Source organism: Hemiscyllium ocellatum, chromosome 4 (genome assembly GCF_020745735.1).
Source record: "Hemiscyllium ocellatum isolate sHemOce1 chromosome 4, sHemOce1.pat.X.cur, whole genome shotgun sequence".
Lineage (NCBI taxonomy): Eukaryota > Metazoa > Chordata > Chondrichthyes > Orectolobiformes > Hemiscylliidae > Hemiscyllium > Hemiscyllium ocellatum.
The window spans coordinates 104249669-104520824 of NC_083404.1; the positions used below are offsets into that span (position 1 = coordinate 104249669).

The 271156-nt window shown below is 41.4% G+C and overlaps 1 protein-coding gene across 2 annotated transcripts; it reads right to left on the reverse strand.

The window, feature by feature from the left end:
- Positions 1–7365: 7365 nt before the first annotated feature.
- On the reverse strand, positions 7366–218662 carry smarcc1a (SWI/SNF related, matrix associated, actin dependent regulator of chromatin, subfamily c, member 1a). 2 transcript variants are annotated; one of them, XM_060823713.1, is made up of 28 exons: positions 218522–218662; positions 193872–193991; positions 190748–190833; positions 188607–188688; positions 187231–187323; positions 183100–183169; positions 182265–182334; positions 176205–176280; positions 174189–174320; positions 157351–157475; positions 152379–152503; positions 150160–150219; positions 148537–148574; positions 140313–140440; positions 133119–133190; positions 125576–125689; positions 120381–120534; positions 118902–119018; positions 111505–111564; positions 106776–107034; positions 96435–96596; positions 81630–81688; positions 78412–78535; positions 61604–61770; positions 55517–55651; positions 50967–51234; positions 14008–14187; positions 7366–10594 (listed from the first exon to the last, which is right to left on the reverse strand). In XM_060823713.1, the coding sequence occupies exons 1-28, from the start codon at positions 218645–218647 to the stop codon at positions 10521–10523; spliced, it is 3276 nt and encodes a 1091-aa protein (XP_060679696.1). In that variant the 5' UTR covers positions 218648–218662; the 3' UTR covers positions 7366–10520. The 2 variants fall into 2 exon arrangements, with proteins under 2 accessions (XP_060679696.1, XP_060679695.1); XM_060823712.1 differs by having other exon boundaries at positions 78412–78538.
- Between the last annotated feature and the right edge of the window lie 52494 nt (positions 218663–271156).

Consider the following 271156-nt stretch of genomic DNA (forward strand, 5'->3'; position numbering starts at 1 on the left):
GGTCCAATTCCTTTGAGAAACTCCTGGGACTTTTTAAAACACTGGGTCAGGTGCCTCCAATCAGAATATGACAGGGGAGGTGTGTAATGATCAGAAGCTCGCCTTAATAGATTTTGGAGCACCCTTAATAGATTTTCACTCCCTTCTTCCAGAGGCAGAGAGGTTGTGACTTCCGTCCTGCCCATGTGACACTTCTTCACATATCTCTGCCCTACATACAGGGGCAGTATAGTTTATAGGAATTAAATAAAAAGTTCATTTGTCACATTGACAATTGTCATCACAATGTTTAAAGTAGGTAATTATGAATTTACAAAGCCCAATGAATGTTAATGTCCTGTGGTAACGTGTGAATGGATTACAAACACTGATTATTGTATTCTTCATGATTAGGTATTGATGGGAAGAGATGAAGGCAGAAAGGTTTTGTCTGCTGTAATTGGGGGATTTGCATGCCTATGCTAATATGGAGGGGAAAACAGACAATGGGAATGGGAGGCAGTTTAACAGGGTTGTGGTCAAGCCTATCAATCTTGTCTCAAAAGGACAAATACCTCTTTCTGGGACTTCAGGGGGAAATCAACATGTGTGGTTCCATTTCTGAGCTACAGTCAGCCTCCCTCCTACTGAGATGCTCTGTCTGTATCGTAAAGGTACAGGCTTTCTGTTGATACTGCAGTAAGTCCTTTAGTAGTGGAATTGACCTTTGAGTCCCCAATGTGGCCTGAAAGAGAAGCAAAGCATGGAACTGACCCCTCTGTGACATTTTAACTTCCTCAAGTGGGCGGCACGGTGGCACAGTGGTTAGCACTGCTGCCTCACAGCGCCTGAGACCTGGGTTCAATGCCCGACTCAGGCAACTGACTGTGTGGAGTTTGCACGTTCTCCCCGTGTCTGCGTGGGTTTCCTCCCACAGTCCAAAGATGTGCGGGTCAGGTGAATTGGCTATGCTAAATTGCCCATAATGTTAGGTAAGAGGTAAATGTAGGGGTATGGGTGGGTTGCGCTTCGGCGGGTCGGTGTGGACTTGTTGGGCCGAAGGGCCTGTTTCCACACTAAGTCTAATCTAAAAAAAAATCTAATCAAATCTGCTAATGGAAGGTGATTCAATGCATCTGCATTCAGTACTCAGCATTCTGGCAGTGTTGTAATTTGTAGTAATAAGCACTTTATTAGAGCCCATCCTGGAATGTGGCCAAAGCTTGGGGCAGCACTGCTTTACCAAGGTAGCATGATGTCTCAGTGGTTAGCACAGTGGCAGGGGCCTGGTTTTGATTACACCCTTGAAAGACTGTCTGGAGTTTTACCCATGCATAGGAAACATGTGCAGTTTCCTCCAGGTGCTCTGGCTTTCTTCCAAAGTCGAAAAATTTACAGGTTACATGGATTGGCTATGCTATGTACCCCATAGTGAAAAGGGATGTGTTGGCAAGGTGGATTTGCCAAGGTAAACATAGGGGTGCAGTGATAGGGTGGTGCGTCTGGATGGGATGCTCTTCTGTGGGTAGGTGTAGTGTGAGGAGTTCCTCTCCAGTCAGCCATATGGGGAGGCATCACATGTCAAAACCTTTTTTGAAAGGTCACAGTATGCTAACACATTAGAGGATGATAGTTATTTCATCAGCAAAAGTTAGGGCCTATCTCTGGTGCTGGGAAAACTAAGGGGATTGAAGACACAAATCCCCAGGGCCTGATAATCTCCATCCCAGAGTACTTACTGAAGTGGCTCTAGAAAGTGAACACATTGGTGTTCATCTTCCAGGATTCTACCAACGCAGAAAGAATCCTTGCAGATTGGAGGGTAGCTGACATTATTCCAATATTCAAAAAGGGAGGTAGAGAGAAACCAGGGAATTATAGACCAGTAAACCTAATATCAGGAGTGGAAAAGTCTCAAATGCATTATCAAGGACTTCATAGCAGAGCACTTAGAAAGTAGTGGCAGAATCAGAGTCGGCATGGATTTATGAAGGGGAAATCATGCTCGACAAATCTGTTGGAATTCTATGATGATGAAACTAGAATTGACAAGGGGAAATCAGTCGATGTGGTATATTTGGACTTTCAGAAAGTGTTTGACAACTTCCCACATAAGAGATATGCAAGATTAAAGCACATGGGATGGGGGAAGTGTATTGAGGTGGATACAAAACTGGTTAGCAGAGAGGAAACAAAGAGTAGGAACTAATGGGTTCTTTTCAAATTGGCAGGCAGTAACTAGTGAGGTGCACAGCGATCAGTGCTAGGAGCCCAACTATTCACAATATATAGTAATGATTTTGATGAGGGAACAAAATGGAACATCTCAAAATTTGCAGATGATACAGATCTGGGAGGGTGAGCTGTGATGAGGATGTAGAGATACTTGAGCATGATCTGGACAGGTCAGATGAATTGGTAAGTCAATGGCAGATGCAGTATAATTTGGATAAATGAGAGGTTATTCACTTTGGAAGCAAAAACAAGGTGGCAGATTACGACCTAAACAGCTGTAAATCGGCAGAGGGGAGTGTATAGCAGATCCTGGGGGTTCTTGGACATGCGTCGCTGAAGATATGTATGCAGATGCAGCAAGCAGTAAAGAAGGGAAATGGTATGATGGCCTTCATTGCAAGAAGTTGCGAGTAGAGGAGCAGGGATATGTTGTTGCAGTTATACAGGGCCTTGGTAAGGCCATGCCTAGAATACTGTGTGCAGTTTTGGTCTCCTTTTCTAAGCGTTTGCTCTCGAGGGAATGCAGCAAAGGTTCACCAAGCTGATTCTGGGGATGGCAGGACTGACGTATGAGGATTGACCAAGTGAGGATTGTTTTCATGGGAGTTCAGACAAGTGAGGGGGACTCTCAGAGACTAACAAAATTCTACAGGACTAGACAGGGTTGATGCGAGGAGGATGTTCCCGATGGTGGGTGTGTCCAGAACCAAAGGTCACAGTCTGAAGATTCAGGTTGGACCATTTAGAATGGAGATGAGAAGACATTTCTTGAGCCAAAAAGAATGGTTAGCCTGTGGAATTCATTACCACTGGAAGCAGTTGATGCCAAAACATTAAATGCATTTAAGAGGCAGCAAGATGTAGCACTTGCGGCAAATGGGAACAAAGGTTATGGGGAGAAAACCCTGGACAATTAGCCATCATTGGTGATGAATGATAGGGAAGGTGCTCAGGTCCAAATGACCTCCGCCTGCTCCTATCTTCTATGTTTAGGTCACTTGGGGGAGAACAGACTACTTTTTCCTTCTTAGGTGTTCACCGGTTTAGAGAAAAATGCCTGAGAACAATATTCAAGTTTCCAAGTTCTTCCATTAGTTTTCCCTGTTAAGAGGGCATCATCTACATAAATGGCGACCTGAGGTAGACCTTGCAAAATATTCTCCATCGTCTGCTGAAAAACTGAAGAGGCTGAATATATGCCAAATGGTAGTCTCATAATGGCACATAACCTTATGGGTATTAACTATAGCATATGCCTAAGAATCCTAGTCCAAATGCAAATGCAAATAAGCATAGCTTGTGTCAGGCTTTGTACACAAATCCTCCATCCAAAGGATGGGGTATTTATCCAACCCAAAACAGTTTTATTGTTTAAATTCCCAACAAAGTTGAACTAATCCACTGTACTTCAAAATTAGTTTGACTAGTGTTGCCCATACCGAGATGAGATCTTTAATCTCCAGTCTTCTGAATCTGGCTTTTATTTTTGCCAATAAGGCAAATGGCACTAGACAATGCCTTGTGGAATTGTTCCCTGATCAACATGGAAGTTGCTTTGGCTCTTCTGATAGTCCCTAGATCTTCCCAGAAAACCATCTGTTATTTAATTAGGCAGCCTTTTTCTAATTGAAAAATGTTGAGTCAATCTAATCTTTCACAACCAGTTTCACCCCATCAAGACTGGGTCTGAGCAGTCTACTATAATAACTAGTAACTGAACCAGCTACCTTTCATCAGGGACCAGAACAGAGGTTGTACTCTTAATCTGCAAAGGTTCCCTGGTAAAGGTTCTCAGCCTGAAGTTTTGCACAAATTTAACCGAGCAAATTTTAATAAAAGCTGATTTTGCAATCAATCATTGTTGCAGCACACTGTATCAACCTTATTTGAACTGGATGGCCATTTAATCAGATTGGTTCATTGTGATTGTTTCTGATTTGGATGAAGCTCAGCAATTTAACTGTTCCAAACCAGATACAAATGGAGTTTCAAGGGTATGAACTCTCCTGACACCCTCTTTGATACCAGTATGAGTTATCTTATTCCATTTAAATCTAGTAGAACGGTGTTGCTGTCCAAATTCCACATAACAATTACAATATGCCATTTCCGTTGCCACTGAAATAACATTTCAAAAGGCCAGCATCCCATCAGTTATTGTTTACAAATGCACAGCCTTTGACAACGGTATTGCCTTTCACTGATTCAGGCATTCCAAGGTCTCAACACCCGTGACATTTACCCTTTGATTTCAGCCAGGTCTGCCTGACTGGGACTATTAATCTGGTCCAGTCAGGGAACTCATCCATTGAGGCCCAGCTGGCTGCCCTTGTTATTCACCACAATTGCTATCTATTTCCTTCTCCCTCAAATGTTATCTAGCTACCCAGCAAATGCATCTGTATTACTTGCTTCAATCACTCCAAGATGCAAAGTCACATGTTTACCAGGCTTTAGGCAAAGTGGCTTTCAAATCTCCTGTTGGATTTCTTCATGGAAGTAAGGCTGTAAGGCAACACAATGCTTTTAATTTTTAACTTCCAGTTTATCAGATACCCTTGCCATATTTGTTAATCCATCAAATTTAAAACATGGCAATATCTCAGCATGTTAACAATGAAGACGACTTCATATTCTTGTCCTCAGATGTATCTGTATGACATTAGTCAGACCGACATTTAGTTTAGTTTAGTGTTCTGCTCTTAGCTCACAAAGGTCCCTCATCTCAAGTCACATATAGTGGTACTGTGCTCACAATCAGTTCAACAGCTTGAAGGCTCAAAACGAACATTTTGTTTTTCAGCAAATTGGGATACTACGTCTGAATGGGTAGTCCAGTTCAATAGATATTGAGTCATAGTACCAATGATGACTGAAGCATGCAGAATTTACTTGAACTTCTTGAATTAACAAAACACATGCCAGTACTGATTTTCTTGGTAAAATGTGCCAAAGTTCTCTGTTGGAAATATTTTTAAAGTACTCCTTTAAAATGTTTAAAGTATTTCTTTAAAACATTTAGTCACACGATGCTAGCATCACTGGCTATGGTCCACCCTTAATGGTCCTGAAGAATGTGGTAAGCTGCCTTCTTGAAGTGGTACAGACCTTACAGACAGCTGTCCAAAAGGAAAAACACCTGACATGAACATGATTGGCAGACTAATTGGCAGAGATCCATCCTAAATAAACATTTAAGCAAAGAATTTAACCAATTTAGAGATTCCATATAAAGACTGGTCTTACTGCATTATTCATCTGTAACTGTTTAGTAGGACTGAACCAAAAAAAAAATAAAAGGAAATACAAAGAAGCAGCTTTTCTCCGTGCATTCATCTGGACTGACACAAGAAACCAATCCAAGAAATGGAGCATTAATTTACAACAGTAGAAGAAGATGCTGATTAGTTAAATCATGATTGGCACGAAATACAGCAGGAACGGTCAATTTTAGTTAACTGAAATTATTCAGGCCAGGCAGTCAGACTCCAATTGGTCACAAGGAATGCAATGGCAATTAGAAATTTCCATCACCCTTTTCTGAATAAAAATGTATGGAGAATTCATTTTGCCAACAAAGAGCAGAACAGGGTTAATCTCTTTAGTTTACAGCACAAGCAAATACATTACACTGAGCCTGCTAATCTTTAATTTCTGGTGTAATTCTTAGTACAGCCAAATTCATTAGTAAACTTCTCCAATAGCCCGAGTGCATCTCAATTGGACACAGTATCTAAGGTTTACAAGCAACGGCTGGTTGACTATGATTGACACACTGCCAGTGATTGAAGGATGTGTTGTTGATATGAGACATATGGCTTATATGCTTAGTATAACACTAGCACTGAAACTCATCACATTACTCATTTCCGTGGTAGGCAAAATGTCTTTCGGCTTGATGGCAGCTTGCTAATAGAGAAAAATAGCAGCATCAGACAGATGGTTTCATCTGTCGCTCAAAATGTTTTTTATTGCACATAACCCTTCTAGCCTGGGAACCATTCAGGACCAGAAATGGCAGCTATAGACCCTATCCTGAGTTTGTGCAAAATACTTGGCGGGGGCAGGGGTGGGGGAAATTTTATAAGTTGACATACAAATGAAGCAAAGGTGACATGAGAAACAAAAACCTTTTTTAATGAATTGTTAGGGTATGGAATGCACTAAATAAAAACACGGTGGAGGCAAATTCAATTCAGGCAACGAAGAAGGCATTGAATGCATTTTTGGGGAACAATAACGTGCAAGGCTTTGGGGAAAAGGAAGGGAGTTTGGCACTAAGTAACACATGATGGGCCAACTATTCTGTTATTCTGGGATCTTGCAAGTCAGGATTGAATGAGAATGGCCTTATTCACAAAGTTGACAACAGACTTATCGTGTAGCACACGGAAATGTATGTACTGGCCACTGATTACAGGAATGCAAGAGATGGTTGAAAAATCGGCCAATTGTTGTTCCATTATTAACGCATTGAGGAAACAGTTGTTCCACTTAAACATGCAGTGCATGAAAATTAATGTTCGTAAACAAATTCTCTGAAACAGCTGCAGATTCAAATCTTGTAAACATGCCCTCCAAGTGGAGATGTCATAGAGAATGCTAATCCCTATGGCAACACCCTAACCAAGTCTTACTACCTTGCCTGAGATTTTATCTTGAGGTGCACCAAGGTTCACATTATTCCCACTGTATCATTAAAATTATGGTGCAACCAATCAGCATCATCTCATACTGCGTGGTGTTCTCTAAGTTTGGTTTCTTGCAATAAACAAAACGGACACAAAAGACAAAAATTTCTGCTTCATGTCTTTGATTTTTCAAACAATATTTGGTATTACTAAGCAATGATTTAACCAATTATACTTCGCTCTATTACAAATACAGATCTATTACATCTAGAGCAGATAACTGTAGCTATTAAAATTTAAACTGGAGCTATTGAAATTTAAACTGGAGCAGACAAACAAATGAAGTTTAGTCAGGAATGTTCCAAACTTGTAAAAAGAAGGAAGGTCAAATTATTAAAACTTCAAAAGTAACACAACAAAATGCTCAATAAAAGATATATTAAGATCAGAACAGAAATGGTCAACTGTTCTGATGGACGAATTTCAGTCAGAATTTTAAAAAAAACTACACCCATGAAAATTATTGAAATCCAAATAACAATGAATTTAATAAATATCAAGAGGACATGAACTACCTTAACCAGCTATTGCTTTTTAATTTTTAAGTTTAGCACTTGATCACAAGTACAAAGGCATCGATGGTTCATTTTCCAAGCGTCTATATCCCCCTTATCAATGCATTTCAAATTTGAAAGGAAATAACCCAGATATACATAAAAATTCTAACTTAAAGTCACAGAGTTTTTTGGTTTAATTTTTACTGATATTACAGTGGACCCCAAGCAGTACCCGACCAAGCCACAAAACATTGGGAGAGGGAATGAAAAGAGTGATTTAAAGGAAAGATCAGTAGAAATGTTCTAAAGAATCATTAAAATGGTATTATGGATCGGTAGAAAGCAGATTCAGACACACATCCAGACATATGTCAAACAAAAAATGTTGGACTCCCAACTGTATTTGTCCAACAGCCGCAGCCCGGACAGACTGTCATCCTGTCGGTGAAAGGAGCCTTGGGCAGGGCTGAGAAAGAGAATCAAAAGAATAAAATTGTTTCAAAAGCCACCATTATCCAGTACCATTGCAAAAACAAATCTTAGATTTTACGTTGCATCTTTATACACACAAACCACATACTCTTGTAACTAAAAATAACCAACTTATGTAAAATATAACGTTATTAATATAATAATTAATGCAAAGTTATGTAATTACAAAAGTGCTTTTTAAAGTAAGAAGAAGAAGAAGAAGGAGGAATAGAACATAAAAAAGCTTGAAGACATGTAGTGGCCACATGTATCCACACAGATGTCACTTTCAGACATATCTTTACACTTCAGTCATCATTGGATGAATTAGAATGACTGCATCAGAGACATGGCTGCTCTTTCAATTTAAATAACATTGCAAGTCTTAACAGCAAATGTTAAAAAGGTAATTTTCAATTAAAAATGAAATGGCCCTTCCCTCAAAAGGTATCATCGCATTGCTGATTTGGAAAAGCGTGGTTGAAGTCCAAATCAGTACGAGAATTGAATCCACATCTCCTTCCACATGAACTCTTGAAGCAAAAATAAATGATCCACTCTAGCTAACTGTCCTCTATATACCAAAAAAAAGTACACTTCCCATAAGGTAAAGAGAAAATACTAAACGCCTAAGAAAGAGAAATGATTTCTTTACTGGTAACTCTGATATTTGCTGAAGCAACAACTGCGACCAAAGCCATTCAGGAATAAGGAGGAAAAATAGGAGCAAGAATTTCTGAGGCTTAAGTTAGCTTTTCCAATGTAGTGCTTGAACATTTGCATACGAACTAATAGCATGCTATAAATATCCTGAGTTACATAAAGATCTCTCAGTGGTTTCATTAGACGTCTGCAAAGCATAATTTTACTTGCTGACTAACTGAGAATATACTGTAGGAAAACAAAACATTGCAGACAAGGGAAATCTGAACCCAAACAGAGAAATGCTAGAACCACTTCTTTGTTCTGATGCTGGTTACAGAGCTAAATCATTAACTCTTTTTCCATTCACAGTTGCTGAGTTGGACATCTATCATGTTCTATTGAAATTCATAGCATATTGACCAATTAAATACTATTCAATGTTATTCTCAATTAAAAACAGAGATCTTCCATAACGTAATGGTTGTGTTCTTGTGCAACCTCACATTATAGAAAAATTGCATTTTAGAAATAGCACTTAAAGTGTTGGTGATGTAATTATGTTGTAGCCAACACGTTTTAAAAGTTCACACTTCAGAAAGTGTCCCCAATCTGTCAATTGCGTTAGTAAATTTGCATTAACAAAACACACATTACAGCAGAACGACTTATATTTATATTTTTGAACTCCCTGTAGCAATTAAACATGCATCTCCAATCACCTTTCTTTCCTCGATACCTGTCTCAGCTCATTCACTGGCTAATTAGTTCATATTTATCAGAAGGATACAAGATATTTGTCTCATTGAGGCTATTTAGAAAAGCTGGTCCCAATCACCACGTCCAAGCAACTATCAATTTGGTAACTGCAGTTCAGATAGGTTGGAGTTGCCTGGCCCTCGAGCATAGTTTAAAGACCTCTGCAATGTGACATACTGCAACAATAAACTAACAAAATCAAATCACTGAAATACAAGTGACACCCGTCTGGACTATTCCACTTTTCTCGCTGTGGGCCCTTCCAAATCTGGTACTCCATGTCAATGAATCAGAATTCTCTGGGATTTGCATGAAACAGGTACTTTTCTTTTTAAAGTGAGTCAATCACAATTAGCTCTTATATGGCAATTCTGTAGGAGTGACCTTCAAACACCTTACTGCTAAAGGACAACTGCAGCCCAGAGCTGAAAGCAAGGACTCCAAACATAACAGTTCTGTGCAATCTGAAATCAATGTATTGTGTGCTTTGTCTGTAAACCACAGCTCTGCTACAAACCAAAATTCAGCAAAGGAAAGGAATGCATTTTGGTTTAGCCAATTATTTATGAATTAGTTTTGCAAGTTAGACTGAAGAAATAGATTTATCTTTGATCTTAAGAATTATATAAAGCATGATCCATTGTGTACAGTACCTGAGGACCAGTTAATACTTTCAAGTTTGAGAGAGGGAGGAATGAAGAGAATCTTCCTACAAGAAACTAAATTATTTGATTAAACCTGACTAACATTGACAGGCAGAAAGATTTTCTTCCAACAATGCTGCCTTTGGTCAATAATCTATACATATATGTGCTTACCAGCTGAAAGTTCTGCTACTAAAGCAGATTTACAAGACTGCCTAATAAAAGGTACACCATTTCTAATCATGAATGAACTGCAGTGACAAACAAGTCTAATACAAAAGCCACAAGGAGGTAGGGTAGAATAAACCAGTTGTATGAAATCCACACAGACAGGGAGGTAGACAAGTAACCTGAATTTGTTTCTGGAAAAAGTAACTACAATGTATTTTATTTTTTTTTTGCCAAAGATTTTCTTTTCCAAAAAGAAATTTTTACTGCAATAAAAAGTAGGGAGCAAAAGTAAAATGGGAAGGCAAGCATTTGAATTCAGTGTCTTCAAAAAGGGAGGTAGCTGGACAGAGACTAGTAGGAGATGGTTTCTTGGTTTCACTGTTTAAGTCTCCTACGGACAGTATCATGTGCTAATAATCCATTCACACTGGTTATGGTACTGCAGATGCTTGTGCTGTTGTTGTGGGCACCACGACACCATCTGGCTGTACAGCTGGGCCTGAATCTGAAAAAAAAAAGGCAAGATAGATTAAATTTAACAGACAAAAATGTCAATGACTACTCTCTAAACAAAAGGTCATTTGCCTCCTTCCATGGTGAAAGGGCTTATCCCTGCAAAGTCGATTCTTCTGCTCCTCGGACGCTGCCTGACCTGCTGTGCTTTTCCAGCACCACACATTCAACACCTTCCATGGTACCAACCCCACTCTAACTGCATTGACAATGGAAACCTCAGTTTAACATCTCATGAGAAGGTTTATAACTTATAACACTCCGTTAACACCACTTAAATGTTCAACTCTCGATCAACAGAACACAAAAATAAAAGAACAGGGTACGACTAAAGAAGTCAAACCGATGCTCGAAAACCAGAAACATGGGTTGCCTAGTTAAATTTCCATCTGCCTTTTTTTGATTTATTCACAGGATGTGGGTGTCTTGATTAGGCTAGCATTTAATGTCCATCCCTGACCGTCTTTACAATTTGCTGCTGTATTGCCTTCTTGAACTATGGTAGTTCATGTGCTGTAGGTTCACTGATAATGCTGTTAGGGAGGGATTTCCAATACTTTAACAAAGCAACAGTGAAGGAGCTGAGATATGTTCAATTTATCTACTGCCACTACCTTTTCAGGTCATGGTTTTAGAAGGTGTTATCAAAACAGCCATGGTGACTGGTTGCATTATATTTTCCAGATTGCGCACACTGCCACCAATGAGTTGGTGACGGAGAGAGTGAATGTGTAAAGTGGGGTGTTAATCAAGTAGCAGCTTTGTCTTGAATGGTACAAAGCTTCCAAAGTGCTGATGGAGCTATGCTCATTCAGCCATGTGTAGAGTCCTCCTCTCATTGTACCTCTGACTTAAGGCATGTAACTGGTGGGTAGATTTTGAGAGTCAAGTGAGGAGTTACTTGCTACAGAATTTCTAATCTTTGGGCTGATTTTGTTGCCACGGTATTGATGCGGCTGGTCCACTTCAGTGCTAACCCCAGGATATTTATTATAGGGCTCATTCCAGTGTTCCAACTGCACTGGAATATTTACTTTTCAAGCACTCGCCTTCAGTACTACTGTAAAACATTGTCAAGGTCCACAGCCTTTGCTGTATTAATCCTTCAGCCTTTCATTGATATCACATGGTGGAAACTGAATTGGATGAAGGCTGGCATCTGTGACATTAGGGTCTTCAGGAAGAGACAGAGATGATTAGTCCACTCAGAACTTCGGCTAAAGATATTAACAGGTTCTTTGGTTGTACTGATCTGCTGGGCTTCCCAGCATTGGAGAATTTGTGGGGCTTCCTCTCCCATTATTGTATGACAGTTTACCACCACTCACAACTGGATAGAGTAGATCTGTGGAGCTTCCTTTTCATTTGTTGGTTGCGGGATCATGTAGCAATATTGCATGCTACTAATCATGGAAGGAATCCTGTATTGTAGTTGCACCAGAATTTTAGATGAATCTGGTGCTGCTCCTGATATGCCAACATCCACTCTTCAATAAATCAGGTTTTCGGTGGGCGGCACGGTGGCACAGTGGTTAGCACTGCTGCCTCACAGCACCAGAGACCTGGGTTCAATTCCCGCCTCAGGTGACTGTCTGTGTGGAGTTTGCACATTCTACCCGTGTCTGCGTGGGTTTCCTCCGGGTGCTCCGGTTTCCTCCCACAGTCCAAAGATGTGCGGGTCAGGTGAATTGGCCATGCTAAATTGCCCATAGTGTTAGGTAAGGGGTGAATGTAGGGGTATGGGTGGGTTGCGGGTCGGTATGGACTTGTTGGGCCAAAAGGCCTGTTTCCACATGGTAAGTAATCTAATAAAAAATTGAATTCAACATTTCCTGGGTGGTAAAAGTAGACTGGTGATAGGCTGAGCTAGTGGGTACAACCTGGATGGTTCATGGGAGGGATGAGTCCGGTTGGTGACTGGAAGGAAGGGTCAGCAGGTGGAATAGAAGGGAGGAAGCAGGGCGGTAAAGTTAGTTGAAATTAGAGAACTCAATGTTGGATTCTCCGGGGTGTTGGCTGATTGCTCCTCCGATTTGCGTCCTGATTCACTGTGGCAAAGGAGGAGGTGGAGGAGGAGGAGGAGGAATGGGAAGGGAAATTAAAATAGGCAGTGACTCAGAGGTCAGGCTTGTCTTTACAGACCCGGCTGAGATGCTCAGTGAATCATTCCCTAAATTCATGTTTGGTCTCACCCATGCAGAGATCAGGAGCACCGGATGCAGTAAACTAGGTTGGAGAAGGTGGTCCATCCAGGGCCCCAAAGAGTCCTTTCAGGTGAAGCAGAGGTTCACTTGCCTCTCCTCCAAACTAGTTTAATGCATCCGGTGCTCTCGATGTGGTCTTCTCCACATTGGTGAGACCAAACGTAAACTAAGGGAACGTTTTGCTAAGCACATCAGGCGGGCTGTAAGGGCCAGTGTGACCCCTCAGTTGCCACCCATTTCAATTTTCCTTCCTACTCACTCTCTAAACTGTCCATTCCCGGGCCTCCTCCATTGCCACAGTGAATCAGATTGGAGGACCTCCACCGTATCTTCCCCATGGGCAGCCTATAACCTGGAGAACTCAATGCTGAGTTCTCAAATTTCAAATAAACTTTCCACCCATCCCCCGACTCCCTTTCCAGCCCCACCTCCTGCCTTCCATTTCTTCCACCTACATTTCCTTCCAGCTACCAACCAAATTCATCCCTCCCATGGACCATCCAGGTCATATCACCACCTGTATTCGTGACCTCACCACTTTGCGCCTCTCATCACCCATAACTACCACCCCCCCCTTATCTACAGCTCCCCAATCCCAGCATCCCCAAAGAGTTAAATCTAACACATCAACTTCTCCATCACCTGATGCTGCCTGGCTTACAGTGTTTTCCCAGCCTCCTGCTTGTCTACTTTAGATTTCAGCATCTGCAGTTTCCTAGTCTCTCAGGCAGTTGAGATCAACTAGGTTGCCGAGCATATCCAGTCACACACAGATGAGGCCAGAGGAGAATGGCAGATTTTCCTTACCTCAAGAACATTAACAAACCCAATGGGTTTTAACAACAATGGACAATGCTTTGTGTTCAGATTAGATAATTTTAATTCCAGATTTACTTGTTTAATTCTAATTTCACCATCTGCCATGGTAGGACACAGACTCACGTTCCTAAAACAGCAGCTTTGGTCTCTGGATTACAGTACAATAACAACACAACACTGCCATATCCGCCCTACTTGGAAAGGGTTTTCTTAATCCACTGGCCAACATCCCTCCCTCAAATGCCAAACGCAGACAAACTGGTTATTCATCGCTTAGATGTTTATTTTGTTTAAATTTCTTGAAATGATCATTTATAAATGAAACACACAGTTCATTGCACAGAAAAGTGAAGGCTATAGTGTTGAGAAAGAAAAAACTTACACATGCCATTGGTGGCAGCTGCTGGTCGTGGGCCCAACATGTTACCATGTGCTGCTGCTGATACAATGGTTGGTGTCGGATGGGGAGGTGCTCCTGATGGAATATTTGGAGGAAGATTCGGTATCATACGGCTTGCCATGGGCTGCCCAGTCATCATTGTCCCAGCTCCTGACATCTGACCTATTAGAACAAAATCAAAACAAAACAATTAACTAGTGAGACTGAAGATTTATCAAATCACTAATTATCAAAAGTATACAACCAACTTAGCATTCTAAGTTCAACGTAAGTATAGTAGCACATAAAATTTATAATTATGAATCTAGTTGGGCATCATCTAAATTAATGCTTCACTTGAATGATCCAATGTCTATAAATATTTTTTGTTACTGGCTAATCGTACATGTAATTCAGCCTTCATGTTGTTTTCAACCAGAGAAGAAAAAGCACAAACTGATCTCAGAACAAAGCTCCTTCCACATTGCCTTCACAATTTGGTGGAGAATAAACTGTTAATCTGCCCTTCCACAATATTACTGTGGATCCAATGGCTTTTATGATAACAAATTGGATATAGAATCATAGAATCCCCACAGTATGGAAGGAGGCCGTTTTGACTAATTGAGTCCACACCAACTCTCCGAATAGCATCCCACCCAAGCCAATCACCCCACCCCGTATGGCTGCTACGGCTATTCCACCTAAGTGCACATCCTTGGTCACCATGGGTAATTTTGCTTGGCTAATCCACCTAACCTTCAGATCTTTGGACTGTAGGAGGAAACTCATGCTGGCATGGAGAGAATGTGCAAACTCCACACAGTCACCCAGGGCTGGAACTGATCTTGGGCCTTGACAGTGAAAGTAACCACTGAGCTCCTGAGAGTTGCGGACTCTAAAGTAAATTACTTTAGTTTTTCATGCGATGTGAACATTACTGACAAACTTACGATAGCCATCCCGAATTTCCCTTGAACTGAATGGCCTGCATGGCATTTCCAGGTAGCAGGTTGAAACAAGACAGATTTCCTTTGCTTCAAAGGCCATTAGGAGAAAGTGAGGACTGCAGATGTTGGATACCACAGTCAAAAAGTGTTGTGGTGGAAAAGCACAGCCGGTCAGGCAGCATCCAGGGAACAGGACAGTCGATGTTTCAAACATGAACTCTTTATCAGGAATGAGGGGTGGGCCAAGGGGGCAAACCACATGGATTTTTAGAAATAAAAAAGGATGATAACTTAATGCCACCATTACAGAGACCCAACTTTATATTCTAAATTTATCAAGTGAATTTAAATTTCACCAGTTGTTGCAGCGGATAAGAACTCATGTCCTGATGAATATTAGTCTGGGCCAGTGAATTACCAGTTCAGTGACATGACATCACAGTGACATCATGTCACCATCTCCTTAAATCACTGCAAGTGAGCAAGCTTCTCACTTCATTCATTAAGACAGGCACATCGAGGTTAACTCATCAGCAGACTTCACTACCAAATCCACTTAATCCCACAATTATTGAAGAATGTCAGGTAGAAAAGCAATAGCGCACTTCCAGTACTGCTTGAATTTTTCAGTGGTTTTATCTACATAACCAAGGAAAGCTTCATTCATGATTTTGAGCAGAATGCATTTGCTAAATAGTACCATTAAAAGACCACCACTGGTCTCAAATGGAGAAGGGAGGAAGCTCTAAACAATAATTATTTCTAATTGTTTTACAATGACTGCACCTATTACAAAAGTAAAATGCTACTAAATATGCTGGAAAACACAAAATTATAAAATAGAAACACAGAATTCTGTAAACAGTCAACAGGATCTGGCTGCATGAATGGAGAGAAAAACAGTTAGCAATTCAGGTTATGACCTTTTACTTATTATGGTTAGATCTAAAAAGAGGGGAGTGCTTCTGCTACATTTTGTAATTACAAATACATCCATACTTACAGAACTAACAATACTTTGGTTTGATATATTATGTAACAGAATGCATCATCACTGGAACAGAATCCAGAAACTCCTTCCCTAACAGTACTGTGGGTGTATCAGTTGTTGAAGATGGCAGCCGCCATCACTTTTTCAAGGACATGTGGTGATAGAAAGTGAGCAATACCCATACCCCACGAATAAATAAAATTCTCTGCTTCCTGTTAGCTAACCAATCCTTTATCTACATCAATATGTTAGTCCCTACACCACAAAATGTGAGCACATGTAGCCATCTTTAATGGCAAACCTTATCAAATGCCTTTTAAGAATAAAATAGACCACTATCAGTTACTCTCAAATCGACCATGAACATTATTTCTTCAATAAAAAAAAACCAAACACAATTTTCCTTTTAACAAAGCGATGTAAGCTTTGCCTGATCACATTGTCATGATCTTTTTAAATAAACTAGCACCTTTTGTATAACAGAATTCAGCTAATGGAACAAAATGTAATAGCGAAGTGGATGCACCTCCATAATTCATTAATTCATTTTATTATCTGAGTCTTGGCCATAGTTGCCTGAAACATCAGAGGACAGCACAGGTCTGCATCAAAAAAGCCCAAGATCTCAGACACAGCTGTAGAATTTTGCTATCTGCAGCACTTGAAGTTTCCTAACTCCACTTAGTTTATGCAGCAGAGAAGCATTTGCATTCACTACTGATCATTAAAAATGTACTACAATTACACTATCCCCTTCACAAGATTTCCATTTTTTTTTCCCAACCACTCTTGCCACAGAGACACACACAGATAAACAGAAATAAGGAAAAGAACGAACAAACCTCTGAATGGGTCAAAATACAGAGGCTTAACCACTTCCACGATAGAACAGAATGTGGAGAAGCTAACTAGAAGGCCACATCTGGGAGGAGAACTGCTGGCAAGTATAGGCTCAGAGTCCAGTTCATCACAATGATGAGTCCCAAAACTCTCACATAAACCAAGCCAATGGAGTTAAACCATTGACAAACCATGATTTCATCTGAAGTCGTAACATTCTCAAGGAGTTAAAAACTTCCATCGTCTAGGAACGTGAGAGGGCAGTGTTATCGAGTTCACTCAATCGTAACCAGAGTCTACAGAAATCAGGAATGTACCTCAACCCAATCCCTAATCACCGGCAAATAAAATTAAAGGATGTGACCTGGTTTGAATGAAAGGGAAAGATAACAATTCCAGGGTGACAACATCATGATATTGAAGGAACTCAAGTTGCGGTGTTCACTCAGTCACCAATTACTTTTCTGCACTCTACTCACTTCTGCGTGCCCATTATTTCATTCATATAAAAGTATGCAAATCAATAGAGTCATAGAGCTGCACAGCATGGAAATGGACCCTTCGGTCCAAACTCCTCCATGCCGAACAAATATCCTAAATTAATCTCGTCCCATTTGCCAGCATTTCACCCATATTCTCCTAAACTCTTCTAATCCAGATGGCTGTTAAAATGCTGTAACTCTACAAACCCCCCACCATTTCCTCCAGCAGGTCATTCCACTCATGCACCATCCTCTGTGTGAAAAAGTTGCCCTTAAGGTCCTTTCAAGTTTTGGATTCCCCTACCTTGGGGAAAAGACTTTGGCTATTTACCCTATCCACGCCTCTTATGATTTTATCAACTTCCATAAGGTGACCTCTCAATTTCAGGCGCTCCAGGAAAAATAGCCCCAAACTATTCAACTTCACCCTATATATTAGATTTCACATGGCAACTCATTGCTGTTACATTGTTTAATCATAGGAAAATTTATGTCTGTTTCTGCATCATCTCTCGGAGCAATTTGTTCTTTTTTAAATATAGGAAGTGAAACAAAGATTAAAGTTAGAACCTGCACTGATGTTTCTTTTTTTATTCTTTTATCCATTATGGTTTGGAGTTGTTAATGGTGAGCTGAAGACTATCTTTGGATTGTGGGTAGCAGCTTGCGTTAACTTCCAGGCCTGGATGTTAATTGCAAGTTGACTCTTAATGAAAAGATTCCAGACTCTGAGACTGGGATAAAGCAGTATGTTTAACCACATAACAGATTTCTGGCCATTGAGGAGGTCACAACCTGGGAAAAGGTGCCAACAAGTCTGAGAAAGAACATGATGGTCAAACATAGGAAGAGGCCAGAGTTTGAACTGGTTTTTGGATTATACTTCTCAGAATGAGTTTAGCTGTTGATGCACAGCATACGGATTTGAACGCTTCCTGCCGAACCTTGCAATGGAAGTTCAGAGAATAGAAACTAAGGTACAAGTATTGTTGGAACTTCCTTAGACTGAACTGAAAAGATAACCCTGAGCGATGTCTTTAAAAAAAAAATCAACCAAGAAACCATCATCCCTGCCTGTGAAACAATGCATTGAGAATTGCTGAAGTACTCTGGCCAGTTTTGATTTTTAAAAATTTATCCCTAAACAATGTTTGCTGGTTTTCATTGTTTTCAGCTCCATTCAAAAACAAAGTTTAAATAATTGACATTAATTAGATATCTTTGTTGTTTAATTTTGCTCTGCTAATGTCACTGGCCTTTTAATAAATGGTATTACGAATAAGTGGTGAAGTCATTTACTTAAGTTACAAACCCTGTTGTACAGAATTAATAATTCAGAATGTTTGTGATTGGTTATTCAAAAAAGTCTGTTTATGGAATATAACAGTCAATTTTGAAGGTTTTCGAAAGCTTTAATTTTACTGTGTTACGAATACAGAGGTAGGAAGGATTCAGTAAGAGTCATAGAGATGTACAGCACAGAAACAGACGCTTCTGTTCAACTCGTCCATGCTGACCAAATCTCCTAAGCTAACATAGTCCCAATTTGCCAGAACTTGGCCCATGTTCCTCTAAATCCTTCCTATTCATATATCCATCCAAATGCCTTTCAAATGCTGCAATTGTACCAGCCTCCACCACTTCCCTCTGGCAGCTCATTCCATGCACGCACCACCCTCTGCATGAAAAAGTTGCCCCTCAGGTCCCTTTTATATCTTTCCCCTCTCACCCAAAACCTATGCCCTCTAGTGTGGACTCGCCCACCCTGGTGAAACGACCTTATCTATTCACTCCAACAATGTCCCTCAAGATTTTATAAACCTCTATAAGGATCACCCCTCAACCTCAGACACAGCAGGGAAAACAGGCCCAGCCTATAGTTCAAAACCTCCAAACCTGGCAACATCCTTGTAAATCTTTTCTGAACCCTTTCAAGTTTCACAACATCTTTCCAATAGGAAGGAGACCAAAATTGCACGCAATATTTCAAACAATGTCTAACCAATGTCCTGTACAGCCACATGGAAAAGCTGCAGAGCTGGGCTGAAAGGTGGCAAATGGAGTTTAATGTGGACAAGTGAGAGGTGATTCACTTTGGTTGGAGTAACCGGAATGCAAAGTACTGGGCTAATGGTAAGATTCTTGGTAGTGTAGACGAGCAGGGAGATTTCGGTGTCCAGGCACACAGATCCTTGAAAGTTGCCACCCAGGTTGACATTATAAGAAGGATGTGGAAGCTTTGGAAAGGGTGCAGAGGAGATTTATTAGGATGTTGCCTGGTATGGAGGGAAGGTCTTACGAGGAAAGACAGAGGCTGTTTTCATTAGAGAGAAGAAGGTTGAGAGGTGACTTAACAGAGACATATAAGATAATCAGAGGGTTAGATAGGGTGGACAGGGAGAGCCTTTTTCCAAGTATGGTGACGGCTAGCATGAGGGGGCGTAGCTTTAAATTGAGGGGTGATAGACATAGGACAGATGTTAGAGGTAGTTTCTTTACTCAGTCAGGAAAGGGTATGGAATACTTTGCTTGCAACGCTAGTAGATTTGCCAACTTTAAGTGCATTTAAGTGGTCATTAGACAAGCATATGGACGTACATGGAATAGTGTAGGTTAGATGAGCTTCAGATTGGTATGACAGGTCAGCGCAAAATTGAGGGCCGAAGGGCCTGTACTGCGCTGTAATGTTCTATGTTCTAACATGACCTCCCAGTTTCTGTACTCAATACTCTGACCAATAAAAGAAAGCATTCCGAACGCCTTCTTCACTATCCTATGTACCTGCGACTCCATTTTCAAGGAGCAAATGAACCTGCACTCCAAGGTGTCTTTGTTCAGCAACACTCCCTAGGACCTTACCATTAAGTGTATAAGTCCTGCTAAGATTTGCTTTCCCAAAATGCAGCACCTCGCATTTATCTAAATTAAACTCCATCTACCACTCCTCAGCCTATTGGCCCATCAAATCAAGATCCTGTTATAATCTGAGGTAACCTTATTCGCTGTCCACTACACCTCCAATTTTGGTGTCATCTGCAAACTAACCAACGATACCTCCGAGGTTCACATCTAAATCATTTGTAGAAGTGACAAAAAGTAATGGACCCAGCACTGATTCTTGTGGCACTCCACTGGTCACAGGCCTCTAGTCTGAAAAGCAACCCTCCACCACCAATCTTTGAGCCAGTTCTCCCTGTATTCCATAAGTCTCCAAGAGGGAAGCTTGTCAAATGCCTTACTGAATTCTATATAGATCACATCCACCGCTCTGTTCTCATCAATTCCCTTTGTTACTTCTTCAAAAAACTCAATCAAGTTTGTGAGACATGATTTTCCACACACACACACACACACACACACACACACACACACACACACACACACACACACACACACACACACACACACACACAGTCAGTCATGTTGACTATTCCTATTCAGCCCTTGCCTTTCCAAATACATGTAAATCCTGTCCTTCAGGATTCCCTCCAACAACTTGCTCACCAGTCTATAGTTCCCTGGCTTGTCCTTACCACCTTTCTCAAGTAGTGGTGCCACATTACCAAACCTCCAGTCTTCCGGCACCCGACCTGCGACCATCGATGATACAAATATCACAACAAGGGATCCAGCAATCACTTCATTAGCTTCCCACAGAGTTCTAGGGTACACCTGATCAGGTCTGGGGATTTATCCACTTTTGTGTGTTTCAAGGCATTCAGCACTATCTCCTCTGTAATATGGATATTTTTCAAAATCTCACCATCTACCTCCCCACAGTCCATATCTTCCATGTCCTTGTCCACAGTAAACACTGATGCAAAATACTTGTTTAGTATTTTCCCCAACTCTTGCGGCTCCACACATAGGCTGCCTTGCTGATCTTTGAGGGGCCTATTTGCTCCCCAGTCACCCTTTTGTCCTTCATGTATTTGTAAAGACCCTTTGGATTCTCCTTAACCCTATGTGCCAAAGCTCTCTCATGTCCCCTTTTTGCCCTTCTGATTTCCCTCTTAAGTATACTTCTGCTGCCTTTGTCCTCTGCTAATGATTCTCTCAATCTCTCCTGTCGATACATGGCATATGCTTCCTTCATTTTCTTGAACAAAACCTCAATTTCTCTTGAAATCCAGCATTCTCTACATGTACCAGCTTTGCCTTTCACCTGAACAGGAACATACTTTCTCCAGACTCTCGTTATCTCATTTCTGAAGGCTCCCCATTTTCCAGCCGTCCCTTTACCTGCAAACATCTGTCCCTGATCAACTTTTGCAAATTTTTCCCTAATACTATCAAAATTAACCTTCCTCCAATTTAGAATTTCAACTTTTAGATCTGGTCTATCCATTTCCATCACTATTTTAAAACTAATAGAATTATGGTTGCTGGCCCCAAAGTACTCCCCCACTGACACCTCAGTCACCTGCCCTGCCTTATTTCCAAGAGGAGGTCAAGTTTAGCACATTCTCTGGTAGGTACATCCACAAGCTGAATCGGAAAATTTTCTTCTATGCACTTAACAAATTCCTCTCCATCTAAACCCTGACCATTAAGGCAGTCCCAGTCTTTGTTTGGTAAGTTAAAAACCCCTACCATAACCACACTATTATTCTTAGAGAGAAAACAAAGATCTCCTTACAAATTTGTTTCTTAATTTCCCACTGGCCATTAGGAGACCTATAATATAATCCTAATAAGGTTATCAGCCCTTTCTTATTTCTCAGTTCTACCCAAATACCTTCCCTGGATGTAATTGCAGGAATATCCTAAGTAATGCTATCCCTTATCAAAAGCACCACTCCCTCTCCTCTCTTGCCCCCCTTTCTATCCTTGCTATAGCATTTGTATCCTGGAACATTAAGCTGCCAGTCCTGTCCATCCCTGAGCCAAGCTTCTGTAATTGTTATGATACCCCAGCCCCATGTTCCTAACCATGCTTAGGTAATCTGCCTTCCCTGTTAGGCCTCTTGCATTGAAATAAATGCAGTTTCATTTGTCAGACTTACCTTTTCTCTGCTTTGTTCCTGCCTGCCATGACTGTTTGACTTGCTTCCTTTCCCAACTGCACCAGTCTCAGATTGATCTCTTTCTTCACTATCTCCTTGGGTGCCACCCCACCATCTGACTACTTTAAAGCCTCCTGAGCAGCTCTAGCAAATCTCCATGCCAGTATGTTAGCCCCCTTCCAATTCAGGTGTAATCTATCCTTCTTGTGCAGATCACTCCTACCTCAGAAGACATTCCAATGATGTAAAAATTTGAACCTTCTTCCCTGCACCAACTCCTTAGCCACACATTCATCTGCTCTATCCTCCTATTCCTAACTTCACTAGCTCGTAGCACCAGAGTTATCCATATATTATTACCCTCAAGGACCTCCTTTTTTAAATTCTTGCCTAACTTTCTATGTTCTCCCTTCAGAAAATCATCCTTGGACCTTCCTATGTCGTTGGTTCCAATGCGTACAATGACCTCTTGCTGGCACCTCTCCGCCTCGAGAACATTCTGCACCATCTGAGACATCCTTGATCCTGGCACCAGGGAGGCAACACACCATTCTGATTTTTCATTGCTGGCCACAGAAAGATCTATCTGTGCCTCTGATGGGAGAGTTCCCTATCACAATTGATCACTTGGAACCTGATGCACCCCTAATTATATTAGAGCCTGTCTAGATACCAGAAACTTGGCTGTTTGTGCTACATTCCCCTGACAGCCCAGCACCCTCTGCATTTTCCAAAACAACATACTTGTTTGAAATGGGGATAGCCACAGAAGACTCCTGCACTACCTGCCTACCTCTCCTTCCTTTCCTGGTGTTAACCCATCTATCTGACTGTATCTGCAGCTTTTCTCCCTTCCTATAATTGCAATCTTATCACACCCCCAGCACTTGTAAGTTCCTCATTGCCTCTAAATGCTTCAACTGATCCATTCAATCTGATAGGATTCGCAACCAAAGACATTTCCTACAGATATAATCCTCAGTAACCTGTAAAATCTCCCTAAACTCCCACATCCAAAAAAGCACATCACTCTGCTAAAGGTCATCTTTGCTCCTTTACAATCTACTGACCCAGAAAACAGCACCGTCTTTTTGCACTAAAAAAAAATGGTCCAGGCTAACTTAATATTTATGGCTTATATTTTAAAAATTTAATCAAAAGAACCCACTCTCCTTACTACTACAGACTTACAGCAAAGCTATCCATGTTGCAACATGCATCAATGTAAAATAAACTGAAGAACATGCTTCGTGGGCTTGAGGCTAATGGGTACAGCATACAGAAAGCTCATCTCCAGCTTCAGGACATGAGCTACATGCCAATTAGTGTGTGAGCAAGAGTATGGCAGCAAGAAAAAAGGAGAATGCAGTTATATAAAAAAAAAGAGCACAAGTCAATTTAGAAATAATCTCATTTCCAAGCAAAAGGACATCACAAAATAAATACTCTAATGACAACTTTACAAGTAACAAGGCTGGAAGCTACTTTATAGCATTTCAAGATGAAAAAAATCATAAAATTAAAAGAGTTGCAGAGGACTTCCAATGACATGGTAAACTCACCTGACACAATATATTCTGTAGGCAATAGAATTCCTGTCTCTTCTGTCCTTACATTTCCATGAGGACAAGCAAATTGATAAACTCTCAGTGGAGCCAGACTAAAAATACATGAATTTTTGTTTTCTCTCCAGAAGTTGAGTTGTATATTAGAGACTCTAATCTCAGTCACTGACTACAATAAACTTTACCTAGCTGGAGGTAATCAAGCATCAATGAATAATGCTCCATTCTGTTAATCAGATGCTCACTATCTTTAAGCCAGATAGAGCTTGACCTATCAGTTTGGACCTTTATATCCTCAGTTCTCAAGCTGGCATTGTCAATAGAAATTACTATATATAGGCTCTTAAGCTCCATTTATCCATGTTAGTATCAGCCATGGCTTAGTGTAACAGAATGCAATCTGTGGTTGCGACCACCAAGAGAGTCACTGGATTTGAAACATTAATTCAGTTTTTCTCTCTACAAATGCTGCCATTCCTGCAGAAATTCTCCAGGACTGTTTTTGTTTCAGATTGCCTGCATCTGCAGTTTTGTTGGTCTTATTTACAGCAAGTACAAATGGGTCTATTTCAGGTTGGCAAACTGTAGCTTATGGAGTGCCACTTGGATCAGTGCTGGTCTTTACTTACTTGCAATTTGTATTAACAATTTACATGAGGGGTCCAAAGGTGTGGTAGTTAAGTTTGCTTATAACACAAAAGTAGTTAAGAAATTAATCAATCAGGAAAAGGATAAAGAGGTTAATTGAGTGTGCAAAACTTTGGGACATGGAATGCAATGTGAACAAATACAAACTTGTTCTTTTTCACAGGAGTAGAAACATAGTACAGTATACTATGTAAAAGGAGACTGCGTGCAGAACTTGGTGATACAAAGGGCTGTTTTGGCACTAACAGTATGCAACCAACAAAAGTGATTGGAATGGCAGGTGGAAGTTGGTGCTTATTTCAAGGGGAATGGAATATACAAGCAGGAAAACTTTACTGAAGCTGGACATAACATTGAGATCACTCTTTGACAACAATATACAGTTCTGGTCTCCTTATTTGAAAGGAAGGCATATCTGCGTTAGAAGATTAGAAAAGGTTCACCTGACTCATACCTGAGACAAAGGATTTATCTTATGATGGAAGATTAAGCAGGTTAGGCCAATATCCATTGGAGTTTTGAAGAATTTGATGTAAATGTACATGTCCTTTTAGGATTGATACTGTGGATACCAAGAGGATCTTTCCTTTTGTTGAGAATGTTAACACAACGTAATACCGTTTAATAAAAGCTCTCCCTTTAAATGTGGAGACGAAGGTCATTTTTTGTCTCCGAGGCTTATTAATATGTGAAATTCTCTTCCTTAGACAGCAATGGAGGCTCGGTCATGGAATCTATTCAAGATTGGGTGAGCTGTTTTTGCGAAATTGACAAGATGTAAGGAGGCGGATTAGAAAGTGGAGCTGAGACCACAATCAGATCAGTCATGGTCTCATTCAACAGCAGACACAAAGTGCTAAATGGCCTATTCAAGTTTCATGGTTCCTCCTCTGAGCAACCATGGCAATTAAGCAGTGGAGATGACCCATTCCAGAGACTGTGAAGGACAGCCTTGAACAAACTGGAGCAATTATACCAAATCACAAAATTATGGCACAAGAAAGAGGCCTTTTGGCCCATCTTGTCTCCACCATTTTTATTATTTACACCAATCCCTTGCCATTTCCCCATATCCATGCACACCATTTCTATCCAAATAATCATTCCCTTTGAATGCCTTAATTGATGCTATCTCCACCACATTTCCAGGCAATACATTACTTGCTATCTGAAAAAGTTCTCACATTACCCTTGCTTCTTTTGCATATCACTTCAAATCTGTGCCCTATTGTTGTTCTTTTTCTTCAGTCCGTAAGAAATAGGAATAGGCCCCCTCAGCCTATTCCACCATTCAATTGAATCATGGCTGATTGGAAACTTATGCCCACTTCACTGTCTCTTCCCGATAATCCTCCATTCTCCTACTGATCAAGAATCTACCACAGTCCTAAATCAATACATGGACTCTGCCACCATAACTCTCTGTGGCAAGGAGTTCCAAAGACTCTCAACCCTCGAAAAAACCCTCGTCTTAAATTGGCGCTCGTTCATTCTGAGACTGTACCCTCCAGTCCTGGACTCATGAGGGGGGCACATCCTCTCACTGTATTTACCCAGTCAAGCCTCTTAAGAATCCTATATGCTTCAATGAGACAATCTCACATTCCAGTAAGTAGGGCACCAACTGGTTTAAACCTTGCTCATAAGACAATCCCTCCATACCATCCTTGTGTATCTTCTTTGAACTAACTCCAATGAAATGATATTCCTTCAGAAGAAAACCACACTGCTCACAGTACATCAGAAATGGTCTCACTTTAAGACTTCCTGACTCTTCTTTTCCAACTCCCTTAAAGTAATGGTCGACATTACATTAGCTTTCAAAAGTGCCTGCTGTAATTGTGTGCTAGCTTCTACATTGAATGCAATATTCAAATCCTTTTGTGTTGCAGCTTTCTGTAGATTTTCTCCATTTAAATAAACTGTTCTCTCTTCTAAAATGAATTTCACATTGAACAACTTATTCCATTTGCCATATTTTTGCTCACCTACTTAATCATAATCATAAAATCCCTGCAGTGTAGAAGAACAGCATTGAAATCATTGAGGCCACACAGACACTGAAGAGCATCCCACCTCAATTCACCACCTTACCCAATCCCTGTAACCTTGCATTCTCCAAAGGCTAATCCACTTAACACACACATATTTTAACTGTGGGAGGAAACCCACGCAGACTGGGGGAGGATGTGCAAATTCAGCAAATACAATCGCCAGAGGATGGAATCAAACACAGGGCCCTGGCACTGTATGCCTACAGTACTAACCAATGAGCCACCCTGCCACCCACATCGATCAATACCTCACTGTCAACAGTTTGCATTCTCCTCACAACTTGCCTTTCTACTATTTTTTAATCGTGATCAGTCAGTTCCAGGCCTCATTACTGCCTTGGTCCAAAAATTTGCCCAAATATGGCATTAAGCAGCACATGCAAAACTGTCAATATGAATCATGGCAAGAACTCTCCCTTGGTTGGAAATCATGTCTAACTCAAAGCAAGATGGTTTCAATTGTTAGAGATAATAATCTCAGCCTAAGAAATCAGAATTCATCGGGCCGTTGTTCCAAGCTCAATGAGCTGCATCAAATACTACCCTTCCATCACAAGGTCAGAAGAGAGATGTTCAGTGATATTGTACTTAGTATATTTGCAACTTTTTACACAGGGGCAATCCACCTGAGTGAAGCAAGACCTGTACAACCTTTGGCAAATAGCTCACAAAAGATTCACTCAAGAGGGCAATCAAAATGAAGTAGCCTCCATAATAGGCTGTCCCTACAATCACAGTCTGATTCTTCTCCTGTCCCTGCTGTAAAGGCCCTAAGCTGCTGAGAGCTACCACTAACTGAGCCAGGATACAGGGACTTTGCCCAGGATGAAGTGGTTGGGGATGGGGGTGAGAGTTGGAATCAGTCAGAGAAGGGCAAGTATGAGAAGAGAGTGTTTCAGGAAGATTTGAGGAGGGAGAAGGCTACAAAAACTGAGGATGTGTAGGGAAAGGAAGCTGCAAGAGTTGTGAAGTAGTTGAAGAGATGGTGGAGGAAAGAGGCAGCTACAGAAAGGGAATAGGGGGGCGGGGGGTCATTGCAACAGTTTGGTTGAAGAGGGAAGTAGTAGCCTGCAAAGAAAAACACCTTAACAAAGGAATAGTCAACTAACCTAGAATCCATGAAAACACCAAATTGTTGAGTAATGGAATGCCTTGTTTAAGACTGCATATATTCAGGAACTAATATGCTTGGATTAAAAAAAAAATCAACAGGTTCCTACGGTAATGAATGCTATCAGCTGTTAAATTTAAATGCTGAAGTTCAGGTCTGACACGCAGTATATAGAATTGTAATTGCCCGGTTAAATTGATAGAAACTTGGCTAACATCTAGAAAGTGGGATGAATGTAGATTTCAAGAGTAGTTTCTGTCAGTGCAAATTTTATGGTCTAAAAGGTTTCTTCTCTCCTGCATGATTCTACAAAATGCATTCATTGTGACCTCACCAGTCAGCAAAATAGGATCAGCAGTAGACCATTCAACATGACTGTGGCAAATCAACCAATTCTTCCTTCTTCCCATACTCTCCAATCTTTTGGCAATGGTCCCTTTAACGTGTCTGAACCAGACAAGTCACTGCGCACCCAGAGAAAAAGAAAGGGAACACTTTCCTTCAGCTTAGTGAACTACATCAAGTTGCAAGTAGGTGCACCTTAAATAAATTGCCTTACAAATGTTGAAATATGCCTTATTTTGAAAAAGAGAATGCTTTCTTTTCATGTTGTGGCTTTAACTGCAATGGAGAATGATAATTGTTGAAGATATTGACCAATTATTCTAATTCTTATTGTTTGCAACACCAAATACCTCATATGTCAAAGAAATGCAGAAGGTATTGGTATTAGCTGAGAGCATCACCACAAAAATCAGTTCAAGAGAATTAATTATAGTTAACCTGCTCAGCCTAAGTAAACATCATTACAAGCATTCTGGCACTGATTCACTTGAATTACACAACTCAATAATTACTCTGCAGACACTAGTGGAGCTTTCTTAATTTATCTTGCATCAGACTGAGTTGAAACATTTCACACGGTTAGACAGTACAGTTGCTTCAGGGTGAAGCTAAAAACCTTGACTGAAGCCAAGTTCTCATCAGGAACACAGAATACCAACGGACCAAATACAATTCATTCAGTAGATTCCTGGACCGAGCTCAGTGTTCTCCTATTTGTCTATCGCCCCACTTTGGATATAAAAAAAGCTACAATTAGGCTGCCAGAATTCATTTTAACCACAAAGACCCCTAGTCCAATGGATGTAGAAAAAAGAAGTTTGTGTGTGTTCAGGCAAAGAAGTCAAATTTTTTTTAAAAAGCGGATGCAAGACATGAACGTCAACTGGAAATAAATCCTGAAATTGTTCTTTGTAGCATTGTGGGTATACTTGCACCAGATGGAGTGTGGTAGTTCTAGGGGACATAAATTTAAGGTGAAGGGTGGAAGGTATGGGGGGATGTCAGGGGTAGGTTCTTTACCCAGAGAGTGGTGGGGGCATGGAATGCGCTGCCTGTCGGAGTGGCAGAGTCCGAATCATTGGTGACCTTTAAGCGGCAATTGGATAGGTACATGGATAGGTGCTTAAGCTAGGACAAATGTTCGGCACAACATCGTGGGCCGAAGGGCCTGTTCTGTGCTGTATTGTTCTATCTATGTTCTATGAAAGCACTTTACCAACACTTTCTCAAAACTAATAAGGGATAAGTAACAAAAACCAGTCCTACTGGTAGTGGCCATGTCCAATGAAAAAAAGAAAATGGGATCAGCAATAAGCTTTTCAGACCCTTCAACTTAGTTCTGCCTTGCAGTTGAATCAAGGCTGATCTCTGATCTCAAATCCAGTTATCAGCATGCTTCTATATGTCTTGAAATGCTTATCCAATCAAAAAGAAATGTCCAAAATAGTGACATCCAAGACTCTGGGACATTTTTACCAACCATTTTCACCTCCATCCTTAATCTGCACCTTGAGATCCCAATTTTTCATGTTCAAGCAAATTATTGTTCCTTGGTAGCCCAATGGTAATATAAAGTTATCCTGCCAGCTCAAGTCAAACATAACTCGGCACAGATTAAGGATCAATCCTGGATGCTCTGAGTTTTTCTATGCACAGCAACCATCAAGTCAATATCAGAATATTTGAATGCAGAATGACACAATTTTGAGAACTTGCTTGTTAAAAATTCATATTCTTAAATATACCACTGGAATGTCAAGGAACGCTTCCTTATTTTTCTCCAAAGTTACCTTTCAGCAGTTGTGTATTAACCCAGTTAAGCACAAAGTAATGGAGTCAGGTGACAAGACAGTTCTGGAGAAGTCATACATTGGACTCAAAGCATTAAATTGGTTCCTCTCCATTGATGCTGCCAGATTGGTTAAGTGTTTCTACTATTTTCTGGTTCTTATTTGCCACATTGCTGGTAAAACGTCTTCACTGCTACCAGGCTTTGTTTATCTCCCCTCCTGGTGGCATCACCCCTTGCTAAGGAATCTAAGAGTAAAGAGCACAATGAATGCCATAAATAAAACCAGCTAACCTGGACAATCTGGGAAAGCAAACCGCATATCAGCTCTCACCATTTCCCATCCTCCAGCCGTCTCTGAATGTATGCTTTATATAGAGATTTTGAAACACATTCACAGCCACCTCCTCCCATGAACTTCGATGATTAAGATAACACCACTTCCCTGCACACCTCCTTAAAATCTTATTTCCATCAACATCTTTCTCAGGGAAAAAAAATCTGTTCTTGGCACAGTGTTAAACTGTGAAATAGTCGGCCTTCTGCCAGTCACCTGCCTTAATAATACATTCCACAATTCTTATCCAATAGCCACATCCAACAATAATTTTCACATTGCCTCTGCTCCTCTTCTTCTGATGTGGGAAATTCAATTTTATTTCTCTAAGAAAGGCAGCAACTGCTCACTTAATTTAGGTTTGGAAGGTGCGGTCAGAGGAGCCCTGACTGAATGCAATAGGTCTTGTAAACGGTATGCCTAATGCCACTGTAGTGGTAGGGGTAAATGGTCAAGGTGTGAGATGGGGTGCTAATCAAGTGGGCTGATTTGTCCTGGTGCTGTTCCGTTGAGTTTTATTTGTCCTATTTTGACCTTGTTGGTCAGCCTGCTAATCTCTCCACTTCCTTACACTTAGTTTTTTTTTTAAATAAAGAAATGCCATTAACCTATCAAGTACAGTAAACAGTGCATTTCTTTCTTTTCTCTTTCAGGTCAAATATGCTCCTTACTCACTTCTACAACTCACCAGATATCAGTTCCGTAGAGCCAAATCTATTCCAGATTTCAAAATTGTTGCCATACAGAGCAAGGCGCTTGCAATATAGAGCCAAAGTGGCCAATGTAAAGTTTGTAAATCTGACTGCAGTTTTCAATCTTCATGTCCCTTGCTCCATCAGAAACGATGAAGCAGGTAGTGCTGCTCCAATGATATCTTCTTTGTCCCACCCTCTACTTACATATTCTAAACTGAATGAAGACTCAAAATACTGCAGTGAAAAAAATGCAACAATTCTCATTGGAGTCAGAGAGTAATTCAGCTTGGGAATAGGCCCTTCAGCCCAAACCAGTCCATGCTGACCATGGCGCCCAGTCAGCTAGTTCCAACTGCCTGCATTTGGCCCACATCCCTCTAAACCCTTCCCCCATCCATGTACTTAGCCAAATGGCTTTTTTATAAATGTTGCTATTGTACCTGCCTCAACCAGATTCTCTGACAGCCCATTCCATATATACACCACTCTCTGCATGAAGTAGTTGGTTGACAGTTACACTTTATTTAGCTTCAACAGGTCAGGAACAGTACTGATGAACATTCCACATGTTCTTTGTTCACTCCTAATTGCCGTTAATGGCGAATCATTACTTGTACTTGGCAGCAATAATTTTTAAAAGCTTCCCAGCCTATTCACACAGCATTAAGATTCACTGTGGAGTCACTTGTTAGCTTTACATAATAGGGACTGGCAGGATCCACTCAGTAACAATAAGGCAGCTTTCAGTGTTATTTTGTACGATGCCAGCAGACAGCTAACTAAATTTGTTCTGAAAGTAAAAGTACTCAGATGCTGGCAATCTGAAATAAAAACTAAAAGGGCCGGAGAAACTCAACAGATCTGCAAGCACATGGAGAGAAAACATGAGTTATTGCTCAAAGTTTGTGAGAAGATTTGTAGCTCGGGTGATCGTTGTTGTGGTTCTGTTCGCCGAGCTGGGAGTTTTTCTTGCAAACGTTTCGTCCCCTTTCTAGGTGACATCTTCAGTGCTTGGGAGCCTCCTGTGAAGCACTTCTGTACTGATTCCTCCGGCATTTATACTGGTTTGAATCTGCCGCTTCCGGTTGTCAGTTGCTGTCCGCTGCAGTGGTCGGTATATAGGGTCTAGTTCGATGTGTCTGTTGATAGAATTTGTGGATGAGTGCCATGCCTCTAGGAATTCCCTGGCTGTTCTGTTTGGCCTGTCCTATAATAGTGGTGTTGTCCCAATCGAATTCGTGTTGTTTGTCATCTGAGTTATGGCTACTAGGGATAGCTGGTCGTGTCGTTTCGTGGCTAGTTGGTGTTCATGGATGCGGGTTGTTAGCTGTCTTCCTGTTTGTCCTATGTAGTGTTTTGTGCAGTCCTTGCATGGGATTTTGTACACTACGTTGGTTTTGCTTCAGCTGGGTATCGGGTCCTTTGTCCTGGTGAGTTGTTGTCTGAGAGTGGCTGTTGGTTTGTGTGCTGTTATGAGTCCTAGTGGTCGCAGCAGTCTGGCTGTCAGTTCAGAAATGCTCCTGATGTATGGGAGTGTGGCCAGTCCTTTGGGTTGTGGCATGTCCTCATTTCGTTGTCTTTCCCCAAGGCATCTGTTGATGAAATTGCGCGGGTATCCGTTTTTGGTGAATACTTTGTATAGGTGTTCTCCTTCCTCTTTTTGTAGTTCAGGTGTGTTGCAGTGTGTTGTGGCCCTTTTGAATAATGTCCTGATGCAACTTCGTTTGTGTGTGTTGGGGTGGTTGCTTTCATAGTTCAGGACTTGGTCTGTGTGTGTGGCTTTTCTGTATACCTTCGTGGTGAATTCTCCGTTCGGTGTTCTTTGTACCATCACGTCCAGGAATGGGAGCTGGTTGTCCTTTTCTTCCTCTCTCGTGAATCGGATTCCTGTGAGTGTGGCGTTGATGATCCGGTGTGTGTTCTCTATTTCTGTGTTTTTAATGATTACAAAGGTGTCGTCCACGTATCTGACCCAGAGTTTGGGTTGTAATTGTGTTAAAACTGTTTTTTCTAACCTTTGCATTACTGCTTCTGCTATGAGTCCGGAGATCGGTGAGCCCATGGGTGTTCCGTTGATTTGTTCATATTATCTGGTTGTTGAATGTGAAGTGTGTTGTGAGGCCCAGGTCCAGTAGTTTAAGTATGCCGTGTTTGTTAATAGGTTCAGTGTCCTGTTGTCTGTTATGTATGTCCAGCAGGTTGGATATTGTTTCTCTGGCTAAGGTTGTGTCAATAGAAGTGAACAGTGCCATTACGTCGAATGAGACCATGGTTTCTTCCTTGTCTATGTGTATATTTCTGATGATGTCCAAGAATTCTTGTGTTGACTGTATAGAGTGTCTGGATCCGCTGATCAGGTGTTTCAGTTTCTGTTGTAGCTCTTTAGCCAGTTTGTGTGATGGTGTTCCTGGTAGTGATACTATGGGTCTGAGTGGGATGTCTGGTTTGTGTACTTTAGGTAGTCCATAGAATCTGGGGGTGTTGTTGCTTTCTGGTTTCATTCTCTGTAGGTCAGACCTGGTTATCTGTCCGTTTTTTCTGTAGGTTCCTCAGTGTGTTGTTTATCCTATTGGTGAGCTGTGGAGTGGGGTCAAACTCCCTCTTTTGGTATGTGTTGGTGTCTGCAAGTAGTTGTTCTGCTTTATGAATGTAATCTGACTTATCCAGTATCACAGTCACTCTGCCTTTGTCTGCTGGTAGTATCGTTTCTCAGAAAAGATAAGACCATAATCATACTACTGAAGATGTCACCTAGAAAGGGGACGAAACGTTTGCAACAAAAACTCCCAGCTCAGCGAACAGAACCACAACAATGAGTTATTGCTTTGAGACCAATAACTCTTCTTCAGAACTGAACTGTTGTTCTGAAGAAGTGACATTGAACTGGAAATGTTAATTGTGTTACGCTCTTCACAGATGCTGCCAGACCTAAACTTGCTCGTCTAACACTATAACCACTACAAAAAGGTTGGGTCTTCTATTTGCAAAAAAGAAAATGGAGTTGAAAAATGGTATAGGATGGGAAGTGTGGGCTGATCTCAAGTTATTCAAACTGGAATTCTTCATATTTAAGTCTTCTCTCTCACCAACCTAATAGACAATCTAAAACCCGCAGATGGCAGAGTAATTTGAAGTCAAGAGGGATTTGTACAAGAACCCTTTAAAGGCAATATAGCATTACTTAATCCTCCTTGATCTGTTCTGAAAGCTTGAAGGAGTAATTAACTGAATTGATGAGAAAAAAAAAACTATTTATAAAGCATGAATATCTTCAAAACACTACACTGAGGTAGCATTATGAGGCATTATATAAATCAGCTTTTAGACCCCCTCAATTCCACAAAGATGCTGACTGAGGGGAATATTGACAAACACTAAGATAAGGAAAAGAAAAGAATAGGTAATCTGGAAGGTGATTAATAATATTCTCCCAAAGGCATGTAATCTTCAAGGAAAGAAAAGACAGCAGAATAATTAGTTTTAAATAATCATGAGGCAGCTTCAGAAACCAGAGTACTTTCACTCAGATGTCAAAGGGTGAAATGCTGTTCTCAAAGTCAGCACTACTCACCACTTACCTGCCCACTTAAGACAGCAAGGCCACAAGCAAGAATGACTAACATGGGAAATTAAATTGTGACGTGGCTTTAGAAAAGTATCTTCTCATGTGACAGTCGTTCAGGGCATGGTTGGGCCATCTTATTGGATCACCCCCACCAGAACCTCACCGCAGATGAAAAGAGCATACTGGTAGAAAGAGAATAAGAAAGAGTAAAAGCACAGGGCAGGTAATGTAGGAGGCCAGAGTCCATCTTCCTCTTTAGGTGAGGGGAGGTGATGGAAGATCAACTGAAATCACAGATTCCATCATAAAAGTAGAAGGTAGGTGTTTATGGTGGGTGAAAACATGACACCAGGTTCACATGATGCGCCCCTCACAAAGTAATGTTATTGTGCAGCTCAAAGACATTTTGAAGGGAATGGGTGAATAAGTGATGCTCCATGTTGTCACCTGAGCAGGGAACCTGACTGATGTGTATGAATGCCATTGACAGGGTGGATAGAAAGCAACTACTCCCCCTAGTTGAAGGGTCAATAACAAGAGGGCACAATTTTAAGGTGAAAGGCAGGAGGTGGAAAGGGGATTGGAGGAAAAATTATTTCATCAAGAGGGTGGTGGAATTCTGCAACATATTACCTGAGGGAGTAGTTCAGGCAGGAAACCTCAAGCTTTAGAAAGGTTATCCGGAGGCTGTTGGTCAAGTGCAGATTTCAGCGTAGCTTGTGCTAGTGTAGGCCCGAAGGGCCAAAAGGCCTCTCCTGGACTTCACAATTCCAGGATTCTAACATAGTTAGTGAAAGAAACAAGGTCCAGCAAGCTCTTCATGGTGCGAGCTCAGAAACAATTTAAAAAGTAGGACCTCAAGGGCAGCAATCTCAGGGTTGTCCCCAGTGTCACTTACTAGAATTGAGCAGATGAATGCGTGGCTGAAAATATGAGCTTGGGTCAGGTTTGACAGATTGCCCTAATCTTTTCCAAATTATTTTAAAATACATATTTTTTGATAATTATATATTTTTTAATATTGCAAAAGCTAAATACAATTCAAAACAAGACAAAGAAAGAACCCAAAAAATGTTAAAAATCCAAATTGCCCTCATATACAAATGTATAAATATAAATATTAAAAAGCTCAACTAACTACTTAAATAAACAATAACTAACAACAAACAAATAAAGTAATAATATGGCTCAGCAAAACAAAACACTAACTCTTGAATACCAAAACCATTAATTTTCACATATTCATACCTTCTCAGGTCCTGCTATCTGGATACTGGACTCATAAAGCACACAATTGTTACAACTACATAAAAGCCCTTATTAGCGTGGCGGTCAAATCTGTGTCCAGGTAATTCAAAAAGGGCTGTCATGTCTCATAGAAATTCTCAGTTTTGTGGTGTACCACACTTGTAAGAAAATCCAAGGGGATATGCTCCATAACAATCTTACACCAACCCGACAAGACCGGGGGATTTCAGACACCCAATCTGACATGACATTCTTTCTTGCGCAGAAAATGAGGATGCTGTAATTTTTTGTAAAATGTGCATCTACAGAGATATTCTGGGCAGGCCAAGAGGAGGAGAGATCAGGTCCTTCTCCACTCTGACACCCAAAATTCCCTCTATTGTCCATGTCACAGCACTCCATTATGTTTGAAGCATGCCACAAGACCAAAGACAATGGATAAGAGTGCCCGTACTAACTTTACGCATGGGGCATGTTGAAGATAATCCTTGTTTAAATTTTGACAAACTATCCAGAGCCTTGTGGAGAATCTTAAACTGTCAAGGATGGGTCCTACTGCAAATTGATACCTTTCTTGCATTTTCCCAATTATCTTCCCATGCCTCTGAGGAGACCTCAATGCTTAGTTCTCTCTTCCAAATCCTACAAAGCTGATGGAATTTATCTGAGGGCCGCCCCATCCCCAGGAGATGATATAGAGTGCTGAGAGAAAGTGTACTCTTAGCTCTGAGCACTCTCTTCTCTATGTTGGATTTGTAGCATCAGTCAAAAGTCTTTTTTTTGAGTAAAATCCCTAACGTTAAAAAAAAAGAGATTTGTGTTGGATTGCTCATATTTGCACTCTAATTGATCAAAATACATCATTAGGCTGCTAGGGGTGTGTCTTACATGGGTGACTTATTTGTGGGAGACACAATGTTTGAATCCTGAATCTGTCATTACCATTTGGAAACCCGGCATACCCATGACACGTGTAAGAGAAGATGTTTTGCCAACATTGCCTTCCCTCTGCCAAATTGCCAATCATGCTCTAGCAGCATTGATAACTATTGGGTTATGGTAATATTCCCTAATTGTCCTTATTTTGTCCAAAAACAGCAAGCTCGTTGGGGGGGGGGCTGCCTGACAGGTTTTGATAATTATATTGAAAGAGGGTCCCCCACAAGCCTATCACTCACGTAAGTTACAAACGAGCTTAGTTGACAGTTTTAAACATTCGGGAGGTCCACTCCCTGCCAATCTATGAGGCGATTGCAGTTTAGCTAATTTAATAAGGGGTCCCTTAACATGCCAAATAAAAGAGCTGAACCAGCCGTTCAGTCTGCTGAACATTTGCTTAGCAAAAAATCGGGGGCAATATCTGCATAGGGTACAACAAAAAGGGAGAATAGTGCATCAGAAGATGAATATCTGACCTAACCATGAGACCAGAAGGGCCTCCCATCTTTGAAGGTCTTGTTTCATTTAAATAATTGAATAGGATTAGTTTTGAACAACTGAATAAGAACTGGAGTGATGAATATGCCCAAATACATAAAATCCCCCTGTGACCATTTTAATGGGAATCAAGATTCGCCCTCAAGACCTTGCACCTTCATAAGACCACCAACAGGCATAGCCTCTGACTTTGCAAAATTAATCTTGTACCTCGAAAGGGTGCCAAACAAACTCATGCACTGTATCAGGCAAGGCACCAAAACTGCTGGATTTGACAAGGAAAACATGAGGACATTGTCCACTTACAATGAAATCGTACGTAATTTTGACTCAACTTCTGGAGCTGATATATTGGGATCCCTAAGAATGGTGATCGAACCGCTGGCAGAGGCCAAAGTAAAAAGAAATGGCAAAAGGGGTTAGCCCTGTCCGCTGCGCCTAAAAAAAATTAAAATTGCTTGATTGTACCCAATTGGTGATGACTACACTGAGAGGGTCGCTGTAGAGAACCTTTACCCATCTTATAAAGGCTTTGACCAAGCCAAACCGCTCAAGAGTATTAAAAAAAAAAGGTACAGCCACTCAACTCAAACAGACAAGCTACTAGCCAAACCTGAATTTATGTTTAGAAACGTCCGGTATTCATTACAGAAATACTCCACAAACTTGTTATCCTTCAGGATAAAGGGATCCGTTCGCAGTGCATGGGCCTACTACAGCATCCCTAACCTTAACAGATGCAGTGGAACATGGTCAGAGATGGTAATATTACCAATCGTGCAAGGTGCCACCAAGTCCAGGGTTGCCACAGGGGTCAGAAAAAGAATTAATCCTGGTGTGACATCAGTGTGGATTGGGGAAAAAACGTAAAATCACTGCCTGTCGGGTGAAGAAGCCTCCAAGGGTCCACCACCTGAACTCCACTCATACATCCACTAATTGTTTAATTTGTGCAGGGGGGGGGCATTGGGCTACCTCTTTACCATGGAATCCATAAGATAATTAAAACCTCCCTCTATGATGGTATGCTGAGACTCAAGACTGATCAATTTAGAGAATGCATCTACCAGAAACTTTAGGGGGTGGGCCGGAGGGAAGTAAACATTTGAAACACCGTATTCTTCCCCATTTATCAGAGCTTTGAGGATTACAAACTTCCTGTGTGTCTTTAACACACTCTACTAACTTAAATGGGAGATTACTCTTAAAAATACAGCCACTCTCCTTCTGGTTTAAAAGATGAAAAGTAAACCCAATCAAAGCCATTCTGCTGTAGTTTCAAATGCTCCCTGTCATCCAAGTGTGTCCCCTGTAACAAAGCAACATCCATCTTATCCTTTCTAAGACTCGAAAGCACCTTTTTCCTATTAATTGGGTGAGTGACTCTCCTTGATGTTCCAGGTACACCATTTAATAAAGTCATTAGCCATAACCTTCTGCTGTAACGTTTAGATTCCAGAGAGGAGGAGCTCGAACTACAAATTGACAAGCTTTAGCGTTGCAAGATCCATCAAAGATAAAAACTGGGAGGGTGGATCTAAGATGGCGGCGATCTGAGAAGATCACACTGCAGAGCTTCGCATCGCAACAGGAGCAGGACGGTCCTTTAACCCGCCCAACGCAGGTTATCAGGATTTCTTGGGGCGTTGGAAAGATTGTGGCACCCCCAAAAAAATTTAAAAATGGACTTACCTGTATTTTCAGCTGAAAATGTGTTGCTGGAAAAGCGCAGGTCAGGCAGCATCCAAATAGCAGGAGAATTGACGTTTCGGGCATAAGCCCTTCTTCAGGAATGAGGAAAGTGTGTCCAGCAGGCTAAGATAAAAGGTAGGGAGGAGGGACACTTGGGGGAGGGGCGTTGGAAATGCGATAGGTGGAAGGAGGTCAAGGTGAGGGCGGAGAGGTCAGGAAGAAGATTGCAGGTGAGGAAAGCGGTGCTGAGTTCAAGGGATTTGACTGAGACAAGGTGGGGGGAGGGGAAATGAGGAAACTGGAGAAATCTGAGTTCATCCCTTGTGGTTGGAGGGTACCAAGGCGGAAGATGAGGTGCTCTTCCTCCAGCCGTCATGTTGCTATGGTCTGGTTGTCCAGACCATATTTTCAGCTGTTCAGAAAAGCCTAAAAAGGGAGGAGCATCAGAGGCCGGGTCTGCATCAGCCTCGGAGCCTATTACTCTCTAGGACCTGATGAACCACCTCACGAAATCTCGCGAGATGCTGGGGAAACAGATTGAAGAGAAGCTGGCTCCAGTCTCTCTCATGCTGCAGAAGCATGAGCAGCAGCTGGGAGACCTGGAGAAGAGGATGGATGAGGTGGAGCACAGGGTCACAGTGGTGAAAGCTGATGCCAGTTCAGTCAAGGATGAGATCCAAGCCCTGAAAACTCAGAACTTATCAGCAACAGTGATCCAGAAACGAAAATTGTTTGATGGTGTCAAGAGAAGACTGAAGGAGCTTGGAATTCAGTACTCCCTGAAATATCCGGCAGTGCTTCGGATCACCTTAGGTGGATCCATGCATCTCTTTGACACATCGGAGAAGGCAAGAGATTTTGTGGACAAACTAACCGAATTTAAACAATTGTAGTATGTATAAATATTGTTGCTTGGGTATGTGTTTATCATTCTGTAAAAGAAATGGAGGAAATCTGGTTGGAGCTTTGTTTTTCTCCCACTTTTGTTCCCCTCTATTGATAATAGTTCGGTTCAAACTATGTCTGGCGGTGGTTAAGATGTACATTTTAAATTTCTAAGTCAGGACATACCAAAGGATGGGTGGGATATTTATTCCCCTAAGAGAATTTTTTAATTCAAATTGCTATTCTATGGGGTGTTTATTCTTTTTAGCTTGTGCTTGCGATGTGGCTCTAGCTGGGAGAAGTGAAGGCGGTTGAGATGGTAAGATGCCTATTTATGGGCAGTTCGGGACGGGTAGTTGCCCCCTCTGAGCAGGGGGTAAGTTCCCCTACTCAGCGCTACCGGCGCTTTACATGTTGGTTTGTTTTCTGGTTTTAGTTGTTTTTTTATTTTTAATAATTTTGTATGTTTGTTAAATGTAGTGGTTTTAGTTTATGTAGTTTTTATATTTGGTGGACCATGCGACACTAAGGCTCAGCAACTTGTGGTTTGGGTTCTTCCTCTCTGCAATTATATTTAAATTCCAGAAGATTATGGCTAATGATTTGATGAAATGGTATACCTGGAATATCAAGGGAAGTCACTCACCAATTAAGAGGAAGAAGGTATTCTTGAGTCTTAGAAAGGAGGTGGATATTGCTTTGTTACAGGAGACACACCTGGATGACAAAGAGCATCTGAAATTACAGCAGAATGGCTTTGACGGAGTTTATTTTTCATCATTTAATACCAGAAGTAGGGGAGTGGCTATATTAGTTAGGAAAAGTTGTTGGAATGTGTTAAAGACACATGCAGGAGGTTTCTAATTCTTAAAGCCTTGATAAATGGGGAAGAATATGGTATTTTAAATGTTTATTGTCCCCAGCCCATCCTCTTTAATTCTTTGTAGATGCTTTTCCTAAACTAATAAGTCCCAAGTCTTGGCATATCATTATAGGGGAAGATTTTAACTGACTCATGGACTCCATAGTAGACAGATTGCCTAAAGGTCCCTCGATACCCTCTGCACAAACGAAACATTTATTGGGTTTATTTGGAGAAATAGAGTTGGTGGACGTCTGAAGGTGTCTCCACCCTACAGGTAGGGAATTCACATTTTTCTCCAATTGGCATAGATGTCACACAAGGATTGATTTTTTTCTGATCCCTGCAGTAACCCTGGATCTGGTGGCATCCTGGACGATTGACTGGTAATATTGCCATCTCTGATCACGCTGCAGTGTACCTCATGGTTAAAATGAAGGATGTTACAGTGGATTCAAGGTACTGGCGAATGGACCCCTTTATTCTAATGGAGTATTTCTCTAGGGAATTTCGGGCATTCCGAGACATCAACATAGGCTCGATTGATAGCTCATCTGTTCTCTGGGAAACTGCCAAAGCTTATGCCAGGAGGTTAGTTATTTCATATTCCACCAGTAAGAAGCAGCAGAAGGGTGAGCAGCAATGTTTCCTTGAAGCATGGTTGAAGGCAGCCAAGGCGGCCTATTTTGACAGACCCTTGTTGGTCAAACTACAGAGGATGATGGCACTGTGGTCTGCACTAAATTTCGTGCTTGTGCAACTTAATATACCTTGCCAGAAAGAAAAGTGCCCCACAAACCATTACAGCGATTAGGGAAGGGTCTGGGAACCTAACATGTGATTCTAAAAAGATTAATGCAGTGTTCCAGAGATTCTACTCTAAGTTATATCAGTCTGAGAATTGAGAGGAGGAGTAGGTCAAAATGGAATCCTTGTTCAGAGATCTGAAGCTTCCGGGTGTGATTCCCGAACAACAGTCCTTTCTCAAAGCAACATTATCAGAGCAAAAAGTGCAGGAAGCTGTGAGGCAGCTTCAGAGTGGAAGGGCACCCGTTCCTGATGGACTTCCCAGTGAATTCTATAAGGAATTTATAAGTATATTGTCTGCTGAATATGTTTAATGATTCATACAGTCATGATTGTCTCCCACCATCTGAGAGAGGCCAATATTTCACTTATCCTTAAAAAAGGGAAGGATCCAGAAGACTGTGTTTCATACAGGCCCATCTCACTCTTAACTGTGGACTTTAAAGAACCTCTCTAAGGCTTTCGTGTTAAGGCAAGAGACTGTGCTACCCTCTATTATTAAAGAGGATCAGACAGGCTTCATAAAGGGTCGTAGATCCTTCAATATTATAAAGGAGGCTGCTTAATGTAATTCAAGCATGCCAACAGCAGTCAACACAGGGATTGGTGATTTCTTTAGATGCAGAGAAGGCATGTGACTGAGTTGAGTGGCCGTACCTTTTCTATACTCTAGACCGGTTTGGTCTGGGCGAAGTTTTCATAAGATGGGTAAAGTCCAGAGTGTACCTCTCGCGGCTGTCATTACCAATGGGGTACGATCAAGCAATTATAATATTTCTAGGGGCAGCCGGCAGGGCTGTCCCCTTTCACCATTACTTTTTACACAGGTGGTTGAACCGTTGCCAGGGGCCACTCGTGGGGATCTCAATATATCAGCTTCAGAAGTGGGGTCAAAATTACGTAAGATCTCGCTTATGCAGACGATGTTCTAATTTTCTTGACAAATCCAGCAGCTTCAGTGCCTTGATTGACACAATGCATTCATGCGGTTGGCGTTTTTTCAGGGTATAAGATTAATTTTGCTAAATCAGAGGCTATGCCTATGGGTGGTCTTACGAAAGAGTTGGCTCTTGAGTGACTATAGATTCCCATTTAGGTCATCACACGGGGGTTTTGTGTATTTGGGCATATTCATTATTCCAGTTCTGGATTGGCTGTTCAAAGCCAATTTTATTCAATTATTTGAAAAAATTAAACAAGATCTCCAAAGACGGGAGGCACTTCCAGTCTCATGGTTGGGTCGGATAGCACTGAAGATGAATATTCTCCCTCGTTTGCTATACCCTATACGGATGCTCCCCCGATTTTCAATAAACAAACACTTAAGAGACTGAACGGTTGGTTCAGCTCCTTTATCTGGCACCGTAAACAGCCCCTCACTAAATTAGCCAAACTGCAATTGTTTCACAGATCAGGGGCAGTAGACCTTCCGGACATTAAAAATTACCAATTAAGCTCGCTTTTGACCTACGTGAGTGATTGGGTTTGTGGGGACCCTCTTTCAGTATGGCTAGATATCCAAGCCTCCCAGGCAAGGTGCCTCCTTACCAGTTTGCTGTTTTTGGACAAGGTGAGGACAGTTAGGGAATATTGCCATAACCCAAAAGTCATCAATACTATTAAAGCATGGAGGGCAATTCGGCGGAGGGAAGGTAATATTGGCAAAACAGTTGTTTACACCATCAGTAGGTATACCGGGTTTTCAACCGGGTATGATAGATTCAGGATTTAAACGTTGGGCAGTTATGGGTATATCTTGCATGGGTGATTTATTTGAGGGAGATGTAATGATGTCCTTCGATCAGTTAGTACGGAAGTGCGAGTTACCTAATAGAGACCTCTTTCGTTTTTTTTCCAAGTTTGGGATTTTATTCAAAAAGGAAATCACTTTTGACCGATGCCTGACCTGCTGAGCTTTTCCAGCAACACATTTTCAGCTCTGATCTCCAGCATCTACAGACCTCACTTTCTCCTTGAACTTCCCATAATGTCTTACACTCAAACTTAATTAGTCTTATTTGCTAATGTTTTAAATTTTTTATTTTAAAAATACGATCCCTGCCTTAAGTCTCCTTCGGCTTACTTACCCTACTATTACTATTATGCTGGCTCTGAGTTGCACTCATCCTTCATGTTTTTAGTTAATCCCTCAATAACACAATTTTCTAACTTATGGTTATTTAGGGACACTCCCGAATGATAATTCCTTACCAGCCAATGATCTCACTGTTTCAGAGGGAACATAAGATAGCATGCTGAAAATCAAAAGTCCCACTATTGCTGGAGCAGTCACAATAAACGATTTTATAAATCAATGTAATATTCCCCATTTAAGCAGAGACGACATTTCTACACTTATTAAGAACAGCTATTTATTAGTTTTTGGCTGAACAATTATGAACTGTTGATAAATAATTTGTTCAAACTTACCCATGATAAAATTTCCCATGGTAGGCTCATTCAGAAGGTCAGGAAATATAGGATACAGGGAGATTTGGCTATCTGGATTCAGAATTGGTTGGCTGAGAGAAGACGGAGTGTGGTTGTAGATAGAAAGGATTCTGCCTGGAGGCCAGTGTTGAGTGGGGTCCCGCAGGGGTCTGTTCTTGGGTCTCTGCTCTTCATAGTTTTTATCAATGATTTGGATGAGGTGGTCAAGGGGTGGGTGCGTAAATTTGCAGATGACACAAAGATTGGAGGTGCCGTTTATAATATCGAGGGCTATTGCAGGCTGCAGCACAATATAGACAGGATGCAGATCTGAGCTGAGAAGTGCAGATGGAGTTCAACCTGGATAAATGCAAAGTGATGCATTTTGGAAGGTTGATCTCTAATGCTGAACATAGAATTAAAAACAGGATTCTTGGCAGTGTGGAGGAACAGAGTGATCTTGGTGTTCAAGTACATAGATCCCTCAAAGTTGTCACCCAAGTGGATGGAGTGGTTAAGAAAGCATCGTGCGTTTTGGCTTTCATTTACAGACGGATTGAGTTTTAGAGCTGCAAGGTTTTGCTCCAGCTCCAAAGCCCTGGTAAGACCACACTTGGAATACTGTGTCCAGTACTATAGCAAAGATACAGAGGCTTTGGAGAGGGTACAAAGAAGGTTTACCAGGATGCTGCCTGGACTGGAGGGCTTGCCTTATGAAGAGAGGTTGACTAAGCTTGGACTTTTCTCTCTTGAGAGAAGGAGGAAGAGAGGTAACCTGAAGATCAAGAGGGGCATGGATAGAATCAATAGCTAGAGAATTTTGCCCCGGGCAGGATTGATTGGCACAAGGGATCATAGTTTTAAGATATTAGGAGGAAGGTGTAGAGAGGACGTCCGAGGAAGGTTCTTTACGTAGAGTGTTGAGAATGCTTGGAATGCGTTGCCAGCAGCGGTGGTGGAAGCAGAGCCATTCGGGACATTTAAGTGACTGCTGGACATGCACAGGGATAGCAGTGAATTAAGGGTTAAGTCATTTTATTTTACATTCTGATTAATCCTTGGCACAACATCAAGATCAATTTTGCAAAGTCAGAGGCTATGCCTATGGGTGATCTAACGAAAGTGCAAGGTCTTGAGGACAAATCTTGATTCCCATTTAAATGATCACAGTGGGATTTTATGTATTTGAGCATATTCATCACTCCAGTTCTTGATGAGTTGTTCAAAGTTAATTTTGTTCAATTATTTGGAAAAAAAAATCGAACAAGACCTTCAAATACGGGAGGTGCATCCAATCTCATGGTTCGGTCGGATAGCGCATAAGATGATGAATACTCCCCCGTTTGTTGTACCCGATGTGGATGCTCCCCCGATTTTTGCGAAGCAAACATTCATGAGATGAATGGCTGGTTCGGCTCTCCTATTTGGCATGTTAAGGGGCCCCTTATTAAATTAGCTAAACTACAATTGCCTCACAGATTGTAGGGAGTGGATCTCCCAGATGTTAAAAACTAAGCTTGCTTATAACTTACTTGAGTGATGGGGCTTGTGGGGGACCCTCTTTCAATATAGTTGGATATCAAATCCTCTCAGGTAGGGTGACCCCTTACAAGCTTGCTGTTTTTGGACAAAATGAATACAATTAAGAAATATTGCCATAACCCAACAGTTATCAATCCTGTTAAAGCATGGTCGGCAATTTGGCAGAAGGAAGGCAATATTGGCAAAACATCCTTTTACACCTATAGTGGGTATGCTGGGTTTTCAAATGGGAATGACAGATTCAGGATTCAAAAGTTGGGCAGCTAGGGGTGCATCTTGCATGGGCGATTTATTCAACAGGGACCCTTTTTTTCCCCCTTCTGAGGGATTTTACTCAAAAAAAACCTACATTTTTGACTGATGCCTACAAATCCAACATAGAGAAGAGGGTGCTCAGCGTTAAGAGTATACTTTCTGTCAGCACTCTATATAATCACCGGGGGTGGTGATGGTGGGAGTGGGGCTCAGTTGAGTTTGATCGCTTTTGTAGGGTGTGGGAGAGAGCGCTAGGTATCAAGGTCTCCTCAGAGGCATGGGAAGATATTTGGGAAAATGCAAGATTTATATCAATTTGCAATAGGACCCATGCTGGACAGTTGAAGATTCTCCACAAGGTCCACATGGATCCTGACTGTTATTCAAACTTTAAACTGGGGGATCGTCAACATGTCATAAGTGCAAGGTTGGTACGGGCACTCTTACCCATTGTCTCTGGTCCTGTGGCAGGCTTCTAACATACTTGAGTGCTGTGGCAGGTGCAATGGAAAGGATTTTGGGTATAAGGGTGGAGAAGGACCCGATCTCTCTTCTTCTCGGCCTGCTCAGTGTGTGCCCTGGAGATGCGCAATAGAAAAAAAAACTTTTCAACATCCTCACTTTTTGCGCAAGAAGGAATATCATTAAGTTGGGCATCCAGAAATCGCCCGGGCCTGTTCAGTTGTGGAAGATTGTTATGGAGCATATCCCCTAGGATTTTCTCACATGTATGATTAACCACAAGATAACAACTTCTGTAAGACATGGCAGCCTGGACACAGAATACCTGGACACAGATTTGTCTGCCAAGCTAATATGGGCTTTTATACAGCAGGAACAATTGTGCTTTACAAGTCCAATATCCAGAGAAGGGGAACTGCTCTTTGTATTGTTTTGAATTGTACTGCTTTGTATTTGTTGTAATATTAAAAAACCTATTTTTGATTAAAAATACTAGTAAAAATTTAGTTTCTTCATCCCTAATGCACAGTGGTAGTGTATGCCATTGGCTTCATGTACTGCAGAAATTCACCAATGCTTGCTAGATACTATCTTTTAAGTGCATGAACACTTTCATTTAGAAGGATAAGGATAGCAGACATGCAAATTCCTCTCCAAGTCACTCACCATGCTGACTCGAAATTACACTATCTTTTCAGTACTGCTCGGCCAATCTTGTGGAACTCTCTCCCAAACAAGTGTGCAGTCCCAAACCAGTGAGACTGCTGATTCTCACTACCACTATCTCATAGCAATGAAGGATGCACAATAAACGGCCCAGCCAGCTAATCCCTGAATTAACGAACAAAGATATGAATGAAAGCACAAACCTCAGACAGGGAAAAATATTGGAGCTCAGAAAACATCTAAATAGATTGCTGGTCATACCTGGGGGAAAGAAGTTGTTAGAGAGGTTAAAGTAATGACATTGAATGTCAAGGGTTGAATAATTAGTTTTTTTTTGTAGATAGTCATTGACTGGCACTTGAGAAGCAATTATCGTTCATGCCATTCATCAGCTCACACCCAAATACTGTCTGGGCCTTGCCGCGTATGGACTGGATTGCTTCAGTGTCGCACATGTGAATGTTACTGAATATTCTTCGTTGATAACTGCAGAGTTTTGAGCTTACAATGCATGGTAGATCACTGTTGAAGCAGCTGAAGATGGCTGAGCCAGGGAAAAAAAAAAGCACTCTCTTGAGTAGCAATGTTCTGGAGCCAAAATGACCAACCTCCAAATAAGTTAATCATCTTCCCGTATGCAAGGGACAAATCCAACTTGCGAAGAGTTACCCCTCCACCATTCCCCAAGGTTCCCATGGAGTTCAGCTTTGGCAACTGATTCCACAATCAATAGATTCCACAACCAATAGATCAGATCTAACCTTTGCAGTCCTGCCACGTCCAGACACAAATCATGGTGGATTTCAAACAACTAACTCAAGGAGGCAGCTGCATAAGTCCCCCATCCTCAACAACTGGCAGCCCAACAAAAATGAAGAACAAGTCAATTCAGCCAATTGTTGTCCTCACATTGAGGACTGTTACTCCCTCATCTCTGCAGTTCAACGACGGTCTATTTTTGGAGCAAGGCTGTCAAGAGGTCAGGAGACAGTGGCCCAGGAAGATGCCAAACTGAGCATCACTCAGTAGATTTATATGAAGCAATTGTCACTGATAACACTATTGATAGCTGCTTTCATCAGCTAGTGGACTGATTAGGTGTTGAGTGGGTTGCATTTGTGCTGCTTTTTTGTGGATAGATCATACCTGGGCAACCCATAATCAGACGTCACCACGAAAGATACATATCCCTCCCCAATCCATCTACATTCCGCTGAGACTATTCTCTCCTGAACTCCTTCGTTAGGTCCACACCCCTACCAAACTACCCTCTACACTTGGCTGCTTCATTTGCTGCCACATCAGGTATAAAACCTGCACCCACACCTCTCCCCTCATCCCTGTCCAAGGCCCCAAAGGATCTTTTCACATCCTCCAGAGATTTTCCTGCATATCACCCATCTCAAACTTTTTGACTCTCCAGCATCTGCAGTCCTCACTTTCGCCAACTTGCTATGTTGTCACATAGATGCCAGTTCTGTCGCTGCACAAGAGTAGCTTGGTCAGGGGTGCAGCTGGGTCTAAAGCATGTCTTCTGTACTTTTAGCAGAAGGTTATCAAAGATCTGGGCCTTTGCAGTATCCAGGTTTCAGCTACTCCCTTCCGTCAAAAGGAGTGAATTGAGTTGGTTGAAAATAGATAACTGTAAGCCTGGGGACCTCAGGAGGAAGCAGAGATGGATCATCTACACACTTCTCACTGAAGCTGGATCAACCTAACTTATACATTGGTTAGCTGTTCAAGTATCCCCATTGTCCATGATTGACAACCCCAACAAAAACAAAGGAGACAGCTGCACAAGTGCAACCATTATTCATGTCCGGATGTGGCAAAGCTGCAAAGGCTGGATCTGATCTATTGGTTGTGGGATCACTTAGCTCCATTTCCAAAGTTTGGCATGGTGTTATAGCTTCATTACCTCATTTGATGCCTCATTTGAACATATGACTGGTATTGCTTCTGGCACGCTCTCTTCCATTCTTCACCGAAGGAGGATGTATGTCCTTGTTGAGGGCAATAATGGAGTTACTGGTTGTGGGTCAACACGCAGCACCTCACGGATGCCCAGTCATAAGTTGTCAGAGGTGTTCAAAGTCTGCCCCATTTAACATAATCTTAATGTCACATAATGGAGATCTTCCATGTTAAGACTGGACTGGGTCTCCATCAGGAATGTGTAGTATTCAATTTAACCAATAATGTTATGGAAAGATACATTTGTGACAGTAGACTGATGAGGACAAGGTCAAAAATTCTGATCCACCAACCAGTTAGTTTCCCCATTGCCTGCTCCAGATTGAATAAAGTAGCAACATCCTTTAGGACCAGGCAAGCATAATCAGTAGTGGCACTACCAAGCCAGACATGGGGAGGTTCCACAACTGAAACAGAATTCTGCACCTGTGCCATGCTAAGCTTCTGTGACATGGTGTTTGAAATGAATGGGTCTTAACTGATCAGCTAAATTGACGCTGGGAGATGGTAGGTAGCAGGAGATATCCTTGTCCATGTTTGACTAAGTTCCATGACACTTCATGGTGTCTGGAGTCAATATTGAGGACTTTCGGTGGAACTCCTTCCTGTAAGTATAATACTACTGCTGTTGGGACCAGGCATACCCTGGAATTGTAATGTTGGTATCTAGAACATCTGCAAAATGATTCCATGGGTACGGTTACGTCAGCTATCAGCCTTTTCCTTGACCTGCCTGTGGGATTGTGTTCTCAATTTTGGTACATGCTCCCAGATATTAAGGGCACCTTGATTGATGACATTGGATTTGTCACAGTTTATTTTATGCCAATGCTGGTACTGAGTAATCTGTCTGATTTCATTGCTTTAAGTTTTGCATAAGTTTGATACAACTGAATGGCTTCTTGGGCCATTTCGAAGGGCAGCTAAGAGTCAAACACATTGCTGTGAGTCTGGAGTCACGTGTAAACCAGATGCACGTATTTCTTGCCTTGCAAAGCATTGGTCAACGAGGGCTTTTACAACAACTGACAACACAGTCGGTGTGAGATAGGTTTCTTTTTTAAATCTTTACCGAAATCAAATTTTGCCTTCAGCCATGATGGGATTCAAACCAATGTCCCCCGATAAATAACCTGGTGGTCTCGGTTACTAGTCCAGTGACGGTGTAGTATTTGTGGTGAAACGCCACTTAGCAGTAAAGTACATAAGGAAGGATGGAGACAGCTTAAGCAGTGAAACAGTCAACATGCATGGGTTGGATTGAATTGTCCATTTCTACCCTGTATTTTGTGTCACTCTATTTCTTTCCACTTATTCATCTCATCTTTTAATACCGTTCAAACAACCACACTAAGTTTCTGGCCACACTTTTTATTCAACATTCATGTCCTTTTTTTACTTTTACCCTGGGAAATGTTTTGCAATGTTAATTTCAAATGCCAATGGCAAATTGCTGTATTTGTTGCTCAAATACCTCAACACTACATTAAATTCCCTTAGCAAAGGATGCTGGTTTCTGAACAGACAATCTAGACATCTTATCACCTCAGACAATGAGACATGAGAAAACACAAGAATAGTAACAATTACTGAGCTGTGCGAGATGCTAAATTCTTGAATGAGAACTTGTTTTCAGTTTTATATATTCAGTCCAACGACAAGTGTTAATGCATCACAATGATTGGTCTTTTCCATGATATGGGAAAATGAAATTACCATGTAAAATGTCAAAATTTTATTGACAAGCAATACAACTCGTGCACTTCAAAAATGTTTTCCCCTTCTGACCATTACTATCAGAATAATTACAAGATGCCAGTTCTGATGAGCGCAGATTTATGCATGCATCGACGATATGAGATGTCAGTTATATCATTCTCCATAGATGGTACTTGACCTAAGATGGCCAGTATTTATGTTTTCAGAATAATTATATTCTTGGTGGAAGCCTCTGGTACTTCACATAGGTGACCACAGCCAGTGTAAATCTAGGCAAAGGCAGCCTGACAGCTGCCTCATCTAAGGCCCACACAGAAATACAGAGAACTAGAAAGCAGTATGAAACTGAAGATGCTGGTCATACTTCTGGGCTCTCAGTAGGCAACTACATACGTCAAAAGGTATTGGATCCAACCAGATACCTTGCAAATTACCTTTTCTTAGTAGCACATTCCATGCTGTCTTCACCAAATAAGTCAAGATTAGTGGCAATGAAACTTGAAATGGTGATTAACTGAATCATAAACTTTCTTACAACACAAAATCCATTTGCTCCATTACTTAAACACACGGAAAAGTTAAGACTTGGATTTAATCATACTGACCGAGCTGCTGCTGCATCTGATGGTGCATCATTGGATAAGGTGGTGGCGGCGTTGGACCTTGTTGCATCATGCCCATAGAGCTCAGCTGCTGAATACTAGTAGTGGTGGTAGTGGTGGCGGCGGCGGCAGCAGCAGCATTTTGTGAATGCTGCTGTTGCTGGTGATGCTGCTGCTCCAGCTGCTGCCTGGCTCTCATTTCAGCATATTTCAACTGTTCCATGTGGAAGGCCTGTCGTTCTGTGAGCAGTTGTTGTCGCTGCTGTTCCAGCTGAAATAAAGTGCAATGGTAACACGCATCAACACTGTCCAAAAAGAGCATGGAGACTGATGTCGTCCTTCCAAAAATTAAGACCTTTACAGCAGCAAGCTTCAAAAGTGTTCAAAACCATCAAATAATTTCCAGAAATAGTCCCTCTTGTTGCAAATGTGGACAGTCTGTGCTGTAGCTAAGCCCAAATTCAGCGCACAAGTAATCTAGACTAAGAGTTACGTTGGAAACCAATTCGGAATCATCAGCTGGGCCTGCAGTGTGACAAATTTATGCTTAGCAGAATCTACATACATATTATATCATATGGAGGCAAAAGGAATTTGTACATAATAGCATCTTTTCCCAACTTGAAAAGGGAATGGAGATAACCAAGTACTTCTGCACACCTACAGCAATGTTGTGACCAATCAGAATCTACTGATTGAGAATGATGATTTATGGTCAACTGTTCTTGAAGCATCTTCATGCCAATTGTGCCTCAACCAATCATCACGCTCTCTCTCATTCTGTACAAAATGATGTCTCTCTTATTTTCAACTCTGTCTTTACATCAGAGTTCTGAAGAGCTCAAGATGAAATGCTTCAATTTCTAGTCTCCTTTGAATAAGTGCAATACTCTGAAAATTTAAATCACTCTTGAAGAAATGGATAATTGCACTTGTTTCAAAGGTTATCCTGTAAGTCACTACACAAATTAATCTGACTGACACACAGTCTGTACTCTCAGTTTGAAGCACAACAACTATCAGTGTTAGGGCCACAGATGTGAAGGAAAAAAAATTCAATCTGTTTTGCAAATCCTCTCAGTTCCACAATCGCAGCAGTGGTTTTAAGCATCTCTACAGATTGTGCCTGTTGCTTGAAAGGAGTGAAGTTATTGCCACAAAAAGGACAGCATTGACACCTTGACCTCAGAACTGATTCAGCCCTCAAAGCAGCTGCTCATTTTTGTTGAGTTTTTGCATTGTATTTGCACTAATCTAATTAATGCCAGTGCTAATTAGCATATTTCCTGAAGGAATAAAGGAAATGTATTGCACATGGCAATACAATTACATGCACCACATCAGTTAACAGGATCAAAGCTTGAAATTAAAAATGTTTCAGTTGAAGTGCTCATACTGAACTAACTGTGAGAATATAAGCAATCACCATTTGTTATCGGCTTTTTCCGTTCATAAAATAGAAAAGTTAATTATACAGTCGTCTCTTGATAGGTTGCACACTATTCAATTAAGAACAGAGTTTTGTGAACGTGCTACACAAAATGTAATCAGCATTTTGAAAAATATGGCTGTTCAAACGATGCATGTTTCTAAAACTAAGGACTGCCAAGCAAGCTGAGCATTTGTGATCTAAGACGACATGCTAAGCAAAAGAAAGGTTGCACTGCCCATGAAAAATCTTAAGGGCTACAGCTAAGGACTTGTCTTTTGTTAAAATGATCTAACATATAAAGCTTCAACTTTCTTTCCCTCTCACTATACTCAGCCAATTGCAATTCCTTTCCTCCTCTGATTGGAAAGGAAAACATTACCCTGGTTGCATCTTTGAAGTGACGAGATCAATACTTTTGCCCTTGATCTCAGTTTGTGCAATGATAGAGCTCCAAGTACCTGCACAAATGGCATTACATATCTGAAATTTGGAATAACAAACAGTAATTATACTTGAGAGGCTTTCTTTGTTAAATAAATACAAAACACCATTGACTGAAATGGAATAATAATGCAATGGCATACTGTTATCTGAACTGTTGAGATGTTCATCTGTCTAACTATCAGCCAGGCTGTGCACTGACATGATGAGAGAACTTCACTCTCCAGCGGCAGCAACATCTTGTGCATGACCCCTCAAAATTTAAGCTTAAGTAGACACTACTGAATGCTCGTAAGAACGCTCGCTCGCCTCATTTACATACATTCGAACACTCTGGATTCATATGACACTGTGGTTAATGCTCCACTGAAGTCCCTCACTAGCTTTGGTGCATTTTATTGTCATTGTTAGCTGATTGCTTTGTAGTGATTCATTTATGTGGTGCTGTGAACATTGAAAATAAATCCCGAGAGAGCTTCAAAGAGGCAATCAAAAAAGCATGGAAACAAAGTACAAGGTGGCAATGTTCACAGGGTTTGGTCACAAGTTTAATTAGGCACAAGCAAAGATGCTTGTGAGAAAAGTGAAGGTGGTGTTGGAAAGATTTCAGGAGAACATTCAGCACATTAGGTTCAGGCAGCTGGACACAGCCTTGAGAATTGGAGTGAAGAAAACAGAGAAAGGATGTACAAGATCAGGTGAATGGGTCTTGGAGCTTGTGTTGATGATATAGAAAGGGAAGAATTCAGCCCAAAGGTTCAGTACCAATATAGGTCAGTAAGCAAAAGAATAATGTAAATAGTAGATAGTAGAAGTTAGGATAAAGCTAAGGTTTGGATTAGCAGTCTATAAAAGATATCTACAAATTAGAAACTGGACAAGACAACGAGGGAATCGTCAAATTTAGAGGTGACAAAGACATGGATGAGATAGATAGGCTGATGCATTTTGACAGTTTGCATTTTTAAAATAGAGACATATATGAGTGTTGCTGGCTTTTGTGAGGTGTTGTGGTTTTTCTGAGGAAAGAGGGAAAAAAAAGTGATGCAGAAAGCCTTTCTGGAACAGTGACCTAATCCAATAGGGAATCCCTAGAACATTAATTAAGAATGATTTATGCTGGATTGATTTAAGACAGGTGGGGTAAACATTGAGGGAATGAGATGGTTTCCTAAACCAAAAATCAAACAAAGACACTAGAAATTTTTAGGTCCGTTCAGGACAGACCTGACAGGAGTTTCAAACAAGTATAGAAGCTGCCCGAGAAACATTTTCTTTAAGCAGTTAAAGGAATAAGTTAACTCAGTAAAGTTTGGTATGCGCAACGTCCAGTCCAGTAATATTTAATTAGAAAGCTACAGGTTATTTGAAGGAGAGAATTATCTCAGTATTAAGCATATTAACCTCAGACTCCACAGTTCAGAGGGTAAAAACTGTTAAATCACCTTAAAGATCTGGTAGATGAAGGTGCAATTTCTCTGCATTTGAATTCTGGTACTGAATCACTAAGATTCCTGTGCGATGGTGATGGGGTATTCGTTAAGTAGGGTGCTCTATCTTGCTTGGTGTCAAACTGCTTTCATATTGTGAAGCAGTGCTCACCTGGACAGATGGCAAATATTCCATGATACTCCTGATGTATACGTTCTAAATGATGGCGTGAGTGTGGCAAGCAAGCCACCTCTACATTTTTCAAAACATGCAAGATAAAGCAATCCACTTGACCAGCATTCCCATTCATTGTCTTACACATTGGCAGTGCACACTGTGTACAAGGTGTGTTGGCACAAAAAAGACAACACTCCTTCACCTGTGCCTTGCAAATGCACCATTGCTACCAGAGAAAGGACAAAGGTAGCAGACATATGGGAGCTCCACCACCTGCAGGTTCCCCTTCAAACAACTCAATATCTTCATTTGGAACTCCATCATTATTGCTTCATTGTTGCTGGGTCAAAATCCTATAATTTCCTTCCAAACAGCAATGTGGGCACTGATAGCCCATGAACTGTGAACAAGTTAATAAGACAGCTTGCTGCCACCACTTCAAGGTTGATGAAGGACAGGCAATAAAATGGTGACCAAGCCAGTAATGCCCTCATCTCGCAAGTAAGTGAGAAAAGGACCAAGTTAAGGTTAGATTACTTCGGGCTTGTTTCCACACTTCGGACCCAGCAAGTCCACAACAACCCTCAGAAGAGCAACCCACCCAGACCCATTCCCCTACATTAACCCCTTCACCTAACACCACAGGCAATTTAGCATGGCCAATTCACCTGACCTGCACATTTTTGGACTGTGGGAGGATAATGGAGCACCCGGAGGAAACCCATGCAGACACGGAGAGAATGTGCAAACTCCACACAGGCAGTTGCCTGAGGCAGGAAATGAACCCAGGTCTCTGGCACTGTGAGGTAGCAGTGCTAACCACTGTGCCACCGTGCTGAGAGAAGAGGTTTAGAAAATACTTGGCTCACACAACAAAATAGTAAAGTTAAACAGCAATGGTTACTGCAACAGTCATGACATGAAAAAGCAATCAATAAAGTTTCTGAAAGAAAAAGTGGACAGGATTACTATTCAACAGACTGCCTAAATGGTTTTTCTTCAGTCTGATATATTTTTTGATGAACTAACTGTGACCATTTGCAATGTTGGAGTGTAATAGAAAAGACCTTACTGCTTCTCTCTCTCGATCCATAATGGTTTCCAATTCTTCAAAGTGACGCAGTTTTATTTCCAGCTTCTTCATTTGGGTTTCAACCAGAAGAGCAACAAGTGACTTGATCTTCCTCTCCTCCACTGCTGCAAGGTGCTGAAATAAATAAAGAGGAGATTCAAGAACAAATTCCATCGTGGAACAGTCCAGCAAAAATTAATTGCAGATAGTTCTCCTATAATGTGCGTTTATTAAATGCAATTTGTCTGTGACGTAATTTGTGAATTGCTGACTTTTCTTTTGTAAAGCAAACTCCCATTCGCTGTTGTGTGATTCTCACCCCGACATTAGGTGTCACGATGCACGGAAGACTGGACTCCGCATCAGCGTCAGCCAGCTCGAGCATCGCATGAAGAGCTTCATGAAAGGTACTGTGAAATGTTTGTGCCAGTGGACTCGGAAAAGCATCATGAAAATGTCACCACAGCCTGAGAACAAGCAGCTGGGAGCAATCTGTTAAATTTAAAAGCTTAGAGTTGAGACAAGAGTGAAATTTCACTGAAATTGACAACAGTAAAAGGACAGTGTTGAGGAGCAGTCTGAAACTTGGCTTTAAGAGATTTTTTTTCTTTTCTTTTGTTTAAAAAAAATGTTAAGTTGTTAAAGAATATCTGCAAACTCATGTAAAGCTGTTTCAGTAGTTAATCACTATGGTTATTGACTGCAAAAAAAAAAATACCAGTGGAGAGGCTTGGACATTGTCAGTTAGCTGCTCAGTGTGGTCAGTCAGCAAATACTGAACATAGTGGGTAAGGGACAGAAAGGTGGGTAGCACATTATTACTTTTGGTGCATACGCTGTACAGGAGACATTGAGTTAATCAGGGTCAGATGTTAGCGAGGATAAGAGTGACTGGGGAAGATGTTGTAGGAAATGGTGAATACAGTAGCAGAGATAGAGTGAGGTATCAATGAGAAGATGGTGGCACTTCAACTAGCAGAACGGAGAAGGTCATTCATCTTCTTCCAACATTCTGTGCATTCCTTCATATGGTTGAGACTGCATTGGCTGGGAAAGGAACCCTGGTCTGGGTTGGCATGGTTCCAGAAGAGTGGCATCCTCTGTTGGCCTGGGAGAAAAGGACATCCTGCCTCTGCATCACCCCATCCCCATCAGTAGCATATCCATGTTCTTGCCCAAAAGGAAAGGCATTATTTTGCCATTGTCTGCCACATCCAGGGCTTTTTAAAGATGGTGCTACAACATGGACGTTGGTCAATTCTGGCATATCCAGGAAGTGGTGAATTGTTTTGGAAACAGCACATGGTGCTAGAATGCGAGAGAGGCGCACCAAAGGATGGGGCAGAAAATAAACCAGACGGGTTTTATAAAATAAGGTCTAGATGTCTCCAAGCATCATGAACCTCAAAAACTTGACAAAACACTGACACTTCAGCGAAAGGAATTAAGACTCAGTCTTTATTTCAATCTGGGATCTAACTTGAGCAGTTACCACGAGATGGGATCAGAAGACTGGTGAGAATGTAGTGCAGTGAGCAGGTATAGATGCTAACCAGGAATAATCAATTGAAGATCTTGCTGAATTGCACTACACAGCATAAAAGGTCAGTTACAACAGGTCAAAATTTACTTGGACTGTGCTAGCATTTGTTTTATGCTAACTACTACTTGTGTTTCGATTTTGACTGGTATTATTGGTGGTGAGCCCCACCTTGTTTTTCCCATGGGCCCCATTATCTCGACTGAATGATTTTCTATAAATGCCGTCGCATGGGAACACAACTATAACACTGCAGGAGAACTACCTGTAATAGCTTGGTCTTCTGGTATAGATTATGCTTAAAATGGAATGGAAAATAACAGAAAACCTGGAAGCAAAAGTACTGCCAACCATATAAAAGGTCTGCAGTCAATTTCAGTGTCAGGCAAGATCCCTTCATAGTTTTTTTCACAGTTTATTGCTCATTAACAGGAAAATTCAATGAAAAGTCTCTTCTTCCTCAGGCAGCTGAGGAAATCTGGCATGACAGCGAATGCCCTTGCCAACATTTATAGGTGCATCATTGAGGGCATTCTGTCTGGATGTCTCACAATCTGGCATGGCAACTGTACCATTCAAGATCGGAGACGGTTACTGGCCCAGGCAATCACAAAGGCCAGTCTCCAATCTTTCAAATCCACCTACCAGGCAGACTGTTAAGGAAAGGCTGCCAGTATTCTCAAAGATACATCCCACCCTGGCAATGTTTTTCTACAACCTCTATCGGGGAGAAGGTACATAAAGCTTGAACACACGCAGTCAGTTTCAAAACAGTTTCTACCTGACTGTTGTTAGAATACTGAATGGACTCACAAACTCTTAACATTCGTCTGTACTTGTGTTTTTGTTGTTGTACACTGATGAGTTGCTTATCTGTGCTACTTAACTCTATGATCTGCCTATACTGCTCGCAGGACAAAGGTCTTCACTGTGCCTTGGTAGATGTGACAATAAATTCAATTCAATTCAAATTCAATGTCTTCTACCATTTGACAGAACAGAAGATTCAGCAATTCACTATCCAGTTTCACTTCAACTAGCCAACTAAAATACCCTGCCTCCGTTTGTAGCCATTCTAACCAGGAAATCTGCTGTCTGGTACACTATGTTCTTTCTACTATCTTCCAAAGGCTAGGATAATGGATTCCCTCCCAAGCCACATATCAACAAAGAAGTACAGGTAGAGAAAACCACTATTATCCATCTGTTACTGAGGAGTCCAACTGTCTGGTGTGCACACCCAGGGATCTCAACTCAGACATGTAAAACTAAGCAAAGAGCTGATTAGCTTTGGTAATGTGATTGTACATGAATGACGCCCATTCATTAAGAGATGAACAAATTAATAGGACAATGGTTCAGAGGACAGACATCAATGGCGAGGAAGACACTTATAAATCATTGAGGTAACTAAGTTGCCAGTGAGGATTCTCAGGTCTGATGCAGTACAGGTCCCAACTACAATGCTGAATGTTCATAATTACTCTTCGATCTCCACAAGGTTGACTTGAGCAAGCATAACACATAAATGTGCAAATTGTGCATGGACACTTTGGCCAGGGAAACAAAACCTGTATCAACAGGTTCAGATCAACACACAAATTGATATGGTATGACGAAAGGCATTGTTCTTTGGTTGAAGTTGAAACAAAGATCCCATCTGCCTTTTCAGCGAAGCTGGAGACCTCACAATGGGCACATGAAAATCAATGCCACCAATTCTGGTCAATCACCCAACAACTGTTATGCGAGAAGAAAGGACTTTAATTCCTGAGTTGCACATTTGTTCATGCTGCATTGTTTCCTTTCTAACACAGACCGATAATTAGATTTTCTTCCTGAACTTTAATTTCTTTTTTGCAGAGATTACTAAGGCTTGCAAATGTTAACCCCAACTGCAGAAATTAGAACTCTAGTAATGGAGAAAGAGAAATTCATTGATTCAAATGTTATTGTAGAAGCTACCACTTAAGCAGAATAAATCCATTTTTTCTCAACAATTAGACACTGCATTGTCAGCTTTGCATGGGTGCTGGAACTCATTTCAAGACTCAAAGCATAATGGCACCATGCCCATTGGGTCATAATCAAAGCTCACATATCAACATGGTATGGTAGGAATGCTACATCATTAGACGTGTATCTTGATAAAACGATCAATTTGAGTTTGGTTATCTCCTTGGGTGGATGCAGGAGATCCCATTACAGTACTCAAAGTAGTGCAGAGAACTTTCTTAAAATACTAACAGGGAGGTCACAGAGTCATAGAGATGTACAGCATGGAAACAGACCCTTCGATCCAACTTGTCCATGCCGACCAGATATCCCAACCCAATCTAGTCCCAACTGCCAGCACCCGGCCCATATCCCTCCCAACCCTTCCTATTCATATCCACATCCAAATGCCTTTTAAATGTTGCAATTGTACCCACTGGCCCAGCTGATCAAGATCCCATTGGAATCTGAGGAAGCCTTCTTTGCTGTCCACTACGCCTCCAATTTTGGTGTCATCTGCAAGCTTAATAACTGCTCCTCTTATGTTCACATCCAAACCACTTATATAAATGATCAATAGTCGTGGAACTAGCACCAATCCTTGTGACACTACACTGGTCACAGGCCTCCAGTCTGAAAAACAACCCTCCACCACCACCCTCTGTTTTCTACCTTTGAGCCAGTTCTGTATCCAGAAGGCTAGTTCTCCCTGTATTCTGTGAGAGCTAACCTTATTAACCAATCTCCCATGGGAACCTTGTCAAACACCTTAAATCCACATCTACCGCTTTGCCCTCAATCCTCTTTATTACTTCTTCACAAAACTCAATCAAGTTTGTGAGTGATGTTTTTGCCATGCATAAAGCCATGTTGACTATCCCTAATCAGTCCCTACCTTTCCAAAGATGTAAACGTCCTGTCCCTCACGATTCCCTCCGACAAATTGCCCACCACTGATGTCAGGCTCACTGGTCTATAGTTCCCTGGCTTGTTCTTATCACATTTCTTAAACAGTGGCGCCACGTTAGCCAATCTCCAGTCTTCCAGCACCTCACCTGTGACTGTTGATGATGCAAATATCTCAGCAAGAGGCCCAGCAGTCACTTCCCTAGCCTCCCACAGAGTTGTAGGGTACATCCGATCAGGTCCTGGGGATTTATCCACTTTTATGCATTTCAAGACATCCAGCTCTTACTCCTCCAATGTCGACATTTTTCAAGATGACACCATCTATTTCCCTACATACTACATCTTCCATGTCCTTTTCTACAGTAAATACTGATGCAAAATACTTGATCAGTATCTCCCCATTTCTCCTGCAGCTCCGCACAAAGGCTGCCTTGCTGATCTTTGAGGGGCCCTATTCTCTCCCTCGTTACCCTTTTGTCCTTAAAGGTATGTCTAAAAACCCTTTGGATTCTCAACTAGTCGCCCAAGCTATCTCATGTCCCCTTTTTGTCCTCCTGATTTCTCTCTGAACTATGCTCCTACTGCCTTTATACTCTAAGGATTAATTCAATCTATCCTGCCTATACCTGACATATGATTCCTTTTTTTTGTTAGCCAAACCCTCAACTTCTTTCGTCATCCAGTATTCCCAATACCTACCCAGCCTTCCCTTTCACCCTGACAGGAATATACTTTCTCTGGATTCTTGTTATCTCATTTCTGAAGGCTTCCTGTTTTCCAACCGTCCCTTTACCTGCGAACATCTGCGCCCAGTTAGCTTTTGAAAGTTCTTGCCTAATATCGTCAAAATTGGCCTTTCTCCAATTTAGAACTTCAACTTTTAGATCTGGTCTATCTTTTTCCATCACTATTTTAAAATTAATAGAATTATGGTTGTTCATCCCAAAGTGCTCCCCCACTGACACCTCAGTCACCTGCCCTGCCTGATTTCCCAAGAGTAAGTCAAGTTTTGTACCTTCTCTAGTAGGTACATGCACATACTGAATCAGAAAATTTTCTTGTACGCACTTAACAAATTCCTCTCCATCTAAACCCTCAATGTCAGTCAATGACAAGGAAAGAAATATTCATGCCCTTTAAGTGAGGGAGTTCCGGAGACCTAATGTATTGAAAGGAAATAAAGTACGCATCAAGCTAATGGCTGGAATAAAGTTACAGTCGTGAAAACAATGTTTAAGTTGTAGACTGTCTGACTGTAATCTGACTACACATCCTTTGGTCAAAATTCTTTTATCCTTCATGGAAATAATATGAAGAATGAAAACAGCACTATCCATGATCCCAGCTGAGCACACAGAGAGGTATGACTCCAATTGGGAAGTTTTCCATAATTGGACTTTTACTTGGGCTTTTTTAATGTTGTACTCAAACAAAATGTGACCCCATTATCAACCTTCATTACTAGTCATTTAACTCGCTGCTACTTAAGTGACCTTGCAGCTAACTGCACTGCTGCATCTCCTTACACTATGCAGACTATATTTCTAAAGTACACCGATTGGGACATTTTCCAAATGCTTCAAAGGCATGAAAAACACTAACTTTAAGTCTCAACAAAAAAAAGGTAAGTCGATGAAAGTTACCTTTGCCTTCGTAGCAGCTGAAGCCAGAGCTGCTGCAGCAGCAGTGACTATGTTCCCTTCACCAATGTGCTGCTCTAATTTCTTCTTCCCAACATCCAATTCTTTGTCTTTGGCAGTGACATCAATATTTTCCTTGTTCTCCTCTTTGTCTTTTTCATCTGCTACAACTATCAGATTAAAGACAAAGTTACTTTAAGTAGGCACAGAAATTTAAACACAACTCCATAAAGCACAAATGTAGTTTCATGCATGCACTTCTATCTTTTTCAGAATTGAATCAATCCATTTGCCTTTCAAAAGCACTGCTTAGTCTTCCATATAAAATATATCATGGAAATGCATGCTTTGTTCTTTGATAGGTGTTTAAAATGAGAAGATTTGTAGCTCAGGTCAAGGTTCTGGATGTAGGTTTGCTCGCAGAGCTTGAAGGTTCATTTTCAGACAACTGAAGGCTCATTGAAGAGGTTGAAAATGTGTTGCTGGAAAAGTGCAGCAGGTCAGGCAGCATCCAAGGAACAAGAAATTTGACGTTTCGGGCATAAGCCCTTCTTCGGGAATAAGAAGGGATTATGCCCAAAACGTCGAATTTCCTGTTCCTTGGATGCTGCCTGACCTGCTGCGCTTTTCCAGCAACACATCTTCAGCTCTGATCTTCAGCATCTGCAGACCTCACTTTCTCCTCATTGAAGAGGTTACCTAGTATGGTGACAAAACGTCTGAAAATGAACCTTCAGCAAGCAAACCCACATCCAGATACTTTAAAACTAATCGAAGTCCTGCCAGTATTTCCAGAAGCACAGCTAGTGCAAAGGTATCTCATTAGTAATTAGACATTCGAGAGCATGGGAGAGATTCTCACCGACATAGAGGCAAGAGTGACAACAGACTTGGATACTTGACTTTCTATACACTAAAACATCCAAGCTCAGTTCATAATAATCTGCACTGATGACCCCCTCATCTTCCAAACAGTGAAGTTAGAGAATGAGATTGTCGCAGGTTCACTGTGGAACTTAAAATCACGTTATTTTGATTTAGTATAGTTTTATCCTAATCTCCAATAATTCCCTATAAATTATTGAATGAATTTTGATGTAAACTTCAAATGTGACAAGTTACAGGCACACAGATACAAAACCGCTGAAGACAAACTCAGATCTAATGTCACTAACTTCTTTAGAGAAGGTAAAACGTGGAAACAGAATACTGTTCACAACCATTACTCATGTTCAGCCTCCACGAACAGTAGGCCTCATCCTATTTAGCCATGGTGAGGTAAATGAGGGGTTACAGGGATAGAGGGGTGAGTGCTGGGTTTGGTGGGATGCTGTTCGGAGGCTTACTGCAGATTCAATTGGTATAATGGCATCTTTCCACACTAGGGATCCTATGAAATAGTACTTACTCCACCCATTCCTTTCTGTTTTCAACTCTTCAAACATATCACCTCAATATCTCTTCGTAACAACTCTTCTAATATTTAAAGGATTCCAATGTTTTCTGATTTCCTTCTATCAGGCAATATCTCAATGAGATTATGGACCAGGCACTCAAAATAGTTTAAGGTTGTACAGACTCTTATTTTCAAACGGCAAATGTAAAGTGCCTGTAAACATTGCACTTAAAATACAACCAAAAAGAGGAATTTAGAATAACTAATAACTTGAAATAATAGATACAGTGACTCTTACGAATTATTGGAATGTCATCTGGGGTAGAAATGACCTGAATAAGAATGACTGATTGCACCTGAATTGGAAAAGGATTAATACAAGCTGCTCAGGGGATTTAATCTACTAAGGGGCTGAGGTCAAGGGTGTTGGACAGTGAAGAGAGAGATCAATCCGAGACTTGAGTGGTTGGGAAAAGGAACAAATGCAAGAGTCAGGGCAGGCAGTAACACAGCAGAGAATGAGGTAGGACTGACGAATCAAATTGCATTATTTCAATGCAAGATTGATTGAGTGATTTATTTTCACATGTATTGAGGTACAGTGAAAAGCTTTGTTTACAAGCAGAACAAAGGAGTGTCCACATCAAAGAGACTTAAGACACAGGCATACAAATGAGATGAACTCAGGGCATGGATGAGAATATGTGACTGGGATATCATAGCAATTACAGAGATGTGGCTCAGGGATGGACAAGACTGGCAGCTGAAATGGTGCAGGTCAGAAATGACATAGCAAGGACAGAAAAGGGAGGCAAGAGAGGAATGGGACTGGCATTTTTGATAAGGGATAACATTAGCTGTAATTAGAGAGGATATTCCAGGAAATACAGCTCAGTAAGTTATTTGGGTGGAACTGACAATAAGAAAGGGATGATCACCTTATTGGGATTGTAGTGTAGATCCTGAGTGTCAGCGGGAAATTGAGAAACAAATTTGGAAGGCGGTCTCAGTTATCTGAAAGAATAATAGGGTGGTTATGGTAGGGGATTTTAAATTTCCAAACATAGACTGGGACTGGCATAGTGTTAAGGGTTTAGATGGAGAGGAATTAGTTAAGTGTATACAAGAAAATTTTCTGATTCATTAAATGGATGTATCTACTAGAGGAACTGTAAAACTTTACCTACTCTTGGTAAATAATTCTAATAATTCTATTAGTTTTAAAGTAGTGATGGGAAAGGACAGATCAGATCCAAAAGTTGAAGTTCTAAATTAAAGGAAGGCTAATTTTGACAGTATTAGGGAAGAACTTTCAAAAGTTTAAATGGGTGGGGGGTCAGGGGAATGTTCTCAGATAAAGGAATGGCTGGAAAATGGGAAGCCATCAAAAATGAGATAATGAGTCAACAGACAATATGTTCCTGTTAGGATAAAAGGGCAAAGGTGGTAGGTGTAGGGAATGCGGGATGACTGGACAAATTGCAGTTTTGGTCAAGAATAAGGAAGCATTTGTCAGGTATAGAAGCAGGGATTGAGAGAATCCTTAGAAGAGTATAAAGGCAGTAGGTGTACGCTTAAGAGGGAAATCAGGATGATCAAAAGTGGACATGAGATAGCTTTGGCAAACAGGGTTAACGAGAACTGAAAGAGATTCTATCAAGACATTAAAAGGAGAAAAAAGTAACTAGAGAGCGAATAGGGCACCTCAAAGATCAGCAGGTCAGCTTGTATGTGGAACCGCAGGAGGTGCGGAGATACTAAATGAGTGTTTTGCATCAGTGTTCACTGTGGAGAAGCACATGGAAGATATGGAATGCAGGAAAATAGATGGTGAGATCTTGAAAAATGTCTGCATTACAGAGAAGAAAGTGATGGATGTCCTGAAACACATAAAAGTGGATAAATTCCCAGAACCTGATCATGTATACTCTAGAACTCAGAAGCTAAGGATTACTTAGATTACTTACAGTGTGGAAACAGGCCCTTCAGCCCAACAAGTCCACACCGACCCGCCGAAGCACAACCCACCCATACCCTTACATTTACCCCTACGGGCAATTTATCATAGCCAATTCACCTGACCTGCACATCTTTGGACTGTGGGAGGAAACCGGAGCACCTGGAGGAAACCCACGCAGACACGGGGAGAACGTGCAAACTCCACACAGTCGCCTAAGTCGGGAATTGAACCCGGGTCTCAGGCGCTGTGAGACAGCAGTGTTAACCACTGTGCCGCCCCATGAAAAGTGGGCGGAAAAGCCAGGGAACTATCGACCAGTGAGTCTGATGTCAGTGGTGGGCAAGTTGTTGGAGGGAATCTTGAGGGACACTATTTACATCTATCTGGAAAGGTAAGGAGCAATTAGAGATAGTCAGTATGGCTTTCTGTGAGGGAAAATCCTGTCTCACCAACTTGATTGAGTTTTTTTGCAGTTGCAAAAGGAGAGGATTAATGAGGGCAGAGAAGTGGATATGATCAATAATGGACTTCAGCAAGACATTCGACAAGGTTCCTCACGGTAAACTGGTTAGTAATGTTAGACTGCATGGAACAGAGGGAGAACCAGCCATTTCAATGCAGAACTGGCTCCAAGAGAGAAGACAGGGTTGCTTTTCAGACTGGAGGTGCGTGACCAGTGGAGTGCCACAAGGATTGGTACTGGGTGCACTGCTTTTTGTCATTTAAATAAATGATTTGGATATGAACATGGAAGGTACGGTTAGAAGCTTGTAGATGACACCAAAATTGGAGGTATCGTGGACAGTGAAGGAAGTTATCTCAGAATACAAAGGGATCTTGATCAGATGGGCTAATGGGTGACAGATGGAAATTTAATTTCCATAAATGCAGCTCCATTTTGGAAAGGCAAATCTGGACAGGACTTATTCACTTCATGGTAAGGCCCTGGGGAATGTTGCTGAATAAAGAGACCTTGAAGTGCTATTTCATAATTCCTTGCATTTGGGGTCAGAGGTAGATCGGACGGTGAAGGTGGTGTTTGGTATGCTTACTTTTATTGATCAGAGTACTGAAAATAGGAGTTGGGAGCTCATATTGTGGCTGAACAGAACATGTTTCACACCACTTTTGGAATAGTGTGTAATTCCAGTCTCCTTGCTATAGGATGTTGCAAAACTTGTAAGGGTTCAGAAATGATTTACAAGGATGTTGCCACGTTTGGAGGGTTTGAGCTATTGGGAGAGGCAGGGGCTATTTTCCTTGGAGCATTGGAGGGAGAGGGGTGACCATATTGAGGTTTATAAAAATCATGAGGGGCATGGATAGGGTAAATGGACATGGCCATTGCCCCAGGGTGGGGGGAATCCAAACCAAAAGGCAAAAGTTTAGGGTGAGGGGGGGAAAAGATTTAAGAAGGGCCGAAGGGCTAACATTTTGATGCAGAGGTTGGTGCTTGTGAGGAATGAACTGCTAGAGGAAGTGGAGAAGGCTGGTATAATTACAACATTTAACAGACATCAGGGTGTGTATAGGAATAGAAAGGGTTTAGAGGGATATGGGCCAAATACTGGCAAATGGGACTACATTTATTTGGGATATCTGGTTGGGCATGGACGAGTTTGGACTAAACGGTCAGTTTCCAAGCCATTTGACTCCATAATTGTTCAAACATCCCATAAATACACTCCTTGGCAAAAAGGAAAATTCAAACACAGATTCGGATATACAGTGCTTCAAACCAGGTGGAAAAATATGGAGAAAATTCAGAGAGCGCACAACCAGGAGTAATCCAATGAAGATTCCAAATCAGTTGAGACCCCAATAGTCTCTGCTTAAAGCTAAACTCAAAAACCTAGAAATTCTGATCTGAGAAAGCTGGCAATACCCATTCAGGCTGTTTGAATAAAAACTCCAAGCGGTTGATTCTCATGGTTCTTGGTGGATTACTGAGTGCCTCTGCCTTGCAACCTCTGCTCAAACAAAAAAAAGCAACAAAATAAATTGAAGTCACAGCATCATCACAATGAATCTGCATTGCATCCTTCACGTTGGCATCTGAATTGCCAAATGGATCCCAAACTTCTTTATTTATTCACTTGCAGAACAGGGGCATTGCTGGCTGGGCCAGTATTTATTGCCCATATCAAGTTTCTTGAAGTGGTGGCGGTGAGCTACCTTGTCAAACTGTTGTAGGGCATGTACAATAGGTGGATCCACAATCCTATTGAAAAGGGATTTTGGCCCAGTAGCAGTGATGGAATAGTGCTAATTTCCCAAATCAGCATGGCGAGTGGCTTGGAGATGAACTTGCATATTCCCATGTATCAGCTGCATTCAGTACTCTTGGCAAGACAAACCACTTGCCCCTCCCATTGTTTCTTACTAATTTATAATTACATTGCCACCCATACTCCATGTTAACACATCTCAATTTTCTCGATTAGAATCTTGCACAGTATCTCGATGGTTTTCCTAAGTCACAGAATCATAGAATTCTTACAGTGTGGAAACTCTCCATTTGGCGTAACAAGTCCAAACTAACCCTCCGAAAAATATCCTTCCCAGACCTGTTGCCCATAGCTATTACTCTACGTTTCCCTTGACTAATGCACCTAATCTACACATCCCGAGACACGAAGGGTAATTTAGCTCGGCCAATTCACCTTAATTGCACATCACTGGACTGTGGGAGAAAATCAGGGCACCCGGAGGAAACCTATGGAGACATGGGGAAAAGTATGCAAACTCCGCACAGGTAGATGCCAGAGGCTGGAATCAAACCTGGGTCCCTGGCACTGTCTGAAGCAGCAGTGCTAATCAACGCTCTTCTTGGGGGATGGAGAAGAAAGTCAATCATCTCAACTTTAGAATATCATGCAATGACACAGCATTTGGATTGCTCATTCATCATATTACACTTGAGCAGACGATTGAGTACAACAATGCCTTCAATTCATCCTGCTTCAGCCTTTTCACCATATGCTCTGCATAACAGTCATAATTTTCCCTTGAAGTATTTACCCATTCTTAATCATATTACAATTCAATCTTCTTCTATTGTCTTTTAAGATTGAATTTTCAACAGTACAGCAATTTGCCTGCAAACGAACAAGTTCGCTCATGCTTTTTTCTGGCAGCTCACATTTTTCTTCTCCACTGGACAGTTTCTCCTTTCTCAAGACCAAAACTGATCATTAATTGAACACATCAACAAATCAAAAAACAAATTGTCAGAACTCAATGAACAACAGAGTTGGCTTGTTTTGGCATGCTATAAAACTTGAAGCCCTCGTCCTGAGATATGTCAAAAAAAAAACCACTGCATTTCCCCATAATTTGTTCCCTTCAAAAGAAATCATCTTTCTCCAAACTTCTTGCATGACTTCCTCACCATAAACAAAAGGTTAAGCTTAAAGTAACTGAGAAAGCACAGCTCTGCAAGCCTTTTCAAAAGTTTTTACAATCCATAGACAGGCCAAGGAAACAAGATTCAGGCAGTTAAATCATTACTGTCATGTTATTCTTCTGCCAAAACAGTAATGACACGAAAGGAATCCACAGCAAGCCAGGTAACAGAACCATAAGCTATACATTAGAAGATCAGTCTGGAAGACTATCCTTCTAACCGAAATGGCTCTGCAATGGAGGCGGGGACTGGGGGACATAACACACGTGAAACTGAATTTGTCCATCTGTTTGGTTCCGAATACGACACAGAGTCAAGAACCATTAAATTTTGCCTTTATCCCATTTTACTCTTTTTACCCAATTTAAATACTTTTTCACAGAATGCTTGTGTTCTGTCCGTTCTTGTCCCGCTTCTCCCAAAATGCTCTCCAATTCTTTTAATGCCTTTTCTCCAGCCTTATTCAATCTGCCAGCACACTGTTGGAAGTAAAGTTCAAGTGAAGCCCATCCCACGACAACAGCTTGCTTCCACCCAGTACATGCCAGTGTTTCATGAAAAAAAAGCCATTCCACTCTCACCAAACTTTATGTATGTCAGTTTGCCCTTGACTCGGGTATTAATTCCAAGATTACCACTCTGGAAGTTCTGCTTTTTAAATTTAGCTATTAACCACTCAAAGCCTTTCGATGAAACCTCATTTCTCATACTATCAATGTCATTGGTACCAACATGGATGATAACCACCGATTCCTCTCCAAGTCCTCCTTCCGCCCTGAGATTTTATCAACCCTGACAGTTGGCAGACAACACAGCCTATGGGACTTCTGTTCACAGATGTAGAGATCAGCATCTATTCTCGATCAAAATTGCATTCTTTCTTCCTTCCCCCATTTGAACAGGTTCCTGCACCATGGTGCCATGGTCAGTTTAGTCAACCTTTCTGCAGTTCCCACTGTCATCCACACAGCTTGCTAGAATCTTGTAACCACTAGACAACTACAGAGGCCGAGGCTCCTCAATTTAAAACCTGAGCTCATGTTTTCTTCACCTGTGGCTGTACCTTATTGTGCCTGATTACAAATTCTAAATGGCCTAATTTGAAAGGCATAACCACCTTCAGAAGAAAAAAAAAGTGTCCTGGTAACCGTCAAACTCAATTCATCATCTCCTTGTGTGAAAATTCTCTACACCCCGAAGAATTACCCAGTAAACCATCACTGCTCCTCCAATGCAAATATATTTTTCCTTGGGGATCTAAACTGTTCGTTGCATCACACAGAGAATACAGTGTTTTCTGCAGTTTTATCAGGAGTTCCCTATTTTTATGCAGCACTATTGGAAAACAAGACGAACATTTTATTTGCCTGAACTTGAAAGCTAGCTTTTGACGACTTCAGCACAATAACTCTCAAATCCCTGGGTTGCAATCTTTCTCAATTTAAGTAACATTCAGCGCCATTATTTTCCAAGTGCAAACCATCACATTTCCCACGTTATATTCCATCTGCAAGGTTTTTCCAAGTTACTTCAACTATCTCTATCCACTTGTAGACACTGTCATTCTCACTACTTGTCCTCCCACATACTTTTGTGTCACCTGCAAAGATAGTTGTTGTATATTCGGTTTTCTTATCCAAGTCATTGATATTTAATTGCAAATAACCACAGTCCCAGCAGTGAACCCTGCAGCACTCCACTCGTCAGAGGTTGCCACTCTGAAAATGCCTCTGAACTGCTGTCTTGTATTAGTTAGCTAATTCTCTATCCATGCTGATATACTCCCCCTAAACGGTGTACTCTTATCTCATTGAAAAGGCACCATATATAAGGCTACTTTTTGAAATACATATATTTATTCTATTCATTTCTCACCGACTCCCTTTAGCATTGTTGGAGATGGCCATTGTGTGGCACTAGCAGCACAAAGGTTACTTGCCACGAGTCAGCCCAAGCCTGGATACTGTCCAGGTCTTGCCATATTTCTGCCAGGACTACTTCAGCATCTATGGAGTAGTGAATGATGCTGAATATTGCATAATCATAAGCCAGCATATCCACTTCTGACTTATGACTGAGGATTACCCTTAGATTATTATGTTTGAGGTCTGACATTTTCATTTATTTCACAGCTGTTTGTATTTTACTTGTCAAACTTGATCTCTATTTTCACCCATGTCATTGGCACTGACACATGCACACAAAATGATCTCTGGCTGCTCATTCACGCCTTTCAGAATATCCGGCAGCCACATGAAGCACTTTTGACCCCAGCACCTGTGTTCACATATCACGACTTCACTATTCCATCCCTCTCCTCACCCAAAACCCTTCCACTCTCCCTCGATCTGAAGCTCCCCCTACCCCTACCTCCATTCTTGAATTAGGGTTGTACCTGAAACAATGTCGTCTTCTCTCCTTCTTGATGCTGCGTGGTTTGCGATGTCTTTCCAGCTTCCTGCTTGTCTATTTCGGATACCAGCATCTGCTGCTCCTTTTTTGTGCCCAGTACCAAAGAGACAATGCACCATACTTTTTTTCTCACAGAAACACTATCTTTTTATGAGCGAATCCCTGATCACAATTGCTCTCTCGTTCATTCGCTTCACCCATTATCACCCCAGCCAAATAAAAAGCCCGGTCACACCATGCAGCTGAACCACTTGGTGCCATGGACCTGACTCTTGTTGCATTTCATTGGAGGAATCATCTGTCCCAGCAGGATCCAAGATCGAAAACCTCACTACCTACCTCCTGCTTTTATTACCTGATAGTGAGCCATTTGCTTTCTGTTTGTGTACTCTTTGCCTGTGATATCTACACCACACTGTACATACTAATAATGAAAATCTCAGCCTTGCAGTGACTTCAACTGCCATTCCATATCAAAAACGTAGATTTCAAGTAGCTGAAGCTGGAGAAATGCCCTGCACATGTGGTCACTCTGGTTACTGGAAACATCTGACTTGCAAATACTGTAAATTTCAAGCCTCTAGTTGTTTCCTCCATCAAGAAGTTTCACACAAAACTCTCCTTTTCTAACATGCAACTGCCAGTTGAAAGTCCTAACAACGATATGAAACTATTGAAGTAAATTTGAAGCATCAGCTAAACCACATGCACAAAAATAAAAGGACGGATAGGCAAGTTTCCTTCACCATTGCCTGCAGTTTGACATGTGGCCATAGCAAGAGCAGAGTAAATCGCAAGACAGCATGCCCACTTGTCTTTTTAATTTCAATTGACCAAATGAAATAGCAATCAATCTTGAGAGAATTTCTTCAATGAACACATGCATTATTCAGTACCACTACTGGAATAAAATGAAATGAAATGAAATGAAGTTATTCAGAAAATGCCTCTAAAACAGAGCCTCACTTCACAACCTCATTTCCCCCTCACCCCACACAAAGCTTCATTAAACACTTAACAGGACTTTGAATGGAGCAAGGAAAAGCACAGCAGGTCAGGCAGCATCCAAAGAGCAGGAGAATCGACATTTCGGGCATGAGCCCTTCTTCAGGAACATGCGCGTTTCATGCCCGAAATGTCGATTCTCCTGCTCCTTGGATGCTGCCTGACCTGCTGTGCTTTTCCAGCAACACATTTTCCACTCTGATCTCCAGCATCTGCTGTCCTCACTTTCTCCTTTGAATGGAGCAAGACCACTGCTTTTAAGATTACAGTCTGCAAAGTGAAGGAGAAACAAACTGAAATCTAGGTATTTTAGAAAAAACAATCACCATTCCATATGTTAACTCAGCTGGTTAAGAGTACAGCAAAGCTGCCCACTAAGATCGGAAAGTCCAAACTAGCCCATTAATGTTACAGGATATACCAGACATTAGAATTGATGATTAAAGCAATTTAACACACCATACCCTTCAATAAACATGATCTAAATTTGCATCCTCACTAGTTGACTGACTTCCTGCCCTCCTGATCAGACAGGCTCTTCAGGACGTGATAGTACAATGAATGTGCTGCTGAACAGACACCACAGATATTTTGCATTCGAATTCCATAACAGCACATCAGGGAAGTAAATTCAACAAATAAGGCTAATTTTATGCTTCCTTTTTAAAATAGGTTAATAGCTGGAATCAGAAAAGCAAGCATGAAATGCTGTTGGATTTTAAAACTCAACCTGTTCACTTCCTTCTGGTGAAGAACATTTGGCATCCTCTTGCAGAGTGCAACTTCAGACGCAAATTAAATGATTAGATTAGATTCCCTACAGTATGGAAACAGGTCCATCGGCCCAACAAGTCCACACTGACCTCCAAAGAGTAATCCACCCAGACCATTCTCCTACCCTATACTTGTCCCTGACTCATGCACCTGACACCATGATCAATTTAGCATGGCCATTCAACTGATGCACATCTTTGGATTGTGGAAGGAAACCCACGCAGATACAAGGAGAATGTGCAAAACTCCACACAGTCACCCAAGGCGGGAATCGAATCCGGATCCATGGCGCTGAGAGGCAGCAGTACTAACCACTGAGCTGCTGTGCCACCCACTAATGAACCAGATGGGTTTTTATAACCATTGACAATGGACTCAATCCTAATTCCAGATATTTATTAAATTCAAACTCTGCCATGGCGGGATTTGAACTCCATTCCGCACTGTTGTCCAGTGATATAATCACTTGGCCACTACCTCTTCACAATTATGACAGCATCACCTTTACAGGGCAGTCAGTAATGGTCAAAAATGCAGCATTGATGGAATAATCCACAAAGATGAACAAATTATGGTTGAGTGTTTTGAAACTGTCTAAATTACAAATATGGCACAAGCATCTATGATGCCATACGTGAGAACTAACAATCAAACTGAATCTCCACAAATAATTGCGCACACACACCTGTCATTCAACCTTCCTTGACCTGAATGGCCTATTGTTGCTTAGGAATAGCTCAGGAACTATACTTCCTGCAACTGTGACACATTTGTTTCATTCCCATTCATAATGGAGAGAATAAAAGTTGCATACTATCACTGCTGGAATATCTTGCAATGTTGAACAGTTTGACTGAACCGTTATCACTTCGTGCAAAGGCAGCTTCACATGGAGCATGTGCTCAGATAACATTGACCAACAGTTATGAAAACACAAGCTGCTGGCGCCCCAATAGTGCGTCATAATTTTTTTCTATATATTCTTCTAGCGGAAGTCGATGGTGCTGGTAATGTCAGCATTTGTTGTCCAGACCTAGTTGCTCTTAAACTAATTGTTGTCCAGGTCAGTAAGGCATTTGGTAAGGTTCCACATGGTAGGCACTTGCATAAAATTTGGTGTTTCAGGATTGAAGGTGATTTTGCAGTTTGGATGAGAAATTGGCTTGCTGAAAGACGACAAACGGTGGTGGTTGATGGGAAATGTTTAACCTGGAGATCAGTTATCAGTGGTTTGTGCAAGGAACTGTTTTGGGGCCACTGCTGTTTTCATTTTTATAAACAATCTGGATATGGGCGTACAAGGATGGGTTAGTAAATTTGTGGATAGTACCGAAGGAAGCTGTGGGTTACACAGGGACGTAGATAAGATGCAGAACTGGGATGAAAAGTGGCAATTGGAGTTTAAGGCGGAAAGGTTCGAGGTAGTTCACTTCAGAAGTAGTAACAGGAATGGAGAGTACAAGGCTAATGGTAAAATTCTTGGCAGTGGAGATTAACAGAGAGATCTTGGTATCCTGGTGCATAAATCACTGAAAGTTGCCACCCAGGTTGATCTGGTTGATAAGGCAGCATATGGTGTGTTGGCATTTACTGGAGGGTGTGGTTTGAGTTTCGGCACCACGAGGTCATGCTTCAACTAGACAAAGTGTGGCCTTACCAGTGTAAGGCCATACCTGGAGTACTGTCTAGAGTTCTGGTCACAGCATTATAGGAAGGATGTGGAAGCTTTGGTATAGGTTCAAAGGAGATTTACTGGGATGTTGCCTGGTATGGAAGGAAGTTCTTACGATGAAAGTCTGAGGGAACTGAAGCAGTTTTCATTGGAGAGAAGGTGGTTGAGAGGTGTCTTAATTGAGATGTACAAAATAATCAGAGGGTTAGATAAGGTGGACAGTGAGAACCATTGTTCTTGGATGGTGAAGGCTAACACAAGCAGACACAGCTTGAAATCGAGGGGTGATAGATTTCGGAAGATATTAGGGGTAGTTTCATTACTCCGTGTAGTCGGGACGTAGAATGGCCTGCCTGCAACAGCACTAGACTTGCTGACATTAACGGCATTTAATTGGGAATTGGACATACATATGGATAATAATGGAATGGGTGGAGGCAAGACAGACGTCAGATTATTTTCACAGGTCGGCGCAACATTGAGGGCTGAAGGGCCTGTACTGCGCTATAACGTTCTATGTTTTATGTCATTACAGAGGATAGTGAAGGGTTAACTCAAATTGCTGTGGTTTGGCATTACTGGTAGGCCACAGCAGGCAAGGACAGCAGATTTCCTTCCTAACTGGCATTAGTATTTGGTGCACAAGTACACATGCCTGGTGCATCTCCTGGCTTGCCCTCCTGGACTCTCCACTGAACCAGGGCTGATTAGACTTAGACTTACTTAGACTTAGACTTACAGTGTGGAAACAGGCCCTTCGGCCCAACAAGTCCACACCGACCCGCCGAAGCGCAACCCACCCATACCCCTACATTTACCCCTTACCTAACACTACGGGCAATTTAGCTTGGCCAATTCACCTGACCCGCACATCTTTGGACTGTGGGAGGAAACCGGAGCACCCGGAGGAAACCCACACAGACACGGGGAGAACGTGCAAACTCCACACAGTCAGTCGCCTGAGTCGGGAATTGAACCCAGGTCTACAGGCGCTGTGAGGCAGCAGTGCTAACCACTGTGCCACCGTGCTGATATCCTGGCTTGATGGCAATGGTGGAATTGGGCATGGATGCCAGGCTAATAGGTTGCAGATTGTGCTTGCATACCATTCTGTTGCTGCTGATGGTCTCCAGTTTTGAGTTGCTAGGTCTGTTCTAAGTCTAAGTCTATCCCATTTAGCACATTGACAGTACCACATGATAGAATGGTGGGTATTCTCAATCGAAAGGTGAGATTTGGTTTTCAGTGGGTGTGCGCAGTGGTCACTTGTACTGCTATGGTCACGGACAGAAGAAGCCCAGCTGGCAGATTGGCAAGGATTAAGCACATTTTTCCGCACTTACTGGTTCTGTCACAGTCCCAGTTGACATCTTTTAGCACCGGAGCAGTTTGACTAGTAGAGCTGCTGCGAGGCACTCAGAATGGTGGACACTGAAACCCTCCGTCCAGAGTACATTTTGCACCTTAGCCAACCTCTGTGCTTCCTCCAAATGCTGTTCAACATGGAGGAGCACTGATTCATCAGCTGAGGGAGGATGGGGCGTGTTAAATCAGGAGCCTTCCTGACCCATAGAACATAACATCACAGTATAGGCCCTTCTGCACTCAGTGTTGCGCTGACCTGTGAAACCAATCTGAAGCCCATCTAACCGACACCATTCCATTTTCATCCAAATGTTTATCCAATGGCCATTTAAATGTCCTTAAGGTTGGCAAGCCTATTACTGTTGCAGGGAGTGCGTTTCACACTACTTCTGACACTTGTCCTATATCTATCACCCCTCAATTTAAAGCTATGTCACTAGTGCTCACCCCATCACCAGAGGAAAAAGGATCTCAGTGTCCACCCAATCAAAACCTCCGATTACCTAGTATGTCTCATATGTCTCAATTAAGTTCACCTCTCAACCTATTCTCCCTAACTGAAATAGCCTCAAGTCCCTCAGCCTTTCCTCATAAGATCTTCCCTCCACACCAGGCAACATCCTAGTAAATCTCCTCTGCACCCTTCCCAAAGCGTCCACATCCTTCCAAAAATGCAGTGACCAGAACTGTACACAATACTCCAAGTGCGGCCACACCAGTTTTGTACAGCTGCAAAAATGACCTCATGGCTCAGAAAGTCAATCCCATCACTGATAAAAGTTAGCACACCACATGCCTTCTAAACAACCCTATCAACTTAGGTGGCAAATTTCAAGGATCGACATACCGGACACCGAGATCTCTCTACTCATCTACACTACCAAGAATCTTAGCATTAGCCCAGTATTCTGCATTCCTGTTGCTCCTTCCAAAGTGAATCACCTCACCCTTTCCCACATTAAACTTCATGTGCCACCTCTCAGCTCAGCTCTGCTGATTATCTATGTTCCTCTGTAACCTGCAACATTCTTCGGCACTACCCACAACTCCACCGACCTTAGCATCATCTGCAAATTTACTAATACATCTTTTTACACCCTCATCCAGGTCATTTATAAAAATGAAAAACAGCAGTGGCCCCAAAACAGATCCTTGGGGTACCCCACTAGTAACTAAACTCCAGGATGAACATTTCCCATCAACCACCACCTTCTGTCTTCTTCCAACTAACCAATTTCTGATCCAAACTGCTAAATCACCCTCAAATCACATGCTTCCATATTTTATTTAATAGCCTACCGTGGGGAACCTTATCAAATGCTCTCCTGAAATCTCTAAGTATCACAACAACTGTTTTACCCTCATCCATCTGTTTGGTCACTTTCTCAAAGAACTCAATAACGTTTGTGAGATACTATCTACCCTTCACAAAACCATGCTGACGATGTAAATATGCATGAAGCAGCAAATGTGTATCAGTAAATAAATATTTCGCTGTGATCTCTTCAGATAGATTGGAAACACATGCAAACTACTTAGTGCTCAGACTATGTCAGACATGTTCAACAAGTCTCATTGTCTTCTGTCCATCATGAAGCCTGCTTAACGACGACTGATCTGCAGAACTCCTGGCTCCATTCACAATCCCAGTCCAAGGTGAAGTTCTTTGAAGCTGACTAAGTTCTAGATATTAATACTATTCTGAAACTAAGATTACAAGACGCATCATCATTTCAGTACTCTACCAGAAATCTGTTGTGCTGAGCCAGCATATCCAATTGGGCAAGCGTCACAGCTCTTTGAGATAGTTCCCACTGATCGGTGAGTACATGATTATTTTTCAATTAAAACAGGATGTTTTTGCCTTGGGCCTGTTTTCCAGTACTTTTCCTGTGTATTTCAATTGTTCATGGTCATGTTGGATTAACTCTTAATAGTCTGGTTAGAAAACAGCAAATTTTTTTAAGCCTACCATTGCAATGGGGTAGACAAAGAGTGGGATTATGACACTGTTTTGCAAGGAATTATTGAACCTCAGGACATAAGACTTCACGGGGTCCCCAGTCATTGTTGGGGACTCCCAGGCCAACTCCTTCCCAACCATATACTCCTGTTCTTTTCACAAACTTTCCACATTTGTCACTCTCAGAGTCAAAGAGAAGTATAGCACAGAAGCCTTCAGTCCAAATCATCCGGAATTAAGCTTGCACCATTGCCAGCATTTGGCCCATATCCCTCGAAACCTTCCCTATTCATATACCCACCCAGATGCCTTTTAAATGTTGTAATGACACCAGCCTCCACCACTTCCTCTGGCAGCTCATTCCATACATGAACCACCCTCTGTGTGAAAAAGTTGCCCCCCTACGTCCCTTTTCTATTTTTCCCCTCTCACCCTAAACCTATGCCTTCTAGTTCTGGTCTCACTCACCACGCAGCCCCCCCACCCCCGGCAAACCTCCAATGCTCCAAGGGAAATAGCCCTTGCCTATTCAGCCTCTCCTTCAAGCCTGGCAACATTCTTGTAAATCTTGTTTGAACCCGATCAAGTTTCATAACATCCTTCCGAAAACAAGGAGACCAGAATGAGCTGGACCAAATGTCCTGTGCAGCTGCAACATGACTTCCCAAATCCTATACTTAACACACTGACCAATAAAGACAAGTATACCAAATGCCTTCTTTACTATCCTATCTACTTCTCTCATTTCACTTCACAAAACACTTGCAATCAAAAATCAAATAGAACATTCAATTAATATTTCTGTTCAGTATCCATTTCAAAATGACCAAATCCACAAAAGGCACTTCATCCACCTACTTGGCTTAATGTCAGTACTGGCAGCTTCACTTTCTATAGTTTTCTCCGATGCCAGCTCCTTAGGAGATGGGATTTGCATCTTCTCTGTACTTTCAGAAGTTGCTTCAGCCTCCTCTTTTTCAACCTGCTAAAAAAAGACCCAAGTGAATACACTACTCTGTTGTAAAGTTTCCTTGTCTTTGATGTAAATTGTTGTGATCAACTTTGTAACAATGTGCACAGATCAAAAATAAGGAAGGATAGTGCACTAAGCTTTAAATCACAAAGGGCATAGAACATAAACATATTTCTAGACTGCATAAATGCTGAGCATGTTACTGGAATAACGAGTGCAGAAAATGCTTTCTCAATTCCAAATTGATTATTTAATAATTGAAGAGGTTACAGAAATATGGGAAAAGGGTTCCGAGCTTAAGTGACAATGATGATTGATGAGGGTACTGCAGTGTAGCACATTGAATGTTGTCTACATGGACTTTACTGAAGTATGTGATAATGTTGCTCATGGTAGGCTGGTCCAGAACATTAAGTAACATGGGATCCACACTGAGGTTAGTAAGTTGGATATAAAGTTTGCTTGGTTACCAAGACAGAGGGTAGTTGTAAAGGGGGTTTTCTAACTGGAGGTCTGTGACCAATGGTGTTCTGTAAGGATCAGTGCTGGGGCCTCTGCTGTTTGTTACATCAGTAAATGGCAGGACCCTAAGAAGCACTGAAATACAGAGGAATCTTGGGGTGCAAGTCTACAGCTTAAAGTGGCAACACATGGTGATAACTTCAAAAGGCGGCTTTATGGCTTGCTTGCTTTCGAGCCATGTTGCAGTTGTATAAGACTTGAATTCAGCTACACTTGGAATATTGTGTGCAGTTATATATAGGAGGGATGTGGGGATTTGGAAGATGGTGCAAAAGAGGTTTACCAGAATATTGCCTTGATTTGAGTGTTTTAGTTGCAGAGGTTGGACAAACTTGATAGTTTTTGTGAGAGGATTGCATGCAATACACCAATAAAAGCACATAAAATTGAGTGGCATGGATAAAGGTGGATAGTCGAAGTTTTTTTTGGCGCCAGGGTGGAAGTATCAAATACTAGGGGGCATAGATTTAAAGATAAGAAGGGAAAGGTTCAAAGGAGATATGCAAGCAAAGTTTTTTTTGAAACTTGGAGGGTGGTAAGTGCCTCAAACACACAGCAAGGGGAGTGGTAGAAGCAGACATCATATCAATATTTCAGAGGCAGTTAAGTCAACATATGAACAGGTAGAAAATAGAAAAATACAGATCATGTGAAGGCAGATGGGATTAGTTTAGAATGGCATCATGGTCAGCACAGAAATGGTTGGCTGAAGGACCTGTTCTTGGGCTGTACTGTTTTCTGTTGGATTTACTGGCCTGTTCACATGTTAGAATTACATGCAAGTTACTTTTGGAGACTCATCACAAAGATTTTTTTTTCATCTCAACCAAGCAAATCATTAGTATGTCTTTGCTGCAGTAATACTGGACTAAAATTGACAAAGCTTATTGGAAGGGTTAAAGTGATGATTCAATTTTCGAAGAGAGAAAATAAAACTTGGTTCTCAAGTGCTCTTTGCGAAATTGGGGAGCGCCGTCAATATTTGGAATTATAGCAAATGCTGTGTAGAATTTTGAAAAGGTATTATTTTAAAATAGAATTTCAAGACAAAATATACTTTGACAGAGCATTTTAAGAAACAAAAATTGCAACATTTATTGATGCAACAACAAACCTTGACAGCTGAAGAAACTGTCATTCATGGGATGATGAAAGCAAGTGAGGGAAACACAAAAAATCACAAGTCCAGAAAGCACAAGTTTTGGGAGGTTGCAAGACAAATGAGTTCAGTTCTGTTCTGAGGAAGAGTCACTCAAATCAAAACACTTCCTCTGATTTCTCTCCACAGATGCTACCTGACCTGAACTTTTCCAGCAATTTCTATTTCAGTTTCTGATTTATAGTATCTGCAGCTCTTTTGGTTTTTGAAAGGAATTCAGTGATAAGCAGGACAAAACAATGAAGAGGCTGAAACATAGGAACAATGATTTTGTGTTCGAGCTCATCTTCTTTATGAGACTGAACTACGGTTCCCTTGAACCTATTTCCAGAAAACACCTCAAACCTAACTCTTTCCCAAGGTACCATGTTAGCTGATATAGTGTGTGAGTGTCTCTTCAAGTCTTGTCCCCATCTCTCCAAATTTGTAGGTACTCACCACCACTTTCTGCTGGACAACAAATGCTGACACAGCCAGACATGCCCACAGCCCTTGCAAACTTCCATTCAATTTGCAACTTACCCTTCCTCACAAAATACTCAAAGTTCTCAACTCGCAAATCCAATTCAATTTTATCTGGTACTTGATCTCTTAAATTCTCAAATCATACTTCCTCTCCTGCCAGAATATCAAAGACATTCTGATGTAAATCTCACATTACATCTCATTGTTATCAGATGAAGATAAACTATTCCTCCTTTTCTTTCTCAACCTGGTTTTAGAGCCTGTGGCATTTGACCTCATTCTCCGTCTCCAACAACATGTCATTATCATCCAGTTGAATGGAGCTGCTCTCACCTGGTAACATGCTTGCCAATCTAATTAGCCAGACAATCACTTGCTAATGCTTTGCATCTTGTTTCCATACAACTTTGCCTCATTTTACCATATATTACTTCAAAGATTCCCTCCAACCCTTATCTGTATGCTTCCCTTCATAACAGCATCAGACAGCAGTGTTTATTAGATTAGACTTACAGTGTGGAAACAGGCCATTCGGCCCAACAAGTCCACACCGACCCGCCGAAGCGCAACCCACCCACACCCCTACATTTACCCCTTACCTAACACTACGGGCAATTTAGCTTGGCCAATTCACCTGTTAATTTCCAAACGGCTGGACTTGCTGCACATTTTTGTGGGGCAATGAAGCCTGTACAACTTACATCAGCACAGTACTATACTGTGGCCATAAGAGTAGGTCAAAGACCAAGAATCCATCAGCAAGGAACTGTTGGAGGTATTGTCAAATGAAGACTTCAAACAAAAATTGAAGTCATGGCTCTCTGTGTTATCCCTTGACCAAGAATGAATTCCTCAGTTACTGTATTGCAATAATACATCTCCCCCTCAAGTACTTCAGAAAAATGACCTAAACTATTAGCATGCCCCCATTTGTGAGATATGCACAACTTCACTCACTTTTTCTGGCTCTTGCCCTTCAGGTTCCTGAGTTTCCATCTTTTCCTCTTCAACATCCCCTGCAGAAATGAAAATGAAAACTTCATAAGACTCTGCACATGAAATGCTGCAATTCAAAATATCTCAACATATAGCACTGAATGAAAACCTAGCAAGAGTCACACTTCATTTTTATGTTCTGGAAAACCATGTTAGATGAGCGGTCATCTCAACACTGCTCCAATTATCTTGTGTTAATGGCAGATTGGTACCTGCAAGGAAGAAGACGGTAAGCAATATCATGCTATTGTACCAAGCTCAGCATCATGATCAATACAGTAGAAATCTACAAAGAAAAACGGACATCAGGAATGCAAAGCCGAGCAAAATCTCCATGCAATACCACTGAAAGTGAAGTCAATCAGCTGCTCTGATAATTAAACCAACCAATTTGACTTTATGAGTGATGGAATTGATTTTTGTTTTACTTTTTATTTTGTTAATATTGTTTATTTTTCAACTTACACTGAGGTTTGCCAACAGCTGCTCCTGTCAGCTCCCTGATAAGCTAATCCAAATTGAGAACACAAATCAGAGTACAAGTTCACAATCCTTTAGCCAAAATTCCTTAAAGCTTCAAAATCTGAAATTTCTATTTTGGAGTGTGAACAAGTGACCCAACTTCACACTCACTCGAACCACGTCACTCAGATGTGATGTGGTAGCATGGCCCAGCACTGGCAGACGTCAATTGCGTCTCAGTGCTCATACTATTCACACTGGCGCCGGCTGTTAGGAATTTTCCTGTAAATCTCAATTGGGAGTTTTATCGGACGAGTATTGTCGAAGGGAGGGCAAAAGATAGGTTAGAGGAAGGTATTGTAAATCGTTGTTAGTTAAGAAGTAAAGTTGTTAATTTTTACTTAATATATTTCTTGGGTATTTGAATTTTTACAGATTACTGCGTGGATAAATCTTTTCTGTGTTGCTGATTTTAAATTAAGCAGGAGGGTTTATTCAGTGTCATAATACCCCAAAGATTTAAACAAGTTTCCTCTTAACAACAAAACCGCAGCTCTCTGGAGGTTGAGGCAAAACGATTCTAAGGCACCGCTCAAGCAACAGTAGGTTGTCTCTTTCAGGCAAAACCCACAAGATGCAACAACTCTGGGATACCCATGGACTTCTGGAACTTCCTTCCCCTTTCCCAACCCTACCACCTGTCAGGTGTTTGTCATCCACCCCAAACTTCCGCTTTCCGCATACTCAGCAAAGGTCTCGGCTTCATCCATGTGTCCCCACCTGAATGCCATCATGTTGCACCCGAAATTCAATCTCTTCTTCTGTTGTCTTCACCTCTGCCTTGCACAGCTCCAACACTCCCTCCAGCTGGACCCCTCCTTCTGGCTTTTTACCTGCACGCAATCCATTCATTAATAACTGTCGACATGACAATGGTCAACTCAATTTCTCTGCCACCACCTCACCCAATCCAACCTCTCTCCTTCTGCACTGACTGCACTCCACCTTCTTCCTCAACAGAGGATTCCCCAACATCATTGCCAACAGGGGACTCAAATGGGTCTGACCCATCTCCCACACTTCTGCCCTCACCCACCCTCTCTTGCCTCCAGCAACAGCGGCAGGGCTCCCCCTCGTCCTGACCTTCCACGCCACTCGCGTCCACATCCAGACGATCATAAACCACAATTTCTATTTCGGCCACCTCCAGCGAGATACCACCAAACACAACACAATCCAATCCCATCCCCGCCCTTGTCCGAAGGAACCCTCTGGGACACCCTCGTCCCCTCTTCCTTCACTCCCAACATCCTACCCACAATCCCATCCCCTGCAACTACTGAATATGTTACACTTGCCCATTTACATCCTTACTGCCCAGTATCGAAGAGCCCAAACACACTTGCCAGGTGAAGCAGCACTTCACCTGCACTTCTCAATCTAGTCTACAGCAGTCACTGTTCATAATGTGGTTACCTCTCCATTGGGGAAGCGAAGCCTAGACTGGGTCAGCACTTCACAGAACCTCTACGTTCTGCTCGCAAAAAAGACAGCTTCCAGCTGCCTGCCACTTTTACACACCACCCTGTTCCCTGGCCAACATCTCTCTCAGGTTTGCTGTAGTGCTCCAGTGAAGCTCAGCGCAAGCTGGAAGTACAAAACCTCATGTCTGCTTGAGAACCCTGCAGCCCTCTGGATTCTATACTGAGTTCAATAATTTCAGGTGCTGTACTCCCACCGCCACCGCCCCCCCAACCCCAACTAGCCCTTAGCACACAAACCAGGACACAGACTGCCACTACACTCTATCTACTATTAGCCACAAACAGTCTCCATTAACAGCTATTCACAATCCCAGTCAGATGGTTATTGACTCCTTTGTCTGTCCAACTGGAGTTCTCACACTTTTTGCTTTGTCCCCACCTATAGTTTACTCCTTATCCTCTCTCTTCACCATATCTCCTGCACATAAACAGATATATTCCGAGCTCCCATTAGTTGAGTTAGGCTTTAACTTGAATTTCTTTTCTCAGATGCTGCCAGAACTATTGAACCTTTCCAGCAACTTCTGTTGATGTTGGTGAGCAGGCTATCTTTCCCCAATGTCCTCAGCAGTACTTATCTTTCAACCAACAAATACCATCACTATTCTTTGCGGGGCCCCTCGTGTATAAACTGCCAATGATACTTCCTAGGTTACACTGGGGTTGACTTCAAAAATAGTTCATTCAAACAAAGTCGCCTGTACTGTCCTTTCTTGATCATGCTTAGTTATCTCTGAATCCAATTAGATCATCTCCTCTTGATTTCATGACTTTAATGAACCATGAGAAAAAGAGATCTGTGACAAGACTGACTACTTGCTCTCCTGCCCAGGTTACTGATTTGCAGACTATTTTGACACACAGTTGAAAACAAATACTGTCAAAACTCCAGATCATCCACTCTCATGCAAACTCCACTCTCACTGGAGATCAGTTATACATGTTGCCAATGGTTTGATTCAGATCAAGCTTACCATTACGTTATTGAAAGAATTATTTTATTGAAGTTAATCATCTTCGATGCAATAAAATGCATGGATAGGTAAAATAACTTTTTCTGCATGAGAAGGGTGCACTCATTGGCTGGCAAGTGGGCTAATGAAAAGTATTTGGAGAAAGCAAAGTTACGTGAGAACTGACAGTTCACGACAACTTACTTAAATATCACCCAGGCAAATGGATTCTGAGTGGTCAAGGCAGTGCCCTGGGAAAGGGTGGCAACTGTTTCAAGTTGAAATAGGTTCAATATGTCTATACGTAATTTAAATAATGCATTGTAATGGTAGCTGGGATATGCCTGAAGTTCCAACACGAGTATCAAGTGAGTTGGCAAGTGTTAAGAGATAATTATGAGAGACAATATTTACCTTGGTTGACATTAGAGCGATGCAGCATGTAAAATTTAAGAGAGCTCTAACTCAACTGTTTTTCACATTGAATATTTCAGGGCTGAGCATAACCATAGCCTAGTTTAACAAGCTAGTTATTCCACTCAAATTCAATGTGTCATTTTGGTGTTCAAAACTGGAATGATTGCTGCTCAACTTGGAACATCATATCGAAATGAATTACCTCTTCAGGACTGGAATAATGGCGATAAGATAGGCTCACTTGGAATCTAGTTGACTTTTATTCCCCAAAAGGGGCTAAATAATTGGCTCCTCAGTATTTACAATTTCCCATACTGTCCAAAACATGAAAACGGATGACTGGGTTCTTGCATTCCTGGCCTGCAGGCCAGAGATTCAAAGATGCAATGTAGTTTGCAATTTAAGCTCAATCCTGGTTAACAATCCATGATGTAAACTGCATAAACACCAGATTTCCAGATCTGACTGACTTCAAATAAGATATTACACAGGGAACACGACTTCAAGCATGAACACGAATAGAATAATTATATATTGGATACACTGTCAATTGGGAAGGTCACCAAATGGCTGCCATATTTTATTCCAGAGCAGATACTCCATCTGGAGGGCTCTGATGAACTCCTGAAACATGGCGAAAGAAACTGTATGAAATTAAGTCTTGTCATTCCAAGAATATGAAAATTAATTCAACAAAATAAAGGAGAATTCACTCCCAATTCCCTGGAAAATATTTTTAGGTGTTTTATTTGTAGAAAACAATGGCATGGCTATCAGCAATTATGAACTAGGTTGATCAGAGTCCACATCAACATTTATAATTCTTCTTAGCTCATCCCCAAAGACTACACATGCAAAACCTTTAAACAAATTTCATGCTTCCAGAAGCAACAACTGGGAAAACATCCTACAACAGCTCCTTTAGCTGCATGCAGATGCCAGCACGTCATAGCTAGTTACTCAGCTGCGGTTTGATGAGGAAAGATGGTTGAGCCTTTTGGACAAGTCAGGTCATGCATGATAGAAGAGAAATGCAAGTATAACAGCAACTGCCAGTTAGCAGGAAGCTACTGCATTTTCATTAAAAGCATTACCCAAGCTTTGACCTCACTGAAAATATACTAAATCAGTGATTTTGAATGGTGCACATTGTTACAATGAAAAAAAACTAAAAGAATAAAATAATAAAATCACAACACCCAGCCTATCCTCTTCAGCCTGCTCCTTTATAGTAGCAAAATATGTAAAACATACTGGGACAGTCAAATAGCCATGAACCAAATTTAAGTAATGCCAAGATTGTCCATTCCCTCTACCTTAATTCTCCATCCCCTTTGAAATAAAAAGTCAACATTCCAAAGTAAACTGCTAGACATTATACTTCAGCTTAGTAAGTCAGAGCTCAATTTTTTTCCTTTGATTAGGGAAAATACTGCAGATGCTGTAAATCTGCAATACAAAAAAAATAAATGCTCAAGCAGCTCAGGTCTTGCAGCATGTGTGGAGAGAGAGAGAGATAGAGTTGAATGTTTCAAGTCCAAAATGATTCTCCAAGAGTTGCTCAGCTGAATTTCTGAAGACTCAATTTCTTGAGTCCTCACTGTTATTGTTCTATGCTAAAAAAAAATCAACTTGAAGGCTGTTCAAGAATTTTGTGCTCTTTGTGCTATTCTGACTAATTGGATCCCAGTTGACAACAGAACAGTTTGAGTCACAAATTCTTACTGCCCTATTCATGTGGGCACATTTGAGTGCAACATACCTGCTCTTCTGGACCTTATCCATTAATTGGGGTTCTGTCAAACACTGCTAGCATCACTTATAATTGATTCCGGAACAAGTAATACAACACTCGAGCGTTTTCTTATTCCTGATATCTTGCCTGAAAACGCCAAAAGATGCGGAGCTGCTATTTTTAACCTCTGTTTAAGCCAATATTCTATCACAGACACATCATGGCAGCATGACATAGTTGTCTGCTGTCTCACCTCATAATTTTTATTTGTTATACTCGTTTGCCTTTACATATAAACCTTTTAACTCGAACAAATACTTGTCCTGCACATTTGGTCAGCTTTGCTGCTTCCGTATTTGAGTCATACTCTAATTTTTCATTTGCCCATTCGCTCTGAAATTATCTTATTTGAATCAGCCCTCAGGCTCCCATTCTCCTCCCAACCTAATTTAAACCCCTCCCCAGAAGTGCTTGAGAAATTCCCAGCATGGATGTTCATCCTTGTCCTGTTTAGATGCACTGTGTACTTGAACTGATCCCGCCTACCCCAGAACATGCACCACTGTTTCAGAAAGAGTATGCCCTCGCTCCTGTTTAATCATCTAATTCTTCTGGCTCAATACGCACTGTCATATGGAACTGGAAATTATCCTTGTTAAGGGTAGCATAAAAGCCCTTCATAGCCATTGGCTATCTCAAATTTTAATTAAACAAATGTCTGAGCAAGCTCCCTGTGATCATACTCATCATCATGATTTCCCAGTTCATCAAAAATATTTCATTTTCAAACAAGGTTCACTTGTTAGTTGAGTTGATGAAAGTAGACTGTAATTGACTACTCTGTCACAGTATTTGAAGTTCGATTCCAGGTCTATTACGCTTTCAGCCAGATTTGCTCGTTAATGCATGGCACTTAACTTCTACACATTTGGGTAGAGATCCAAAAAAAAAAGGAAAAAGTGATCAATTATTCTAGTCAAGTTGAAAACATGGTAACTTCTCCATCACCAGAGCTTTACATGTGGTTAGGGAATTCCATTTTTGGATAATGCCTGTCTATATTTAATATCTAAATTCACATGGCAAAGTGTCACTTGTCTCTGCCAACAAATGCGTCTTGGAAACAATGGCACGATACCACAACACAAATCCACCTTCAAAAAGGTACGGAAGTGTCATGCAAATGAGACATTCAAGCACCTGTGCAGAGACAGTGACAAATTAAAGTACACAGAAGCTTATGCCACCAGATGAATGGCAGAATGGGACAAGATAACCACTTGTACTGAAGTAAAATAGTTATTTCAGGGTAATTGATGCTTACATTGCAAAGGATAGGAAGTGAAACTGCAAAAGATGATCTCAAAGGGAACAGTTTGATTAATGAATCAGAGCTACAGCATAGAAGAAAGACCCTTCAGCCCAGAGTCTATGCCGATCAAAAACAGCCAACTAACTTTTCCAATCCCATTTTCCAGCACATGGCCCAAAACCTTGTCAGCTTGACATTGCAAGTGTACAGCTAAATATTTTTTAAAACTTTGAGAATTTTTGCATCTACCACAATTATAGGCAGCAAGTTCCAAATTCCCACCAGCCTCTTGGTGAAAAAGAAGTTTTTTTTTGCACTCACACGAAACCCTTGCCTCACGTTTGCAAGATTTGTAGCTCTGGTGCTGGCTGTACTTGTGGGTATGCTTGCCAAGCTGGAAAGCTGATTTGCAGATAGTTCGTCCCCTGTTGAGGTGACAACTTCAGTGCTTTGAAGGCTCCTGTGAAACACTGCTGCACAGTGTCTTCTGGAATTTATTTGGTTCTGTTCCTGCTACTTCCAGTTGCTTGTTGTAGTGGCCAGTATTCGCCAAGAATGGATATCCCCACAACTTTATCTGCAGATGCCTAACAGACAAATAACACACAACAAAGACATACCATGACCTAACTCACTAGGCACGCTACCTTATGCAAAAAAAATTCTGAACTGACAGCCAGACTTCTCCAACCACTAGGATTCGAGACAGCTTTGCTCACACAATGACTCACCAGTACAAAAGACCCTGTCATGTGCAAGACAAAGGCAATTTACAAAATTCCATGCAAAGATTGGATGAAACATTAAATAGGACAAACGGGCAGACAATTAGCAATGTGCATTCACGAACACCAAATTGCCACGAAATACCACAACCAGCTATCCCTTGTAGCCACATACAGATTGCAAGGACCACACATTTGACTGGGAGAACACAACAATCATAGGAGAAGCCAAACAGAAGAGAACCAGAGTTTTTCCTGAAGCACGGCACACTCCATTAACAAGCACATCCACCTCAACCCAATATACATGCTACGAAAACAAACAACGGGAACCTGCAACCAGAAGTAGCAGGAAAGAAACCAAATAAATTCCAGAACAGACAGTACAGCAGCGCTTCACAGGAGGCTCAAAAGCATTGAAAATATCACTTAGACAGGAGATGAAGTGTCTGCCAAGCAACTTGCCAGCTTGGTGAACATACCCACAACTATGACTCCCTGCCTCTTAAATTAAATCCATGCTCCTTTGTCATTGATCCGTGCATCAACGAGAAAGATTCCTTCCTGTCCACCCTGTTAAAGTCTTTTAATTTTATACATGGCAATTATGTCCCTCCTCAGTCTCCTCTGCTCAAGGAAAATAACCCCAATTTCTCTTCCTAACGAAGTCTGTCCAGCACAGGCAACATCTGGTAAATCTCCTCTCTGGTGCAATCATATCCCTCCTATAGTGAGGATTCCAGAACTGCACACAAGACTCCAGCTTTGGCCTAACCAACATTTCATGCAGTTACGATATAATCTCCTTATTCTTAAGTTCTATTTCCTTAATAAAGGCAAGTATCCATGTGCCTCATTAACCACTTCACATGTCTTCCATTAATTTAAGAGACCAGCAGACATCCATACCAAGGTCCCTTAGATTCTCAATGCTTCCCAGGTTCCTCTAATTAATTGCACACTCCCTTGTGTTGTTTCACCTTCACAGATGCATCACCTCATACTCATCTGGATTGAATTACATTTACCACTGATAAGCCTGTCTATCTCTTCTTTGATTTTCCCCTATTATAATAAATTACTTCAGATTTATAACTGTCAAGAATTCTCCAAATTCTGTTTTAAAGCAATCTTGATTTTCTTTGCTCCATTATTGGCAACTATTTCTCTTCGTGCTGAATGTGGTTCAACCTAAACTTAGTTATCTCTTTTCTTTCAAGCCAATTATTAAAAACCACCTGCTCAACGAAGACCACATTCCTGAATACCACATTTTGTTGGATAATGCTCGTGCAAAGCACCTTGGGATAGTTAACATCACCAAGAGAGTCCTATCCTTAAAAAACAGGATTCATGGGATGTGGGCTTTCCTGGCTGGGCCAGCATTTATTGCTCATCCCCAGTTGCTTCAAGGACATCATGATGAGCTGCCTTCTTGAACAGCTTCAGCCCATTTGGTGTAGGTATATTCACAAGACCAGGAACAAAGGCGTTGCAGGGTTTTGACCCAATGACATCCAAGCAATGATGACATTTCCAAATCAGGATTCTGAATGGCTTGGAGAGGTTCATACAGGTCACGTTCCCATGTATCTAATGCCGAGGTCCTTCGAGATGGCATTAGTTGTTGAGTTACAAGATGATGTCGAAGATGCCTTGGTGAATTACTGCAATGAATCTTGCAGATGTTACATGCCGCAGCTGAGAGTGCCTGTGGGAGTGGATGTATATTGATGAAGTCCAATCAAGTGAGCGGCTTTGTACTGGAAGGGGTCAAGTTTCTTGACTGCTGTTAGACTTGGACTTAGTTCCTCCATTCAGGGGGGACAACGGACAGTAAGGTTCCACTACTGGTCCATCATAATCTATTGCATTCCAGCACAAGTTATTCCCTCCCAAAGGCCCTCCCCAAAACATGCATGGTGTGCTGTACTTTGACCAGCCGCATATTTCCCATATGGGTGGTGCCAACCGTACTACTCTGCAAGGGCAGACTTGGTCTGGGAGAAAAAGCACATGCCCTGTACTGATCGTCTCTGATGTCTGACAAACATCTGACCAGTCTTCTGCAACACATTTTCATTAGTGATGCTGTCACTCCATGTGATACCCAGAATCCTATATCAGCAGTGCAACAGACAATGTGTTCAACCTAAATGACACTTCTATTCTCATCCATACCTTGGTGGCTTAGGCTACGATTTCTAATATTAAGGACATGGTAAGTTGAAGCTCCATGGCAGCATGGAGACAATGTAAAGCTGCTCTAAGACTACGTCATTTCACTACTTCTGGTATGGATGCCAATCTTGATATCGACTTGGAGATATTGTTTATTAATAGCTGAAATGATAGATGTCATGGCTGTCCTGTTGTCTGATCATGAGAAAGTTTTTGTCCTTTAAAGTCATAAACATTGTCATCTTGAAGCTTATGAGTACACCAATCTTGGTATCACTGCTCAAGACTGGTGGTCATGTTTTACAGCCGGTGCTATTCTTTGAACAGCGAGACAATATCAAAAGAGCAAAATCCAGATCTGTCAGGTTGCCATGGATGCCAGGATCTACATTCACCGTTTGCTTCTTCATGGTGAAATTGTGAAACTGAGAGGAATAAAAACCTTAAAGGCTGGAAAACTCCAAAAATGAAGGCATAGGAGTAGAATTTCAAATACAAAAAAAAAGGAGCAATCACATTGTCGAGAATGCACTGTAGCCCCATAATATCCAAGAGAAATAGAGCACATATGTCAGTAAATTTCAGGCAAGTATAAAAGTAACAGGGTAATAACAGCAGGGGAATTCAACTTCTCCAACATTAATGAGGGTAGTCATAATGTGAAGTGTTGAGAGCCATAGAATCATAGAGATGTACAGCACAGAAACAGGCCCTTCAGTCCAATTCATCCATGCCGACCAGATATCCTAACTCAATCTAGTCTCACCTGCCAGCACCTGGCCCATATCCCTCCAAACCCTTCCTATTCATACACCCAACCTGATGCCTTTCAAACGTTGCAATCGTACTAGCCTCCACCACTTCCTCTGGCAGCTCATTCCATACACCTACCACCCTGTGTGAAAACGATGCACCTTAGGTCTCTTCTATATTTTTCCCCTCTCACCCTGAACCTATACTCTCTAGTTCTGGACTCTCCCACCCGAGGGAAGAGATCTTGTCTATTTATTCTAACCATTTCCCTCATAATATTATAAACCTCGATAAGGTCACCCCTCAGCCTCCAATGCTCCAGGGAAAACAGCCACAGCCTATTCATCCTCTCCAGACAGCTCAAATCCTCCAACCCTGGCAACATCCTTGTAAATCTTTTCTGAACCTTTTCAAATTTCACAACATTCTTCAGACAGGAAGGAGACCAGAAATGCACGCAATATTCCATAGTGGCCCAACCAATGTCATGTACAGCTGCAACATGACCTCCTAACTCCTGTATTCAATACTCTTGACTAATAACGGAAAGCATAACAAATATCTTCTTCACTATCCTATCTACCTGCGACTCCACTTTCAAGGAGCTATGAACCGGCATTCCAAGGTCTTTGTTCAGCCACACTCCCAAGCACCTTACCATTAAGTGCACAAGTCCTACTAAGACTTACTTTCCCAAAATGCAGCACATTGCATTTATCTGAATTAAACTTCATCTGCCACTTCTCAGATCAGTGGCCCATCTGATCAAGATCCCGTTGTTATCTGAGGCAACCTTTGCTGTCCACGACACCTCCAATTTTGTTGTCATCTGCAAACTTACTAACTTATGTTCACAACCAAAATCATTAATATAAGTGATGAAAAGTAGTGGAACCAACATCAATCCTTGGGGCACTCCATTGGTCACAGGCCTCCAACCTGAAAAACAACCCTACACCACCACCCTCTGTCTTCTACCTTCGAGTCAGTTCTGTATCCACATGGCTAGTTCTCCCTCCATGAAACCTAATCTGACTAACCAGTCTCCCATGGGGAACCTTGTCGAACGCCTTACTGAAGTCCATACAGATCAGGTCTGCCACTCTGTCCTCATCAATCCTCTTTGTTACTACGTCAAAAAACTAAGTTTGTGAGACATGATTTCCCACTCACAGCCATGTTGATTATCCCTAATCAGTTCTTATCATTCCAAATACATGTACATCCTGTCCCTCAGGATTCCTTCCAACAATCTGCCCACCAATGACATCAGGCTCACCAGTCTACAGTTTCCTGGCTTGTCCTCTCCACGTTTCCTCAATAGTGGCACTGCGTTAGTGAACTTCCAGTCTTCCGGCACCTCCCCTGTGACTATCGATGATACAAATATCTCAGCAAGGAGCCCAGCAATCACTTTCCTAGCTTCCTAGAGTTCTAGGGTACACCTGATCAGGTCCTGGGGATTTATCCACTTTTGTGTGTTTCAAGACATATAGCACTTCCTCCTCTGTAATGTGGATGTTTTTCAAGAGGTCACCACCTATTTGCCCACATTCTATATTTTCCAAGTCCTTTTCCACAGTAAACCCTGATGCAAAATACTCATTCAGTATCTCCCCCACCTCCTGTGGCTCCACACAAAGGCCACTGTGCTGATCATTGAGGGGCCCTATTCTCTCCCTTGTCACACTTTTATCCTTAATGTATTTGTAAAAACCCTTTGGATTCTTCTGAACTTTATTTGCCAAAGCTATCTCATGTTCCCTTTCTGCCCTCTGCATCAAATACACAGAAGTCTCTAAAAGAGAGGGGACAGTCCTGGACTTAATTTTAGTCAATGACGCTGGGCTAAGTGGTTGAAGTATCAACAAGGAAGCATTGGGCAGACAATCACCATAACTCAAGATTGTTACGGAAAGAGCAAAGATGGGCTTGAAATCAAAACTCTCAACTTGGTGGAAAGGGTGATTTCAAGATAATCAGATAAGATTTGGTTAAGAGTAGACTGCGATTAGTGTGAGGATGCTTCTTTAACAAACTTATTTTGCCCTTGGAATTTTTCAAAAGGGGTCACAAAGACAGAGGTTCAGACATGTCTGGAAATATCTACTGAAGGCAGCCTTTCAATCTTTCTTTTCAAATGCTTGTAAAATGACAGTAGCCAGTTCAGGGTTTGGTTTGATTTGAGCAAGCAGTCTGTTTGAATCTGCTGGTCACGTTTTAGTTGGGACAAAGGTCCGGATTCAGAAGAGGTTTTCTGGCTAACTCTCTCCCTGACTGTGTGTGTGTGTGTGTGTGTGTGCGTGTGTCTGTGTGTGCATGTGTCTGTGTGTGCGTGTGTCTGTGTGTGTTTCTGTGTGTAGAGAGGGGTAATGGGGATGTTGCAAATTGTTGGAACAGCATCATGAAGTTGCAATTATGTCGAATCAATGTTCAGAGATGTCAAGTTATCTTGAATGCTGTTCTCGTGTTAGCATTTCATTCAGTAGCCCATAAAGAAAATCTGTTTTGTTTAAAACAGTGGTTCAGCCAGCTACATCATGCCTGGAATAACCACTTTGCACCTGCTTAAAAATAAAACTAGAAAAAAGTTAGAGTCTGGGCTGCTTTCTTGAAATGTTTGCAATTGTCTTACCAGTATAAAAGGAACAGTATCACAATCAACCCCTGGTTTGATTTAAAGCAACAAACAAAAAGGGGCTCAGAATTGTGAATAGTTGTTGCTTAATGTTCACTTTTAGAGTTAAAAATAAAATGACCTTATTTTCTTTAAATAGTGGAATTTAGGAGCTCTCTGTCACTCATATTTCAACAGATTACGAAGTGAGGTGAGGTTTTCTGGTGTTTCGTTTAATTAACAGAGGGGTTCACTGCTGTGTGGCAACACTGCCAAAAGCATATAATAAACGAACATTGGGAAATATTAGCACAACTGTGAACTTTAGATGAGACCTTAAAGCAAGATTAAAAACACTCTCTATTGACAAGTGTCAAATGTTGCAGGGGCTGAAACAAAACAATGTTAGAGTTCCAATCAGGACATAGTGCCAAAAAAAAGACTCTCCGTGAAATAGTTTTATTGGCCACAGATACTACAAACTCCAAGTATTGTTCAGCTATGACCTCTTCTTTGGCATGCATAACTCTTGCCTGAAAGAGTTTTATTCTTGAATCAGTTCCAACGATTAATTCTTCTGATAAAGGTCCACAAACTACCAGATTTATTGATATTAAATAGGTCACATCCTGTAGCTGGTGACAAGGCCATGACCACAAATTGTTACATCGAATTGATCATGCAAACACAATCTGGAGTATACCAAGGTTCAAGAGAAAGCAGATTGAGCCTTTTTGACAAAGTGGGTGGCAAAAGGTGAACTAAGGATACAAAGATATGTGAAGAATTGCTGGATTGCAGTTGTCAATGCAAAATAAAGGATCCCTATAAGACTTCCTCTCGGTAGTGTCCTAGGCCCAACAACCTTTGGTTCCTCCATCAATGACTTCCCTCCATTATAAAGGCCAGATGTGGGGATATAAGCCAATAATTGCACAAAGGCCAGCACCATTCATGAATCCTCACATAAAGATGTAGCCTGTGTCCAAATGCAACAAGTCCTGGAAAACATTCAAGCTTGGCCTGACAAGTGGCAAGTAATATCCTTGCCATATAAATGCCAGGCAATGACAATCTCACCATTGCCCCTTGACATTCAATGGTATCATCATGAAAGCCTTCATTGTCAACATTGACGGTTACCATGAACCAAAAACTCAACTGGACACGGCACATAAATACAACAGCTGCAAGCGCAGGTCAGAAATTAGGAATACTATGGATTGTAACTGAACACCCTACTCCTCAAAGCCTCTCCCTCATAAACAAGATAAAAGTTAGGGGTGCGATGGAATACCCACCACTTTGCTGGGGTACAGACCCAATGATACTCACTGACCTTGACAGGATCTAAGAGCAAGCAGCAGGTTGACTGGTGCCACATAGACTCCACCAGCGACTCTCAGGAACAGCAGTGTGTACCATCTACAAGGTGCACTGCAGAAATTCAAAAGATCCTTACACTGCACCTTCCAAACACATAACCATATGTAGCTAGAGGGACAAGGGCAGCATATAAATGGATACACCACCACCTGCAAGATCAACTTCAAGCCACTCACCATCCAGACTTCAAAATAAATCACAGTTGCTTCACTGTCGCTTATTAAAAGCCAGGAATTCCGTGCGAAAAGGCATTGAGAGTCTACCTGGAGCACATGGATGACAGCGGTTCAAGACGGCATGTCACCACCATCTTCTCAATCATAACTAGGAAAAGGCAATAAATGCTGACCAGCCAGCAAAGCCTATGTCTCATGAGTGAATAAAAGACAATTTCGTTTCTTTATGGCAGCCATCTCCAGGCTCTGGTTCAGCCAGAGCATGGCTTGGGAACATATTTTGTTTTGAAACACAGTTATGCACGTATATATAATCTATCTATATATTACACACACACACAAAATCAAATCATTCACAAAGTGACAAGTGTCAACAGTGAAAAAAAGTATTGACAGATGGGTTGTGCTAGCACATCAGGATCACACATTAGTGAGGGAACTTAAACACTTATAGAGTAATGCAAGCTCCATTTGTAGGAAAACTACTAAAGTCAATTTAACTCACCACTCTTCTCTGGTTCCTCAGGGGCAGTGCCTGCAATGCCACTGTTTTCCAGGCCATAGGAAGGATCCACTTTCCCAGAAGAGCGAGCCATCTCTTGCACTTTCTTCACATGAGCCTCCACCAGTTCAACTGGCACCTCTTCTCTTACATGAGAAAATTCCTCTGTCAAGATAAATGCAATTATTTGCAGACTTTGCTGGCAATTAACAATTTACCCTGCAGAATTCAAAGAAATGATGATTCTCAGCTTCTCACAACTAAAAATTTCAATTTAATATCTTTGTGGCCTCTTTTCAAGCACCATAACAAATGCACTCAACAGTGCCTCTTAAACACAGTAACCTACAAACTGATTAAAATCTAACACCTCGTAATTTTAGAAAACTACCATACTTTGTTGCAGAACAAGCTTAAGATTAGGGGTCAGTTTTAAGGGACAAAATCAATAAGGGCTTTTGAAGGATGAAACAAAGTTTGAACTTGCTACCTTGGAAATGATTGGATAATTGAAGTTTTCCAGTTACAATCATAGGTAATTATGACAAAAGGATATTCTATCAAGAGATATGAACAAGGGTGAATAAAAGTAGCCTCAGGTACAATTACCCATGATTACTTTGAGAAACAGACTAAAAAGGGTCTGAAATAGCTGCTCCTGCTCCTCTGGAAGTTGACTTACACTTTCAAATTTTTTCCAAAGGGAACGTTTGGAGGTGTACAAGTTCAAACACAGTAACCACATGCATTACTGTCAGAATTAAGATGATTTGCTTTCACACAGCAACCCTCTCACAACATCTCTGCGCACTTCATGAGGTAACATATATAAAGCTGAATGGAGAGCATTCATAAGTACAGTTGAAAAAGCAGGGTCTTCAGGGAACTCTGAAGCAGAGAGACAATAAGGTCAAGTTGCTTAAAAGACAGAATGCCAAGGATTCCAAATATAGAAACAGGCAACCACATTTAAAGGACTGGAAACTGCAGGTGAAGATCAATACCAAGAAATCTTCATCTCTCCCTCAAATACTTGCATCACTTTGAAAGTCCAGTGATCATTGGGATCTATCCCCTGCAACTGGCTCAGACAGTAAATCTCGGCCACCACAGTCGGACACTCAGCATCTCAAAAATTTCAAACAAATGCACTCACTTCCAAATGAAAGGTACAGAACAGTCTGAAACAAATTATCCCATTTATTCAATTACTCTTGTAGCCAAGACTAGCATCTCATTAATCTGTCATAATCATGAGTGGCAGAGCAAAGGTGGACAGCCCATTAAACAGGAAAGCTCTAACAAGATCAAATAAGGACAATGCTTATTTATCTCATTAATATTGAAAAGGCACTTACATCAAAATTGGATCATGGTAGCATTGCAAATGCACATCTTTACCATCAAAAAGTAGTATTTTCCTGAACCCTAATCTCCCACAAAGACATAGGGAAAAAAAAGCATATGGATTATTTTTATCCAATCTGTCCCTCCCGCTGGGGAGCAAGGAAGTCTGATATGATGTTCGAGGACTCTGCTTTGTTCCATACAGTATCGAGGGTGATGTCTTAATTTTAGAATAATTTAAAAGGAAACAGTAAAATAACTGTAGAACATAGTTTATGCAACCAAGAAATGACTGCATTGTGGAAAAAGGAAAAGTATTAATAAAAGAAAACTTCTTTTAAAAAAAAATACTTGTTCATGTTGCAATGGGATCACCAGAAGGGTTAACATTTCCGGATCACCTCCAGTTAGACTGGAGGACTCCACTGATTCATTTCTGGAAGCACAGCATTCTGGCTGTTGCAGCACAGAATCTGGTTCCAGAAGTTTGACTAAAGTACTTCATGCTTTGGAGAAAACTTTAAAGGTAGTTTATTTTAATATATCTGCTACTCATGCTCTTATAGACGGTAGAGCAAGGAGGTTTGGAAGATGCTGCCCTTCCAAGAGTTTTAGATGTGCACCTTCTATGAAGTCATCGAGGAGAAAGTGAGGTCTGCAGATGCTGGAGATCAGAGCTGAAAATGTGTTGCTGGAAAAGCACAACAGGTCAGGCAGCATCCAAGAAACAGGAGATTCGACATTTCGGGCATAAGCCCTCCTTCAGGACTGACTTGTATGAAGTCAGTCAATTTTAAGAAACTAGTTGAGGAGCCAAATAAGCTACTTTAGCCTGGATTCTGTTATGTTCTTAATTGGTATTGGAGCTACGTCTAATTAAATGGACAATTTTCCATCGCATTCCATATATGTGACAACTGGGGCTGAGACGGTACACAGCCATATCCTTTGTGTTGGGCAGTAACCCCACCCTGCAAGGTTCTCTCTTGATTAATATTGTCTCCAAGTTTGTAGCATCAAGGAATCTGAACAGTCATTCAAAACTTACCTTTATGACAAACAGTCACTCCCATTTCACCTATGGAATTCATCTTCACTGACCATGTTTCGGCCATGGTTGCAGTGAGGACTAAAGCCATTTGGGTCTTGTGGAACACAGCAATGAGCTGGTTACTGCCATGAAAGTGACATTTGACAGTTGTAATGAAATAAGTGGGTATCCAAATGTGAACTTTAAGTTATTAAGCGGACACAAACAAATGCATCTTTAAGTAAAGGACACAAGCTAAGCAAAGGGAACCGGACACACTTTTTGCAGATACAATAATCAGGAAGCTCATTCACAGCCATGCAGTCTTGAGAACTTGGAGGTCACACATCTGAGCTAGAGAATATGCTAAGAGTTTGGTACTACTGAACTGAGTCAGAATGTTTAACTTGCCTGAGAGCAGCTGCTCCCTTTGCTCACATATCATTTCAACAAGGTGCATCAGATCAGAACCCATTATAAGTCATCCCTACAGTTTTTGGGAGAGTTTTGCAAGAGAAATTCACTGTAACCCACTGAATGAATTATTTACTGTCAACTGAGGAAAATCAAGCTAATTCTGAATACTGAACCTCACAATTAGAATGACATAATTGGTCATATCAACAACCTGGCTAAATTAAAACTAGTCTGATTTGATTTATTGTAATCACGTACATAAATACAGTGTAAAGCTTTGTTTGCAAACAGTATAGACAGATCATAGTAATCAGGTCATGCATATCGTGGGTGCTCAGAATAAGGCATATGAGTTACACTGCTCAGGAGGTGCATGAAGTGAGACCAACATTAGCTCAAATTAGAGAGTCCTATAATCAGTCTAACAATGGCAGGAAAAAAGCTGTTCTTGAACCCGTTGGTGTTAGGGTTCAAGCTTCTGTATCTTCTGCCTGACAGAAAAAGGTTGTTGGACAGCATTACAGATGGGTGGAGTCTTTGATGTTGACAGCCTTTCCACAGCAACAAGATGTATAAATGAAGCCCATGATTTGCTTACATGATGGTCTCAGCTGTGCTCACAAACTTCTGCAGTTTTATTTTATATATTCCCAGGCAGCACAGCTGGCGTACCAATCTGTTATATACCCAGATAGCATGTTTTCTATGATGCATCTGAAAAAGTAGGTGAGGGTCCTTTGGGACATGCCGAATTTGCTAAGCCGCCTGAGGAAGAGGTGTTGTTGCGCCTTTTTGTCACATCTATGTGGAAAGTTCAGGATAGGTTACAAATTATCGTCACTCCCAGGAACTTGACTTTGTTTTGACCAGAAGAATGGACAAGAAATATCCTGGTGTCCTGAATTTCATTCACCTCCATTAATCATTTTTAAATGGACAGTGATTCCGCCACCCTATCCTTGCTTCCTGTCCTTCTAAATTGTCACACATGCTTCGATAGTCAGACCCTAACTCAGGTCATCCTGCAACCAAATCTCAGTAATAACCACTACATTGCACTTGTTTAAGCCCATTTGTAATATTAGTTCTCCTGTTTTGTTTTGAAAAATAATAGAAAGACAAAGCTTAACATTATTTTTGTATCGTTTATATTTTTTATTCTTTGCTCCTTCCTGCTATTGTCAGTTTACATTTTCACAAATTCTCCCAACCCTGGCTACTTTTCCACATGGTCAGGTGGAATTGCATGATCCATATGAATACTGTGGCTACAAGATCTTTCCATTAAAGGTCCTCAATCAGCACCTTTCAAGCCCACGACCACTTTTATGGAGCATTACTTTCAAGTTTCCCTTCAAGCGACTCACCATTCAGATTTGGAAATACAGAGGAACCTCAATTATCTGACATTCGATTACCCGAATTTCAGATTATCTGAACACGATCACAAGATGCCAAAGCATGGCTAAACTGTTATCCAGCATTCAATTAACCAAACGAAATACTCCACGCTCATGGCCTTCAAATAATAATGGTCCCTCTGTATACAGCCATTCCTTCACTGTAAGTGGGTCAAAATCCTGGAATTCCCTCCTGAAGGGCATTGTGGTTCGACTTACAGCAGATGAAGGCGGCAGCTTACCAACACACTGTCAAGAGGAATCAGGGAGGGGCAATAATTGCAGGTCTAGCCAGCAATACACACATCTCAAGTCAGAGACTGGGAATTTGGTAGCAAGTAACTCACCACCTGATTTCAAATCCTATCCATCATCAATAAAGACACACAGTCCGGAATGTGATGGAATATTTCCCACTTAGCTGGATAAGTGCTGCTCCAACAAAAGTGAAGAAGCCTGGCAGTCAAGAATATAACATACTGCTTGATTTGCACCAGTCAAAAAAATTCTCTCTCCACCACCAAACATATGCAGCAGCAGTTTTACATAACAATTACAAGAAGCTGGACAGAAATTCACCAAGGCTCCGTAGACAGATACTCAAACCCACAAGAATGACCAAGTACAAGAGCAGCAGATTCATGGGAACACCACAATTTGCAAGTACCACTCCAAGCCATTCAACAGCCTCACCAGAACGAGAGAACGAACCAGGAGAGTCACCAACGAGAAGAAAATGATGAGGATTCTACAAATCTGCAAGAGGATGACTGAGAATGGGGACTGCAATTTCATAAAGTGTGTCAAAGAAAGCAGTGTCAGAGAACAGTACTTTCAGAATCTCTGACAGAAAACACCAGCAGAGGGAGATAAATAAGAAAGCAGTAGCCAAGAACTTCCTCAACCTGCTTCTACCTGTCAGAGCTGAACTGCAACATCAAAAGAACACAGATAGGTGATTGGTGGATATTTCTTCCATCTCTCCCATGATTGGCCAAGTGGTTTAAATTAGTAGATATCATTTCAGGTCAAGAAAATAGTTACTAAGTTCACTTTTAAAACATTTTAAATTAATTACGTAGAAGAAATGGCTAGGCAGGCAATGTGTTCCAACTACAGCACGTTGGAACTGCTTGAATCCACAGTACCAGAGCAGCAATTGTTTGTTGCTGGAGGAACCTGGGGCCTGTGCTTATTCTGACATATATTTATGATCAGGATCATGGCATTCAGGAGAGAATTTCAAAGCTGACATATAACTTGGAAGGATTGTAACTGTGAGGAGGGTAGTATAGAACTCCAAAAAGAACGGATAGAGTAATCGACTGAGCAAATAGATGGCAGCAGAGAAATAAGAAAAGATGCACTTTGGTCAGGAAAACACTTAAAGTCAAGTTAAAGTAAGAGGTACAATTCAAGAAGAGGTACAGGAGCAAAGGGACCCAAGATATATCTGCACAGCTCATTACGGCAGAAGGATAAGTGGAGAAGGATTTAATAAAGGACAGTTATAGTAAGCTTTATTAATAGGGACACAGAGTCTAAGAACAAGGAGGTGAGGTTGAATTTGACACTTGTTGGAATATCTCAATGGAGTATTGCGTATAGTTATGGGCTCTATCTCATTGGAATGGTAAAATGCTTTGGAGAAAGTGCAGAAACAATTATAATCACAGCTCCAGCTTAGAGAAACTTCAACCATGAGGACAGACGGAAGGAGTTGGGACTGTTCTCCCCAGAGAGAGGGTGGGTGGGCGTACAAAAGAGTTCCAAAATTATGAGGCGTGTGAATAGAGTAGATCAGCAGAAGCTTTTCCTGTTTTTCGAAGGAACAAGAATGACGGCATTGACTTGAAGTAGTGAGAGCAGTGTGAGAAAAAAAAACAACTTTTTCACAAAATGTATTTTGGATATGAAATGTACTGTCTGAAAAGGTTGTACAGATAGGTTCAATTGAGGCATTCAACAGGGCATTGATAATTATTTGGAGAGAAATGCTGTGCACAGAATTGGGAAGTAGTAAGAGAGATTTGCACTAGGTTATGATACTTGGTTGAAGAGCCAGTGCAAGCATAATAGGCCAAATATCCTCTTTCTGCAGTATATCAGTTCTGAGATTCTGTCATAGTTAAAAAGTCAAAGATTAATGTTCTTGATCTGAATGTACAAAGTACTTGTAACAAGATAGGTCAGTTGACAACAATTAATATCACTTGATAGCTATTATACATACGGGACTGTAAAGTGACCATGAATGGGAACTTAAAATTCAAGGCCATGTGACTCTTGGACTCTTGACAAACAGGCCAACAAGACAGGGGAACATTTTCTTGGAAAAGGATGGTATAAACTGCAGGGTGAACAGTGAAGGAACTGCAATAGATTGTTCAGTGGAATCAGTGGAGGAAATGAGGAATAGCAAGACAAATAAGTTATGGGAGGGAACAGTCAATTGGCCCTCGAAGAGTTGCTTCACTGTGGGATAAAGAAGAAACTGGGAATTGATGGAGGTATACACAATGGGCAACATAATTTTTATGGGTGCTTTTAATTTGCATATTGATTGGACAAATCAGGTGGACAAGGTCAAGACGCAAGATGAAGACCATAAAACATAGGAGCAGATCTTAGGCTGTTCGGACCAATGGATCTGCTCCACCATTCAATCACGGCTGATCGGTTTTCCAACCCCATTTTCCAATTTTCTCCCTGCAACCTTTGATTCCCTTTGCAAAAAAAAACTTCTCAGTTTTAAATGTACTCAATGAGTTGCACAAATTCACCATTCTATGGCGAAAGATGTTTCTCCTTATCTCAGTTCTCCAAGGTCTTTCCTTTACTCTCAGACTATGCCCTCGGGTCCTAGTCGCTCTTGCCAATGGAAACAAATTCCCAACATCTGCTCTGTCCAGGCCACATAAATTTCAATCGATGACTGCGGCGGAGACGAAGGAATTGGGAATATGGGATGGAGTTTTTACAGGGGGCAGGATGGGAGGAGGTGTAGTCCAGTTAGCTGTGGGAGTCAGTCGGTTTATAGTAGATGTCTGTGTTGAGTCGGTCGCCTGAGATAGAAATGGAAAGGTCTAGGAAGGGGAGGGAGGAGTCTGAGACAGTCCAGGTGAATTTCAGGTCGGGATGGAAGGTGTTAGTAAAGTTGATGAATTGTTCAACCTCCTCGTGGGAGCACGAGGCAGCGCCGATACAGTCATCGATGTAGCGGAGGAAAAGGTGTGGGGTGGTGCCAGTGTAGTTGCGGAAGATGGACTGTTCCACATATCCTACGAAGAGACAGGCATAGCTGGGGCCCATGCGGGTGCCCATGGCAACTCCTTTAGTTTGGGAGGATTGAAAAGAGAAGTTATTCAGGGTGAGGACCAGTTCAGTCAGTCGAAGGAGGGTGTCAGTGGAAGGGTACTGGTTGGTGCGGCGGGAAAGGAAGCAGCGGAGGGCTTTGAGTCCTTCGTGATGGGGGATGGAGGTGTACAGGGACTGGATGTCCATCGTGAAAATAAGGCGTTGGGGACCGGGGAAGCGAAAATCCTGGAGGAGGTGGAGGGCGTGGGTGGTGTCCCGAACCCATACCTCCTCCCTCACATCCCTCCAAGGCCCCAAGGGATCCTTCCATATCCGCCACAAGTTCACCTGTACCTCCACACACATCATCTATTGCATCCGCTGCACCCGATGTGGCCTCCTCTACATTGGGGAGACGGGCCGCTTACTTGCGAAACGCTTCAGAGAACACCTCAGGGACGCCCGGACCAACCAACCCAACCACCCCGTGGCTCAACACTTTAACTCTCCCTCCCACTCCACCGAGGACATGCAGATCCTTGGACTCCTCCACCGGCAAAACATAACAACACGACGGTTGGAGGAAGAACGCCTCATCTTCCGCCTGGGAACCCTCCAACCACAAGGGATGAACTCGGATTTCTCCAGTTTCCTCATTTCCCCTCTCCCCACCTTGTCTCAGTCGGTTCCCTCAACTCAGCACCGCCCTCCTAACCTGCAATCTTCTTCCTGACCTCTCCGCCCCCACCCCACTCCGGCCTATCACCCTCACCTTGACCTCCTTCCACCCATCACATCTCCATCGCCCCTCCCCCAAGTCCCTCCTCCCTACCTTTTATCTGAACCTGCCTGCCACCCTCTCCTCATTCCTGATGAAGGGCTTATGCCCGAAACGTCGAATTTCCTATTCCTTAGATGCTGCCTGACCTGCTGTGCTTTAACCAGCAACGCATTTTCAACTGTGATCTCCAGCATCTGCAGACCTCATTTTTTACCCGAAGATGAAGCTTAAACATAAGAAAATGAGATCATGCATCTTGGTGCAAAAATTCAAAGAGCAGACTATTATTTCAATGGAGAGAGCCTCCAAAAACAAGCACGGCAGAGGAATCTGGGTGTTCTTGCGCATGAAAATCAAAAGGGTTACATGCAAGTGCAGCAAGTAACTGAGACAAATGCAATTTTGACTTTTATTGTTCAGGGGTTGGAGCTTAACAATAAGGAAATCTTGTTATAAATCAACAGGGTGCCAGTGGGTCTTTGGCCATAGTACTTCATAAAGTTGTAGCCCACAATGTGGCATTGGGAACAATTCAAAGAGAGATACACTAGGCTGATTCATGGGATGAAGTAATTGCCATATCAAGAACAGCAAAACAGATGAAGACTTTATTCATCATTTAGAAAAATGAAGGGTGAATTATTTTTGAAGCTCACAAAGGTTTTGGAGAGGCTTCACAGAGTAGATGTTGAGATGATATTTCCACTCATTGTCCAGGCTATCATTATTGCTCATACCTAATTTCCCCAAGGGCAGTTAAGAGTTAAATCACATTGCCATTCATCTGGGGTCACATCGAGGTTAGTAGAAATCCTTCCCTGAAGGACACTAGTGAGCCAGGTGGAGAATGAACATTGTCACTAGTAATCTAGTTTCACTTTAAAATTTGAATTTAATAAAAATCTATCATCTGAAATGGTGGAATGCAAACCTATCTCACCAGAAATTCAGTCTCGTGTTCATTATCATAACACCATAACCTCCCCTGATGCCCCATATCTTGGCACCAGGCAGACAAAACTGCCTTCTGGATTCCTGATGTTTGCTGGAGAGGACAGAGTCAGAGTCAGATCTCCCATGCTGCCACCATATGCCTCTTGCTCCACCTAATTAAAATGGTTTCTTGCACCATGATGCCAAAATCGGTTTCGTTTTTTTACCTTCTAGCCCTCAAACTTAGCCAAACATGTTGGAAATACGCCCAATTTGTTGCACAATTGCCAAGACTGAGGCTCCTCCATTTCCTACCTCAATTCCAGTCATCCTTTTATGTCCTTGATCCTTTATCAAATCAGAATCACAACCTAAGGGATGTGACTACCTCCTGGAACAAGTGTTCATAAACCTTAATCTTTCATTGATGCATCACAGTTTGCAGCTCAACTCCCACCTCAAAGGTAGTTTCAGATGCCAAAGAAAACGCACGAGTGCATTTGCTCTGGACTGCACTAGCTTCTAAGAGCTCCGCGTCCTGCAGCTGCAGCGTATTTCCCATCGAGCCATCTTTATTATGCCTTAATCAATATTATAAAATCGATAACGAATCATTTACAAATCTAATGATCCGAATAAAAATTACGGTTCACAAACCTAATGTCAATGAAACGTTTCAATTACCAATAAAATTACAAGGTTTGAACAGTTAAAGCCAGCCAGCAAAATACTCACCACTCAGCTGCTTACCTGCTTCCCTGACAAGTCCCCTCCTCATACAGCTCCTTTACTCAACAAACTCTCAAGTTGATACCTGCATCAGCTGCAGATTATTAATGAGAGTTGGTGGAAAAAGGACACAAGATCTCAACAACAAAACACAAGGTATTTGACCCCATTGATGACTATGCCTCCATTCCAGCTGGAATATTGTTAGCAAGCATAAACCATGCAAGCTACTTTTGTAAAGCAAGACAAAAGCTCAAAGAAAATTACAGATGTAGGGTGAATAACAGACAAAAGGTAAAGGAAATCAGCATGAAGCAGGAGGACATACTAGCACCAAAGAATATGGCAGGCAAGTCTAAGATTTATATGAATCTAACAGATTGCAGAGGCAAGTTCTAGATATTACTTACCTAAAGCAGCCTTGGCAGCTGCTGCAGCTACTCGAGGATCCACAACGGAGGCCAGGAATGCCACTGTGCTCATGACAGGATTCCCAGACTGGCTGAAAGGAACAGGTTGGAAGGCCAGAGGACCAAGGGAGGAGTCGGTGTCTTCCAAGTAAGGATCTTCAATGGGCAGTCGCAAGAAATTCAAAATACACTCGTCTTGTGTACGGCTGCCAACATGCTCAGATACTTTATTCCAGTCATCTTTGTACATTTCCAGAGCCTACAAAGCAAGAATAAGTGAGTTTTGGTTTTATAAAAGTCAATAGCATTTACAAAATATATTTGCAGTTAATGGAGAACTTAGGAAAGTTCAATGCATGATTCGATGGAGTTCATGCAGCCAAAACCAGAAACTGGAATCACTCAGTTACATATTCCTCCAGTTATTCAATCAAATTGGATTTTTAAATAGTAATGGACAATTTCTTCCTCAGTCTTGTTGATGTTTAAAGTAGATAAACATTAATAGTTGGTATTTTTTTCTCTTCAAATTTCAGCGAGCAGGTGCACGCTCAAACATCAATAAAGCTCACTTTTCTTCTACCAAAGATAACTGGAGTACTCTTAAGCTGATGCTTGCCCACTGGAGTATCTTCACATCATCAAGTAACTTCTTCACACCAACATCCAGCTTGTTAAGTATCACTACTAATTCAAGAAACAACAACTGTACAATCAATAAGCATGCTGAACTCATGCAATTTTCCTCTGTTGCAAAGCCATTGAATAATTCCACACAGAAAACAATTAATTTCGTGCATCATGTCTGTGGCAGCTTTGATAGGACAAAGGAGTGACCCACATAACCTCACTCTGATGAACTCCATTGGTTTCCAAACATAGTGTAACTAAAGAGATAGTGGGTTCATTGACACGGAATTTCTGTAATTCATTAACATATCAGAATCTTGTCCAAGGATTAGAAGTTAGTAAAAGTAACAAAAGCAAAGAAAATGTATAACTAGATATCACTTGGCATACCATCAATAAATTCAAAATTTTATAGTTTGAAAATTTTAAATTTTAAAAAGCATAATTTTAAAGTGAAACACAACGTTTAGAGGGTATTTGAGGAAAAGTGTTTTCACCCAGGAGAGTGGTAGCTATCTACAATGCACTGCCTGCGATAGTAGTTGAAGCAGGAAACTTTAACCATTAAAAGCACTTGTATGAACACTTATTCCTGCTGAAGGCTGTTGCCCGAAATGTCAATTTTCCTGCTCCACAGATGCTGCCTGACCTGCTGTGCTTATGCAGCACCACTCTAATCGAGACATTGAGCACTTCAAATGTCATAACATTCATGGCTGTAGGCCGAGTGCAAGACAGAGAGAGTAGTAAAGGTAGTAGTATATTTTTGATGGTACAGAAGTATAGTAATACATCTTTGATGAGTAGAAGGGCCTATTTCGTACTGCATGATAGTATGATGGTTAGCATTGTGCTTATACAGCAAATTAAAAAAAATATAATTAAGCAATTTCACTAAGACTATAAAAGATAAATGGTGTTTGCCAAATCTGTTAAAGATGAAACTAGCAAGACTGAAAGGAGTCAATGTTACATACTTGGATTTTGAAGAAGCATTTGATAAATTGTCACAAGACATGATCACACAAAAATAACTCATGGGATGGAGTAACATAGTAACACAGATTTAGGATTGTTTACCAGATACAAAACAGTGGGAATAAAAGGGACATTGGTTCGGACCTTCAGATTGCCAATGAGAGACCCCAAGGATAATTTCTTAGCCTCAGCAGTTTGCAATCAAGACTAATAACTTGGTAAGGAGAATGAATGTTATATATTCAAGTTCCCAAAATGAATGGGCAGGACAATGCGAAGAGGCTGCAGAGGGAAAAATACAGGCTAGAAGGGAGAAAGTGTGCAAGATCATGACAAATGAAATAAATTGTGACAAAGCGTGAAATTATGTTGGTAAGAAAAATAAAAAACAATTTTTAAATGTTGAGGCTAGGAAATGTTTGCAGTCAAAAAGGGCCTTGGGCTTCATATATACAAACATAAAAGTTGGAGGAACAGGAGGCTATTCAGCAAACCTTAACCTTAGGATGCTCTTGTAGATGAAAAATCTGAATATATTCATGCCCAAATTCAATAATCCAAACCCAAATACAAATAATACATCTTGGCAGGAAATTTTTCAACAGAAATTCAATGAGGAATTCAATTGTTCACTGAAGTGGCGGGCCCCATTTCTAGATAGCTGCAGGAACCATTCTCCCTGCATCTACCATGTTAAAAACCCTCAAGAACCTTGGGTCAATGAGCTCAGTTCACTGTTCTAAAATTAGACCCAACTTCCTCAACTTTTTCTCTCCAAGACAAGCCCTGCATCAAAGGAGTTAACATGATCAAGCTTCTTCTCTGAAGATCAAAATTGCACACAATATGAAGATGTGGTTTCAACCAACATTGAACACTTGTAGCAAAACTACTATACTTTACTACTCCAGGTGGTTTGTCATAAAAGGTCAACAACATTCAAGTGCCTTCTTAATAAGTTGTATGAATCATAAAGCAACAAGATGGGCGTGTGATATGTTAGATTCTGCCAAAGATACTCTGAAGTATCCAGTGAAGAGGACTAATTATAATTGCATATGGCATTGATGAGGCCACATCAGGAGTACAACATGCAGCTTTGGTCTCCTTATCAAAGGGAGAATGTACCTACACTGCAGGGTAGGCAAGAAAAGGTTTTGGAGACTGGTTCCTCAGATTAGGGGAGTGGCCTGAGGACCATATAATAGGCACATGTCTCACAGAATGAAGAAAAAAGTGATATAATTGAAACATTTAAAATTATTAAGACAACTTCCAGGGTCAGTGTCTTGGTAAAATAATTGCTGCTTATTGATGACTTGATTTTTTTTTTTACACAGTGAGGGAGCACTGTGCTTCCTGGCCAATATGGTCTTGGATCTGCTGCAGTGCTCAAACGAGGCTCAAATGAAAGTTGAAAAAAAATAGCATCTCACTATCTATTTGGAGACAATGTTACCTTCAGGACTCAAATGTTGAGTCCAATAATTTTATAGCCTGAACACCTCCTTCCACGTCATTCATCTACCCCTTCACCATAGGCTGTGCCATGACATGGGCTGCTTTCAGCACATTTACTAAATGATCCCCAATATCAACTCATTTTTTAATCTCCCGGGAGACTATCATTGTTTGCCCACTGAACTGTCGAGCTCTCTCTTTCCTGGCTCTATCTCCAGCTATTCAACATACCAACTTTATCTCGCTACTAAAAGTTCTGGAGAAGCATCAATAGATTCAAAAGGTTAACTATGCTTTCTCTCAACAGAGATGCTACCAAACCTGATGAATTTGTACAGCAATTTCAGTTTTTGTTTCAGATTTTCTGCATCCGCATTTGGTTTTATTCATCTCAAAGTTAATTTTCGTCATATTTTCCAAGAACTGGAAATCTCACGGAGATTCTGCTCAGTTCTTTCTCAGAAATGGAGAGCCACACTTGGAATCTTTTTTGGTAGAAAACTGGCAAAGGAAGATGCCTTATAGCATTTCTATCGATCAGTTGCTGTATTCTGAACTTGAAAGAACCTGATAGCCACTTTGACAACTACTGTCAAACTGTAAGGACATAAGACCAGCGTTTGAGTGTTGAGATGCTCGGATGCCAGGAATAGGATGCCACATTAGTGGGGTGCGAGATAAGTAGGATATCAGGACAAGAGAATGTCAGATGAGCAAGGGAAGAGTGCCAACAAGCAAGATGCCAAAAGGAGTTGGGTGACAGGGGGATGCTGATGGCCAGCTAAGTAATCTTGGGGACAGGTGAGTAAAATCAGGCCGGACAGCAAGTGGAGAAGAGTGGGTGGCAGAGATGTTCAGGTCTGGTGGTAGTACGGGTGTCGAGACAGGTTCAGACCAGTCCAGTGGGGGTTAGGGAAGTGTCGTGCCAGGTCTACTGAGAACTAGAACTGAACTTACAAAACCTGACTCTCAGTGCAGCGTAGTTGACGAGTTCTTCTGTTTTGGTGAGGATTTCAAAGCAACACCAGTTACAAAACACATGATTGAGAAAGGATTATAGTTGTTTTTGAAGGTATTCAGAGAAGATTCACAAGATTCCAGAGGTGAAAAGTTTATTTTATGAAAAGAAACTAATCAGTTTAGAAGCACAAGAAAAGATTTAACTCAAGTATATGAGAAACTTAAGAGTATTGACAAAATAGAAATAGAGGATGTTTCCTCATGTCAGGCAATCCAGGATGAGAGATCATGGATTTAGGATAAGGGGTGGCAGATTTAAAAACAGATGAGGAGAGATTATTTGTCCTGAATGATCATAAATCTGTGGGATTCATTATCCAAAAGTAAGGTGGATTTTTAACTAGGAATGGGTTGAAGGGTTATAGAAAGCAGGCAAGCAAGTGTAGTCAAAAATGAGATCCGCTAGGAGCTTACTGAGTGGCAGAGCAGGCTCATGGGGCTGAACAGCCTACACCTGCTCAGAATTCTTATGTTCTTTTTATAACTGAATAGTTAACAATTGACATACTTACTCTGATTACCTCTTCAAAAAGCTCTCAAAATAAAACACAATCTACATTAATGCTGTACTTGTTAACTGCTATTCCCTAACTCTTTTAGCAAAGCCACAGGAGTAAAGTTATGAATGATAAATACCCACCTCCAACAGCAGTAGAGTTTCCTGGTCTGTCCAATCCCTGGCTGCACTGGCCTTACTTTGCTGCAAGACAGAAACATGTACAAATATAAACATCAAAAATGAAAAGAGTTGTTGTTTTTGAAAGTTTTCACATTGTCCATCTGCTAGGCTTCATCCTGTTTTCTAACCAGCTAACAGAGAAATCTCAGTATTCTCCAGGCATATAGGCAGCAAGAGAATGCTTAAAAGTAGTAGTTAGACTGATCAGAGACAAAATGAGGTATTTATAGATGGAGGCAGAGAGTATGGCTGAGGTGCTAAATGACGATTTTGCATCAGTCTTCACAAAAACGGAGGATGGTGACGGAGGAAAAAGTATCACTGGAAGGGTTCAAAATTGATAGGGAAGGGATCTTGGACCAACTGTTGGCACTTAAAATTAACAAGATATTTGAACCAGACAAGATGTATTTAGAGATTTAAACGAGGTTAAAAATTGTGGAGTCACTGGCCATAATATTTCAGTATTCCATGGAACAGAGGAGGTGCCAAATGTAAACTGAAAGAAGAATAGTGTGGAAATCCAAACAGGCATTGCCAAGTGGGAGGGGTGGGCAGACAAGCGATGGATCAGTTTCAATACAAACAAAAGTCAGGTGATGCACTTTGGTCAGAAGAACATTGACAGGCAACATATAAAATGGATAACAATTATCAAAGGGGTGCAGCAGCACAAGGACCTGTGCACAGATCAGTAAATGTGGCAGGACAGGTGCAGAGAACAGGAAACAAAGCATAGTGTTCTCCGCTTTATTAATAGGGGCACAGAGTGCAAGAGCAAAGAGGTGATGCTGAACTTGTTAGAAGAGTACAGGTGATATGTAATGGGGCAGATTTGATTAATGAGCTTAAGGTGAAGGTACCACGATGGGGCAGTGAACATAATATGTTAAGAGTTCATCCTGCAGTTTGAAAGGGAGAAACTGGAATCAGACCTTATGGTATTACAAATAATTGCCTTTAATTAATATGACATGAGGGGAGAGCTGCCCAGAATTAATCGGAAGGGAACCAAGCAGAAAAGATGACAGAGCAGCAATGGCAAGTGTTTCTGGGGAGAATTCATAAGCCATAGCAGAAGTTCATCCCAAGCCAGAAGTCAGTGGAGGACAAGGCAACTGTGGATGAAAAGGCAAGTCAAAGACATCATAAAAGCAAAAGAGAAAGTACACAACATGGTGAAAAATAGTGGGAAGCAAGAGGATTCGGGAGCCTTTAAATCCAGCAGAGGATAACTAAAAAAAAACAGCATTAAGGGTGAACTCCATGCTCACACAGGCAGCCAAGAGAGTGTTTACATTTGCAAGTAAAAGGTTGTTTGAGGATGGGGATAAACCAGGCAAGTACCTTGCCAGGAAAAAGAGTGCCCCACCAAGCCATTACTTCGATCAGGGAGGACACTGGAAATTTAACCGACAATTTTAGAATGATTAATGCAGCATTTTGGAAATTTTACTCTGAACCATACCAATCTGAAAGCTTTCAGGGTGGGAGAGTTAGAATGGAATCTTTTTTGAAGAATTTGGACCTTCTGGGAGTGACTCCTGAACAAGAGTCTCTCCTTAATACCACGCTGTCAGAGCAAGAGGTGCAGGATGCTGTGACAGAGCTCCAGAATGGACAGGCGCCCGGATCCTGACGGTCTCCCCAGTGAGTATGACAAGGAATTTATAAATGTTGTCAGGGCCAATACTTAGTATGTTTAATGGCTCACATAGTTGTGGCCTCCTCCCACCATCTTTAAGAGCGACAAACATTTCTCTTTCTTGAAAAAAAAGGAGACCCCAGAGGACTGTGCTTGCTCTTGGCCCATTTCACTCCAGAATGTCAACTTCAAAATCCTATTTAAGACTCTGGCATTAAAGCTATAAACTGTAGTGCCCTCCGTCATTAAGGAGGGCCAGATGAGATTCATAAACGTTTGCAGATCGACAGATATTTTCAGTAGGTTACCTAACATGATCCAAGTATGTCAACAGCCATCGGTACAGGGATTAGTAACCTCCTTCGATGTGGCTAAGGCATTTGACAGGATTGAGTGGCCATATCGTTGTTATACTTTAAAGCAGCTTGACTTGGGCGAGACTTTTGTCAGGTGGTGAAGGTTTTGTAGAGTGACCCTCTTGCTGCAGTTCGCACCAATGGCATGTGGTGAAGCAACTTCAATTTTTGCAGGGGCACTCACAACAGATGTCCCTTATCACCACTGCTTTTCACATTGGTGGTCAAACTGCTGGCAGAGACAATATGCAGGGATCCCAATATAACTGCTCCAGAAATGGAGACAATGTCACATGTGATCACACAGTATGGGATGACATTCTTGTCTTATCAAACCAAACAGTCTCAGTGCCATACTTGATACAATGCATCAGTTTATTTGGTGGCTTCTCTGATTATAACATCAACTTTATGAAATCAGAGGCCGGGCCCACGGGTTGACTCCCAAGATCCTGAGGTCGGATCTTCGCTCCCTTTCGATGGTCACAGGAGGCCTTTCTTTATTTAGGTATATTTATTACTCTGCTTTTGATCAGCTACTTAAAACCAATTTTGTCCATTTATTTGACAAAAACAAATCAGACGGTGGTAGATGGGAGGTGCTTCCAATCTCTTGATTAGGTCAGATAGCCCTCATTAAAATAAACATTCTGCCCCGCCTGTTGTATCCAATGTGAATGCTTCCTCTGCTTTTTAACTAAGCAAATATTTAGAAGACAGAATGGCTGATTCAGTTCTTTTTTCTGGTGTCGCTGTTAGCTGTTACCAAATTGCTGTTACCTGACAGACTGTGAGGAGTGGGCCTTCCAGATATCAAAAACTATCAATTAAGCTCGTTGCTATCTTACGTGAATGATTGGGCCCAGGGGACCCTCACTCACTTGGGTTGGACATCGAAGCAGCTCAGGCAAAATGCCCCCTTATTAGCCTGCTGTTCTTAGACAAAATGAGAACACTTAAGGAATATTGCCATAGCCCAATAGTCATCTATACAGTAAAGGAAGGGAGGGCAATGCTGCCAAAACATCATTTTTGACACCCATAGGTGGTATGTTGCGCTCTCAGTCAGGGATGATGGACTCAGGTTTTAAACTATAGGTAGCAAGGGGCATGTCTTGCCTGGGTGTTGATTCGAAGGGGACATACTGATATCCTTTGACCAGTTGGTTCAGAAATATGAATTGCCCAGTAGGGACCTCTTTCGTTTCTTTCTGATTAGAAGTTTCATCCAACAAAAGACCACACTAGTAACTGATTCTTCTAAGTCTGACATGGAGAAGTGTGCGTTGAGTGTTGAGGATACATTATCTGTTAGCAACGCTCATCATCTATTGTGAGGGGGTCCCTCGGACAAGACCGAACAGCTCTATAAGGTATGGGAGAGGGAGCTGGATATTGAGATCTCTTCTGAAATGTGGGAGGATATCTGTGAAAATGCAAAAAGGATCTTGATTCACAGAGGACCCATGCCTGAAGATTCTCCACAGGGTCCATTTGGCCCCAGGCTGCCTTGCAAAATTTGAAGCAAGAGCATCTCCAATGTGTCCTAAATATAAGATGAGCATGAGCACACTTACTCATAGTCTTTGGTCCTGCCACTGGAATGCTGTGGTAGGCAAAAATACAGAATGCCTTGGGATGGAGTTAGAGATGGACCTGGTATCTCCTCTTCTTAGCTTTGTTAATTCACTTTATTAGATGTACACAAAAAAAAGTTTTTCAGTATCCTCATCTTTGTGCAAGACAAAACATTTTATTAGGGTAGGCACAGAAAAATCCCTGAGGACTGGTGTAAGCTAGTCATGGGGCATATCCCCTTGGACTTTCTGATGAGTATGGTGCACCATAAAACTGAGAAATTTTTAGAGGATGTGGCAGCTCCTTTTGGAGTACCTGGGTACAGATTTGTCCCACACACTTATAAGAGCCTTTATACAGCCGTGGCCAACCTATGCATAGAATCTGGTATCCAGAGAGGAGGAACTACGAACATATGAATATGCATAAACTTATGTGCTCGATGATCGAGGGCTATTGCTTTGATTTGTTGAGCTGTTATTGTTGTCAAGATGTTCCTTTAGGTAGCTTAGTTATTACATATGATATTAGTGGATTTGTTTTTTTTTTATTATTGGTTTGAATTGTTTAGTTTCATATCTGCTGTAAATATTCCAAACAAAAACTTTCCCCTTTTTTTTGATAAAAATATATTCAAAAACAAAAGGGTTGATAAGATGAAATGCGAGAGTAAGCTAGCTATTAACACACAAAAAGGATGTAAGTTTGCTCACTAAGGTGGAAGGTATTGCTCAGCGAGCAAACTTACATCCAGAGCCTCAACCTCGGCTACAAATCTTCACAAAAAACTCACGACTGCAAGAGTTTATTTAAGATATTTTAAAAGCTATGAGACAGGCTGGAACAGACACTGGACCACTGGAAAATGAGGTTGTAGAACTCTTAAATCAGGAATCAAGAAATGGCAGAACTGAACAATTATTTTGCATCAATCTTCAGACTAGAAGACACGAGCAGTATATCAGACCTTCAAGAGATTGAAAGAGCAGAGGTCAATGTTATGGCCATCACGAACAAGAAGATGCCAGGGAAGTGAAAAGTCTGAAGCCAGATAAATCGCTCAGACTAGATGGACTACACCCCAGAGTTCTGAAGACAGGTGAGGAGAGGAAATTGTAGAGACATAGGTGGTGATCTTGCAGGAACCACTGGAATCAGGGAGGCTCCCAGAAGACTATAAAATGGCTAATATAACCTGCTTAAGGAGAGAAAGAGACAGAAAACTACAGGCCAGTTAACCTGACCTCAGTTCTTCCTAAGAGTCTAAGAGTCCATTATTAAGGATAAAAGTGTGGAGTACTTAGAAGTGCAAGATAAAATAGGGCTGTTTTGGCATGGTTTTATCAAGGGAGATCATATCGAACAAGTCTGTTAGAATTCTTTGAGGTGGTAACAAATACATTAGACAAAGAGGAGCAAATGGACATAATTTGGATTTCCAAAAAGACTTGGACAAGTTGCCACACAAGACACTGCTAAATAAGGTAAGAGTTCATGGTGTTCATGGCAAGGATAGAGGACTGGCTGACTGGCAGAAGGCAGAGAGTAGGGATAAAGGGTCTTTTTTCAGCATGGCAGCCAGTGACAAATGACATTCCACAGGAGTCTGCATTGGTTCCACAACTTTTGATGTTTGACATTAGTGATCTGTATCAAGAAACTGATGGCACTCATCACCTGCAAACTTAGCAACAATGATAGATGGAGGAGCAACGAGTGTTGAGGAAACAGGGAGACTGGAGTATAAGAGGCTGGGCAAAGACGTGGCAGATGGAATAAAATGTGAGCAAGTTTGAGCTTCTGCACTTCAGTAGAAAGAATAAAGGGAGAGAATATTTTTGAAACAGGGAGAGGCACCAGAAATTTGAAGCACATTAATAAGGTTAACGAGGGCTGGTCAGTCGGCAGTCCGGAAAACAAATGCCACGTCAACATTCATTTCGGGAGGCCAGAAAACAACAGCAGAAATGTACTATTGAGGCTGTTTAAGTCTATCGTCAGACTGTATTTGGAATACTGTGAGGAATTAAGGATGTGCTGACATTGGAGGGTCTGGAGAAGGCTTGCAAAAAGAAAAGAGGAGCCTGACAGGAGTTTAATAAAAGGCTAATCTTCACCAGGTTCTCAGAAGCAATTTCATTTGGATAATAAATGCTGGCCTTGAGTGACATTCCGATCCCATGAGCAATAAAACCATAATTTGCAGACAGCACACCTGCTTGATGACAGAGACAACTCCACTGAGCCATTTCACCTTGGAATCATCCAGAAACTAAAACTTTTACATTTTGCTCAACCAAAAACTCCTGAAAAGTCAAGCTTTTGTTTAGCAAATGGGTACTCCAAATGTGGCCTTATCAATGTCTATACAGCCATAACAGGATTTTCCAACTCTATACTCAATGTCAAACATCATCTTCAGCACCTTGCTTACCTGTGATGTCACTTTCAAGATACTAGGCACCCTCACCCGAGTTGTTTGTTCGACAACACTCCAAGACCTAACTATACAATTCCAGCCCTGGAATGTCTCAACAAAATGCAGCACCCCGCTTTATCAGCATTATCTACCTGCCATTCCTCAGTCCAATGACCCAAATGATCAAGATCCCATTGTACTCAGAGATAAACTTCTTCACTGTCCACGAGAAAACCAGTTTTGGTGACATTCATAAACTTAGTAACCATGCCTCCTATATTCTCATCCACGTAATTTACGTAAATGATGAACAACAGTGAACCCAGGCACTAATTCTCGTGGCACATCGCTGGTCACAGGCTTCCAGTGACCAGCAGTGAAAACCTCTGTCTCCTCCTGTCAAGTCAATTTTGTATCCAATCATTTGGGTTCTTACTGGACCCAATGTGATTTAACTTTACTAACTAGTCTACCATATGAAACCTTAAAGAAGGCCAAAAGCCAGGTTGATGCCATCTATGGCTCTGCCTTCAGCGACCTCTTAGTCACTTGTTCAAAAAACTCATTCAACTTTGTGAGACAAAATTTCCCACGCACAAAGCCATGTTGGCTATCCCAAATCAGTGTTTGCCTTGCCAAATGCATGTAGATTCTGTTGCTCAGAATCCCCTCCAACAACTTCCTGACATCAGGCTCATTAGTCTGGAGATCCCTGGCTTTTCCACACAGTCTTTCTTCAAAATCAGTCAAAAATCAACACCAGGACATAGTCCAACAGGCTTATTTGGAAGCACTCAGTTTTGGAGCGCTGTTCTTTCATAAGGTGATTGTGGAGTGTAAGATTATAAGAAACAAAATTTCTAGCAAAAGATTACAGTGTCATGAAACTGAAATGATACATTGAACAAACCTAGATTGTTCAGTCTTTCATCTTTTTCGAATGGGTTGCAGGTTTTGGTTCATTAATATGTAAAGCCCAGAATTTCTTTTAATTCACCTTCTCAACATAACCCCAAGTTATCTCGAATAGCTGACTTACAAGTAGTGCTGGGATTTACTTATTTACAGGTGGAATTTGTGACCTTCCAGTAAGTGATACCACTTCAACAGCTTCAAAGGTAAACAGAATTTTATAGCACAGAAGAAACCTATTCCTTCCCATTCTCCTCTTTCTTGATCTTAAAAAGAAATTAATTTGGTAACTCTTGCCGTTACCAATTACCTTGTAAATTCTCAAAATTTGTCAACTTTTCAAGAAGCTATCAGGGATTTCAGTTCCATCACAGAATATCAGCGGCTACTCATGGTTAATGACGTTTTGTTTAATATTAATCCTTTCTAACCAAAGCAAAACACTTACTTTTGCGAAGGTGCCCTTCTTGGTATACATGTCAGTGCGCAGGCCAAAATTCTGCAGGTCAGCGGGTTTGTCCTTTGGTTTTTCTGGAAAGTTCAACATCTGCTGAGAGGCAGGAATCTACACAAGAGTCAGAGATTTAAGTGAACATAGTTTTCAAAATTGTTACTTTGTACAGTCAAAGTCAATTAAAACTTTATTGGTTCATTTCTCTGATCAAACCAAAATCTGTTAAATTAACAGAGTAAAACTGGACAAGCTTCAGCAATGGTGTGACAGGAAAAAACATCAGGGAGGTAGGACTCAATGGAATGCAGTAGATGGGTTGATTAGCACAAGAGTAAAGAAGCAGGCTCATCAGCACACTGAGCTCGCTCCACCATTTCATTAGATTGTGGTTGATTTAAGTTGCAGCCTCAGTTTATGTCTCCCTTTAACCCTTTGCGAGTTCAGAATTTAACTCAGCATTAAAAATGCTCAAATGCCCCACCTTTGGAATTTTTTGCTGGCAAGTAACAAAGACTAACAATCCTCAAAGAAACAAACCTTCTTCATTGCTGTCTTCAGTGGAAGAACTGTTACAAGTCAGCTGTGCCCCCGTATTCTAGATTTTCCCATGAAAGGGAATGTTCTCAGTATCTACCGATCTAGCTCCCCCAATCTTCCTTACTTCATAACATCACCTTTCGTTCTTTTAAACTGCAACGAGAATAAGCCCAACCTTCACAACCTCACTGCATGTTGCAATATGATTCCATCGCAGGAATTCAAACATAGAAAGGTAAATGGGGTCTGGTAGAAATGCAAAATAAAGTGAAATTCTGTGCAGATACTGATCTAAACTGCAACTCATTTTCTCATTTGATGAGAAGGCAATAGAAATCGCTACACAGTTCCAAATTGTGTGTGTTTAAACCTAATTGGAGCATGACCTAAATGAATGACCATTATGAGAACCTTTTAAGAATAGAAAACAAATAAGTTGCAAAAATGTAATTCTGCCACTCAATAGAGTCAGAGAACCCCAACAATGTGGAAACAGACCATTGGCCCCAACAAGTCCACACCAATCCTCCGAAATATGCCCCACCCAGACCAATTTCCCCAACCCTATTATTTGACATTACCCTAACAAATGGACGTCACCTAACATCCCTGAACACTATGGGCAATTGACCTAACCTGTACATCTTTGGACTCCGGGAGGAAACCGGAGCACCCAGAGGAAACCCACGCAAACATGCAAAAAAAACATGCAAACTCCATGCTGACAGGCACCAGAGGCTGGAAATGAACATAGATTCCTGGCACTGTGAGGCAGCAGTGCTAACCACTGAGCTAACATACACCCAAATCACTTTGTAAGTAACCCCATAAACTATCCTTGGCCCAACAGGTTATGTTAACAAGTGTCAAGGGTGTGGATAGGGTGCAAAGAGAAGATAAAGTTCAAAAACAAACAGATGATGTCTCATGTCTTACTTGCGGAGTCCTGAGATGAACGGGGACCAAGCCAGAGGGGGTATCAGCAAGAACATTGAAGTGAGGGGTAGGGGGAGGACCCATGGGTAGAGGTCGACTGTCGGCATCCACCTGATAATTCACAAGGCCCCATTGTTCAAGGAATGCATGAACTCTAAAACATGAATACACACAGTAAAACGTCACAACACAGAACGTGTTAACAATTGTCTGGTTTTTGCAGGTACAGGAAACCCCATTTAATTATGACAGGTTAAAAAGCACAGCAACTCTGTAGAAATATTGCTGGCAATAACTCCCTCAACAATAAAATGTTTAAAGTTATCAGGAACTGGTATGGGTGCCTTTCCAGATCAAACCCAATAAAATGTTCAAAATTCAGCCCAAGTCTAATAATAAAATCACCCAAGGCGTTGAAAAATCAAATGAAAAATACTACCAACGATCAGCTCACATGTTATTAAGACCAAAACCTACAGTTTTAGTGCTACACATATCATGAAAACATTTTCATTGAAATAACAAAATATTGTCAAGATACAGCAGTGAAGTTATCAACTTGGTTTAACTTCAATACATACAGAGTTCAGAAACAGGAGCTTAAAACATGATCAAGTTAATACTACAACTCATTTGAAGAAAATTAAATTGTTACAGATGCTATCTTTCAGACAAAACAATAAACCAACTCTGTTTTCTGGCCAAGATAACAGATCCCATGGTATCAGTCTAAAGAACAGGGAAACCAGCATTAACAAGTAGGCAAAGAGGGATAAGATGCATAAAAGATAAAACATTGCATAGTACTCAAAAAACTGAAAATGTGTTGCTGGTTAAAGCACAGCAGGTCAGGCAGCATCCAAGGAACAGGAAATTCGACGTTTCGGGCCAGAGCCCTTCATCAGGAATGGCCCAAAACGTGGAATTTCCTGTTCCTTGGATGCTGCCTGACCTGCTGTGCTTTAACCAGCAACACGTTTTCAGCTCTGATCTCCAGCACCTGCAGACTTCACTTTTTACTAGTACTCAAAAAGGAAATAACACTGTACGCGATAGAATACAAAGACAGATTTACAATGCCTGTAAGTGGATTTATCTGGTAAATAATACTGGTAAGTTACAAGCTCAAATTGCGAGGAGGGCATACCATTTGGTGACAACTGCTGAGGACTTAGTGCTAAACATTAACCTAACAGAAAAGACAGTCTCGGTATAAAGTAAAAGGGGAACACAGTTTTCTCAGATAAACCAAATCTACAGACAGACATTTCCCATGAGCAGAAAAAAGACGGAATCCATTTGGTTATACCGGAGGAAAGCTAGAGAGCACATGAGGGTACTCGATTGGCTTCCAAACAGCAAAGCAAAAATCTGCAACACACAATGCATTAATGGAGATATTCACGAGTTATGTAAGATGGTCAAGTACCCCCAAGTGTCAGTTGGAACAATCATTAATTCATGGATAAACAGTTGGAGGACCTTGTCAAGAGAACAGCCTTCGCCAATGAGCTCGCTGTCAGTCCAACTGGGGCTATGAATGAGATCCACCAATTCTAAGGTAAATGGAAACATTTGATCAAGAATGACCATATTCACTATTAACCCACCCCATGTGATAAGTGCTAAAAAAAATCTGAAATACCTGTTTAAATTTGACGAATGGTCAGAGGACGCTTGGCAAGAGTCAAACAGAAGGAAAGACAGGAATGGGACAACAGATAATCTTCAAGGAAGAGATGCACATAAAGATTACATCTTTTTACTTTTGTGATTTAAAAAAAAATTCTGGACTAAAATGGCAAAGTATTATTTGCCATATACATGACTTCCCTGACGAAAATCACTGCTCTTTTGCCTTTCTTTTCTGAAAATATTAAATATTAAAGTATATGAAGTTAAGTCCTGAACAATTTTCAACCACAATTACGGTCACTAAATTATATGTCCACATGGACTGGGATTTGTAAAAATGGCTGCATGTTTTGAAAGAGAGGAGTTTGATAACTTTTGTGAATGCAATTTGTGTGGCTTACATGACATGGGCTCTGAACAAGGCAGAAAGAACGTAGTCAGACCAGAAGAGAGACCTGCAGATTTTAGGAGCTAAAAACTGACTCCCTCAGATGTCTGCAGTAAGCCTTTTTAAATCTGAAGAAAACCAGCTTATCTAGCCTTCAACACATGCTGCAGGTTTGTATCTTATAATTGGATAAGTTGAAGACCTTTCATAAGTGAACCAACCACCCTGTGCCTCCTGCAAACCAGTGGAAGCAGTGGAAAGAGGAAGGTTGAAGAGTCAACCTCATATGTACAAAAGGCAACTGAACAAAGCTTGTGAACAAAGACAACCCAACGGTTTTTCCAATTTTCCCTCGGCCCAAGTGTTTCTGTTTTCCTTGTTTCCACCTATGTATGCATAGTTTCTTATGAGTTGGGCGCTTGAGGTTCATTTAATTTGATTATTCACCTTTGGCTACAATCTAATAACCTGTGCAAAGTATTAATTATTATTAAATATAGAAACCTGAGTCTACTGTCAACTTGTATCTGAACAAATAAGGCAGTTCAGTAATATTGCACATTAGTTAATAATTAATTTTTATGAAACTGCGGGAACAGTGATTTGATCACCAGTGCACTAATTGAGTACAGCAACAATCATGCCACAACTCATGTCAGGAGACAGAAAATAAAATGAAAATATTGTCCAAAATCCAAGTCAAATGAATTCTTCAAGGCCAAATTGAAGAAAAATATGACAAGCACATGAAAAGTAAATACAAAAAAGCAAAAGAGGATTAACTAATTTCTTTTTGACCAAGCAAATGAAGATTCGGGAATGGAATACAATGGATATTGCCAACAAGTATATCTGACAAAATTTCAAATAAAATGCTGGGTAAAAAACTAAGACTCATGAAATGGAACAGTGTGAGCTCAGATTAAAAATAAATGGGGTGAAAACAGCTAGTCACACTAAGTGGCTATTTTAGAGTGGGAGATGGTGAATGGTGGTGGTCATCAAGGTTCAGTGCTGTAACTATTGTTTTCTCAGATATAAAAACACTTGAACAATTGGAAAATTTAGCAGGAAATAGAAAGCAGAGTGGCACATGGAATTTAATGCAGAAGTAGCAAGGTGATACAGATTAGGGAGAAAGAACAGAAACTTCATGATACAGCAATGTCCAGGACAGAGGATCCTGGTGTTTCATGTGCATTTATCATTGAAGGCAATTTGCATAGTATATGGGAACTTGACCTTCGCAGTGAAAAGTATTGAGTGCTAAAGCAGACAAAGTATGCTGAACTTTTATCAAACTCTGTTTTAGCTACAAATAAAGTACAGCATCCAATTCTGGTTGCTTCAAAAAAGTGCACATGTCCTCAAGAGAGGACAAAACCAGTTAGATCAAAAGGAGAGAGTGTTTTCAGCTCCAAGGTTTAAGTTGGAAAAGCTGGGGTTGTTCTTTTTAGCACAAGTTGAAGATGGCATAGAAATGCAAGAAGGACAATGACAGACTGTAAAGGCGGCAGACACCACAAAGATGCTCCCACTTTCAGATCATACTTCCGAATGTTTGAGCAAGAAATGGGGCATGATAGGTGGTAGCAGAAAGAAAACATTTTTAAAAATAAAACGCAAGGGACAACATCCTTGTACTCATTGCCCACAGAGGAGTAGAAGCAGAAACATGACTGTAAAAGCCAATTGGATGCACGCTCAAAAAGAAATAAACTCCCAGGGCCACAAAGATTGAACAATAAAATGGAAAAGACTGAACTGCTGTGCAGAGAGCTAGAATGGAATGATATCCTTCTGCACTAAGATGATTTTATCACAATGACAATGCACAAATACAGACAAGTTAACGTATTCTGTACGGTAGATGTTACATACTCAAGGGCAATCACTCGCTAACGCGTTTGACTGTCCACTTAGAAGATTCCATGTCAAATGGCTATAGGTTCCAAAGGTCCTTCATAGCTAATGAGCCTGATCCTAGGGCTGCTTCTCTGACCACACATTTCCAGGAATTGGAATTGGTCCTGTCCTTGAAATAACTGGCATTCCTTTCTCTGGTTCTTTTTCCATACTTCCTCCCACTGACAGGTGTTCTCAAAGAATTGTATCCTTTCATACTGGAGCTTCCTCCAATGTCATACAAGTGAAAAATGTTGCTCTGCCAAAATGTGAGTAGTTACTAAAGGTGTCAGCAGGATATGAACGAAGCAGATAACTATAGATCGTACATGACTTTAATCCTCGCACTATTTTAAGTACCAACCGACAAGTGGGCTATCAACAACCATCTTCACTTCATCAACCAACAACTTCAGTCTCAAAACTTGAATACTGCCCTCAAAACCAGGGGAGGGAGAAAAATTGGAATTAAAGTAAACATTGTGAATGCTGAAAATCTGAAATTCATGCCAAATGCTGGGAAAACTCAGCAGGTCTGGCAGCATCTGTGGAGAGAGGTACAGAGTTTAATGTCCCAAGTCAAGTTCAATTCTGCTTCATATTGGACTACAAATGGCAACCGTTTCTCTCTTCACAGATGCCGCCAGACCTGCTCAGTTTCTCAATTTTATATGAGGCAGAAAGATTAAATCAGGAGGGCAGGAGGCAAAATAATATTTCCTCCAATAAGGATCAGACTACTTCACCACTGTTCCCTCACATTTTAAAAGGGAAAGCAAGTTTCTCTTTGGTCTCCCCATAGTGAAATAATGACATACTTTAATTGTGAAAAACAAAATTAGCTATTTCTGTTAAAACTCGGTCAAAATGCACCTGTTCTCAAGCATCAAGGGATATGGAACAAAGGATTAAAGCATTTTAAGAAACAAAATTTGCCAAGCAACATCTCCTCCACCCTCAATTGACCCTCTAAGGACAATATAGCTTATATTGGTTTAGATTGAAAAACAAACAAGAAAGTTAAGTTACTGGAGCTGTTTACAGGAAAACAATAATACATAGAAGCAACAATTAAGTAGGCAGTGTAAACCAACAAAATTAAAAAGCCATTTTAAAAGACAAGCTAACACCATGGTTGAACACAATCTTCTCCAGGTTCAGCAGAAGCTGTACTCAAATCGTCAAATGAACACCTTCTGCAGTTGGTGATTACTGGAGATTTTGAAGGGGTTACCACTACTCTCCTGCACAAAAAAAGCAGCCTTACCTCATGACAGCACAAACATCACCAGTTAAATTTCTGCGACATGATGTACTGGTCAGGTACTCCTGAGGATTTAACCGATAGGTATCGATCATAAAGTTTCGGTATGCCAGATAACTGTGCAAAATAGAAATAAAAAATTTGACTTTCTTCAGAAGTGACAGATTTTGATCATGATGAGACAGCAACATAAAATGTCAAAATGCATGGACTGAGTTTGTTCCCTCATCAGGTTATTGCCCGTTATACTTGAAATGCTCAGTTGACTGGAGGAGAACACATTTCATGTGTAAATTCGAATAGGGGAGCTAGAACACACAACTCATTTAACATTTAGATTTTTTGATCATTCTTTATTAGATTACTTACAATGTGGAAACAGGCCCTTCGGCCCAACAAGTCCACACCGACCCGCTGAAGCGCAACCCACCCATACCCCTACATTTACCCCTTATCTAACACTACGGGCAATTTAGCATGGCCAATTCCCTGACCCGCACATCTTTGGACTATGGGAGGAAACCCACGCAGACAGGGGGAGAATGTGCAAACTCCACACAGTCTGTCGCCTGAGTCGGGAATTGAACCCGGGTTTCTGGCGCTGTGAGGCAGCAGTGCGAACCACTGTGCCACCGTGCCGCCCACACGGTGCATTCAAAATAATGATTTTCCACTTTGAACTGACTGCAGTCACCTTCAGGAGGGTGGACAGTTGAAACTCTCAAGAAATACTAGTTCAAATGAATCTTCAAACTTTCTAGTGCATGTGTAGAATGAGTATTCAAATCATCGCAAGTTTATTTTGAACTCAGAACAACCAGCAGGTCGCAGTAAACATTGGAACTAACGACAAAGTAAAGGATGAGATTCTGAAGGGACAAGAAGAAAGTGAGGCAGGAATTTAAAAAGGTGGTCCTCGAGGGTAGTAATATCTGGAGCCCTCACAGTGCTATGAGCGAATCAAGGTAGGAATAGAAGGATAAAGGAAGAGAGGGGATTAATGCATGGGTGAGGGAGGAGGGGAGAAAGACTCAAGGTTTGAAATAATTGACATCTGTATAAGAAGAACTGATTACTCCCCGTCTGGTTCAGGTGCAATCTACTGGCAGGGAGATTTCACTGAGCTGCTCGGGAGGGTGCCTGTGTCTACAGGGAGATAGTGAGCAAAAAGATCACTCAGACTCTCACAAACTTGATTGAGTTTTTTTAAGAAGTAACAAAGAGGATTGATGAGGACAGAGCGGTAGATGTGATCTATATGGACTTCAGTAAGGCGTTCGACAAGGTTCCCCACGGGAGACTGGTTAGCAAGGTTAGATCTCACGGAATACAGGGAGAACGAGCCATTTGAATACAGAACTGGTTCAAAAGGGAAATGGCAGAGGGTGGTGGTGGACGATTGTTGTTCAAACTGGAGGTCTGTGACCAGTGGAGTGCCACAAGGATCGGTACTGGGTCCTCTACTTTTTGTCATTTATGTAAATGATTTGGATGCAAGCATAAGAGGTACAGTTAATAAGTTTGCAGATGACAACAAAATTGGAGGTGTAATGGACAGCGAAGAAGGTTACCTCAGAGTACAATGGGATCTTGATCAGATGGGCAGATGGGCTGAGAAGTGGCAGATCGAGTTTAATTCAGATAAATGCGAGGTGCTGCATTTTGGGAAAGCAAATCTTAGCAGGACTTATTCACTTAATGGTAAGGTCCTAGGGAAGTGTTGCTGAACAAAGAGACCTTGGAGTGCAGTTCATAGCTCCTTGAAAGTGGATAGATAGATAGGATAGTGAAGGTTGTTTGGTATGCTTTCTTTTATTGGTCAAGAGTATTCAGTATAGGAGTTGGGAGGTCATGTTGGTGCTATACAGGACATTGGTTAGGCCACTGTTGGAATATTGCATGCAATTCTGGACTCCTTCCTATCGGAAAGATGATGAGAAACTTGAAAGGGTTCAGAAAAGATTTACAAGGATGTTGTCAGGGTTGGAGGATTTGAGCTATAGGAGAGGCTGAGATATTTGTATCATCAATAATCACAGATAAGGTGCTGGATGATTGCAGGTTGGCTCACATGGGACCACTATTTAAGAACGGAGTTTGACAAGGTTCCTCATGGTAAACTGATTAGCAAGGTTAGATCACATGGAATACAGGGAGAACTAGCGATTTGGATACAGAACTAGCTCGAAGATAGAAGACAGAGATTGGTGGTGGAGGGTAGCTTTTCAGACTGGAGGCCTATGACCACAAGTGGAATGCCATAAGGATTGGTGTTAGGTCCATTGGTTTTCATCACTTATACAAATAATTTAGATACAAACACAGATAGGCTTAGTAAGTTTGCAGATGACATCAGGATTGGAAGTGTGGTGGGTAGCAAAGAAGGTTACCACAGACAACAACTGGATCTTGATCAGATATGCCAATGGGGTCAGGAGTGGAAGATGGGCGTTTAATTTAGATACATGTGAGATCCTGCAATTTGGGAAAGCTAATCAGAGCAGGACTTATACCTTTAATGGTAAAGTCTCTGGCTTGTTGCCAAACAAAGAGACCTTGGAGCACAGGTTCATAAGTTCCTTGAAAGTGGAGTCATGGGTAGAGTCATTTGGTATGCCAACTTTTACTGGTCGGAGCCTTGACGATATAAGTTAGGAGGTCATGTTTCAGCTGTACAGGATATCAGTTGGGCCAGTTTTGGATTGCTGTGTGCAATTCTGGTCTCCCTCCTATAGGATGTTTTAAATTTTCTTTGAACTCTTTCAAATTGCACAAGGATGTTGCCAGAGCTGGAGGATTTGAGCTATAGGGAGAGGCTGACTAGACAGGGGCTATTTTCCCAGAGCAGCAGAGGTTGAGGGCTGACCTTATCGAGGTTAATAAAATCATCAGGGACACGGATAGGGTAAATAGACAAGGTCTTTTCCCTGGAGTGGGAGAATCCAGAACTTGAGTGCAGAGGTTTCGGGTGAGAGGGGAAAGATTTAAAAGGGACTGAAGGGCAGATGGTGAGGGTGGTCCATGTATGGAATGAGCTGCTTGAGGAAGTGGTGGAAACTGGTACAATTAAAACATTTAAAAAGGCATCTGGATGGGTGTATGAACAGGAAGGGTTGAGAGAGATATCGGCCAAGTGTTGACAAATGGGACTAGATTAATTCAGAATATCTGGTCAACAAGGATGAGTTAAACTGAAGGGTGTCTGACTCTATGATTAAAAATCCAAGAAAACAGGCTACATAATGAAACATGGCCACGATCTTGTCCCAAATATGCAAGTGATCCTGCCAAGTGGGTTCAAAGTCACTTCAGCATTTTAGTATTTTGGCAAAACATGGTAACAGCAGTGATTGCAGCAAGATAACTATTTTCCTGTTTCCACCCAAAAAGGAGCAGATCCATTAAACATGACAGAAAAAAAGGTAATGGCATTTAACCCATCTGTGATTTTTATTAGATTGGTCTCACCAGATTGAAAGCTGGCAAACAGTGCTTTTGAAGAAAAGAAGAAAAATAAAAACAGGACAGTTAGCTTAACATCAATTACTGGAATGTGTTATTAATGAAGTCCTAAAAATAAAAATCACTTGGAAAAGCATAGTTATGGCATAGTCTTCATTTTCATGCACATGATGCGGGTATCCTTGGCAGGGCAGTATTTATTATCTACCACAACTGCTGTTGCCTTGAACGACTACTGCAAGACAACAAAGTGGTTTGCTAGGCCGTTTCGATGAGGAGATAAGAGTCAGTCACGATACTGTTCTTCTGGGAGGTACAGGTAACCCAGATCAGATTTTTCAAATTTCAATTTGTGTCTTGGTCTGATTCAAACTCCGAGAGCATTAACTTCAGTCCACAAAATTACTATTCCAGTGACATCACTCGGCCAACCTATCCCAGTAAACTTATGATTTGTTCCAATCTATATGGTTTACTTTTAAAAGGAGAGAAATCGTGTTGACAAATTTATTAGGGTTTTTTTTTGAGGACGTGACTCGTAAGATAGATTAAGAACCAGTCAATACAGGAAACCTGGGTTTTCCAAAAGAATTTGAGAAGCTACCAAGTAAAAAAGGTTAGCTCGCAAGAGAAGGTGACTGAATTTGAGGATAACCCATTAGCATGGATCGAGGATTGGTTAATGGTCAGGAAGCAAAGAATGGACAGAAATGGGACAACTGAAATGTATGCACTTCACAGGATGTTGGCTTCAGTGGCTTTGCCACAAGAAGCAATTCTGGAACCCTAGCAATTTATATTTGATACTAATGTCTTATTAAGTAGTAATAAAGAGTACGTACCCAAGGTTTTTGATGGTACAAAGCTAGGTAGAAAAGGAAGTGGTATTAGAGAAAAAAAAAATCTGTTCAGAGAAGTTGATAGGTGAAATAAATTCGCAACAAGATGTCAAATGGAGTTCATGGGGAGAGAAAAAAAAAAATCAACTTGTACACTCTGGTCACAAGAACAGAAAAATTCATTAATTTGCAGTTGTGTGAAACTGTAAATGTACTTGGAATAAAAGTTCACATTCAGATGTAGTAAAAGTTGGGAAGGCAAATGGCCTATGGCCCTTGATTGCAAGGGGATTGTATTTCCACTATCGATCACGTCTGGGGGAAATTGCGGTCTTTGAAGAAGGAGGCCATTTGAGTTGTAAGGTATTGGAACTTGTCCTCCTGGGAGCAGATGCGGCGGAGACGAAGGAATTGAGAGTATGGGATGGCATTTTTACAGGGGGCTGGGTGGGAGGAGGTGTAGTCTAGGTAGCTTGGGAGTCGGTCGGTTTATAGTAAATGTCCGTGTTGATTCGGTTGCCAGAGATGGAAATGGAAATGTCTAGGAAGGGGAGGGAGGAGTCTAAGACGGTCCAGATAAATTTGAGGTTGGGGTGGAAGGTGTCGGTAAAGTGGATGAACTGTTCAACCACCTCGTGGGAGCACGAGGCAGTGCGGATTAAGTCATCAATGTAGCGGATGAAAAGGTTGGGCGGGGGGAGGGGGTGCGCCAGTGCAGCTGCGGAAGATGGACTGTTCCATATATCCTACGTACAACCCAGATGGCTTCCTTCTTCAAAGACTGCAATATTCCCCCGAGACGTTATCTACAATGCACTCCACCGCATCTCCTCCACTTCCTGTTCCTCTGCCCTTGAGCCCTGCCCCTCCAATCGCCACCAGGACAGAACCCCACTGGTCCTCACCTACCAGCACCCCACCAACCTCCACATACATCATATCATCTGTCGTCATTTCTGCCACCTCCAAACGGACCCCACCACCCGAGATATATTTCCCTCCCCTCTCCTATCAGCGTTCTGAAAAGACTACTCCCTCCGTGACTCCCTCGTCAGGTCCACACCCCCCACCAACCCAACCTCCACTCCCGGCACCTTCCCCTGCAACCGCAAGAAATGCAAAACTTGCGCCCACACTTCCCCCCTCACTTTCCTCCAAGGCCCCAAGGGATCCTTCCATATCCGCCACAAATTCACTTGCACCTCCACACACATCATTTACTGCATCCGCTGCACCTGATGTGGCCTCCTCTGTATTGGGGAGACAGGCCACCAACTTGCGGAACGTTTCAGAGAACACCTCTGGGACACCCGGACCAACCAACCCAACCACCCCGTGACTCAAAACTTCAACTCCCCCTCCCACTCCACCAAGGACATGCAGGTCCTTGGACTCCTCCATCGCCAGACCACAGCAACACGACGGCTGGAGGAAGAGCGCCTCATCTTCCGCCTAGGAACCCTCCAACCACAAGGGATGAACTCCGATTTCTCCAGTTTCCTCATTTCCCCTTCCCCCACCTTGTCGCGGTCAAATCCCTCGAACTCAGCAGCGCCTTCCTGACCTGAAATCTTCTTCCTGACCTCTCCACCCCCACCCCTGCCTATCACCCTCACCTTGACCTCCTTCCACCTATCGCATTTCCAACACCCCTCCCCCAAGTCCCCTCTCCCCACCTTTTATCTTAGCCTGCTGGACACACTTTCCTCATTCCTGAAGGGCTCATGCCCGAAACATCGATTCTCCTGCTCCTAGGATGCTGCCTGACCTGCTGCACTTTTCCAGCAACACATTTTCTGTTCAGAATGGTGTTATCAACTTTGTGGGCTTAGACTTAAGGATGGAATGTTACTATTTAAATATCTTGTGTTAGGGAAACATAACTGAAAAGATGGCACAGTCACTTGGCTAACTGATAAAATCTTAAAACATGAGAAAATAAGCCTTATACTTGTCTAAGAGCTGTGGAAGAAATGTGATAATTTTAAGAGCTAAGCTACTGAATAATCTTGTGATCAGAACCCATTTATTGTGGAATTGCTGCAACTGTTCCTACACAAAGGAAGAATGGTAAGAATCAGCAAAGATCCTCTGAGCACAGTGGCAGTGCCCTTACCTCTGAACCAGGAGGCAGGGCTTCTTCAAGTCCCACCTGCTCCTGAGGTGTGTAACAACATTTCCAAGCATGTTGATGGGAAAAACAAGTTCAATTTTTAAAAAAATTAATACAACCACAAGACATGTACAGACTGGTCAACCCTGGAGGGCAACAGTATCAGCAACCTAAGGCAACATCTCATCTGAGAGGAGACTGATAACCTGCAAGGACTGAAGACCGTGAGACCTTAACTTATACAAAGAACAACCGTGAGTTCGGGACTCAGGACAGTAGATAATTTGAACGAACCATCATGCAAGACAAACTCTGACTCAGTACTCACTGAAGACCTTTTGTAGCAAGAGCCGGATCAACTCTATCTCGTTAGGTAGTATTCTCACGTCCAGGTTACTGAATCTTATTTTGTCTTTTATTAATAAATATGCAGTTTCAAATGGATCCAGGAAGAGAGAGCTTATCTGCAATTCCAGTTCAGTTGAGCGGGACTCTGATGCTCACCAGTACCAAATCATTAATATGTTGCTGTTCCTGGTATCACAACCTCTCGCAAAATTCATGTTACTTAATGAAACCTGAAGTCTACAAAATACTAAAGTATGCACATGTACACACAACCAATGCCGGTCAGTCATGGAAAAGTCAGTCTGTTGCAAACTACATCAATACGAAGCAGCTGCTGCATACCATGAACAATTCTTCAGGAAGAGCACAGGTAAAAGCACAGGTAAATTCCATCCAACAATATTTCCAGAAGGGATAATGAGATTTAAAATTAAAACCTTAAAAAAAAGCGACAAAATCACAAGTTCAAAACTGTAATGAATCTGATTTGAAATAAATGGAAATGAAAACAGCCATTGGACAAAATCATCAGATAACAATATTAGCAGGGGTCAATACACAAGTTCATCAACTGAATACACAAATTAGCTTTATCTGAATGAACACACTCGATAAAGCTTTTGTTTGCAAACGATATCCTATTCAGTCAAGAGTAAAGTGGGAAACCCAAAACAATGCCAAGTAGCAATAATCAATTTAAAAATTAAAATCAAAACTTGGAAATTGCTTTTCAGGCTAATTTCTCTGTATGAATAATAATTTAAAATTTATTGGGCAAACTTACATTTCTGGACTTTTCGACTTATTTTTCCCATTGAAGAATTCTGGCAAGGCACGACGTTCAATCTCATGGATACTAAAACACAGGGAAATGCAAATCATTAACTCATTAAGCAAATTTCTAAATTCAAGAATGAAAGAACTTCACACCCTGCTCATAAAATAAAAAATCCGAGAAACAAGATAAAATAGCAAGAACACAAAATACTATGTTATCTCTCAGAAGCTCTTCAAGAAAAATAAAAACTTTTCATTTTTCTTAACGTTTGAAAGCATCCTTTTCACTTGAATCTTTAAGTGAGATAATCAAGAACATTTACAAATCTTCAAAAGTCCCTCAATCCACATTTTTACAATATCCTGTAAATTTAAGTAACAAAATACAAAATCATGAGCATGTTGGCTTGCAAGATTTCATCAACATATTGCTCGAGACTCCACCAAGATTCCACACAGCAAATTCCCATTCACAGCTTGTGAAAAACTGTGTCAAGGAAGAATACAGTTGGACAGCTAAACTCTTAATTTCAACTACCCAACAATCAGATCATAATCTGGCTCAAAAGTGATGGAGAGGACCTTAAATAAAAACAAGCATTTTTCTTTGGTATGAGACAGAGAGGAGGAGAATTAGATAAACACTGAAGGACAGTCTAAACAACAGAGGCAAACTCTTACAACAGCATAAAAATTCAAACAAATTGAACCATGCTCAGATAATGTCAGGATAAACCATCAAGACTGGAAACAATCTAGTGACTTGCAGCAACATGCAATGATCCAAAATACATACATTTGAACTTCTAAACCATTCAAAAAACTTCAAATCAGCACAACAGATTTATTTATAAACTGTTTTTAACAACCTTGAATTTCTCAAAAATTTGCCATACCACTGAGTATGAATGACATCATTCAAATAACATAGCTGGTGCACAGGAGTTATTCTGTCGAGGGACTTGTGTTCACAAAGCAACAATCATTGAAACTTGCAACTTTAAAATAACCTATTCTTTCGCAGTCCTTAAGGATCAAGGACAACATGTTTCTTTTCAGAGGGTTCTGTGACAACGTCAATGTGCAATCCGCAGAATCTGCCATGTGGTTAGGAGATGAAGATGGTTCTTTGAGGATATCAGACAAGTGAACTCAAGTGGTTTCTGCACCCTCTCAGATGCCTAAACTTTGCCTCCATGTGCATCTGAAGTTAGTGTTCAGTTCTTTCCCAAGTAAGTCTTATGTCAGGAACTGGCAGGAGTGTTGGAGGATCTCTGTGCAGCTTTTCCACTGTCCTCCCGAGAATTTCCAGTCATTGCAGAACATTAGAACAGTAGGGACACAGCATAAATATAGTGAAGGAACTCGGTCACTGTTCAATCACATTATGATACAAGGGAATAAGCAGAGGCTGAATGGCCTCAAACATGAGTATTCTAGAAAAGTTAGCTAAGTTAAGGTTGTGGATTGACATATTGAATTACGATATGGCTACCATCACAAAGACACAGTTGAGAGAGGAACAGGACTGGCAACTCAACCTCTTGGATACAAGGTCTTTCGGAGAATTAGGGGTGGGCGTAAAAGAGATAATGTTGCATTATTAATCAAGGATGTAGTTAAGGCAGTAAGGAGGGACGGTATCTCAGAAGTATGTTCAAATAAGGCTTTGTGATTAGAGCTTAGGAATAAAGAAGGGGCAGTCACATAGCTGGAAGTATATTATCGGTCACCAACCAGTATAGATAATACACTGAGGTGTGTAAAAATAACTGCAGGGTAATTAAGAACAGGGGACTGCAACTTCCCCAACATCAATTAGGGAAGGTAATAGTCCAATGGTTTTATTGCTGAACTATCAATCCAAAAGATCCTCTTGCATTCTACACCTTTTCTAATAAATCCCAAAGATGGCTTGCATTATTAATTACTCCCTAAACGTGATCTGCCATCTTCAAAGGTTTGTGTACAGACACACCCAGATCCCACTGTTCCTGGACTGCACCTTAGGACTTCTATCACCCATGTTCTTTCAAAATAAATTTGTCACCTCATACTTCTCCACATTTAATCTAATCTGTCACTTGCCCACTTGTTCCACCAATTTGCCTTTATCCTTTTCAAGTTGTGCACTATCCTCCTTAGTTTGCAATACTTGCACATTTCATATCACATGCAAGTTGAGCCATGTACACTGAAGTCTCAGCTATTAATCCGGGTAAAGAAGAGCAAGGATAACAACACTGACACCCTGCATTCCAGCTCCAAAATGATCACTTCTTTTCTACCACTCAGCCAATTTCAAAGTCATGTTGTTTGCACATCTTTTAAACCCAGAAATCTAACTTCACTACCTGTACATCACCGCTTCAAATCCTTCTGAGGAGTGCATATCCACCACATCAGCAACATCCAACAATCAACCCTCTCGGTTTCCTCCTCCTCCTCCAACAAAAAAATGTCAGCACATTACTTGGACATAAATTTTTCCTAAGGTCGTCCATGCTAGGTTTCCTCAATTTGCCTGCATTTGTCCAAGTGACTATCAGTTTTGTTCCAGTTCAATGTTTCTACAAATTTTCACACCACCAAAGTCTAACTTATATGCCTGCAAATAATGGGTTTCTGTTTACACCCATTCTTGAGAAGAACATAATGTTAGCAATTCTCTTGTCTTGCAGCACCAAGGAGACAAAGAAAAAAGTATGGCTAGTGCCTCCATAATTGCCATGGTTGTTTGTCTCGTTATCTTGGTGTGCACTTATCGCATTTGAGTTCCCTCAAATGCAGATAACCTCCACCTAGTCAATTTTTAGCCTCTCTGACATTTGAAATGCCTTTTTTTCCTTGGCTGGGGCTGCAATTTCTTCCTTATTAAAAGCAAATGCAAAGCATTCTTTAGTACTTCACCTGTGGCATCTACCTCCATGCATAAATCCTCTTTTTTGGTGCCTAATTGACCCATTCAGCACCTTTTTTGTTCCATCTGTCCACAGACCATCTGGGATTTTCAGTTTACCTCGACTGCCAGTCTCTCACAAGACGTCCTCTTTGGTTCTCTTCTTTGAGGCTTCCATATTCAACCTAGCTCTATTGTATTTGCTGCCTGACAGCTGCTAGAAAATAATTCTCTTCTGCGCTTCAATTTTATCTCATTGTCATTCATGAAGCTGTTTTCTTTGCTCGACATTGCCCATTTGAAGGAATATATTTTGACTATGCCCAGATGCTTTGAAGATAACCCATTGTTCAGCAATTGAGTTGCCTGCAAATGCAACATCAATTAATTCGACACAAGTCGGTTCTTAGCCCAAAGAAGGTAGTTTCCACCTACAGCAACAATCACAGTTTCCCCCCACCCCCTCCCCTGCCAAACTTAATAACTTTGAATTTCAATTGTTCTGTGCCCTTCAGCTGACGAAGGACTCCACCCCCAAACATGGATTTTCCTGCTCCTCGGATGCGGTCTGATCTACTGTGCTTTATCAACAACACACACTCAACAAATAAACCTTGGCCAGTCACGCCAAAGTTCAAAAGAAAAGATAAAGTACAATCTTACACTGTACCACAACTTTCAGTCACCTAAAGGATTGCTGCCATTCTCAAAGTATGGTCAAGTCATGTTTATTATGGCGGATTTTATGACAAATAAACACTCCAGACAGAATAGAGTTCCTGGCTATTCTTCTTGAATTGGTGCCTACAGAATTAGTGTTTGCTTCCATCCCATACAATTAAAGATTTCATTTTATTTTGATTTCATTTCTAGTTTTAGACCATCAACTGGAAGTAACAATGGTAAAAGCTGTTAACCCTGATGCAAATTTGATTGTCCAATTCAGTGTTGTAACAGATATAAAATTGCATTCAGAAGGATCATCCCCAGTCAATAACAATTTTCTGAGTTGACTTTTCCTGCGGTCATGAAAATCGAATTATTTAGAGAAATTAAAGTTTGATTGCCTCAAGGTAGAACTCAGCCAGGTGTGTTGCAGGATTATACTTTTATGCCTTTTGACTTCTTGTCATCACGAAAAACCAAATTAACCAAGATAACCCAGAAAGAAGAAACAGATCAATAACTTGAACAGTAAACGGGTTAACACTTAATGTGTTTTCAAACATGCCATGGCAGGGGTGCAGTGGGGACCTTGTTCACAGAAACTCCCATCTTGCAATTATCAATCACCAAAAACAGTGCAGATTCAGAAAAGTCTTGAGCTTTCTCAATGTTTAGAAACAGGATTGAGTGGATCAGCTATCCAGGAGAACAAGGTCCTGTTTTGCTTTTACTTTTACTTGATATGTTTTTATGCAGAAGAAACAAGTATCAAAGCCTTGGTCAACCAAAATGCAAGAATTACAAAACAACCATTTCTGGTGCATCAAATTTCAAGTTACTTCTTTTGCTGAAGAATTACTGGCTCATGAACAAATTACATTCTCACCTGCGATGATCAGTGACCGAAGGATGCAATCACAAGACTAATATTGGCACATTGGTACCCTGAAACAGCTCAGAGTAGTGAGTCGATCATGTGAGGATGTAAATTCAGCTCCCTCAACCATCCCTGTACTCCGTGGCTAAAAATAGCTCCCAATCAAGCAATGTCTCACTTTAAAATTCCCATCCACATTGACATGGTTTCAGCTCTCAAGTCCTTAAACATGAGAATTTTCTCCCACAATGAGACTCTTCCTCAATTTATTCCAAGAGGATCTTTTCAAATCTACCTCTTTGACCAAGCATTTTGTATCTGCCCCAACAATGTCTTATACGAATCAGAGTACAATTATTCTTCATTTCATGATTGTGAAGCACTTTGCACTATTTTGTTCCTTTCAAGTCTCTGCTCAGTTAAGTGCACAACCGCAAAATGGTTTCTTGCAGAGGTACAACGGACCATTGTGAAACAAGCAGAAGTCACAATTTATTAGTCAATTTGGCTAAGCAATTCAGAATATGCCCAAAATTCAAATTCTCACAGTTACCAAAATAAACTTGAAACTGCAAATTTCAAGTAAAATACATTTTTAATATTAGGACAAATCTTCCCATGCTGGCCAAAGCCCTGCAATCACATCTATGCTACATCCTCATTCACAGCGTTAACTAAACTCCAGGTCCCTGCGCAACTTATTCTCAGTCTTAACACTTCGTTAGAACTCTCACTGGTTCGTTTATTTTTTAAAAATAATTTTGTTTGGAGCTGTGAACTTTGACCTGAGAACTGAATGTGATCTTTGAACTGTAAGCAGCATTAATGTTTTTCCTCCCGAGAGAACAAACTGACATTTATTCACAAAAGCCAGGCCTGGAAACTATGAAGAGGTTGATTTTTGCTGATAGTGCTTGACAGAAACTTCAGCTCTGGAGAGGCATTTTATTCAAACAGAGAGTAGATGTTCTAATGTAAGAGGATTTCATTCTCATACAACCAAAATATAGTTCAAAAACTGGCTCAAACTTCGATTTGTCAGTTCAAAATCAGAAGGATTTTGGCTACCACAGTTCCAGGATCGAGGTTAGATTGCTGCCTGGTTGCCTTTTCTTTAATTTATTGAAAGTTCAAAGAATGGAATCTCCATTGTAAGAATTAAATGAATATTCCTTGCAGCCGATTGGAAACTCTCTGCACACACCTACACGTTCAGAAAACAAGATACACTCCCACGTACTGATGTAGTAGATCATGGAGTTTGCTTTAGTGACCTGATCGCTTCTAAAATTTTTTCATTTGATTTGTCCCTTGCTTGTCTGTCTTTGAGTGGGGGCCAGGAACAAAAAAGATTGGGTTTAAATCATAGACATTACATCACAGCACCTTCTGGTTTAATCTTTGATCAGAGAAGCTATTGTGGTATTAATAAATCGCTAAATCTTGTTTAAACTATAAACCTGTTGTCTGGTATCAATTACTCCAAGTCTAGAATGGATTAATCAAAAAGTCTGGTTATTAAATTTTGAGGAAAGGTTTGAGGGTGATTTGAATATTTTAAATTTCACTGTTGAAAATATACAGATAAGGAAGGGGATTTGGTTGTCCAACTCACACGTTATAACAAAAAGGATCATCACCAGTCAATGCAAATTTTCTGAGTTGACTTTTCCTGCAGTCATGGAGAGCCAATTATTAAAAGAAATTATTTTTGAGACAATTAATGGGCCACGTTTGGTTCTGTTAATTACCTGCAGGAGAAAGCAGTCAAAAGACCAGTGGGATGCTGGTCACAGATTGTTCAGTGAAAAACAGAGCTGAAAAATAATTGTGAGCAGTATCTCCAATGAGCTCGCTTGTACTTTCAGGGTGAATATCTACTCCCAAACTAGATCCACATTAAAACAACTCATTCCTGATTGTAGCCCCACAAGGCAGGACTTGAACTTAAAATCTGAAGTTTCATCAGTTAACTTGAAGTTTCCTTACCTTAAAATCCTTCCTGTTCATTATGTTCCCCTTGAAGTGACATAACCTGATTCAAAGCCCCTGATAAATACTGCTTGGCTCTATACACATCGGCAGAAAGACATCACGCTTTAAAGTAAAGTTTCTAGCATTACAAGAACAAACCATGGAAGCTCACTGTGCAGGAGATCACATCAAACTGTAGCCTGAATTGATACCTGGTAGTACTCAAGCCTGAATAGACTATACCACTAATGCACAAAACAAATCTTCATTGCCAGGTTGTCAAACGTTGAACACCATACATGCCCAGAGTTTAAATCAGTTGAGTTATTTCATCTTCAAACAACAACTGGGTTTCTTAATTGATGCCAGAATCTTTCCAGTCGGAACAGAGCCAATGCTGATGGATACCGAGGGAAAATTAGATCTAACAGAACAATGTTACTGCATCACTCCCTATGCACAATCACTGAAAAAGAACAGCTACAGGAGAAGTCCCTGACATGACAGAAAAATTCAGCCTTCGACTGAGAAGATTAAAGACAGAAGAGAACCAAGTTAGAGGCGTACCTCCAAAATAGCTCGAAAAGCCAAACAATCACCCAGGAAAGAAAGGCGAAAAGCTCTCCTTATTGTGGGAGCTCTGTCCACTCCTGTAGGCATCTCCGTACCACAACAGGAAAAAGCCAGTTCAGTGCTGAGATACATTTAAGAGAAACTTTTCATTGATATTTTTCTAAATTTCACTGACTGACTTAATTGGTATTAAACAAAAAACTTTGTCTGACCTGTTATAGTCAAACCATGCTGAATAGCTCGGGATAATGATGTGATGTGTCTGTTCAGTGACATTATCTTCGGCTTGGTCCACAGGACGTATATGATCACCTTTGGCATTGGAACTATCCTCTTCTTCCTAGAATAGTTCACAAATCATTTGGCTCTCAGTTAAATCACTGGAAATCAAAAGGCATGCATAATACTTGAATGAATGCCAGGACAAAAACCAGAAGAACTGCAGATGCTGTAAATCAGCAACAAAAACACAAAAACTCAGGTCTGACAGCATCTGTGGAGAGAAGTCAGAGTTAACGTTGTGGATTGAGTGACTTTCATCAAGTTCAATTTCAGTAAACAAATTACAATTGAAAATACAATGTTAAACAGGCAGAACAGCTTTGGGTCTCGGTGCCATGGTATTTTAATTAACTCAACTATAGCTTTAAATTGATCGAGAGATTTCCATTTCACACTTTACAAAAAAAAATTAAACATTTCTAAATCACAAAAATAATGAGAATTCTGACACTGACTTGGTTTACTTTGAAAGCTCTTCAGAGTTGTAAGTATCTGTAACTTGTTATGACATCTACAAAACTCAGAATGGAGAGACGGTTGCTAATCATCACATTATCACTGAAGATCAAGAGTCAAAGATGCTACCATTAGTTGATGGCAAGGAGGCAACCCAAAGATGGCTCTCAAGCTCTTGGCATAGTGATCAATAGGAGCACTCATGTCTTGTGTCCAACAAGCGATTTGAGGTACCATATGAGAGTGTTTTTGAGACCAATGGGATTATAGTTCCAGTGTGGTTCAAAATCATGAAGTTTGTTTTCTAAAACAAAATTGTCTCGATTCACTAATTTTATTTATTTTCCTAGTAAAATTCAGTTAAATAAGCAAAATTGCACGTTTACATTTTCGTGACAGACTTTCTCGTTAAAAACAGAAACAAAACATTTTCAATGAAGACTGGTTACAGTCTGGCATCTGATGGGTCCAATTGGGTTCATAACATCAAATATCACCACTTCTGAGCTTGTGATGTATAGCAGGTTACTGATGAAGCAAAGGAAGATGGCTGGGCCTACATCACTACAGCACAGATGTGGAGATGAGATGACCGAACTTCAATAACAACCATCTTCCTTTGTGATGGATATGACTGGAATCAGAGTTTTCCCCAATTCCTCAGAAATGTAGCTTTGCTCAGCTTCTTGATGCCACACTACGACAGAGTCATCCAGCACAAACACAGGCCCTACGCCAACAAATAAAGACCAAACTACACTAATCTCTTCACAGCACTTGGTCCATTAGTCTATTATGTCATAGCACTTTACATACTCATGCAGAGGTTTCTTAAATGCTGTCAGAGCATTCGCCTCCACGAGCCACTCTTGCAGCATGCTTCCACGTATCTACCTCCTTCTGGGTGAAAAATCTCCTCCTCGTACTTCTCGAAGTCACTCATTCCTTAACTTGAACTTATGCCATCTACCTTGGGGAACAGATTCTCACGATCGTCTGACTATACCTCTTAATTTTGCATACCTCAATGAGACTCTCTCCCCCGCCCCGCCCCCCCCCCCCCCCCCCCCCCCCCCCCAACTGAGCTTCAAGAAAAAACAAAACCAGCCTTGCAAGTCTCTCTTCATAACTGAAGCATTTCATCTCCGGCAACATGCAGATGAATCTCCTTTGGGGAGATGACGACCAAGTGCTATTATCGTCAGACTATTAATCCAGAGACACTGGCAATGTTCTGAAGACCTGAGTTTGAATCCTGAGATGGCAGATGTAGAATTTGATTTCAAGAAGTATCTGGAATTAGCAAACCAATGATGACCACGAAAACATTTCCATCTGTCAGCAAAAAACTCTGGTTCACCAATGCCCCCCGGGAAGGAAACCACTGTATCCACTCTGCTTTGGTCTGGAGTCACTTGTCGACCAGACAATGTATAGTTGATAGTTAACTGCCCTCTGTACAATTAGGGATAGGTAACAAATGCTGGCCTAGGCAGAGATTCTCACAGCCTATAAATCAAATTTTTAAAAACCCTCTAATGACATTAATAATGTCCTTCAATTAGAAAGGAAACTAAAACTGCACACAGTATTCCATCTGTGGCACAACCAATGAAAGCTTAGACCAGGTAAGGATGCCAGCCTCACTCTCCCAAGGACTTCAGTCAACCAGACAGGCCCCTCAGACAATCAATTAGCTCATAACCACCAGTGGACTTCTAATTCCAGGTTTTTTTTTATTTCATGACTTGGCCAGGTATGTTGTTTAATCTTGTAAATCCTTACAATATAACAATGGCAAGTGACACGAGTGGAAAAGTTTCTTGGTCAGCTATGTTTGATGTCAAGTTCATTCCACAAACCTCCAGCAACAGGTTAGGGATTGCTTCAAGACAAGCCTACAAGCTTCAACAATCAGAGGTAGTGCATACTCAAACAAAATACTTTAAGTCTACAAACAATAGCTCATACAAAGAAAGGAGTGAGTAAAGTTGAAACAAGGAAAGCTGGCACAGTTATCCTTGCCTTCAACACCAAATCCATTCCCTTAGTACAATTTGCAAATGCAGCCTTGATATTCATTTGCAGCCTTGGCTCAAGTATGAGAGAAGCTGTATTACTTGAGAATTCAAACAGAACATTCGGGAGTGGGTTATTGTTAAACTGGTGTTGCTGGATAGCACTGTTGATGACTGCTCCCATCACTTCACTAATGTTGGAGCACTGGCCAGTAATTGTTGCTAGATAGCAATATTTCAGATGTATTGAAACAGGTAGACTACGGGCGCATCAAGTTTTGGAGTACGGGTCTTGAGCGTTATTGTTAGAATGTTGTCAGAGTTCAGAGCTTTAGCAGTATTCATAACAGTGCGAAGCAGTTATAGAGTCATAGAGATGTACAGCATGCCAAAAAGATATCCCAAATTTATCTAGTCCCATTTGCCAGCATTAGCCCACATCCTTCTAAACTCTTCCTATTCATGTACCCATCCAGATGCCTATTAAAAGGTTTAAACTGTGCAAGCCTCCACCACATCCTCTGGCAGCTCATTCCATACACGTACCACCCTCTGCGTGAAAACGTTACCCCTGAGGTCTCTTTTACATCCTTCCCCTCTCACCCTAAACCGATGCCCTCTAGTGCTAGATTCCCCCACTCCAGGGAAAAGACCTTGTCTCACTTATCCTATCCATATGCCTCATGATTTTATAAACCTCTAAGATCACCACTCAGCCTCTGACACTCCAGGGAGAACAGCCCCAACCTATTCAGCCTCTCCTGATACCTCAAACCCTCCAACCCTGGCAACACACTTGTAAATCTTTTCTGAACCCTTTTTGATTTCACAACATCCTTCTTATAGGAGGGAGACCAGAATTGCATGCAATATTCCAAATGTAGATTAAAGTCACTAAAGATTATTTCCAATCCTTTGTTCGAAGCAGCCAGGAGTAGGGGTCTGTAGGTCACTGTGACCAGTGAGTGATTTCCCATAACATGCCCTCTCCTTCTGGACCCCCCCCACCTGAGGAAAAAGACGTTGTCTCTTTACCCTATCCATGTCCTTCATGATTTTGTAAACCTCTATAAAGGTCACGTCACAGCATCCAAAGCATCAGAGAAAACAGCCCCAGCCTGTTCAGCCTCTCCCTGTAGCTCAGATCCTCCAACCCTGGCAACATCCTTGTAAATCTTTTCTGAACCCTTCCAAGTTTCACAACATCTTTCCAATAGGAAGGAGACCAGAATTGCATGCAATATTACAGAAGCGGCCTAACCAATGTCCTGTACAGCCGCAACATGACATCCCAACTCCTGCACTCAATAGTCTGACCAATAAAGGAAACGCCTTCTTCACTATCGACCTGTGACTCTACTTTCAAGGAGCTACAAACCTGCATTTCAAGGTCTGTGTTCACCAAAACTCCCTAGGACCTTACCATTAAGTATATAAGTCACACTAAGATTTTCACCTCTCATTTATCTGAATTAAACTCCATCTGCCTCTCCTCTGCCCATTGATCAAGATCCCATTGTAATCTGAGATAACCTTTTTCGCTTTCAATACACATCCAATTTTGATATAATCTGCAAACTCACTAACGAAACCTCTTATGCTCACATCCAAACCATTTATATAAATGACGAAAAGCAGTGGACCCAGCATCGATCTTTGTCTCACCCCACTGATCACAGGTCTCCAGACTGAAAAACAACTCTTCACCACCACCACCACCACCACCAGTCTTCGACCTTTGAGCCAATTTTGTATCCAAATGGCTAGTTCTCCCTATATTACATGAGATCTATTGTCTCCTTAGTTACCCTTGGGTCCTTAATGTATTTGTAAAAACCCTTGGGATTCAACTTAACCCTATTTGCCAAAGCTATCTCATGTCCCTATTTTGCCCTCTTGATTACCCCCTTCAGTATACTCCTACTTGGTTTATACTCTAAGGATTCACTCGATCAATCCTGTCTATACCTGACACATGCTTCCTTTTTTTTAAAACTAAACCCTTAATTTCTTTCGTCATCCAGCATTCCCTATACCTCCCAGTCTTCCCTTCCACCCCGACAGGAAGATACTGTCTCTGGACTCTCATTTCCCCATTTCTGAAGGCTTCTCATTTTCCAGCCATCCCTTTATCTGCAAACATCTGCTCCCAATTAGCTTTTGAAAGTTCTTGGCTAATACCGTCAAAATTGTCCTTTCTCCAATTGAGAACTTCAAATTTTAGATCTGGTCTATCTTTTCCATCACTATTTTAAAATTAATAGAATTATGGCCGCTGACCCCAAAATACTCCCCACTAACACCTCAGTCACCTGCCCTGTCTTATTTCCCAAGAGTAGGTCAGGTTTTGCACCTTCTCCAGTAGGTATATCCACATAATGAATCAGAAAATTTTCTTGGACAAAATTAACAAATTCCTCTCCATCAAACCCTTAACGTTGTGGCAGTACCAGTCAATGTTTGGAAAGTGAAAATCCCCTACCATAACAACCCTATTATTTTGAGAGGTAACCGAAATCTCCTTACAAATTTGTTTCTCAATTTCTCGCCTACTATGAGGGAATCAACAATCAATCTCAGTAAGGTGATCATCCCTTACCTATTTCTCAGTTCACCCAAATAACTTCCATGGACGTATTCCCAGGAAAATCCTCCCTTAGTATAGCTGTAATGCTATCCCCAATTTAAAAACGCCACTCCCGTTCCCTTCTGTCCTTCGTGCAGCATTTGTACCCTGGAACATTAAGCGGTCAGTCCTATCCATCCCGGAGCAACATACCTGTAATTGCTATGGTACCCCAGTCCCATGTTCCTAACATGCCCTGAGTTTGTCTGCCTTCTCTGTTCGGCCTCTTGCATTGAAGTAAATGCAGTTCAATTTATCAGTCCTACCTTGTTCTCTGCTTTGTCCTTTACTGCCCTCACTGTTTGACTCACTTCTTTTTTTCCAACTAGTTCTCATCCATTCCCAAATTATACAGCTCTACCAAAAACAAAGTAAAAGAGACTTCAGTTTGTTTTCTCCCAACTCATAGAAACATGGGTATAGCCCATTCTCCCCTCCATTCAATACAATCATGTCTAACTGAACATTGCAATGCCCTTTATTCATCCTATCCCAATAACATGGTATGCCATTTGTAATTAGATATCTGTCCACATCTACCTTAAAATGCTAAGGACAGATTCTGGACAGAATTCCAAATGTTGACATTATTCTGCAATAGACAAAAAAAACCTATTAATTTCAGACCTCAGTGGCATCTCCCTCCTTTTTAAATTGTGTCCCCGGTTCGAGATTCCATAACAGGTGCACATCTCACTTGTCGCTACAACAATTCTGCTATCATGGAAACAACTTTGTGAACCCTTCCTGCACTTCGTGTATGGCAATACATCTTTCCCAGAGATAAAGAGACCTAAACTGCACACAATACTCCAGGTACTGTCTCACCAAGCTCCGAAACAACAAAAGGAAGACTTGATTACTCTTGTATTCAAACAAAAAGAGGTTATTGCTCCTTAGCCTTAGTTTTATTTGCTGCACCTGAACTGATAAGCTTTGCTCCTTTGTACACCAACACTTTCCCATCGCTCAATGTTGAAGAAATATTCTGCACATCAGTTCTTCCACACAAAATAGATTACATCATTTTTCCCATGACAGATTCTAAAAACCAGATTCTTGCCAAAGCTGACCGAAACCCTCTAGAAGATGCATCACATGCTCCTTACCAAACAAGGAGGTGATGGCCTCATAATATCACTCAACTATTAATCCAGAGAGCTCAAGTGACGTTCTGGGGATCGGAGTTCAAATCCAGCCAGGACAATGGGTGAAATATGAATGCGATAATAAGCGGTGATTAATAGTGACCAGGAAAGCATAGATTTTTCTGACGATCACCAATCTGGTTCACTCACGCCACTGAGGGAAGGATTTACCAGGTCTTGCCTCAGTACGACTCCAGACCCTTGACCCTTAACTGCCTCCTGGGCATTTAGGTTTGGGCAATAAATGCTGGTCTGAGTAGTGATACCTCATCCCACAAATTAAAGAAACATTCCCCTTAACGCTGGATTATTTGCTAATTTGGAAATATTACATTTGATCCCAATCATTCAGCTATAGTGAACAGCTGCAGTCCCAAGTACTGATTGATCCAGTACCTAGTGACAGCCTGCCAATCCTCGAAAAAGCCATTTATTCTTACTCTCTTTTAATGACATGGACGACAATTGTCTAATTATACTATTCAAGGCAGAAAACAATAGTATTTCACTTGTGATCACTGCATTCTTGGCGAACAAATTTCCTAAATATTAATCTCATTAACAGACTCTCACTTCTAGGTTTGAAGGCTGGGTTCAATAAAGGAACAATTTGCAAACCAAGCTGTCAACAATTAGCAAAGACTCTGTTCAGACTCTATTTAAGATATCATAAAATAATTTAAAATGTGATTTTATGCATGGAATTTTTCCCCCTCAACAGGCATCACAAAATAAAAGTGTTGAGTATAAGCCTCATCATTGTTTCGGAGGTACAGATCCAAGTATACAAACAGAAGTTTTTAAAAGGCATATCTTGGCTATTCAATCTTTCCATGTTTCTTACATCTTTTTTCTCTTCAATTTGTTTGACCTTTTACAAGGTTAAGAATTTTTGGTGCAAGAATCAAGTAACTAACTCACAGGTGGTGAGAGAGCAGGTAAAGCCAAAAAAGAAATCATCAGCACATGCACACCTTTTGTCTACTGCACATTCTTCAGACCATGCCTGACTGGAAGAGACCACTGCAGTTTATCGACATTGGTATATCTGGTTAACCAGACCAAAAGTAAAGCAACCCAGGATGTCTACTCAGTGGGTCTGGCAGCATCGGTGGACAGAAAGCAGAATGGTCCAAAAAGGTCACCTCTACTTTCACTCCACAGATGCTGCCATATTTGCTGAATTTCTCTGGCAGTTTCTGTTTCATATTTCCAGTATCTGGAGTTCTTTGTTTTATTCCAGGGTGGATATTACTTATTTTGCTTTTTTGGTAAGGAATGACAATGAACTGACATGAAGAGGAGGTAAAAAAAAAGTTAACCAGTGATATTGAGACACATTTTACACGTGTAGATGGGATAATTGTTTCATAGCACAGTGTGGGTGATGACTTGCCAAACGAGTTGAAAAAAAAATTATCAACCTGAAATTTATTACTCCAAGGAGAAATAAAACTAAACAAGGGATAATGTCACAAAAGATTACCATCATCAAATTACAAGACATCAGCTTCTAACATGGTGTGATCAAAATGCACAAAATGATGATGCAAAGGCTATGCTCTCATTTGCAACTCAATAGCCAAGTGCTTATGCAATAAATTCTTAACTACGCTTTACACAAACAACATGTGACATAATTTTTTGCCCACAACGTGCAAGGCTGTGCAGAAAGAAAAGGAATTGAATATCTCCAAATGTAACTGAACAAGTCATTTTCCCTCAATATTCAAATTTTGATTACTGTTTTCCCTCCAACAGCATGTAACCACAAACACGTTTGTCAAAGTGTTGCCAATACGAAGTGGTACAGAAACAGTTCTGGAGCCTAACAATAGATTAGTTGCCATAGTTACCATTTCTCAACAGCGACTGGGTGAGCAGAACTAGCTTTTATGTTAATTACCTTCCCTCCTGCAGACAACGGTTCATCCTCTTGCTCGTCTGTAACAAGATCAATTCAGGATATATTATTAGTTTGCTCATATGCGATCAAGCCTTCATAAAAGGTGAAGATGATGTCAACAGCCACAGTGTAATCATCTGGTTTGTCATGGATTTGCTAATATAATACTATTCCAGCTGAGCTACAAAAATGAATTATTGTACGAAGTAGATTCAATGTTACATTTACATTAGACAATAAAATTACTTGCATGTATATCCCATTGGATACCATCAGGTCACTAGCTACAGTTTTTAGTGCACCTTTCCAGCTCTTGCTGGCCTCATTCTATCCTCTGTAAACTGGAGGCCATCCAAAACAGCCCATCTGTTTTTTATTCAAATTTCTTCAATCTTTGGATCTGCTTAGTCCTAGATGGATCTTTCAGGAAAGTAGAGGTAAGCAGATGCCTCACAATATACTTAACACTTCTTCAGGTATGAGTCAACGATTAATTTTAATTATTTTTAATAAAACTGTTCAGACGTTTTCTGACACCTGTGCTTGAACAGGGACCATATGGAGTACTTAATGAAGTCTGAGGCCATTTTACTTTTTTCTAAATTAGTACCATCACGCATCAACCACTTCTCATTGACCAAGACAATGTCCTGGTCAAGCAGCATCAAAATTCGAATGATCATTGCTTTTAAATCCCTTCAGTGCCTTGCCCCTCCCCACCTTGGCAGTCTCCACAAATCCTGTAACATGCAAAGCTATCTACACAACTCAGACTCTGACCTGAAGCACACTCAACTTCAATTACTCCACCAATGACCACACCTTAGTTGCCTTGGCCCTATGGTCTTGAGAAGCTATATTGTTCCAACTCTTGGCCACACTTGGTTCCTCAAAATACTCCTTATAAAATCTCCCTCTTTGAGCAAGCTTTTGACCATCTTGCGTGACTTCACGTAATTTTGTTCAATCAATCAATACCCCTTTGAATTACCATGGATGAAACAATGTTAAATACACTTCAACACCAACTTCAAATTCAACATTTCTTGGAAATCAGAGGTAAATTTGGTCAATAATTAAACTTTATGTTCTTGCCACTTCTCAGCCCAATCCCCGATATTGTCAGAGTCTTGATGCAAATGGACACTGGCCTCTTAATGTCTCAAGAGAGGCTAATGTTGCTGCCATTATGCCATCATCACAAATTTCCACCTCAAACCTTCTGATGGATGAAAACTCATTGATGGAAGCAGCTGAAGATGTTTTGAGCTGAAAACACTACCTTGAGAAACTCCTGCATTGAGGCACAGACATGGAGATGATTGACTTCCTACAATGCCAAGCATTTTCTTTTGACCTAAATATGACTCCACCAAGTGGGAATTTTACCCAATTCCCAATTACTCCAGTCACCAAGAACAATCAGAGGGTCATGCTAGGTAAGAGAAGGGGCCCAACAGAGGCACAAATCCAATGGTCTCTGTAAAGCAATTCCAACAGCTCAAAGCAAGCTTTAAAAGCAGAAACTGTCTGCATTTCCCAGGGGTGATTTATTTACCTCTTCAGATAATGGAAAAAAAATCAAGGTTCATCAGAATAGTGACAATTACAAAGTATAATTACCTAGATCTGCAATTGTGCCTCCCTTCACAGGTGTGTGCTCACTGTCCTTCTTGGGATTCACTAGTGTAAAAAAAAGTTATAGACAAGCCATCAAAAATGTACCCAATTCAATGCATTTCATCAGTGAGATTTTTAGATGACAGCAGATTGGGTAAAACTTGAAGTTGCATCCAGCTTTTTGCAACTGAAATCCATTGAATCCACTTGCAAACTCAATCCAAATTTTCTCTTCAGGAACAAAGGTATTTTGCATCTGCAACTCCATGGCATAGAATTATTTGCACTTATAATCTGCTTTCCACCGATGACAAAAACTTCACTCTTCCATTAAGTCATAACCTTAAATTCACATTTTCATCACCGACATCTCAACAATAATTCTTAACATCTTCAATTGTGTAAAGTCCTTCATCAATTTTAAACCCAAACCTATTCTACTCCAAATGTTTATGTTGGTATGTTCATATGTTTAAGCACAATTCAAGTTTGATTTGTACAAAGTTAAAAATCACACACCACCAGGTTATAGTCCAACAGGTTGAATTGAAAGCACACTAGCTTTCGGAGCGTAGGTTCTTCATCAGGTGGTCGTGGAGGGCTCAATCCTAACACACAGAATTTATAGCAATAAGCTATGAAGGAAAGACGCTCCGAAAACTAGTGTGCTTCCAATTAAACCTGTTGGACTATAACCTGATGTTGTGTGATTTTTAAAATTTGTACATCCCAGTCCAACACCGGCATCTCTGAAATTTGATTGGGATTTCTTTCATATTCTTGTATATTCAGAGAACCACTCAGTTCTCTCTCATCTGAAGCTAAAACTTCTGAACTAACTCTAAGTAGCTCTCGCATCTGATAGCAATCTCAGTTTAGAAGGTCTGCTGAGCAATATAGTTCTCAAAAATACCTGAAGATGAAACAGATGTTTGCATTTTTATTGCTGACACAATAACCTCAAAGCTCAAATCTAAGCATTCAGTCTTCCTGCCAAAAAAACCTAAAGCATGCAGAACTGGTGAACGGGAACAAGTAGAACCCAGATCTCTCTCAACTAGTTGTCTATAAATATTTGAAATGCACTGTAAAGAAAACATGTTTTATTTTTCCTTTTTTTGGGATTGTGGACAACAATAAGAGACTGAGGCAGGAATTGTTGCATTTCTCAAAAAAAAATTACCAGTGCTCACTATGAGCTGTGTTTACCCTGTTGCTTTATCCAACCAGTAAGGATAAAATGTCTAAAATGCAACAGCACCCTGGATGCGTGCAGAGCAAGTTTTGCCAAGACGCACAAACTGCTGACTCATTTATGTCAACAGGATAAGCTGTGCAAACTAAAAGTCATTCACATTCCAACAATACTCTCATTGGCATCAGGGCAGATGGGTTGCGTCTGGGTGGATACTAAAGAAACAGCAATCTTTACACCACAAACGTAAAAGGCTTTCTCTCTGTGCAGTGAAGAAACAAAAGTCTGCAAGATAGCTCGCTATTCTCTCCCACAAGTTGCTAAAAGCTGCTGCCGCCAACCAGTGACTGAAAAAAACATGTGTCAACTGCCCTGTGCAGTAAAGAACTGAAAAAAATGTGGAAAGAATAAGCAGCTCAAAGATTCTAACAAAGCACAAGAAACTTCATCAAATTGTGTGGACTAAACAGCGTTGCCCCAATATCTTTATTTTCCACTAAGAACATGGATGTTTGTGTGAGGGTTCGAGTTTCAGCTTGGAGAGTTATATTTCGATAGTTCACATTTGTTTGCCGGTGGTTTGAAATTTTTGTGGTAAGTGATGATGGGGTTGGAGTATCACAGTGTACTTTCTCAGTGGGTTGTGACAAATAACCAAGAGACTAACAAAGAAAAAACACTGACTTCTTTCTCCCCCTCAAATCTCATTTGGGTTTGGAAGGATCAGGATTTGGAATTTTATCCTGAACTGTTATCCTTCAACCACAAGCGTATCCCTCCACCTCCACCTCCCAAAAAAGTGGAAGAGATGTTGCTCTTTATAAATGAAATGCTGAAAATAAGTGTGGCAGAAGGCAACTAGCCCAACTGTGAACAGTATGCGGTTGAAAATAGAAAAGAACCCAGAGGTATTGGGATTAACACTGATGAAAAAATTTCAGCATGTGAAACTTCAATATTATACCAAAACACTGTTTTTCAAGAGCCATTACAATAATCTGAATGACAGAAGAGACCTGATCCTTACCATTTTTAGGTAAAATAACTTCTTCTACATTTGGTACAGGAGTGGGATCCTCCATGTCTTTGGTCAGGTCTTCCTGCTCCTCTTCATCTTTCTGCCCCCTCCTCTTCAAGTATGGTGTCGGCTGACTACAGGCAAAACAGAAACGTTATGAACTTTAGCATCAACACAACCTAGTTTTGCATTTATAAAATTTACTTTAATATATTAAGCACAATTGTAGAGACGGCAGGGGTACCTCAGTTCTTTACTTTCTCCTGCTAATTGCAATTTATATATTCCACTGTAAAAAAGGACAGACATGAAATTTGCTTCAATCGCAATCAATAATATTCCAGGTGAGAAAGTAAAAGTAAAACTTGCCCGTGTAGAAACATCAAAAATTGGATGAATAGGCCATTTGACCCTTCGAGAAGACTCTGCCATTCAACATGAGCATGACTGATGGTCCAACTCAGTACCCTGTTTCTGCTTTTGCACCATACCTTGTATTCTTTTAGCCCTAAGAGCTACACCTCACACCATCTTGAAAACATTCCATGTTTGGCTTCAATTGCTTTCTGTGGCAGAAAATGCCTCATGGTCACAATTCTCTCTACTCTCAAGCCGAAACCCCTTCTCTGGACTCCTCCAGTTATTGGGAAAATCCTTTCAATTGTTACCTTGTCTAGTCATGTCAGAATTTTACACATTTCTATGATTCTTCCAAGCTCCAGTGAACCATGTCCAAACCAATCCAATCTCTCTTCACTTATCAGTCCTGCCATGTGAGGAAATCAGTCTAGTATTTGGAGAATACCTTTAAAAGAATCAATTGCTGTGTCATGGTTTTCAACGTAGTTGAAAAATCATTTCACAACCAAAGAAGTTCAGAACAAAAAGATTGAATTCAGCCCATCTCGTTTTCATCAACTCAAAAACCAGCCAGATTCTCAGCTCCACGAATCCTCCTCTACTCGAAATATTCATCCACTATTCCCCCAAAATATGTACCAATTTCTCCTTGAATTACTTATTGTGGCTGAGAACTGCATGTGCCAAAAGATCTCAAACCAACTTGTCCTTATTTAACTATGGTCTCTTGAATTTCAACTGATGAAAGCACTGAATAAAGGCAAGTTTTCTTGCTTATCACAGGAATATTATATCCTCACTCACAATTTAAAAGATAATGACAACTATTTTTGAGCTCCTATTGAATTGCATCTGAACCTTTAACCAAATACACTGGGTTAACTAATTCCTGTGGACTACAGCTTTTCATTCTCAGTGACAGGCTGGTGAATTTATCCCCATTATTCCTAATTTTGGAGGCAGGGTGAACTATATAAACACCTGCTTCCATTTAATTTTTAAAACCTTTGCTGATACATTAGCTACCCTTCAATCTGTAAAAATTGTTCCAGAATCTAGAGAATCTTCAAAGATAGCCAAAGTTTCCATGATTCCTATTTTCACTACCTCAAATATCAAGGGATATAGATTAATGGATTCTAGGGATTTGCTGACCTTAAATCCATTTCCCCAACACCATTTGCTTCACTCATGAGAACCTATGTCCCTGAACATGTTTGCAATGTTGTTTGCCTCCTCCTTTTGAAAGCAGACCAATGTAGTTAGTTGGTCTGTTACCTTCTTTCCACATTGTAACTACCCCGATTTCTTGCCATGCATTATAAAGGAATCTTCATTTGTCTTCACATACTTAAAGAAGCTTTGAGAATCACTATGTTATGTTTCTTGCAAGCTTCCTTTCACACTCTTCTTCCCCTTCTTAAATCAATCTCTTGGTCCTCCTTCCTTGGATCTAAATATAGCAGTAATTTCTATTGTTCACCATGGTGAGGTGACCTTCCCCATTTTATTTGTGTCCCAGACAGGAACGAACAATTATTGCAATTCACTGCATTTTTTAAACTGCTGGCCAGTGCTTATCCACTGTCATCCCTTGAATTAACATTTCTCAATTTATTCAAACCAACTCATGCCTCATACCATCATATAGTTTTCTTCATTACAACGGAGAACAACATACTTGATTCCGAGACCCAGTCCTGATTCTAAATAAAAGGATATTATCATATCTGCAAAGCCAACTATTCCTTTTTGCTCACATAACACCCAGTCTAGGATGCCCTATGGGATCTAGAAAAGCATTTCCAAGAATCGCTCGTCTACAACAGTGGCACAGATTTTGATTTGCCCAATCTGTTCACAGAGGAGAAGTAACCATACTTGCAGCTGTACCTGTGTTGCTTGAGTCACTAATTTCCTGTTTAATGACTTCCCAAATATTACCTCTACAGTTTGGAAGTTTACACACAACTCCACTCGTATCTTCTGTCCCTTGATGTTTCGTAACTCTACCCATAGAGAATCTACTTTACTGCAGCTAATTTTCTTGGGCTGAGCGCTAAGAAGTTGAGACTGTTTTCTTGGACAGAAGGCAGCTCAGAAGATTAGGCAGAGATTTTTTAAAATAATGTGTGGGCTAGATAGAGTACTTATGGAGAAGCTGTTCCTGCTTGTTCAGGAGAAAACGAGGGCAGAGATTTAAAATGATGTGCAAAAACGCAAGAGTGATGTGAGAATGTGAGTCGAGCATGTGATGCTCTGCCTAGAAACATGGAAGGGGGAGATTCAATTAAAGGTATTTAATAGGGCATTAAATGATTGTTTGGATAGAAATGGTGTGCAGGAATATTGGAAAAGGAAAGAGATTGGCACTAAATAATGGAATCAGCATGTGCATTGTGATTCAAATGTTCTCTTGCTGGACCACAACAGTGTTGTAATTATTGTCCATTCCTTTCAAATAAAGGCCCCTTTTATTTATGTTCCCTCTTAACTCAAGAACCTCAACGTTAGATTTTTGAGATTCATGGACAAAAACTCCCCAAGTCCTCTACCCTGCAAATTTTTGCAGTTTTTCTCCATTTAAGTAATACTTTAGGTTATATATGCTCACTGCATAACCTCATGTTCTCAAATTACATTTCATCTGTAAGGCTTTTCTCTACTCCCTTGTTTACCTTCCTCTCCAGACTCTGTCATCCTCACCACTTGCTTTCCCACCTATTTTTGGGCCTTTATAAATTTGGTTATAGCACATTAATGTTGCTCATCCAAGTCATTAACATATATTGCACAGAATTCTGGCCCCAACGTTGATTGCTGTGGCACATCACATATTAGAGTTTGGGATCATGAAAACATCTACCATATCCAAATTATCATCTGTGAGTTAGCCAGTTCCTATCCATGCTAAAAATGATCTTGAACATGATGGGTTTTGAGTTCTATTAAGTAGCTAACTTGCGGTACCTTACCAGACACCTTTTGAACATCCAAATATATCACAATATATTTTGCCATTATCAAGGAATATCTCCTCTCTGGCATTAATAGAAAGGTGGTCATTAAATGAAATAGTTGAAAACAACTGGTAGAGGACACTATCCTGAGAAACTCCTGCAGTGATGCCCAGTGGCTGTGATGTTGGACCTTGAACAACCAAAAGCATCTTTTTGTGCAAGGTATAAATCGGGCTCCTAAATGCCACACTCCACCAAATGCAGACTTGACGTCAAAAGCAGTCGCTCTCACCTCACCAACTAACCTCAGCACTTCTGACCATATTTGAATGAAGACTGTAATAAGGTCAGGAGAAGAATGGCCCTGGTTAAACGCAAACTGAGCATCAGTGAACAAGTGAACTCCTAGCATGTTCCATTGAACCCTTCCATCATTTGGCTGATATTGAAGAGTAGACTGACAAGAGTAATTTGTCAGGTTGAATGTGTCCTCCTTTGTGATACACCTCGGCAATTTTCCAAACTAAAGCCAGGGCTGTTCCAAGCAATGACAACACTGATATACAAACGGCAAGGTGGAAAATATGTCTTAGCATTACTGATAAAATGTCAGCAGTGCTAATAGCTTTTTCAGTATTAGCACCACCAGCAATTTATTCATTTTGTTGGTGGAACAAATAAAATTTGTTCAATTGTGGAATCTGAGGGGTTGGGGACCTTAGGGAGATTATAGAAAGTCTGATTATCTAATTGGCATTTTTGGTTGAAGGTAAATGGAAACCCTTTCAGAATGAAGTTTTGCAGTGATGGCTGGGTTTCCCCCAAAACAGAAGATAGCATTAGAATTTACATACATCTTTTTGTAAAGCATAACAGTAACTAAGAATTCAAGTTAACTTTAATTTTATTTAGTAATGGGACCTGGGTCTAACTAGCCAACCAGCATCTGCAGCTTTCCAGAGTACAGTTTAAGTCAACCACATTGCTGTGGGTCTGGACTCATGTATAGGCCAGACCAGGTAAGACTGATAGATTTCACTCCCGAATGTACAGTAACAAATCAGATGGGTTTTTGTAACAATCACGAACAGTTAGATGGTTATTATTGTTGTTTCCTAAACGGAATTCAAATTCTACCATCTGTCATATTAGGTTTGGACCCATGACTCAAGAATATTAGCACGGTATTCTGATGACTCGTCTGGTAACTTTCTCATTATGTCACTGCTTTTAACTAATATTGTCATCACTGCACAACCTGTCATCGCAGTTGAACCCAGTGTCTTGATTTAAGGTTTCTGTGAATGTGTGCGCATCTACGAACTCACGATCATCATAGAAAGCCAAGCTCGAAAGAAATGCAATTCAGAAACTTGCCTCTCCAGCAGCCCCAATTCTCTAGATTTGACTCACGCACTCCATTACCTCTATCCATATGTTCTCATAACAAATTAATCAGAACACATCAAAAGTAAATGCAGAGCAGTAATAAAACTACAGCATTCCTACTTCACACCTAACAGTTTTTATTTCCCTGTTGCTGTAAAACCAATGTCAAAAGGAACAGCTCAATGGATTGAAAAACACTAATTTCAATGCCATTTTAACCATCCACCAAAACCACATGCTCCCTGAAATCAGTGTGAGGCAACTTGACTCACCCTTTCTTTCCACTTTTCTTTCTTGACTCAGCAGGTGTCGATATTGGTGAAGGGGAACGGGAATGCTTTCTCTTCTTGGCACCAGTTGTTGACTTTCTGTCCTTCCTATCTGGTGTACGGGAGTCCTGGTTGAAATAGATCAGCAACTTAGACGTGTTCAACATTCTGACAACAAAGCAATATTCACAAGGTTATCATCAGCTTGGTGAATTGTTACTTTAGAATTCAAATGTCAAGTTATTTTTCTTGATCCATGGGGAAGAAGGTTCTAATGCGTTTCAGTGAGAATGGCAGAAAACAACAAGAAAATGCTCAAACTACGAGCTGGAAGTTTTTGTTGCAAACGTTTCGTCCCCTGGCTAGGAGACATCATCAGTGCTCTGGAGCCTCCTGCGAAGCGCTTCTTTGATGTTTCTTCCGGCATTTATAGTGGTCTGTCCTTGCCGCTTCCGGGTGTCAGTTTCAGCTGTCCGCTGTAGTGATTAGTATATTGGGTCCAGGTCGATGTGTCTGTTGATGGAGTTTGTGGATGAATGCCATGCCTCTAGAAATTCCCTGGCTGTTCTCTGTCTGGCTTGCCCTATGATAGTAGTGTTTTCCCAGTCGAATTCATGTTGCTTGTTGTCTGAGTGTGTGGCTACTAGGGATAGCTGGTCGCGTCGTTTCGTGGCTAGTTGGTGTTCATGTATGCGGATTGTTAGCTGTCTTCCTGTTTGTCCTATATAGTGTTTTGTGCAGTCCTTGCATGGTATTTTATAAACTACATTAGTTTTGCTCATGTTGGGTATTGGCTCCTTTGTTCTAGTAAGTTGCTGTTTGAGCGTGGCTGTTGGTTTGTGTGCCGTTATGAGTCCTAGGGGTCGCAGTAGTCTGGCTGTCAGTTCTGAAACGCTCCTGATGTATGGTAGTGTGGCTAGTCCTTTTGGTTGTGGCATGTCCTCGTTCCGTGGTCTATCTCTTAGGCATCTGTTGATAAAGTTGCACGGGTATCCGTTTTTGGCGAATACCTTGTATAGGTGTCCCTCTTTTTGCAATTCTGGTGTACTGCAGTGTGTTGTAGCTCTTTTGAATATGTCCTGATGCAGCTTCGTTTGTGTGTGTTGGGGTGGTTACTTTCATAGTTTAGGACTTGGTCTGTGTGTGTTGTTTTCCTGTGTACCCTTGTGGTGAATTCTCCGTTCGGTGTTCTCTGTACTATCACGTCTAGGAATGGGAGTTGGCTATCCTTTTCTACTTCTCTCGTGAATCGGATGCCTGTGAGTGTGGCGTTGATGATCCGGTGTGTTTTTTCTATTTCCATGTTTTTGATGATTACGAAAGTGTCATCGACATATCTGACCCTGAGTTTGGGTTGAATTTGTGGTAGGGCTGTTTGTTCTAACCTTTGCATAACTGCCTCTGCTATGAGTCCCGAGATTGGTGATCCCATGGGTGTTCCGTTGATTTGTTCGTATATCTGATTGTTGAATGTAAAGTGTGTAGTGAGGCATAAGTCCAGTAGTTTAAGTATGCCGTCTTTGTTGATAGGTTCCGCCTCCTGTGTTCTGTTATGTACGTCCAGTAGGTTGGCTATTGTTCCTCTGGCTAGGGTTTTGTCAATCGAAGTGAACAGTGCCGTCACGTCGAATGAGATCATGGTTTCTTCTTTGTCTATGTGTGTATTCCTGATGGCGTCCAAGAATTCCTGTGTTGATTGTATGGAGTGTTTGGATCCGCAAGCCAGACAGAGAACAGCCAGGGAATTCCTAGAGGCATGGCATTCATCCACAAACTCCATCAACAGACACATCGACCTGGACCCAATATACCAATCACTACAGTGGACAGCTGAAACTGACACCCAGTAGTGGCAAGGACAGACCACTATAAATGCCGGAAGAAACATCAAAGAAGCGCTTCGCAGGAGGCTCCAGAGCACTGATGATGTCTCCTAGCCAGGGGACGAAACGTTTGCAACAAAAACTTCCAGCTCGGCGAACAGAACCACTACAACAAGCACCCGAGCTACAAATCTTCGCACAAACTTTGAGCTCAAACTATACTTAGTCATTCAGTAACTCTGAAAACCAAATATAATTTGTGAATCTTTCTAATTAGACCTTCTCATTAGTGCTCCCTCTCTTACCAGGTATTGGCATGTCTTCACTTCAGTTTGGCTTAACATTTTCTGCAACGCTGTCATAGTTATATCATTGGTGCTAATTCAGGCAATTGGAGTTTAAGTGATAGCTGTTTGATGATTTTAACTATTTCTCAAGAAATAGGTAATCTGGAAATTAGAACTTGGTGTCAATAAAAAAAGTGATCATGTATTGTTCCAATATTGAACGATCCTTAAAAACCCAAATCAGTTCGCAAACATCTTTTTTGAAACCAATTCTCTCCCCACGTCCTAATGCACTCGAAGTTCATAAGAAATAGGGGCAGAATTAGACCATTTGGCCCATCAAGTCTGTTCTGTCATTTCAATCATAGCTGTTTTGTATCTCAACCTCATTTTCAGCCTTCTCCCCATAACCATTCAACCCATAATCAATTCTTAAAAATTTAACATCTCCTTAAATTTACTGTCCCAGCATTCAGTGCACTTTGGGGTAGCAAATCCCATAGAATCACAACCCTTTGGGAGAATTAGTTTTTCCTCGACTCGGTTTTAAACTTGCTACCCCTTAAACTAAGACGGTGACCTCTCATCCTAGAATGCCTCACAAGAAGAAGCATCTACTCCACATCTATATTATCCACACCTTTTATCATCTTGAATACCTCAATTTCATCTCCCCTCATTCTGCTAAATTCCAGAGAATACAAACCTAATCTGTTCAATCTCTCTTCACATGACAAACCTGTCATCTATGGAATCAAGCTAATTAACTTCTCAGAACTGCTTCCAATGCCAGTACATTTTCCTCAAAGAACGAAGGAGATAAAAACTGCACACAGAAGTCCAGGTGCAATCTCACAAATACCTTTTACAGTTGCAACAATACTTCTTTACCTTTATAATTTATTACTTGAGCTATAAAGTCAACATTTCATTCTCTTTATTATCTGCTGTACCTACATGCTAGTGTTTTGTGACTTGTGAACGAGGACATCCAGATCCCTCTGACCACAGCACCTCAAAGTCTCTCCCCAATTAGGTAATTGGTCGCCTTGCCATTTTCCAACCAAAATGCATGACTTCACACTTATCCAAATGACCTAAGCTCAACGTCAATCTAGTTGAATTACAATTCCCTTGAAACTACAGAAGCAAACCACTCAGTTGCACCAAATCATTCCAACTCTTTAAAGTCATTATGATATGGAACACAGGAGGAGGCAGCTATTCAGACAGTTGAGCCTGCCCTTCTAATCAACAGAATCATATTTAATTTGAGGATATCTTCCCCCCACCCCAAGTGGAATAAAAATGTTTAATAACCTTGCATGCAATTCCCACGTTCAAAAGAATAAATTTCAAAACATTAATTTTACAAAAAATTACTTGTCAAAATTTTGTACAATTACCGTGACATTAAAGCAAAGATGGCCCCCAAGTTACTCGGAAGATGAGGAATTGCTTAGGGGGAAAACTATAAATCAATCTACAATTCAAAATCTGTGATACAACTTAGTTTGTTGATGATAATTCATTTCCTTGCAGATTCTGCATGTGCAAACTGTATACACCACAGTGAGATAAATGCCAGACTGGCACAATCCCAGCTCAGTTCACTGAGTAAATACTTGACCAATAGAAATTGGAGGTTTCAAAATGAATAATGGTTGTGAAGCAAAAGGCAGCATGCAGCTTTAATACCTTGCTATAATTACTAGGAGTTCTCCTATAACATGACAGTCACATTCCAACAAAACCTTGCTTAATAGAACATTCTTAATAGAAATCATGGGGTCTTTGGGAAAAGTGGGGTTGGGACAGACCAGCAAAAAAAAAAATCACTCATAATCATTCAATCATCTGCACTATAAAAAGGGAACATAACCGAGTACTCTTGGGAGAGATTCACTGAGAAAATAAATGTTTTGATCAAGAATGTTCGTTCCAAAATTTAAAAAAATAAAAATTAATGTGTACGCCCCAGTGGGTAAGAGTGAACGGTTGGCCGTCCTGCAGCAGCTTCCACTGTTGCTGGCTCCGTCCAGGCCAATCATTCTGGCCGGAGACTTCAACTGTATCATTGATGCAGATAGACGATGCGGCGGGGGGGGGGGGGGGGGGGGGGGGGGGGGGGGAGAATGAGACAGTAAACTGGACGCCACATCCAGAGCCCTGATGGACACGGTAAAAGATGCCAAGCTGCACGACGTCTTCTGCACCCCTGCAGATGGAGCGCAGCATAGATACACCTGGTCACGGGCAGATGGGTCTATCTGCTCAAGGATAGATTACCTGTTTGTGTCCCGAACGCTCTCGGTCAGATCCACCGACGTCAAGCTGGAGTTCTTCTCTGACCACTGCCTCCTGCTGGCCAACTGTCACCTACAGGACAAGCAGCGGGCGGGTAAGGGAACGTGGAAGCTGAACACTAAGCTGTTGATACCAGGAAACATTGAGGAGCTCAAGAGGGACTACGCAGGTTGGAGAACCGTGAAGCCCCTCTTTGAGTCCCCAGCAGACTGGTGGGATACAGTAAAAGGGAACATCAAGAGGTTCTTCATCCTCAAAGATGTTCAGGAGGCGAGAGAGAGGCGGGGAAAACTGTCCCAGCTCCAGGAAAGTACGCAGAACCTGCTCCTGCTATAGACAATGGGGGTCGATGTCATGGAGGACCTCAAGGAGGTGAAGGGCCAGCAAGCCTCGCTCTTTGCCTCAGAGGCCAAGATAATCTTCTGGTCCAGGGTCCACACGGTGGAGCAGGATAAGACGTGCTCACGTTTCTTCTTCCAGAAGGTGCACAAAGAGCTCTGTGCTCAGCATCCTGAAGGAAGAAGACGGCTCGATAACGTCATCTCAGGCTGACGTCATGAGGATCAGTAAAACCTTCTATGCCAGTCTGTATGACGCGAAGCCGACTGACAGCGCGACCACCCAGTCGTTCCTGTCCTCTACCACGGAGGTCTTAGACGATAGAACACGCGAGAGGCTGGACCAGCCGCTATCTCTGGACGAGCTGACCAAGGCCCTCGAGTCCTTCGAAAAGAATAAAACTCCCGGTAGCAACGGCTTACGGGTCGAGCTCTCTTCCGCTCTGTGGGACTTGATTGGCCAGGACCTGCTGGAGGTGTATGTCAGTATGCTTCGGGCAGGTATCACGAGTGAATCCATGAGGAAAGGCATCATCACCCTCATCGACAAGCAGAAGGGGGAGAGGGAGGAACTCAAAAATTGGAGACCGATCACACTGTTGAATGCGGATTACAAAATCCTGTCAAAGGTAATTGCCAACCGGGTCAGGTTTGCTCTGGGATCAGTGATTCACCCTGACCAAACCTGTGCTGTGCCGGGCAGGAAGATCGCCGAGAGTCTCGCACTCCTCAGGGATATGATTGCCTACGTGCAGGACAGCCGTCTGCCTGATCAGCCTGGACCAGGAGAAAGCCTTTGACAGGATATCACACAGGTATATGAGAGATGTTCTCTCCAAAATGGGCTTTGGGGAGGGAATCTGTAATTGGATCAGACTGCTCTACACCAACATTGTCAGTGCAGTCTCAATCAATGGGTGGGAATCAGAAAGCTTCCCAGTCAGATCTGCCGTCAGGCAGGGCTGCCCTCTCTCTCTCCTGCCTTGTTTGTGTTCTGCATACAGCCATTTGCCGAGTCCATCAGGAAGGATGCGAGCCTGAGAGGGGTGACTATTTCTGGCAGCGGGGGCCTGCAGGTTAAGGCCTCCCTGTACATGAATGAGGTCGCCGATTTCTGCTCGGATCCGCTGTCCGTGCGCAGACTCGTGTGCATTCCTGACCAGTTCGAACAGGCCTCGGGGGCCAAGGTAAACCGAGGCAAGAGCGAGGCCATGCTCTTCGGGAACTGGGCCGACCAATCCTCGATCCCCTTCACTGTCGGGACCGACCATCTGAAGGTGCAGGGGATTTGGTTTGGGGGAGCTGGGGCGTGCGCCAAGTCTTGGGAGGAGCGTATCAGCAAAGTGAGGCAGAAACTGGGCAGATGGAAGCTACGGTCGCTCTGCGTCGCAGGAAAAAACCTGGTCATCAGGTGTGAGGTACTGTCATTGCTATTATACGTGGCACAGGTCTGGCCTATTCCCAGAACCTGCGCCGCTGCAGTCACCCGGGCCATCTTCCAGTTTATATGAAGATCAAAGATGGACCGGGTCCGAAGGGATTCGCTGTACAAAGATCTGAGCAACGGGGGAAAAAAATACACCCAATGCCACCCTCACCCTGATGGCCACCTTTGTGTGTGGCTGCATCAAGCTGTGCGTGGATCCCCGGTATGCAAACACCAAGTGTCACTAGGTACTGAGGTTCTACCTGACCCCGGTGTTGCGAAGGATGGGCCTGGCCTCGCTGCCGCGGAACGCTCAGAGTAGTTGGACCGTTCCGTATCACCTGTCCTTCATGGAGAAGTTTATGAAGAAAAACACCTTTGACCGCAAGTCCATCAGGAAGTGGTCAACACGTGGTGTCCTCGAGACCGTTCAGGAAAAGGAGAGGGCGGAATCTATCGAGCGGTTCCGAGCATACTGTCAAAGCCATTTGGCAGAATGCCTCATTGCCAGAACTTTCCAATAAGCACCAAGACATGACTTGGTTGGTGGTGAGAAGGGCTCTGCCTGTAAGATCCTTTATGCACGCCCAGACTCTCAGCCGCACCACACGCTGCCCTCGAAGCGGCCGGGGGGGGGGGGGGGAGAGAAGAGACTGTCACACACCTCCTTCTGGAATGTGCCTATGCAGAGGAAGTCTGGAGAGGAATGCAGTGGTGTTTGTCAAGGTTTGTCCCAAGCAGCGCCGTGACACGGGACTCCGTGCTCTACGGCCTGTTCCCCGGACGCACACTGAGACGAACATAAACTGTGCCTGGAGGATCATCAACTCGGTGAAGGACTCTCTCTGGGCGGTCGGAAACCTGTTGATCTTCCAGCTGAAGGAGCTGACCCCAACTGAGTGTGGCAGACTGGCACATTCCAAGGTCCAGGACGTGTTGAGGTACGCGCTGAAGCTTGAGGCAGCTGCCGCCAAGGCGCAGTGGGGAAAGACCATCGTATGACATCTGCCTGCCTAACGAAGAACAGGCAGCCCATGCAGTCATTTGGGCTCTGCTGACGTCTCAGCTAATTATATGGGCATATGATTGAAAAATGTACAGACCTGTATAAAAATGATAAATTTTGATCTCTGTATGTAAATGTTTACATATGTATGGCATGACCAACTGTACAGACCATCAAATTATTTTATGAATAAAGTATATTTTTGAAATAAAAAAAATAAAAATGCAGATCACCATTCATGTTCCATTGTTCTCAGGAAACACAGCATCAATAAGTCTTCCTGAAACTCTGCAAAAGAATGATTGGGTCTTACAATTGCCATAAATTTGCTATAAATTGTGTCTTACAATTGTACACTCCACAAGGAGCAGCACTCCAAAAGTTAATGCTTCCAATTAAACCTGTTGGACTATAACCTGGTGTTGCCCGATGTTTGAACTTTGTCCAGTCCAACGCTGGCTTGTCTAAAGTTTGCAACAGCAATCTTTGTTCTGCCTTACAAATGGTCACAGAGTAAGCACACAGATTTCTCACAGCCTTGGGTACCAGTTACAGCCTCCAGACAGAAGTTACCAAGTTTAAAAGAGCCACCTTAGCTGCTACTCAAACTGGTCTTGGCTTCCTGTGTCAGAAAATAAAATAAAAGCTAAACGCTTTGATACCTTTTGTTAGGAATACTGGATAAGTCTACTCTCAAAGTAAAAGAGGGCTTGACAGATCATTAGCTTGTCCAGCTATTTACAGTATCTATTGGTGACTGATAGCCTCATATGAGCATGTTCAATGTTTTTGAATAATAAAACCTAAAAGTATTGGCCTGACAGATAAGTCTGGGAGGCCAGTCTGAGAGGCAAGCGTGTGGAGACAGCGAGGCCTCATGTTCTCAAGCCTGGTAGGCATGAAGTTAATGAAAAGCACTTGAATTGGAGTCCTTTTAAAGACACTTTTTATTCTTACTGCAGACTTTGATTAAGTGGAGTACTTTTTAAAACTCGGTATACCTACGCTGGACTTGTTTTTTTACTCTTTCAATTAAACACAAAAAGTATTTAAAGTAGTCACCTAACCTATGATTACACCAAAGATGCATTATTACAAAAAATTCACCACACTCATTCAGATGCGCAAGACAATAAAGGGGTCTCTATTTTAAAATTTAAAAGTCCATAAAGATGTAAAACAGCAGCATCTTTTCCCCTAAAAATGTTTTTTCATTTTTTTCAGTCAATTCATCCCAGTGATGTGTCACTCCTATTTAACCCAATTTCTTGCTTAATGGACGCTTAACAAGTTTGATGGCCAAGAGATCTCTTCGCAGTTCTGCTGACATAATCCTATTGTCAGTTATCATAGCTTGAAAACTTTCACACATTCCCTCACAGCTTGGAGACTTCACAAATTTGAAAACCTGCGCAATGGCAAAACTGTTCTTTTGAATTGGAAATAAGCAATTCTTCTGCTTGGAAAAAACAGATTGGGGCCACTGTGATTGGAGTGCAGTTGAGCAGAACCAAGTTTGTTTTTTTGCCTGTCCATCAGAAGCTCAGCATTGCAAAACACTGCAAACAGCTTCACAGATATCTAGCTCAGCACTTAATGCAATCATATGTTTCAACAGAAATTACATTTTCAGTCACTTATCCAAATGACCTTCCAACCTCTTGAAAAAGTGTACTTACCTTCATATAACTCAAACTAAAACACATCTCCCTCAATTTTAAAAATCCAAATTGCTAAAGCAACTGTCAGCAAACTTAAAAAGGGATTTAAAAATCCATTTATAGGCATATAAATAAAGGTGGTAAAATCAGCAGTGAAGCCAATTCAGAACTAAAAAAGATGATTTACACATAGCTATGGTACAGCTAAGGTATTAAATGGTTCTTCAGCTCTGAATTCAGCAAGGAAGTTGCTGCTACCTAGCTCCATGTCAAATAAGCAGCTGTTCAGGCACCTGATGGATGAAAAATTAATACGGTGGCAGTATATTAACCATGGGTGACTTAATCTTCATGTACACTGGAACAGCTGGATCGGCAGAGGAAAATGTCAGAGTTTTGAGGACCATTTTCTAGAACAATACATTTGGAATCGACCAGAACTCTAGCAATGTGTAATAAAGCAGATTTAATGAAGGAGTGAGTATAAAAGATGCCCTTGGAAACAATGATGAGAACGTTGGGGGGGGGGAGGGGGAGAGAGAGAGAGAGAGAGAGAGAGAGAGAGAGAGAGAGAGAGAGAGAGACAAAAACTTGGGTCAAAACCAAAATCAGTTAACTTCAATAAGGGGAATGACAAATGAACAATGACACAGCTAAAGAGTTTAGCAGAAAAGAGGAACAAGAGCAGAGTTTTAACAAAACAGTTCATGGGTCAGAGTAAAGATGTATACCGGTGGAGGAGGAGGATTCTTGGAAGACAATCAACCAACTATCGTTTCCCAAGAAAGTTAAGGACAGCATTGAAAAATAAAACACATGACAACATAAAAGATTTGTTGTAGGCCAGAGGATCAATTTTAAAACTAAAAAGATGACTAAATAAAAATTTACAGGAAGGAAATAAACTTTGACAGTAATCTTAAGTAACATCAACACAAACAAAATGAACGCAACTCCCTGAGAGAACGAGGCTGGAAAATAATAATGGGGAAATCAGGAAACAACAGTGTAATTAAACAAATACTTGGCATCAGTCTGCACAGTAGAAGACAAAGAACATAAAGAACATACAAAAGTGTTCAAGGATCAAGAGGAGGAGGAGAGAAAATAACTTCAAGAACAAAGTGAGAGAGGAAATTAATAGGGTTAAAGACTGATTGAAATCCCCTCGTAACCATGGATACCTAAGATCGTAACTATAATGATAGTGGATGCACTGCCAGTAGCCTTACTGGATTCCAGAGATTGTGGAATAGTCCCAAATAATTAGAAAACTGGCAAGAAAGCATCTTTGTTTAAAAAGTGAAATCAGCAAAAAATAACAGGTAGCAACAGACAAGTCCTGCCACTCGTCAGGAACATATTAGTCTGTTTGAAAGGATGTAATAGCAGAGCAGTGACAAATTAATATCAAGTACAGTCAGCATGGTTCACAAAGGGGAAATAATAACTGACAAATTACTGGAATTCTATTAATTTAACAAGTTGGGTAGATACAGGAGAAACATGTAATTTATTTGGATTTTCAAAAAGATATTTGATATAGTACCAGACGATATTCCCGAAGAAGCTAAGATCTCAGTGTTGAAGGTAGCTTATTAGCATGCACAGAGGAGATTGGTTAACTCATAGAAGTTGGGATCAGGAGGCATTTTCAGATTGGCAACCTGAACTAATGGTGGGTCACAGTGATGAGTGCTGCAGGTACAATTACCTCATACATTGATGACCTGGATGAGGAAAGTGAGGCCAAGTTGGCGCTAGACAACAATTGGTGGGAAGTCAATCATGAGAATAACGCATAGAGTCTGCAGCAGGATGTAGATAGATTAACTGAATGGACAAAAACTTAGCAGATGTAATATAATGGAGAAAAATGTGAAGTTCGGCACTTTGGCAGGAAGAATAGAGGAGCTATCAGTGAAAGACGACTGCAAAAAATGAGAGATTCAGAAGTTCTTGTCCATAAATCACAAAAGCTAACATCCAAGTTCAACAGCTATTTCTGAAGGCAAATGGAATATTAGCATCTATTTCAAAAGGGAATCGGGTGTTAAAGTTGGAGGTTTCAATAAAACTACACAAGGCATTCATCTGAACACAGCTGGAACACTGGACAGTTCTGCACCTCTAATCTCATGAATGATACACTGGCATTGCGGGCAGTCCAGTAAAGGTTCACTCAGCTGATACCAAGTGTACAGTGACTATTTCATAAGAGGCTAAGTACTTGTTGGAATGTACATGAATGAGAGGCAACATTATTTAAACAGAAAATTTTCAGGGAACTTGGAAGGGAGAATGCAGATAAATTATCTCCCTCTGTGACTGTCAAGGGCCAGACATCACAAACTCAGAATAAATGGGAACGAGAAGGAATCTCTTCTCTCAGGAGGGCATTAGAGAATTCTTTAGCCCAAAGGGTTGTTGAGGCTCGGTCATTAAGTATATTGATGACTGAGACAGACTTGCTTTTTAAATCACTGAGGGGATCAAGGATTCTGGGGACAAGACAGAAAGGTGGAATTAAGGACTACCATACCAGCCATTATCTCATTGAAAGGCAGCAAAGACTTGATGGGCTGAATGGCCGACTTCTATTCACACATCATATGACCTTATTGACATACTGAGCCAAGTGTGTGTAAAAACTGCAGAAGCACTATCCATAACTGTCCACCTTTCATATTGGAGTACCAGAGGACTGCAGACTTTCAAACATGTTATTCATGAAAGAATTTTTAAAAACCTAAGCAGGCCATTCAGTTCTCCTTCAAAAAGAGAAGGTTGACAGGATTTGACAGAAGTATTCAAAAACATGAGAATTGGAGGGAGTAGATAAAACGACACTATTCCCACTGAACTAAATAGCACTAATTTAAAAAGGTAATTGGCAAAATGGCAACATAAGGGCAGGAAAGCGGTTCAGTGATTAGTACTGCTGCCTCACAGTGCCAGGGATCCAGGTTCGACCCCACGCTCAGGCAGCTGGCTGTGTGGAGTTTGCACATTCCCTTGGGTCCGTGAAAGTTTTCCCCCACAATCAAATGATGAGCAGGTTAGGTGGATTGGCAATGATAAATTGCCCATAGTATCCAGGAATGTCTTAGTTTGTTTAGTCATGGAAATGGGGTGAGTTTGGGTGGGATGCTCTTCAAAGGATCGTTGTGGACTTGATGGTCCAAATGGCCTGCTTCCACACTGCCAAGACTCTGTCATTCTTCTGAACATGATCTTCATTTTAAAAGAAGGCAGCAGTCATTAGGCTCTTCTATATACTATCCGAGTGTATGGTGGAGACAGATACCATCATGGTATTCAAAAATAGGAGAATTGGATCATTACTGAAAAGGAGAAATGTGTTGGACTGTGGGCAAAAGGCAATGAATTCCTCAGACTTAAAGAGTCCAAATTCAGAATCGACACTTCTAAACAAAATTAGGTTGTGAAGACAGACATTTCCTTCCCAATGGACAAGCAGTTACAAGACCATAAAGATAGTCATCATATCTAGAGAAAAGTCATTGAAATGCAAGCAAAACGGCATAGATAGTTCTTGAAGAAGTCATGAAATGCAAAAGGCCTTTACTCTGGCTAATGGCTGTGCTTTAAAAATTAGTAGAACAACTCTTCCCAATTGCAGCGACTGGAACAAGGTCAACCAGGTGAATCTCAAAGTATGAATTTCCAGAGTGGACCAGGTTAACAGCTAACACCAGGTTGACAGACATAAACAGCAACAGAGGTTCTGTTCATTCTCAGAGCTGGCTCACGAGCTAGATGGGCTAGCGTCATATCACATACTTGTAAATAAAGGATGAACTGATGACAGGTCTTCGTGGAGTTATTTCAGTGACAACAAGCATAAAAACATGGTCCTGAAGAGATTGGCTTGCAACAATTACCTTTGATTTGTGGTGAGCATTTCTGACACCATGCCGTGACTTGGGAAGCTTACAGGTTCAATCCTGCCAAAGACTGGGCCCAGCATGTGGGAAGAATGTATTTTTTTTCCTGGGCATATAATCTTGGGGAACACGAAAAGTAACAAGTAATTAAGATGACATCATGTGGACCCACAGCTTTTGCGATAATTATAAGCCTTATGTTCCATGAGGCACCAGATAATAAAACCTTTCAAGTGGTGATAGATTTAGCGAAGAAATATCATGACCCCAAACTTCCTCTCACTCGGAGATGCTATCGGTTTTACTCAGCAGCTTGAGAACCACGGGAATCATTATCGGGATTTTTGACTAGATTAAGACAACAAGCAGAGGCATGAGATTTTGGTTTAGCCCTCAGTGAGATACTGTGTGGTATGTGGGATTAATGACATTGCCATGCAAAATCACGTACAGGTTGAAGGTCAACTCTACTTCAAACAAGTATTACAACTGGTTTTGTCATGAGAAAACACAGCAAGTGGAGCATTTCAGTTGCAGAGTATTCCAATGTAAGTGGATAGCCTCGCCAGTCCAACTGAACTAGGGAACAGCATCCGAGTGAAGGCAATTGCACAGCCTTACTCAGGACATATCCTGAGCAGAGGGACTCCAAGTCAGCACACAACAAAACCCTGAAAACAAAATCAAGCCTCGGTTAAAAATTTCTTCAGAATCCAGGTTGACCAGCCATTATAGTTCCTGCCGGTACTTGGATTCGGAACAGCACAACAGTCCCACCGGGCCTGGACTGAGTAAGAGAACTGCGGTCAATATCGAGGAACATGCACACTTTGGAAAGTCCGCCTACCGCTGGTATCGAACAGTTAAATTGCTAAGCAATGTCAAAATCTGAAACAAATAAAATAAAATATCTGCTTCAATGGTCAACCAGTTCTGACGGAGGTCAATACTGGTGCAGCTGCATCATTGATTGTGGAACCACTCCTCACAAAAACACAATCTGGATTCCAACCTTTAAGTTTGCATAAGATCTTGGACAAACTTGCAATTTATACTGGGAGAACCCCCGCAGACTAAGGGTACAACTTAGTTTCCAGATTCTTATGAGAAGCAGCTGGTTCAGTTTCCACTGATTGACATAAAAGGCTTGGGCCCAAGCTTGATGGGACAGAATTGGTCGAGAAAGATTTGACTTGATTGGCTCAACATTTTGATCAGAAAATGGCTGCCTGAGTGAAGTCCTAATTAAATGCCTGTAAGCTTTTCAAAGTCCTATCAAATGGTGAACACAAGTCAATTTCACAATTCTGCCAGGCCCGCCTCGTGCCATTTGCCTCAAGTGCAAAAGCAGAGGCAGAAATCACAAGGCTGGAAAGCAAACGAATCAAACTTGTAGAGATGACAGCCTTCAACTAATCCGATTCACCCCACGTGTTATCAAATGAATGGAGGATCTGAATACTGCAGAGGCTAGAGACTCTGAAAACAATAGAACAGAAAACTTGTGTTCCAGAACCTGCTGTACCCACAACCAAGCTGTTCCAGTACAGCTACAACAGTGACATCTAACCAACGCAACAAACTGAAAAAGTTTGAAGTTTCATCCTGTACACAAAGCCGGACAATCCAACCTGGACAATTACTGTCCTAGCAAACTTTCAATCGTTACATTATGAAGGTGGAAGGGGTACTCTACCTTAAAAAAGAGGATTGAAAGACTTTGCAAGCACAGAGCGCTAAAGATTTTACAATGTAACATGTGGTCCAGCAGCGAGCAGTACCTGAGTTACTCGGAGACAAAAGCAAATTCAAATTCAGCCAGTTTAAATTATTCAAAACCCCAAACAAGTTTGAATTTGCCATTTTGACAATATTAAAACCATTAAAACGATTTGACATTTTGGGGTATAAGACCAGGAAAAACTGAACAGTTAAGGGAAAACCGCCAAGCCACCAATTATATACTGACTGTCCACAGAATAGCTCTCCTAAAAAGGTACCTTTATCTATCAACGACCTGTGAAACATAAACCCTAAGTAGTAAAGACAGACAGAGGAAGATACAAAGACAAGACTCGACAGCTGGCTGGTTTTGAAATGTGAATTTTTTTGCTAAATCTTAGTTGTGGGTTTTATTGGACCAGTATTATAGAAGGGAAAATAAAAGATAGGGTAGAGAAAGGAACTGTAGATAGTCCTTAGTTAATTATTCTGTTACACTTTAAGAAATAAAGTTGTTTATTTTTAACTTTAAATGGTGACCTTTGGGATAGTTCTCGGCCTATCTAGTTTTTAGGGATTACAGCACGGGGTGAATCTTTTCTGTATTGTCAGGTTTGAATTAACAACAGGGTTTTCAATTTGTCCCAAACATTGTCCTCACAATTTGTACAAAAATGGAAGATGTCATGAACAGTGCTGTCAAGCAGCACCTGCTCAGCAACAACCTGTTCAGGGACACCCAGTTTGCATTTCACCAGGTCATTCAGCTCCTGACTTTATTACAGCCTTGGTTCAAACATGGACAAAACAGAATTCCAGAGGTGAGTGTGACAGCCCTTCATATGAAGGCTTAATTTGATTGAATGTAGCATTGGAGGACCCTGAGCAAAACTGAAGTAACTGGCAACTGGAGGAAATACTAAGTGCCATTTGGAAGTTGGTGGTGATTGCTCATGGTCAGTCATCTCAGTTCCAGGAATTCTTTGCAGGAGTTCCTCAGGATGGTGCGCACAGCCCATGCACCTCCATTGACTTCATTAATGACTTTCCCTCCATCATAAAAGTCAGACGTGGAAATGTTCACCAATGACTGCACAAATGTTCAGCACCGTTCACATTCAAATGCAACAAGATCTGGACAACGTCCAAACTTGGGTTGATCAGTGATAAGTCATATTCACACCACACACATTTCAGGCAATGACCATCTCCACTAAGAAACAATCTAAACATGACCACTTGAAATTCAACAATATCAACATCAGTGAATCCCCCCACTATCCACATCATGGGGGTTAACTGACCAGAAACTCAACTGGACTCACCACATAAATAAAAGAGCAGGCCAGATGTTCAGAATACTGTAGCAGCTAACTCATTTCCTAATTTCCACCATCTTCAAGACACAAATCAGCAGTGTGATGGAATTCTCCCCAGTTACCTGGATGAGTACAGCCCCAACACCCAAGAAGCTTGGGAGCATCCAGGACAAAGTATCCCACTTGAATTGGCATCACATTCACAAGCCTCCAGCACCAATATTCAGTACACACAGCTGCTCTGATCTACAAGTTGCACTGCAGTAATTTGCCAAAGATTCTTAGACAGCACTTTCTAATTTGATGACCACTTCAATCTGTAAGAACACGGGCAGCACATACAAGAGAACACCACCACCAAGTTCTCCCTGAAGCTACTCACTATCCTGACTTGCTCATATACTGTCATTCCTTCACAGTCAAATATCCCAGAATTCCTTCGCAAACAGCATTGTGGGTTCACCTGCTGCAGTTCAGGAAAGCAGCTCACCACAATCTTCTCAAGGGCAACATGGAATGGGCAATAAATGCTGGCTGCAATGCCTACATCCCGCATGTGAATAAAAAAAAAAGTAGTCAAGACAAGCTTCCTTTCTCCGAGGGCATTTGCGAACCGTTCATGGTGTGTGTCCATATCTGTACTGTGTGTTTTTTCCATATCTGTACTGTCAGTTCAGTGTGCTGTTTCACTTTGCCTACTTCCTGTTTAGTGCGCTCTTTCACGTAATTTGAACTTATTTTGTGTTAATAATACTTGTACTCAGTTCATACTTTCAAATTACCAAGATAAAGGTTGAACTCAATACCTCTCAAATGATCTGTCATAACTACACACCAAATACACCAGTTCAATTCATCCAAGTCAAAAATAATGAAAAATCACGAGTCTACAAGTCTCAGCTCTTGCACAAATTTATGGATTCAGGGAGACCTTTTATTACTGAGATATAGTAAAAATTTATGCTTGATCCATCAATCTGTCACTGCGTATATGCACAGTTTAAGAGTTACAGAAACGCAAGAGATTCAGTGAGCATACTTTACCTCTTCAGCTACTGTCCTGATAGGAATGCGCTGTCGGTAGCTTACAGGCTTTCTGTTGTCATCAACTTCATAGTCCTCTTCATTCATCCACTCATTGAATACATCAGTGTCCAAGATCCATTTAGCATGCACCTGGACAGGTCAACAAAAGGTTACAATGTGAAATGGTGGACAAAATGACAAAATAAACAAAGTCCTGGAAAAACGCAGATGTACCATAATCTGTGAGGAGATAGGTGGAGTTAACATTGAGGTAACACTTGTTCCCCAAAGGAAATTCACACAGGATTCAAAACATTCACTCTCTGTATCGCCACAGATGCTGCCAGACTTGGAATCACTGCAAAACTTTGTTTTTATTTCAGGTCTCCAGCATCTGCAGCATTTTACTTGTGTTTGGTAAGCTGCTGATCTGAGTTAAAGGATGGATTATATTTTCAGTTGGGGTCAAGAAAACAAAGATTTTATGTGTGATCCAGCAAAAGAACACAGCTGCTCCTGTATTATAACAGAACCACTTAACAGTGTAACAAAGTAATCTACTGAGTACGTGAATCTGATTGAACATGTTCACAGGATATGACTACTCTTCCTATATGCCTCATGCCTTAAAGTTGCAACCGATCTTCATGAAATTCACCACAGATGATCATCTGCTTCTCTTGTATGCAGAACAGATTCATGTCCCAGCAATTCTGGTCAGTATTCCTGTGTTGTATGGGGATCTGGTAAACATGAAAAGATTTTCTCCTTCGCTTAATCTGGCTACAATCCACTTGACAGTTTCATGGTCTTCAAGAGTGATGTTTCCACATCAGTTTTTGATTGACCAGAACCTATCCTGAACCTTGCAACCATGTGTACCAAATCCACTGGGGCCACCCAGCCCCACAACCACATTTACCACCTCAATATTTAGAATATCCAAAGCACTAACAACAATAATGCCTGTCACAAGACCCCCTATGCGACTTAGCAATTAGCTGTCATGCATAGCCATTCAGGATTCAATACAATCAATCCTGGCAATTTGTTCTATTTCCAAAGGGGCACAGTGCCTCACAGCACCACAAGTTTGATTCCAGCTTCAGGTCAACGCATGTGTGAAGTTTGCATGTTCTCTGTGTCTGTGTGCTCCAGTTTCCTCTCTCAGTCCATACATCTACAGGTTGGCCATTGTGAAATTGTTCGCAGTATTCAAGGATGTTAAGGCTAGGTGGATGAACCACGGTAAATGTGGGTATACGGAATACAGTCAAAGGCAGGATCTGGGTAGCATGCTCTTCAGAGGGTTGGTGCAGACCACTTACATGAAATGGTGCGTTTTTGCACTGTCGGGTACAATGGTTCTCTGTATTATAATTAGATAATTCTACTCCGAATTCAGTTGATTTGCATTTCTGGTTTCCATAAACGTTATGGACCCCACGATGATCAGATAATGAAGAGAAACATGCTATATTGTTCAAAATTTGCCAATTACAGAAAATGTGAAACACCACCTTGTCTGGTTCCAGAAGGCAGATGAAGAAGATTCCAAGGCATGCTCAGAGCTCCATGCCCCAAAACCAAACAGTCCTCCAGAACTTCTACAAACTTCGCAGTCCTTTTGATTGTGGCAGAACACAAAAGATTCTACACTGCAGTTTGCAGAATCCATTGCACTTCCCGAATTAAAAGCAATTAATTTTAGGTGAATCATATCAGAGCTTCTGAACAACTGTGAGAAGTGTTACCTCGGGGGAAAAAAAAGTGGCATCATACAGGATTTTAATTATATATTCACAACATGGCATCCAACTAACTACTTTCCTTGCGTGTGTGTCTGTGTGTGTGTGTGTGTGTGTGTGTGTGTCTGCTCATTTGAAATGATGCATTAGTGACTGGTGCTAGCAGAAGTCATTTCCTTGTACAGTGCCATACTTAATCGCTTCTGGGTTTTTGCCCCTTTTGTTAACATATTAGTAATTCTTCATTAATCAGATCATTTATCTTGCAAAAATATAGTTGACTTACTTTCCATGGCCTTTCTGGGATTGGTGGTTCTTCAATTTCAGCTTCAATTTCATTGGCCGGCATCCAGGTATCATAGCTAGCAAATCAAACAATTAAAAAAATTCGAAGACTAAGAATACTTTTATGAATTGAGACATAGTTATGTATATAAGTGGGAGACAGGAGACAAAGAGGAAAAAACGAGGGGTGGGAGAGGAGGCAAAGAGAAAGAGACTGAGCATATGTGAGAGCGCGCCAGAAATTAGTGGTTCTGAATGGCACACATCTAACAGTTCAGATAGCAGATCAGGTACAAAGAATGTTTGTTTTTTTAAAAATCCCCTTTGCCCCATCAAACATCCTCATATGAACAACAATTAACACCAATATTTTGTTTTAAGCAGCATGGTAATCTGGAGATTTCCACACAAGGCAAACTGAACTTGACCAACTTAAAGTAACTGTTCGGTCATTCATTAAAATGAACAAACAGAAATAAAACCAAGATAATGTTGGCCATCATCCACATAATTTTAGCTCCAATAAACTCTAGCAAACAGTTAATTTAGAGCAGCTTAGTACCTGTTGTTTTCCAGATCTGAATAAGGTGATCCTGAATGTGTTTCACAAACTGTGAAATCCATTTTTTATCTTGACTATGCAGTTCAAGCCTGTGTTTACTCACTCTACCATTCCAAAGAAAATAGTTTATTTCTGCCATCTTGTACCGGTATTGCACACTCAAACTAGTATGGGTTCTCAGAATTTAACTAAAGGTTTGATCTTCTTGAACATTTCTCAACAGGCACCACCTAAACACACAACTAAAATAACTTCCATATCCAAAGCACCTATTAAACAGTGACAGAAGACTGAACATTGTGAAGACTGGCCATTATTTTCTGGGCTCACAACAAACACCTGATGCTTTCACAAAAAAAAAACTCCTCTCCATCAGTGTTTTTCCAAATGATTTGGCTTCCACTTACTAATTTGCTCAGCAAAGGGGAATCATTGCCCTAAAAAACCATTGAAGTCACCAATTAACCTTCACTATTTTAACAGTGCTAATATCACCAACAAATGTTCATTGAATCTGGCATCCCTGCAAAGAAAATTGAAGCCCTACAGTGTGTAAACAGACCCTTCAGCCCCAAAAGTCCATACCGACCCATTCCTCTACAATTCTTCAGTTATCCCAGACTAATGCACAGAAACTACACATTCTTGAACACGATAGGCAGTTTAGCCCATAGGGAGGAAACCCACTCAGACACTGGGAGAATGTGCAAACTTCACACAGACAGACAGTCACTTGAGACGAGAATCCAACCTGGGTCCCTTTTGCTGTGAGGCAGGGGTGCGAACCACTGGGCCACCATGCTGCCCATGAAAGAAGCAAGGGTGATATCATAGAATACCAACAGTGTGGAAAAAGATCATTTGGCCCAACAAGTCCACACCAACTCTCCGAAGAGTAACCTGGCCAGACCCATTCCCCCACCCTATTACCCGACATTTCCCCCTGACTAATGCACCTAACCTAACCAACCCTGAACACTGTGGGCAATTTAGCATGGCCAATTCACCGAACTGGCACATGTTTGGATTGTGGGAGGAAACCACAACACCTGGGAAGAAACCCACACATACATGGGGAAAACGTGCAAACACCACACGGTCACCAGAGGCTGGAATCAAACCCTGGTCCCCTGGTGCTGTGTGGCAGCAGTGCTACCCACTGAGCCACTGTGCCAGTAATATTTGAAGAAACGCTTTCTGCAAGAGAAGGACATGATTAGGAGCTTGATGTATGGCATTCAATTATTCATCGTACACCAGCTATGCCAAACAATTGATGTAAAAATTTTAGTATGCGCGCTTACCATGAAATACTCCAATTTGGGAGTATAACAGCTTTCCAAAATGTACATTAACGTCTAAAGTTACAGATCCCAGCAATTCTCTTCAACAGCAAAAATGTGATGCAGGTGGCTAGTTTTTTTGGATTTATAAACCTTCAATGTTTAAAGCAAGAAGAGTAACTGCAAAAGTAAAATCTGAAATACCTGCCTGTTACTTCACAAGATGGAAATAAGGGGACAGTAGCAACATACATAGCCAACCCCATAAAAGGGGCAACTGTGCAGGAGTGAAACCGGAGTCAGAATCAGCTTTTACAAATAACTGTTGCCGATGCTGGCTTGGGGTTTAATTGAACTTAACTACTGCACATCTCTTGCACTCCCCATTCCACTGTCAGGACAATTCTGCTAAATGCAATTACTATCTCAGGACAACAGTTCCTTGGAACTGTCAAGCAATTACACTTTAAAAGGATTTAAAAGGAGCACTGTCACATGAATCAAAACAGTCCTAGAAACTATTGCCATATTTCAAATATATTCCTGTTACAGTATAACACATGGAGCTGTATAAAGGGGATGGTGGTAAAAAAGCCATGATGATTCCTCCGACAAAGAAATGTACCTTAGGATAGCAGTACAATTTTTAAAGCTTTTTTCATCTTTCCATTAATACAAGACCACTACATTGATCTTCCCAGCAAACAGTGATGCTAACTACCTCCACGATATTTTTAAAACTTCCATGGTCATGACCTGTGGATTTACCTTGTGATGTCCTTGGTAGCCTGTCTTTCCTGTGTACTATCTTAACGTCTGTAGAAGACAACTTGCTTTTTGGCAAACCCATTATTTTCTTTGAAAAAAAGGTAAAGGAAGAAACAGATCTAAATTTAAAATCTAAATCATGAATAGATACCAAAAACACCAAGTGACCCAAAGGTGAGTCTTATGGAACACAAATGGAAACTGCTTTCCAGACGCCAAAAATATTGGTTGACCATTCCCATTTGTTTCTTTTACTGGGTTGATTTTGGATCAAACTTGTTACATTCACTTACGTAGCGTGGGCCTGAAAGTTTCATAATGGCCTGCAATGTGTAGTTGACAATATATTCACTGAGACAATATCCACTGTGCAGCTCTCATCAAACCTCAGGGTTACTTCCTCAAAAAAAAATCTTGATTTATTATATTGCCTTAAAAAGAAAACAACACTGACTCTTAATTCATCCTTGCTTTCCAAAAAAACAGTTAAGCCTCAAAGCAGTCTCCCTCCACCCCCATCCCAGGATTTAAACGGAACTGCCATTGCACTCCTCTATGCCAAATGTATATTTCCTTGAGCCAGGGATCTAAAACTGCATTCATTTCTCCAGTTGCTGTCTTACTCATGTTTGAAACAATTGAAGAAAGATTTGCTTGTTCCTGTTCTCAAATTCTCTTTAATTAGCATACTCTGGGGTACAGTCAAAATTATTTACTGCACTCTATGTTAGCTTGCAGTGATTCATGACCACAGATTGTATGAGATTAAGACTGGACCCTCATTCCAAAGAGTTCTGAGGAATGACTAATGAATTCACAGAAAATTACAAAATTCTGGTCAAAAGCCAAGGGATACAAGACAGAAGGGACATACTGGATGAACATGGGGAAAGGCGTTTAAAAAAAAAATTACAGAAAGAGGCCATTCAGCCCTCTGCGCCTACTCCACCATTCTATACAATACCAATCATCCAACTCAGTACCCTGTACCTGCTTTCTTTCCTTGTACTTGTCATTCCTTTAGCCCCAACAACCACATTGAACTTCAAAAACAATCAAATGTCTTGGCCTCAACTGCTTTCTGTGATAAGAGAATTCTATGAGCTTATCATTCTCTGGGTGACAAAGTTTCTCCTCCTGAAATGAGCGATCCAATATCCTTTGTCTGTGTTCCCTAGTTCTGGGCACATGGCTCCTGTGTGTGTATCCTGCCTCCTGTACTGCAGGAACTTTCTTGGTTTTGACGATGCCCCCCATCATTCTTCTGAACTCCAATAAAAATGGTCATAACTCTTGTCAGTTCTGCATCAAAGAATGAGTCCATTGAACTCCTTCCACAGCCAGAACATCCTTGTCAGAAACTGAAACCAAAACAGCACTCATGTGGTCTCACCGAGGCCCAACTGCGCCCATACTTGAATTCTCTCATCATGAAGGGTGACGTGCCATTTGTCTTCTTTTCTGCTTGCCCTACCTGCATGCTTACTTTCAGCAACTGGTGTCCAAGGAAATCCATGTCTCACTGCACATCCACTTTTTCCCCCCAATCTACCACCATTAAAAAAAATCTGCCATTGTTTGTACTGCCAAAATTGATATCATCACACTTATCGACATTATACTTCGCTTGTCATGTATCTATCCACTGATTTAACCTGTCCAAATCACCATGGTGCATCTTTGTATGTTGGTCACAGTTCAACCTTCCACCCAGTTCTCAGTCATCTGCAAACTTGAAGATATCATAGTTAGTTTCCTCATCTAAATCATTATGGTGTTTGGCTGTGATCCAAGCACTGATCCCCATACTATCCCATTAGTCACTCGGAAAAAGACCTCTTTGTTCCTACTCTATTTCTTATGTGCCAACCATTTCTCTGTTCCTGTCAATACCAGCACCCATAACTCATCTCTTTTGTGAGACCTGATTTAAACAATCTTCTGAAAAGGCCAAGTAAACCAGACCAACTAACTACCCTTTCACAACGCTACTTCAGCGAGGCATTCAAACAGGTTCCGCACAGTAGACTGATTAACAAAAAGTTAGATCATATCGAATACAGGGAGACCTAGCCATTTGGATACTAAGTTGGTTTGAAGGTTGCAGGCATACTGTGGTGTTGGGGGTTGTTTCTTGGACTGAAGGCCTGTGGCCAGCAATGTGCCACAAGGATCGGTAATAGGTCCACTGCTTTTATCAGGTAAATAAATGATTTGGATGTGAAAGTCGGAGGAATGGTTAGTAGATTTGCAGATGACAACAAATTTGGTGTTGCAATGGACAGCAAAGGTTATCTAAGAGTATAATGGGACCTCGATCAAATGAACCAATGGGCCAAGGGATGACAGATGGAGTTTCATTTAGATAAATGTGACATGTTGCATTTTAGAAAAGCAAATCAGGGCAGGACTTGAACACCTCATGGTAAGGTCTTGGGAGTATTGTGAAACAAGGAGACCTTGGGGTGCACTGTCATAGTTCCTTGACGGTGGAATTGCATGTAGATACGATAGCCCAAGCAGCATTTGGTATGATTGCCTTGATGGTCAGTGTGTTCAGTATAGGAGTTGCAAGGTCATGTTGTGGTTGCACAGGACATTGGTGAGGCCACTTTTGGAATTCTGTGTTCAATTCTGTTTTCTGGCCAATGGAAGGATGTTGTGAAACTTCAAAGGGTTCTGGAAAGATTTACAAGGATTGTTGCCAGGTTTGGAGGGTTTGAGCTCGAAGAAGCGGCCGAATAGGCTGGAACTATTTTCCCCGATAATCGGATGCTGAGGGGTTATCTTGTTAGAGGTTTATGAAATCATGAGGGGTATGTATGGGGTGAATAGTGAAAGTTATTTTCTCAGAGTAGGGGGGAGTCCAAAACTGGATGGCATACATTTAAGGTGAGAGGAGAAAGATTTAAGATCATAAGACATAGGAGCCAAAATTAGGCCATTCAGCCCCTTGAGTCTGTTCCGCCATTAATCATGGTGGAAAAGTTTCTCAATCCCATTCTCCCACTTTCTCCCCATAACTATTAATACACAAGGACCTGGCTATCTCAGTCTTAAATCTACTCAATGAAAGGGATCCAAAGGGCAATGTTTTCAAGCAGAGGGCGATGGGTGCATGGAATGAGCTACCAGAGGTGGTGGAGGCTGATGCAATCACAGCACTCAAAAGGCATCTGGATGGGCATATGAATAGGAAGAATTTAGACGGATATGGACAAATACAGGCAAATGGGACTAGATTGATTTAGGATATATGGTCAGCATGGACAAGTTGGACTGAAGATGTTTCTAGGCTGGAAATTTGATCAAGCATAATTTCTATTCCATAAATCGGTGCTGACAGAGCAACGACACACTTGGGATGAGCTGAGTGACATTCTTTTGACATACAAATCATACAGAATTCTATAAATTCTAAAGCAGTTCTCATGTCATTAATACATACCTATCTGGAAACATTCCCCAATGGACCAGGACTTGCTTTTCTCGCTTCATAACAGGTCTCAACCACTCCTCTGCAACATATAATCATTCAACTATTACACAAAGAGAAATATACACAGAGGAAAAGAGCACCGCAACGGTATTTTTAAATATTTTCCAAACCAAGAAATAACTGAAAACTCTCACAAACGACAGGACATGCAAATATGTAAATTGTTTTTAGCAGGTGTATACAGAGGAACCTCGATTATCCGAATGCCAATTATCTGAAAATCGGATTAGCCAAGGAGATCTCGAGGTCCTGATGGAGACATTACATCAAAGGCGTGTTTCCAACAGTGATCGCACCTTTTGTTCAGAGTGATTAAACAGACACCGTCTCCAAATAACGGACCTCCCACCCTCTCACTCTCTCCCCACACTTTCCATGCAGTTCTGCACAGGGGTGTACCCTAAATCCCCCCCTTCCCCACATAATCTCTCAACATTGTCCTGCACAGGGAGAGGGAACGGGTGTGTATGGTTTTGGGGGCGCGGGCAGGGGCGTGGTGTTAGGGGAGGTTTTGCACAGGGTTGGGGGGCAGTGCTGCATGGAATTGGGGGTGGTGTTGCGTGCTTCTGCAGTGTCCTGAACGAGGAGCAGACTTTAAAAACTCCCAGCCCCAGAGGATAGGCAATTAAATCAATTAACCGAATAATCGATTAGCCGCATGAAATAGTGCCCGCCCATCACATTTGGGTAATCGAGATTCCCCTGTACTTCGGAAGAAATTTTCAGATCTGTAAAGTTTGATAGACATTGCAATGAACTTAGGTGTCATCATCATTTTGCTCACCTTCATCGAGAGAGTTCGGAATAGGATAAATTATATGGGAGGCTTTTGACTTATCTTCTGTAATTGTTCCCTGGGTGAGAAATGTAAACATAATAGTTAGCAGTACAAAAATTTTGCTTGACATGAAGTGCATCTAAGGTATTGGGCATTTAAGTCTTCAAAATCATACAAAGGAATGACTTCCATTAGTTCTGCTGAAGGATAGCAAGCAGTGCAGTCAGCTGTGACTCAGAGAGGATGCATATGAAGGCAGTGGGACTGTCCTGAATCAGAGGACAGTTAGAATTGCTTGGTAGTCCTCAGGCTTAAAAAAGGTAGTAAAGTAAATGGGTTGCGTAAATATAAAAGCAGAAAGGACAAGAGAAAGGTCAATCCTGGGACTTATTTCAAGTTAAACAATAAGATGAGGTAACATTGGCACGAACAAGTAAAAGCAAGACCAATCAAAACTCAGAATGGTTCAAATGTAAATAGCTAAAAATCACACAATGAGGTTATATTCCAATAAGTAACTTTTGTGATAAATTCTGTGTCTTATGATCTTATACTCCACAATCACCTGATGGAAGGAGCAGCGCTCTGTAAGTTAGTGCCCCACGAGGTTGCACTCAGCCCCACTAATATATTCCTCATACACTCAAGACTCTGACTAAATTCCACTTTAACTCCATTTACAGGTTTGCTGATGACACCACCATGTAGGTTGGATCTCAAAACAACAAGACAGTATACAGGAAAGAGACTGAGTGTTTCAGAGCATAGTGTAAAGACAACAATCTCTCTATCAACAGCAGCAAAAAAGGAAAGGAGCTGGTCACGGTCTTCAGAAATTACGAGTGGAGCCTGCCTCTCTTTCTTGTGCTGAACTGGATGGAGATTGTCAAGAGCTTCAAATACCTTGGAATGATGACCAACCATCTGTCCTAGTCTACCCAACAGTAAAGAAAACACAACATCCCCTCCACTTCAAGAGAGGGGAACAAAATTCAGTATATCCACAAAGACAGTAACATTTTTTTTTCTAGGTGCATCAAGAAAGCAACTTATGCAGATACATCACAGCTTGGTATGGCAACAACTCTAATTTCCTGTGGTCTTTGGCAGAGAGTCACAAACACAGCCCAATCCATCACGCAAACCAGCTTTCCAGCTATTAACTACATTGATTATGTTGGTTTCTCTCCTTCAGCAGCAAAGACATCTCCCACCCATTCATCCTCCGCTCTTCAGTTGAGCAAAAGATACAAAAAACTTTTATTACATTATACAAACAGATTCAGGAACAGCTCCTTCTCTGCTTTTATCAGACGTTTGAATGGACTGCTCAAACATGAATGGTGATCGCTCTCTCGCAGCGCATTCAAAGCTGCTGTAACACTATTCTGCACTCTTATGTTACCTGAAGCACTTAGTACAGCATGATCTGCCGACAGAGCATGCAAATCAACACTTTTCACTGTATCTCAGTACATGTGAAAATAAGAAAATTAAATCTGATTTCTTTAAATTTGTGCATTACCATTAAAAAAAAGCCTAAACACGAGAAACTGGGTCTCAGTCAAACAACCAAATCTTCTAGCAACTTATGACAAGACTGAAACATTTAAAAGAAAAGTCGCCACTGCAAGGCAGACTGTCAGACATACTAACAGCAAAGGCCATTATTCACTCTTCCCAGTCTTTCCTGCTGAATTGATTACAACCACTGGCAGTGCCACCTGCAAGACAATCAAAAGCCAATGTAGCTCACTTGCAAACTTAGTGAGTTTCACAAGAGCATATGAATAAATATACATCAGATCATAAACAATCTGATGCTCAACATAAATTTTGACATTTTTCCTGAAAAAACCAAACAATTTCAGTTGTGAGAATTCTAAAACTGTACCAGCAATCTTGTAGGTCAGAAAGTTGAATTTCAGTGTTCATCTGCTGGAGATTATCCTATTATAAAGTGGAAGCAGATGCAAAATGGATAATTTGCAGTATTTCATCTTGACATGGTATATTAACAAAATCTCATTCCAGACTGCTACCAAACAGAAAAATACAATAATAAAACTAAATAAATCCACTACATAAGAAAATCACAGTTTCAGAAGTTAAGTAATGAGAGGCTAACTTGGTGAAACAAGTACCTTGGTTTCCATGAGCACCAATGCAAAATGCGAACAATGTAAACTGTATACTGACAGACTCAAACGTACAGCACGGAAACAAACCCTTCGATCCAACTCACCCATGCCCTAGTCCCATTTATCAGCACATAGCTCATATCTCTCAAAATGCTTCCTATTAAAATATCCATCCAGATGCCTATTACATATTGTAATTGTACCAGCCTCCACCACTTCCTCTGGCAGCTCATTCATACACGCATCTTTGTCTCAAAAAAGTCAGGAATACACATGGAGAGGAAACAAGGTTTGACTTGTCTGAACAAGAGCTTTTGATCAGAACTCATCTGGAATATTGACAGCAGTTGTGGGCATCAGGCCTTCGGAAATAGTCCAAAGAGGAGCTTGAAGAACCAAAATGTTAAGTCTGCTTTGTTCTTGATATTGCAGGGCCTAATGAGATTTTCCACCACTTAGTTTTGATTCAGATCTTCACTCTCTGTAGGATTGTGCTTTTGCCTTACCGAACAAGCTTGACTATGGAAAGGCACAAGTTTTCCAGAATAATACTGGAGCTTAAAAGGTTTAACCAGGACCTTCTGTATTCTTCCATGTACATGGGGACATTGGTAATGTCAATCCACTGGCAGGAGGATAAATTGTTGCCTGCTTGTCATTTTATTACTTTAGAATTTTGTTTATCCAAGAATTCTACCTGATGATGCAAGTAACCAAGCATTTTCTGTTTCTGCAGTTCTCAGTCACTGTTTGTGCCTGCAAGATATCTGGATCAGCCCCATCCCATGACCATAATGTTCAATCATCTGGATGCTTTCATGACAAGTAATTTTGTGTACTAACACCACATGTTCACCGTGGGAACTGCCACCACAGCACCATCTGCAGGCAGATTAGAAACTGCAGAAGATGCTGAACATTAACAACTAAACCAAAATGTACAAAATCGATGTGTTATTGGAAGACATGTGACATGACAATTCTCCCAAATTGAATTGAAACCATTGCTTTTGTGCAGCTCTCTGCACAATTGTGAAACACATCGAAGCAATTTATAGCCAAGGGACTTTATGAGAGCAAATACCTTGGTTATAAAGTTTGCACTTCAAATGCAGGAAAATTGAAACTTTCAATTGAAACTGAAATTGATACGTGGCAAGCTCCACAAAAAGTAACATGAAAATAATCAGATCATTTGTCCCTCAGTTCAAATCTCAAAAGTAAATAGTGACCAAGATATCAGAGACTCTCATTCAAAGTTATGATATGGGGTTTTGTTTTAAATTCCACCCAAGGAACAGGTAGAGGCCTCAGTTGCTCACCTCATCCAAAATTTAGCATCTCAAACAGCAAAACATTTCCTCAGTTTCCACTGGAATATCAGCCTACATTTGTGCACTCAGGTCTGGAAGTGGAATTTCAAGACAGCCGCACAGCAATAATTGCAAAGAAAAAGACAGCAGAGGTGACGAACTCAAGAGGTGTTTGTACAGCCAAATGGTTTCCCATTATTATGTTCCATACAAAGTAGTCATTCAAAGTGGTGTCATGCCAAGTAATTAGCAGAACTAGAGGGGAAAATTGAGAACTTGACTACATTTAGCAATCAAATCAATGCAGAAGGGAAACAATTAGAGTGCAAGGTTCTTCTGACTTAAAAACTGAACTAATAAGTCGTGAAATTTCAGTGTTGTTTTTAAAATGAGAAACTCAAGGAATAAACAACACCAAACGTCTCAGAACATTTAAGGCAACAATGAAGGTGGAACAGAAGAAACATATCATGAAAGATTTTAACATTTCACTTTTTCTGAAACAAAGAAAAGCACAAGGGGTACAGTTTAAAGAAGAAACAAAACAAAATACATATTGCAATTGTACAGTAAGGTTAACTTTTAGGTGAGACTTCAGGAAATGCAAAAATATTCAGTTACACAAAATGGACACAGAATGGACACAGGAAGTCAAACATATTGTTGAATCAAAAATAGCATACCTGATGCCTTTTAACAATATCTTTACATTTATTTGCCAGCTTTGGGTCAAGTTCAGATGGGAGGTAGATTGTAGGTCTTGTTAAACAGTTATTCTGAAAAAGAAGCATTTCGTACAGAGGTATTACTTGACCTGTCAAACATTAGATATTTTTGTTTTCTCCAAAGGTTTCCAACACGAGAACACAATAAAAGCATACCACCGAAATTAGCACTTCATGGAATTTGAAGCTTTTAAAACCTAATGCACTGTCAATTCATACTCCCTTATATCCATATTAGATGAGGTACAATTTTAAAGCTTCAAGACTGAGAAGTGCAGCAATTCTCTTCACAATTTTCAGACTCTAAGTGGCCAGTGATATCACATGCTGCTTTCTTTCTGTTTTTCGACAACTATATTCTGAATGCAGACAGATGCTTTATCTCACTTTGTTTCTGTCTTATTGATTACAGCCTCTAAATTTGTAAGTGGTTCTTTATAACATAGAATGAGGTCATGAGGGCACAAGTTTTAATGCAAAAGTCAACTGGCAAACTGTCAGTAACAAGCTCATGAAATCAACATGCAGCGTTTAACAAAAACTCACTTTCTGCATCACTTCAATTGCTAATGAAGTAAAGAGAAAATACTTTTCAATTCTTGCTATTCAAGAAACTGCATTAATACAAATGCATGTCAAGTGATGGCTGATGCAAACTTGGAAATGGCATCCCAGAGTTCAAGGTCGAGAGATTCTCAATAAAGATCTCAAGGCCTGTTTTGCCTTCACAAAGAAAACAATTTACGAGGACAATGCATATGATAACACCAAGAAAATCCTCAGCAAAGACAGACAGAGTGAGGAAACAAAACCGAAAGGCAAAATGTTTACTGCCATGTGAAGCACAACAGGTCTGTGGATGGGTGTCCTACTGAAGTTTAAAAAAAAGTTTCGTACATCTCGCACAAGCCAACTCAGTTTTGTCAAAAGCAAAGTCTAATGAAATGTAAAATTTCATGTCGTTATGCTTGAGAAGAGTATGTTAACCAAGGCTGCAAAATTCCTGCTCATGACAGTACATGAATCCTAGGCATGAACTCAAATGAGAACCAGACAGACAATGCATCAAAGTCTGCCATTCTACTTAAAATAGCAGCTCAAGAAACATCATGCGCACATCACAGGAAGAACAGAGTCAGTGTTCATATCCTGACGCAGAATTTAGGACTGCAACCGTCTAAATCCAAAGCTACAATTCAAACAAAGGCATTCCTGATCAAAGACTCTCCTGCAACTTGGGTGCTGCCTCACCTGCATAAGGCTGACCTAATTCATAAGGCTGACAATTTTAAAACTAAATACAGATTTTAACTAGCATCAAATAAGATACTCACCTGCACCAGTGTCTTTTCTATCGTCATAAACATTTCTACATTACGATCCATTCTGGAAGGATTTTGCAAGTCAAATCTTCTCCTTAAAAAAAGTCCCAAAATACTCATTAGATAGCAACCATGCACAGAAATTATTTTCAGAGATCATAACGACCACACCCAGGTAAGCCCTATCCAATTCTTGCACTTATTTGTCTTTTGCTCTGAATGAAAACAAGTTAATTCCCATGAAATAAATAAACCGTATGAAGTAATCAATGATGAAACTAAGAGAAAATCATCCATGAACAGTAGTCACTTGGCCAATTTAAAATTAGTGCAACGACCGCATCTTTTTATTGTACATAATTTTTCACTGTGGACTGAATTTGGAAAAGTGGAGGTCGGGAATGTGGTGCTGGACAAGCACAGCAGGTCAGGCAGCATCCAGGGAGCAGGGAACCGATGTTTCGAACATAAGCCCTTCAGCAGGAATAAGGCTTGTTTGCGGCGGTGGGGGGCTGAGAGATAAATGGGAGGTGATATGGGCTTGGGGGGGGGGGGGGGGGGGGGGGGGGGGGGGGGGGGGGGGGGGGGGGGGGGGGGGGGGGGGGGGGGGGGAGCTGCAAATGGGACAAGGATAAGATGAGGGAGAAGGTGATACCTTGGAGAGGAGGGTGGACCAAGGAGATGGTAAACATGGATGGACAGGCCAGGAGGGCGGTGCCAAGGTGGAAGTGTCTGTCTGTGTCGGGGAGAAATCGAGAGCATGATGAGGAAACTTCTGAAATCGCTGATCCCTTGTGGTTGCAGGGTCCCAAGGTGGAGTATAAGGAGTCCTTCCTCCAGGCATCAATCAGGATTTGGCGATGGAGGCAGCCCAGAACCTGCATGTCCTTGGAAGGGGAGTTGAAGTGTTCAGCTCAGGGCGTTGGGGTTGGTTGGTGCGGATCCCAGAGATGTTCTCTGAAATGATCCGCAAGTCGGCATCCCGTATCCCCAATGTAGAGGAGACCATATCAGGTGCAACGGATACAGTAGATGACAATGGGGGGAGGTGCAGGCAAATTTCAGGGCCTTGGATGGAGGTGAGGCCTCAAGAAACCAGACACCACGCAGGTGAGCATTATACAATGGAAAGCCCTTAAACCTCTAGACGGACAGGTGGTGGGCTTTTCCTTTGTCTCTAATAGAATACCTGAAACTCAGAATATCAGTTGCTTTCTCCCACCAGTTGCTGTAAGCAGAAGGAAAGAAAAAAGCATTACAGCAGAAAGGCTGCAAAGTGGAATGGGGGGTTAACAAATTAGCCATTATCTCTGAATGGCAGAGAAGACCTGATGGGCTGAAAGACTTACCGGTGTTCCTACGTCATTTGGTCAATCAACATTCATAGTGTTATACAGATGAGCAAATACCAACAAGAAAACTGTGGTACAAGACCAGGTCAGAGGCTCAAAATTCTCAGTTACTCACATCTCAACTCTCCATGTTTCTAAATCATCTGCCATCTACAAAGCCCAAATGTGATGGATATTATCCGCTTGCCTAGATGAGCCAAGTTCCAACAACGCATGAGACACTTGGACACCATCCAGGTCAAACCTGCCCGTTTGATCAGCTGCTCAACACTGTCAAAATTCACCCCCTCCACCAACGTCACACACCAGCTGCAACACATAGAACACCATCGCAACTCACCAAGGCTTCTTTGGCAGCACCCTTCCAACTTCTATGATGTCAATGACAGAAAAAGAAGGGCAGCAGGTGCATGGATCGTCTCCACATGCAAATTGCCATTCAGGCCACTCACTATCTTACTTGGAATTATATTGCCCTTACTTCATTCATGCAGAATCCAACTTCAGAAACTCCCTCAGTAAAATTGGTAGTCCACCCACATCAGCAAGAGTGCGGACAGCTCCCACTTGGAACTGCCATCGTCTTCAAGGACATTGAGAAATGGATAACAAATGCTGGCCTTACTGCAAGTCGGAAAGTTTACTTCTCCTAATTTTTATTTAGCAACTTATACATAGTTAAAGCATTCCTACTAAGAACCAAATGAAAACGGGGTCACTTACCCAGGTTATTGTGCAACCCAAACTCAGTTTTGAATCTAATCCTGACTTCAATTTGAATAAGATTCTGGACGAACTTACCATCCCTGTTCAGTCTTGAATTTGTAAGCAGCACCAAGGATATGACCCAAGGGTCCTGCAGCTTTGAAATCAAGGAAGCATTTTGCCTGTATTTGACAAAACAAAGGTCAACACTGCTTCAACGGTACAGTACTTCACAGAGCATTTATAATTTATTTCAACAGTATACCTGACAGCAAAAACAGCTATCCATTGTAGAGATCACCAATTTCAGGAAAGTTCTTGAAGGTGAACAACAGGGTTAGTTTGTTAACAATTGGAATTAGAAGTCTGTATAAGATGTCCAGTTTCTATCCTGTCTCAAAACATGTAGTTAACATCATGTCAAGAGACATGTCTCCAAATCAAAGAAATTTACTGCTTGACAAATGTGAGAATATTTTTGAAATCATTTCCCCCCCAAAAAGATTGTGCTCTCCCTAATGAGACCAAGAACTAAAATAAGTTACCAGCAGCCAATTCACTTCATTTTAAGTTTCTTGATAATGCTCATGGAACTCTGAATATGAAAATGCTCATTCAAATGTATCCCGTTGCTTTGTGGCTTTCTGTCATGTCACTCCTCTCTCTTTAGTTCAGGGAAAGTTCTATGCTGCAAACGTCAACTTTCAAGTTCTCCAGTTCTCCAAAGTGAATTATTAATGCACTGAAAATCTTCAAAATTTCCATCAGCACAAAATCCCTTTTATACCGGGTTCCAAAACTGGACAGAGTTCCAGCCATGGCTTCTGAAACATCACCCCACAACAGCACAAGCATTCCCTTCAATGAGATGCCAGGTTTCAGACTGGCCGGAGTCATGCCATCATATGGGGCTGGACACAATTGGCAGAATGTCAACCACAATGGTGTGTGTTAGGGCCTCCATTCCGCACAGTAATTACTAACAACTTGGATAATAGTATCGCAAATCAAATATCCAAATATACTAATGACACAAAATTTGGCAGCATTGTAGACAATAATATGAAATTACAAAGGGATACTGATAGATTCTATGAAAGGGCAAAACTGTGACAAACCTGAGTTTAAATTCAGCAAAGTGAGGAGTTATCCATTCTCAACTGAAGAGAAAGAGAAAGGGTAATTTCTAAATAAGTTTATTATAATGGATCAACTAGGAGAAAGCGAGGACTGCAGATGCTGGAGACCAGAGTTGAAAATTGTGGTGCTGGAAAAGCACAGCAGGCCAGGCAGCATCCAAGGAGGAGAATCAATATTTCAGGCACAAGCCCTTCTTCAGGAATCAGGCTGGTGTGCCCAAGCAGGCTGAGATAAAAGGTGAGTTTGGGGGGGGGGGGGGGGGCGGGCGGTGAGGTCGGGAAGAAGATTGCAGGTCAAGAGGGCGATGCTGTATCCGAAGGTTGGGACTGAGATAAGGTAGGGGGAGGGGAAATGAGGAAGCTCATTATAATGTATGTCCAAGGAGTCTTAGGGGTTCAGGTGCAAAGACCTTTAAAATGCCAGGAATATTCGTCAAAAATAAGCAAACAAGCTAAAACAATGTTGGCCTTAAAAGCTAGAGGACAGCAGCACAAGGATGCAGAAGGTATGCGGCAGCATTACAAAACCATAGTTTAAGCTTCGTTTTGAGTACCGTGAACAGTGCACAGATGTTAAGACCGAGGACACTAAAAGTTAAGGCACCAAATCTTAAGACAGATATACTGGCCTCGAAGGGTATACACCGTTGGTTTACCTAGGTTAAGTTATTAGAAGAGATTATACAAAATTAGGCTTGTGTTCCCTATAATTTACAAAGTTACAGGTGAGCTGATTAAAGTTTTCCAAAGATTAATAGTAAAAGACAGGGCGGGTTGGGGATTTGAGAACGAGGGAACACAGTCTGAGAATTATGGCCAGACCATTCATAAAAGACATCAGGAAGCACTTCTACACACAAAAAGGTGCAGACTGCTATTTCCAGCTTAAAAATATTGCCCAACTCTAGCACTTCCTCTGTTCAACTATTTAAGGTTCATTCAATCCTCTTAACTTAAGCAGTCAAACTTTTCTCTGGTAAGCTTTCCATCTAACCCGTATAAACCACAGCTCATCTAAAACACTGCAGTCCACAAAATAATTCGAAAAAAAAAATTGTAAACCCATTAACTCTGTGCTACTTACCTACATGAGAAGTAGTCCAATATCACCCTACTGCTGAAGCATTCATTCTCGCTCCAAAATACTTGCCACCTGCATCCTCAAATCTTGTTCTCACATAACCCTAGTTTTTACCAGCTCGGCCTCTTTTCCAACCATCCCTACTCTTTTTCTGCACATCAGGCTTCCTTAAAACCACATGAATCAAAATGTTGTTATGCCCAAGTATCTTTTATAAAGTTCATTGGCAAAATTTGATACATCGTGCTCCTGCTTTGGGACATGTCACCATAGGCCAGCCCTTTCAGAGAAAGCAAGAACAAGACACCATAAGATAAAGTAGCAGCAATTAGGTCATTCAGCCCATTGAGTCTGCTCCACCATTCAAATCATAGCTGACAGGTTTCTCAACTGCATTCTCCTGCTTTCTCCCCGTAGGTTCTCGAGTATCAAGAGTTAACTACCTCAGTCTTAAATGTACTCAACGATCTGGCCTGCACAGCCTTCTGAGCCATTGAATTCCATAGACTCACCACTTTGGGCTGAAGAACTTTCTCCATGTCCTCCTTGCTGTCAAAAGCTATGCCCTCAAATCCTGCTCTCTCCTACCAATGGAAACATTTGCCCAACATGTACTCTGTCCAGACCATTCACTATTCCCTATGTTTCAAATAGATCACCCCTCATTCTTCTAAACTCCCTCAATTATAAACTGGGAGTCCTCAAGAGTGACAAGTGATGATGATTAACCTTAGGATCAGCACTCCTCAGGCAAGGACAGAGACGGAGAAGGAAACTCTTTCACACAGTATTAAATTTCACCTTACATTTTAAACGCAAAGTTTCAAACTGGGCTCATGGTATCAAAGGTGCCATTTTCCTTCCTTATTTGATAAATCCATCTAAGTCAAAATAGAAAGATTTAGCTGCCCACACAGCTATTCTTATTTTGATCTCAATTAATTCATACATGACCATTTGTAACAGCTGACAAAACAGATTGTGCTTACAAGTTACTTACTGGAAGTTTAGTTAATGCAGGATTATTAACATGCTTGCCAAATGCATCTTCCTGAAACTGAAGCAACTGCACCACAAGACCAGCCAGTGTTTTGTTTGAAGGTGAATCTGCCTGTACAAACTGAAAAATAAAAATCCATTAAAAGGCTTTATAGGGCAAAAAGGGTAAAAAAAATCTAAATTCTGTACTTAAAGGACATAAGGAAATACTGAGAGACACAGTGAGAGAGAGAAGACGAGAACTTGATTGATTTTTGATAGCATCGTCAACAAGATTTCAGTTATCTTTTGTCCTGATTTTGTGACAATTTCACATGTGAAATCACGAATATACCACACAGCACAATTTCGGACTGCATCCTTCTGAAATGGAAATCTCTTCACTTGTCTGTGCAAGTTCAACTTGTATAAAAATCAGAATATCAGAGTAATGCAAAGTGGTTCAAATGGTGGCGATTGTAAAATACAAAGATTAATTCAAGAGGTTTCTCATGCAGAGTCACATGATCATCACTGCTGAACTATGACCATCTCCAATAAGACACAAGATTTAACCATGTCCCCATAACATTCACAAAGTCTTACCATCAGTGAATTCCCATCCCTCCCCACAATCAATATTCTGGTGATTATCACAGAAATACTTAACCGGACCAGCTACATTAATTGTGTGATTACAGGATCAAGTCAGAAATGAGAGACTCCGCAGCAACTAACTCACCATTCATCACCCCAGCGCTTGTGATGAAATGCGATTAAAAACTTTCCATTGGCTGATGGGTGCAGATTCAACAAAATTAAAGAAGCTGAACATCATCCAGGACAAAGCAATCCACTGAACCAGCACCCTACAAATCACTTTCAACATTGACTCCCTTCAATTCTGACACACACTGGCAGTGTTTGCAGCACCTTCCATGCTATTTCCGTTTCTCACACTGCCTTCCTGTGTCATCCAGTTTCCCCCCTTCAGTTGAAGCAAAATGCTCAGAGACATTGTAAAATTCTACCTCCTTCATCTTTATCCCTGGCTCTGGAGGGAGAGAGAACGATCACCCACGTGTACAGTGACATGAGTTCTTGGTCTTCTCTCTAGAACAGCAGATTCTTAGTGAATTATGTATTTATTTTACAGGGAGAAGCATCTAGATAAGGCAACATATATTAATTGGGTGACCATTACAGAGTTGAAAATGTGTTGCTGGTCAAAGCACAGCAGGCCAGGCAGCATCTCAGGAATAGAGAATTCGACGTTTCGAGCATAAGCCCTCCTGATGAAGGGCTTATGCTCGAAACGTCGAATTCTCTATTCCTGAGATGCTGCCTGGCCTGCTGTGCTTTGACCAGCAACACATTTTCAGCTGTCATCTCCAGCATCTGCAGACCTCATTTTTTACTCGACCATTACAGAGTGTCAATAGTAAAGATTAAGTCATTTGGTGTGACACAATGAAGGTTCCTAACCTTCACAGAATGAATACTTCTCACCTTGTTAAACTGACCTTACATACTGAATTCTTCTAATCTTGTTAAATAGCTCAGCATAATGAATGCTTTTCCACTTGTTAACCCATGACCCTTGCCTCCAGCACCCCACTGATAACTTCAAGTTCTTATCTGACCTGGGTCATGCTCAGCTGAACATCTTGTTTCACAAAACTCAAAACTTAACTCTTGCCCCACATGCTCATACCCTATACAGATTCTCACTTGAACCACAACTTCCAAACCTGTGACCTCTACCATTCTGAAGGGCAGATGCACAGACTGTTGGGAATATCATCAGCAACAAATTCCCTCCAAAACACACATTATTGTGACTTGCAACTATAATCACTATTCTTTCACTGTTGCAGGTCAAAACCTTGCAACTCCATTATAACAGTACTGATTTGATTTATTATTGTAACACATACCTTAGTGGTGAAGAGTTTTGTTTTGCATGCAGATTATAACATACAAAATGCATACGGTAATAGATGTCACAGTGATAGAGAAGGTGCATAGACAGTGAGATTAACATTAAATTTCAAATTTGCAAGGTACATTCAGAAGTCAACTAACAGTGGGAAAGAAGTTGGGGTGTCCCTATACCCGATAGGACTATTGCATTTCAAGAAGTTAGCTGACTACCCTAAAAAAAATTGGTACACAGAGATTATGGATACATTGATTGTAATTTTCCAGAAGGCCATGAATTCTGGAGACACACTGGCAGACAGGAAAACTACAAATGTGACATCCATCTTCAAAAAGGAAGGAGGGCAAAAAGCAGATAACCACAGGCCAATTAGCCAATGGAAAAATGCTGGAATCAATTATTGAGTAATAATAGCAGAACAGGAAGGTTCGTTTTCAGACGTTTCTCACCGTACTAGGTAACATCATCAGAGAGCCTCTGATGAAGCACTGGTGGTACAGCCCACTTTTTATTTATGTGTTTCTGTTTCCTTGGGTTGGTGATGAAATTTCCTGTTCTTTTTCTCAAGGGGGTAGTAAATGGGATAGAAGTCATCGTGTTTGTTGATAAGAGTTCTGGTTGGAGTGAAATGCTTTGAGGAATTCTTGCACGTCTCTGCTTGGCTTGTCCTCAGATGGATGTGCTGTCCCAGTCGAAGTGGTGTCCTTCCTCAGCTGTATGTAAAGATACCAGTGAGAGTGGGTCATGTCTTTTTGTTGCTCGTTGATGTTCATGCGTCCCGGTGGCTGGTTTTCTGCCTGTTTATTCAATGTAGTGTTTGTTACAGTTCTTGCAAAGTTTTTTGTATTGGAGCTGCATTGGAACATTATTTCAACAAGCCACCACCCACTGCAGCACAGAGGAACTAGAAAGAGCAGAGGAAAAACAGCAACCAAATCACAGGTATCCCTTTCACAGCCAATTGTTAACATATTTTTATATTTCCAGTACACTCTGGAACTGCCAACTAGTCATATCCACAGGGTGCTTGTAAGTTCTGAGTTCAGAATAGCATTCACTCTCTAAGCTAAGGTACAGGACACACTTTTAATTTCATAACAGTATAGCGTCATAGAGATGTACAGCATGGAAAGAGACCCTTCAGTTCAACCTGTCCATGCCGACCAGATATCCCAACCAAATCTAGTCCCACCTGCCAGCACCCGGCCCATATCTCTCCAAATCCTTCCTATTCATACACCCACCCAGATGCCTCTTAAATGTTGCAATTGTACCAGCCTCCACCACATTCTCTGGCAGCTCATTTCATCCACCGATCACCTTCTGCTTGAAAAGGTTGCCACTTAGGTCTCTTTTATGTCTTTCCCCTCTCACCCTCAACCTATGCCCTCGAGTTCTGGACTCCCCCACCCCAAAGAATAGACTTTGTCTATTTATCCTATCCATGCCCCTCATAATTTTGTAAACCTCTATAAGCTCACCCCTCAGCCTCCGATGGTCCAGGGAAAACAGACCCAGCCTGTTCAGCCTCTCCCTGTAGCTCAGATCCTCCAATCCTGGCAACTTCCTTGTAAATCTTTTCTGAACCCTTTCAAGTTTCACAACATCTTTCCGATAGAAAGGAGACCAGAATTGCACACAGTATTCAAACAGTGGCCTAACCAATGTCCTGTAAAGCTGCAACATGACCTCCCAACTCCTGTACTCAATACTCTGACCAATTAAGGAAAACATACCAAACGCGTCTTGACTATCCTATCTACCTGCGACTCCACTTTCAAGGAGCTATGAACCTGCACTCCAAGGTCTCTTTGTTCAGCAACACTCACTAGGACCTTACCATTAAGTGTATAAGTCCTGCTAAGATTTGCTTTCCAAAATGCAGCACCTCGCATTTACCTGAATTAAACACCATCTGCCACTTCTTCACCCAATGGCCCATCTGGTCCAGATCCTGTTGTAGTCTGAGGTAACCTTCTTTGCTGGCCACTACACCTCCAACTTCAGTGTCATCTGCAAACTTACAAACTGTACTTCTTATGCTCGCATCCAAATCATATATGTCAATGACAAAAAGTAGAGGACCCAGCACTGATCCTTTTGGCAAAGCCCTAAAGGAGCTTTCAATATCAATCAAAGTTTTACCTGCACATTCACCAATATCATTTATTGTATCTATTGCTCCAGATGCGGTCTCCTCTACATTGGGGAGACTGGCTGCCTCCTCGCAGAGTGCTTTAAGGAACATCTCTGGGACACCCGCACCAATCAACCACACTGCCCTGTGGCCTAACATTTCAACTCCCCCTCTGCCGAGGACATGGAGGTCCTGGGCCTCCTTCACCGCCACACCCTCACCACCAGACACCTGGAGGAAGAACGCCTCATCTTCCACCTCAGAACACTTCAACCCCAGGGCATCAATGTGGACTTCAACAGTTTCCTCATTTCCCTTTCCTCCACCTCACCCCCAGTTCCAAACTTCCAGCTCAGCACTGTCCCCATGACTTGTCCTAACTGCCTATCTTTTCCACCTATCCACTCCACCCTCCTCCCTGACCCATCACCTTCATCCCCTCCCCCACTCATCTATTGTGCTCTATGCTACTTTCTCCCCACCCCCACACCCTCCTCTCATTTATATCTCCACCCTTCAGGCACTCTGCCTGTATTCCTGAGGATGGGCTTTTGCCCGAAACGTTGATTTTACTGTTCTTCGGATGCTACCTAAACTGCTATGCTTTTCCAGCACCTCTAATCCAGAATCTCGCACTCCACTGGTCACAGGCCTCCAATCTGAGGCCTGTCTTCTTCCTTTGAGCCAGTTCTGTATCCAAATGGCTCGTTCTCCCTTTGTTCCCGGAGATCTAATCTTGCTAATCAGTCTCCCATGGGGAACCTTGTTGAACGCCTTACTGAAGTCCATATAGATCATATCAGTCCTCTGAGTTTTTTGAAGAAGTAACAATCAAGTTTGAGATACATGACTTCCCATGCACAAAGCCATGTTGACTATCCTAATCAGTCCTTGCCTTTCCAAATACATGTACATCTGTCCCTCAGGATTCCCTCCAACAACTTGCCCACCAGTCTATCGTTCCCTGGCTTGTCTTTACCGCCCTTCTTAAACAGTGGCACCACGTTTATCAATCTCCAGTCTTCTGGTACCTCACCTGTGACTATCGATGATACAAATATCTCAGCAAGACGCCCAGCAATCACTTCTCCAGCTTCCCACGGAGTTCTCGGGTACACCTGATCAGGTCCTGGGGATTTATCCACCTTTAACCGTTTCAAGACATCCAGCACTTCCTCCTCTGTAATCTGGACATTTTGCACGATGTCACCATCTATTTCCCTACTGTTGATAACTTCCATATCCTTTTCCACAGTAAATACTGATGCAAAATATTTGTTTAGTATCTCCCCAATGTTCTGTGGCTCCACACAAAGGGGCCCTATTCTCTCCCTCGTTACCCTTTGGTCCTTAATTTCTTAGAAAAAACATTTTGGATTTTCCTTAATTCTATCTGCCAATGCTATCTCATGTCCCTTTTTTAACCCTCCTGATTTCCCTCTTAAGTATACTCCTACTTCCTTTGTACTCCAAGGATTCACTCGATCTATCTTGTCTATACCTGACATATACTTTCTTCTTTTTCTTAACCAAACCCTCAATTTCTTTAGTCATCCAGCACTCCCTATACCTCACAAATTTCCCTTTCACCCTGACAGGAAAATACTTTCTCCGGATTCTTGTTGTTATCTCATTTCTGAGGGCTTCTCATTTTCCAGCCATCCCTCCACCTGCAAACATCTGCCCCCAATCAGCTTTTCAAAGTTCTTGCCTCATACCGTCAAAATTGGCCTTTCTCCAATTTAGAACTTCAACTTTTAGATCTGGTCTATCCTTTTCCATCATCATTATTTTAAATCTAATAGAATTATGGTCGCTGGCCCCAAAATGCTTCCCCCACTGACACCTCAGTCACCTGCCCTGCCTTATTTCCCAAGAGTAGATCAAGTTTTGCACCTTCTCTAATAGGTACATCCACATACTGAATCAGAAAATTGTCTTATACACACTTAAATTTCTCTCCATGTAAACCTTTAACACTGTGGCAGTCCCACTCGATGTTTGGAAAGTTAAAATCCCCTACCAGAACTACCCTATTATTTTTACAAATAGCTGAGATCTCCTTACAAGTTTCTTTCTCAATTTTCATCTGACTATTAGGGGGTCTATAATACAATCTCAATAAGGTGATCATCCCTTTCTTATTTCTCACTTCCACCCAAATAACTTCCCTGGATAGATTTCCAGGAATATCCTCCTTTAGCACAGCTGTAATACTATCCCTCATCAAAAATGCCACTCCCCTTTCTCTCTTGCCTCCCTTTCTAACCTTCCTGTAGCATTTGTATCCTGGAACATTCAGCTGCCAGTCCTGCCCATTCCTGAGCCATGTTTCTGTAATTGCCATGATATCCCAATCCCATGTTCCTAACCATGCCCCGAGTTCATCTGCCTTCCCTGTTAGGCCCCTTGCATTGAAATAAATGCAGTTTAAATTTATTAGTCCTACCTTGTCCCTGCCTGCCCTGACTGTTTGACTCACTCCTGTTCTCAGCTGTACCCATCTCAGATCGATCTCTTTCCTCACTATATCCCTGGGTCCCACTACCCCACCTTACTAGTTTAAATCCTCCCAAGCAGTTCTAGCAAATTTCCCTGCCAGTCTATTCGTCTCCTTCCGAATTAGGTGCAATCCGTCCTTCTTGTACAGGTCACTTCTACCCCAAAAGAGATTCCAATGATCCAAAAATGTGAATCCTTCTCCCATACGCCAGCTCCTCAGCCATGCATTCATCTGCTCTATCCTCCTATTCCTACCCTCACTAGCTCATAGCATTGGGAGTAATCCAGATATTACAACCTTTGAGGACCTCCTTTTTTAAATTTCTGCCTAACTCTCTAATCTCCCTTCGGAACCTCAACCTTTTCCTTTCCGATATTGTTGGTTCCAATGTAGATAATGACCTCTTGCTGGCCCCTCTCCCCCATGAGAACATTCTGCACCCTCTGAGATATACTGGCTTCGGGGAAACAACGTACCATTCTGCTTTTTCTCTGCTGGCCAAAGAAACGTTTGTCTGTACTTTGGACTAGAGAATCCCCTAACACAGTTGATCTCTTGGAAGCAGACATATCCCTCATTGCATTAGAGAGGGTCTCAATACCAGAAACTTGACTGTGCGTGCTACGTTCCCAAGAATCCATCACCCCCTACATTTTCCAAAACAACATACCTGTTTGAAATGGGGAGATACACAAAAGACTCATGCCCTAGCTGCCTACCTCTCTTAGCCTTCCTGGAGTTAACCCATCTACGTGACTGTATCTGAGACTCCCCCCCCCCCCCCCCCCCCCCCCCCAGCAGCTAAAATACCTCAAAAAAAAGAGCAGCTCTTACAGCCAGAAATTTTTCCCATCCTCCATCTTTGATTACCCAGAATCCTCAGTATAATGTCAGAAAATTTAACGCTTTAATTTTGGAAGGAGAACAAAAGAACAGACTCGTTTATACGTGGAGAAAAACTGCAAAAAGCTCAAACACAAAAAATAACCTGGCGAGTATTTATGCATGAAACACAAAACAAGCACACAAGTGTAGCAGATAATCTGGAAGGCTCATGGAACATTTGCCCTATTTCAAGGGGATTGGAGTCCAAGATTAAGGAATTTTTAATGCAACTTTACAAGATGCTGGTTAGACAATATCTGGAGTATTCTACATTTTCGGCCCCTTATCAAAGTAAAATTATTATTTCATTGGGGTCAGTTCTCAAAGTTCATCACAATGATCTCAAATATGGAAAGATTGTCCTGTGAATAGAATATCTTTTATTGTCATGTGCATTCTCTTGTACAAGTACAGCAAAAACTTTTGACAAACATCTGTCACTTGCAGCACCATCTTAGGTACGAGTATCTAGGTACAATCATGGATACAAAAAAAAAGGAGAATAAAAAGTAGTTGCATTACTTTACAAAGTAAGAAATAAGACATTTTTAAAGGTTTGACATTACAGTCAGATAAAAGCAAAAGCTAAACAGGTTTCGACTATTCATTGCAATTTAGAAGATGTGGCGAGCTCGCTGAAACAAACAGGATTGTTAAGGTGCTTGACAGAGTAAATACGATGGGGATGTTTCTCCTCATGGGAGAGTCAAGGATCAGGGCGCAGAGTCAGACAGACAATCTCGGGGCACCAATGTAAGAGTAAGAAGAGGAGGACTTGCTTCTCTCAAAGGAAGAAGTGTCTCTGGAACTCCTTGCTGGGGTGCGACTAAGTCCTTACATATATTTAAGGCAGAAATAGATTGTTGATCAGAGAGGACAGGAAAGTGGACATGAGCCACATTGGATCAGCCATGATCCTATTGAATGAAAGAGCAGGTGCAAGGGGATGAAAGACCTATTTTTTTTGATGGTTTTTATCCCTTTCTCAAAAACAAGTGTTGTTAGAAAAGTAAATGCTCCCCAAGCAAACAATGCCCATGTGCTCTGAACAAGTAAAAATATCATTGAGAACATGAAGTCCAAAGATGTGCAGGCCAGGTGTATTGGCCATGCTAAATTGCCCGTAGTGTTAGGGAAGGGGTAAATGTCAGGGTATGGGTGGGTTGCGCTTCAGCAGGTCCATGTGGACTTGTTGGGTCGAAGGGCCTGTTTCCACACTAAGTCATCTGATGAAACTTTTCTCAAGAGGATATGTGAAAGCGGATCGTATGTTTACAGATGACAGCACTCACTGGCAACCTTCTCTTGAGGAAAAGAGCCAAGAATGGGATTGTGGAGAACATAAGATCAAAAGTGCAGGGAGGGGGATCCAAGATGGCGATGACCCAGCAAGTCTGAGTCTACAGTGCTCCTCCCAAGACTTGGGCAAAGTGGGTCACCCACCCCCACCACACTCACTAAATCATTTAAAATAGCTTTTACTTAATGTAATTAGTTGTTTAGTATTGAATTTAAACATTTTAACCTCCAGTAAAAATGACTAAAGGGAATGGAGCCCGCAGCTCTCAGCAAGCACAAACCCCTCCCCCACCCTCTCCAGCTGTAGCAGAGGCGAGTGCAGCCGCCCCGAGGAACTTACATATGGTGGCGAACCTCGTGGAAATAATCTCCAAACTGGATGTGAAGATCGACGTTTTTATTGAAGAATCCCAAAGCCAATGGGACTCACTCTCGGCCGCGCTGCAAAAGCACGACCGAGACATTAAGGAAATCGAGCACATAGTCGGAGGGGCGGAGCTAAAGGCCACGACCTCCGAAACTACAGCACAATCGGCCGTGGATCAGGTCCGGACTCTCGAACAATGAGTCCGGACTTAGAGAACCACATTGACGACCTCGATTCTGGAGGTCGTCTAAAAAATGTTCGTTTGCTGGGCCTTCCCGAACGGGAAGAGTAAGGCCAGCTTATAACGCTCCTTGAACAGTGGCTTCTGCAGCTTTTAAATCTGGAGGTTGGATCAGGCCAGGTAAGGGTAGAATGGGCCTACCAGTTGCAATAGGCGGGCCCGGCACGAACCAGCGCCCCCGCCTGGTCCTGTTCCTGTTGCAGAGCTATAAGGAGAGGCAGATGCTCATAGAAGCCTCCAGAAATCTTGGAAAAGATACCAAAGCCATGATCTATAAAGGATCCAAGATCATGTTATTCCAGGACTTTTCCCCAGCCCTGGTCCGAAAGAGGAAGGCGTTCAATGAGGTGAAGGGACTCAATGTGTTTAAGGGACTTCAATATTCAGTGCTCCTTGCGCTACCCAGCAACGCTACGCTTTAACCATGAAGGATCCGTGTATAACTTTGGATCACCGGAAAAGGCCAAGGAATTTTTGGACTCTCTTAGATAAGTTGTAAGAGATAATTGAAGTTGGTTTGCTTTCGCCCTCCTCCCCCTCCCCCTTCCCCCCCCCCCCCCCCCACCCCCCAAAACTCCAGTTTACATCCCCCCCTCCCTTTTTTTAAATATATTCATCCTTTTTTTTAAAACCTTACTGTTTATCATCTTGGGGGATGGGGAGAAGGAATTATTTATTCCTTCTCTACTTAACGATTTTCTCCTTTTTATTATACACACACACACACATATATAGGGGTCTAGTTAATGTTGGTGGGGGGGGGGGGGGGGGGGGGGAGGTGGTTACCTTATTCTATTTTACCTCTCTCTAGGAGTGGGGTTGTTTTCCCTTGTTATTTTGTATTATTATATTTAATTTTTTACTTGTTGAGGTTGTAATTTTATAGTTATATATGTTTATACATGGTATTAACATTACCAAATATATCCAAGTGTTCGTGTGGGTGGGGGGGCGGGGGGTGAGGTACGGTGTTCACTGTTAACTCTAGCTCTGTCGTATATTTGAAATTTTCCTCATTTGATTGAGGAGCACCTGGGTCAAGGGTGGGGCACTGGTTGGGAGAGGATACGATGGACCTTTGGAATGGAAGTGATACTTCTCCGCCCCCCCCCAGGAACAAGGGTGAAAATCTCCATTTAAATACATTTGATTTTTTTTATTTAGAAATAGTTTTTTTATTATACTGTTGTGAGTGTATTAGAGAGCCTTTATTTTTGTGAATTTTATATGTTCCATGCTTGGGATGTTCTGGTTAGGGTTTCCCCTCCTGCGGTGGCTCAGATTTGCCCAGACAATTCTGGTTGATCAGTCGGTTAAGTGGTGCATTTGGAATGTCAAGGAGAATAATTCACCAACCAAAAGGAAGAAAATATTATCAAACCTCAAGAAAGAAAGGGTTGGCATAGCTCTCCTACAGGCGTCACACTTATTGGATAAAGAACACTTGAAATTACAACAGGGTGGATTTGATCAGGCCTTTTTTTCTTCTTTTAGCTCAAAAAGCAGGGGAGTTGTTATTCTTATTCTGAAGAATTTCCCTTTCAAAATCCTAAATCAGATAAAAGACGAAGCTGGATGATATCGTCTGATTAAAGCCCTTATAAATGGAGAGGAATATGGGATTTTAAATTTGTATTGCCCCCCCGGCACCCATCCTTTTAAATTTATAACGGAAGCCTTCTCTAAATTGATGGCTCTCGGTGCCCGTCATACAATTATAGAGGGAGACTTGAATTGTATTATGGATCCGGAAATAGATAGGATACCCAAGAGTACTGCAGGAGTATCTCCGAGATCTAGACAATTGGTGGATTTGAACAAAGAATTAGGATTAGTAGATGTATGGAGATGCCTTCATTCACAGGGCAGAGATTTTTCTTTTTACTCCTATCCACATAAATGCCATCCCTGAATTAATATGATTTTTGCCCCCTCGATTTTTTTTAAATTCCATATCATCCTGTAAAATAGGCAGTATAGCAATTTCCAATCACGCTGCTGTATATATGGAAATCAAGGCGAAGAAGAATGAGACATCCCCCCCCCAGCATTGGCGTATGAACCCCTTCCTGATGAAAGTAAATTTGTAAGGTATTTCTCACAAGAATTTAAAATTTTTAGAAATTAATTTAGGTACGGCTAGCAATCCATCAATGATGTGCGAGACCATCAAAGCTTACGCACGAGGTTTAATCATCTCGTACTCAGTGACCCTGAAAAAATTAAAGGGAGAACAACAGCGTCTGCTTGAAGCTTGCTTAAAAGCGGCTGAAACAGCATACACGAACAGACCTTCTATTATCAAATTGCAAAGGATTACGGCCCTTAGGACAACGCTAAACACCACGCTTACCCAAACGGCTAAGAGGAAAATACTATTTGCAAAACGAAGGTGATAGGAATTTGGCGATAAACCTGGTAGATACTTAGCATTTCTTGCAAAGAAAAAGGAGGCCCCTCAGACTAACACGTCGATCAAGGAAAGTACAGGTATTTTGACTCATGATCATAAAAGGATTAATGCAATCTTTAGAAAATTTTACTCTGATTTATATAAATCACAGGATTGTGAAGACAGGACTAGGAGGATGCAATTATTTTTAAAAATTTGACCTTTCCGGACCTAACTCCGGCACAGGTATCGGTCTTGAATGTTCCTCTAGCATTCCAAGAAACACTTGACGCAACCAGGCAACTTCAGAGCGGTAAGGCATCTGGCCCAGATGGCTTTCAAGCTGAATTCTGTAAAGAATTCACAGGAATATTGGCTGGTCCACTTATGGACATGTATAAGTGCTCATACAGTCAGGGCTATCTTCCGCCTTCGCTGAAAGAGGCGAATATCTCTCTTATCCTTAAAAAAAAGGAAAGGACCCAGAAGATTGCGCGTCAAACAGACCAATATCCTTGCTAAATGTAGATTTTAAAATCCTCTCTAAAATGTTAGCATTGAGGCTAGAAAGAGTATTGCCACATATCATAAAGGAGGATCAGACAGGGTTTATTAAGGGCCGTAGATCATCCAATAATGTTAGAAGGGTTTTGAATATGATTCAGGCCTGCCATCAGGGAAAGATACCAGTGGTAGTTTCATTTAGACGCGGAAAAGGCATTCGATAGGGTTGAATGGTCATATTTATTTTACACATTGGAACGGTTTGGCGTTGGAAAGTGTTTACCAAATGGGTCTCAACACTGTATAGTGATCCCAAAGTAGTTGTGATTACCCATAGATTAGGCTTGGATAGCTTCAGTGTGGTTAAGAGCTGCCATCAGGGATGTCCTCTCTTGCCATTGCTATTTATGTGAATAATTGAGCCACTAGCAGAAGCTATACGGGCTGATCCTAATATAACAGCCCCGAGGATTGGTACAGGTAAACATAAAATTACCCTTTATGTTGATGGCATTCTCCTATTCTTCAGTAATCCTCCGATGTCCGTGCCTTGCTTAATCCAAGTTATTAATACATTTAGTGCATTCTCAGGCTATAAAATTGAGATTAAATTTCTCAAAATCGGAGGCTATGCCAATGGGTGGCCTTGCTAGGATACCCCACTTAGTGGACGGATCCCACTTTCCCTTTCGGTGGTCCCTGGAGGGTTTCTTATATTTAGGCATTTTTATTACCCCAGTATTTGGTCAGTTATACAAGGCTAACTTTGTGCAATTACTGGAAAGGATAAGGCAGGACCTCCAGCGATGGGGAGACCTTTCAATTTCCTGGCTGGGTAGAATAGCACTAATCAAAATGAATGTCCTGCCCCGTCTCCTATACCCTATGAGAATGCTTCCGGTGATGGTGCCGAGGCTGGCACTACGTAAATTATATGGATGGTTGGGTTCTTTTATCTGGAATCATAGACGGCCCCTTATTAAGCTGAAGAGGCTACAGTTTCCGCAGGCAAGGGGAGGATTGGAATTCCCAGATTTCAGGAAATATCAGTTAAGTTCCCTATTAAGTTACATAGCTGATTGATTGCGGGTCAGACAAGACCCAATCTGGCTGGACATCGAGGCTTCTCAAATAAAATGCCCACATATTAACCTTTTATTTTCAGATAAGAGGAAAATCATCACAGATCACTGTAAAAACCCTATAATACTAAAACACAATTAAAACTTGGAATATAATGCGGCAAAATGAGGGCAACTCACATAAAACATACCCCTATGCTCCGATAGTGGGAGCATGGGGATTTCAACCGGGGTTTACAGATGCCACTTTCAAATTCTGGAGATCCAGGAGTATCTCGTTTAGGGGACCTATTTAAAGACGGGGTCCTGATGTCTTTTGAACAGCTGTGTCAGAAATTCAGATTACTTAATGGAGACCCCTTTCGATACTTCCAAATTCGAGATTACATACAGAAGAAGACTACGTTACTAGATAGCCTTTATAAATCAGATAGAGAATGTAGTGTGCTACGGCCAAGGGGGATATCTTCCGTCAGTACTATTTATCATTTACTACATGATGAAGTATCGGGATACATGAACAATCTGCTCAAAACGTGGGATCAGGATTTGGGACTAGAAATCTCTATAGAAACGTGGAATGATATTTGGGAAAATGCCAGAAGAATCACCATCTGCAACAGAACTCAGGCCATTCAGTTGAAGATACTTCATAGGGCCCATATAGCACTGGATCGATTGGCAAAATTTAAGGCAGGAGCATGTACAATGTGTCCTAAATGTAAAATAGAGGTGGGCACTCTTGTACATTGCTTATGGACCTGCCACAAGATCCGTAGAAATTGGACTAAATTAGCAAGTACTCTGACAGAAATCTTAGGAACGGAAATTAGAGTGGATCCTGTATTTCTCCTTTTCGGTTTTTCAAACTTGCCCTCTCTGGATATGCATGGGACGAGATTATTTTCTATTCTCTCTTTCTGTGCAAGGAAATATATTTTGGTAGACTGGGTGGCTGAGAGCCCCCCGAACTTTCAAATTGGCACAGATTAATTACGGAAAGTATTCCCTTAACTTCCTTACAAATATGGTGCACCGAAAGACCAAATTCTTCCATAAAATATGGCAGCCCTTCTTGAATTATACAAATACAGATATTTCGGCCATCCTAACAAGGGCTTTTATTTAATTGAGATGGCGAACCTGGCTGGTCCGGGGCCCCTTGGGAGAGGAATCCCGCACGAATACGGGTTTTGTTACATTTGATGTTCATACATTCTGAGCAGATATCTCACTACCCAATTTCTGTGTTATCCATTGTTTTTTTTCCTCTTTCTCTTATTTGAATAATGTAAGAGACTTAATTATACACTCTGGTTAGTTGTAGGTTAGATTAGTAGTTAGTTCAGTTTTTTTCTCTCGGTATTTTTCTTTTCTTAAATTTTGGTTATTATTTATTTAAGATTTAATTGTATATCAATGTTTATACTTGGGATTTTTAAAAATTTTGTAAACTTGTAAAAAGGTTAAATTTTCAATAAAAATATCTACTTTAAAAAGTGCAGGGTAGAAAGAGTAACAGCGAAGTTACGAAAGTTACATGCCCGTGGTTTTGTGAAATATTTTTATTTGTTCACCTGTGCAACATGGGCTTTAGTAACATTTACCAAGTATCCATAACTGCCCCAAAGAAAGTCGTGATTTTTTTTAACAAGTGCAATGTGTTTACCCCATATACCATAAGGGAAAAATCTATACAATTCTGAGCCAACAATAGTCAAACACCAATACAGTTCAAAGGATGGTGTGGAGCTTCGTTGGAGACATATTGAATGGAATTCGTTTTTTTATCACAAACTTTTTTCATTTGAGTTCATAAGTTGCCACTTACAGCAGCATCTTTGGTACAAAGGCACCGAGGTACAGCTTCTTCAGTTGAGGCAGTGATCCTGCTGCTTCATATCTTTGAAGTAGTATACAAACATGTAGAACTGACTTCTTGTAATATTTTCATGTTTTAAGTTTAGGTGGGTTAAGTGGTAAGCTACATTTGAACCATACAAGTGCCAACAAGAGAGGACCTTAGCAGCATCCCTTTGACATTCATACACATTACAACTGTGCATTTGATAGTCGAAAAATTGAATATTGCAGAAAAAGGATATTTTGTCTCAACCTTTCATGCGACAATCACTAGCACTATTCATAAGAATATCAGTTCACAGCGCAAAAGTGAACAGTTACACTGCACAAGAGTGCCAGTCGGTCTACAAGTTGATGCCTTGGTCAAGCCATTGCCCTGGAAAATGCACTGAATTGCTGATGATTGACTGTTAATTGCCACACTTAATTTAAAATTTTGAAGTGGGCAAATTGACTCTGAAGAGAGTGCACTGCCCCGAGAAAATGAACAAAAACAAGCTATATAATTTGATGAGTTGAAACAAGCTCAATATATGTACGTGTTATTATTGCCTGCAAAGAACAAGGCCCTGTGCATCCAGATTACAGGAACACTGGAATAAGAGTATATCATTCAATAAAATTACAGTTGATCTCACTTTTCAACATTTTTTACTTAAAAAACCTGCATGCCATTGATAGATTTTGGATTGCCAATCTCTTGAAACTGAAATATTGAAAACCTGCGCTTCAGTTGCCTCTCTGGTAACAAATTGCAAAGATTTACGAGCCTCTGGGTAATAAAAAAACTTCTCAAACCTAAGTGGCAATCATTCCTTTTAAATCGTGGGCTTTTTCTAACTTCCCAATAGGGAGGAACATTGTCTTTCATCTATGCTGTCTATGCCTTTAAAGTATTTTACTGGGTTCAATGAGACCATTTCTGATTCTTCAAAGCTCAAGAGAATACACAGACCAAGTTTTCCCAATCACTCCTCATAAGACAGACTCCATCCTAGGAATAAGTCCTAACTTCATTGTACTTGGTCTATGACATTATCATCTTTCCTGAGTTAAGGTGATCAAAGCTGCAGTCCAGAAGCAGTCTAAATCAGCTCCAATACAACTAAAGCAAATAACTACTTGAGAAAATTCTGAAGGACAGAATTAATCTCCGGTTGGTGAGGCAAGATTTGATCAGGGATAGTCAGGATCGCTTTGTCAGAGGGAAATCATGATGCCATCTTTTGAGGCTAAAACCAGGTGTGCAGATGTGAATAATACAGTTGATGGAGTTCATAATGGATTTCAACAAAACCTGTGTCAAGGTCCTACATAGGAGACTGAAAGAAGGTCAAGGGCACATGGTATCCAGGGTAACTTGGATCCAAACAAATTGAAAGAACTGCAGATGCTGTGAATCAGAAACGAAAATAGAAATTGCTGGAAAAGCTCAACTGGTCTGGCAGCACTTCTAGCAAGAAAGCAGATTTAACATTTCAGTTCGACTGGATCAGAGGAAGGGGCACTGAACCTGGAGTATGAACTCTAATTTCTCTCAGTAGATGCTGTCAGAACTCGTGAGCTTTTCCAGCAATTTCTGTTTTGTCTCGTGGATCCAAAATTGGTTTTCCTGTAGAAAATAGAAGGAGGAGGTAGAAACGTGGGAGGGAGGGGAGAAAACAGTCTAAGATAGAGATTAAAAAGCTTGCGGATGACATGAAGGTTAAACAGGAAATTGAGGAAGAAGGTCTTGTGTCCCAGGAGGATATGAACATTTTTGGTAAAAATGGCCAGACCAGTGGCAGATGGAATTTCACCCTGGTAAGTGTAAGGTGATGCATTTTGAAAAGAGTAACAAGATAAAGGAGTACTTCATGAATGGCTGAACACCAGAGAAACTCAGAGACACAGAGGGAACTTGGGCGATTGTCCACAAATCCCTGAATATGGAAGAACAAGTTAATAGGATAGTTAATAAAGCTAAGGAGGACACTTGCCTTTATCAGTTATGGCATAAGATTGAGGAAGTGTGTCAGGTATGGGCAGGTATGGAAAGAGTTAAGTTTTGAGTTTTGTGAAACAAGAGGTTCAGCTGAGCATGACTCAGATCAGATAAACAATTTGCAGTTAACAATCGGGTGCTTGAGGCAAGAGTAATGGCTTATCAAGGTAGAAAAGCATTCATTGTGTAGAATTATTTAACAAGATTCGGTAGTATTCAGTATGTAACGTCAGTTTTGATTAGTTTAGATTTCCTACAGTGTGGAAACAGATCCCTTGGCCCAACCAATCCACATTGACCCTCTGAAGATTAACTCACCCAGACCCATTTCCCTCTTACCAATGCATCTAACACTATTGGCAATTTAGCATCATGAATCCACCTGACTTACACATCTTTCGACTGTGGGAAGAAACCTGAGCACCCGGAGGAAACTCACGCACACATGGGGAGAATGTGCAAACTCCACACAGACAGTCACTCGAGGCTAGAATCGAACCTGGGTCCATAGCGCTGTGAAGCAGCAGTGCCAACACTGAGCCACCGTGCCGCCCCAAACAGTTAACAAGATGAAAAGTTCAAAGTTTGTGAGAAGATTTGTAGCTCGGGTGCTCGTTCTTGTGGTTCTGTTCGCCGAGCTGGGAGTTTAATGTTGCAAACGTTTCGTCCCCTTTCTAGGTGACATCTTCAGTGCTTGGGAGCCTCCTGTGAAGCGCTTCTGTGCTGATTCCTCCGGCATTTATACTGGTTTGAATCTGCCGCTTCCGGTTGTCAGTTGCTGTCAGCTGCAGTGGTCGGTATATAGGTTCTAGGTTGATGTGTCTGTTGATAGATTTCGTGGATGAGTGCCATGCTTCTAGGAATTCCCTGACTGTTCTCTGTTTGGCCTGCCCTATAATAGTGGTGTTGTCCCAATCAAATTCATGTTGTTTGTCATCTGAGTGTATGGCTACTAGGGATAGCTGGTCGTGTCGTTTCATGGCTAGTTGGTGTTCATGGATGCGGGTTGTTAGCTGTCATCCTGTTTGTCCTATGTAGTGTTTTATGTAGTCCTTGCATGGGATTTTGTACACTACGTTGGTTTTGCTCCTGCTGGGTATCGGCAGAGGCAGAATGACTGTTATACTGGATAAGTCAGATTATATTCACAAAGCAGAACAACTACTTGCAGACACCAACACCCACCAAAAGAGGGAGTTTGACCCCACTCCACAGCTCACCAATAGGTGAAACAACACACTGAGGAACCTACAAAAAAAAGACAGATAACCAGGTCTGACCTACAAAGAATGAAACCAGAAAGAAGCAACAACCCCAGATTCTATGGACTACCTAAAGTACACAAACCAGACATCCCACTCAGACCCATAGTATCACTACCAGGAACACCTTCACACAAACTGGCTGAAGAGCTACAACAGAAACTGAAACACCTGATCAGCAGATCCAGACACTCTATACAGTCAACACAAGAATTCTTGGACATCATCAGAAATATACACATAGACAAGGAAGAAACCATGGTCTCATTCGACGTAACGGCACTGTTCACTTCTATTGACAAAACCCTAGCCAGAGAAACAATATCCAACCTGCTGGACATACATAACAGACAACAGGACACTGAACCTATTAACAAAGACGACATACTTAAACTACTGGACCTGGGCCTCACAACACACTTCACATTCGACAACCAGATATATGACCAAATCAACGGAACACCCATGGGCTCACCGATCTCCGGACTCATAGCAGAAGCAATAATGCAAAGGTTAGAAAAAACAGTTTTAACGCAATTACAACCCAAACTATGGGTCAGATACGTGGACGACACCTTTGTAATCATTAAAAACACAGAAATAGAGAACACACACCGGATCATCAACGCCACACTCACAGGAATCCGATTCACGAGAGAGGAAGAAAAGGACAACCAGCTCCCATTCCTGGACGTGATGGTACAAAGAACACCGAACGGAGAATTCACCACGAAGGTATACAGAAAAGCCACACACACAGACCAAGTCCTGAACTATGAAAGCAACCACCCTAACACACACAAACGAAGTTGCATCAGGACATTATTCAAAAGGGCCACAACACACTGCAGTACACCAGAACTGCAAAAAGAGGAAGACGAACACCTATACAAGGTATTCAGCAAAAATGGATACCCGTGCAATTTCATCAATGGATGCCTTAGGGAAAGGCAACGAAATGAGGACATGCCACAACTCAAAGGACTGGCCACACTCCCATACATCAGGAGCATTTCTGAACTGACAGCCAGACTGCTGCGACCACTAGGACTCATAACAGCACACAAACCAACAGCCACTCTCAGACAACAACTCACCAGGACAAAGGACCTGATATCCAGCAGGAGCAAAACCAATGTAGTGTACAAAATCCCATGCAAGGACTGCACAAAACACTACATAGGACAAACAGGAAGACAGCTAACAACCTGCATCCATGAACACCAACTAGCCACGAAACAACACGACCAGCTATCCCTAGTAGCCATACACTCAGATGACAAACACCACTATTATAGGACAGGCCAAACAGAGAACAGCCAGGGAATTCCTAGAGGCATGGCACTCATCCACAAATTCTATTAACAGACACATCGAACTAGACCCTATATACCGACCATTGCAGCTGACAGCAACTGACAACCGGAAGCGGCAGATTCAAACCAGTATAAATGCCGGAAGAATCAGCACAGAAGCGCTTCACAGGAGGCTCCCAAGCACTGAAGATGTCACCTAGAAAGGGGACGAAACGTTTGCAACATAAACTCCCAGCTCGGCGAACAGAACCACAACAAGGTGAAAAGTATTCATTACGTGAAGCCAGTTAACAAGGTTAAGAACATTCATTGTGTAACACCAGATGGCTTAGTCTTTATTGTTGATGCTCACTGATTGTAACGGTCACCCAATTAATATGTATGTTGCCTTATTTGGATGCTCCTCCATGTAAAATGGCTACGTAGTTCATTGAGAAACTGCTCTTCCAGAGAAGACAGTGAACATATGTCTCTTGGACATGGGCAATTGTTCTCTTTCCCTCCAGGGCCCGGAATACAAATGAAGGAGGTAAAACTATACTGTGTCTCTCAGCATTTTGCTTTGACTGAGAGGGGGGGAAAATGGGAAGAGAAGATTAGAAGAGAGGTTACACTGGAGATGGACAGGAGACAGATGTACTGCATGGAAACGTGCCCTTCGGCCCAACTTGCCCAGGTTTTGCAATTTAAACAGTGCCATTTGCTTGTGTTTGGTCCATACCCATCCCATCCACTTACCTGTATGAATATTTCTTAAATGGCAAAATCATCTTCGCTTCCACCACTACCTCTGGCAGACACTCACTACCTTCTGTGGGTTTTTTATGACAATCAAAAACGGTTACATTGTTACCAATAGACTAGGTCTGTATTTCAGAATTTTTGCCAAATTCAAATTCTACCATCTGCTATGGTGGGTTTTGAAACAGTCCCCAGAACATTGGTCTGAAGTGCTGCATTACCAGTCCAGTGACATTGTCACTACAGGACTGATTTTTATTGCCGATTCTTAGTTGCCAGAAGGGAAGAGTATGGAATTAGAGTCATATATCTGCCAAATCTAGTACAAACAAGCTGGTAAATACCTTCTTTATTATATGCCATTGAACGAGTGGATGATGACAACTACCTAGCAGTTACATGACAACTTTCACTGAAAGCTGTTTTTGTATTTGGAATTCCGAAATCCAAGTTCTCAAACGGTCAAGATGGGGGTGAATTCCTGCTCTCTGGATTCAGTCATGTGACCTGCACCACTTAAACAACCCAAAGAATTGCATATGCTATAAATCTGAAACAAAAACCAGAAACTGCTGGAGAAACGTAACAGGTCTGGCCTCCCCAACAAACCCACCAACTCCCAGTTACCTGGACTAAACGTCCTCTCACCCAGCTTCCTGCAAAGATTCCATTCCAGTCTCCTAGTTTTTCTGTTTCATCTGTTCTAATAATGGTACCTTTCACAATAGGGCCTCAGAAATAGCCACCTGTTTACTCAACTGAGGATTAACTGACTGGGCCTTTAGCTACGTCCAATCTATTTCCTGCAGAACTGCCCACAGGCTTCTCGTCCCTCTCACAATATCAATTGGGTTCCCTGGTGCTCCTTTTCCCCAGGATCTGCATCCAAAAGGATTAAAAAACTACCATTTCCACCACCTCTGGTAGAGTGCCATCACCAGTGACCCACCGCCTTTCCCTTTCTCATTAGTATTTCACAGGAATTGCTCCCTCTGGGAAGCATGAACCCGCTCCACTTGCAATACCTCACATGCAATTACAGAAGGTGCAACACCTGCCAGTTTCCCACCCTTTCTCCTCACTGTCCAAGGATTCAGATACAGGTGTATCAGTAATTCACTCACTCAGTCTGGACTACTACATTCACTGTTCACAATATGATCTCCTTGACAGCAGGGAGACAAAACAAAGACTGAGCAACCACTGTATTAAATACCTACATTATTTTCAGAAAAATGATCTAGAACTTGCAGTTGCCTGCAACTTCAACAGACTACCATATTGCCTGCCAATATTTTTGTGTCAGGCCTGGTGCAGTACTCCAGCGAGGCACAACACAAGATGAAAGAGCAGCATCTTACTTTCTGCCTGGGGTCCTTACAACTTTCATGACTCAATATCAAGTTCAAAAATTTTAAGGCTTCAACATTGCTTATATGATTTTCATCCACCCCTCCACCTCAAACTCTGTCATGACATGGGCTGTGCTCAAAGCAGCCTCACTTTCACTGACTTAAGATTCCTCTGAAGAGCTCTTCTTTCTCCCAACTTATCATCATGAGCTATCCTTTTATCTGCCCAACAGTACCAGAATGTTTGGGCTCTCTCTCCACCTCCATCTATCACTGACTTCTTGAAAACAGCATCTCCTCTCCTTTCTACCTCCATCTCCAGCATGCATACTACCTTTCTTAGCTACCATCAGTTCTGAAGGAAGATCACTGAACACAAAATACGAATTCTACTTTCTCTCCTCAGACGCTACAAGACTTGCTGAATTTCTCCAGTTATTTCTGTTTTTGAACCCGAATTATTTGTTCAATTAACTTGCACATTGCCACACAGCCCTCATTTTCAGATGAGATTCCTTACAGTATGGAAATAGGCCCTCTGGCCCAACAATTCCACACTGACCCTCCAAACAGCAACCCATCCAGAGCCATTCCTCTCCATTTACTCCTGACTAACACTATGGGCAATTTAGCTGACCTGCACATCTTTGGATTGTGGGAGGAAATTGGAGCACCCAGAGGAAACCCATTCAGCAAATTTAAAAGTATTTGTCACAGATCAGCTGCAGGATGTTCAAACTGCTTTTTTTTTTGAAAAATGCACATAGATCCCAATTTGTGGTTTGCCAAGTGCAATTTTCATCAAGGTAAGCATAATACTTAAGTAAGTTTTTCTGAAAAAGCCCAGATTCGCCAATTAAACCGGCATTTCTTTTTCTGTGAAAGTCAGCTTGCAATGCCTTTGTCTAAACGACAGAAGTAGCCACTGCAGTGTTAAGACAGCATACCGGATGTGGCAAAGTGCTGGAGAAACTCAGGAGCTCAAGTAGCATTTCGGGTAGAGAAAAACAGATTGAAGAGTCCAAGTCAATTCTCTGTTTAACTGTGTTCCTTAAAATTAACTAAACTTGAAAGGTTAACTCTTTCTCACGCCACAGATACTCGTGAGCAGTTGAGATTCTCCAATACTATTTTTATTTTGAACTTTTTTATCACAGTATTTGGCTATTATGTTGAACACGACCAAAAATTACAGTCAAAGCCAACACTCAAATTAATTTTTTATTGTCAAGGGGCACAGCAGAGCACCTTATTGTTTGCTATGAACTTATGACATGGCAAAAACTGTGACCTCCATTAACTACTCCATAATTTACCCAAAAATAGGGAGTACAGCAGCATGTGCCATAATCACTATGACTACAATGTGATCAAACATGCGTGGTAATAAGATTGCAAAACCAGTAGTCTCTCAGTCAAGTCAAGCAACACTTATGCTGTATATCAGTTGCTAAAGTTGTGGTAGACAAGTGGGTAAACCTTTATCCAAGTGTAAAGTGCCAAATTTTCAGAGTTTTTTATATTAAAAATTGAACTAATTTATTTTGTCCAGCCAGGTAAACTTCCGCCGTCATGTCAATGGGGGATTAAAAGCATGGTGATAATCGCCATGCATTTCAAAATATTGTGGAAACACTGCAAAAGTGAAACTTTATAATTTTGGATAATTACCTTACATTGAATATTGTAATTATTCCAAACAAAAAAAACAACTGGATTTGATTTGGTCAGTAATCCCTTTCAGCGAAGATTTCACCACAAGGAGAAAAAACTTGACCACTCACTACTTTCACATCTAAATTTGCAAACACCATAACAATAATCAAAAGTAAAACAAAAGTCCCCAAAATACTGCATTCAAAGCATTGCCATTTAACCCCAAATACCTGTCGATAATACTTCATATTTCCTATATACGCTTCATTAAACTAAACCAGAACAGGAAACACAAGTATCACACAAAGGTACTGATCTACTGCTCCACCTACAGTCAGAAGAAAGCGAGGACTGCAGATGCTGAATAGACGTTTCAGGCATAATCCCTTCAGGCATCCTGCTGAAGGGCTAATGTCCGAAACGTTGGTTCTCCTGTTCCTCGGTTGCTGCTTGACCTGCTGTATTTTTCCAGTACCACACTCTCGAACTCCACCTACAGTTATCCAATCAAGGAGCATGTCACCATCTGTTTCCGCTTTACAAACGGCACTCTTCACTGATGCTGGCTGAACAGATCGATCCGTTCTTTCTTTCTGTTGCGAACTTCTCTCAGACTGAATACAACAAATAACTTTCAACATCAAGTTAGCAAAAAGGGACTGGAGAAGCCAGCTTCCCACCAGAGTTCACTCCAACTTTGAGAATCTATGTGAACTTTTACAAGTGATTAGAAAATATAACACGTAGCTAAGTCAATAAAATTGAACTCCCTGATGATCTGCAACTTACGAAAAAAAGGATTTTCCCTCCATGAATAAAATCTCGCCCTCTCAGAAATTACAAGTATGTTTGTAGGAGGCTCATTCCCCCGCCTTGAATGGAGCATCACCGGCCCCAACCTCCTCCTCAACACAAAGCAACCAAAAACTCTTTGGACCACAGCTTTACGAGATGATGGCCTCCTGCAGGGAAATTTTATAAACGATCTTTGAGACATTTAAATCAACCAAAAATGGGAGAAATCCTCCTCCGTGTCCCTCTAACGCCTCACGCTGCACAAAAGCAGAAGGCCTCAGCCGCCATTTGCAGCTGAGCCACCAGGTGAAGGCGGTTCAGTCTCTCCGGCTCGCGTCCTCAAACACTCACTTTCTTGTAGTTTTTGCCCAGCCACAACCTCAGGCCGTCGAACTGCGCGACGGTTTCCGAAGCCTCCAGAAATCTGATGTTCGGGCCTCCGTCTTTCTTACGGGACGCTCCAACTGCCGCCGCCATCGCTCAGCTCTCGCGCTCTCACACAAACAGAACAACACGGCAACAAAACCAAACTTTATTGTTCCGGGCACGCGCATGCGTAATTTTGTCCTCGGGCCAGAGTGCAGTTGGTGCAGTGTTAAAAGCCAGGTTCACAGAATAACAATGAAAAAGGGATTTGTTAGGTCATTTGTCCCCTTGTCGGCCTTTTGAGCCAGTCTTGCCATTTCAGATCATGGGTAAAAAATGAGGTCTGCAGATGCTGGAGATCACAGCTGAAAATGTGTTGCTGGTTAAAGCACAGCAGGTTAGGCAGCATCCAAGAAATAGGAAATTCCATTTCAGATCATGCCAAGTAAGATCATGGCTGTTCTTGTTTCTCAGTTTCACTTTCCTGAAACAAAAACAGAAATTGCTGGAGAAACTTTTCCTTGATAAATAAATGAAGAGCAAAAGAGTTACTGGGGAGAGAATAAGGTCTCTGAAAGATCAACCAGGTCATTTATGTGTGGAGCCACAAGAGATGGGTGAGACTCCAAACGAATATTTTTCATCACTGTTTATCGTTGAGAAAGATATGGATGCTAGGAAACTTGGGGGAATAAATAGTGAGGTCTTGAAAAGAGCTGAAAATGTGTTGATGGTTAAAGCACAGCAGGTCAGGCAGCATCCAAGGAACAGGAAATTCGACGTTTCGGGCCAGAGCCCTTCATCAGGAATGAGGAGAGTGTGCCAGGCAGGCTAAGATAAAAGGTAGGGAGGAGGGACTTGGGGGAGGGGCGATGGAGATGTGATAGGTGGAAGGAGGTCAAGGTGAGGGTGATAGGCCGGAGTGGGGTGGGGGCAGAGAGGTCAGGAAGAGGATTGCAGGTTAGGAGGGCGGTGCTGAGTTCAAGGGAATCGACTGAGACAAGGTGGGGGGAGGGGAAATGAGGAAACTGGAGAAATCTGAGTTCATCCCTTGTGGTTGGAGGGTTCCTCCAACTGTCGTGTTGTTATGTTCTGGCGATGGAGGAGTCCAAGGACCTGCATGTCTTCGGTGGAGTGGGAGGGAGAGTTAAAGTGTTGAGCCACGGGGTGGTTGGGTTGGTTGGTCCGGGTGTCCCAGAGGTGTTCCCTGAAACGTTCTGCAAGTAGGCGGCCCGTCTCCCCAATATAGAGGAGGCCACATCGGGTGAAGCGGATGCAGTAGATGATGTGTGTGGAGGTGCAGGTGAATTTGTGGCGGATATGGAAGGATCCCTTGGGGCCTTGGAGAGAAGTAAGGGGGGAGGTGTCGGCGCAAGTTTTGCATTTCCTATGGTTGCAGGGGAAGGTGCCGGGAGTGGAGGTTGGGTTGGTGGGGGGTGTGGACCTGACGAGGGAGTCACGAAGGGAGTGGTCTTTGCGGAACGCTGATAGGGGAGAGGAGGGAAATATATCCCTGGTGGTGGGGTCCGTTTGGAGTTGGCGGAAATGACGGCGGATGATACGCTGTATATGGAGGTTGGTGGGGTGGTAGGTGAGAACCAGTGGGGTTCTGTCTTGCTGGCGGTTGGAGGGGTGGGGCTCAAGGGCGGAGGAGCGGGAAATGGAGGAGATGCGGTGGAGGGCATCGTTGATCACGTCTGGGGGGAATCTGCGGTCCTTGAAGAAGGAGGCCATCTGGGCTGTACGGTATTGGAACTGGTCCTCCTGGGAGCAGATGCGGCGGAGACAAAGGAATTGGGAATATGGGATGGAGTTTTTACAGGGGGCAGGGTGGGAGGAGGTGTAGTCCAGGTAGCTGTGGGAGTCAGTCGGTTTATAGTAGGTGTCTGTGTTGAGTCGGTCGCCCGAGATAGAAATGGAAAGGTCTAGGAAGGGGAGCGAGGAGTCTGAGACAGTCCAGGTGAATTTGAGGTCGGGATGGAAGGTGTTGGTAAAGTTGATGAACTGTTCAACCTCCTCGTGGGAGCACGAGGCAGCGCCGATACAGTCATCGATGTAGCGGAGGAAAAAGTGGGGGATGGTGCCAGTGTAGTTGCAGAAGATGGACTGTTCCACATATCCTACAAAGAGACAGGCATAGCTGGGGCCCATGCGGGTGCCCATGGCAACTCCCTTAGTTTGGAGGAAGTGGGAGGATTGGAAAGAAAAGTTATTCAGGGTGAGGACCAGTTCAGTCAGTCGAAGGAGGGTGTCAGTGGAAGGGTACTGGTTGGTGCGGCGGGAAAGGAAGAAGCGGAGGGCTTTGAGTACTTCGTGATGGGGATGGAGGTGTACAGGGACTGGATGTCCATCGTGAAGATAAGGCGTTGGGGACCGGGGAAGCGAAAATCATGGAGGAGTTGGAGGGCGTGGGTGGTGTCCCGAACGTAGGTGGGGAGTTCTTGGACTAAAGGGGACAGAACCATGCCGAGATACGCGGAGATGAGTTCGGTGGGGCAGGAGTAGGCTGAGACAATAGGTCGGCCGGGGCAGTCAGGTTTGTGGATTTTGAAAAGGTCTTGAAAAGAGTCCACATTACAGAAGAGGAGTTGCTAGGAGTTTTAAAACACATTAAGGTAGATAAATCCCTGGGAAGTGATCAAGTGTATCCCAGGACAAGTGATGTGTCTGAAGATTGGAGGGTGGCCACTGTTTAAGAAAAGCTGCAGGGATATGCCTGGGAAGTACAGATTAGTGAGCCTAACATCAGTGGTGGGTAAGTTGTTCGAGGGAATTCTGAGAGACGGGATCGGCAGGCATTTGGAGAGACAAGGACTCATTTGGGATAGTCGGCATAGCTTTGTTTGTGGGAAATTGTATCTCACAAATTTGATTCAGTTTTTGAAGAGGTGACCAAAGAAAGTAGATGAGGGCAATGTGATTGATGTTGTCGACATAGACTTTAGCAAAGCATCGAACAAGGTACCGCATGGTAGTGTTATGAAGTGGAAGGGGTGTACTGTGCCGTTAAGGAAGAGTGAATGCTGTTCTGAACTGAGAGCTGAAAATGTGTTGCTGGAAAAGCGCTGCAGATCAGGCAGCATCCAAGGAGCAGGAGAGTCGGGCATGAGCCCTTCCTGTTTCGGGCATGAGCCCTTCTTCAGGAATCCTCCTTGGATGCTGCCTGACCTGCTACACATTTCCAGCAACACATTTTCAGCTCTGATCGCCAGCATCTGCAGTCCTCACTTTCTCCCTGAACTGAGAGCTGACAAGCACCTGTGTTGACTAGCTAGCAGTCTCAGACTGTCTTGGAAAGTTGAAAATATACAACATTTGGCTGTGAAATACATACCTGAGTTGGTTGGTTAATTGTGAATTGTTGTCAAAACAGCAATCAGTTTAAATCCTGCCCCAGAATACTAAAACCCAATCGAGTTTGAATTTATTGTTTTTGCCAAGAAAGAACCAATGAGACGATCCGATGTCGGGGACATCAAAAAGAACAGGCATTTTGAAAGTCAGAAAGAGCAACTGACATTGGGAGAGTAACTGCCATTGAGAAAGACTGCCATTCAAAAACACTCTCAATCAAAGGTACCTTTATCATATGAAACATCTTCGCAGTAAAAGAAAGAAGGCAACCAGGGAGATCTTCAGCTGAAAGAAGACAGACACTGGAGATGACAGCCACTGTATGGTTTTGAATTAAGTTAATGTAATTTTAATGTGTTTTTTATTGGAATAGTATATTGCTCTAGAGTTGGAGGCAGACAATAAGCAGTTAAGAGCAAGTGGTCTTAGAGTTGTAAATAGTTGTTGTTTACTGTTCACCTTTAGAGTTCAGGAATAACTTGATATTAATTTCTTTAAATAGTGGAATTTGGAAGTTCTCTGTCACTCATTGTAAGAGATTACAGGGTGAGGTGAGCTTTTCTGGATGTTTGATTCAACTAGCAGAAGAGTTCATCTCCATGTTGTAAAGTGGGTTGTGGAGTAAGGTTAAATCTCATGAGATCCAGGGACAGCTAGCCAAGTGAATACAAAATTGGCTCGACAGTAGAGGACAGAGCGTGGTGGTCGGCGGGGGGGGGGTTATTTTTCAGACTGGAAGTCTGTGACCAGCGGTATGCCATGGTGATCGGTGCTGTGTCCACTGTTATTCATCATTTATATAAATGATTTGGATGAGAATTTAGGAAGTATGGTTAGAAAGTTTGCAGATGACTCCCAAGATTGTAGTACAACAGACAGTAAAGAAAGTTTTCTGAGAATACAGCAAGATCTTGATCAACTGGGCCAGGAAGCTGAGGGATGGCAGATGGATTTTAATTTAGCTGAATTTGAGGTGTGACATTTTGTTAAGTCAAAATCGGGAAGGCCTGACACAGTCAATGGTAAGACTGTGGAGAATGTCATAGATCAAAGAGATTGAGGGGTGCAGGTTCATAGGTCCTTGAAAGACAGGGTGGCAAAGAAGGCTTTCAGCATGCTTGCTTTCAATGATCAGAGCAATATAGGAGTTCGGATGTCTTTTTGCAGCTATGCAAGATGTTGGTGAGGCCACACTTGGAATACTGCAAGCAGGTCTGCTTGCCCTACTATAGAAAGGATATTATTAAACTAGAAGGAGTGCAGAAACAATTTTCGAGGAATCTACCAGGATTATAAGGTTGGGACCTTTTCCCTGAAGCGTGGAAGACTGACAGGTGACCTTACAGAGATTGATAAAATTATGAGAGGCATTGAAAAAGTAGATATCCAACAGCATTTCCCTTTTGGAATGGGAGTCTAAAACTTGAAAGGTGAGAGATACAAAAGGATCCAGAGAGGCATTTTTTTCAAACAGAGGGTGGTAGGCATCAGGAACGGGCTGCCAGTCAAGTCAGATTTCATTACTGAAGAAACATTTTGACAGGTAGGTTAAAATACTAATTCGAGACGACTCAGGGAATCCATGATGGACTTGACCTGTAAGCCTCTCTTGGTTCATCCCGGAGATTGTACTCTGTAGTAATCTGGAATATAAAACTCTTAGAGACAGTTTAGTTCAAATTATTACCTGTATTTACCAATGGCATCAATGTTACACTATAGATACCTGCAAGCCAAGCTTGAGCGAAGGTTCTGGAACGATTAGCAGAGGAGCAGCACCAGCTCTTACCCCTAAGAGCTCTTCAGGTTATTCTCCTTATTGCTGCAAACAAACTGTCTTTATACAGAATTTGGTATTAAAATTACAAAACGCCACATGTTCTTAATCAGACAAGCAGCAATCAAATGGAAAAGGTTTGCAGAGGAAGAGAAACTCATTGACCGGTCTGTGTACACTTGACTGATTAAGCTACATGCACATCAAATGGGAAACCTTGATCCAGCCAGGCCCAAATGGCCGATTGCTTTGGCAACCTTCCCTTTTAACAGTACATCATAACGAGGGATTAGTCTAAACTATGTGGGCAAGGTCATGAGGTAGTCTTGCTCAGCTAACATTGTCCTACAAAATGGCTTTTTCTTTTAAAATCATCTCAGATTCCCAGAATGCAAATTAAATTCATAACCTTCCTGGATCTCGAGCTCCAGGGAACAACACACCTTCAATCCATGATAAGCCAGTGTTCACTCAAATCAGACCACAAAGAGTTAATTTTTCCACCAGCTTCCGTCCTTTTCTCCTCGAGTATGAGTTTTGTTAAGAGTCTTTGATATAACCAGAACTTCTAGGTATCCAACATCCCACTTGAAATATGCGTGCCTCCAGCCCCCGGGGTGAGTAGGAAGTATTGCCACACATTCCACAAGTGAACAAATGTTATCACCTTACTTACACCAATGCAGTGACACGAACAACAGATGTCCTCAATTCTTCTGAACAAATCCTTTGTGGAATACCTATGTTCTGTTATTAAAAATGACCCAAAACTGAGGACAGTCCCCTGCAGAGACGTCCTTGAATTGAGATGACTGACCTCAAACAATGATAGCCATGCTGAGTCTGACTCCACCTCATAGAAAGTTTTCCCTGACTCCCATGGACTCCACTTTTGCTGTTGCTCCCAAATGCCAAATGGTCAAATGCAGCCTTAATATCAAGGACAGTTGCTCTTACTTCACTTCTGGAATTCTGCTCTTTCATCTTTTTTTTTAATCAAGACAGTGATAAGGTCAGCAACTGAGTGGCCCTGGCAGATTCAAAGAATGAGTCAGTGAAGAAAATGATAAAATTGGCAATAACATTAGAGGTGGAGTTGCCTGCCAAAGCTCATGCAGATGGAATTGAAAAATTGGCAAAGTATCTGGGATTGGAGGAAATACAGGAGGGACGAGGTCCACAGTATGGTGAGTCACTTGAGTTAGCAGGAATTCAAATAGGGTTAAAGTATCTTGAAATTGAAAAGGACATGTTAAAGCAAAACCTTCACTTGAGGGAGAGAGGGAGGAGAAAGAGAGAGCATTTCAGAAGCTGACTAGCAATTCAGGACTGAGAAAGAATAAAGAAGGAGTAAAGAAGGACAAAGACTGAAAATACCTGCTGCTTTTGGTAGTACTTGGTAACTTACCAAAATCAGGTAAACAGGTTAGGACTTTATTCGCTAGAGTTTAGAAGAATGGTGGGAATGATCTTATTGCAATGTGCCAAATTCTGAGTGGGCTTGACAGACTTTATGTTGAGAACATGCCTCCATGAATGTGGCAATCTTGAACTAAGGACCTCTTTTTCAAGAATAAGAGAGGCAAAGGAATTTGTTCTCCGATGACATGAATGTTTAGAATTCTCTAGCCTGGAGAGTTGTGGAGACTCAACCACTGAAAGTACTTAAGTGAAGGGAAGTAGATTTTTTTAAATATTGGGGAATTGATGCCAATGACAAGTTGGCACAAATGTGAAGTTGAGGCCTGGGGCAGATCAGCCATAATCTTATTGAAAGGCCAGGCAGGCTTGAGTAGCTAAATGGTTATCTTTTGCTTATATATTCTTATCGTCAATGTATCCTTCATTATCAACATTGACCAGGAACTGAACTGGACTAGCCACATTAATGCTATGGCAACAAAAACAGGTCAGAAGCTAGGATTTCTGCTCTGAATAACCCATCTCTTGACTCCCTAAAGCCTGACCACCATCACAAAACACATGTCAGGAGTGTAATGGAATACTCCCCACCTGCATGGATGAGGACAACTCCAAAAATACTTCAGATGTTTGTCATCATCCAAGACAAAACAGCATACTTGAAAGGTACCGCATCCATATTCATTCTGTCATCAATGCTCACACTGCACTGTGTACCATCCACAATATACCCTGCAGAAATTCACCAAGGTTCCTCAGACAAAATCTTCCAAACTAGGAGATAGTGAGGACTGCAAATGCTGGAGATCAGAGTCAAAAAGTGTGGCGTTGGAATAGCATGGCGAGTCAGGCAGCTTCCAAGGAGCAGAAGAGTCAATGTTTCGAGCATAAGCTCTTCATCAACTCTCCTGCTTCCAAACCCACAACCATGACCATCGAGAAGAACAAGGGCAGCAGATACCTAGCAACACCACTGCCCGCAAATTCTATGCCAAGTGACTCACCATCTTGAGTTAGAATTATATCTTTTTTTCATTCACTTGTGGGACATCAGCATCGCTGGCTGGCCTGCATTTATAATTTTTCACGAGATGCTCATGAGAAGGTGGTGGGGAGCTACCTTCTTGAACTACTGCAGTCCATGTGCAGTGTTACGTGTAAACTTCATAACTTTATGAACTGTTCATAGATTGAAAGAAGCAGCAATAACTGTCTGGAATAACTATTAAGGGGCAAGAACAAACTTATGCAGAAATTTAAAATAATTACACATGTCTGGGGGAAGAAGAAACCAAAGCTACCTGAACAAAACTGTTTTAACTTCTGCTTGTAAATGGTTCTCTTATGCCACATGGACAAATTATTGCAGTGCGAAGAATTTAAGGAGTTAACTTCAAGACAGGTGGTCTTCAAATAGACAACTAAGGCTAAGCGTAACAAGGAACAAAAGAGTTACTTCTGATAAGGAAGAAAGCTGCAGACTCAAGGACTCAAGACAGTAATCAATATTTGATTAATCTGAGGTAACCTTCGTTGTCCACTACACCTTCAATTTTGGCATCATCTGCAAACTTACCAACTATACCTCGTATGTTCACTTCCAAATCATTTATATAAATGACTAAAAGTAGTGGACCCAGCACCAATCCATGTGGCACTCCACTGGTCTTAGGCCTCCAGTCTGAAAAGCAACCCTCCACCACCACCCTCTGTCTTCTACCTTTTAGCCAGTGGAGGGTTGTTTTTCAGACTGGAGGCCTGTGACCAGTGGAGTGCCACAAGGATCGGTACTGGGTCCTCTACTTTTTGTCATTTACATAAATGATTTGGATGCGAGCATAAGAGGTACAGTAAGTAAGTTTGCAGATGACATCAAAATTGGAGGTGTAGTGGACAGTGAAGAGGGTTAACTCCGATTAAAACGGGATCTTGATCAGATGGGCCAATAGGCTGAGAAGTGGCAGATAGAGTTTAATTCAGATAAATGCGAGGTACTGCATTTTGGGAAAGCAAATCTTAGCAGGGCTTATACACTTAATGGTAAGGTCGTAGGGAGTGTTGCTGACAAAGAGACCTTGGAGTGCAGGGTCATAGCTCCTTGAAAGTGGGGTCGCAAGTAGATAGGATAGTGAAGAAGGCGTTTGGTATGCTTTCCTTTATTGGTCAGAGTATTGAACACAGGAGTTGGGAGGTCATGTTGCGGCTGTACATGACGTTGGTGAGGCCACTGTTAGACTATTGCGTGCAATTCTGGTCTCCTTCCTATCAGAAAGATGTTGTGAAACTTGAAAGGGTTTAGAAAAGATTTGCAGGGATGTTGCCAGGGCTGGAGGTTTTGAGCTATAGGGAGAGGCTGAACAGGCAGGATCTGTTTTCCCTGGAGTGTCAGAGGCTGAGGGGTGACCTTATAGAGGTTTACAAAATTATGAGGGGCATGGATAGGGTAAATAGGCAAAGTCTTTTCCTTATGGTCGGGGAGTCATAGGTTTAGGGTGAGAGGGGAAAGACATAAAAGAGACCTACGGGGCAACTTTTTCAAGCAGAAGGTGGGAGGTGTATGGAATGAGTTGCCAGAGGAAGTGGTGGAGGATAGTACAATTGCAACATTTAAGAGGCACTTGGATGGGTATATGAATAGGAAAGTTTGGAGGGATATAAGCCGGGCACTGGCAGGTGGGACTAGATTGGGTTGGGATATCTGGTTGGCATGGATGGGTTGGACCGAAGGGTCTGTTTCCATGCTGTACATCTCTATGACTCTATCTATCCTTGCTAATCAGTCCTCCATGGGGAATTTTGATGAAAGCCTTACTGAAGTCCATCCAGATCATGTCCAGCACTCTGCCCTCATCAATCCTCTTTGTTACTTCTTCAAAAAACTCAATAAGTTTGTGAGACATGACTTCCCACTCATATAGGAGGAAGTGAGGACTGCAGATGCTGGAGATCAGAGCTAAAAATGTGTTGATGGAAAAGCGCAGCAGGTCAGGCAGCATCCAAGGAGCAGGAGAGTCGACGTTTCGGGCATGAGCCCTTCTTCAGGAATCCTGAAGAAGGGCTCATGCCCGAAACGTCGACTCTCCTGCTCCTTGGATGCTGCCTGACCTGCTGCGCTTTTGCAGCAACACATTTTCAGCAGCTTCCCACTCATAAAGCCATGATGAGTAACCCTAATCAGTCCTCGCCTTTCAAAATACATATACATCCTGTCCCTCAGGATTCCATCCAACAGCTTGCCTACCTGTCAGGCCTTTCGGTTTGTACTTCCCTGGCTTGTCCTTACCACCTTTCTGAAATAGTGGCACCACATTCGCCAACCTCCAGTATTCTTGCACCTCACCTGTGACTATCGATGATACAAATATCTCAGCAAGAGGCCCAGCAATCACTTCCCTAGCTTCCCACAGAGTTCGAGGGTACACCCGATCAGGATTTATCCACTTTTATGCATTTCAAGACATCCATCACCTCCTCCTCTGTTATATGAACCTTTTTTGAAGATGTCACCATCTACTTCCCCACATTCTATATCTTCCATTTCCTTCTCCACAGGAAACACTGATGCAAAATACTCATTTAGTATCTCCCCCATCTCCTGCAGCTCCACACATTGGCTAACCTTGTTGATCTTAAAGAGGCCCTATTCTCTCCCTATCCTCCTTTTGTCCTTCATATATTTGAAAAAACCCTTTGGATTCTCCTTAACCCTATTTGCCAATTTGTCCCCCTTTTGCCCTTAGAGTTCCCTCTAAAGTATACGCTTACTGCCTTTATACTGTTCTAACAGTTCTCTCGATCTCTCCTGTCAATACCTGACATATGCTTCCTTGTTTTTCTGAACCAAAACCTCAAATTTTCTCGTCATCCAGCATTCCCTACAGCTACCAGCTTTTCCTTTCACCATAACAGGAATATACTGTCTCTGGACTCATATTATCTCGTTTCTGAAGGCTTCCCATTTTCAGCTGTCCCTTCACATGCGAACATCTGCCCCCAATCAGCTTTTTAAATTTCTTGCCTAATACCGTCAAAATTAGCCTTCCTCCAATTTAGAACTTCAACTTTTAGATCCGGTCTATCCTTTTCCATCACTATTTTAAAACTAATAGAAGTATGGTAACTGGCCCCAAAGTAGTCCCCTACTGACACTCAGTCACCTGCCCTGCCTTATTTTCCAAGAGTAGGTCAAGTTTTCCACCTCTATAGGTACATCCACATATTTAATCACAAAATTTTCTTGTACACACTAAACAAATTCCTCTCCATCTGAACCCATAACACTATGGCAGTCTCAGTCTATGTTTGGAAAGTTAAATTCCCTTACCATAACACCCTATTATTCTTACAGATAACTGAAATCTCCTTCCAAATTTGTTTCTCAATTTCCCACTGATAATACAATCCCAATAAGGTAATCATCCCTTTCTTATTTCTCAGGTCCACCCAATAACGTCTCTGGATGTATTCCCAGGAATATCCTCCCCAAGTCCATCAGTAATGCTATCCCTTATCAAAAATGCCACTTCCCCTCCTCTCTTGCCTCCCTTTCTGTCCTTCCTGCAGCATTTGTATCCCAGAACATTAAGCTGCCAGTTCTGTCTATCTCCAAGACACATTTCTATAATTGCTATGATATCCCAGTCCCAGTTCCAAACCATGCCCTGAGTTCATCTGCCTTGCCTGTTAGGCCTCTTGCATTGAAGTAAAGGCAGTTTAATTTATCAGTCCTGTCTTGTTCTCTGCTTTGTCAATGTCTGCCCTGACTATTTGACTAAAAGTATACTGAAAGGGAAAATCAGGATGAGGAAAAGGGGACATTAGATAGCTTTGACAAATAGGGTTAAGAAGAATCCAAAGATAATTTACAAATACATGAAGGATTACAGGGTGTCTAGTGAGGCTGCCTATGTGTGGAATCACAGGAGATGGGGGTGATACTAAATGAGTATTTTGCATCAGTGTTTACTGTGGAGAAGGATATGGAAGACATAGAATGTGAGGAATTAAATAGCGAAATCTTGAAAAATGTTGATGTTACAGAGAAGGAGGTACTGGATGGCTTATGACGCATAAAAGTAGATAAATCTCCAGGACCCAATCCGGTGAACCGTAGAACTCTGTGGGATGCTAGAGAAATGATTGCTTAGCCCCTTGCTGAGATATTTGTATCATGGATAACCACAGGTGAGGTGCCGGAAGACTGGATGTTGGCTGAGGTGATGCGACTGTTTAGGAAAGGTGATAAGAAAATATCATGGGAACTATAGACCAGTAGGCCAGTGTTGAAGGGAATCCTGAGGGACAAGTTTTACTTGTATTTGGAAGGGCACGATTAGGGTTAATCAACATGGCTTAATGCATGGGATATTGTGTCTCACGAACTTGAGTGAATGTTTTTGAATAAGTCAAGAAGAGGATTGCTGAGGGCAGAGCAATGGACATAATCTATATGGACTTCAGTAAGGAGTTCAACAAAGTTCTTCATGGGAGACTGGTTAACAAGGTTAGATCATATGGAATACTAGGAGGACTATACATTTGGAGACGGAACTAGCTCAAAGGTAGAAGACAGAGGGTGGTGGTGGAGGGTTGCTTTTCAGACTGGAGGCCTGTGACCAGTGGAGTGCTGAAAATGTGTTGCTGGAAAAGCGCAGCAGGTCAGGCAGCATCTAAGGAACAGGAAATTCGACATTTCGGGCATAAGCCCTTCATCAGGAATGAGGAAAGTGTGTCCAGCAGGCTAAGATAAAAGGTCGGGAGGAGGGACTTGGGGGAGGGGCGATGGAGATGTGATTGGTGGAAGGAGGTCAAGGTGAGGGTGATAGGCCAGAGTGGGGTGGGGGCGGAGAGGTCAGGAAGAAGATTGCAGGTTAGGAGGGCGGTGCTGAGTTCGAGGGAATTGACTGAGACAAGGTGGGGGGAAGGGGAAATGAAACTGGAGAAATCTGAGTTCAAGGATTGGTGCTGGATCCACTACTTTTCATCATTTATATAAATGACTTGGAAGTAAGCATAGGAGGTATGGCTAGTAAGTTTGCAGATGACATCAAAATTGGTGGTGCATTGGACAGTGAAGTCAGTTACCTCATAGTCTAGCGGGATCTTGATCAGATGGGCCAATGAGCCGAGGAGTGGCAGATGGAGTTTAATCAAGATAAATGGGAGGTGCTGCATTTTGGAAAGGCAAATGAAGGCAAGACTTCTACACTTAATGATAAGGTCCTGGGGAGTTATGCTGAACCTTGGAGAGCAGATTTATAGTTCCTTAAAAGTGGAGTTGCAGGTAGATGGGTTAGTGAAAAAGATGTTTAGTATGCTTGCCTTTATTGGTCAATGCGTTGAGTACAGGAGTTGGGAGATCATGTTGTGGCAGTACAGAACGTTGGTTCAGCCACTTTTAGAATATTGTGTGCAATTCTGGTCTCCTATTGTAGGAAGTATGTTGTGAAACGTGGAAGAGTTCAGATAAGATTTATAAGGATGTTGCTTGGGTTAGAGGGTTTAAGGAGGAGAAAGTGAGGACTGCAGATGCTGGAGATCAGAGCTGAAAATGTGTTGCTGGAAAGGTGCAGCTGGTCAGACAGCATCCAAGGAGCAGGAGAATCGACATTTCGGACATGAGCCCTTCTTCAGGAATGCGGAAAGTGTGCCAAGCAGGCTAAGATAAAAGGTAGGGAGGAGGGACAGAGGGAGGGGCATTAGAAATGCGATAGGTGGAAGGAGGTTAAGTGAGGGTGATAAGGTGAGGGTGATAGGCCGGAGTGGGGGTGGGGGCGGAGAGGTCAGGAAGAAGATTGCAGGTTAGGAAGGTCGTGCTGAGTTCGAGGGTTGGGACTGAGACAAGGTGGAGGGAGGGAAAATGAGGAAACTGGAGAAATCTGAGTTCATCCCTTGTGGTTGGAGGGTTCCTAGGTGGAAGATGAGGCGCTCTTCCTCCAGCCGTCGTGTTGCCATGGTCTGGCGATGGAGGAGTCCAAGGACCTGCATGTCCTTGGTGCAGTGGGAGGGGGAGTTGAAGTGTTGAGACATGGGGTGGTTGGGTTGGTTGGTCCCAGAGGTGTTCTCTGAAACGTTCCGCAGGTAGGTGGCCTGTCTCCCCAATATAGAGGAGGCCACATTGGGTGCAGTGGATGTAGTAAATAGGGTTTAAGCAATAGGGAGAGGCTGAATAGGCTGCGGCTATCTTACTTGGAGTGTCGGAGGTTGAGGGATGACCAAATGGGGGTTTTTTAAATCATGAGGGGCATGGATAGGTTAAATTAATAAGGTCTTTTCCCTTAGGTGGGGGAGTCCAAAACTAGAGGGCCTAAGTTTAAGGTCAGAGGGTAAAGATTTAAAAGGGACCTAAGAGGAAATGATGGACGCTGATACAATTATAACTTTAAAAGGCTAGGATGAGAGGATGAATAGGAAGGTTTTCAAGGGATAGTGGTCAAATAGTAGCAAATGGGACGAGATTTATTTCGGATATCTGGTCGGCATGAATGAGTTGGACTGAAGGATCTGTTTCCATGCTGTACATCTCTATGACTCTCATGTTTCAAGTCCAATATGAGTCTACTTCAGAATTGTAGTTGTCTACACAGTGACTGGTCAAGTGGACCAAAGTCTATTTTTATCTTTCAAAAACCTTACTTTTAAGCATTTTGGTTTTTCTGACTTTTATCTTAGATGGAGTGAAGAGAGAAAGATGTTTCCTGCTGACTGATTCTGCATGATTCAATTGTTCCCACTCGTCTGAAATAAATTTCTACTCAACCAATCTGAGAACTGCCATTTGCAGTTTTTCCTGAACTCAAAAACTGAGGACTCAATAATGCAACAATCTCATGGCTCCAAAAGCAGCACTGCCTTGTGCAGCTAAAACTTTGCACCACTTGAAGTGACGATGGCTTGAGCAACAGCTTCAGGAAATTGGTGGGTCCATCCTTGCAATGGCAGAGATGCAGTAGCTTTGGTATTGGCTTCGGTGGTGGCAGCATGGTGGGTATGTCTGGAAATCCTTGCTTTGACAAACTCTGGGGTAGCTTTGGTGACAGCACCCCATAACCACTCCATGAAACCAGATTGCCATGGAGAGAACAAAAGATAAACTTCATCCTAACTCTGTGTTAATTATTTAGAGTCATATAATCATAGAGATGTATAGCACAGAAACAGACGTTTTAGTTCAACTCGTCCATGCCAACCAGATATCCCAACCTAATCTAGTCCCACTTGCCAGCACCTGGCAAATATCCCTCCGAACCCTTCCTATTTATATACCCATCCAGATGCCTTTGTAACTACATAGCGCTGAATTGTGGTGACTTACATACATCTTACTGAATTTTCATTGACACAAATGCTGATAAATTGCTATTCTCTTCTATTCTGGATTATAACACACCTGAGGGTTGCAGATTCAGAAAAAGATATTGTCTGTTTAGGATTAGGATGAGGAGAAAATATTTGTTGTGGTTCTATTCGCCGAGCTGGGAATTTGTGTTGCAGACGTTTCGTCCCCTGTCTAGGTGACATCCTCAGTGCTTGGGAGCCTTGTGTGAAGCGCTTCTGTGATCTTTCCTCCGGCATTTGTAGTGGTTTGAATCTGCCGCTTCTGGTTGTCAGTTCCAGCTGTCCGTTGCAGTGGTTGGTATATTGGGTCCAGGTCGATGTGCTTGTTGATTGAATCTATGGATGAGTGCCATGCCTCGAGGTATTCCCTGGCTGTTCTCTGTTTGGCTTGTCCTATAATAGTAGTATTGTCCCAGTCGAATTCATGTTGCTTGTCATCTGCGTGTATGGCTACTAAGGATAGCTGGTCATGTCGTTTCGTGGCTAGTTGGTGTTCATGGATGCGGATCGTTAGCTGTCTTACTGTTTGTCTTATGTCGTATTTTGTGCAGTCCTTGCATGGGATTTTGTACACTACATTGGTTTTGCTCATGCTGGGAATCGGGTCCTTCGTTCTGGTGAGTTGTTGTCTGAGAGTGGCTGTTGGTTTGTGTGCTGTTATGAGTCCTAGTGGTCCCAGTAGTCTGGCTGTCAGTTCGGAAATGCTCTTGATGTATGGGAGTGTGGCTAGCCAGCTGGGCGAACAGAACCACAACAGCGAGCACCCGAGCTACAAATCTTCTCACAAACTTAGAAAATATTTAATTCAAGTGAAGTGAAATTTACCCTTGAAATGTCAGCAACTTTTGACTGAATGTAGCAACAAGCAGCACAAGCAAAATCAATGGGAATCAAGAGGAAAAACTTTCCATTGGTTAGAGTCATACATAACACAAAGGAAGATGTGAGAGGTTGTCAGAAGTGAATCATCTCAACCCAAAGCATGGCTGAAGGAGTGCCTCAACATTGCCAAAACTTCTTCAACTGCTTCATCAATGACCTTCCTCTGGATAAGATAGGCGTGAAGATTTTCACTGATGAGTACACAGTGTTCATTATCCATTTGATAAGGTACGAGAGAAATGCACGTCCATAAACTGGAGTCCAAGGTTCATAAGAGAGAGAGAGAAAGTTACCTGGACAATTTGTTTTAAGAGAAACTCACGTACCTTAAGGTAGTTAAATCCAGATTTAGTCGACAGTCAAGGAAAGGAGGTTTTGACCCTGATTGATTCAGGTAATAGGATCCAAAAGTTGGCACTGGGGTAGCCCTTGCACTTGTCAAAGGATTCAAGGTTCTTCCAACCTTCTGTATGACGGCAAGACCTGCGGGACAGAAAAGCAAACTCCCCACAGCACCATGTGTAAGATGCCATTCAAATGAGAGGAGTAAAAGTAATGAATTTGCAATACAGAACAGAATAGTCACCGAATACTGATTGTTCTACATCGAACATAGAACAATACAGTGTAGAACAGGCCCTTCAGCCCTCGAAGTTGCACTGACCTGTGAACTATTCTCAGCTCGTCCCCCAACACAATCCCATCATCATCCATGTGCTTATCCAAAGATTGTTTAAATCTCCCTAATGTGGCTGAGTTGACTACATTGGCAGGTGGGTCATTACCACTCTCTGAGTAAAAAAACCTGCCTCTGAAATCTCTCTTAAATCTACTACCCCTAAATTTGTAGTTATGCCCTCTCATTCAAGCTAACATCATCGTCCTAGGAAAAAGACTTTCACTGTCCACCCTATCTAATCCTCTGATCATCTTGTATGTCTCGATCAAATCCCCCCTTTCTTCTTTCCAATGAGAACAGACCCAAGTCTCTCAGCCTTTCCTCATAAGATCTTCATTCCAGACCAGGCAATATCCTGGTAAATCTCCTTTTCCAATACTTGCACATCCTTCCCGAAATATGGCGACCAGCACTGTACACAATAGTCCAAGTGTGGCCGTACTAGCGTTTTGTATAGTTGCAGCATGATATTGCGGCTCCGGAACTCAATCCCTCAATGAATGAAACCCAGCACACCGCATGCCTTCTTAACAGCACTATCAACCTGGGTGGCAACTTCCAGGGATCTATGTAGCTAAAAATAATAACAAAGGATGAGTAATAAAGGATGAAAAACAGAGTAGCAGAAACAGTATGGCAGCATCAGTGGATGAGAAACAGAGTGACAGAAACAGTGTGACAGAATTAGTGGCAGATACGAATGTAAGAAATATAGGTTGAGAAACAGTGACAGAAACAGAATGGCAGAAACAAAGGGTGAGAAACAGATGCAGAAACAGAGATTGAGAAATATACTGTCAGAAACATAGTGACAGAAACAGAGTGGCTGAAACAGAGGATGACAAACAGGATGAGAAATAGAGTGGCAAAAACAGAATATGAGAAACAGAGGAAGAGAAACAGAGTGGCAGAAACAGAAAGTCAGATACAAAATATGAGAAACAGAGGATGAGAAACAGTAGCAGAAAGAGAATGGCAGAAACACAGTATGAGGAACAAGTTGAGAAAGTCGAGGATGAGAAACAGAGTGACAGAAATAATGTGTCAAAAACAGAGTAGCAGGAACAGAGAATGAGCAGAAGGCTGTGTTGACCAGGACATCTCTTTGGCCTGAAGAGGAACTTGGAGGAAGGATGTAATTCTGGTGCCTCATGTGGGTACCAATGAGACAGGATCCCTGAGAAACAATTCCAATAGAAAAGAAAAGCTGTTCAGATGATTCCACCTTTCAAAACAATACTGCTGACATGAATTCCTTATTCCATTGCTTTGGTTTCCTGCCCACTGTGGTTAACAGGGCCCTCAATTGCACCCAACCTATCACTCAAGTTCCACTGCTGCCCCTTACCATCACTCACAACAGGGTGATCAGGTCCCCCTTGTTCTGAATTTTCATCCCACCAGACAAGTCCAGCTGAACCTCCCACCAAAACCGTCTTATGCTTTTCACTGGGATCATTCCCTCCAGAACACCCTACTCCATTCTTCAACCACCAACACCCCCCACCTCCCCCCTCAACTTCCTGCGGCATTTTCCCATAATCACAGAAAGTATAACAGCTGCACCTTCATCTCCTCCCTGCTCACCATTCAAAGGCCTAAATAATCTTATCAGGTGAAGCAGTATTTCACCTGTACTTCTTCCAATCGTCTGTATTGTTTTCACTGCACCCAATGCGGCCTACTCTATATTGGAGAAAGCAAACACAGACTGGGTGACCGCTTTGGAGAACACTTGTGCTCCGTGCGTAAGCATGACCCCAATGTTTCTGTAGCCAGTCATTTTAACACAGCGTATTGCTCACATGCCCACGTTTCTGTCCTCGGCATGCTGCAATGCTCAAGCAAATCACAGTGAAAACTGAAGGAGCAGCATCTTTCATTTAAACTCAGCACTTTGCAATCTTCTGGACTCAATATTCAGTTTAACACCATTCCTTCCCTTTCTTTTAGCTCTGCTGTTACCATGTCCTCTCTCCCCTCCCCTCAATGCAATGGGACTGTCTCTTCTTTCCAGTCTGGCAGTTAGACATACCATTGTTTTGTCATTCTCACATTCCACACTATCAACATCCTTTGTCCCCCAGCACTCCAACACCACCTTCCTCTCCAATTATTGCATAAATGCTGTCCCCTCCACACTTCACTTCAGCTCTGATGAAGAGTTATTTAGACACAAAACATGAGCTTGCTGTCTCTCCATGGATGCTGCCTGATCTGCTGTGATCTCCAGCATTTTTTTGTTTTCAGTCAAGAAGCAGCTTTGGTCAACTTCATCATTTATTGAAGTGAAGAATGATCGATATTGCTTCGTGATTTATAGGCAATATCATATCACCAATGTTAAAATTAAAACAACTGTGACAGACAACTTAACCCATCCTGGTGATCTGGAATTTTGATCTTCAGAATTTTGTTTACCCTGTCTATATATTTCCATCCATAATAAACACAAAAATCTAGGCTCCCATGCCAATGCAGGAGAAAAGCAGTACTGCACTACCTTTTAAATGAGTCATTAAACTGAAGTCCCATCTGCTCTCTGACTTGGACATAACATATTCCCTTGTGTTGTTTCAAAGAAGGGCAGTGGAGTTCATCTGAAGTCCCAGACAATATTTATCGTCAATCGTTATCCCTAAAACAGATTATCTAGAAATTATCTGTTGGTGGGAGCTTGCTGTCATTAGATTAGATTACTTACAGTGTGGAAACAGGCCCTTCGGCCCAACAAGTCCACACCGACCCGCCGAAGCGCAACCCACCCATACCTCCACATATACCCCTTACCTAACACTACGGGCAATTTAGCACGGCCAATTCACCTGACCCGCACATCTTTGGACTGTGGGAGGAAACCGGAGCACCCGGAGGAAACCCACGCAGACACGGGGAGAATGTGCAAACTCCACACAGTCAGTCACCTGAGGCGGGAATTGAACCCAGGTCCCTGGCGCTGTGAGGCAGCAGTGCTAACCACTGTGCCACCGTGCCGCCCTGACTGTGCCACCATGCCGCCCTAACTGTGCCACCGTTGACTGCCATTTTTCCTGCATTACATCAGTGAAAACATTTCAAGTTATTTATTGGTTGTGAAATGCACTGACATATCATGAAATTATAAATAATGTGATATCAATAACTTCCTTCTTCATTTCCATGTATCCACACAATGTCCATGATCAACAATTAAACAAATCGCGGCACCAACTGTCTTAATGCTGGCACTTGAGAACAATAAAAATATTTGTCAGGAACCTGGGAGAGCTTCCTGCTCTTCCTTGATTCATGGCATGGGATTTTTGTTACATCACCTAAGAGGGTGGCTAGGGTTTCAATATGACTTTTCTGTAAACCCTGCATTCTGTCAACACTGTATTGAAATATCAGTGCCTTGTTGAAATTGTGGATTGCGCAGCTAATTATGTTTAGACCACAAATGGAGTGCTCTGTACAGTTGTTGTTTCATGTATATACTTTTGGAATTATGTTGAAGGAATGGAAATGATAGCACACATTGTTTCAAAGTTTCAGAGACATGAGTTCAACTTCCAACAACTTTTCAACAAACGTGAGATAAAATGCTAATCTCACAAATAATGGTCATGAAACTACCAGAGTAGCTGTAAAAAATTCCTCATTCATTAATGCCCTTTGGGAGTGGAAATCTGCCTTAATGGGTCCAGCCTCCATATTACTCCAAATCTACAACAAACATTGACTCTTAATTGACCTCTTATCAGCCTGGTGGAATTTAAATTAATACATTTGAATTATTTAATCTGAATTTAAAGCTATTGTCAGTAATGGCAACCATGACAAATACATTTTTGCAAAAATCTTTTTGGTTTCTTGACATCTTTTAGGACAGTGCTTCCCACTGTGACCCCGTTAAAAGGCTTGAAAATTGTCACAACCCCTCATTGAGAATTCTGAGAGTGAGGGCCTGTTAGAATCTGAGCATGGCAATTGTGACTTGCTCTGAATTCTGGGGCAGCCATCACTGTCTCAGATCTCACAACCCAAAATTTTAGCTCACAACCCTCTTTGGGAATCCCTATTTTCGGAAAGAAAATCTGCCATCTTTACCTGGTCTAGCCTAAATATGACTTCAGACAAAACATAATTGATTCTTAAATATTCTCTAGAATGGCCCAGCAAAACACTCAGTTCGAAGTAAATTAGCAACACAGGACAAACGTTGGCCTTATCAGCAATGACTACATCCTATTAAAACAGTAGTCTGATCAAGCCAATCAGTTACAGGAAGCTCATGACTATATACTCAAGTGTATTCAGGAATGGGCACCAATGCCCACTGTCTAAAAATGGATAAAAAGACTTTTTTTAAAATTATAAAGTGAGAGGACAAATACATTCAAACAACTGTTCCCAGTCATGGAGGTATTTATAAAAATAAAACATTGAGAAGATTAATAGAAATAAAATTGGAACAGATGGCAGGGGAGTTCTTTTAAACAAAGTTTGTACGGCTAAAGGCATAGTGCAAGAGATTGTATCCAATCAAAAACCAAGTTAACAATAATTGGTTAGTAAGATAGATGGTTGAAATAAAGAGAGATGTGGGGATGTCAGGGAACAGAGTCGGCATTCAGGTGAAAATTCCATTTCAAAAAAATCCAGCACAGACTAAGATGTGAACAGTAAACATACACTAAGACAATGGAACGTATCTAACAGTTCAATTAATACAGTCGTATTCAAACAGGTTCAGTGTGTACCCCTTAAGAGCAAAAATTCCACTTTTATAATCAAAAGCAACTGTGATGAACACCAACACCATGAATAACTTATATTCCAAGTTATTTCACAAGACAAAGTTTGATGTCACACCTGATCAGGAAATAATAGGTCAGTAAAAGTGTTACATTTTAAGTAATGCCTGAAAAGCAAAGATGGAAACAAAAGGGCTTCAGGAGAAAAGCTGTATATATTGAAAAATAAAAATCTGGGACAAGCAAGTGGTTAGAATATGACGAGTGCAGAGAGATCTGAAAGCTGAAAGGTGAAAAGCTGGTGGGTGTTGCAGAAAGGAAGGGCCATTGCTATGAAGAGATAAAAATTAACATTTGAAAATATAGACTATGCTGGACCAGAAGCTAATTTTGGCCAGTGGTGATGGGTGAGTGGGATGTGGTGTGTGTTTGGACATTGGCAGCGTATAACAAAGATAGGTGATGTTACAAAGGAGAAAGCAATGAAGAGAGTTTGAAATCAGAAGCTAAGATCAAAGCAAATCAGATGTTGAGGTTGGGAATCATCTGATTGAACCTGAAAGAAGTGGTGAATGGAAACTGTCATGAAGAATGGAGTTTGCTAAAGATAATGGAAGAAAGAAAGTAAGACACATGATGGCTGTGATCTTCCCTGTATTTAATTTAAAATAATTTCTGTTTAACCAATTCAAGCTGAGTAACAATTAAGAGGCAGTGAGTTAAAATGCAGTACATTATAATGCTTGGGCAACTATAAAATTCCAAACAAAAGATAATCTGGGGATTGAGAGAAATATCAAAAACAAAACAATATGAAAAATAGGTGCAAAAAGAATATAAACCTGCATATAAAATGAAGATGAATTGTAAAGTTTCAATGACTATCTTATCTTTGTGGTTATTAAGAGTTGGCCAATTAAAGGCAGATGTAATCAATATGGAAATAGATAATATAATGGCAGATTTGAAAAAATAAAGATGTCAACTTGATGACAGCTCCTTTGGTGCAGTAGTAGTATCCTTACCCCCATACTGAGAGATTTGGGTTCAAGTCCTACCTGCTCTTGCAGTGTGTAATTTATATCTTTGATCAGGTTGATAAGAAAAATACGCTAAGTGAGAAAATTATAATGGCAGGTTGCTCCAGAGATGCATAATAACATATCTCAACCGGTTAATAAGGAAAAAGCAGTTAAATTTTAAAAAAACTATAATGGCAGATTTATGAAATAAATATTTGTTAATTTTCATTGATGTGGAAGTGCTGATTTTGGACTGGGGTGGACAAGATCAGAAGTCACACAATACCAGGTTGTTGTCCAACAGGTTTATTTGAAAAATCACAAGTTTTTAGAGCACTGCTCCTTCGTTTGGTGACAAAGGTGATTTCAAATTAACTGCTTAGACGATAACCTGGTGTAGTGTGACGTCTGACCTTATTTTTCACTGTTATGGAAGAAAGCAAATGACATAAACGTACTTGAAATAAAACCAAGGATATAAAGTCTTCAGTTAGGTTTGATCTTTTTTTAAAAAAGTTATTATATTCAACACGGATTAAAGGAAACGGTTGGTAATTATAAAATTGGTAATTATTTTGTACTAATTTTTTACATTGAGCAATTCTTTGCTTGGCAAATGCAATAAATGTCATTGGTATTCTAGCTCAGGTTAACTTCTGGCAGTAATCTTCTGACAATGTTCTTACCATGTAGTTAAACTGTGATACCTCTTCCAGCTACTGACCACTATTTTGACCTCTGCTTTCCCACCATTTCATCCAGCCTTAATAAAATTCCTCATTTATTGTCAGTTTTCATCACTTCATTCATTCGATCCATCACTATCTATAGGTGCTCTGTTGTGGCAGCTACTTGGGTTTTGTCTACTACTTTAAGCCAAGTCCGATCAATCAGAAAGTCAAAATACTGCACACGAGGAATTCTGAAAAATAAATTTAAAACGTTGGAAATGCGCAACAGGTCATGCAACATTTATGGAGAGTCAACAGTTCGGGTTTGTGACTTCTCGTCTGAAAATGTTATAAAACAATTTAGAAGGTAAATAGGACTGTGGGATTAGAATGGGGTAAAATATCAAACATGCTAAACATTCATTGCTTTCAGGAGTGACACACAGCAATAGCAATGTGTCACATCTCAATGATCCAGTGCAGTAACTCACTATGGCTCATTGGACAGCACTTGCCACACCCACAACCTCTGTCACCTCGACCAGCAAGGGTAGGAGCTGCATGGGAAGACCATTACTTTAAAATTAAGTCACACCACTCAAACTTGAATGTTGCTGTTCCTTCACTGTCACTGGGTCTTCCTAATAGCTGTTTCTTCCTAATAGCGCTGTGGATGTACTTACACCAACAGATAGAAATTATTTGAGAAGGCACCTACCATCTTTTCCTCAGGCAATGATGCTAGTTTAGCCAGCAATGCTCACATTTTATGAAAGAATACATTTTTCAAAAAAATCCCACTTTTCTAAAATGACAGACGTTGATCCTCACGTGAACTTATTTGGTGTTCATACAATGAACTGTGCACAATTTAATTCAAGAGGATTTCTTCTTTCCTCCCAGACTCTTTGTATGACACTTCTAGTCCTTCTATATCTCTGTGTTGACAATTTTGTTTTCAATGTTATTAGTTATGTTCTATGAGGATTTATTGATCTGTATAAATTGTAACTCTCCAATCCTAAAACGTTGAGCACCACACTGGGCCAGCTCCCATAATGGCATCGAGCAGAGAAGAAAAACTACAATTCCCAGCAACCTCCGCATGATTTCCTTTCCCTGTCACCCTACCAACGGATGTGACATCAGGAGAGCGGATCCGATTGACAGGGAAACGAACCAATAGAGACACAGACAAATGAAGCGACGACTCTATCGACCAATGACCGGTGAGGGTGGTGGAGGGGATGGCCGGAATATCCGGCATTGGTAACCCAGGCTCTGCAGTATCGCAGTTGGTCTCATAATTTGTGGATTAATAAAAATATCAAAAACCTAACGGAGTAATTGATTTAGGAGCTTCTTAGAATGATGCATTTAGATACTTTGTGCCCGTTGAGTGGTCTTTGTTGCTTACAAGGGAAAGCGAGAAGTAGGAAATTCACTCGAGGTAAGTGCACACTGTAGTTGGATCTATCTATTCGCTAAACAGTATTTGATGGAAATTAAAATGTCACACTTTTAATTTACTTGTTAGGGTATGAGCGTACTAATTTTTTTTCGGAATCGTTGCTGCAATTGTGAGTCCATAGAGTGGTTGGCAAGGTGTTTTTTTTGTATAAGGACTTCGCCAGTAACTGTGACAATTTCCTCGTCCCACCTCCGAAAGACATTCTGGCACTGGCTTTGACTTATTATATCTCTGCTTCTCGCAGCTCCAAGGGTCGTCATTTGTTCCGTAGGAAGCAATTGAATTTTATGTATAGTTACCTTTCTGTTTTAATGTTTGAAAGGGTGGGCTAGAAGTGTCGGAAATGCAACCGGAGCTCAGCTGATGTCACTTGAGCTCGATCGTGTGAGGGAAATGGGAACGAACTTGTTTTGGGGGGGTACATGATTTTGTTTTTTTTTCAGTGATAACTTGTCAACTTTGTGTGTCGGTTGAGGCTCGGTGGTATCGCTGCTGTCTTCTGAATCAGAAGGTTGTTCAGTCACGTCCCGCTACAGAAACTTGAATACACCGTTCAACCTGGTATTTGACTGAGGCTGGTTTAAGCCACGGGGTTGAAGTAAACTTTGTCATGTTATTTGTTGAACAGGAGAGAAATTATCCTTCTGTCGAGCTAAGATTTAACTTGTGAATGCCCCAGAAACTCTTTGCAACGGAGCTTTGTGGGGTTCAAGTGGGAAACGACTGTATTGTACAAGTAATTAATTGGCAAAGTGCTTTGGGCATGAATTGAGTTATGAAAGGTGCTATAATAAAACCAAATTATTTAAACTGATTTAAGCAACCAGAAAGTCAGACCAAATTGTGGGATTAAAGCCATAAGGTTAAATTTAAGGTTGGAAAGAGGCGAGAACAATTTTTTTCTCCATGTCACACGTCAGTTTTTTGCCCCTCCCTTCTTTTTTCTCTCTCCTTTTTCGTTTTCAGTTTTCTTTCTCTTTTTATGTCTCCCTTTTATCTCCTCCCCCCTCTTCCCCCCCCCCCCCCCCCCTGCAATTTGAACCTGCTCATGGGATATCATTTGTCATACTGTTTCAGTGATATTTTGTTGCCCTCTTTTGTCTAAGGTGGATCTTCTAGTAGGAAAGGTCTGTTGAACTAACTGTGAGCTATTGGGCATCCTGTATTTCGTCCATTACCACCAGAGTACTACAGTTGCGCAGCAAGTATTTAATTCATGGGCAAGGATGATAGTCATTCAAATGCCCCATGTTGAATGATGTTTGAGAGGTTTCTTGCAACTTCACTCCTCCAACTCGACAGTGAGCTTTTTATTCCAGTTTTAAAATTGAACATCATAAATAAATGTCAAGGCACTGAGAAGATAAACTGCTCATTGTGGAGTGCCCAGTCTCCACCTGGTTTTGTGGCTACATTGTTACGATGATCAATTGAGTTTGGTCAGCAATCGTAAAATACAGTAATGGTGATGCTGTTGACAACAGCAGAATGAAGGACTGGTCTTTTGAGAACAGTGATCATTTGCAAGCATCTCTGAATCTAAACAATCAAATATGAACGTTGACCAGACCATGGGTTATCATGCCACCATTTGGCATAGACCACTTGGGCCAGTAATTATGGCTTTCACAAGGTACCTCCTGAAAACAGTTCAAAAAAACTCAAATAATATTCAGAAAGTCAATAGGAACAATAAAAATAAAACTTTAAGGAGAATAAAAAAGTAAAACATTTTTGGATGTAGAAGTGTGATGGAAATACCTCCTGAAGAGTCATCTAGACTCAAAACATTAGCTTGCTTTCTTTCTGTGACCCACTGTGATTTCAGCATTTTTTTATTTCAGTATGGGAATAGAACCAATACAGGATAGATTTATGAATAGGTACATGACAAAATTAGTTTTAGCTTTTCGTATTCTTGGGAAATTTGGTGTATTCAAAAATTAAGAAGGATTTATTGAGTAAATCAATCCAGTTTGGAGGATCAGGTTCCTGGTCTGATGGGGTGGTTCTGTACTTTTAAAGAATCCAGAGTTGGCAGAAAATTTATGATGCACACAGTGGAACTCCAATACACTACAAACACACTGAAAGTACAGATTCCTGTGGCTTCCAATGTTTCCTCTGATGCAAACTACACTGTTCTTTTGCTCTTGTATCAGCTCTTTCGGTGTTTCACTTATAACACTTTAATTTTTGGGCCCTGATAACAGCATTGTAATGTAGATTGCTTGCATGTTTTGATGGGTGGCAGAAGGTCCATTGTCACATGACTACAAGGTAATGTCTTATCACCCTTTAAATATAGGGATTTCCTCCAGAGAATAATCGGGTCAGACAGTTTCACATTGGTGTTGGGGAAAAATAATGGACCCCTTGTGTTGTACATGCTACTAGATTGAGTTAGTATCTCTCCATGTGCTGCCACCATCATCCTAAGTGTGGAGATGTACAAGTCCTGCTTCAACCCATTGGAGAGGAAACCCATTTCATGGTCTAAATTCATTGATTGCATGTCAGCAACTGGTAGTAGATTAGGTTGCTTTGATGGATATGAAGGAGGAATGAGGAGGACTGAGATAATGGGTTTGTCTTCTCCAGGATCATGAACTTGTAGAACAGTTTATATGACATCATAGTGAGTGGCAGTGCTCAGTTGTTAACCCTATCAGTTATAACCTCTTGAAAGAATAGAACTACATCTTAAAGAAAAATATGAAAATGAACAGTCAGCATGGATTTCAAAACAGATAATCTTATTTGACTAAACTTTACTGATTTTTTTTCCCAGAAGAAGAGCTTCTTCCCCATTGTTATCAGACTTTTGAATGGATCTTTGTGTCTGTAATATTGTGACAGTACTATGGCTTTAAGAGGTGCATGTTGTCCTGTTTCACTTTATGAAGTGAGGTTTGGACAGAGGTCCCAAATGGTCTGCTTCATGCCAATAAAGTCAACGGCTTGTGAGGCCTTGGGGTTTTATTTTTAAAGTTAGAACTTCAACCCCATTTGAATGAGTGTGGTCAAGCTCCCACAGAAACAGGACTTTTAGTTTAGTTTTCAGTAGCTGTTGGGATTGTGAAAGCTGATGCATCTCTTTGTCACTCTTTCCTCCAGCTAAAAGCTTGGGTTCTCTTCCTGCTGCTGGAATTCCATGTGAGGCCATCTGTTTTACAGATTTTGCTTTTGACAAGGGTGTTTATGGAATGTTGCTATATTGGAATAGTTTGAGTGGTTTATTATTTTAACTATTTCTCGAGTACGAGATATGATTCTGTTCATGATATTGTATGGAGGACACAGAGGCATTAAAGAGGATGCAGGGAAGCTTTCCAAGGGAGATACCAGAATAAATTGGGTATGCACATTTTGAATGGCTCCATTCAGCCTATTTATTTGTGGAAAAGGAAGACTCAGTTGATGTGACAGGTTATGATTATGTGGACACGAGAATATTTTCATAAATGGGAAAGAGCATAACTAGACATCATCTATACAAGATATATCAAAAAAACATCCAACAGGAAATTCAGAAACTGTCTTTCCCCAAAGCTGCAGGAAGAATGTGGAACTTATTAGTGCAGGGAATAGTTGAGGCAAATTTTAATTGATGTTTGAAAAGGAATTTAGACATGCATATAATGAAGGGAATAAGGCATTGAGATTTCAGCATGAACTGATTAATTGAAAGGCTTATTTCTTTTCTGTACATCCTATACAAGATATGTTCACCTCGTGGCACAAGAGTGCAAACATTTTGTCTGAGTAAAGTCGTTCAAATATTTGTGTCTTATCAGGTCACCCTGCCAGCTGTTGGTACTCCTAAACACCTTGTTCACCCTTTTCTTTCAGGATAAGTTCAAGATCCCCTCAGTTTTTGACATTTTTTTTTGTTCCTCATTAATTGCAGTTCTTCATTTTTTGATAAGATGGAGACCAAAACTACGCACAGTACTTCCAAGTGTGATCTGATTTTTTTTAAGTTTCAATTCACTCTTGATCTGTCTGCAGCTGTCAGAATTTAAGAGTGTTTTACTAAAATAAAGCAAACTACTGCAGATATTGGAAAACTGACATTAAATAGAGCGCTTTCAAAACTGTGCACTCTGGCAGCATCTATAGAGAGAGAGAGAAGAATATTTAACATTGAGAGTCCAATATGACTCTTCTTTGGACCTGAAGTGAAAGCTGGAAAAGTGATAGCTTTCATTTAGCACATAAAAGGTGGGAAGGAGCATAAGGTGGAAAAGAGGGGAATATCAGGATGAGGTTAGATGCTGAGAGATCAAGACTCACAGAAAAAAAAAGTAGTGCTGATTGCTGTAGAGAACAGAGAGAAATAGAGGAGACTAAGTAGATCTTGTTCTGAAGTTGTTGAACTCAAATGGCTGTGAAGTGTGTGAGAAAAAAGTAAGATACTGTTCTTCCAGGTTGTGTTGGACTTAGTAGGACACTGCAGCAGACCGAGAACAGAAATATGAGCACGAGTATGATGGTGCATTGAAATAGCAAACAACCTGAAGGTCAGGTTTGTGCTTGCTGACTGAGCTGAGGTTACCCAGTCCAGGTTTGGTCTTCCCAATGCAGAGTGAATGGAGTGGCATTTAGGGAGGTGCAACATTTATTGAAAGAAAAGTGAAACCAGGTGATGAAATTGAAAGAAGTAAAGGTAAATCTGTGGCCTGGACAGTGAAGTCGAGGGTAAAATGACAAAAGTTTTCCTACCTTCAATTCCATGTATCAGTGCTATGGCAGGAGGATAAAAGTGCTGTGCGATAGAGGAGTGAACGAGAGTGTCACAAAGGGAACAATCCCTTCAGAATACTGACGGAGGGAAATATGTCTTCTGGTAGTATCATGCTGGAATATTGGAAATGGCAGGGGATGATTCTTTGAATGTAAAAGTTGCTGTAGAAAGTGAGGGCAATATTTACATAATCACGTTTGTGTGAGGGGCAAAGGGGAGGGCAGAAGTTTGAGCAATGATATCTGGTAATCCCAGTTGAAACTTATGCCTGGGTGGACAATGGAATGAAAGTATCATCAACCTCCCCTCTTATTTACATGTTTCCTCCAATGGAGGGGCAGCCTTCCTGCTCATTGCAAAATATAACTGGTGTGTGTGGGGTTGTACCTCTGTTTACCTTTACTACTGGGGTAGTCTGGGGTAGCATGCTGCCTTGTTTATTCCAGGAGTTATCACATTTTAAGTTTATAAAATAAATATGCAAAATCCCTGAACTTTCTGGTTTTCAACACAAGTTGATAGGAAGCATAGCAGGTTTCTGTACTTCAAAAGAATCACTATTTATTGCATACAATTAGCTGCAGGTAAACAAGTGAATGTTTCAAATTTAAAACTCTGCACCCCTTATAACAATTCCTTATATTGTACATACACAAATATGCAAAGGGAAATAAAAGAAACATCTAGCCCGAGGGAAAATGAAAACAATTCTGTTTGTTCCTTTTGGATTGGTTTGCAATGAAATTCAAAGATTTCTCTTCAGCCTTCCTTTTCTGAATACTTCTACTAATTTGAAAGCAGCACAAGGTGGTTGGTTCACTTACAGAAAATCTATGACCTATCCAATTAAAACTCACAACTTGCAGCATCTGCTGAAGGAAAGATGAACTGGTTTTCTCCAAATGTAAAATTGGTTACTGTGGAGAACTGAGACAAAGTTTTGCTGGTTTCCATTCTGCTCTGAATATATCACACTTGCCTCCTTTAAAGCCTGTGTGCCATTCACAAAGCACAAGTTATGAATGTGATGGAATACTATCCGGTTGTTGGATGGTAGCAGCACCAACAACACAAGAAGCAGGGCACCATTGAGGGACTAAGCAGCCAGCTTGATTCACGCTCCAACTCCAACTTTGAACACCAACTCAATTGCAGCACAATGTGCTATCAATAAAACGCAATGGAGTAACTCATTGACACTCCTTCTTCAGCATCTCCCAAACCCATGACTTTGACCATCGAGAAGGATAAGGGCAGCAAGCACTTTGAAACACCAAGCTCCCCTCCAAGTTGGAGGGCAACTGATTCAATACAGTAACTTAATATCTCCAATATGTATATATTGTGTGAAACTGATGTTTCAATTATTTCATGAGGTGGGACTGTTTATTATGGGAAACGGGGGGAGAGTTTGTTTATTTTTGAAGTATCATAATGCTGACTTAGAATGTCGTTTACTTTTCTCTGCATTTTGAGCAAGCCCCTCAAAAAAGGATAAGTGGCTGCAACCTCAAACTGATCGGAAGTCTCTTTTTAATTCTTTTTGGCATGAGAAAGCAGCTTGATTAATTATCCATCCCTCAAGTAGCACCAAAACAAAGGAAAACTAAATATATCAATATAGTTTTGGGGGAATGGTGGGTGATTCATTTCAGAAGCTGATGTGCCCACTGTTCATAAAAAGGTTCAAGTGTACCAGTGGAAAAAATATGCTCCTCACCAGGGCCAGCTGGGTGCAGATGGAATCGCAGATAAGAGGCAGGCCTTCTGCCAAGATATGTTGTTGCCACCTTGGCCAGGCTTAGGACCAGAGCGATCATGAGATGAGGTCTTGTAACTTGCCAGGCTCCCTGCCCCCAGAGAGCCAGATCTGAGGAGCACAGGACTGAGATTCAGCCAAAATTTGAGGCAAGGCACTTTGAAAGAATGAAAAGGGGTTGCAATCTAGCGTAACTAGTGCTTTATCTTTGGTTTAATTGGTTTGGGTTCATAAGAGTCCAATTCTGCTCAAATTAATAAGTCTTTCATGAAAGAACAAATCAAAAGAAAACTTCATGACCGTAAGATGGGAGCAGAAGTTGACCATTCAGCCCATTGAGTCTGATCTATCATCCACATAATGAAGGCTGATCTGATAATCCACAACTTCACTTTCTTTCCTTTTTCCCTGTACTGATTTCTGTCCTGATTTAAAAATCTGAATATCTCAGCCTTAAATATACTTAATAACCCAGTCTTAACAACCTTCTGAGATGAAGAATTCCGCATTCACGATCTTTTTGAGAGAAGAAATTTCTATTCGTCTCTATCTTAAATATGTGACCTCAGACTGAGATTGTGCCTCTCTGGATCTGGACTGTGTCCATAAGGTGCATCAACCTTTCTGCATGAAACAATAAATCAAAGTACAATTTTGGGGACAATGATGTGCTCTAAACCTTGAAGTGGTGTTGGTCACAGGCCTCGAGCAGGTGATGTCACCATTACTGAATTCCCCTACTATCAACATCCCTGGGGGGGTTATCATTGATGAGAAACTCAACTGGACTCGCCAAATTAAACACTGGCCACAACAGCAGGTCAGAGGCTGGGAACACTGCAGTGAGTAATTCACCTCCTGACTCCCCAGAGCCTGTTCACTATCTACAAGGCACAAGTCAGGAGTGTGATGGAATACTCCCCACTTGTCTTGACGGATGCAGCTTTAACAATGCTCGAGAAGCTTAACACCATCCAGGACAAAGCAGCCAGCATGATTGGCACTGCATTCACTCCCTCCATCACCGCTCTGTCACAGCAGTGTGTACTATCTGCAAACTGCACTGCAGAAATTCACTGAAGATCCTCATAGCACTTTACCAACCCACAATCAATTCTATCTAAAAGAACAATTGCATTTGATATATGGGAACACCACGACCTTCAAATTCCCCTCCACGCCACTCACCATCTTGACTTGGAAATATTTTGCTGTTCCTTCACTATCACTGGCTCAAACTTATGGAATTTCCTCCCTCATGACATTGAGAGTCAACCTACAGCAGGTGGACTGCAGTAGTTCAAGAATGCAGCTCACAACTTTGTCTGAAGGGGCACATAGGGATGGGCAATAAATGCTGACCAGCCAGCAGTGCCCGCATCCCACAAATGAGTATTTTTTTAAAAAGTAAGTACAGTGGAAGAGGTACAGTCAATGTCATAGATGTAATCTTAAATGGATATGGTGTTAGGATAACATTTGATGCTTTTCTGAAGCATCTAGTGAACTGAAGCCAGTTTGGTTTTCTGTTGCTTGTTAAGAGAATACTACTTCTGGCATTTAAAGTTCTGCTTTTTCTTCAGTTTTTTAAGGCACGTGGTTATTCTTCGAAGGCCCATATTTGCTTTCTTTTTCTAATTGCCTTTAAACTGAGTAGCCCAACAAGCCATCTCAGAAGGAAGTTACAAGTCACCTATATTGCTGTAGACCATGGTCATAAAGGAGGCCTGACCTTCCCAAAAAAGACGGAAGTGATTCAGATTATTTTTTTTTTAAACAGCACATTGTCGTTGTTGTGAACTCTAATTTTTTTTAATTCTAGGTTTATTTTATGAATTTTATTTACGCTAGATGCCATGGGGTGTATGTGACCCCAGAGTTGGGCCACAGGAATTCTCGGCTACTGACACTACAAGTCTGCTACCATCTGTGGCACCATCTTGCGTGTGAGAAATTTGTTCTTGAGAACTTTTGCATAATTTCGTGGTCTGTAGCCCGTTGGTTTTTAAACAATTTGTTGATGAAGGGCCTTTTGAGCAATGAAGACCTTCCCTCTGACGGTGATGGACCAACAGAACAGGGTCCTGTGCTCAGACCCGGCAAGTTCCTATTCCTGTTGTTGGTTGCATTTTAGCTGACAGTTCAAAATTGATATTAAATTCAAATGTACGATACAGTCCAACTATCTAGCTGACATTTGCATCTGAATTTGTCAAAAAGATTACCTAATCAAGTGAGTGACGCATCTTGGTCCACAAAATTAACATTTGGAGCTGATTTTCTCATGTTTTGTTTAGCAATTGCAATGTTTCCTGTGTTCTGAATTTTTTTTGTTTGTATATTTTCTCATTCCTCCTCCTCCCACTCTCCCTACTGCCCTCACTTCCTCTCCTCCCCATTTTCGCTTTCCTCAGAAATACCAGGGTGAATTCCAGTGGCCCAGCTCTGAGGTTATGTATTCCCCATGACTGTCCAAATTGTGATGTGGCATTCCAGCTTGTCATTCATCAGCTTGGATGTGTTCAAATGAATTCTGGAAGTGAATGACAGCATGACAACAGGTGAGCTATTGCTGCAAGGCAGTTTGTGAGCTGTTGTCCACGTATTCTTTTTGTGGTGAAAGACTCATACTTGCAAGCCAGTTCTCAACTGTAAATCAATAAAGAATTGTTATTTTTACTCTTTATGATTGTGGAAAGTTTAAAAATCATACAATACTAGGTTGTAGTCCAACAGGTTTAATTGGAAGCAGACGAGCTTTCCGAAAGCTAGTGTGCTTCCAATTAAACCTGTTGGATTATAACCTGGTGTTGTGTGATTTTTTTTTAACTCTGTACACCCCAGTCCAACACCGGCATCTCCAAATTATGATTGTGGATGCCAATTGTAGGTTGAGTGTAAACTTAAATACCTCTTAGGATTTTCATAATATAGCTGGTGAAATTGTCTTGCCATGCAATGAAGTGCATTTTGGAGTTTTATAACCTTTGTGTTCAAATTGGAGCAACAAGGAAGCATTTTTTGTCTTGACAGTTTTCATGTTTATGTAACGTGTGTCACCTAATATTGGAATATACTGACTTTTTTCATATTTAGCCATGCGTGTAAGTTTGTTCGCTGAGCTGGAAGGTTCAATTTCAAATGTTTCGCCACATCTTTGGTGAGCCTCTGTGTGAAACACTGGTGGTGTGGCCCGCTTCCTATTTGTATTTAGGTTTTCTTGGGTTAGTGATGTAATTTCCTGTCGTGGCACCATTTCCTGTGGTGATGTCTTTTCCTGTTCTTTTTCTCAGGGTGTGGTAAATGGGATTCAAGTCAGTGTTAGTTGTTAGAGTTTCGGTTGGATGCTATGCTTCTAAGAATTCATGCACATGTCTCTGTTTGGTTTGTCCTAGGATGGATGTGTTGCCCCAGTCAAAGTGGTGTCCTTCCTCATCCATAAGAATACTGGTGAGAGTGGGTCACGTCTTTTTGTGGCTAGTTCATGTTAACGTATCCTAGTGGCTAGATTTCTGCCTGTTTGTCCAATATAGTATTTGTTACAGTTTTTGGTAGATTGGATGAGGGGCTTCATGTGCCAAAAACTGATTGAGCCGGCCAACTCCAAAAGGGCTGGTAGTTTGCTTCTGCAGCAAGTGATGAAGTGATCCAACAAGAGAGGAAAACTTACTGACTTGATCCTCACCAGTCTGTCTTTTAAAGATCCATCTGTTCATGGAGAGACCACTCAACAGTCCTTGTTTTGATCAAGTCTTCAGGATATCCTCCGCTGTTTTGTATGGCATTCCAACCATGCTCAATGTGGTAGATCTTGCATACATGGAGCAACTCAACTGGCCATCCATGATCAACTCATGCCACAAGCACCAGAATTTTATTCAACCACAATCTTGAACAACATGGCCTATCTTACCACTGTTACCAAGCCAGGAGATCAACCTTGCTTCAAACCCATACAGAGAGCGATACCAAGCATATTTGAAAACCAAGGCGTCAACCTGGTGAAGCTGAAACATTAGCCTACCATCCATTGGAATCAGCATAAAAAGCAAGTGGTTGAGCGAAGTGATCCCACAGCAATGGATCAACAGTTGTACTACATCTAATTGATAAATGACAACCCCCCCCCCCTCCCCACCCCCCAACATTCACATCTCCCTGTGGAATGAGGTGGCTCCACAAATATTCAATGCATTGATGTGCTATGCTTCCCATCAAAAAACAAAGCTGAATACTTGGCAAAAACTCCAGTCAGAAGTGTTTAATTGACGATTAGCATCTCTGCCTCTTCCTGAGGTTCCCATCGTGAATGGTGTCAGTCTTCAACCAATTCAGTTTGTTCTGTCTGCTATCAAGAAGTGGTTGCAAGTACTTGATACTGCAAACACTATGGTCCTGACAACATTCCAGCAATACTACTGAAGACTTTCACTTCAGCACTTGTCTTACCAAGGTTTCCATTACAGCTGACTTTGGCACCTACCCAACAAGGTGCAAAACTGGTGACAGTCATATCTAGTAAATTGGAGTATGTTTGTGGCTCTTGAGGTCAATCATCTCCACCCAAACTGAATAACCAATGATGCTCCCTGCATTATTTGGTCAGAAGTGGAATGTCTGTGGAATGTGATCAGCAACGTTCACAACTTCACAGATGCTGCATTTGGACACAGATGACTTCAGTATCACCTGGACAAGATCCAGGCTTGGACTGATAAGAGACAGGTCAAATTGCCTGGCATGTGTAACACCAATGACCATCTACCCCAGAGAGAATCATAACTATCACTCCCAGTGCTGAATCCTCCACAATCAACTTCTGGGCGTAACTGTTCACCAGAAACAACTAGATTTACCATATCAATACAGTAAGTATCTATCAATATCGAAGTCCTGCAAGTAACTGTTCTTGACTCCCCAAAGCCTGTCCACCATCTATAAGTCACAAATCAGATGTGTGATGGAAAACTCACCACTTGCATGATTGAGTACAGCTTCAACAACATTCAAAGCTTCACCCCATCCATTACCTTCAACACACACACCTTTCACTGCTGACACCAATGGCAGCTATATTTACCATGTACTGCAATAACTCAGCAAGAGTGGTTTGACTGCACATTTCAAATCCAGCATCTCAGCAATCTAGAATGACAAGGCAGTAGATGTATCAGAATGTGACCATGTGCAAGCCACTCACTGTCCAGATTATGTACATGACCTGTACATGCCTTTTAGATATGTTATCCTCCTCCACTGATGTTGGATCAAAATGCTGGAATTCCATTGTAACAATGCAGCAGATGTACCTCAAATAGTCTCCAGTGATTTGAGAAGGCAACTAGCTATTGTGTTGTTGAGGGCAGTTAGCGATGGACATTTAATTTCTCCATTTGCCAGTCACCAACCCCTGATTGTACCGAAAATCTATTCGGTCTAATAATTTACACGAGATGTCCATTCAATGTGGTGAGGAGCTCAGCCATGCCGCAATTTGATTATTAGACAACTCTCTGAACTTGAAACTTGGACAAAATCTGGACAAAAGTTATCCTTGTTCAGCTAATCTCAAATCAGATCTGCTCCTTACATTGATTAGGAAATCTGAAGCGACAATCTCTTCAGAGATGTTATTGCACAGCTGTGGAGTAGACTTATCTGTTTGAGAATTCAATTTCCTTAAAAACTGGAACCAAAAAGTAAATGCTAAGAGATTATCAATCTTTTGTATTGTGATAATAACCAACTTATGGTTTTTGGGGAAAGAAATTAGTATGCTTGACCCATACACCTACATTTGACTTCAGTCCTACATCAGCTGTGTCAAATTAGACAATAAATCTAGCCTTGCTAGTGACATCCACACTTTGAGATTGAACAGCATCACAATGGAGCATGAACTGAAATTTTTTTAGCCTTTAACCCCAAAGTCAGTTGTGTTTCTTAAGTTCAGGCAACCTATCATAAAATCATTGTGAAAACAAGAAATGCTGGGGATCACTGGGTCAGGCAGCATCCATAGAGAGAGTAAGCTAACGTTGTGAGTCTTGAAGACTCGTGATCAGAACTTTGAGATCCTTGCTGAATGAATTCCTGATGAAGGGCTCCGGCCCGAAACATCGAATTTCCTTTTCCTTGGATGCTGCCTGACCTGCTGTGCTTTAACCAGCAATACATTTTCAGCTCTGATCTCCAACATCTGCAGACCTCACTTTTTACTGAATGAATTTCATGCCTGTTTGTGAATGGAGATGGAGGCAGAAATGCAGTGTTTATTTAGCCACTGGGTGGCGCAACAGATTAGTCGTTCTGAGTGCACTCTCCTTGCATTAAGGAAGAAGTCAGTTCAAGTCCCTTAGAGGACTCTTCAAGATAGACACCAGTGCAGTATTGAGGCAGTGGTGTTCTGTTGAAAATGAACAACAGCATTTTACGCATTAAATTGAAGCCTTGTTGATACTTAATTGAACACACTTTATTGCTCAGTGCATTGAATATAGGAGCTGGGATGTCATATTGCAGCTGTACAAGACATTGGTGAGACCACTTTATAGTTCTGGTTGCCCTTCTATGGGAAGGTTGTTGTGAGACTTGAAAGGGTTAAGGAAAGATCTACAAGGATGTTGTTAGGGGCCGGAGGCTTTGAGTTATAGGGAGAGACGAAATATGCTGGGGCTTTTTTCCTTGGAGCATCAGCGGCTGAGGGGTGAACTGAAAGAGCTGTATAAAATCACCAGGGGCAGAGATACGGTGATTAGCCAAGATCTTTTCCCCAGGGTGGCGAGTCCAGAACTGAGGACATAGGTTTCAGGTGAGAGAGGAAATATTTAAAAAGGACCAAAGGGGCAACCTTTTGATGTAGAGGATGGTGTGTATATGGAATGAGCTGCCAGGGAAAGTGGTGGAGGCTGGTACAATTACAACATTTAAAAGGCATCTGCTTGGGTGTATGAATTAGGATGGTTCAGAGGGATATGGGCCTAATACTGGCAAATGGGACTCTGTCAGGTTGGGATGTCTGGTCAGCGCAGACTAGTTAGGTTGAATGGTCTGTTTCTGTGCTGTGTGACTCTGTGACTACATCGCAAATTTAACAGTTTATGTTCATTTATTAAAAGTTGCTATTTGTTTCTGAAGCAAACTGAGACCAACCTACACCATAAGATATTATGACGGATGACCAAAAGCTGGGACAGTTGGTAGTTTCACAATTAGAAAACAGCAAGTGGAGGGGCTGGGGTTGGTGATGGATTGACCATGTTTCAAAATTATTTGTGTCATGGGGGAGCTGGTAAGCAATTGGTTGATCATTTTGTTCCTTTATTTATTAGTTCCTCTTGTCATTTATTAGTTAATATTGTAAATGAAAGCAGGCAGGCTAACTTGGCTGTCTGCAATGCTTATTCTGTGAAACATGAGGACTTCTTGGATTCCTTGTGTGGCCAAGATGACTCTGTGCAGAAAGTGTCATCAGCTGCAAAAACTTGAGCTTTTGAGATTCTGAACTCTAACTGGAATAATTCTGGTCCATCTATAAAGCTGAGAGCTGCACAGCTAGCATTTGTAAGGAGGTGGAGCCACAAAACCTGATCACAAGGCAAGTGGAGTCAGAGCCTGAGATCTGTGACTTGCTAACTGGTTTTCAATGTTAAAAACTGGTGTGGGCAATGATTCATCAGTGCCATCGGCAAGAGCCAAGTTTGTGTCAGCATGAGTGGCCCAGTTGTGCTGGTTGGGAAGGGTGAATCTAGGATAAAAAGAACAGAAGGGAAATAGTATGGGTGGATGCGTTTTGGGGGCTTGAGGAGAGCCCCCAGAATGTTTTATAGTGTCCCTGGTTCCAGAGTTAAGATGTCACCAAGTAACTAGATGTTGTTTAGGGGACAATGAACAGCCAGTGATTGTTGTCCATATTGATGTCAATGACATTGGTAGAAAAAGAGATGAGGTAATGAAAGCAGAGTTCAGAGCAAAGAAAAGGATTGAAAAGCAGCATCCCGAGGCAGTAATCTCAGAATTACTCCCAGTGCCACATTCCAGTCAGTATAGAAATATGATTGAGTAAATGAACATGCAGCTGGGAATTGTATAGCAAGGAGATTTTTCGATTATCAGGAGATTAGGCCTGATTCTGGGGCAAGTGGGACCTAGTCACAGTCATACAGCATGGAAACAGACCTTTTAGGTCTAACTCATCCATGCCAAACAAGTTTCCCAAGCCACACTAATCCCACTTGGCTGCGTTTGGCCCATATTGTTTGGTTCGTTTCCCAAGGTTTCACACATGAGATGCAATTGGCACACACCAACTTCTGCAAACAGTTAGTTTAGTAAAGCTTGTACAAGCTAGGTGACTCCATTTGAACCATCCCCTCCCCCCACCCCACCCCAAGGTATGTGAGGTTGAGTCAAAGTGAGGCACTGAACAAAGAAAACACGTCCCCTGGACACAGGTCAGTTGGCAATGCTCACAGCAAGCAAAAGTGAGGACTGCAGATGCTGAAGATCAGAGCGGTGCTGGAAAAGCACAGCAGGTCAGGCTACATCCAAGGAGCAGGAAAATCGACGTTTCAGGTAAAAGCCCTTCATCAGGAATGAACAATTTTCCTGCTCCTCAGATGCTGCCTGACCTGCTGTGCTTTTCCAGCACCACTGTAATCGATACAATGTTTGCAGGTGCTCTGACCACTCCCCATAGTCATATGCCACTTAATACAATCTCCAGCTACTCTCTCTCAGTTACATACAGGTATAATGGGAGAATGAGATCATCCTCTGAGATAATGTAAATACCCTAATCCTGGGGAATCATAATGCAGACCATTTCCTGATTCAGCAATTCCCCAAGACAATATTCCCCAGTCTGAGCTTCAGGGTATGGCTGATGAAAGCGTTTCTGAATGATCATTTAATTTGATAAAAGAAGGGGGAGTAGGAGCAAAGGACTGTCTAATTGGAGTGGGAGTCATTGGCATTCCTGTTGTTCCCACCCACTTCCAGAATGTTAACTTAGTGCAGTTTAACCTTTTTAATATTAAATGGGAATCTCTCTCTCTAGATATTAATCTTTAACATTACAATATCCCTCAACCTTCCCTCCTTCTCATGTACCTATCCAAATGTTGTAACTGTACCTGAATCCACCACTTGCTCTGGCAGTTCATTCTACACAAACCCCCTCACTGTGAATACCTTGTTCCTCCTTTCCCTTTCAGTCGTCTTTCTAGTTTTCGACTCCTCCACCCTTGCTATTCACCTGATCTATGCCCTTCATAATTTTCTTGGAGCTCAAAGCCTCCAGTCCTGGCAACTTCCTGATAAATCTTTGAACTGTCTCCAATTTAATAATATCCTTCTTGTAACAGGGAAACCACAACTGTACAATCTCATCATGATTTCCCAACTAGGACCACGTAGTGTATCTGATCTGAAACACTACCCAGAGCCCTACCATAAATTTTCTCAATCCTGTTCTTGTTGGATTACCAAATCAAACTCCATCTGTCATTCCTCAGTCCATTGACCCAATTGATCAAGATTCCTTAAAGCTTAGATAACCACATTTACCTCCCCTCCAATTTGGTGTCATCCTGCAAATTTAAGTATTTAACATAATCATTTATATTTTTTAAATTAGTTTTTATGGGCATTGCTGACTGATCCAGCATTTATTGCCCATCCATAATTGCCCTTGAGTGTAAATGAAAAACCTGTACCCCTGTGGAATACTGCGAGTCACAGGCTTCCAGTCCAAAAAGCAATCTTCTGCCACCACCCTGTCTCCTACCGTCAAACCAATTTTGTATTCAATTGGTAAGTTCTCCCTGAATCCCATGTGATCTAACTTCACTAATCAGTCTATGATGTGGCTTTACTGAAGTCCATGGACACAATGTCATTTCCCATGCACACAGTCATACTGATAATCTCTAATCAATGTTTGCCTCTATATGGATGGCCTTGTAAATTAATCACAAAAATGTCAGCCTGCAGGTACATGAAGTCATGTGCAAGGCAAACAAAATGTTGGCCTTGTTTGGGGAATTACAACATTAACAAGGGAAATCTTGTGACCAGTTTGCAGGGTAATTGTTTGGATCAGACTGAGATGACTTTTCCTCCCCTTTTATGAAGGACGTATATACTTAAATTGGAAGCAATTCACAGAAGATCCTATCGACTGATTCTTGGGATAAAAGAGTTTTGTAAGACCTTTTTTAGATGTCAAATAAGTAGGCTGTTCAGCCCATAGCATTTGCTCTACCATTCAATGAGATCACAGCTGATCTGATAATTATCACCACCACTTGAATGCCTTTCCACAAAATGCTTGATTCACTTTCTGATTAAAAATCTGTCGATCTTAGCCTTCAAAACACTGAATAACACAGCCTTTACAGCCCTTTGTGGTTAAGAATTCTACAACTTGGCTACATTCAAGAATTTAATCTCCTCCATTATCTGTCTTTCGTCCTACTGTTTAATGCATTTTCTGATCCTCAACTGCCAATTTTATCCTCACACCTTCATTAATGTCTTTGTTTGGATTTAAGACCGGAGTACCAGATTGAACCAAATTGTTTTCAAACATAATGAAAAATAAACTGAGTATGGTCAGTCTTATGAAAGGATGATTTGGCAAGATTATTTATTAGCCTTAACTGCTGCAGAATATTCTACCTAACAAAACTGTACTGAAGTTGGTTCCTTGACATGCTGCTCCACAAACCATTGTGTGTACATTCTGGAAATTTGTTCCATGTCACATTGGTGCTCATTAGATGTTCTGAGTTCTAAAACACTTCAGAAATGCTGTCACATCTTGCTGGTTCTTTTTGAATTGCTTATTTCAGAAGGAACCAGGTGAACTAATGAGTCCAATTCTAGGTGGTAGACACAATAAAAAAGTGAATGTTAGTTGGTTAGAGATCAGTTGTACTGTGCAGCAGATATTGCTTAACTTGGATTCCACAAAATTCCTGTTACTTCAGATAACAGTACCACATTTGTTTTAAAATTGGAAAGTAGCTGAATTCCACTGAAAGAGTAAAACAAAGAAGTGCAGATACCAGTGGGGATTAGTGCTTGGATTCTGGTTATTTACTCTTTTATATGTTTTTAATTGAGATGAGGGAACAAACTGTAATATCTCCCAGGTTTGCAGGTGACGCCAAACTCGGTGGCAAATGTGAAACAGACAAAAATCCAGAAATTGCTGGAATAATTTAACAACAGGTATCAATGGAGAGAAAACAGATTCAATGTTTCGAGTCCAGTGATCCTTCCTCAGAACTGAGGATAGATTAGTAAAAGAGGTACAATGACACCTGTGTGTGCTTGTACACCAGTCGCTGAAAGTAAGCATGCAGGTGCTGACTTAAATGATGGAGGCAAGGCACTTATTTGAATCAAACTCATACTGGGGCAGTTGGGAAAGGGTCCACCTTCTCAGGAAAATGAGAAATGAAGAAAAATTGGCAACTTCAGGAGTGACACTGGCCTTATCAATGTGGCTTGCATTTGTCGGCCATCTTGCTGAGATAAGGCAGCTATTTTGGACACTACATGTGGTCTTGATGCCACGGTCCCATTCAAACTGCTTCAACTTATTCTGTCATAGGAAAGGTGCACCTCAGAATGGAAAACTTTATTCCTCACCCCACTAATTGATGTTACAAATAGTTGACCATGATGGGTTTCAATAACAATAGACTTGATGAAGGGGCAGCAGTAGATATGGTTGACTTAAACTTTCAGAAGGCTTTTGTTAGGGTCCCACATAAGAGAGTAACACAAAATGAAAGCATGTGGGATTGGGGTAGTGTATTGACATGGATAGAGACAAGACGCAGTATGAACAAACAGGTCATTTTCCAGGTTGCAGCCGGTGACGAGTAGAGTACTGCAAAAATTGGTGCTTGCATCCCAGTTGATCAAAATATGTATTAGTGATTTGAGATAATAGAACTAATTGTAATCTTGAGGTTTGCAGGTGACACAAAGCTAGGCAGGTGAAGTGTGAAAATGATGCAGAGGTGCTTCACTGTGACTTGGACAAGTATGTAAGCAAATGCTTGGCCAATGAATTATTATGTGGAGAAATTAGGTTACCACTTGAGTAGCAAAAAGAAGAAGAAGGTTGTTATCTTAAATAGATTATGAAAGGAACAGATGCAACAAGATCTGGGGGTCCTTGTACACCAGTTGCTGTTAAGTGTTAGCATGTCGGAGAAGTAGGCAAAACTTACGTTGGCTGCCAGTGAAATAATTCGAGTAGAGGAGTCGGAATTTCTTGCTGCAATTGTACAGAGCCTTGTTGAGACCACACCTGGAGAATTGTATGCCAATTTGGTTTTCTTAGGACGAAGGATAGTCTTGCTATGGAGGGAGTGCAACAAAGATTTGCCACACTGATTCCTGGGCTGGCAGGATGTACAAAGAGACAGGGATCACTTAAGTTTATATTCACTGTGGTTCAAAGATTGAGGCCAGGGACTGGGGAATCTCCATTGAAACCTAGAATATTCTAAGAGACTGCACTGTGTAGACGTAGGAAGGATCTTCTTGATGACCAGGGAGTCCAAAATTGGGATCACCATCCAAGGATATGGGTAAACCATCTAGGGCTGAGCTGAGGAGAAATATTTTCACTAAAGTATGATGAGTTTATGGAATTCTCTGTCACATGAAGTAGTTGAGGTCAAAATATTATTGGCAAGAAGGAGCGAGATGTAGTTCTTGGGACTAAAGGGTTATGTGGAGAGAGGAGGAACAGTATTGTGAGTTAGAATCTCAGGCATGATTGCACTGAATAGCAGAGCAGACTTGAAGATCCAAATGGCCTAATCCTGTTCCTATTTTCTGTTTCTAATTGGCCCAGTATGCTGGAGAAAAAATACCTGTTGCCATGTTCAGAAATCAACGATGGCAGTGTACTTAAATGTGAATTCATGCAAGGACAAAATGTTGTGAAGTCCATTGTTGCCGAGCTTCAGAGTAATCACAGCAGTTCTGGAGACTCTCCTCCTTTTATTGGCTTGATCACATGATAAACAGCTTGTTTTCCATCCCACCTTCATAAATTATTAAATTTTCTCCTCTTTATGGGTTATGTCTGGAGTTTTTATTCTATTATAATCCAGTTTGTTATTAAAACACAGCTCCATATGGCCATAAGAGAAGCAAATAAAGGGAACAAGTTTCAGAAAACTCATAATATAATCCAGACAATGCATGACTACAGCATATGAATTTAAAAACTGGTTCATGCTTTAAATGAAAACTGTTACTGGAGTTCCAAACTTTGTCAAACAAACCCTGTACATTTGTTTGAAGTTGTATTTCAGATTTTGCGATATTTTCTGGGCAAGTTTTTGTGTTGGCATGCTAATTGATTGAGAGAACTAGAGGTGCCAGCTCTAAGGTCAACACTGACACCCTTGAGATGTTTTATTTTTCTGTTCTTCAACATTTGCCATTTGAAGCGCTCCTTTCCCCATCCTTGTATGAGGGTAACTAAGTCAACACAAGTCAGGCCCAAGCCTTCAGCATTTTTGTTGGGTCTCATTGGCTTTTACGAATTTATTGACTCAGCAAGGGAAACTCTGAAATTTATTATAAATTCCCAAATGCCACCTCACCTCCCTAGATTTTATTTCCAATATTTACGAGATCTTAATTTTATACTGGTGCTTGAGACTTTATTTTAATTGGGGCTTTCCTGATATTCACTTGTCATGTGGCTCTTGAAGTGTGTGTGTCCCCACAAATAATTGAGTTTGTGTCTTCTGGAGCTCCTGAATTAAATCAAGCAAATTCTTCTTAGCCTTTTGCTTGTGCAGCCACATGTTGACAGTCACTTATTTGTAAGGTCGTAGTGGTGTGACAAGCTCTGCCACATGAATAGGAACTGTAGGAGAGACTGTGAACACTCAAGTTTCCAGTCACTGGGAGTAGCAGAGTCTGACTCCCAGTCCTTTCTCGAGACTTGCTTTCATCAATGGATCTTTTCATTTTAGTCAATATCCGGTTTTCGGCAGCAGCTGCTGGTTGGTTACAAGATGAACTGCTTATTTTGATAAAAGCCAAAAGAACTGCGAATGCTATAAATATGTATAAAAAAGAAATTGCTGGAAAAGCTCAGCAACTCTCGTAGCATCTGTGAAGAGATATCAGAGTTAATGTTTCCGGTCTGTTGACCTTTCCTTAGAATGGTTCCTCAGTTCTGAGGAACGCTCACCAGACCTGTACATTAACTCTGATTTCTCTTAACAGATGCTACCAGACCTGCTGAGCTTTCCCAGCAACTTCAGTTTTTGTTGCTGATTTAGATTATTCAATTCCTTAATAGTGTACCTGCCCCTTTCTCACCACCAGAATTTGGAAAAAGAAATCCACATCTGTTTAAATTCATTTAAAAGAGCAGGGAGTTAGCAATCATTTGCTTTTGGTGGGGGTTGGAAAATCAACTGAAATATCTGTTACATAGCCACTACCCCATTTCTTGTGTAAGCTTCATCATGACTTGAAAACACTCCAAAGGTTAGCCAATCAAATTCTGACCCCCTTATTTTCCCTAATGGAATTTTTTCCACCCAGAAACACAGGTAAATCTGAATCTTTCGTCAGCTCTTCTCTCTGCCCCACCCCACTCCAAACTGCAAACTTCTCTCGCTGATTGTGTTCTCCAGTCATCTAACTATGACCATATCAAAGGGCCTTACCTATTGCATTTTCTTTGGGTAGCTGAAATAATACATTGTGATAAATCTCTTCCTTCACAAGTCTCCAAGCCTCTGATGACTACCCGGTCCTTCTCCTGTTACTATAGTACTTGCTTTTGTCTTGGTCAACATTTGCCTGAACTCTTTTTAAAAATAAAAGTCAAACCATGAAAATTATCAAAAGTTTATGTAAAACAGGGGACTTTAAGCAGTAGTTGTAGTTCAGGAAAAATCATGGGGACCAAACATTGGAAGCAAAGTAGTCAGTGGTGAGAAGAGTCCAAATGCACAACTGATTAAAGTGGGAGTTGAGGTTTTGTGGATTGTAAAAGTGTTCATATTAATGCTGTTTTCAAATCATTTATAGGATGCGTGCAATACTGGCAAAATCAGAAATCACAGCACACACCAGTTGTATTTGAATGTAGTGGTGCACCAGCTTCTTGAATACAGCCTTGAAGTTTATAAGGTCAATTCATAGTCCACTTGAGAGACCAGCATGCTGAAATGGGTCTGGAGTCATATATAGGAGGAGAAAGTGAGGTCTGCAGATGCCGGAGATCAGAGCTGAAAATACGTTGCTGGAAAAGCGCAGTAGGTCAGGCAGCATCCAAGGAACAGGAGATCCGACGTTTCGGGCATGAGCCCTTCTTCAGGAATCAGGGCTTATGCCTGAAGAAGGGCTTATGCCCGAAATGTCGAATTTCCTGTTCCTTGGATGCTGCCTGACCTGCTGCGCTTTTCCAGCAACACATTTTCAGCTCTGGAGTCATATATAGTCAGACATCGTTGAAAAGGTATTCATGGCAGCAGATTGGATGTTTGTGACCATGCAGTAATTTTATGGTCCTCATTACTGATGCTGGTGTTTTTATTCCATACATACTTAGTTGTTTTAAATTTCTTTGCACTGGCAGAATTTCACCTTGTGTCTCATGGAATTTAATTCATGTCTCTGGATTTGTCATTGAATCAGTCCTGTACTGCTTCTCTGATTCTCAGGTGAGAGTAAGCCTGAGGAATTTTAACATGAGGATGAGAAGTTTAAATTTGAACTGTATAGATCCGAGAGCCGGTATAAGTCAGCAATTGATGATCTGGGCTTGATTCAGGATGATTTTAGGCTATTCGACTTCTGGATACAAGTTTTTAGTCAATGGAGGATCTACTCCTGTCCAGAGAAAACATTGAAATTTGGTCCATTTGCATTTAACAAAGGCTCGAATGAGAGTATTGGCGTTCTCTCAATTGAGACAATCACAGAAGCAGCTTATGTTGGTGGTCCTTGTGCTGGAGAGGATTTTGTGTTGAAAATCCACTTTAGGTCAGACTTCAGTATTTACTCAGTCATTTTTATCAACATAGTGGAAAGGGAGGATGATGGGAGTAGTAATAAAATTTTGTTATGGAGGTTGAAAAGAATGACATTTATTCATTATTCTGCTCAAAGCCTTCAAATGACTTGAAGTCTTGGGTGGGTGAGAAAGCCTGTTGGTGCTGAAAATGAGACCAATGCTTGTTGGAATAGTGTTTAGGAACTTAAGAACTGGAATGGGATAATCAGCACCTCAAACCTGCTCCGCCATTCTAGTGGTGGTGTGTCCTGAAAATGTGTTGCTGGAAAAGCGCAGCAGGTCATCAGGCGAATTTCCAGTTCCTTGGATGCTGCCTGACCTGCTGCGCTTTTCCAGCAACACATTTTCAGCTCTGATCTCCAGCATCTGCAGCCCTCACTTTCTCCTAGTGGTGGTGTGTGCCAATAATTGTACACTCATGTTTCTAAACTCTCAATTTACAATGAGATAAAATCGTAAGGAGACCACCAAAAATAACCAATTGGGCTGACTGCTACTCGAGACAAAAGCAATTCTTTTCTTCAGTGATCGGGTAAAAAAAAATTCATGAATTACAACACACTTAATCTTTTTCTTTCACTGCTGTTGTTAAAGTTTCTAATTTCTTCAACTTAGTATACCCCTTCAATATTCCCAAATGCAAACATATTTAGACAAAAGACATTATAACACACATTCTGGGTGGAACAAGGAATAAATACATAGTAAACAAAATCCTGAGGATCGAAAATGCAGGCCACAAGATGGAAAGCTATTTTCTACTGGATCTTTTGATTTTGCAATGGTGACATCCTGTCTACAGGGTGACAGTTATCCTACAATTTGGTTGAGTGAACCTCAACCTCTGGTTTTAGAATGATTTCTTCATTCTTCTTTTACCCGTATGAAGAGGGAGATGGGTGTTTTCTGTCTGTCAGTTCTGGATGTTGTCAGGCAGAATTTTCTTCACTTGAGATTCTTGATGCTACTCGTTCTTAAATGCTCCCTCATGTTGATTCGAGAGGCAAGATTGTATTGTACAATTCTGAAATATGCCACATTTAATTTTCACGATGCAAACTTTCCTGAAATCAGTTTTAGCAGAGCAACATCCATTTCAGTTTTATAGATCAAAAAGAAAATGTGATCTTTCATCGCTTGATCTCTGAACATGTTAACCCCATATCCGTTTATCTTGTTAATATCTAGGAATCTATCAAACTCTGTTTTAATCATACTCTGAGCTTCCTCAGCCCTCTGGTAGAGAATTCCAAGAATGGATTACTCTAAAGAAATTCCATCTCATCTTGGAGCTAAATGGTTTGTTGTTCTTCTAAGCTTGTGTACCTAGCTCTAGACATAATTCCAACACCCTCCCCCTCCAAAACTGGTCACATCTTGCAAGAATTTTGCACATTTTGATGTATTGCGAGACAAAGAAACTGCTGTAAATATATTTGAATTTTTTTTGATCACCAGGAAAATACCTGTGTGCTCATGTAAGAATTTTGTGCACTTTGATGAGGTCACGTCTCACTGTTTGAACCTCCAGCGAATGTAAGCTCTGTTTCCTTCATCACTCCTCAGAACAGTCCCATAATCTCCGTATTAGTTCACGGAATATCTGCTACACACTCTGTACTGCAAGTCCCTCCTTCCTTTGGCAAAAGGATCATGACTGCATAGACTACTCCAGAGTAGCCTCATCAAGGTTCCGTATGACTGAACCAAACTTCTTTTCTCCTGTCTAACATCCTCTTGTTATGAAAGCCAGCATACCATTTTCCTTCCCAATTGCTTGTTGCACCTGTATGTTGACCTTCAGTGACCTATGAACCAAGACACACTCTTGCCTTGATCCATGAACACTTCCCAACTCCTCTCCATTTTCAGAACTACACTGCTCCCTTGACCGAAGTGAATAACCTCACACTGTATTCCATTTGCCATGTTCTTGCCTACAAATTCAGCATCTCCAAATCTCCCTGAAGCCTCTGCATCCTCTCAAAGACAATGAAATTTGGTAATCTCCAACAATTGCAAAATTACATTTGATGTCTGAGTGCAAATTATTGATAGATTTTGAACTGTTGGGGTCCAAGCACTCATCCTTGCAGTATCCCACGAGTAAAGGCCTGCCAACCATATCTTGTTGATATCCTACTTTCACTTACTTACTGTTACCCAATCCATACAAGCATGTTATTATCCCATGTGCCCAAATTTTGTTGAGAAGCAGACTTCTCAGAAATTTTGTGAAAATTCAAATAAGCCATATCCATAGGTGACTCCTTGTCTAGTCTGCTAACAACACATTTATCAAGTGTTATTTCCTTTGCATGAATGCACATCGACTCATTCCCATGAATTTTTGTTCACATTGAACTATTATATCCTCCATCAAACCTTACAATAATTCCTTGCTGATGTTAGGCTGACTGTTGATTATTTTCTGTGCCCCCCTTAAGTACTGGGCCATTCCAAAATCTACAGAATTTTGATAGATGATTTGTTATGATATCTATCTTTCTCGTAGCATTCTGAGACTCACCTCATAAGGTCCTGGTAATTTCAATTTTCAGCCCGATTAATTTGTCCACTACTTGTCTATTTGAGTGTACTTATCCAGAGTGCCAAATTTGTCACCATGTAAAATAGTAGCTATGGCTTTAGACTGTCGTACCTGTTGATGCATTTTCCCAGTCCTCCACAGCTAATTTGTTCCTTGTAACTTCATGGCTTCCTTTGTTTAGAAATAAGACCCTTGATATGAGCTTGTTCATTACATTTTGAGAACATTCTCTTAATTATAATAACCCTTTATAAAAGGCTACCTTACGGCAAGATTACTAATGATCTTTTTCTCATTGCATAATATTCAACCAAAAATAGCCTGTTCCTGTTCGATGCTGGCTCCTCAACATGCTCTGGAAAACCATTCAAGAATTCACTCTGTACAGTGTTCGTGCTCATGAGATTTACCCTGTGTGTGTGTGTATACATTTTTTGTGTATTATGTATTTGAAATCACTAATAATTACTGCATTTCCCTTACTACATGAACTGCTACATTCTTAATTTATACCATGCCTGATGTCACACTGCTTTGTGTTATGTAATAAACTCGTCCCAATATTTTAATAATACAAAATAATTGATCTGAAATAAATATGAAGTGCTTAAGAAACACAGCAGGTCTGGCACATCTGTGGAGAGAGAGAGAGAGTTCATGTTTCAAGTCTGATAATGATTCTTCTTCGGAATGCTCCACCATAATGATTTTTCCTTCATCTGAATTCTCTGTTTGTCACCCTCCCAAGAATAGAATTCCAACCTGCTCCAACAGCACATGCAAATTTCCCTCAGTTCATTTATCCTGGAACTGCTAAGCTGTGACTTATTCTCCTTGAAAAGGTCCTAATGCCCCAGAAACTGCTTCTGGAGCCCCATTTTCTTTCTGTCTATGTCATTGGTACCAATCTGGACCATGCTATCCCTCTTCCAACAACAGCTTGTAACCCTTCAGTGACATCCTTCATTCTGGTGGAGTCACTTCCATGACAGCAAAAACATCTATCTGTTCCAACCATTCCACTATTTGGTTTCCACTCTTTCCTCTGCAGCAGTCCCCACCCCAGCCAGCTTCACATACTGCTGAGGAACAGGCTGTGCCATGAATCCAAGTACTGCCGAACCACACATTGTGCCAGAGACTTGGCTTCTTTTGCTGCATTCCTCTGAGGAATTATCACCCTTGCTAAAAGCAAACTGTCTTTGCCCCACCTGTGGCACGGTGGCTCAGTGGTTAGCACTGCTTCCTCACAACACCAGGGTCCCAGGAGCGATTCCAGCCTCTGGCGACTCTGTGTGGAGTTAGCACATTCTCCCAGTGTCTGTGTGGGTTTCCTCCCACAGTCCAAAGATGTGCAGGTCAGGTGAATTGGCCATAGTGTTAGGTGCATTAGTCAGAGGGAAAATGGGTCTGGGTGGGTTGCTCTTCGGAGGGTCAGTGTGGACTGGGTGGGCGGAAGGGCCTGTTTCCATACTGTAGGGAATCTAATCTAATCAATTCTCATTTAAATGCCCTTTAAACTACTGTTGAAGGCAGTGTGTTCCACGTCCCTACAACCGAGTCAAGGAACTACCTCTGACGTCTGTCCTACATCTATCACCCTTCTGTTTAAAGCGCTCTCCCTCCTGCTAGCCATCGCCATCTGAGGAAAAAGGCTCTGAGGAACCCACTGATTATCTTATGTCTCAATTAAGTCACCTCTCAAACTTCTCTCATATGAAAACAGCCTTAAGTCCCTCAGCCTTTCCTTGCAAGACCTTCCCTCCATAACAGGCAACCTCCAAGTAAATCTTCTCTGAACCCTTTCCAAAGCTTCCACATCCTTCCTATAATGCGGTAACCAGAACTGTACGCAATATTCCAAGTATGGCTGCAGAGTTTTGTGCAGCTGCAGCATGACCTCATGGTTCTGAAACTCAGTGCCTCTATCAATAAAAGCTAACACACCTTATGCCTGCTTAACAACCCTATCGACCTGGATGACAAATGACAGTGGACCCAAAACAGATCCTTGCAGTACACTATTAGAAACTGAACTCCAGGGGGAACATTTCCCATCAGCCACCACCCTTTGTTGTCTTCCAGCTCGCCAAACTGCTAAATCACCTTCTATCCCATGCCTCCATATTTTGCGCAATTGGGGGAACCTTATCAAATGCCTTGCTGTACACCACATCAACCGCTTTACCCTCATCCACCTGCTTGGTCACCTTCTCAATTAACGCTAAGGTTTGTGAGGCACAATCTACCCCTCACAAAACTGTTGACTATCCCTAATCAACTTATTCATACCTAGATCTTGATAAACTCTTTCTAATACTTTACCCACAACCAAAGTAAGGCTCCCAGGACTATAAGGTTGTCTCTACTCCACTTCTTGAACAAGGGAACAACATTTGCTATCCTCCAGTCTTCTGGCACTATTCCTGTCGACAATGATGACATAAAGATCAAAGCCAAAGGCTCGGCAATCTCCTCCCTGGCTTCCCAGACAATCCTAGGATAAATCCTATGGTCTGATTTGATCAGTGGTCAGGGACGTGATGATATAATTGCAAGTTGGACAGGAGAGTGAAACAAAAACATGGCAATGGAGGAGCCTTGAGCCCTTAGAATTATCCAATGGGTTTGAAATTCTTACTTTCAATGACAAGAGCAGCTATGATGTAACAAATTGATTTGACTATGGGATACCATTAGGTGTGGGGTATTTGGGGTGCACTGGGAAGAGGAGGAGTTGAAAGGAATTTAGTGGCAGCAAGGGACAGAATAGTTAGGGCAAGTGACATCATTCTGTGCAACCGAGACTGTGAAACCAGAAGGCTGTGTTGCCTGCCTGTTGCCAGGTTTCAGTATGAAAATGTGTTGCTGGAAAAGCGCAGCAGGTCAGGCAGCATCCAAGGAACAGGAGATTTTCTCCACCAGGTTTCAGTATATCTGCTTAGGGTCAGACTAATTTGATGTGAGAAGAGGGAGGAACCAATTGTGACAGTCCATGTAGACAGTGAGACGAGGAAAATATTTTACGTAATTTATATTGGGACAGAATTAGGGAAATGGAGGGGGAAGGGATACTATTTGGCAAGATTGAGTAAATGGCAAGACAACAGATGAAGATAGCAATTGATGTAATG

Excerpts from the sequence above, each read along its gene's own strand:
- smarcc1a (XM_060823712.1), bottom strand. The coding sequence starts at position 218,647 with ATGGCGGCGGCAGTTGGAGCGTCCCGTAAGAAAGACGGAGGCCCGAAC. Across the intron at positions 148,575-150,159 it reads AGGCACAATTGCAGATCTAG|ACGAGCAAGAGGATGAACCG; the intron begins GTAATTATACTT and ends ATCTTGTTACAG. Across the intron at positions 140,441-148,536 it reads CGTTGTCTGCAGGAGGGAAG|GAAGAAGAGGATAGTTCCAA; the intron begins GTAATTAACATA and ends GAACTATTCTAG.